This window comes from Plecotus auritus, assembly GCF_963455305.1.
Source record: "Plecotus auritus genome assembly, chromosome: 2".
NCBI classification, from domain to species: Eukaryota; Metazoa; Chordata; class Mammalia; order Chiroptera; family Vespertilionidae; genus Plecotus; species Plecotus auritus.
This window is the reverse complement of record NC_137771.1, coordinates 71661133-71949490: the sequence shown is the minus strand read 5'-3', so window position 1 is coordinate 71949490 and position 288358 is coordinate 71661133. Positions and strand designations below refer to the sequence as shown.

The 288358-nt window shown below is 39.9% G+C and overlaps 1 protein-coding gene and 2 pseudogenes across 3 annotated transcripts; 1 reads left to right on the top strand and 2 right to left on the bottom strand.

Annotated features, from left to right (window-relative positions):
- Positions 1 to 40276: 40276 nt before the first annotated feature.
- LOC308241105 (tubulin alpha-1A chain-like) lies at positions 40277 to 41701 on the bottom strand (annotated as a pseudogene). The gene is made up of 2 exons: positions 41073 to 41701; positions 40277 to 40921 (listed from the first exon to the last, which is right to left on the bottom strand). The product of its transcript is annotated as a tubulin alpha-1A chain-like (transcript).
- Positions 41702 to 75119: 33418 nt separating this feature from the next.
- On the bottom strand, positions 75120 to 75507 carry LOC308241103 (activated RNA polymerase II transcriptional coactivator p15-like; annotated as a pseudogene). The gene has a single exon. The product of its transcript is annotated as an activated RNA polymerase II transcriptional coactivator p15-like (transcript).
- A 53430-nt stretch (positions 75508 to 128937) lies between these two features.
- Positions 128938 to 272826, top strand: ZNF644 (zinc finger protein 644). The gene is given in 8 exon segments (XM_080654335.1): positions 128938 to 129035; positions 175407 to 175467; positions 242747 to 242763; positions 242766 to 245783; positions 245967 to 246575; positions 248344 to 248466; positions 270059 to 270161; positions 271167 to 272826. Coding segments are annotated over 7 exon segments (4107 nt in total). The 5' UTR covers positions 128938 to 129035; positions 175407 to 175423; the 3' UTR covers positions 271360 to 272826.
- Positions 272827 to 288358: the final 15532 nt, after the last annotated feature.

Here is a 288358-nt window from a genome sequence, read left to right as displayed (position 1 = left end):
TCATCGATGTTTCTAACTCTCTATCCCTCTCTCTTCCTCTCTGTAAAAAATCAATAAAATATATTTAAAAAAAATAAAAATAAAAATCAATGGGAAAAATATCCTCACATGAGGATTAACAACACAAAACAAACAAACAAAAAACCCTCTTTGTTTTCTCTTTTCCTGAACATCTGGAAACACACACTAACTCTGGCTTGTTCCTACTAATTGCACGAAGCAGCAGCCACTTCATTATTCCTGCTTCCAGGGCGGGCAGCCAGCCCATTTCCAGCCTGTTAGATCTTCCAGGCAGAAGTCAGACCCCAGTGCAGTGTCTCTCTGTTCAGGAAACACTTACCTAGCTCTCCAAGTATTCTCCTTAGAGTATCTCTCTAGGTTTGAAGCACAGAGTAGCCAGGGACCCCTCCCACCAACTCTGGGAGAGATGGGCCTTGAGAGCAGCTCACTCTAAAAGTTCTATCTGCAAATCCCCTTTTCCTTCTCTAGTGGTTAAGGAATTTAAGAGTTGTCCTTGATACCACTTTGAAATCTCTGCACAGTGGCTCCTTTGGAATTTATCACCTATTATATTCATGTCTCAACCAAAACTAAGACAGTAAGAACCCCATCATAAATGCTGTTATAAATTCCCTCCTGGCCTCCATTTGAGGTGGAGACTGCCAGGAGACTAGCAGCAGCCTCGTCCCTCCAGTAGGTGGCACCTTAATCAGCTCTATTCCCAGGGCTCTACCTGAGATCCATCTTGGTTCCCATGATCTCCACCATCACATTCCCGGCAAACCCTCCCTCCACTACAGCTCCCCTTCAGCCTGCCAGGGCTTTGGCTTCAATTCTCCAGTAAGTCCTGAGACTCACAGAGGCCTTGAAACTGTCTAGCTCTTATAGACCACGCCCCTCATCAGAGATCTTTTCCTGTTACCCCCACTCCAAGAGCCCCCCCCACCACCACCACCACCACCACCGCTGCTGCAGCTGACTTGGCATCTCCCCCATGGGCTTCCACAGCTATCTTCTGCTCTGCATCAAAGCACCTGATGTGACCACACCCTCTGTACCAAGTTCAAGTTTTCCCGGTCCATTAGGACACAGCACCCTGGACTGTCAACTAATTTCATAGGAGTTCACCCTGTGGGCAAGCTAGCTTTTCCTGGCCCCTTCCTAGCTGGTCTTGGAGCCCGTCCCTCTCTTGAGGCAGTGTGGGGCTGCTCCCCTAGATCCCCAATACATGTGCATTTATCGCCTGGAGCCTGCAAGCTCCAATATGATCTGGGTCCACTCCAGCCCCGTGCCTCACCCTCCTTTCTCCAGCCTTTCCCCACTGAGTGCACTGACTTTCCTCCTGTCTTCAAACAGATATGATCAAAGCTGTGGGAAACCAAGCTCACACCCGCCTTGGGGCCTTTGCCCTGCTGTTCCCTCTGCCTTCTGCCCTCCAGCTCATGCCCAACCCCATCTTTCCATTTAGGTTGCAGCTCAAATGTCACATCCTCAGAGGAGCCTTCCCTGACTATTCCGTCTACACTGTCAACTGCTATCAATCACACTCTGTGCTCCTCCACTATTTTCTTCAAATACTCGTCACTCTCTGAAATTGTCTTACATCCATTTGACTTGTTTGTGTCTTATCTAGACAGCTAAACTGCACCTAGAATATAAGCTCCATGAGGATGGAGACCTTGTCTGTCTTGTTCACTGCTATATCCCCCACATCTAAAACAGGGCATGGCGTTAGTCAATCAATATTTGTCAATCAATATTTGTCAATGAATGAATGAATGAGTGACCTGTGCCCCAGGCCACTCGGACTGAGTGTCAATCCCCAGCACCTTCAATTCAGTTCATCTGCATAAAATATTGCCACATCATTTGAATCCACTTACATTTCTTAGTCTCTGCTCTGTGCTTATTGGTATAAACACCAGTTGCCCTTGGAAACCAATCTTCCTGCTATTTCAAGAGTCTTCAATTTGAACCCGCTCCACTGCCAGCTGGTACCTGACATTTTTCCCTAGTCCTGTTCCACAAGGGGTGCCTGCTGCTGAGGTTGCTGAGGGTCACGGGCTCCGTGAAGGTACCCAGGTCTTGCCACAGCTGCCATCCCCCTCAAATGTGCACCCATGTTGTGTGAGTCACCCTCCACTGTGCCACAATGCTGGGCACTGCGGGCTCAATGCACAGACAGATCCCTCTCCCCTGCCCTTGTGTTAACCTGCTCTGCATGACCAGAATGTATTTCCCCTCTTGTCCATCTCTCATCCTCAGGTATCGGCATTAATGACTGCTGTGGACTGAATGTTTGCCCCCACCCTCCCCTCCAATTCATAGGTTGAAATCCTACCCCCAAGGTGATGGTATAAGTGGGTGGGGCCTTTAAAAGGTGGTTAGGTCATGAGGGGGGGCAACCTCATGAATGGGAGTAGTGCTCTTATTAAAGACTAGAGGCCCAATGCACAGAATTCATGCAAGAGTAGGCCTTCCTTCCCCTGGCTGCCAGCACCGGCTTCCCTCGCAGCCCCGGCTTCATCCGGAAGGACATCTGGAAGGACGTCTGGTCTAATTAGCATATTACCCTTTTATTATTATAGATCAGTGCTCTTATAAAAGTGCTCGGGGCAGAGAGCACTATAAAAGCTCTATCCCACAGAGCAACAGGGCCCCTTCGGCCAAGGACACAACAAGAATCTGCAGCCTGAGTAGGGCTCTCACCCTGGACTCAGACTTCCAGCCTTCAGATGTGAGCAATCAATTTCTGTTTATAAGCAACCCAGTCTGTGGTATTTGTTATAGCAGCTCGAACGAACTAAAACAGTGACCTGTGAAACTGCCCTGTGTTTGGAGCAGGAGACACCTGGCACGCTCACCTGCATGGGGGCTATGGCACCTTCACCTTGATCCTGGGCTCCTCTTGCTCAGCCTCCTCACTGTGCCTGCCTCCTGAGCCCCACTGCTGGCTGCGTCTACCAGGGCCCTTGGAATCTCTGGCTATGGGGTCTGGGTGCAAAACCTGGCTTCTACAATCACTAGTGCTGTGTGACCTAGGGCAAGCAACGGGACCTCTCTGAGCCTTTTCCACCTTTTCTGTAAAATGAGGTTGATAATAGCATCTGCCCCATAGGGTAGCTGTGAGGCTCAAATGAGATGGACAGTGCACACAAAGAACGGACTAAGGGGCCTGGCATGGAGTTAGCATTCCATAAATGGCTGCTGTCGTTAACTGCAGAAACCTAGGCTGCTCCCAACATTTCTCATCTCCAGATAGAAGTTCCCTTTGAAGACAACTCCTTTTCCTCAGCTTTACACTCCCAGCCCCAAGGATGGTGCTGGATACACAGTAGGTGCTCAAATGTTTGTTGAGTTGAAGAATTTGATAGCAGGAAGTTCCTTCTCATTTAGACTTTATCTTTGTTAAGGATAAAAATTATATGTTGGTTTGGGGTTTTCTTTTACAGCATGACTTTTTTATATATTGTGGTAAACTATGCATATAAAATTTACCATTTTAACCATTTTTAATTGTACAGTCAGTGGCATTAATTACATACACATGGTCGTGCAATCATGTGGTATTTTTTTAAAAATCCTAACAGCTGCCTGCAACCAGGAATAGAAACTGAATCACACAGACTTGTGGATGTGAATTAAGAAATCCTCCACAGCAGGATGGTCTCTTTCAGAGAGGGCCTGGGCCTGGCCCCCCCACCCAACTCAGCACTGATCCTTGACTCAGGAGGGGCTCAATAACGTGAAGAGAGCCACCAGCAGAAGTTGCAAGGTGGCTGGAAAACAGGACGGGTCCTTAAGACATGTTGCTTAGGGTTAAAAGCTATTTTGTTTCTTTGCTTTTTTAGTTTTTAACAAGTTGTTTTGAGTAAGTTGCAGTGTAACCCACGAATCCGCTTGTGGGGTGAAAATTAGAAGACCATTGACTTGGGATGCATTCTGGGTTGGAAGCACCTGCCTTTGCTGAGTCACAGCTGCCCCTGTGGACGGCATGGGTGCTCTCCAGGCCTCTGTGGTCCCTTCGGTTACTCCTCTGGTCCCCAGGCACCTGAGGTTTTGACCCCTGGGTTAGAGTCAGATGAACTGGGTTTGCCATCCACCTCCCCAACTCACTGAAGTCAGGCAGCCCTTTGAGCCTTCGTGTCCTCATCTCCAGGAGGGAAGAGATGGCAGTGTGTCCACGGGGTCTGTGAAGAGCATTGCTAAGTAACACATATGAAGGGGTGTAAGACAATGTAAAGCTATTATACAGACGTTAACCCCGGGTCACGGGCCTGCCGCTCCCAGCCCTCTGTGCTTGTGTTGAGGATGTATGGAGTCGCCTGCGGTTTGGCATCTCCAGGTTTCATACATCGAATACTTGTCTGGAAAGACAGCAGCACCTGGAAAAGCGAAGGCACAGCTGACAGGTACCCCCCATCCCTGCCGGTCACCTTAGGGCCATTGCAACGGCCCTGCCTGGGCGGGACCCAGTCAAGAGCCAGTCGCCCAGGCCCAGGCCTGCTCTCCAGCATCTTCCATCTGAGAGCCCTCAACACACTGGACAGCAGCCGACGGGCCTGCGACTCCACGTTGCAGCCAGTGCAGAAATGTGTGGCATTTGCCACCTGGTAAAACCAGCTCCCAGAGCACCACCGGTGCCCTCTGCTTCCTCTCCCTGGGCGCTGGGGCGTGGCTTCTGGGATAACTTTTCCACCTCAACGCCTGGAGGAAATAAGGGCTCTTGAAAGCCCTTTCAGTCTTTCTTACAAACTCCTTTCTCACAATTCACCTCAAAACTCAGGTCAACTGTGTTTCATTAGTAGCACCTTGATTCTAAAAAAGAGTTCAAGACAGGCAATAAATAGAAAGGTAAGTCAGGTGATGCGGTTTTGAAATGAAACAAGTTTGCATCGTAACTGGTTCCAGATTGCCTTACAGTCTTGGCTGCAGGTAGAGATTTAGCCCCGATAGCGAACCAAATGTCACACTTGCTCTTCTAAGACATTAGCTTTATCTCCAGCAGTTCTTGATGGAATAGATACAAAGAAAAGACAAGAGCCTGTTGAAGCAGGGAGCAGCGTGTTTGCATCCTGACACCGGAGAGGATCTGATCACCGGAGCTCTTCCAATCTAGGTCTTAACAGCTTTCAAAAATCAAACAGAACCAAACAATGTAAAACCGGAGCACAGAGGGGCCGTCGCACAGTCTGCAATCGTTGGTGCAAGGAGACAAAGTGTGTCCATGATAGGAAAACCACCTGCAACGAGAGGGGCTTTGGCTCTTCCAGAAGAAAACAAGGCCTCCCACACGTGGCTAGTTGTTGTTTTTTTTATAGAAAACAACCAGTCACTTGACCATGTTTCATTGTAGCCAGGAGCCCAGAAACTCCTCTGAGGCTTGTCTCAGCCAGAGCAGGGCCTCCTCCCCTCCAGCCCTGGGCCTCTTCTGCACCTTCCTTTCCTCCTCCCTACAGCACAGCACTGCTCAGACTTTCTGAGTCAGCAAACGTAAGTGCTCACACTCCTTGGTAAGTCCTGCAACCCCATTGCAAATAGTGTAAGAAGGAACGGCACAGTCCTCAGAACCCCAAAGGTTCTGACCCAAGGACCTTCTCTCCAGACTTCTGTCAGCTCCCAGGAATCCGCTCCCAACCCCTGGTCCCAGTGTCTCTTCGCTCATAATCCCGAGAGCCCGCTGCTCCCACGTGGCTCCCACGTCCATCCTGCTCCAGGCAGCTCTGCCCAGGTAGGAGGGTCTCACGCACGCATGGTTGTCAAGGCTCATCCTGGAGTCCGTGCAGGGCTGGTAGCGTGGGCCACGGGCTGGCCAGGTGCTCGGGAGGAATCTGCCAGCTACATGACTTGGCTTTGATTGGCGGCTGTGGCGGGGGCGGGGAGGTGCTGTGGAGAGGGACTCCGGGAGAAAGGCATGATTTATGAGGACATGGGAGATCGCGTGGTGAACCGAGGGGCGGTGGTGGGGAGGGGCTGCGTTAGTGTTCTATTACTGAGATAACAAATTACTGCAAACTTAGTGGCTTAAAACAACACAAATATTTTGTTGTCTTACTGTTCTGTCGTTAAGAAATCTGATAGGTCTCACTGGGCTGAGGTTAAGGAATCAGCAGGGCCTTTCTGGGGAGAATCTGTTCCTTGGCCTTTTGAGGCTACCAGGGTGTTCTTGACTGTAGCACCTACCTCCATGTTCAAAGCCAGTGACATTGCCCTTCTCAATCCCTCTTCTGTCGTCACAACTCTCGCACTGACCGTAAAGGGAAGGTTTCTCCACTTTATTTTGGTAATCCTCACCTGAGGATTTTTTCCCACTGATTTTTTAGAGGGAGTGGAAGGGAGGGAGGCGGGGAGAGAAACACCAATGCAAGAGAGTCACATCGATTGGTTGCCTCCCAATGCCGCCCCGCCCTCCCCCAGCTGGACCAGGGAATGAACCTGCAACCCAGGTACATGCCCTTGATGAGGAATGGAACCTGAGACCGGTCCACAGGCCAACACTCTAACCATTGAGCCACACCAGCGAGGGCAGAAAGGTTCTCCACTTTATAGGACAAGCAATTAGATTGGGCCCGACGAGATAATTCAGGATAATTTCCCCATCTCATGGATCCTAACTTTAATCATATCCGCACAGTTCCTTGAAATGGGTTGAATTGTGACCCTTCCGCCCCAAATTCATATGTCAAAGTCCTAAACATAGACATCTTTGGGAGGGCCATTATTCTCCTTACCGCAGGTTTGACCAGTGAATCCCAGTCAACTGTTATTTGCTTGACTTTGTCTTGGGACTGTGCCCAACGGCCCGTATACCATAAGTGAAGTAATGGACTGGACCACAGGCTTGTTGCTCACAAACACCCAAAAAGCAAGAGAGCAGACTCAAAACAACTGGTCTTTGTGTGGGAAACATGGTCCGGCTTTCGATGCTCCACACATTCGAGAATCTATTCCAGTGTTTCTCAAAGTATGGTCCCTGAGCACCAGAGTTAGCAGTCTGGGATGCTTATGAAAACTCCCAGTCTTACTGAGTCAGTGTTTCAACAAGGACCTTTAATAACTTTTATGCACGCATGGCTGGGGGCTGCTGATCTAGTGTCGCTGGACTCTTCCCCTGTCTCACGTGCCCTTCTCGTCCACTTCTCTCGAGGCATTGTTCATACATCACCTTCTTCTCATCGGCCAAATAAATTGCTCCCCTATCTCTATTCCCTTGGCACTTTATGCAGACCCTCAGACTACAGCTTTGTTTTACAGATGTTTGCTGTGGATCTGCTGGGTTATGCTCTATTCGTCTTTTCCCCTGAGTGACTATACAATTTCTCCATCTCCACACTGGGGGATGTGTAACTGACCATGTTTCCTGTTCCCTACGGCACTAGAGTCAAATTCACAGCTCAAGTATCACAATTGTAAAGGCCGCCATTGGCTGTGTATCCATGTCCTCTTTTCCCCCTGGACGCTACCTATTTTAATTTATGTTCTCCTTGCTGCAGGATATTAAAAACCTATATTTGGCCATTTTATTTCATATGTTTCTGCTACAAGCTGCCTCAGATCCTTTCTGGAACAAGGTGAGAGAGATAAATTATTCATCTCAGTATTCCTACCACCCAAGACAGTGTCTGGCAGGTAGAAAATACTCAGTAACTGTTTCCTAAATTTAATCAAAGAAAGAAAGTTATGTGGGTTCTGTGACAGCTATTTTACTCGTCACTTAGAAGACTTTTGGTTACGTCTGATTTTGATCACAGTGTTCAAGAGCTAAAGCTGCTAGAAGAATGCATGATGGGTAAGTGCCTGTTCTTATACAAAATTCACTTGAATTCAGCAGCCTAATCATCTTAGTTCTCCTCCTCGATCCATGGGCAAGCCATCTTAGGGACCCAGGCTACTCATGAACTCTGTAATCTGTGATCAATCTTAAAAGATGGTGAACAGGTAGATTTCTGCTGGGAACTGAGAAGGAGAACAAGGTGAGCAGGGAGAGCAGTGTTAAATCTGACTGTGCCAGGATGGAGCCAGGATAGAACACAGGTGCTGAGGAAGGGATGTGAAAGCGCAGGGGTAGATGCCAGACTCTGTCTCCTGAAGACGCACCACTGTGATGGCACCACGTGCTGTTGGAGAGATGTGTGTTCAAGCACATAGTTAAAGATGTCAACATCAAATCGCTGCAAAATAAAATACAAAAACTTAAGAGAAAATCTAGAGGAAGGAAAAAAATCACTTTTTATACTCATTTTTCTTCAATTTACATCTCATATTTCTTCAAGAAAAACCATCTTTTCTATCTTTGTGTATTACATCTGAAGAAATAACAGCAGCACCCCAGTCTCTTTAAATTGGAGATTTTTTCCTAGGAAACACATGAGCAAGTGTAGTCTTGACTTTCAGTTGTCACCTCAACTTTCTAAACAAGTCCCTCACACGATTTTCAAAGCATCATTCAATTGGAATTCTTTTCCTCTGCAGAAAAATAAAAGGATGCTAACCTACCAGTTGTTACACGTAACCAACTACATGTAAAGCCACATGCCTAATTTAAATTTGTTTCCAACATCTTTGTTTCAATCAAAAACATCAATACAGTGTGTTTTCCCCATGAAAACCTGGAGAATATGAGATAATTCTTTGAACAACATAAAAAAAGGGTGTTGATGTTAAATAGATTAAGATGGAAAGTTTGTAGGAATGAGTTTGGTCACATTGTTACCTTGCGATACATGATGTGACAAAAATCCTGGTCTGTTATAATAAAATATGGCTCTTTTCCAAAAAATGAAATTAAAAAAGGAACTGATATCATAGTTTGGAATATCTGGAATGTTTATGTTGTCCTGGGTCAGTGAGCTCAGGACTGGCTGAGAGTTTGGTCTGGGCCTCAAAGGGTTAAGTGTTAATGGCAGGACAGTCACCTAGTCAGCTGAGGCCTGGAGGCCTGGTTAACCAGTGATCTGAGGATCAACTGGCAGATTATGTGAGAATGAGACTGGGGTCAGAGGTTATGTGCCAGCCCCTCTGTGAGGGAGGCCCTGTTCAGCGGCAGCTGAGCTGAGAGTCAAGCGAGTCTCTAGTTTGTCATCCCCAGTCCTAGCCCATGGACCCATACACTCTGACTTGTAGGCCGTGCCTGCCCACATCTGAACCCATGAACACACATATATATAGGCAAGCAGTGCATTCAACGGGACCCAGTGCAGGGTGTGAGATCAGTGGAGGCAGCCTGGAATCTCCCTGTGCTCACTATGCTGTCTCAGCTTTCTTTGAACCCGTCTGCAATCCCCCAAGTCTCATAACTGCTTCTGTTCCCTCCATAACGCTCTGGTGTCCCTTCTGGGACCTCAACTCCTTTACTGGGAGTCCTGACACCTTGTCAGAGTTTGGCCAGCCCCACCCCAGAGCCTGCAAGCTGACTTGTTGAAAAACAGACACACCATCTCCCGCCCCGCATTCCTACCAGGGGCCTGTGTGGTTCATCCTCTCTCCAGTCCTTGTGCCTAATAACTTCCTTTCATGCTGCCTTAAGCCTCACAGCTACTCTTGTTGTGATGTCAAAATCATAATAAACTATACAAGCTACCATGTCTTTAGCTCTTGCCATGTGCCAGGCAGTGTGCTCAGAACTTCATATACATTATCTTGGTTCATCCTCACAGCAACAGGATGAGGTAGGTGCACTGTATTAATTTTACAGCTAAATAAACTAAGGCTCAAAGGAGTTCAGTAGCTTGCTCAAGAGAACAAAACTCCTAAGTGACAGAGCCACAACTGAAATCCGGGACTGAAAAAGGCCAGGATCACAGTTTCTGCCTCCGTATCCCTCACAATGAATTAGAAACAATGAGACCATAGACACAGTCTGGAATCTGAACGCGGTTTCACTGAAATTGTTGTAGATGTCCATGTACCACTCCATGCAGCCCTACTACCTCTTCCTCCAGCCACCGAAGAAGCGACGAGTTCTGCGTGGGCTTTAACCAGCTTCACGCACAAGCAGCCTGGCAGTGTCTGGCTTCAGCCTGCACCTCATCCTCCCACTTTCTGTGTTATGGCTTCTCTGCTATTAAGCCATGGGACAGCATGGCACAGCATTCCCACATGGACAGCTCAAAACGCAGAAGAGTTAACACCTGAGGCCACTCTTGCCTAGGGGCCGATCAGCACTGATAAATAAATGTTCCCTGCTTTCATCCCCCACGGATGTTCTGAAATACATTTCATGTGGATCCTCAGGAAGTTCCTCAGGGTCAAGCCCTAGATGCCCATCGATTCAACAACACATCCGTACCTTGGTTTTCCTTTGTCTCTGTTGCTTTTCCATCGCTCCTGCCCCCTGGGACCACATTCCCAAGACAAACTGCTTCTGTCTCAAACTCTGCTTTTAGGGGAACCCAGATAGGTGGACAGAGAAGTGCTCATTTCTCAAGAAAGCCAGTCCATTCATTCACATATTACTCTCTGCTACTGACCACAGTGATTTTTCTCTCAATTGCTGTTCACTTGTTTTCATCCTGGGGACATGATGGGATCCCGAATCTCCTTCCTTTTCAGAAGTCACTACTGACTGAATTATCCTGAAGAGATTAGGAGGAAGATCTGACCATGGCAGAGTGCAGCCAACATCCCTGAGCCAAAGCTGTAGTTAGGGGGTAGGGGTGGGGGACTCCCATAAGGCAGATGAAGAATGTGAATCTAGACAGAAGATAAAAGCCTTTCCTGCTACAATGATATGGTAAAATCGTTATTCTGGGAAGAAGATTCTCTCAGAACCAACATACAAAGATCACACAATTGCAGGCATCTGGGTTGGGGCTGCAAGTCTACCTATCTCTCTCCTACCCGCCAGGCTTCTCCTTGTAGTGGTCAAGGTTCCAGACTCCTTGTTTCCTTAGCCCATTGTTCCTTTTAATCAGTGTTGCCTCTTCTCCCCACATACATTCTCAATGGGGAGGTCAGTGCCATCACTGTCAGCCTGAAGATGTGCCAAGGGAAATCAGAAAGATGAAATAAGTAAAGAGAGTCCCCTTTGCAGCCACGTGCAGCCTCTCATCCCAGCGGCAGAGGCATGTAGAGGACATCCCTGAGTGCCCTACTTGAATTCCTGCCATCTTCTTGAGCACAGGCAAAACGGAGGAGTGTGCCTGCCTCTTTTCCAGCCCTGAAATAAAATTTATTCATTTTCCCAGATGTTTATTTAGGGCTGATTTTATATAGAGACTTTCTGCTAAGATAAGCTTTAGCCTTTCAATTATTTTCATTCTGGTGACCCTTATTTGCTTTTAGATGCAATGGTTTATTCTCATATTCTGAGAAAACTAAACTTTAATAAAAGCATGGTACCTATAATAAATCACACAGAGAAATGGCACTTTGTTTTGCTAAACCTAGTAACAATATAATACAAGGGTGAGGAACTGTTTTTCGCCAAGGGCCTTTTGGATATTTATAACATCATTCGCAGGCCACACAAAATTGTCAACTTAAAAATCAGCCTGCTATATTTGGTCAAACATTTAATTAACTCATGCCTAATGCCTAGGCAGGGTCAGACCAAATGATTTCATGGGCCTTATATGGCCCACAGACCAGACGCTTCCTGCCTCTGATAACGATTGCCTACAAATATCCTAAACCGCTATAGCAATAATCTCAATAGCCATTATCCTGTAGGCTGTGTCCCAGGGCTGTAGACCCCTAGGGCTTATGGAGCTATTACAAGAGATTAAATATATTTGATGCTCTCTCTTTTGTATGTCAAGCATAATTTGTGGTCTAAATACTTAATACCTATTGCACACATATGTATGACTTTTTCAAAGTGTTTGTACATGCTGCTGTGGTAAAATGCAAACCCACAGATTTACTTTATCTCAACAAATATAGTGGTGAGGCTAGCTAGATAGTTTTTAAAAATATTTTTAATTTTAAATTGAGGCCCCAGTATCCCGAAATATCAGGGTAACCAATATCATGGAAAGAAGTCCCAAGATAGGAGTCAGTAAAGACTCAGGCCCATCTAGCTCAATCATTGATCAAATTTTTTTAAATGTGTCAATCATTGATCAAATCATTGATCAAATCATTGATCAAATTTTTTAAAATGTGTCATCCCCCAAAGATTTTGATTCAAAAGTCATAGGTAGTATCCAGGATTCTATATTTAAAATATCTTTAGCTAATTCTGGTATAAAACTACCTTTGAAATGATCTACAAACTAATAAGTGTGGATTAAATTCATTTGAAGTTGTACACTGCTATGAAAATAGAAAATGTTATTACTAGTAAGTAATAAGGAAATTACTAATAAATAATAAGTAAAAATCTCATGAAACTGCCCTTGCCGGTTTGGCTCAGTGGATAGAGCATCAGCCTGTGGACTGAAGGATCCTGGGTTTGATTCCGGTCAAGGGCACATGCCTGGGTTGTGAGCTCAATCCCTAGTGGGAGCCATGTAGGAGGCAGCCGATCAATGATTCTCTCTCATCATTGATGTTTCTATCTCTCTCTCTCCCTCTTCCTTTCTCTCTGAAATAAATAAAAATAGATTAAATAAATAAATATCTCATATTAGTTTAATATTTAAGGACTTGTTTTCTAGCAAAAGACCCTGTAGGATCCTGACCAGTAGGATGCATCTGAGATAAGTATTTCAGCACACCAGTTCCATGTTCTTTGTCTATGGGTGTAGAAAGCAGGGGGAAAATGGCTATGTTTGAATCAAGCAAAAGAAACAGGAAGAGAACTACACCAAAGCATATCATAACCAAATTTCTATAAACCAGTGATAAAGAGACAATATTAAAAGTAGCCAGAGATGTAGAGTGGGAAGGGGGAGGGGATAGAAAAGCAAACTAGATATAAATGAACAAAAATAAGAATTATTGCAGACTTCTCATCAGAAGCAATGCAAGCCAGAAGACAATGGAGCAACAAATTAAACTAAAAAAACTATCAACCTAGTACTTTATTTTTTATTTCAAGAAAAACGATTTTAAATATAATAATGTTACATGCAATAAATATTAATATTTTAAGAAAAATGATCTTAAATATACTAATACATGCAATAACCTAGTACTTAACCAGAAAGAATATCTTTAAAAAATGAAGGGGGGGAAAAAACCTTTTTTTCAGATAAATGAAGCTATTAGAACTAATTAAGTGAGTTTAGCAAGGTTGTAGTATACAAGACACATAAATCAATTACTTTTCTCTATATTAGCAATAAGCTATCCAAAATTGAAATCAACAAAACAATATCATTTAGAATGCCATCAAAAGGATGAAATACTTAGAAATAAATGTAACATACTACATGTAAGATGAAGTCAATAAAAACCATAGATTATTGTTGAGTTAAATTTAAAAAACACCTAAATAAATGGAGAAATATACTATATTAATGGATTAATAGATATTATACATCCTTCCCAAATTTTAATCTATAAATTTAATGTAAATCTCATTCAAAGTACCATTATCTTCTTTTGTAGAAAGTCGCAAACTGATTCTTAAACTCACATACAAATACAAAGGGCTTAGAATAGCTAAAACAATTTTGTAAAAGAATAACAAAGTTGGAAGGCTTACTTTACCAAATTTTCAGATTTACTATGAAACTACTATTATCAAGAGAGTGTGGTATTGGCATAAAAATGTACATACAGATCAATACAATAGAACAGAGAGTCTAAAAATAGAACCACAAATATAGGGTCAATTGCTTTTTGATGGAGATACCAATGCAATTCAATAAGGACATAATAATCTTTTCAATAAATGGTACTGAAACAACTAAATAACCATATCATATGCAAAAAAATAATTTTGACCATTGCATCATAAAATAGAAAAAAATTTACTTTGAAATGGATAATAGACCTAAATGTAAGAAGTAAAACTATAAAAATTCTAGGAAAAAAACATAAGCCCAGCCGGCATGGTTCAGTAGTTGAGTGTTGACCTAGGAACCAGGGGGTCATGGTTTGATTCCAGTCAGGGCATATGCCCAGGTTGTGGGCTCAATCCCCAGTGTGGGGCATGCAGGAGGCAGCTGATCAATGATTCTCTCTCATCATTGATGTTTCTACCTCTCTCTCCCTCTCCTTCTCTTAAACAAATCAATACATAAAAAAGAAAAAAACATAAGATGAAATCTTAATTTTTGTTTGGAAGATATAATTCCAAAAAAGCACAGAATATAACAGGAAAAAGCTCAATAATTTGGAATTAAGCAAAATTAAAAATGTTTGCTCTTCAAAAGGTAAGGAAATGGAAAGGCAAGTCATAGGCTGAGAGAAGTATTTGAAAAACATATGTCCAACAAAGAAATATCTATTTTACATAACGAACTTTCACAGTAGTATCTTAGTTTATTTGAACTGCCATAACAAAATACCATAAACAGGTGGCTTAAGCAACAGAAATTTATTTTCTCACATTTACAGGCTGGAGGCCAAAGACCCAGGTGCAAGCACAGTTGGGTTTTGGTGAGGGTGCTTTTCCTGACTTGCAGACGGTAGTCTTCTCACTGTTTTCACATGGCAGAGAAAGATGCTAAGCTTTCTGGTGTATCTCTTTATAAGGGCACTAATTCCATCATGAGGGCCCCACCTCAATGACCTCATCTAAACCTAATTACCTTCCAAAGACCCATATCCAAAAACCATCACATTGGGGGTTAAGGTTTCAACATATGAATTTGGGGGTGGGGGAGACACAATTCAATCCATATCAAATAGGAAGACAACTCAGTTAAAAATGGGGAAAAGATTTGAACAGTCACTCCAGCAAGAAGATAGAGATGGCAAATGAGGACCTGAGATGTTCTGCATCATAATAAGACTAACACAAGACACAACTACATACTCACTACAATGGCTATAATTTAAAAAAAAAAAAAAGACAATACCAAGTATTTGGAAGATGTGGGGAAACTGGAACCCTCATACATTACTGGTAGAAATGTAAAATGACACAGCCAATTTGGAAAACAGTTAGGCAGTTTCTCAGAATGTTAAGCATCAACTTACCATATGGGCCAGCAGTTTCACTCCTAGATATTTACCAAAGAGAAATGAAAGCATATGCCCACCCAAAGGCTGGTGCATGAATGTTCAGAGCAGCATTATTCATATTAGCCAAAAAAATAGAAACAACCAAATGTTCATAAACATATGAATGGATAAACAAATTGTGGCATATTCATATATTTAAATACTACTTAGCAGTAACTGGAAGCCAGCTACTGATAAATGCAAAAATACAAGTGAAATGTCAAAAGCATTATGTTAAGTGAAAGAAATCAGACATAACAGACGAGATATGTATAATCCTAATTATATGAAATTGTCAAAAGGGAAATTCTGATAGAAAGCTGTTGCCAGGGGGGTGCTGACAGGCTTTTCTGGGATGATGACACTCTTCTATACCATGATTGTGGTAATTACATGACTATATACATTTTGAGACATTATCAAATTACACAGTTAAATTAGTAAGTTTTATTATATGTAAATTATACATCAATACATTTGATAAAGAAGGAGGAGAAGGACGGCGAGGAGCAGGAACACCATCACCACCACTGCCACCACCAAGGAGGAGAGTTACCCTTGAGTTCAAGACTTTCTATAAATGAATAGAAATCAAGACAGTGTGGTATTATTGAAAAGACCTAGAGATCAATGAAACAGATTGTCTGGCGACTAGAAACTCATTCCCACAGGGCCTATGGAAGGTGGTGATACATGTTATGGACTACTGAGCACTGTGTTCATTTATTTTCTCTTTTTAAAATGGGGATTAGAAGACCTAACCATCATACCACCAACAAAAACAAAGGTCAACACAATCTTCTTGACTAGAAGGATGGACAGATGATAGTGACTATCTAGTTTACTACCCAGGAATCCTGCATATCCACAACTGTTAGGGTATAGGTATACGATGTCTAGGACCTCTCTGAGAATGGAAGTCAATTCACAGGAATTCGGAGCTAAGAAATGGAGGGAGGAACGGAGTCTCTTCTGTCATATTGGTCATATTGGGCTCCTAGATCTAGCTATACCTGAAACTATCTCCTTGGTCTTCCTGATTATTTAAACTAATAAATTTCCTTTCTTTCTAAACAGGTTTGAGTTGCGTTCCTTGTAACAGAGGGTCCTGAATAATGTCTGTATACTAGAGAAACACTGACTTATGCACATGCTTAAGTGGGTGCACCCAGGCAGATCTTTTAAAAGCTCTGAACTCAGCTTTCTCATCTCTTCAGTAGAAGTAGTTGTATTGGAACAATCATTTCTGAGAAGAGTTGACAAAAGTGAGGCACCACAGTGACCTCAGTAGGAGATGGGGGAGAGGCCCAGCAAGGGACCCCAGCCTCTGCCTCAATTAAACCAGAAGTAACCCCTCCTTTTTTTGTACTAATAAATCTTTATTGTTCATATTATTACAGCTGTTTCTCTTTTTTCCCCCCATAGCTCCCCTCCACCTGATTCCCACCCCACCCTCTGCCCTTACCACCCCCCCAGCACTGTCCTCATCCATAGGTGTACAATTTTTGTCCAGTCTCTTCCCACACCCCCACACCCCTTTCCCCTGAGAATTGTCAGTCCACTCCATTTCTATGCCCCTGATCCTATTATATTCACCAGTTTATTCTGTTCATCAGACTTTTTATTTACTTGATTTTTAGATTCACTTGTTGATAGATATGTATTTGTTGTCACTTTGTTGTTCATAGTTTTTGTCTTTACCTTTTTCTTCTTCTTCCTCTTCTTAAAGAATACCTTTCAGCATTTCATATAATACTGGTTTGGCGATGATGAATTCCTTTAGCTTTTTCTTATCTGTGAAGCTCTTTTTTTTCTTTTTCTTTTTTTTTTTTAACACTGATGACAGGTTTTACAGAGAGGAAGGGAGAGAGATAGAGAGTTAGAAACATTGATGAGAGAAAAACATCAATCAGCTGCCTCCTGCACATTCCCCACTGGGGATGTGCCCGCAACCCAGGTACATGCCCTTGACCGGAATCGAACCCGGGACCCCTCAGTCCGCAGGCCGACGCTCTATCCACTGAGCCAAACCGGTTAGGGCTCTGTGAAGCTCTTTATTTGACCTTCAATTCTAAATGATAGCTTTGCTGGGTAGAGTAATCTTGGTTGTAGGTTCTTGCTATTCATCACTTAGAATATTTCTTGCTACTCCCTTCTGGCCTGCATAGTTTCTGTTGAGAAATCAGCTGATAGTCATATGGGTACTCCCTTGTAGGTAACTAACTGTTTTTCTCTTGCTGCTTTTAATATTCTCTCTTTGTCTTTTGCCCTTGGCATTTTAATTATGATGTGTCTTGGTGTGGTCCTCTTTGGATTCCTTTTGTTTGGGGTTCTCTGCGCTTCCTGGACTTGTAAGTCAATTTCTTTCACCAGGTAGGGGAAGTTTTCTGTCATTACTTCTTCAAATAGGTTTTCAATATCTTGCTCTTTCTCTTCTTCTGGCACCCCCATAATTCGGATGTTGGTACGCTTGAAGTTGTCCCAGAGGCTCCTTACACTATCTTCATATTTTTGGATTCCTTTTGCTTTTTGCTTTTCTGGTTGGGTGATTTTTGCTTCTTTGTATTTCAAATCTTTGACTTGATTCTTGGGATCCTCTAGTCTGCTGTTGGATCTCTATATATTATTCTTTATTTCAGTCAGTGTATGCTTAATTTCTAGTTGGTCCTTTTTCATATCCTCGAGGGTCTCACTAAATTTATTGGCAGTTTCTAGAAGATTCTTGAGTAACCTTATAACCATGGTTTTGAACTCTATATCCAGTTGTTTGCTTTCCTCCATTTCTTTCATTAGTGACCTGTTCCTTTGTCTCCGCATTTTGGCTGCTTCCCTGTGTTGATAGAATGGCTTTGTGTGCTAGGTGTCCTACAGGGCCCAGTGGCTCAACCTCCCTAATTACCTGAGGTGGACACTCTTTGTGCACCCCTTTGTGTGCTGTATGCACAGTCTTGTTGTAGTTAAGCCTTGATTGTTGTTGGTATCACTGGGAGGAATTGACCTCCAGGCCCATTGCTGTGAGGATCAGTTGTGTCTGTGCTGGGAGAACTTCTGTGCTAAAGACACCCTTATGGGGCAAGACTTGCTTCAGTGGGGCTTTGGCGCTCATTGAGTCTGCCCCCTGAGTTTGTCTCTTATGGATCTGAAGAGTTGTAGTCTGGATGGTCTCTTTCTGACCACTGAATACATTGGCTCTTGGATCTCCAAGAAGAGATGCCACCCAGCAGGAGCTACAGAGAGATCTGCAGATTCCTTCTCTTTGTTTGGGGTTTGGAGGTGCCCAGATGAGGCCCAGCTGTTAAGCAATGCAAGCTGCTGTAGCCTTGGGTGTTCTTTTGGAGGCTCTGGGGCTCTTTGACCCAGCTGCAGTATGTTAGGTTTCAGATTGCAAAGGGCCAGGCCATTCATATGCAAAAGCCTCTGCACACAAATTGGGTGGGGTGGGGTCTCAGAGAATCACCAGGGTGGAGCAAACAGCAATGGCTAACTGTCAGCCCTGCATGGAAGAGGTCCTGTGTCTCTGTGTGCAGCGGCACCATGCAGGAACAATGATCGCTGCAAGCACCTCTGAGAGAAAGCCGCCCTCGAGTTCCGCCCGATGCCAGACAGTCCAGTTTCTCCCCGTATGAGTCTGGATCCCCAGAGTCCCACCCAGAACTGGAGTTCAGAGGAGTCAGGAACTTGTTTCTTCCTCCCGATTGAAAAAGACAACAGCGTACTCAGTTGCCAGCCCTTTCCGTGTGCGCGCATGTGCGCACCTCTGTACCTCTGCACTTCACTTCTGCACCTCCGCTCCTCTTCCAAGTCTCAGTGTGCTTTTCTCTTTCTTTCTAGTTGTAGAATTTCCACTCAGCCAGCCTTCCCATGTTTCTGGATAATACCCGTTTTGTCTTTTAATTGTAGTTTTGAAGTGGTTGTGCGAGGCAGCAAGTTCAGGTTTTTACCTATGCCGCCATCTTGGTTTCTCCTCCCCTCCTTTTAAAAATCTGTTTTAGACATTAGAATTACACATAGAGTTTGATTTGGGGGAAAAAAATCCCTTTATTAAAAAAACAAAAACAAAAAAACCACACACACACACAAACAAACAAAAACACCTCTGTGATCTCTTCCATTTCCAAAACTTGTAATATTCTCTGTTGATTGCTGAGAAGCAGTGTAGCATTGGGCATTGCATTACAGCACATCAAACTGCCTGGTGTCTGAATCCAGCTCCACTTTTTATTAATAGTGTAACTTTGGGCAAGTTTCTTTGTTGCTTGGTTTCTTCACCTGTAAAATAAGAGAATGATAATACCTACTTCAACACATAGTTATGAGGATTAATTGATAATGTATGTGAAACCCTTCCAGCAGTGCCTGACACCTGGTACATGCTCAACAACTGCTAGTTATAATGAGATTGATGCTGCTGCTGCTGCTGCTGCTGCTGATGATGATGATGACAATGATGATGATAGGTCTATAAGATCTCAGTGAATCTGGTTTGTCTTTGTGAATTTCCCCAAGAAGTGAGCTGGAAAAAAAAAAAAAAAAAGCAACCTAAGTCAGGTCACCACCTTGTTCCCTGTAATTGTGTCAATAGTTTAGGGATAGTGAAAACTTTGATCTCTGTTCTTTGTGTTCTGAATATAACCATCTTTTCAACTAATGACTATCCCAAATTTTTTGTGTGTGGTTTAAATAAAACTTTTTCTGATTATATTAATAGTACATATGCAGTGATAAACATTTGAAAAATTAATTTAAAAAATAAAATATGAAAGCACTGGTAATCTTACTACCAAAATATAAATGCTATTAACATTTTGATTCTTGCATATTTCAACTTAGAGTGGACTTTCTGGACTTTCTTTTACACCATTTAAAAAGAATATATAAAGACACACACAAAACTTTATGTATATGTATGTTTTTGTGTGTATAATTTTATGTCCTTCTTTTCTCAAATAAGATTATATTGTAAGTAACATTCCATGACATTGAATAGTCTTTGAAAATAACATTTATATGACTTCTTAATAATTTATCACATGGCTCTAACCATGAATTATTTGACCAGTTTTCTAAAATTGGACCTTTTAGTCATTTTTAGTTTAGAGCTAGTATAAATAATGCTATATAAACATCCTTGGATATTAATTTGAAACATAGGGTACTATACTTGGAGAAATTTATGAATTACCAATATATGATCATTTATAAGGCTTCTGATATGTATCTATATAATAAAAGCCTAAGTGACCATTATGGTGGAATGACCAGATGACCAGTCACTATGATATGCACTGACCACTAGGGGGCAGATGCTCAATGCAGGAACTGCCCCCTGGTGGTCAGTGCACTTCTGGCTGCTCAGCCAGAAGCCAGGCTCATGGCTGGTGAGCATAGCAGTGGTGGCAAGAGCCTCTCCCGCCTCTGCAGCAGTGCTAAAGAGCAGCCAGCCAAGCAGTAAGGAGTGAGTAGGCATATGGTAAGGAGCAAGGGGTCCCGGACTGCAGGAGGGATGCCTGCCTGCTGGCTTAGGCCCGATCCCCAGGGAGTGGGCCAAAGCCAGCAGGCAGACATCCCCCAAGGGGTCTCAGACCATGAGAGGGCACAGGCCGGCCTGAGGGACCCCCCACCCCAGTGCACGAATTTCATGCACCAGGCCTCTAGTTAAAAAATAGTCTTCCAGAAAGTTTGCACCAACTTACACATTGACCAGCACTGTGGTGAATATCTGTAAACAGTAATTATTAGAAACTAGAGGCCCAGTGCACAAAATTCGTGCATAGGGGGGAGGGTGTATGTCCCTCAGCCCAGCCTGCACCTTCTCCAATCTGGGACCCCTCAAGGGATGTCCAACTGCCCATTTAAGCCCGATCCTACTGGGCAGTCGGACATCCTTCTCACAATCCAGGACTGCTGGCTCCCAACTGCTCGCCTGCCTGCCTTCCTGATTGCCCCTAACCGCTTCTGCCTGCCAGCCTGATCACCCCCTAACCACTCCCCTGCCAGCCTGATTGATGCCTAACTGCTCCCCTGCCAGCCCAATTGCCCCTAACTGCCCTCCCCTGCAGGCCTGGTCACCCCTAACTGCCCTCCCCTGCAGGCCTGGTACCCCCCAACTGCCCTTCCCTGCAGGCCCGGTTACCCCCAACTTCCCTCCTCTGCTGGCCTGGTCACCCTTAACTGCCCTCCCATGCAGGCTTGATTGCCCCCAACTGCCCTCCCTTGCAGGCCTGGTCCCTCCCAACTGCCCTCCCCTGCTGGCCTGATAGCCCACAACTGCCCTCCCTTGCAGGCCTTGTCCTTCCCAACTGCCCTCCCCTGCTGGCCATCTTGTAGTGGCCATCTTGTGTCCACATGGGGGCAGCCATCTTTGACCACATGGGGGCAGCCATCTTGTGTGTTGGAGTGATGGTCAATTTGCATATTACTCTTTTATTATATAGGATTATATAGGATAGAGGCCTGGTGCACGGGTGGGGGCTGTCTGGTTTGGCCTGAAGGGTGTCCCGAATCAGGATGGGGGTTCCCTTGGGGTGTGGGGTGGCCTGGGTGAGGGGCCTGTGGTGGTTTGCAGGCCGGCCACGTCCCCCAGCGACCCAAGTGGAGGCCCTGGTATCTGGGATTTATTTATCTTCTATAATTGAAACTTTGTAGCCTTGAGTGGAGGCCTGGGCCGGCCAGGGTGTGCAGAAAGCTTGGCTTCCTCCATTGCCAGGGAAACCCAAGCCTCCTGCTCGCTCCATGGCCACAGCCATCTTGGTTGGGTTAATTTGCATACTCGCTCCTGATTGGCTGGTGGGCATGGCTTGTGGGTGTAGCAGAGTGATGGTTAATTTGCATATTACTCTCTCATTAGATAGGATTATAAATGCTGAGTTTCACTATAGGAACTACATTGCGGAAGCAAACTGTTGAATGTATTGCCCTTGTTTGAAAAATTGAACTGAATTTAAAGTTTATGAAATGAGGCTTTTAGGGCTTAATACCAATCACATATTTCTTTCTGGAGCCCTTAAAGTTTACAAAGTTTGTTTTAAAAATCATTCCTATTGGACCATAAAATCAGAAGTCCATCATATCACACAGTGATTCGAAGTCTTTTTAAGCCATAGTGTTTACTAACTAGGAAATAAAGAAGTCATTATTAGTATTATTATCATCATCATTTTGATTACAACTTATTTCCCAGATCTTTTCATGCCATGTTTCATGAAGAACCAACATCCCATCACTTAATTAAAGTATGGTTAAAGGGATTCTCCATATCACACTAATGCTGACTTCACTCTAGTCCTTGAACAATTAATGTTCTCCGGTTTAGATCAGTTTGCCTGTGGTTCATTAAACATGAATATTTGAATTTAAATGTGAAAGACAATATGAAAATATTCCTTACACGTCTTTCATTCAAGCCCTGGCAACTTTAAGTAAGAAAATGTTCCAGGGGCAATGATGTGACTGGAATATAGAGCTGTGAAAAGCAAGATGGCATCATCTGGAATTTAAAATAGTTTTCTTTAAAGGCCTCATAATGTCACCTCCCTAGAGCCATGGCTGTGTCCTGACTGACATTCTGCTTCTCCATGAGACCTGATTGTGCAGCTGATGTGATAGTTTCTTGGCCTCCTTTCTCTGAGTTGTCTTGTGAACATTAACTGCGTTTATAACCTGAAAGAAACTAACAGAGAAGTGGATCTTGTCCAAATCTCAGCATGACTAACAGACCACTAATAATCTGGACTCTATTATTTCAACCCCACAGCCTGCCATCCTTCCTCATCCTTCTTGCTAGTCAGGTTGTTCTTTCCACCATTCTCTGGACCCTCTTGATCTTCTGTAACTGGATCAGCTGTGTTCCCTAGAATAGTCTTCTCCTCTGTGCAGCTGGATAAATTATACTCATCCAATCAGATTTCCCCACACATCCCCAATCATAAATACTGAGGCCAAGAATCCTTCTTTGTTAGGTTCTATTGGTTGTAAGGGATACAGCCTTCAAATGACTTTAAGTAACAGGGGTTTGTGATTAACTTGTCTATTATGTGGGGGTCATAGACAGGTCAAGAATCTCATGCAAACCAAGGAGCAGCTCCTATTCAAGATCCAAGACAGGCCTAGAATCCCAGTGGTCTTGTCCCCTCTTCAGCTACAAAAGACAAAGGTCTCCATTCTGGTGCTCTGTTGTTATGGATATATGCTGGCCCTGTGTGTCTTTGTGTGCTAGTTCATTTCTCTTCCCTGGTCTCTGCGCCTGCTTCTGTCTCTGTGCCTCCCCATTCAAACTTACTTGAAGTAGTTTCCTGGGTGGGGCTTTTCAAACAAGACGATCTCCCAGGTGTGGATCTGTCCTCTGGAAGGCTACGTTGGGCGGCTTCCTCAGCCTGGCTCCCGTGGCCACCTTTCTTTCAACCCCAGCCTAAGCCTCTGCAGTTTTCCTTAAAAAGGGAAAAAGGACAAGTTGAGGATTTTGCCAGATATCTCTGACACACCAAATTCCTAACTTTGACCTTAAGAATATTACTTTTGTGGGTAAAAGATTTAGGACCATCGTTCTAATTTGCTTCATATGTTGTAAAAGAGAGGATTATAGGCATCCTCTAAGCACTGTGCTGGAACCATATCAGAGAAATGTTTTTGGAAATTCATTTTACCTATTCCTAGAACAATAAGATGCCACCCAATGTCCACTCATTCCCTAGCCTGTAAATGAGGCTTGTCCACGTACACAGGAAGTACATGCAAAGCAGCCTTAGGCTATGACTCCAGTATCAGCTCTCCACCCACTCTTAGCCCATGAGTGCCTTCAATACCAAATCCCTTGGCTTCATTTTTTAGCTCCTTCTGTCAACCTCTAGCCATCCTTCTCCTTCCCAGGATCCACTCTGCTCAGCATCTGCCCACTGGAGTAAGAGTACCTCTCTGCCATTCATGATTTAGCAGCATCCCTTTCTCTATCCAGCCCCTACTGCATCCCTTCCTTCCCCTCAACCCTCAGGAGAGGAGATTTGTAATTTAGGACAAAGTGGGGGATCGCCTTTAATGAGCGTATAGCTAAAGAACCAGAATATTCTACTTACCTCAGAGATTTGTTTTGAGGACTAAATGAGATAACATAAGTAAAGTGCTTTGAATAGCACCAACACTCATTCACAGTAGGATCTGCTCCATGACACAGTCCAATTTATGCAGAGCAATTATATTCCCAAGTGATGAGGGTCAAGCATTTCAAGTAGAAAAAGCATAGACAACTGCTAGTAGTATTTAGTATTTATTGAGAGCTTATTAAATATCAGAATCTAGTGCTTTGCAATTTTTACCTAATTTTTCCTCATGAAGTAAGTTCCATCATCATCCCCACTGTACTCATGAGGAAACTAAGGCACAGAGAGGTTTAAGAAATTTACCCAAGGTCGTAAGTATTGAAGTCAGTATTCAAAATACATAGTCTTTTCTAGAGTTTGAACTTTCTGCCATTAAACCACGCGGTCTCCTGTTTAAGCAGGAAATGGCCTTGGTAATCATCTTGCCTCTACCCCTCATTTTACAGGTGAGAAACTGAGTGATTTCCCCAGGATTGCAAGTCTTATTAGAGGCACAAGAAGGACTAGAACCCAGAACTGGTTTCATTTCAGTGATTTCCTGGCTACTCCACTTCATGGTAATGTTTTGCTAGACTAATTTTTATTAGCATCTATAGAAATACTATCTTCAGATTCATTTCACTTCAAGGGATAAGTGCTTCTCCCCACTTACCAAAGTAAGCTTCCATATTCTGACATTGTTTCCAAACTTGGAGATACTGAATAACTTAGTAGGAATTAGTTTCTCAACATGTTATATGTAGTGGTTGAGTTAGATGAGTGGTTTCTAGATTTTGGATTTCAAGGAATAACAAAATTTCAAAAAACATAGGGACCAGTATAGAATTGCCATTAAAAATTTTTTCATTGACTCATTGATATTATAGAAAGAGGAAGGGTGAGAGAGAGAAACATCAAGTTATTGTTCCACTCATTAAAGCATTCATTGGTTGATTCTTGTATATACCCTTACCAGAGATTAAACACGAAACATTGGCGTATCGGGGCAACACTCTAACCAACTGACTACCCAGCCAGGGTGCCATTTTATTTTTACAGGCAAGGATTTTAAAAAACCCATGTACAAAAGATAAAAAAACAAACTATCACCTAAAATACTATTATTACTATTATTATCCTGTAAAATAAATAATAGTTCAACTTCCAAAAACTAGGAAGACCATCTTAGAATGCAGAGTCATTTAAAATGAGTAACTCATTGTATGGAAGGACTCCATACAATTGGCCTGAGTGTTTTCTTTTCATCACAGACCCGTGACAATTTAATCGTGGATCAGCATTTGAGAGTTTGAGTTAGATAACCTTTGAAGTTCTCTCTAGCTTTTAAACTCTGTGATTTTAAGTATCATTTCTCCCTTTGCTATATTTTAGAGGTTTCTATCACTTAGGTCTTTATATATTAATCCTTCTTAAGCTTGTCCTTAAAAGCTTTGTTACAGTGTGTGTGGAATGACTATTAAAGATCTTACAATCAGAATAGAAAAGCAGAGACATATAATTATCCATTCCTCATCTTAACACCCTTCAAGTCTTCCGGTTTCCCTCTCTCCCACCCCTGGGAAGTAGGACATTGATTCTTAACACTGACCTCTCCCTATTCTCCAAGCTCCTTTAGACCGAAAGAGTCAGACTCAAGCTGAGGCTGAGGATTTGTTTTTTCTACTGACTGAAAGCCTCTGAGATTTGACTACTGCCCAAGGTCTAACCACAGAATTTTGCCAACCCTTGGACTAAGGGGGAGAAATTCCTTAAGGAAAGAATACCTGCCTTCATGTAACAACACGGGGGAGAAGCAGAAATCTGACCCCAGATACCCCTTTGAAAATTCAGTTCTTTGTTTTCTACTTCAGATTGCCGTGTTATACCTATGTGTGTTCAGGGTGAGGGGGAGGTTTGGGAGGAGGTCAGAGGTTGCCAGGACTAGAGCATCGATACATCGAGGACAGAGACATGTCCAGCCATTTGCCTCTGCATTTCTAGCAATTTGCCTGGCCTTAGTGAGTACTCAAGAAATGTCTGTGGGATGCACCAAGTTTTAAGCACACTAATTTAATAGCAGCAGCCTTTTATTGCGTGACCTCTAGTGTCAGGCACTATAACTGTTGCTTTACAAAACTTATTTCTGATTCTTACTAGAACTCTCTTTGGTAGGTGATTTACTATTTCCATTGCACAGTTAAGAAACCTGAGGTGCAAAGTGGTTAATGGAGTTGGCCAAAGTCATGGAATTAGTGTAAGTGACAGCCAAATAGTCTGCAGTGTGCTGAGCTGCTGAGCTGCACATAATCAAGCTCCAGGGAGAGGAGGGGAAAGGCAGCTGGCATCTCCCTCCAAGGGCTCAGCCGAGGTCTTTCCTGGCCAAGTCTCTACCCAGGCAGAGAGCCAGTTGTGTCATCATCAAAGAGGAAGGAATCACTGACCTTTTTTAGACTCTCAGCTTTTAAGATGCTGAGACCATTTAGGTTCATCAAGAAGTGAGGGGCTTCCCTTGCAGGTTTGGCTCAGTGGATAGAGCATTAGCCTGTAGACTGAAGGGTCCCAGGTTCGATTCCAGCCAAGGGCACGTACCTGAGTTGCAGGCTCAATCTCGGCCCTAGTCAAGGTGTGTGCTGGAGGCAACCAATTGATGGATCTCTCTCACATAGATGTTTCTCTCTCTGTGTCTCTCTCCCTCCTTTCCACTCTCTCTGAAAATCAATGGAAAAATATTCTCTGGTGAGGATTAACAAAAAATAAAAAAATTTAAAAGAAGTGAGGAGTAGACCCAAGTCTAGGAGCAGCTCTCCTGACTGCCTATCTGGTTCTGTACCCACCCCGCAGACACCAGCAAAAAATAGAAAAGCCCAGTGTACCCATCAAGATAGGCAAACTCCTACAACCACCACCACAAGTATCAGTAGCTTAACACAGTAAGAACTGACTTCCCATTTATGTCATAGTCCAAGGTCAGTAGGAGGTGGGCCTTCCCTCTTCAGTCTGGGCTGGCCCTCTCATAGGCTCTTGGTGTCCTTGGTGTTCTCTCCATTCAGCCAGCACATGAAGAAAGAGAGCAAGGATTGTACCTGTGAGGGTTTCCCAGGCCAGGCCTGGAAGAGGACCTCCTCACTTCCATTGTCCAGAGTTTAATCAGGGGCGACATCTAACTGCAGCAGAGGCTGGGGAACGTGGTGTGATGTGTGCTCAGGAGGGACACTCATGGACCCTCACGAGTCTGGGAGTCTCTTCTGGGAGCAGCAGCTATCAAGGGGCCTGACCTCAGTTTGCAGTTTTGTTCTGAATTTACTGTAGGCACTTGAACTTTAGGCTCCTATAGCATTTATTTATACATATGTGTGTGTTTTTAGGTCATTGCAACTAGCATGCTTGCAAATAAGGGTGGGAGAGAAGGGGGCAGTGGCAGTTTTAAGTAGTTAAAAAGTTGCATCTGATTCTTCAAGGTTTCTTGTTTTTGTTGGTTTTATTTGGTGATTAGGTTTTGTTTTGTCTTGCTTTGTTTTTTGTTTTGCTAAGATGTGTTGTTTACTTATAGTGTACTAGTGACCCGGTGCACGAAATTCGTGCACGGGGGAGGGGGTGTTCCTCAGCCCGGCCTGCACCCTCTCCAATCTGGGACCCCTCGAAGGATGTCCTACTGCTGGTCTACAGGGATCAGGCCTAAACTGGCAGTCAGACATCCCTCTCACAATCCGGGACTGCTGGCTCCAGCAGCTCACCTGCCTGCCTGCCTGCCTGACTGCCCTTAACCACTCTGCCTGCTGGCTTGCTCTCCCCCAACTGCCCCCCGCCACCGGCCTGCTTGCCCCCAAATGCCCCCCCACCAGCCTGATCACCCCCAACTGCCCCCCCTGCTGGCCTGCTTTCCCCCACCTTCCCTCCCCACTGGCCTGTTCACCCCCAATTGCCCCCCTGCTGGCCTGCTCACTCCAAACTGCCCTCCCTGCTGTCCTGATCACCCCCAACTGACCCTCACTGATGGCCTGCTCACCCTCAATTGGCCCCCCTGCTGGTCTGCTTACCCCCAACAGCCCCTGCTGTCCCATCCTGGCCTGGTCACCCCCCGGCGACCCAAGGTCCCAGCCCCTCCTTTTTTTCTTTTTTTTTTTTTCAGCACCTCCTTGAGCGGAGGCCAGGGCCAGCTGGAAGCAAGTATCTAGGATTTATTTATCTTCTATAATTAAAACTTTGTAGCCTTGAGCGGAGGCCAGGGCCGGCCAGGGCGGGTGGGCGGGAAGCTTGGCTTCCTCCATTGCTGGGGCAACCCAAGCCTCCTGCTTGCTCCAGCTCCGTGGCCACTGCCATTTTTGTTGGGATTTATTTATCTTCCATAATTGAAACTTTGTAGCCTTGAGCGGAGGCCAGGGCCTGCCAGGGCAGGTGGGAAGCTTGGCTTCCTCCATCGCTGGGGCAGCCCAAGCCTCCTGCTTGCTCCAGCTCCGTGGCGGCTGCCATCTTGGTTGGGTTAATTTGCATGCTTGCTCCTGATTGGCTGGTGGGCATGGCTTGTGGGTGTAGCAGAGTGATGGTTAATTTGAATGTTTCTCTTTTATTAGTGTAGATTATCTTTGTTAATCTTCATAGCAACCCTGGAAGGCAGATGCTATTATCACCCCCATTTTACAAATGTGAACATGGAAGCTTAATGAGGTTAAGAGACTAACCAAGGCCACAAAGCCAGTAGGTAGAGAGCTGAGGTTTTAACCTGGGGCTCACCCTTTCCAGATCACATGCCATCCATTCCATTGTCCTCTGGCGGTCAAGAGTCCGGCCACAGCTGGAGCCTGATCTGAGCCCGGACAGTTCTCTGAAGTCTACTCCCCTCTGCCATAGGAAGTCACCACGTGTCCCTCTGTTGGTGGAAAACAGAGGCTCCTACAAATGTTCTGACCAAGTGAACAGATGTATTGCTGCAGCAACTCTTCCTTGAGTTTAAAACAAGATCTTTCACATTCATACATTTTTGGTCCACATTTTAAAGACTAATTTTATCCAAAATAAATTAATTTATGTTCAGCCCAATACTTCCTAAATACTTCTTAATTCAGCAAGATATTTCAAAAGGAATACTGTAGCAGTTTTCTTAAACCACCACGGTTATAGACTAGTCAGATCTTTCATTACATGCTTTTAAATACTTAAAATGCCCTGGGAGGGAAGCACTGGATCAATTAGGGCAAACTGACTAAAGGTTAATTTAGCAGAGCCCTGAGCAGATGCTCTGCCTGTCCTTGCAGCTCCATGGTCTAACAAGCTGAACTACTTCAACTGTGTAAACACCATTAAAAGCATAACTTGACCTGGGTGGTGTACCCTCCCCCCTCCCCCCCATCATTAGAGAGTAGCTTAAAGAACCATATTAGAAGGAAACCGTTGGGTGGGAGGCTGGGGAGCAGAAGCAGGAGAAGGGAGTTGTTGAGCTATTGAACTCTAATTGAACTATAAACAAGGGCTTATTATAAGCACTGCTCCCAGCACTCTCAGCATGTGACCCCCTTCGGGAGTTTCATTGTAAGTAGAATTTAATCACACACCTGTCTTTCTAGGGCATCATGCCTCTAGTTCAAGTAACTGAAAGGTGTGAATAACAGATTTTGAGGTCATGCTGCTTTAAAGGTAGATTGTGGAAGGAGTACTCAAGCAGCACAAGGCCGAGACCACTCAGAGGTGGTCCCATGGCTCAGGAAGCAGGAGTGGCACTGGTCCCAATCCCATGTACTCTTCTCTAGCACTGACAATCATGGTTTTGACTGATAGTCGTATGTTAATTTCTCAGGGTCTCTCTACCTGGTTTTCAAGTATTCCAGCATGAACACTGGAGTCCCCTACTTCTTATCCAGCCCAGTTCTGTATTCTGGGTGCATACCAGAATTACCTGAGAGCTCTTTAAAATACTGATTCCTGGCCCTGGCCGATGTGGCTAAGTGGTTAGAGTGTTGGCCTGCACACTGAAGGGATTCTGGACAAGGGCATGTGCCTGGGTTGCGGGTTCTCTCCCTGCCTCTGGTTAGAGCACATGCTGGAGGCAGCCAGTCCATGTGTCTCTCTTGCATCGATATTTCTTTCTTTCTCTGACTCTCTCTCCCTCTCTTTTCTTTTATTCCCTCTCTCTCCCTCCCTCCCTCCTTCCCTTTCACTCTCTCTAAAAATCACTACCTTTGAATACACATCTTCTTAATGTTCTGTGAGACAAATGGGAAATATGTATAAAGCACGTCTACTATATACAGGAGTACAATGGTTGTCCCGAGGGAAAGTACTTGATTTTTGAGTTGTAACTAGTACTAGCCGCTTTTATCATGGAACACAATTTTTACGTGAGAAAAAAACTGCTGACAAATGACGGTTTTTCAAACTTAGGTTCCTGGTAGACTTTTATTTTTTTGAGAGTGAATAATGCAAGACTGTCACTTCAAGGGAGATAGCTGGCAGTGTTTGTTGGCAATGATAAAACTGAAGCTTTCAAACAGAAATTAGAGTGTTAGAAAACTTGTGGCTACTACCATGAGTTTGACAAATTCCTAATACTTAAAGATTCCAATGAGATGGGTGCTAATAGTAATTAATGTAATTTTTAATATATTATATAATGAAATACGCCAACATTTGGAAGATCTCTGTAACTCAGTGAACCAATCTTCTCCAAATAAGCAATGCATGAAGTTACCAGATCATGCACAGGTAAGAGATTCACTCAAAGTGCAAGGCTGTATGAAAAGTTCATTAGTACGGTTTCAGATTACATATTGTAACTAACTTTTAAGAAACTACCACTTACCAAGTTTGATGTAGTATTCCAAAAGAACATCCACAGCCATCAAAAACAGTTATTAAAATACCCCTTTATAACTACATTTCTGTGTGAGGCCAAAGTTTCCTCATGTACCTCAACAACAGCAATGAAACAGATTGTGGCTGACTGAATGCAGCAGAAATGAGAATCCAGCTGTCTTCAATTAATCCAGAGATTTGAAAAAACGTAAAATGTGGTCATTCTCACTAGTTTATTTTAGAAGCTGGCCGTTTTTTTCCCCTAAAAAATATGTTATTTATGTTAACATGTAATGGTTTTATATTGTTATTTTAAAATTAATTAACATATGTACATTTTAAAAATTTCTCAGTTTTAATCTCTGATATGGAAATATTGCTAGATATGAGCCACATAAACAAAAGCTCTTTGGGATCATCAATAATTTTTAAGAGTTTAAAGGAGTCCTGACACCCAAATGTTTGAGAACTGCTGGACTAAATTATCTTCCAGTAACAAAATTGTCTTGGCTCTTAGTGGCTACACAGAACAAATGTTTATTTCCTTCTCGTGCCCAGACAATCAGGCAACTCTCTAAAGACAGCTGTCCTTTCTGTGCTGACTCAGCAACCAACCAAGTGATCTTGTGGCTCTGCTGCCTCAACATATGGCCTCTACAATTGCAGCTGCAGAAGAGAAAGCTGGAAGGATAGCACATCAGCTCTTAAATCTTCTGCTAAGTGTCACTGCTGCTCACAGCTCACTCATCAGAACTGATCACATGGCCCCACCCAACTGCAAGTGGGCTGGGAAATGTGAGAAAGTTGCTGAATATTTGGTGAGCAGCAAATGGCTCTATCCACTATAGAACAAAGAAGTTGTGGTGAGAAACTGAAGCTCCTTAGAAAGAACTGATGGGGCACATACAGTGAGGTGAAGCAGAATGCAAGAAAAGGCAGGGGAGATTTGTAGAGGCCAGACAGTGTAGGCTGGCCTCATAAGCTATGGTAAAGATTTTGGTCTTTTTCAGGGCAATAGGAAGACAGTGGATGGTTTAAACAATAGGTGATAACAATCAGGGTTACCTGTGGATGGACCACTGCATCTGTGGAAAGAAATGAATAGAGAGGGACAGGAACGGAAGCAGTAACGTGCAATGCTGATAAATTGGATCTTTAGGGGAAAACAAAAATCTTGATCTGTGGCACTTGCCAATTTCTGTAGTGTAAATACTCCCAGCATGGCCAGTTTCAAGCTGATCAATTTGATGTCACTGACTACAGAGTTAGAAAAAGACATCCACAGTCAGCTCTTGTGAGTCGGCAGAGCAGCTTTGGTGCCACTGAGGCAAGAAAGCTATTGAGGAGAAGGCGAGACCAGACAAAAGATGATGGCAGTCTAAGTCTCCCTCTTTGAACACACAGCTGGAGCTAACCCACATTCTATGTATGTCAGTGACCAAAACCCTCTGCCTCCTCCAGAAACACAACCACCACACCAAATATCACCAAGATTTTTCAACTTTCATGACATACTAGAGGCCTGGTGCACAGATTCATGCACCAGTGGGGTGCCTCAGCCTGGCCTGCGGGGATGGGCCAAAACCGCCCTCTCGCAATCCAGGACCCCTCAGGGGATGTCAGAGAGCCAGTTTCGGCCTGATCCCTACAGGCCAGTCCGGGGTGCAGGCAAAGCAGATTTGGGGCCGATAGTGCCCCAGCAGCAACCTAACCCACGGCTGATTCCATGAGGAATCAGGCTCCCTCTTCTACTGGTTGGAAAGTCTGCCCCCTGGTGGTCATTGCGTGTCATAGCTACCAGGTGAACAGTTGAACGGGCGAACAAAGAGGCAAACGGTCGAACGGGTGAATGGTTGGACAGTCGCTTAGGCTTTTATATATATAGATGAGGGTGAGAGATATAGCACTCTTCCCCTATCCATCCACAGTCTTACCTCCAATACAGAAGTATGGGCCTCGATCCTTTAAGCAAAGAAATATCTCATCCACTTTTAGATGATCTTCCCAGAGCCATGACCGCAAACACCCTCAAATATTCTGGCATAACATTTCTCCCCAACTGTCCCAACGAGGGGGCAGCTTAGAAAGTTGCCCAAAAGGCCAGATTGGCCTGGCGGGTGTGATTCAGTGGTTGAGCATCTACCCTTGAACCAGGAGGTCACTGGTTCAATTCCCGGTTGGGGCACATGCCCAAATTGTGGGCTAAGTCCCCAGTGCGTAATATGCAGGAAGCAGCCAATCGATGAGGTTTCTCTCTCATTGATATTTCTCTCTCTATCCTTCTTCCTTCCTCTCTCTCTAGAAATCAATAAAAACATTTTTTTTTTAAATGAAAGTCCCAGCTTGTGTTTTCAGCCTCCTCCGATTTACATGAAGATTCACAAGAATCAAAATAGTTACAGTCGACAACTTCAGATTACAAAAAAGCCTTCGCAGGCTTGTCAATGAGGGGAAAACTTTGGCTGGCTGGCTCAGAACTGAACTAGATGATTGACAAGGATGAAAAATGGAGTGAGGGCTTCTACCCTAAGGTACTCTCACCCAACTTGCAGCCTCATCCACCCAACCTGGGCTTTAGCTAGTTCACTGAGGATTCTTTTCCTTCTCTCTTCCCCTCTACTCAAGTTTTCAGAACAGAATGACAGCTTGTGTGTACCTGAAGTGGTGCCTGGGGTGCTGTTATTTAAATAGCTCTGCCTCTAAATACAACAGGTGCCACTCACCATCTAGCTCCCAAACTTTAATTGTTATTCTTTCTTTTTTTTCTCCAGAGGGAAATATGAATTTTTTATTTCAAGAATTTGCCTGGCTCAGATAATAATTCCCTCTTTCCTTTCCTTCCTCCCTCCCTCCCACCCTCCCGCTCTCCCTCCCTCTCTTCCTTTCTACCTTTCTTCTGCCCTCTTACTTTCTCTTTTCATATAAAGCCACAGGCTAAAGTTTTCCTCAACAGCTTCACCTGTCTGTCCTGATGGTTCCAAAGTTCCCCTCTCTTGGCTCTGTCTGCTGAACAAATTTCCCAAACAGGAGCTAGGGACTCCAACCAGGTTCAGCCATAATATCTGTGTCCCTGTTGATGGTCTTACATAACCCCAGTCATGCCACCAAATGCTAACATTCCCTCTTAGGACAAATTAGAAGTATGAGACTGAGTAACATTAAAATTTCATGTTTGAGAAACCTCAAAATTCCTACATTCACAGAAACCATTAACCAAATAGAAGACCTGAAAGTGAAAGAGGGTACACCTTTTCACTTGGCTGGAATTGCTTGATTTTAATATTTGTGCCTGTGCAGGCCCAAATCATGAGTGACTAGATTAAGAGATCCACTTCTTAAACAGCTAAGTAAGGACATTAAAAAAAATAATACGTTTTGCCCTAACCGGTTTGGCTCAGTGGATAGAGCATCGGCCTGCAGACTGAAGGTCCCAGGTTCGATTCCAATCAAGGGCATGTATCTTCGTTGCGGGCACATTCCCAGTAGGGGGTGTGCAGGAGGCAGCTGATTGATGTTTCTCTCTCATCAATGTTTCTAACTCTCTATCCTTCTCCCTTCCCCTCTGTAAAAAATCAATAAAATATAATAAAAATAATAACAATACATTTTGTCCAGCCAGCATGGCTCAGTGGTTGAACATCAACCTATAAACCAGGAGGTCACGGTTCGATTCTCGGTCAGGGCACTTGTCCAGGTTGCGGGCTCGATTCCCAGTACAGGTTGTACAGGAGGCAGCCGATCAATGATTCTCTCTCATCATTGATGTTTCTATCTCTTTTTCCCTCTCCCTTCCTCTCTGAAAGCTATAAAAATATATTTTAAAAAATAATAATATGTTTTTATTAATTTGAGAGAGAGAGGTAAGGAGAGAGAGAGAAAGAGAGAGAGAGAGAAACATCAATGTAAGAGAAAAGCATTGATTGGTTGCCTCCCTCAGTATCCAGGGACCAAAATTAGAACCTGGGCATGTGCCCTGATTGGGAATCAAACAGGTGATTTTTAGATGCACAGGACTATGCTCAACCAACTGAGTCACATCAGCCAGGGCAGCACATTTTTAAAAAAGATAATTCTTATTGCCATAATTTAATAAAATAAAAAATATTTTAACATTAAATATTTCAATGAATTTAGCATGATGAAAACTTACTACAATGACCTTTTCAACTAGCAAAGGACTTATGAAAATTACAGTCTACTTAACAACATTTGAGAATCCAAATCTCAGTGCATCCAACACCATTTAAGAGAAAGACTATATTTTTAGGTATCTCCACTGTATCTATACAGAAATGAAGTCTCAGAAGGTTAAACAACTTGCCCAAAGTCACACAGCTAATAACATCAGAGCTAAAATTCAAACCCAATAAAACTCTTTCCCATGAAAATAAAAGGTGGGGGGGGGGGACTAAAGGGGTAACAATAGATCTTCCCAGCCCCAATCCAATATAATAAAAGCCTAATATGCTAAGTGTCTGGTCATCTGGTCAGCCGTTCAACAGATCAAAGAGTAATATGCTAATAATATGCTAAGGCCACTCAACTGCTCACTATGACGTGCACTGACCACCTGGGGGCAGACAGTTGACCTATCGACCAGTCGCTATGATGTGCACTGATCATCAGGAGGAAGATGCTCCGACAGGTAGGTGAACTTGCTGCTGGGGTCCTACTGATCGGGACTGAGCGAGATGGGCTGGATACGCCCTGGAGCCCTCCCGCAGTCCTCTCTGGCTGGCCAATCTCCCACGTCCCTCCCCAGCCCCGATCGTGCACCGGTGGAGTCTCTCATCCTGGCCTGTGCCCTCTTACAATCCAGGACCCCTCAGGGAATATCAGAAAGCCGTTTTCGGCCCGATCCTGCAGGCCAGGCCGAGGAACCCCACTGGTGCACGAATTTGTGCACTGGGCCTCTAGTATTAAATAAGTTTTACTAGGCCTATTCTTCCTGCTATATAATTTTCTGCCAATTAGGCAATTTTCTTATTATATTTTTTTTATTTCACAAGGATGCCTATTACCTTGTAAAGAGATTCTGGAATAGACTGTATCTCCCTTGTAAATTATTAGCTTCCTTGATTACAAATAAACTTCAGCAGCTCATTTCGTGAGGGCTCTGAGGTACTTCTGGGAAGTAAAGAATGGTTGATGGGGTTTTTATACTCGAAGAACCTGATTTTCCAACTCTAAAACTCAGAAACAACTAACAGGGTAACAGGGCCATTGGGAAGTTCTGGCCTGACTTTGCGAGTAAAATAGCATTGATTAGTTGCCTCCCTCACAGGCCTCAGCCATAGCTGTGGTGTTGCTCACAGTGACCCACTGGGATGGACTCTCCACCTGCCAGCCAGATGGGTCTCCAGCAGGTCTTGTTGGCCAGGTGATGTTGGTAGTGACTCTGTGACTTTGGGCATGACCCTACACCCTCAGCAAAGCTGCATATGGGAGGGATTTGGATAAAATGATCTTGAGGACTTCTTCCAGGTTGGCAATGACAGTCACAGGACATTTTTTGCTGCTAAATGCAGGGATAAGGCATTTCTCCTCGTTAAGCTCCCCTCAATCTGGGAACCAAGGAAGACTTTTCTTTATTACCCCCACACCACTCCCCGTCCCCCCCCCCCCCCCCCCCCGCCTAGTGTCCTCATGACAAATACTGGGCCAGTGAAAGTATTTCACTTTTTTTTCTTTCTCAATGCCTTTACATATGAGGGGGAAATTTTATTGATTGATTGATTGATTGATTGATTGATTGATTACAGTGTTATATATGTGTCCTTATCCCCCATTACCTCCCCTACTCTCCCCCTCATGCCATCACCCCACCCCTGTTGTCTGTGTCCATTGGTTAGGCTTCTATGCATGCATACAAGTACTTTGGTTGATCTCTCCCCCTTACTCCCATCCTCCCCTACCTTCCCTCTGAGGTTTAATGGTCTAATTGATGTTTCTTTGTCTCTGGATCTATTTTTGTTCATCAGTTTATGTTGTTCATTATATTCCATAAATGAGTGAGATCATGTGATATTTATCTTTCTCTGTCTGGCTTATTTCACTTAACATAATACTCTCCATCTCCATCCATGCTGTTGCAAATGGTAAGAACTCCTTCTTTTTCACCGCAGTGTAGTATTCCATTGTGTAGATGTACCACAGTTTTTTAATTCACTCATCTGCTGATGGACACTTAGGCTGTTTCCAAATCTTAGCTATTGTAAATTGTGTTGCTATGAACATAGGGGTACATATGTCCTTTCTAATTGGTGTTTCTAGTTTCTTGGGATATATTGCTAGAAGTGGGATCACTGGGTCAAATGGGAGTTCCATTTTTAGTTTTTTGAAGAAACTCCATACTGTTCTCCACAGTGGCTGCACCAGTCTGCATTCCCACCAGCAGTGCACGAGGGTTCCTTTTTCTCCACATCCTCACCAGCACTTGTTGTTTGTTGATTTGTTGATGATAGCCATTCTGACAGGTGTGAGATGGTACCTCACTGTCGTTTTGATTTGCATCTCTCCGGTGATTTGCACCTCTTGGCCTTCCTTCTGTCTTCTTTTAAAAAGTATCTATTTAGGTTTCTTGCCCATTTTTTGATTGGGTTTTTTATCTTTTGTTGAGTTGTATGAGTTCCCTGTAGATGTTGGAGATTAAGCCCTTATTGGTGATAACATTGGCAAATATGTTCTCCCATGCAGTGGGCTTTCTTGTTGTTTTGTTGATGGTTTCTTTTGCTGTGCAAAAGCTTTTTATTTTGATGTAGTCCCATTTGTTTATTTTCTCTTTAGTTTCCATTGCCCTAGGAGCAGTATCAGTGAAGAAATTGCTTCGGCATATGTCTGAGATTTCACTGCCTGTGGATTCCTCTAGTATTTTTATGGTTTCCCATCTTATGTTTAAGTTCTTTACCCATTTTGAGTTTATTTTTGTGTATGGTGAAAGTTGGTAGTCCAGTTTCATTTTTTTGCATGTATCTGTCCAATTTTCCCAACACCATTTATTGAAGAGACTGTCTTGACTCCATTGTATGTTCATGCCTCCTTTGTCTAATATTAATTGAGCATAGTGGCTTGGAACGATTTCTGGGTTCTCTATTCTATTACATTGATCTATATGTCTGTTCTTGTGCCAGTACCAAGCTGTTTTGAGAACAGTGGCTTTGTAATACAGCTTGATATCTGGTATTGAGATCCCACCTACTTTGTTCTTCTTTCTCAGGATTGCTGCAGCTATTCGGGGTCTCTTTTTATTCCAGATGAATTTTTGGAAACTTCATTCTAGGTCTGTGAAATGTGTCATTGGTATTTTAATGGGAAGTGCATTGAATCTATAGATTGCTTTGGATAGTATAGACATTTTAATGATGTTGATTCTACCAATCCATGAACATGGTATGTTCTTCCATCTGTTTATGTCTTCCTCTATCTCTTTTTTCAGTGTCATGTAGTTTTCCGTGTATAGGTCTTTTACCTCCTTAGTTAAGTTTATTCCTAGCTATCTTAATTTTATTGGTGCGATGGTAAATGGGATTGCTTTTTTAGTCTCTCTTTCTGTAAGTTCACTATAGGTGTATAGAAATGCCATAGATTTCTTGGCGTTAATTTTGTATCCTGCTACATTGCCGAATTCATTTATTAAGTCTAAAAATTTTTTGATGGAGTCTTTAGGGTTTTCTATGTACAGTATCATGTCATCTGCGAATAAGGACAGTTTTATTTCTTCTTTTCCAATTTTGGTGCCTTTTATTTCTTCTTCTTGTCTGATTGCAATGGCTAATACTTCCAGTACTATGTTGAACAGGAGTGGTGAGAGTGGGCATCCCTGTCTTGTTCCTGTTCTTAGGGGAAATGGTTTTAGTTTTTGCCCATTGAGTATAATGTTGGCTGTGAGTTTGTCATATATGGCTTTTATTATGTTGAGGTATGATCCTTCTTTTCCCACCTTGTTGAGAGTTTTTATCAAGAAAAGGTGTTGGATTTTGTCAAATGCTTTTTCTGCATCAATTGATATGACTATGTGATTTTTATCTCTCAATTTGTTTATGTGATGTATCACGCTTATTGATTTGCGGATTTTGTACCATCCTTGCATTCCTGGGATAAATCCTACTTAGTCATGGTGTATGAATCTTTCTGATGTAGTGCTGAATACGATTTGCTAGAATTTTGTTGAGGATTTTGGCATCTATGTTCATGAGGGATATTGGCCTGTAATTCTCTTTCATTGTGTTGTCTTTATCTGGTTTTGGTATTAGGGTGATGCTGGCTTCATAGAATGAGTTTGGAAGTGTTCCTTCCTCTTGAATTTTTTGGAATAGTCTGAGGAGGATAGGTTTTAGTTCTTCCTTGAATGTTTGGTAAAACTCCCATGTGAAGCTGTCTGGCCCCGGACTTTAGTTTGCTGGAAGCTTTTTGATGACTGCTTCAATTTCTTCCATAGTTATTGGCCTATTAATATTTTTAGAATCTTCCTGATTGAGTTTTGGAAGGTTGTATTTTTCTAGGATTATGTCCATTTCCTCCAGGTTGTCCAGTTTGTTGGAATAGAGTTGTTCATAGTATTTTTTAACAATCCTTTGTATTTCTTTGTATTTCGGTGCGGTCTGTTGTTATTTCACCTCTTTCATTTCTGATTTTGTTTATTTGGGTCCTCTCTCTTTGTTTCTTGGTGAGCCTGGCTAGAGGTTCATCAATCTTGTTTATCCTTTCAAAGAACCAGCTCTTGGTTTTGTTGATCTTTTGTATTGTTTTTTTGGTTTCAATGTCATTTATCTCCACTCTGATCTTTATTATTTCCTTCCTTCTACTCACTCTGGGCTTTTCTTATTGGTCTCTTTCTAATTTTTTGAGTTGTAGAGTTAGATGATTTATTACCATTTTTTCTTGTTTTTTTGAGGAAGGCCTGTAGCGCTATAAACTTCCCTCTCAGGACTGCTTCTATTGTGTCCCATAGATTTTGGATTGTTGTGTTTTTTATTGTCATTAGTTTCCCTAATGTTTTTAATTTCTTCTTTGATCTCTTTGGTAACCCAATCACTATTTAATAGCATGCTATTCATCTTCTAAGTGTTTGAATTTTTTGGGCTGTTTTTATTATAGTTTATTTCCAATATTATGCCATTGTGGCCTGAGAAAATGCTTAATATGATTTCAATCTTCTTGAATTTGGGGAGACTTTGCTTGTGACCCAATATGTGATCTATTTTTGAAATTGTCTGAGGGGAAAATCTTACAGGTGCACATGGAAAAGACAGACATGATCACAGGTAAAAGTGAAGACAATCTAACCAGAAAGTTTTAACATCGTCAGCTAGTGAAGCTGAAGTTCAAAGTACAATATGTTGCAGGGCTGAAAGAAATGGTAATTAGTATATCTCTCCTTCTTCCTGCCCTCTCTTTGACAGTATCCACACTACCCCCTCATAATCCTTCTCAAGAGCAGCCATGTCCTCATAGGTCTCAGAAAACTCTCCATCCTCCATGCCCTCACCCACGTACAGTGGACAAAGGCATGATTGGCATACATCAGGTCAAACTTGTGGTCCAAGAGAGCCCAGACCTCAGCCATAGCTGTGGTGTTGCTCAGCATACACACGGCTCGCTGTGCTTTGGCCAGATCTCTACCAGGTACCACAGTGAGAGGCTGGTAATTAATGCCAACTTTGAAGCCAGTGGGGTACCTGTCGACAAACTTGATGCCACACTTGGTCTTCATGGTGGCAAAGGTAGCATTGACATCTTTGGGAACCACATCACCACAGCACAACAGGCAGCAGCAAGTCATGGCGAGGGTCATATTTCACCATCTGGCTGACTCAGCAAATGTATTGGTGATCTCTGCTATAGAAAGCTATTTGTGGTAGGCTTTCTCAGCAGAGATGACAGGGGCATATGAGGCCAGAGGGAAGTGAATGTGGGGTTAGGGCCCCAGTTCGGTCTTGGGTTTGGTCAGATCAACATTCAGGGCTCCATCAAATCTGAGGGAAGCAGTAATGAAGGACACAATGTGGCTAATAAGGCAGTTAGTGTAGGTTGGGCACTCAATACAGGGTGGGTTTACAGTTGTGAGTATATAAAATGGAGAGTTTATTCTTGTATTATTAGTTATTAATTATTGTATTATTTTCCATATGAACAACTGTAAACCTACATTTGCCCCACCCTGTATTGAGGTTTCTACAACAGATGTCACAGATGGTCTCATTGTCAACCACAAAGGAACAGAGTGCTCCAGGGTGGAATGGATGGTGAGGATGGAGTTGTAGGGCTCAACTACAGCTGTGGAAACCTGGGAGGGCTGGAGAACTCCAGCTTGGACTTCTTGCCATAATTGACAACCATTCCATCAGTAGGGAGGTGAAACCCAGAATTAGTTCCCCCACCAAAGATGTAAGAAATCAAGATGCCCTGAAGACCTGTGAACTGGTCAGCCAGTTCCCAAATTTGGTCGATGACAAGGTCAATGATCTCCTTGCCAATGGTGTAGTGTCTGCAAGCATAGTTACTGGCAGTATCTTCCTTGCATGTGACGAGCTGCTCTGGGTAGAAGAGCTGGCAGTAGATACTAGTGCAAACTTCATCAGTGTAGGTTTAAGGTCTAGAAACACTGCGCTGGGCACATTCTGGCCAGCGCCTGTCTCACGGAAGAAGGTGTTGAAGGAGTCATCTCCCCACTTAATGGTTTTATCACTTGGCATCTGGCCATCGGGCTGGATGCCATGTCCCAGTCGGTAAAGGTCCCAACAAGCTTTGCCCATCTGGCCAACAAGGATGGAGATGCACTCATACATGGCTGGGGGTTAGCAGGCACAGACAACAGGAGAAGACATGGGGTTCTGATTACAGTCCCTGACAAGCTAAAAGTTATGGTAAGTAATGCATTCAAAGCAATTTCACTTTGAGGAGTTCTTAAGCATGGCTGAAGTGTAATTCATGTAGTTTGATAGAGCACAGTATCCTACAGCAAGCACTAAGTGGTAACATTATGATAGATCTATATCTACTGCCTGATCACCTCCATTCATTTAGAAGTGTAACCTCAGCCCACGCCCTGAAAATGTCCATAGAGGGGGCATGTTTCACACTAAATTGGTCAGCTCATGTTATCACACTGCCTCAGCCCTCTTCCTCGTCTTATGTCCAAGGACTCCTGTCTTGAGGTGACTCCATCAATCAGGAAAAAGCCAATGTTCCCAGTGGGAGTGAATTCTAGATGCTCCCAAGGATTCCAGTCCCAGCCTTGAACAAGACAGAGGAGAGGGGAAGGGCCCATCCCCAATCCAGCTTGGTTGGAGTCCAGGGTCTCACCTGCCCCTTCCATAGTCATATCACTTTGGCCTCTATCTTTTTGTCTACGGAGGAAGCCAGTAGGTGGCAGATGCCATTCATTCCATCGCCTCTATCCTCTTCCCCCTTGTCCCTTATGTTGTGGAGTTTCTCTCTCACATCAATGTTTCTCTCTCTACTCCTCCTCCTCCTCCTTCTCCTCCTCCTCTCCCTTCCTCCATCTCTAGAATCAATGAAAAACATATCCTTGTGTGAGGATTAAAAGACACTAATAAACAAATAAGAAAAGTTAGGCCAACCTAGGTTTGAGAGCTGGCTCTACCACTTACTGGCTTAAGCAGGATTCTTGAGCTCTCTAAGCCTCAGTTTCTTCATCTCTCTATAAAAGAAAATCAAATTACCTACCTTACCATAAGTCATAGCAATAAAGACCATATGGTTTGAAACTGGGTCCAGTTCTTAAAACTGTTCCATCCTAAATGTTTCATCTCTCTAAGCCTCAGTTTCCTCATCTACAAAATGGAGATAATACTAGGGTTGGCCTGATTAAGGTGTGGATTTTAAATGAGATGATGCATGCATAGTCCTCAGCAAAGTAACCTATATAGGCAAATAGTCACTAAATTGTTGTTCTTTCTCTCAGGATGTCTTTTTGTGAGAACAAAATAAGATAAAGTGCCTGGTGCTAAAAAATATCCATGTGTATTTTTAATATTACTTTTCTTCTAGGTTCTTTTTCTTTATGGAGAAATTCCTTATGGAGAACTCTCTCCTCTGTGGACTTTTTAACTACTCTCTGAGTCAGCTAATGCACTCATTTTTGTCTGGTCATGATAATGGTCTTTGTGAAGAAATCAACTGAATAGCAAAGGAGGGAGGATTCAAAGCTTCTCTAAAGTGGGAAGATTCCTTGAAGTTTCATTAATCCATCCATATCCATCCATCCATCCATCCATCCATCCATCCATCCATCCATCCACTGAAAAGGCTAGGTCCTGGAATTGTAGAACTGACTAGCACAGATGTGGCCCTCCCCTTCAGGGAGCTTCCAGTGAGATGAGAGGAAGGTGTGAACCCAAGTCTGTGTTGGACTGAAAGTCCTTTGTATTCCCAGACCCAGAGGCTTGTAAGAAAGCTGCATTGTGCTCACACTAGATCTGGGCTGAACATCCCCAGGAAGGACTCCAGTTGAATGAATTACAGTGCAACAGATAACCACAGGAGGGACAGTCCCTTTAATGCCATACATTTAGGATTCAATCTTAAACTGGGAAATAATGTAATTCTGATGGAGTCTACATAATATACAGCAACTTGTTGGTTTTTCAAGTTTGTGGGTCTGAATAAAAGTGCTAAAGAGAATTCCAGAACCTTTAAGACTTGCTTTACTCTCAGACAAATGTTCACCCTGCAGGGATACTCGAGATTGAATGTAGCCAAGCAAGTGAATAGGTTTGGAAATAGCAAAGGGCCATCTGAATACGGGGAATTGTTGCCACCAAAGCTGAGGGTGGGTAGGAGCCTGATCTTCGTGTGGCTTCAGTCTGGGTTTCTATGACTAGAGCTAGATGGAGGTATATATCATGCACTCAATCAATCAACACTGAGAGGGCACCTCTCATTGCCAGGTGTTGGGATAGAGCCCTGAACAAGAGAGACAAGACTCTCTGGCCAGAAGGAAGGGGCACTATAAGCAATTACACAGGGCATGTTGACAAGCAGAGGACCTTACTTAGCCTGTGCTGCCTGAACTTGCCCAAAGTGGGCATAGGTAAGGTCTTCCTTTGTCTATAGCTGTGCTGCCCTAATTGCTCACAGAGTTAGTCAGAAAGGCAGCAAGACCCAAAGAGGGACATGGGAGTCAGAAACACATGGGGGCCAGTCCCAGCCCTGGGTGACACGTCATTGCACTTCTCTAGGTCTCAGGCTCCATTAAAGGGAGGATTTTGAAAAAAGAAAAAAGGATGTCTAAGGATATGCCAATTCCAACGGAAGCTCTGATCTAGGAGTCAGGGAACAGCCTCTGCCGTGTGGGTCCCTGCAACACTGAGGCTTGTTTGGCGCGCACACACACACACACACACACACACACACACACACACCACTGCCCCAAAGTGAGGACATTGGGAGAGAACCAAAATGGTGGCAGAATAGAAAGATGTGTCCCGAGCCTTGTCCCGGAGCAGATAGAAAGAACAGCTGAGGGTTGCACGAGGAGTGTCTGTTGGAGAGTTAAGGGACAGCTATACTCCAGGAGAAGGTGGGGGACTGCTGGACGGGGTTCCCCTGACCGGGCAGCTCCCACTGCTGGTGGGTTCCCTCCCGGAGCCACGGGCTGGGACACGTAGACTGCGCCATCTTGAAGGGGAAAGTGGATGTTATTGGAAACCTGAAAATCTACAACTGTGGCACCCACCGAACAGCTGTGAACCCCAGAGCATCCCCAATTGGCACAAGCACGCAGATTCAGAGGAGCTCTACACACCACCACAGAAAGGTCAGATTTCGCCTGGGATAAGGTGAGGTCTCTGGTCCCGGCGGGACAGAGAAACGTGTGAAATGCGGGAGCTGGAGGACTGGGGGAAGTCTGAGCCTAGAAAAATCCATGGCTGTTGGGGCTGGCATGATCCGTGAATGTGGAAGGGGGTCCTCAGAGCTGCTAACAGAGGGGATCTCTAAAAAGCAACCCATTTTGATCTGACACAGAAGGACAGCCTAAAAACTCTGGGAGTGTGCCAGCTGTTTGAACACAAGGGGGAAAAGGGGATTGTGTAGGCTTATGAGCAAACCCAGAGTTCGCACACTCGCACTTTCTCCTCTTTGAATCCTTGTTTCTGATTACTGAGCCCAAACATAGGATCACCCAGTTGGGGACACCCTAGGAAACTGCAGGGGAAAGTTATGTTTCTGAAACCTGGGGATCAGAGCAGGGAGTGACCGTCAGAGAACCAGCTCTGGGGCAGACCACTCCCACAAACTGGTATTGAGTGCCATAGGGAAAGCAGGATCTAAAACAGAGGCTAGAAAGGACCCATAGACCCAGAAGTCAACCCAGAAACATTGCCACCCAGGGGCTGAATCACAAATTGACTCTAGTGTAATCACAAATTAAGGAATACAAGAAAGTAAGACACACAGCCTGCTTAAAAATCAGAACTGGTTTACAACACTGAGGAGCAGTGGAATGCAGGGAACTGCAATACTGTCCTGACTGGGAAACAGGTGTGCCAAACAGAACAATAGAGGAAGTGAATGACCTTCACTACTGCACATTTTATTTTTATTTCTTTTATTTTTTTCATTATTTTTTTTCTTTTTCATCTTTTACTTAAGAAACTAATTTTTTTTACTCACTTGATTTTACCTTTTTAATGATTACATTTTTATTTTCAATCAGTATTATTACTACTACTATTTTACCTTTTTTTTTTTAAAAAGTGTCATTTTATTTTCTCTTTATTTGAGATTAGTGTTCTACATTCTATTTTCATCTTTACTTTTTTTTTTAAAATTATTTTATTCATTTTTCACAGAGAGGAAGGGAGAGGGATAGAGAGTTAGAAACATCGATGAGAGAGAAACATCGATTCAGCTGCCTCCTGCACACTCCCTACTAGGGATGTGCCTGCAACCGAGGTACATGCCCTTGACCGGAATCGAACCCAGAACCCTTCAGTCTGCAGGCCAATGCTCTATCCACTGAGCCAAACCGGTCAGGACCGAATGTTGATTATATTGTGAGTGTTTTTTTTATGCTTGTTTGTGAGATTCTTTTGCTTATTCTTTTTTATTTTGTTTTCTTTGTTTTTGTTTGTCTTTTGCATCTGTTTTTCCTCGACACACTTGATATTAATTGTTGTTTGTAGTTTGTATTCATCTCCAGATACTAGTTGCTGGCATTTGCTGGGATTAGTGGCTGTTCTATTGGAGTTTTCCCCCATATATACAGTTTGTTCTCGTTTTCTTCTTATTCTCTTTATTTTCTCTCTTACTTTTTCTTTCCCTTTTCCCAGTTTCATTTTGGCACTTTTTTTTTCTTCCTCTCTTCTTCTTTCTCTCCGATCCCCTAATTTGCCTTTCTCTGGTGGTCACCTTTATTTGGGGTTATTAATATTGTGAATACATTTCTGTTCAGTTCCTTGTGTGTGGTACTTGGTTGTGTTGTATTCTGTGCGTTTAAATCAACACAGGAGAGAGAGAACTACATAACCAGACACCTGGAGAAGCAGAGACCATGGGGAGACAAAGAAACAGCCCACGTATGAAAGAAAAGCAGGCATCACCAGAAAAGGAAGTCAACGAAATAGAGGTAAGCAACCTGCCAGAGAAAGAATTCAGAGAAATGGTCATAAGGTGGCTGAAAAGAATGGAAGACAAATTTGACAATATGAGTAAGAACCAAGAGGAAATGAAGAAGAACCAATAAGAAATGAAAAATGACATCGCTGCTGTAAAGAACTCAATAGAAAGCATCAAGAGTTGAATAGAAGAAGCAGAGGACCGCATCAGTTAGCTAGAAGACAAGGTAGGAAAAAATACCCAAGTAGAGCAGCTCCTAGAAAAAAAATTAAAAAGCAGGAGGAAAGCCTAAGGGAACTTTGGGACAACACGAAACAAAACAACATCCGCATAATAGGGGTTCCAGAAGGAGAGTAAACTGAGCAAGGAATAGAAAACTTGTTTGAAGAAATAATGACAGAAAACTTCCCTGATATAGGGAAGAAAAAACCCACACAAATCCAAGAAGCTCACAGAGTCCCAAGCAAAATGAACCCCAAAACACCGACACCAAGGCACATTATAATTAAACTAGAGGCCCGTTGCAGGAAGATTCCGGCAAGAACAGGGCTTCCAGTGGGCTTCCCTCCCGCCACCGCCACCCCTCCTGCCCCCCCACACTTTCCCTCCCACGACTGCCCCATGCTTTCTCTTCCCTCCCACCACCTCTGCCCCCACCCCCACTTTCCCTCCCGCTATCGCTGCTGCACTGTGCTTTCCCTCCGGCCACCACCCCGCACTTTTCCTCCTGCCGCGGCTGCCCCCCCAACTTCCGCGCTTTCCCTCCCACAGCCGCCGCCCCCCCACCCCCACGCTTTCCCTCCCACAACCACTGCCCCCCACACTTTCCCTCCCACTGTGCTTTTCCTTCCCTCCCACCGCCTCTGCCCCCCACCCCGTGCTTTCCCTCCCACTGTCATTGCTGCCCCGTGCTTTCCCTCCTACCGCCGCCGCCGCTCAACACACCGCGCTTTGCCTCCCGCCGTAACCGTTGCCTTGCTTTCCACTTTCCCTCCCTCTTCCTTCTATGCTATCTTCAGTCTTCACTCTGTCTGTGTATGCAAATTAACCGCCATCTTTTGTTGGGTTAATTTGCATACTTGCTCTGATTGGCTGGTGGGTGTAGCGGAGTGATGGTTAATTTGCATGTTTCTCTTTTATTAATGTAGATTGGAAAACACCAGCGACAAAGTAAGAATCTTAAAAGCAGCCAGAGAGAGACAGAAAGTTACCTACAAAGGAACCCCCATCAGACTAGCAACTGATTTCTCAACAGAAACTCATCAGGCCAGAAGGGAATGTAATGAAATATACAAAGTCATCCAAAGGAAGGCTCTGAATCCAAGAATACTGCACCCAGCAAGGCTATCAATCAAAATTGAAGGTGAAATCAGGAGTTTCACAGACAAAAAAAGGACTAAGGGAATTTATTACCACCAAACCAGTGATGGAAGAAATGCTAAAAGTGCTGCTGTAAAAAAAAAAGAAATAGGAAGCAAAGAAGGAACAAAGGGGTAAAGAATAAAAATGGCAACAAGTAAGTACCTATCAATAATAACTTTAAATGTAAATGGATTAAATGCCCCAATCAAAAGACATAGGGTAACGGATTGGATAAGAAAACACGACCCATATATCTGCTGTCTACAAGAAACCCACCTCAGAAAAAAAGAGGAACACAGACTGAGGGTGAAGGGATGGAAAAAGGTTTTTCAGGTGAATGGAAATGAAAAATAAAGCTGGGGTAGCAATACTTATATCTGACAAATTAAATCTCAAAGTGAAGGACATAACAAGAGATAAGAAAGGCCACTTCATAATACTAAAGGGAGCAATCAACAAGAACAAATAACTCTGGTAAACATATATGCACCCAATACAGGAGCACCCAAATACATAAAAAAAAAACACCTGGAGGATATCAAAGGAGAAATTGACAGCAATACAATCATAGCAGGAGACTTTAATACCCCACTATCACCATTGGACAAATCCTCTAAACAAAAAATCAGCAAAGAAACATCAATCCTAAATGACTCACTAGACCAGATGGAATTAATTGACATCTTCAGAACATTTCACCCCAAAGCCACAGAATATACATTCTTCTCAAGTGCACATGGGTCATTTTCAAAGATAGACCATATGTTGGGCCATAAGCAAAGTCTCTTAAAATTCAATAAGATAGAAATCATATCAAGCATCTTCTCAGACCACAGTGGCATAAAACTGGAAATCAATTACAATAAAAACAACCCAAAGAAATCAAACACATGGAGACTAAACAGCATGCTATTAAACAATGATTGGGTTACCAGAGAGATCAAGGAAGAAATAAAAAACATCATGGCAACAAATGACAATGAAAACACTACAATCCAAAATCTATGGGACACAGCCAAAGAAGTCTTGAGAGGGAAGTTCATAGCTCTACAAGCCTACTGCAAAAAAACAAGAAACAATGGTAATAAATTACCTAACCCAACAACTCAAAGAGTTAGAAAGAGAGCAACAAGAAAAGCCCAGTGTAAGCAGAAGGAAGGAAATAATAAAGATCAGAGTGGAGATAAATGACATTGAAACCAAAAAAACAATACAAAAGATCAACAAAACCAAGAGCTGGTTCTTTGAAAGGATAAACAAGATTGATGAACCTCTAGCCAGGCTCACCAAGAAGCAAAGAGAGAGGACCCAAATAAACAAAATCACAAATGAAAGAGGTGAAATAACAACAGACCCCACTGAAATACAAAAGATTATTAAAAAATACTATGAACAACTCTATTCCAACAAACTGGACAACCTGGAGAAAATGGACATATTCCTAGAAAAATACAACCTTCCAAAACTCAATCAGGAAGAATCTAAACATCTCAATAGGCCAATAACTATGGAAGAAATTGAAACAGTCATCAAAAAGCTTCCAGCAAACAAAAGCCCAGGGCCAGATAGCTTCACATGGGAGTTTTACCAAACATTCAAGGAAGAACTAAAACCTATACTCCTCAGACTATTCCAAAAAATTCAAGAGGAAGGAACACTTCCACGCTCCTTCTATGAAGCCACCATCACCATAATTCCAAAACCAGATAAAGACAACACAATGAGAGAGAATTACAGGCCAATATCCCTCATGAACATAGATGCCAAAATCCTCAACAAAATTCTAGCAAATCAGATCCAGCACTACATCAGAAAGATCAGACACCATGACCAAGTAGGATTTATCCCAGGAATGCAAGGATGGTACAATATTCGCAAATCAATAAACGTGATACATCACATAAACAAATTGAGAGATAAAAATCACATAGTCATATCAATTGATGCAGAAAAAGCATTTGACAAAATCCAACACCCTTTCTTGATAAAAAAAAACTCTCAACAAGGTGGGAATAGAAGGATTAAACCTCAAATAATAAAAGCTATATATGATAAACCCACAGCTAACATCATACTCAATGGGCAAAAACTAAAACCATTTCCCCTAAGAACAGGAACAAGACAGGGATGCCCACTCTCACCACGCCTGTTCGACATAGTATTGGAAGTATTAGCCATTGCAATTAGACAAGGAGAAGAAATAAAAGGCATCCAAATTGGAAAAGAAGAACTAAAGCTGTCCTTATTTGCAGATGACATAATATTGTACATAAAAAACCTGAAAGATTCCATCAAAAAACTAATAGAGTTAATAAATGAATTCGGCAATGTAGCAGGATACAAAATAACACCAAGAAATCTATGGCATTTCTATACACCTATAGTGAACTTACAGAAAGAGAGACTAAAAAAGCAATCCCATTTACCATCGCACCAAAAAAATTAAGATACCTAGGAATAAACTTAAATAAGGAGGTAAAAGACCTATACGTGGAAAACTACACGACACTGAAAAAAGAGATAGATGAATACATAAATAGATGGAAGAACATACCATGTTCATGGATTGGTATAATCAACATCATTAAAATGTCCATACTATCCAAAGCAATCTATAAATTCAATGCACTTCCCATTAAAATACCAAAGGCATATTTCACAGACCTAGAACGAACCTTCAAAAAATTCATCTGGAATAATAAGAGACCCCGAATAGCTGCAGCAATCCTGAGAAAGAAGAACAGGTAGGGGGAATCTCAATACCAGATATCAAGCTGTATTACAAAGCCATGGTTCTTAAAACAGCCTGGTACTGGCACAAGAACAGACATATAGATCAATGGAATAGAATAGAGAACCCAGAAATCAACCCAAACCACTATGCCCAATTAATATTTGACAAAGGAGGCATGAACATACAGTGGAGTCAAGAGAGTCTCTTCAACAAATGGTGTTGGGAAAATTGGACAGATACATGCAAAAAAATGAAACTAGATCACCAACTTTCACCATACACAAAAACAAACTCAAAATGGATAAAGGACTTAAACATAAGATGGGAAACCATAAAAATACTAGAGGAATCCACAGGCAGAAAATTCTCAGTCATATGCCGAGGGAACTTCTTCACTGATACTGCCCCTAGGGCAATGGAAACTAAAGAGAAAATAAACAAATGGGACTACATCAAAATAAAAAGCTTTTGCACAGCAAAGGAAACCATCAATAAAACAACAGGAAAGCCCACTACATGGGAGAACATATTTGCCAATGATATCAACCATAAGGGTTTAATCTCCAACATTTACAGAGAACTCATACAACTTAACAAAAAGAAGATAACCCAATCAAAAAATGGGAAACTGATCTAAATAGACACTTTTCGAAAGAAGACAGAAGGAAGGCCAAGAGACATATGAAAACCTGCTCAAAGTCACTAATCATCAGAGATGCACATCAAAACTACAATGTGGTACCATCTTACACCTTCAGAATGGCTATCATCAACAAATCAACAAATGACAAGTGCTAGCGAGGATGTGTAGAAAAAGGAACTCTTTTGCACTGCTGGTGGGAATGCAGACTGGTGCAGCAACTGTGGAGAACAGTATGGAGTTTCCTCAAAAAACTAAAAATGGAACTCCCATTTGACCCAGTGATCCCACTTCTAGGAATATATCCCAATAAACTAGAAACACGAATCAGAAAGGATATATGCACCTCTATGTTCATAGCAGCACAATTCACCATAGCTAAGATTTGGAAACAGCCTAAGTGCCCATCAGCAGATGAGTGGATTAAAAAACTGTGGTACATCTACACAATGGAATACTACGCTGTGGTAAAAGAAGGAGTTCCTACCATTTGCAACAACATGGATGGAGATGGAGAGTATTATGTTAAGTGAAATAAGCCAGGCAGAGAAAGATAAATATCACATGATCTCACTCATTTGTGGAATATAATGAACGTCATAGACTGATGAACAAGAACAGAACCAGTGACTGAGAAACGTGGATCAGAAGCTCAAACCTCAGGGAAGGAGGGTGTTGGTGGGAGTAAGGGGGAGAGATCAACCAAGGGACGCATGCATATGGGCCTAATCAATGGACACAGACAACAGGTGGATGCGGCATGAGTGGGGGGTGGGGGTAATGGGGGAATAAGGACACATATGTATAAAAATAATAAAATTTAAAAAAATAGGAAAGAAATTGTGAGGTAACCAGAACCCCAAGAATGCCTGAGAACGTCTTTCTTGCCATGCTAGCAGTCATCAGCTATACGGTAATATTACCTGGGGCAAATGGGGAGGTATTTTGGACTTATGTTCCTGACTCTTCATGGGTAAGAGCCCTTACGTGGGCTGATCCCCTGCCTAATGTAGTCACCAATAACACCAAACACTTTGGTCATCCCGGGCGACCATGGGTGGGGCTAGGAAGTATAATTACACAGGGGTTGCCACCCAGCTTCCCTTTTGTATGGCACAAAATCAAACCACTGCTCCTTTGTGTGTAAAATTAAAGAGAGGTTTCTGGCTTGCGTGGACACCAAAGGAAGGGGTTATCACTACTTGCTCCTGGGAGAGGTGCAGAAAATGTAACTAAGACCTTGTCCATACAAAAAGAAATTGACAGCCAGTTTGAAATGGAATTGCCATGGCCTAGAGCAGTGGTCGGCAAACTGCGGCTCGCAAGCCACATGCGGCTCTTTGGCCCCTTGAGTGTGGCTATTCCACAAAATAACACGGCCTGGGCGAGTCTATTTTGAAGAAGTGGCGTTAGAAGAAGTTTAAGTTTAAAAAATTTGGCTCTCAAAAGAAATTTCAATCATTGTACTGTTTATATTTGGCTCTGTTGATTAATGAGTTTGGCGACCACTGGCCTAGAGCAAAGAATATCCTTACATGATATTATTCTACAATCTCATTATAATTTTTCCCAGATTTGTATTACCCCCATTACCTATAATAGTCCCTCGCACCCTTGGGAATCAATAAAAAATCATCTTTTTGGTGCTTGGAGACAAAGGTAACATGCCGGAAACCAATCATTCTACCACTAATAGAAAGATGTGGCCAGGAAACTGGGAAGGCTGGTCAACAACCTTAAATGTTTTAATCACTCACTGTTTAGTTGAAACATTGTTAGCTGAAGCAGCCTCCACCTCTGTTTGTTTCATGTAAATTTCTGTTATTGGAATTTCCTGCCTAAATGTTATGGGCATATCCCATAGTCTCAATAAAAGGGATTGCAAAGCCAGAGCAAAGGGTAGTCCTTCCACTAGAGTTGGGCTCCCGCCTGGCCCCCAATATTCCCAAATTAATACTTTTCCAAGTCTCTTTTCATTTGTGTGCGGCCTTCTCCAGAACCCGAACCCTGAACAGGAACCCTGAACCACGCGGGACATGAAAGGGGTTCCCACAGTAACACATCTCTTGATATTTTAGAATTACAACAGCATAATGTACAATTATCCCAAACAAACTTACAAACTAATTCTTTGAATGTCTGGCAGCAATTTAAAAAGGACACGAAGGGATTTAATCCCTTCCACTGTATAGAGGGCCCCCAGGGAAGGCACCAGAGCATTCTATATTGGCCCCTCTTGCCACTTTGGCCAAGAGGGACCCTCTTTTCACAATACAGTTGCCCACAGCTGTTGCCTGAGCTTTCTGTTCATGCTGAGGTTGAAGCCTCGTGGTGGCTGGTACCATGGATCTGTCTCTCGCCCAGTGGGGTGAGCTGAACCCTTTCCAGAGAAGAAACCTGGGTTCCCCAAGATATGTGATCAGTGCCGGGGGCCCCACCAGCAGGCGAGGGGATCCCAAGGCAGGTGCTGGGCGTTGAGGCCACGGGGGCATAGGCCACCAAGGAGACAGAACTGAACCTCACATCACCCTGCATGGCCCCAGAGGATGGCTGGTTAGCCAGAGACGGGTAAGATTCCTCAGGGAAGGAACAACCTAAGACAGGCACAGTCACAGAGGGGCCATCAGGAGAGAACTTGGGAGTCAACAGAGGTGGATCACAGACCCTCACCCCCCCAACTTTGCAGGGGCCTGAACCCTTACCACTTCTGAGGGAGGTCTCCTGCCCCCATGGCTGCTTCGCTTTCCATGCCCAGCTCAAATTGGGACCCAGGTAACAGACAGAGACTTGGCCGACAGCAGCTGCCCTCTCACTGAAACAAGACTTGTTTGAGTTGTCTTGTACCCATGGTGTGGGGAAGTGGATTTTTGATATCTAAATCCAGCCTAGCACCAGGAATGCTCAGGGCCTACTCAAGAAGGCAAAGAATCCTTCCCACTAATATTTACAGGGAAAAATAAGATTGTTGATAGAGTATTAAATTTGACAGTAAAATAGTAGTCAAGTTCTCAGACTAATTTAAATTGGCTAAGTGAAATAAGTGAATATTCTAGAAAAATTAATGGTACTGGACAAAAAGCTGTTCCTAAAGTGTCAACTAAAATTTTTATTGGTAGTTCATCTCATGGTAAAAATGCGTAACATGTAATGAACCTAAAGCAGTCATATTTTAGTGCAAAAAATTAAAATTTAAAAGCTATCAAGACTACATTATAAAATTTCCAAAAGCATCCTAATATTTAAATCAAAAAGGGGGGACAGTAGAAGAATATCATGTAAGGAAAAATATCCTGTAAGTAAATTACATCTAGAAAATTTTTACTTTAGAAAATTAACTTTCATTTGTAATGCTAACAGCAAGAAACGCATGAAAAACACACATGGTGTCAAAACAAGCCAAAGGAAAATCGTTTGTGCAAAAAAAAATGAAAAAGGATCCCAAGTCAAATTTATAGAAAAGAGTCCTTTATTAACTTTTGGTCAAGAATATGTTTGTAGCCGAAACCAGTTTGGCTCAGTGGATAGAGCGTCGGCCTGCGGACTGAAGGGTCCCGGGTTCGATTCCGGTCAAGGGCATGTACCTTGGTTGTGGGCACATCCCCAGTGGGAGGTGTGCAGGAGGCAGCTGATTGATGTTTCTCTCTCATCAATGTTTCTAGCTCTCTATCCCTCTCCCTTCCTCTCTATAAAATATCACTAAAATATATTTTTTTAAAAAAAGAATATGTTTGTATATTTTCAGAAAACAACTCCAAGACCATGTGGATTCCTGCAACAGAGAGGAATTGCTCCAGCCATGAAGACAGAAGAGAAACAGTCCAGAGATGGAAGACGCTGACGACGCCTTGCCATACTAGCAGTCAGCAGCTGTGCGTCGCTGCAGGTTGCCCAGGACCAAACCAGAGAGGGTCGGACCTGCATTACCACCATTTGTCCACAATCCTGAACTGAAATATCATTGCTGACATGTACACATAAGGAACTGTTTGACATTGAAATTGGGACTCAAAAGAACTGTTGGCCCAGAAAGAAACTCACTACAGACTGATTCATTTGCTTCTCAGCATAACCATTATTGCTTGTCCCATTTTTGGTTCTTAGAAGTATTTTTCTAGTATCACATGATCTCACTCATCTAGGGGAAATAATGAACAACATAAACTGATGAACAAAAACAGACCCGGAGACAGGGAAGCATCGATCAGACTGTTAAACCTCAGGGAAGGTAGGGGAAGGGGAGGTAAGGGGGAGAAATCAACCAAAGGACTTGTATGCATGCATATAAGCCTAACCAGTGGTCACAGACAACAGGGTGGTGGGGGCATGCGTGGGGAAGGGTTCAGGAGGGGAATGGGGAATGAGTACAAATATGTGATACCTTAATCAATAAAGAAATTTTTTTAAAAAGTGAGGACATTGAAGTCACTTGCTTCCAGTCATGTCTGCTATCCCAGTTTTACTAGATGTCAGCTGGGGGTTTCCTTGACCCTCAAAATCTAGGTAAAATTATCTCCAGTTCCCATGAGCTGTGGAAGTTGAAAGCCCTCCTGGATATTTCTAAGGACCCAGGGGAGTGGTGGAGTGATGTTCCTCTTCTTAGTTTCTGGCTCCTGAACTCAGATACTGGGTAGGGGACCATCCCCCATTTCCCAAATTTCTCTTTGCCAGTGTAAGTACCACATCCTAATACATGTGCCCATGAGTGATTCCCCCACCTGGACTCTGGAGTGAGGGACTGTGTCATATCCCTTTTCCTATCCCTGACACAAATACACCTGGCATCTAGTAGGCGTTCAACATTATTTGATGACTATATAAAAGGAAGGAAGGAATGGTGCCAAAGGTGTCACTGATATTACCATGAAGGCAGGTCAAGGCTAGTTTAGGAGAAAAATGTGTTAAAGTAAAAAAAAAGTTGCTTCTCATCCAGGATCATCCCTGCTCTGCCTGCTTCTGGTCCCTTTGGAGGGAAGGGCGGTCCCAGTCCAACCACAAGCTGTTGAGATATTAACTGACAATGACATTGTAAACTGATAGATATTCAGCAGGTTTGCTCCCTGGGCTCAGCCCATTTGCTATAAGAGGCTTCCTGCCCCTCTGCCCCACCCTCCCATCTGGATCCAGTAACACCGTTTTACTTTAAAAGTCCATGCCCAGAAAAGAGGATGGTAGGAGAAACCAAGATGGTGGCACAGGTAAACACCTAAACTGCTGCCTCGCACAACAATTTCAAAACTACAGCTAAAAGACAAAACGGACATCATCCAGAACCACAAGAAGGCTGGCTGAGTGGAAATTCTACAACTAGAAGGAAAGAGAAAAGCACACTGAGACTCAGAGGAGCTGCAGGAGGCAGAGGTACTGAGGCACGCGTGTGCGGAGAGGGCTGGTAACTGAGTACGTGGATGGTTTTCTCAACGGCTGGCTTTCTCAACCGGGAAGGAGACAAAAGCTCCCAACGGCTCTGAACTCCAGTTCCTGGCAAGACTCTGGGACCCAGACTCATACGGGGAGAAAATGGACTGTCAGGAAAGAGAAAAACACACTGAGACTCAGAGGAACTGCGAAGGCAGAGGTACCGAGGCACGTGTGTGAGGAGAGGGCTGGCAACTGAGTACGCGGCTGGCTTTCTCAAGTGGAAGGGAGACAAAAGCTCCTGACTGTGCTGGACTCCAGATCCGGGCGAGACTCTGGGGACCCAGACTCATTCGGGGAGAAACTGGACTGTCTGGCAGCAGGCAAACTCAAGGGTGGCTTTCTCTCAGAGGTGCTTGCAGCAATTACCGCGGGACACTGAGACCCAGGGGCCTCTTAGGGCAGGGCTGACGGAAATCCATTGCTGTCTACTCTGCCCTGAGACTCCGCCCCATCCAAGCTGAGCACAGAGGCTTTTGCAAGTCTTGTCCCAATAAGGGTGTCACCAGCACAGAAGTTCTCTCAGCGTAGACACAGCTGATCCTCATAGCCAATTGGCCTGGAGGTCAATTCCTCCCAGTGATACCAACAACAATCAAGGCTTAACTACAATAAGACTGTGCACACGGCCCACAAAGGGGTGCACCAAGAGTATCCACCTCAGATAACTGGGGAGGCTGAGCCACTGGGCCCTATAGGACACCTAGCACACAAAGCCACTCTATCAACTCAGGGAAGCAGCCAAAATGTGGAGACAAAGAAACAGGTCACAAATGAAAGAAATGGAGGAAAGCAAATGACTGGATATAGAGTTCAAAACCACGGTTATAAGGTTTTTCAAGAATTTTCTAGAAAAGGCCGATAAATTTAGCGAGACCCTCAAGGAAATGAAAAAGGACCAACTAGAAATTAAGCATACACTGACTGAAATAAAAAAATAATATACCGAGATCCAACAGCAGACTAGAGGATCACAAGAATCAAGTCAAAGATTTGAAATACAAAGAAGCAAAAAACACCCAACCGGAAAAGCAGAAAGAAAAAAGAATAAAAAAATATGGAGATAGTGTAAGGAGCCTCTGGGACAACTTCAAGTGTACCAACATCCAAATTATGGGGGTGCCAGAACAAGATACTGAAAACCTATTTGAAGAAATAATGACCAAAAACTTCCCCCACCTGGTGAAAGAAATAGACTTACAAGTCCAGGAAGCGCAGAGAACCCCAAATGAAAGGAATCCAAAGAGGACCACACCAAGACACATCATAATTAAAATGTCAAGGGCAAAAGACAAAGAGAGAATATTAAAAGCAGCAAGAGAAAAACAGTTAGTTACCTACAAGGGAGCACCCATATGATTGTCAGCTGATTTCTCAACAGAAACTATGCAGGCCAGACAGGAGTGACAAGAAATATTCAAAGTGATGAATAGCAAGAACCTACAACCAAGATTACTCTACTCAGCAAAGCTATCATTCAGAATTGAAGGTCAGATAAAGAGCTTCACAGATAAGAAAAAGCTAAAGGAATTCATCACCACCAAACCAGTATTATATGAAATGCTGAAAGGTATTCTTTAAGAAGAGGAAGAAGAAAAAGGTAAAGATAAAAATTATGAACAACAAATACATATCTATCAATAAGTGAATCTAAAAATCAAGTGAATAAAAATATCTGAGAAACAGAATAAACTGGTGAAAATAATAGAATCAGGGGCATAGAAAGGGAGTGGACTGACAATTCTTGGGGGGAAAGGGGTGTGGGGGGTTTGGGAAGAGACTGGACAAAAATCTTACACCTATGGATGAGGACAGTGGGGGGGGGGGGGTAAGGGCAGAGGATGGGGTGAAAACCGGGTGGAGGGGAGCTATGGGGGGAAAAAAGAGAAACAACTGTAATAATCTGAACAATAAAGATTTATTTAAAAAAATAAAAAATATAAATAAAAGTCCGTGCCCATCTGGGCTCAGCCTCAGTTAGCCAGACCCAGAACTGACTTCCTTGCTCCCTAGCTGGACTCCCTTGACCCTTTGTATAACCTGGTTCCAGAAACATAGGAAGACTTATTGTTCAGTAAATGTTTGCAAAATTAATAAATAATGGGGAGGAAAAGAATATGGGTGCAATTATTTTGAGGGTCAATGAGCAAAAGTAGTGGAAATGCTTATAAGCAAACAAAAGGGACAAATCAAAAAAATTTAAGAGGGCCCTAGCCAGTTTGGCTTAGTGGTAGAGCATCAGCCTGTGGACTGAAGGGCCCCAGGTTTGATTCTGGTCAAAGGTATGTGCCCAGGTTGCAGGCTTGATCCTCAGTGGGAGGCATACAGGAGGCAGCTGATCAATGATTCTCTCTCATCATTGATGTTTCTATCTCTCTCCTCCCTTCCTCTCTAAAATCAATAAAAAAATTTTTTAAAAAATTTGTAACAGAGTGAAAGGTGGGATGTTCATTCAGCATCAGTGCATAGGAAAATCATTTGTCAAAGCAAGCTGAGGGAGAACTGGGTTTTCTAAACCCAAACCCAGCATTTTCTACTGGTGCCTTTATCATCTTGTTACATTATTTTTGTTTGTGTTTTGCAGCCTGTTGGGAATTACATAAGTTCATTGTTTGCTGGGTTTCATAAATCTCCCTTCCCATCCGGAACATACCATGAGGAATGTACAATAATTGCTTTTTATATATCCAAGAATTTAAATTGTATTTTGTTTTGCAAATTTTATGACACCCTTTGAGATAACTGGAAACACCTGGGGATGTTGTGACACCAGGCCTAAGAATGGCCTCTTCACAATGTGCTCAGCATGCCTCCCACGGTCAAGGAAGACCGTGTAGTTCCCTGCTGGCACTTTTCCTTTGCATGCACTTCAGCTCTGGTGCTTAGAATTCATAGTCAAATCAGCTGGAACCTAGGAATGGATGGCAGTAAATCCAAATTATTAAGAAATCAAAAGTTATGCAGTTTTTTCCTTCAAAATTGCCTGTTAATTTAGGCAAAGAGCTTTCACTTCAGTTATCAAACTGTTTCTATTCTATACTTGGCTTGATGAGGAAAATAAGACTTGATGGGGTAGGGGGAATGGTGCTAGCAGCATGACTCTGTATACCTAAAGCACATTCCAGTTAGCTATAGTCTAGTCCAGCCGTGGGCAAACTACGGCCTGCGGGCCGGATCCGGCTGTTCTATCCAGTTCTCTTGCTCTCCCCTCCGCTCCTTTACTTTGAATTTATATTAGTTCACACAAACACTCCATCCATGCTTTTGTGACGGCCCTCCGGTCCAGTTTAAGAACCCATTGTGGCCCTCGAGTCAAAAAGTTTGCCCACCCCTGGTCACTGCCCCTTCCTTAATTATCTGGTCTTGCAAGACCTGTTTACCTAAATACTCCCATTTTACAGAGTCCATAAACCATGAACAATACACAACCCCCAGAGAGGGTTATTAGCACTGGCACCAGGCCAGGCCTTTAGGTGTGGTCTCACAGCCCCCATCCCAACACACGGGGCTTTTTGCAAAGCCTGAGAAAGTTCCAGAAGTATGATCCATATCTGGGGGACAAAGAAACCAAAGAGATAAAGAAAAAGCTTCCTCCATATTAGTTTACTCAGGATTTGTAAATAGGCTCCCCTGAGTCACGGTACTAGTACATCTGGAAATAAAGGGGTTTTTCCTGCATCTCCAGGTACTCCTGTGTATTTTTGGGTTGCCTAGTAAATTCTGTAACAGCTATGTGTAGACTTGAGGGATCCAAAACTGTAATTACTAATCATTTATGGCAACTGAGCACTTGAAATTTGGCTACTCTGGATTTTGAAGATTTAGTTTTTTAAAAATCTCATTATTAATTTTAGCATTGATCCCATTAAAATAATATTTTATTAATACATTGGTTAAAAAGACTATATTATTATAATTAATTTCACCTGTTTTTATTTTTAAATGTGGCTACTAGAAATTTTTATGTTACCTATGTGGTTTGCATTATATTTTTGCTGGATGGCCCTGGTGGAGACAATGCCTATATATATACTCAGTAGACAAACATCATAAAAATTGGATCACTGACAGAACAGAGTGAAAGAAGAATTTATTCCAGGGGGAAAAGATAGTTTATTTCAGACAAAAGCAAAACCTTGCTTGAATGATAAATTGTGCCATAATTTCCATTTCACAGTGTAATCTATTAATGAGCTAATGCTCAGTTTATAATGGATGGAAATCACTCCTATATTATAGCATTAATGGGCACAGTAAATATATCAGACTGCCATTTCCTCCTGAATGAAACACCTATGTATGTTCCTCCATTATCTCTGGACTGTGAGCTCCTTGAGGACAGAGACCCTGTGTTAGTAATCTGTTAGGGTGACTAACCATCTTAGTTTTCCAGGATTGGGGGGTTTCCCAGTACATAGGACTTTCAGTACTAAAACCAAGACAGTCCCAAACAGGATCTGGTTGGTCACCCTAGTGGGAAAAAAAGAATCTCGCAAACTCTTCAATATTCCCTGTGCTTGACATGTAATAAGTGCTCAATAAATGCTAGTTAAACTTGTACTAAAAACTGTGAACTTGTGCTGAATGTTTTCCCATTTGTGTATAAACAACCCTGATAGAATCAAAGTGCAGTCTAAATCAAAGAAGGATTAGTATGAGTAACAATTGACCAGAGGCTGCTGTAATTGGGGTCCCCTTTCTAGGCATCAGCACTGTAAGAACTATCTTTTGTCCCTGTCAATGGAACTTTCATCCTCTCCCTTTGGCCCATTCCCATCAATTCTACCAAGCCCCAATCTACCCCTGATGACTTAGGGGGGCCTTGCCATTGCCAGGGGCCCTACTAAGATCATCTACCTTTGGCTAGGGGAGACAGCTAATTGCTTGAGCTGAGTGAGTTCTAATATTTGTCAAGCAAATACAATATAGTTGTGTATTTGAGGAGAAGGAGGAAGAGGAGGAGGAGGAGGAGGAGGAGGAGGAGGAGGAAGAGGAGGAGGAGGAGGAAGAGGAGGAGGAGGAGGAGGAGGAGGAGGAGGAGGAGGAAGAAGAGTTAGAATAATATTGGAAAGATTGAGTTAAAGGTAAGAAAGAAAAATTCCCTGATCTGTTACTGGCTTCATCCAAAAATAAATAAGTAAATTAATTAATTAGTTAGTTAGTTAGTTAGTTAGTTAGTTAATTAATTAATTTAGTATATGTGCTACCTGTATTCTGTGACATCAGTTCTGAAACTTTCCCATAATGAGGCAATCCCAAGAATGGTTAAGAGCCTGGGCTCCAGAATCAGTCTTAGGTTTCAAGTGGCGCTATAAGTTGTTGAACTTTTCTGGGCTTCAGTTCCTTATCTGAAGGAACAGGAGTACCTACCTCATAGGCTTATTCTAAAGAGTAAATGAGCTCATGGGTGTAAAGTGTACAGTTCCTGGCATGTAAGTGCCAACCACAATTTCCTGTCACTCAAGGTCAACAGAGAAAGTTGGTGCAAGGAAAGAGCATGGACTTTGGAGTCAGACGTGGACATTGTTAGGTTTGACCAAGCAATTGAATTGATACCCCTCCCCTGGGAACTGGCTTTTCAGGTCATTTCACTATGGATATTCCCTTTGCTGAGACTACATTTCACTTGCGGTGACCGCATTCCATTATCTCCCCTCCAGGTATGCATAAAGAAGTCTCCACCTAGGAAAAAGCCCACCAAAAGTCCTTTAAAAGCCGCTGGCTCCCGTCACTGGGTGCTGGAGCCATCGAGGCTCAGCCACCTGGTGTGCAGATGATCGAATAAATTCGTGATCCCTCACCACTCTGGCCCGTGCATTCCTTTTTCGGCAACCTAACAGAAATATTTCAGTCAGATCCATACAATCGTGGTCTCAGGTAAGTCATTTGATCTCTCTGTATTTCGGTTTACATATTTGTAAGAATTGCTATGAAAGTCAAATGGGACATATAAATATGGTGCCCAGTACATACTGATCAGTCAAGATAATTGGAAAGACCTTTCCTGTGTTCAGTTCATCTCTTTCTCCTATCTAAGTCTGAGACACCCAGCAGAATTCCTACCTCCCAGCCCATCCTGCTCCCATTCCCTTGCCTAGACTTCTGCTACCTCATCTCTAGAAAATGACCCTGACATGTTGAATCCTGCCTAGCACTCAAGATCCAGCCAGAACCACCTCCTCAATGTCCTTTCCTCTGCCCAGGCAGAGAAGATAGCTCTCTCCTTAGCCAATCATCCCCTCAACCAATCCATTCCAGTGCATCAAGTTGCATTGCCCTTGTGTTGCAGAAGACCAGAGAAAAACCAAGCAATGCTTTAGAGAAATGGAGTTACACGGTTTATTATGCTGGCAGACTCAGCGGAATAACTTCCCAAATCTGAGCAAAGTAACACGCAGGGAGCTTTTCATTTATATCTTTCTGGTGTCTTTGTCCCTCAAATAGGGATTATGCTTCCGGTACTTTCGAGGGCTTTGCAAAAAAGGCCCCAGGTGTTGGGGGTCTTGAGACCATATCTAATGGTCTGGCCTGGTGCCAGCACTAATAACCACCACCCTCCCTGTCCAGGGCTGTGCACTGTTCATAGTTTATGGCCTCTGTGAAATGTGAGCGTTTAGGTATCAGGTCCTGCAAGACCAGTTTCTGGGAAAGAGGCAATGACTTAATTATAGGTTATCAAGAATGTACACTAGGCCCTAACTGGTTTGTCTCAGTGGATAGAGCGTCGGCCTGCGGACTAAAGGGTCCCAGGTTCGATTCCGGTCAAGGGCATGTACCTGGGTTGCGGGCACATCCCCAGTAGGGGGCGTGCAGGAGGCAGCTGATCGATGTCTCTCATCGATGTTTCTAACTTTCTATCCCTCTCTCTTCCTCTCTGTAAAAAATCAATAAAATATATTAAAAAAAAAAAAAGAATGTACACTGGGCTTGCTAGCACAGATTCAGATTGCTAGGCCCCCCCCCCCAAAAAAATATCATGGTTACATTGGAATTAGCCTTTTTAGCCTTCTCACTTGGATAAATTCAGCATTCTACACTGGTAGTTCTTAGAAATGGCAACATAGAGAAAAATGATGATAATACGGTGAGTGCCTTCTTTGTTTTACACAAGCATGGTGGTAATAGATGATAGTTACTATGTTTCAATGTCCTTACTTGCCAGTCCTATGTTGATCACCGAAATGTTTTGGTTTTATTTGTTTTGTTATTTTACTGATTAGCAAACACACACACACACACACACACACACATCTCTAGGAGCTACTTTATAGTGCACAATACTGGTTGAGCTAAAGAAGATAAAGGGAATAAGAAAGAAGAGATGTAAGAGGGGCTAGTCAGAATCCGAGTCTCCATGTGGCCACCTTCTGCTGGCTGACTGGGGGCCCCAGTGATTCTGTCCAGGTGCTAACCAGGCACTCACATAAAACAGGCTACAGGTAAGAGTACATTCACTTGCTAGAATCAGTGAATGACCATCTTTAACTCCAAGTGGCAACAGGTAAGACTGGCTCCACCAGTTCTTAAAGCAATGATTTTCAAACTTCATGCTGGGAAAGTTAGTTGAACTCTTGGAGTCTGGGGCCCATCCCCCTGGGGCTCTTAGTCAGGCATCTGGGGCATCTGCATTTCAAATAAGCTTCCTGGGGATTGCAAATGCAGGTGGTCCTCAGGCCAGCCAGACAGTGCAAACACCAATGCTGACCTTTCTGCTCTCTCCTGTAGATGCAAAGGCTCACCCACCCCTAGCCTCCACCTTTTCTAGCCTCTCTCCTGATACTGCATCTGCTTTCACATCTGTGCCACTCTCAGGTGTCCATACCGCTTTTTTTCTTTCTTGGAACCTTAGTAGTGAAATGGTCCTAGGTGGGCAAATTTCCCTGAATCAAAGTGAGGTCTAATTTCTGTTTTTGGCAGCCTATGGAAAAGTCCTAAGTATTGTGAATGTCTCTGGTTCTGAGACAGAGCAGCATGCCTTCTATCTCCCCCATCACGGCTCCCAGTCCACTTCTCGTGAAAGGCAGCTGTTTCCTCCGCACCACTGAGGCTGTGTGAGAGGCGGCCGCATCCTGTTTCTTAGGTGCTTACGAGTTTGTTCATGATCAACTACCTGAATTCAGTACCCCAGGTTTCCAAGTGCTACCGGAAAGAAAACATGGTTAAGAGAAGCTATCTAGAATGGTTGATTTAGAAAAAGCAGAGAAAGAAACTGGCTCTTTTGTTTTATCAAAATCACTAATTTCACTGACTTCACCTTTGTTAGAAATAAGGCGAGCCCCCCAAGTCAGGGGTCCTGGTAGAACACAAAACATACTCGGGGGCCAGGCAGGAAGGCAACCATCTTTACTTCCACGTAGAAGGGTGCGCACACCCTAAGCAGGCAGTCTGCTCGGGGATTTATAATCCCTGACGCACGTGACCTGTCCTTTGCTCTTGATTGGAGCTCAGGAGCACAGTCTTTCCCGATTGGCTAATTTAAAGGGAGGCGTTGGCCTTTGCTGTTTCAAGATAGCGGCCCCCAGGGGAGCTGCAAGCCATGTGGCCAACAGGGCAGCTGCCAGGTCACGCGGTCCAAGAAGGTGGCTGTCTAAACGGTTCTTTGACAGAAAAGATGACTTGTTTATTCTCACACCTTCAGGCCATGCTCATGACATGTATCCATTCTCTTGTTTTAATCACCACTTAACTTAGTGTTACTGTCGGATTTTAACCATCTCTTTGCAAAACTTGTGACCAATGTTCAGGCAATTAGCTCCCAAATTAAGGGAAAATAACCATGGGGGGTGGGAGATGGGGGGTGAGGGGTCTGGCATCCTGCATCCTGGTGTTCATCTAGAATCATAAGGACTTTTGAAAAGACTTCACAGGTGGAAAAAGCTCACAAAGAGGTGGATTTACAAAATTCCAGCTAGGGTCCAACCTCACTCCTGAAAGACTTGAGTTTCTGGAGGAGTGAATTTTAGGGGCCTAGGAACACTGCCTGGATTTGATAAGTTGAGGAAGGATAGGTGGAGCAAAGAATTTGTTTGCCTTACACACAGAAGAATTGAAAAAGGAAGCATGCGAGTGAGGGGTGTGGGGGAAGGGTGTTCATGCCTGTATTGAAAGAACAGAAAGGGACCATATTTTGCTTTTTAATTTTTTTGGTGCAAGGCAGATGGACTGTTGATTAACACTAAATAAATCCTTGAATAAATGAATCTCTCTAGCACTGGGGAGGGGGTGGTAAAGAGGGAATGGGGGGATGGTGGGAAGTAGCTTGTGCATATGGAACAGATAACTTTTTAAGGAAAGGGGGATTAAAAGCAAGAACCTCAGGGCATTTAATAACTGTGGCATTTTATTCTTGCCTCATGTGGATTATTGGGGATTATCTGCTAAAAGCAAGAGCTCAGTCTGGTGTTACTGTTTGACTCAACCTTCCTGTCCTCTCATTTAAAATCTGTCTCTTCCATGGTTTTCATTTGGTTAATAACAGACAGGTCTGGAGTGTGAAAAAAGCTTTTCTGATAAATGGAGGCTCTGCACAACCAACCTTTTCTAAAAACAGGAATGGATTTTACTGTCAAAGGCAACCTTTATAAAATCATAAAGCCCAATTAAAAGGATTAAAAAGTAGATCCATAAAAGATTTTTGTAGCAATTGCAGTGGCCTACAGCGCCGAGCTGCTGATGCTCAGTAGAGCCAGTTAGTGGCAGGTCATGGGTTCCCCCCAAGGCCTGGGCGGGAGAGTCCAGGTTGTCCCTGCACCAGGTGATCTCTGCAGGCTGTGCTTATGCTTACCTCAAACATTACAAATCACCTGACCGAGAAGCTATATTTCAAAAGGAAAAGTCTTTCCTTGTGGAACCAGAAGCAAAAGAAATTCTAAATTGAAGCTCAGCATAGAGAAGGTTCAGCCTGCTAAATGTTTAGTTTGGGATTATTTGAGAAAGTAAAAAATATCGCAGTCTCAGGAATTACGATCACATGGAAAAGAGTGATGGGCTTTGGAGCCATTTCCAAAGTGTGGATTCTGGTCCTGGTCCAGTTACTCAGGTATGGTTTGATCCGGGACAAAGTATTGAAGTTCTCTCAATCTCAGCATCTTTATTTATATAACAGGAATAACAACATCTCCCCCAAGGGGTGTGAGTACTTATAGCACAATACACTGAAATCTCCTTCCTTCAATATACACTGAGTGGCCAGATTATTATGATCTCTGAACGCATAATAATCTGGCCACTCAGAGTGTGTGTGTGTGTGTGTGTGTGTGTGTGTGTGTGTGTGTGTGTGTGTGTGTGTGTATTAGAGGCCCGGTGCATAAATTCATGAATGGGTGGGTCCGGCCAGCCTGGCCAGGGGGAGGAGACATGGGCAGTTGGCCGGCCTGCCTGCTGGTCGAACTCCTGGTCGAGGGGACAATTTGCTTATTAGCCTTTTATTATATAGGCTATACACTGAGTGGCCAGATTATTATGCATTCAGAGATCATAATAATCTGGCCACTCAGTGTATAAATACCCAGTAAATATTATTTTCATTTCCTGTTCCCTCTAACTTTCTCCTGCCTACCCCCAAACTTCTTATCCATAAAGACTTCTCACTGCTGCTGTGCCTACATGCCTCAGGAATTTATTTCAGTGTCATTGGGAGATCATTTGATGAAACCTACTAACATCGAGGAATTTCCTTAACAAACACATTGGCAAGGTCTGTGAGCTCTGAGGGCAGCTGTTCGGGTGGTAACTGAGACAGGCTGGTAAGCCAGGACAAGTGGAATAGGAAAACTGAGACGGATAAATAAACCATAAAGCAGTTTACAGCCATCTAGCTAATCGCAAAATCCTATCTTCTGTAACCAAGGACACATAAGGATAAATGACTTGCACTTCTCCCCAACCAGAGGGTAAATAGCTTCAATCACCCTACTCAGGGAGACAGATAGCAGAAATACAATTAGTGCCAAATGCCAACAACATCCAGGGAGAGATGAAGTTAAGGAAATACATCTCATTTTGGTACATCAGCCAGCATAAAGCTGATGAATAATCTATTGAGATCCTCCCCCAGTCCTCCCCTAACATCCCCTCCCCACCTCCCCAGCCTTTAAAAACCCTCAAAACAAAGGTCCCACTTGTGTTTTCCCTCCCTGGAGCAGGCCAAACCTTTCCCTTCTTTCTCTTCTTCTCCACAGGTAGGCAACTCCTAAAGTCTAAGGGACCCTTTAAGGACTCCACAAGGCTTGCAACCAGGGGGCAGTGGCCCAGCCCACATTACAAATCTAGACCTAAGTCAGCCTGAACTTAAGGGAGATGCCTCACTAGCAAGGAAACCTAAGAAACACCAGCACAACCTTCCAAATGAGCGCTAGCCAGTTTGTCTTACCCTAGAAAACTGCCTGCGAACTTTATCAGGAAACCTCCGACCTCACAGCCAACCATGCTGTTTCCTGATCACCTCTTCTCCTCACCCTTGGTCCAAACTCTCTCAGGAAGAGGCACTGTCCTCCCCCAACCCTTGGATGAGTTTCCCCTTGAATAAAAGACATCAAACTTGTTACTAAATTATTTTTGTTTTGTCGTTTTTGACAGTATAAAAATTGAAAAAAATGTCCATTAAACCTAACAAAAATGATGAAAGAAGTAATGGTGACATTTAAGGAAGAAAAGTGACTGAAGCTTCTGCTCCCTGTGCCTTCCCTGAAAAGAAGGGGCAAGGTGGCGGGTACAGTGATTGGTGAGACGCCGAGATGTGGGAAAATGAGCCAGCCCAGTAGACGGGAGGTGGGGCAGGGGAGGGTCCTTGAGCACGTGGAGAAATTTGGCCTGAGAATCTGTATTTTTTAAGCTTCCCCAAGGATTCAATGGGAGCTCCTCCATTAGTGATGTCATTGCTTGACCCGGAGCCAGCACAACCATCTGCCAGGTCTCCAGTCCTTCTCTCATTGTTATGTAAAGCCCATGTCTGCTCACAGTTTTTTCTTTTGCAGGGACATGGCTGTAAAGTAGGATAAAAAAAATTTGCAACGTTAAAATTAATAAATGTTTAACTTAACTTTATGTCAACTATAACTCAGCTCATATTTTGTCATACATAAAGTATAGTCAAGTATTTTAACTCTTTGCCCCAATTTCTTCTATTTAATAGGTATATAATAATAGTACCTTTTGCATAGGTAATTTTTAAATACTCACTTGACATTGGTAGGAATAAATGTGATGTTATATGTATAGCACTATACAAGGGTTCTGGTACACAGTATGCCAGTGCAGTATAATGTTATGAACAAGGTTATTAATGATAATGAACATGATGACAATAACGATGATGATGAAAGCATAATTGATTGAGGAACTCTCACTATACCAGGCACTTATGATGTTGATATTCCTCTCTCTAAAATACAGTGCCATGTGAGTCCCAAGCCAAACCATAGCTCTCTATAAGTAGTCTCCCACCTGTAAGACAGTGTTCCAAGGACGTTCACACCCATAATCTTCTTTACTCCTTATTGCTGCCCTTGCTAGGCAGGCAGCAAGGGCTTAGCAATGTAATGGAGGAATAAAGCACTGGAGGAATAAAGCTTGAGTCCCTGTGATTTCCAACAAGTCCTTTAACTCTGTTTTAGGCTCAATCTGCTCACTAGTGAGTCAGGAGAGAACTCCTGCTTTGTGGAACCAAAAAGGAGGCTTGTATGTCAAAGTGCTAAAGCACAGTGCCCATCTAATCTGCCCTTATTTTGGGAGCTAAGGAAACAAACATTGACAGAAATGACCTGACATGTGCACAGTCTCTCAGTTTACAAGAGGGAGAGGCAGGGCAGGAAATTGGGTCAGTGTGCCTTCCTTCACCAAGCACAGCTTCCTGAACTGCTGACATTCCCTGCAGGCCCTTCACGGCAGAGGCCCGGTAAGGAAAGACTCGGGGCACACAGACCCCTGTGGGCAGTGTTTTGTAAAGCAGACTTGCATTCCCGGACCCAGAGTTCAGGCCTCTCTGTGGGAAGTGTCGCTTCCTGTATCAGCCTCTGTGCCAAGCCAAAGCCCTATGGGGGTATTGCACTCTCTGCTACATTATAATTTATGCTAGTGTTGTAAGGTGCAGTGGGGCCTAATGTTCCTTCTGATGCCCTTGAAGCCACTATGAGTTGGATAATTTATTTCTGCTTAGAGTCAAGATAACAATCGCTACTATTCTTGAATGTTTCGTATTGGTGCTTTATAACCACATTATCTCATTTAATTCTCACTACAGCCCTCTGAGGATGTAGGTGCTATTATTATCTCCATCCTTTTAGGCCTTTATAGGTTAGCCTACCCTGCCACGGTCATGCACCTACCTTTGTAGGCTATCTCAGAAGCTAGTGCTCTTCATCACCCCATTGTTTCTCAAGAAATGGCCTGTGTAAACCATATATATCAAAATCACTTGATGTCCATTTCCTCTCCCAACCTATGGAATCAGATGGGGGTGGGTGGGAACAGTGGGAACCCAAGAATCTGCATTTCAAGGAGGTCCACAGTTGATTCCCATGGATATCCAAATTTGAGAACCACAGCCACACTCCTCAGCCTTCTGGATGCATTTCATCAAAAGATAGGCAAGGAAGGGAGCGATTTGACCTTCAACACCGACAGAACACATCTTTGGCATCATTTTAGAAAACAAAAGCCAAGTCCCTTTTCCCTTACAATTTTCTGAATAACCTACATAGGTTCTCTTTAGTGGGCTTGAGTGGGACAAAGTTGTTTTGTTCCTGTTGATTGACAAGCATTTTAACATGAATATTTAATGGGCAGGGCAGCTAGCACACTTGCCTAATGTAATATTTCAAGCTCTACTTTCATTCTGAAGGGACTTGCCCTCCCTTAATGCATGTCTACATCCTGTCCCAGTCCTTCCAACAGCATTTTCCACATAGATAATGCCAGTTCAGGAGCCACTTGTTCCCAGCTCTCAGTTTAAGATAGCACTTACACTTATCTTGAGATAAGGTGTTTTTGTGCTGACGGAATGCCACTGGGCATTGTCTAGATTTTTATTATTTCTTGTGCAGGCCCTCCATGCCTTCTTGGTTAAAACCCATTGACAGAATCATTTTGGCTGACGTCATTCAGATGAATCATTCACACTTTTACCATTCCATCTCTATTTCTATATTTTCCTTTCAGCCTCTGATGTTTCCCAACTTGCAAACTATTTGGGTTCAGTATTATAATGGGGGTTTACTTAAACCAATTGGGGGAATAAAGGACTCAGCCATCAAGATGTACAATCTTGTTTGCTATGTTTTTGGAAATTCTTGAACAGCGATTCATACAACTAACATTATACATAATGGTAAAAGATGAAATACTTTCCCCCCCAAGATCAGGAACAAGACAAGAATGTCTCCTCTGAACCCTTCTGTAAAGCAAATAAAGAAATTCGTTCAGATTGGAAAGAAATAGTTAAGACCGCCTTCATTCACAGATGGCACAATATTGTATGTAAAAAATCCCAAAGACTCTACAACAAACTACTAGAACTAATAAATTGGTTAAGTCACAAGATATGGGAAACTTACCCATTATTACTATGCTACTACTGCTAATAAAACAACTACACACTGTAAAACCTTTTCTACTATCTGAGAAATTTTTTTGTCTTTGCCAATTAAAATTAAAACAACAACAACAACAAAAAGAACAATGTATTAGATCTCCTCATAGACATAGTGACAGAATGCTGTGGGAGAATTAAAGAGGAGCACCACCCAGTTAGACAAACTTCAAAGTTTGAGGGCATAGTCCTCAAGACTGAGATTATCAACTCCAAGTTGGAGGCTCCCCAAATCACCCTCAAGTTCTACAATTCCTTAGAGTGACTCAGCAGCCACAGAAAGCTATTATTCTCCCAGTTACAGTTTAATTACAGGAAAAGGATATGGATAAAAATCAACCAGAAGAAAAGACAGAGTCTGACAGGGTTTCAAATGTGAAGCTTCCATTGTCTTTTCTCTGTGGAGCCAGGAAGTGCTATTCTCCCAGAATCAGTGTATGACAGTGAACGTGGGGTACACACCACCAACCAGGGAAACTCACTTGAGCTTTGGTGTCCAGAGTTTTCATTGGGATGTTATTATATAGGCATGACTGATTGATTGTTTATGTGATTGCTCCGTGGGTGAACTCAGTCTCCAATAATATTACATGATCCAAAGCCCTGACCCTAAGTCACATGGTTAGTCTTTGTTGTGTGGCCAGTTCCTACCCTCTGATTGTTGGATGTGGTCAGCCTTACCCTATAATCTGGTGTGGCCAGCCCCTGCCCTAAACAAAGATACTCCTTTGACAAAGTGTCTCCTAGAAGCTGAAGGCAAAGGCCAGGCCTTCTCTTTGAATGAAGCCAAATTCTTTTTTGTTTTAATATATTTTTATTGATTTCAGAGAGGAAGGGAGAGGGAGAGAGAGAGAAACATCAATGATGAGAGAGAATCATCGACTGGCTGCCTCCTGCATGCCCCCCTCCCCACTGGGAATTAAGCTCGCAACCCAGGCATGAACCCTGACCAGGAATCGAACTGTGACCTCCTGGTTCATAGGTCTACACTCAACCACTGAGCTGCGCCAGCCGGGCAAATGAAACCAAATTCTTTAGTACACAATACCTAACCAAGATTTGGAAGCCAGCTAAGGTTTATAGTTAGGATTGAGATAAGTAAAAGTCGTACTGAAGTCTGTGAACAAATCTGGGAAAAGCCACACTGGACTTATTTGTTACTATTATTGTATATGTTTTTAAAAAGAATCATATTCCTGAGTACTTAAATATGAATGGTAATGATTTTTACCCTTAGACTTTTGTGTCATCCTGAACACCTCTTCCTTCTTTTCCTGTTACCTCCTTATGAATATTTCATGTTTTCATAAAATTAGAGGGTTTTTAAAGATTGTAAGAAAAACTGAACTGAAGGTTAAACAAATACATTTTACTTGGAAGAAAGTAAAAGAATGGCCAAAATCAGGTTTGGGGTTTTATCTGTTTTCAGTAACCTATGCTTTAGTCTATAGTGCTGTAGGTAATTAAAAGTTATCTTGAGATTGGTTTTTGTAAATGCTTCATTGTACCTGATTTTTACAAGATAGTCATTTAGCAGAAGAAATGTGCAAATAATTCCCCATTTCAGCAGGAATAGGCAAGGAAAGAAGATCTAATCCTTGAATTATTTACTTAGATGAACAGAAATACCCCCACCCCCATCCCACCCTTTTTTTTTTTTTTCTTTTTTTCTTTTTGAAACAATGGCTATGCAAGATTTAGCCATTAAAGGGTTAGAGTAAGATGAAAATCCTCTCAGTAATAGTTGAAATCTGAGAAAATCTATCAAGGAAATTAAACACTTGATCAAAAAAAAAAAGAGAGAGAGAGAGAACGGTTATTGGTGAGAGCTGAGATTAAACAGCAGAGTCGTCTGAGGAGAGGCCTCAATTATAAAAAGCAGGCAGTTAATAATATCCTCTCCGGGACCTGCTTTTCCTCAAGATGTCTCTGTGGGGAAATGCGATAGTTTCAATTTTTTTTTTTCCACTAATATAGGAAAAAGTGCCTTACCTTTGAAAAATGTGAAGAAAACTATAAAATTTTGGGAAAAAAATCAGAACCAAGAAGAAACAATTTAGAAGTATGTTTCCAGTATAGGAGAAAGTACCACTCCTAATCAGGATCCAAGGTATTTTAAAAGTATACTTCTATTAAATTTTATTTTGCACACAGAACTATAGAAATAAACCAAAAACAAATAATAGTGATTCACACTTCTTGCATGAAGCTAAGCACTTCCATCCATTTGAGCACTTTATTTAGCTCATAAGAACACACACATTCCTGAAGTGAGCCAGTTATTTGAATCCTTCTTTCTTAGCAACTCATCACATGGATCTGAGGAGAAACAACCACTTCCATGCTGTGTTTCTCTATTGAAAAGAAGGAGAACAATTTAGTCAAAATATTACCATCATTATCATCACCTACCATCAGCATTATCAACACAACTACCACATATCAAGCGCCAACTATGTGCAGGCATTATACCATATACTTTCTTTTTTAAAAAAATATATTTTTATTGATTTCAGAGAAGAGGGAGAGGGAGAGAGAAACAGAAACATCCATGATGAGAAAGAATCATGGATTGGCTGCCTCCTGCAAGTCCCCTACTGGGGATCAAGCCCACAACCAGAATCCAACCTAGGACCTTTCAGTTCGCAGGCCGACGCTCTATCCACTGGGCCAAACTGGCTAGGGCTATACCATATACTTTCCATATTTAATTTAATTAATTCTTATAAAAGCATTAAAGGTGAAGGTATTATTATATTCACTTGATAGAAAAACCTATCACTCAGAGAATTCACAATCTGTAAAGAAAAGAGTTAAAACCTAGTTCGGTGGGGCTTTAGATGCCTCTACTCTTTATCCCTGCCCCAGTGGTTCAATGGTTTAGCATTTCCTATAAGCAATTGTATCTGTACTGCAGCCTGTGTTCAGGACTGACACACCATGTGTGTGCCCGGGGTTAGCTCAGTGCCTAGAAAGACAGCACTGTCTCTGCCATGTCTATAGGCCTAGAATTAACAAAAGATGGGTCCCCACAACTCAATGGGGAATGGGTCAGGTGAAGTAGATCAACTTAACTTGACTGTGAAGATAATTCTGATTTATTTGGGTCCCAGCAGCAAACCAACTAATCCCTGAGCTAGGCTGAATGAGCCACTTGGTCCTGAGCCAATTCACACTCTGTCACACTCTATCCCAACACCATATGTCAATAATAGGTACTTAATACTTGGTAATATTCAAAATTCTAATATTATTTCAAGTCCAGCATGCTTTCTATCACCTCATACATTCATTCAGGTAAGTATACAAACAAAAAATATTTCATTGATATATTTAGTCCAAAACTTTTTGGTGGCATGAAACAAAACCCAATTTTTGCCTAAGAAAACAAGTTAATCTATTGTCTCACATAGCTAAATCATGAGAAGGGCAGACCATAGCTGGTCTGAGGAAAGACTGAGTCCAGAGGCTCTAGCACCCCCAGGATTGTCTGTCTCTTCAAGGAAGGCACTGGTGGCTCCAGGCTCGAACCCTCAGAGGGCCACAACCAGAAAGGAGAACGTGGGTGTGAATCTCTGGAGCTCCACTTTGAGAAATCTGGAAGGAGTTGCAATGTTCTAACTTGAATCATGTACCAATCTCTTGGACCAATCACTGGGGCCAGGGAGGCAGTCACAGGGTTGGTGGTGAGCACAAAGCAATCCTCCTTAGTAAAGTTGACAATCAGCTTCACTGAGAACATTTTCATAATGCACACTTAAAAAAAAAAGTATTCTGACAAATTGTTCTGCCATCCAAATATACAATAGCTTGGAAAACAGCATTTAGAAAACAAAAAGACAAATTAAAGCAACTAGAACAGTGCAGGTTTTTATGGCTCTGATTTTACACTTTTCTTGCTGCATCATCAAAGTCAGAAATCTGTTCCTTCAGCTGGCTCCATTGCTTGGGATTTAAAGAAATACCTTTCCTTCCTGGTGTCATTTCACCTTCTGGATTCATCCAATGTTCTCTAATATCAATTAGGACTTTTCCTTTAAAGTCCCGAACGCTGAAGTATCTCATTTCCCCAATCTGAAGCATGTTATCATTTCTGCTGTTGACAGGGCCTTGCCATTGTACCAGTCTTTTGCTTCTTTACAGGTTTTTCTGAACTAGTTTTCCTCTTTAACTTTTTGTCAACGTCACTGTCAGAAGAGCTTGAAGAAACAAGTTCCTTTGATGTAGGTATTGCTCTGCCCCTGCCCTGAACAGCCCTGTGCTCTTCGCTCATTGGCTACTGACCCAAATGAGCTTGCTTCCCAAGAAGAGGAAATACAGACAAAACTCGAAAAGTGTCCCTCTTGAACCATAGGGTATAATCCATTTTTTAAAAAATATGAAACTCCTATTACCTTAGTGCATATAAATAAAATCACTTGTTGTGACAACAGAGATACGTGAAAGTATATAGCCTGGGGTCTGATCATAGAAAGTACTCGGTACATGTCTGCTAGATTTGAATCCAAATCTTCCTTGAAAGTCAAAGTACGCTTTTTGTTTGGGTTGGCCTTTCGTGTTGCGGCCCCTTCAAACAGCAACCGTTTCCTGCTAATGTGGGCTTGGTCTCCTGTCAGCGGAATCACATGTTACAGATGTTCCTTACAGAATGAGTTTTGTGACAGGAGAGGCAGCTAGAAGGTAGCTTGAGGTGCCTGAGTTCTCTGTGAAAAGGAGCCATGAAACTTAGGCAAATCTTTTTAGTTCGCTGGGCCTCAATTTCTTCATTGGCAAAACTCCCTACCAATATCTCCCTACCAATAAAGCCATAGGAGGAGGATTGCATTAGATAGCATCTAGCTAACAAGCTAGCTCATATCAAGCACTGAAATAATGGAATTTCTTCCCTTTCTGGGAAAGGATTGCATTGTGCCAGACCTCAAGGAAGCAGTACCCAAAGAGAGTCTAGAACACCCGCTGAGACATCCGGCGTGAAAGCAACAAATGACTCAAAAAGAGAAAGGTGGGATGCAGTTCTTCATTGCCCTTTTCTTAGACCAGCAGAGCTAGCTTCTCTCAGCTTCTATCAAGTTGCAAAATTGTTATTTTCAAGTATATTGAATTGTGCCTACTGAGAAAAACAAATCATTTTTTAAAATTTGGGTTTGTATGTGTACATGTGATATGATGCCGGTAAAGGTATTCAGCTATTGAGCTTGGAAAGCGTATGCTTTTAAAAAGCATTCTGGACACATTGCTGACTGTTACATATATTCATTTGTTCATTCATTTATACTTTACCACTTGTTCTAGAAATAAGTTTTTTAAGGTTTCACCACTGGTAGTTGAATTTCTTCCTTTCCCAACACTGGTATTAACCTCTTTAACCATTCCTCATTGATTTGTTCCAAAATAGTTTACTATTGTCCATTATAGTGTAGTTCATGTACCTATGCTTAATGCATGCTCTGATTATAAGAACCCTTCTGGCCCTCAGAAACCCAGATGTAGCACAAATATTCATAGCACGTGGCCCTTGGGAAATACCTGGTCTGGAGCTCTCAGCCAACCTGGGAATAGTTTGATGTGATTCAGTCTCTTGGAAACAATGTCTAATGTAATCGCCTTAACAGTATAATGCTGATTAGCTAATTGCGATAGAAATAACGTTCGTTGAAGAGATCAGGTTCTTCTTTTTACTTTAATGGCCTTTCAGGGCTCTAGGTCAATTGCTGGTGAAACACAGGGCTGCTGCCCAGTCATTTGACACCCAGGCTTAACGAGTTTCTTGGGGAAATTATTACAAGACAGCATACACCTAAGCAGCAACCCTCATTTTTAAAAACATATATCATATGGTATTTATTTTCTTGGGCCATCCATTCCCTATAATTGTATTTCATCTCTGAGGTGCACGTTCTCTAGAACAGAATATTCATAACCATAACATATGTTAAGACACTTACACACTGGAGCAGGGTCCAGCATGGGTCTCCAAACTGTACTAAGAACATACCACGATGTTAAGTATTTTTAATTTTTTGAGGAACCTCCATACTGTTTTCCATCGTGACTGAACCAAATTACATTCCTGCTAATAGTGCATAAGAGTTCCCTTTTCTCCACATTCTCACCAACACTTGCTATCCCTTATTTTCTTTTATTTTTAATTTTATTTTTCAATTACAGTTTACATTGAATACTACTTTGTGTTAGTTTTAGGTGTACAGCACAGTGGTTAGACAATTATATACTTTACAAAGTGATCCCCCAATTTTTTAAGTACCCACCTGCCACCATATAATTATTACAATATTATTGACTATATTTACTATGCTGTATTTTACTACATCCCCATGATTATTGTTAAAGTAAAAAAAAAACACATTGAAACCTGTAAAGAATTGTTGTGAGTTTATTTGAGCCAAACTGTCGACATATGCCAGGAAGCAGAACCTCAATGAATTGAGATAATGCTCAGGAGAAATGGCGGGTTACATCTGTATTTATACATTGCAATCAAAGGAAAGGGACGTAGGTGAGTTACATGAAATTCATTGGTGATAGATTAGGGAGGTGGGAGAAAGCAAAGCGGGGAAACCTCTGGGATAGGGTAAAAAGTGAAATGATGGACATGTGCTTCTTTTACAAAGATGGATACAGGATACTTTAACGTAATTAACAGTTGACAATTAACTTGATAACAATAACAATGAGGGAATGTCCGGGTGCCATTTGTTGTGCCCTGGGGGGTCCGGGGTAAAAAGGAAGTTACAAGTTACCCAGACATCTCACAGATATGTTATCTTAGAGGCAAAAAGGCAAATGGGCTCATTAAAGATCTAAGTTGATTTTTGTCTGGGAAAATATCGGCCTAGGACATGACTACCCACTATAACCTGTTTGTAGTTAAATATTTAATTTTCAAACCATCTTTTGTGGTTATTTTAGGTCTCTGAGTTTGCAAGACTGCCACGCAGGCCTCCCCTGAGCTTGTCAGGTTAGCATGTGGCTCCTTTCGTCCACACTATTTTGTTTCTATCAATTTGTACTTCTTCATTACGTTTAAGTCTAATTCATTTTGAATTAATTTTTGTGGTGTTAAACAAGGGTCCAATTTTATTTGACTGCATGTGAAGATCCAGTTTTCCCAACACCGTTTATTGAAGAGACTATTCTTTATCCATTAAGTATTCTTGGCTCCCTTGTTAAATATCAGTTGACCACATATGCAGGAATTTATTTCTGGGTTCTCTATTCTGTTCTGTTGGTCTATGTATCTGTTTTTATACCAGTACAATACTGTTTTAATCACTGGTAGGACTTACAAAGCAATATAATCCTTAAAGGGTCATTTTGTAAGCTTCCCCGCCACAGGAGAACAAAGACTAGGAAGACTTGTCCAAGCTTCCCGCCACAGGAGAAGGAATACCAGGAAAACTTGTTGGACAGGAAATGCCTGACACCAGGAATCAAACCATATAAGGAACTAAAACTGCCCAGAAGCACCTAATCCCACATTCACATTCTCTAAACCCATCAACGAACCCTTTAGGGGATTTAGGACCCACCAACAAAAGTTTCTTGTCAGTGTCTGCATTTATATTGACGAGACTCCAGCTTCTAGGTGCTGCCATCATCGACCCAATCAAAACCTCTTGGCTAGGTGCTGTGTAGCCCTTCCCTTTCGATGCCCCCCCGCCCATCCCCTTTTTCTTAAATAAATTCAATTTTCTGTAATCACCTAAGATGGCTATTTAGCCTGCCCTCTGGTGGATGCAAGGGGCCACACGCTGACCTGACAAGTTCAGGGAAGGCCTGCATGGCGGTCTTGCAAACTCAGAGACCTAAAGTAACCACAAAGGATGGTCTGAAATTAAACTTTAACTAAAAGCAGTTTTGTTGGGCAGTTATATCCTAGGCCGGTATCTTCACTGACAAGGTCAACCTTTACCTTAACTGAGCCTATCTGTCTTTTTGCATCTCTGATAACATACCCTTGAAATGTCTGGGTAACTTGTAACTTCCCCTTTTCTGGAGCCCCTGGGGCACAACCTAATGTGCTGGTGCCAGGACAGATACCCCAAATTCCTTCATTATCATGCTAATTGTTCCTGCACCCACCTAAGTATGTGTCCATCATTTTACTTTTTATCCAATCCCAGGGGTTTTTCCCCTCCTTCCCTCTCCCCAACACGCCCCCCCCCCCCGCCTCCTTAATCTATCACCAATGAATTTCATGTAACCCACCTATGTCCCTCCTTTGATTGCAATGTATAAATACAGATGTAACCCGCCATTCTCCGGAGCATTATCTCAATTCATTGAGGTTCTGCTTCCCAGCATATGTCCACAGTTTGGCTCAAATAAACTCACAAAAATTCTTTACAGGTTTCAATGTTGTTTTTTTATGTTAACACCTCATACTGTTGGAGAAAACCAAAGACGCTTCTAAGAAAAAGGAGGGACACTGTTTAATACACTGGCAGACTTAGGGAACAGCCTTCCAAATCTGAGTGAAGGAACACGCATGGGGCTTTCCTTTATATCTCCCTCCCTGTGGTCTTTGTCCCACAAATATGGATTATGCTTCCGGTCCTTTTTGCGGGCCTTGCAAGAAGGCCCCCAGGTGTTGGGGATCTCCAGGCCATATCTGATGGTCTAGCCTGGCGCCAGCATTAATAACCCTCCCTCCAGGGCAGTGCACTGTCCACAGTAACAGGTTCTGCAAGACCAGTATCTGGGAAGGATAGAGGGACTTAATTATAGGTTATCAGGAATGTACACTGAGCTTGCTGGCTTGGATTCAGATCACTAGCCCCAAATATCAGGGTTACATTGAAATTAGCCCTTTTTAGACTTCTCAATACCACCAAATTTAACCTTCGATCATTGTAGCTTTGCAGTATACAGGGTGGGGGCAAAAGTTGTTCATATGGAACATAATGCAATACTAAAAAATAATAGAAGAGTAAACTGTGTTTTGCATATTCACAACTGTAAACCTACTTTTGCCCCCTCCCTGTAGTTTGCAATGAGGAAGTGTGATACCCTATCTTTCTCAATATGACTTTGGCTGTTCAGAGTCTTTTGTGGTTCCATACACATTTTAGGATTGTTTTCTCTATTTATGTGAAAAATACTACTGGAATTTTGATAGGGATTGTTTTAAACCTATAGATAGCTTTGGGTAGCATGGATATTTTAACAACATAAGTTGTTTTGATCCATGAACATGGGATATATTTCCACTTGTTTGTGTCTTCTGCAATTTCTTTCACCAAAGTTTTTCATCAACTTCTTTGCATAATTTTCATTCTATAGGTCTTTCACTTCCTTGGTTAAATTTATTCCTAAGTATTTTATTGTTTTTAATGCTATTGTAAATGAGATAGTTTCCTTTCTTTCTTTTTCAGATGTTTCATTGTTTAGTCCTGGCCCAGTTCTGAAAGCCATGCCCTATCCTGCCAGACTCCAGCCCACATAATCATGCCTGCTCCCAATCACATCCTCCTTCTTCCTAGCAGAGCCATGGGAATCGCCTGTAATACTTTTTGTTTTTCAAAGAAAACTGCCTTTAAAACTCTAAACATCACACTGTTGCTTTTATTTTTTTCTTACTTTCTTTCCTTCCATAGCAGAATATTAAGGATTTATGAAAAAGGTAGAAGAAAGAAACGGTCAATTTTTAAAAGCTCAAATATCCGTGTCCTTCAACAGTTCATGAAAATACTTTCACTGTTAAGCCCTAAATGAGGAAAATAAAATCAATGTGCTAAGTTTTCTCATAAATTAAATGTATTATTTTTTAAAGGACTAGTTTTACTAGTATTCAGACTCTTCTTACTATTTATCTAATATTAAAATATCTTTCTTTTATGAAATGGTGATGACAGAAACTGATAATTTTTTCTTAATGTCCTGTTTTGCCAACTGTATGTTTGCCTTGCCCCCGTCCCCAACGTCTCACCTCTCCCCATAATTTAACTGTTCTGGAAACTGCTACACTAACATATGCCTTTTTTCTTATTGTTAATAAATTTGCTTATTTTCCCCCTAGATTTTCCTTGTTACTATTTATAAAACCTGATCAAATAGAATAAAATCTCTAAATGTCTTTGAAATTGCAACTGTAGCTCGAACACGCAGGATATTTATAAGCAGGGAAATGTTGACAGTACAACCTCTCTTTAAAATGTGTTCTCTGATGCTCGGCCAGTGTGGCTCAGTGGTTGAGCATCAGCCTATGAACCATGAGGTCATGGTTCAATTCCCGGTCAGGGCAAATGCCCAGGTTGTGGGTTCAATCCCCATTGTGGGGTGTGCAGGAGGCAGCCGATTAATGATTCTCTCTCATCATTGATGTTCCTATCTCTCTCTCCCTCTCCCTTCCTCTCTGAAATCAATAAAAATATATTTTAAAAAAATGTTCTCTGAAAAGCGTGAAAATGCTGCCTGCTGAGGTATCTCACACCAAACATGATTCTGAATTACACCCAGTCAGGATTGTAAAAGCCAAACTGATGCCATCGATGTGTTAGCTCTCTTATAGGAAGTGACTTTCCAATACCAGAAGCATGCACTGAACATAATTGAAACAAAATTATTCTTACACCTTATGCAAAGACCTTCAAGAAGAAATACAAATTTTTAAATCTAGTTTAATCAGTAAGCTACTTGAAAGAAGAAACTTAGGTGCAGGCATTCATTCCTATAGTGTAATTTTAGAAACGAAAAGAGCTTCCATCCCCCAGTTTATCTCCCTGCCAACCTATAACAAAACACAGCTCAAGGAAACTTCCAGCGGCAAGACTCCCAGCTCCGCTTGCTTCTGTAAAGGTGACTGTCTTCTGACATTACCCAGGGAGCCAAGGTTTCCTGCTCTGGACTCGCAGGCACTCTCCCTGCTCTCCTCCTGCAGCACCCTCCTCCCAGTCGATGGCAGCCTCCGCCATCAGACCTGTAAAGAATACTTACAGGACGATGAGAGGTAACTCAGTGTCGAAAAATAGATTCAAACATGGTAACTACTCCAAGATTGAATAGTTTGACCCTTGATTCATGTTCCACCGAATACCCCATCCTTTCCCCCAGAGTCAAGCTTTTTCAATCATTTCCAGCCCTCGTTCCTAGTGAACGCGGGCTTCCTCTGCCAGGCCCAGCGAAGCCAACCGGGGAAAGCAACCCTGTCATTCGTGTCTCAGCTCCCTTCCCCCCAATCCTACCCAACTCTGAGTGTAGGCCGTTTCCACCTGGTTCCCTACAACCAGTGGTATGCTGCAGCTGGCTCAGGCTGTCTCCAGAGAGCTGACTGTACAATTACCAGGAATTTTGCATACTAGGTATTAAAATAGTTATTATTAAATGTTAAAGCATGCAAACTTATAATTAAGAAAATTCTATAATAACAAAGGTAGTAAGTAATAAAAACTCATCACTACTTAATTATTTTACTCTACTTTACTGTTTTCTATGTGCTGAAGATTCTTTACGTCTATTACGTCTGAAGGTCTTTGCATAAGGTGTAAGAATAATTTTGTTTCAATTATGTTCAGTGCATGCTTCTGGTATTGGAAAGTCACTTCCTATAAGAGAGCTAACACATCGATGGCATCAGTTTGGCTTTTACAATCCTGACTGGGTGTAATTCAGAACACTATATCAGTGTGTGTTACTGGGCATCTCTTCCCAGGACTGAGTGCAGGACATCACAATGGTAGCTTGAAGTCTGTCCTGGGAGTACTTACACCACTGCTACAAATCAAGGTTACTCCCATTGCACCCTCTGAAGCAGTTTTGCGGTTCTTACTAGCACACCATTGTGCAACATGACGGGAAAATCCAGCTATTCCCTTCCCAGTGCCTGAAGAAAGCCACAGAGCCTTACATCTTGGTCCCGGTATGAATTCAGAGTGATCTGTTTCAGCGGGGCTCACGGCACTGCTCTGCAATCTTACTATGTTCCCCTGGTCAGTTTTCCCCTCCATGCCCCAGACCGTTTCTTTTTCTGACCTTGTCCATTTCCCTCCAACATCTAACCCTCTCCCTCCTCCCTCCTTATGCTCAGAGGACAACTTACACTCCCACTGCACAGAGAAAACAGAAGCCCGCCAAGGAGCGCTCCCTCAGCTTCCTGGCTCCAAATCCAAAGTGAACCGTTTGCACCCTGCCTTTTCCTGTTACAACGAAAGAAGGTGTCCCTCCTTATTAGGCTTACCTTTCCACCTGAACCCTGGTCCCAGACTCTCTGCCTCTCCAGGAGCTCCCCTCTCCATGAGACCCCATCTTCCGACCTTGTATTTCCCCCTCTCTGTTGTCTCCACGCCATGCAGTATTCTAACTTCTGCGGTTCTCTCCTAAGCAAACGAACCTTCCCAGTCTCATGTCCTCCTAGATCTCCTGCCTTTCCTCTTCCCTTCCCTTCAGAGCCAGGCTTGAAAACATGTGTCCAAACTCCTCTGGTCTACTTCTTCTCCTCCCTCTCTCTCCTCAACCTGTTGCAAACTGGTTTCCCACCCAGGCCACTGAAATGCTGTTGCTAAGACCACCAATAGCCTCTAAGTTACTGAGTCAAATGGAAAGGTCTCCGTTTGCATTTTCTTGATTTCTCTACAACATTTGAACTGGTTTGACCCTCTACAATATTTTGACCACTCCCTTTCGAAATGCCTTCTTCCCTTGGCCTCTAGGACATCACCCTCCACTGCCTTTCCTCGTACTTCTATGGCCACCACCATCTCTCAATCTTTGCAGTTTCTTTTCTTCTTTTTGGGAGGGCAAGGGAAAAAAAATCTAGAAAGCCAAATTTCCTTGATAAAGCTGGCACTGATTTTTCTATATTACTCTCCTCTTACTGTGGTTATTAGCAGCAGCAAACCAACCACCAGCCCTTCCATACACAAGCATGATAGGAGGGGAAAAAATCTAAAATGTGTCTGTATTATGATTAAGTAGTGGAAGGAAGCAAGGAAGGTAACTAACATTTATTGACATTTTTTTTTAAACTAGTGGCCCAGTGAATGAAATTCGTGCACATTAAAAGGGGATTAATTAGAGGAAATAATTTAATATTGCTATTTGCCCTTTCTTTATAATAGAAGTGTCAGAAATGAAAGAAAATTAATAAAATGTATGTGAAAACCTTCCTCCTGTCAGAGTCTGGGGTGCACACGGGACTCAGAGTCAAGTCCCCACCCACATGCGCCTCAAAATCACGTGAGACCCCGACCCGGCCCGCCCCTGCCCCCATTGGGCTAGATCCAGACCTGGCCAGTCCCACCCTTGTCAAGCCCCGCTTGGCAAGGGACATAGCTTCAGGTCCCCTGGCCCGGTGCCAGGATGGGGGGCATGGCCTGAGGTCTCCCAGCCCAGATGGGGGCGGGGGTGTGCCTTGAGGTCCCCCGTCAAGCCTTGCCAGGTGGGGGGCATGGCCTGAGGTCCCCATCAAGCCCCGCCAGGCGGGGGGCACAACCTCAGGTCCCCCATCAAGCCCCACCGGCAGGGGGGTGCAGCCTCAGGTCCCCCATCAAGACCCGCTGGGCAGGGGGCGTGGCCTGAGTTCCCCCGACCCAGCACTAGGGGTGCACCTTGAGATCCCCTGTCAAGCCCCACTGGGTGGGGAGCACAGCCTGAGGTCCCCTGTCAAGCCCCACCAGGCAGTGAGGCACAGCCTCAGGTCCCCTGGCCCGGTGCTGGGGCAGGGGGTGTGCCTGAGGTTCCCCGGCCTGGTGCTGGGGTGGGTGGGCGTGGCCTGAAGTTCCTTATCAAGCCCCACCTGGTGGGGGGGTGCGGCCTGAGGTTCCCAGGCCTGGCGCTGGGGTGGGGGGAAAAGCCTGAGGTCTCCTAGCCCAGCACCAGGATGGGAAGCGCACCTTGAGGTCCCCCGTCAAGCCCCGCCGGGTGGGGGGCGTGGCCTCAGGTCCCCTGACCCGGTGCAGGGGCGGGGGACACGGCCTGAGGTCCCCTGTCAAGCCCTGCCGGGCGGGGGGTGTGGTCTGAGGTTCCCCGGCCTGGTGCTGGGGTGGGGGGCACAGCCTGAGTTCCCCCGACCCAGCACTGGGGGTGCACCTTGAGGTCCTCTCTCAAGCCCCGCTGGGTGGGGGGCACAGCCTGAGGTCCCCTGTCAAGCCCAGCCAGGAAGGGGAGGTGCAGCCTCAGGTCCCCTGGCCTGATGCTGAGGTGGGGGGGGGGGGCATGGCCTGAAGTCCCCCGTCAAGCCCCACCTGGTGGGGGACGCAGCCTGAGGTCCCCTAGCCCAGCACCAGGATGGGAAGCTCACCTTGAGGTCCCCCGTCAAGCCCCACTGGGTGGGTGGGGTCATGGCTTCAGGTCCCCTGGCCTGGCGCCGGGGCAGGGGGCGCGGTCTGAGGTCCCCTGTCAAGTCCTGCTGGGTGGGGGATGCAGCCTGAGGTCCCCGGTCAAGCCCTACGGGGGCAGGGGAGGGCATAGCCTCAGGTCCCTGCTGATTGCTCATTAAGGCTCCTTATGGGAACTTGGCTTCAGCTGTGGGTGCAGCCATCTTTGTGACGGAGTGATGGTCAATTAGCATATTCTCTCTTTATTAGATAGGATATCAGGCATTATGTTAGACATATTTATGTATTTTATTCTATTTAATATCCATAATTATACTGTAAGGCAAATATTATCAACTTCATTTTACAGATGATGAAATTGTCTAAAGAGCCGATAACAGCCAAGCAAGTGAGTAGCAGAGATGGCATTTAAACCTACTTCTTCTGACTCCTAGGACAGTGCTCTTTCCAGAGATAACATCGGGTGACTGCTCTTGGTTTATAGAGATTCTGTGGAAAACAAGTAAATACTTCTTTTGCATGTGCTAGCTTTTGGGGGAAATGCCCTACAGCTGTTCAAAAGGAATGGGTTGGTGGCCTGACTTGATGGCCTCCAGACAAGACTTACCAGCCTGGCAATAACTCACCAAGGATTTCACAGGCAGGGTTTTCAGTCCTGCAGGTGGAGAAACTATTCTTGCCAGAGCACTCAGAAACCAGTAGTGTCCAGGGGACAGACTCATACCACTGGACTCAAGAGACTGGTATATAAAGCAGACTGCCAATTTATGTAACTATCAACATTCTCGTATTCACTCACTAATATATTCTGATCCTGTAAAAAATATCTCTACGAGAAGTAAATTTTTAATCAGCAGGTTACTGAGCAAGAAATCAGAGCCAGGTGAGTTACACTGATTTTCTTTCTTGCTGGAGCAATGGAATTTCACTTTGCTAACTGAAGGGAGGGTGGGGGAACAAATGTCAGGTACCCTTTACCCTGGTTTACCATAGACTAGAGACCCCTGGCAGGTTCCCACTCTATGAGCCTCCAGGTTGATCACCCATCCCCCATTGCTTACATGATGGAATAGTTTTGCACCACTCAGATGGTATAAATTTGGGCTGAAAAACAGCACAAATGCCAGCTTGTGGCTACAAGTTCATACAAGGGCCCTCTTCTCTTCCCCAGCTGCTCAGAGCCAGGGCAATTTTCCTGTTTACTCTAGCAGTGAGGGTTGGGGGAGTTGCTTCTGGATCATCCTACCCTGGAGTCTAGCCCCTTTGAGTCCCAACTTTGCTGGGAAGCAGGGGATTTCCCAGTAGACTCCCTAGCTTGAACATCCATAGCCAAAACTACACAAATTGCCCCTCAATTTTTCTTCTCAGAATATAAGTAACTTTGGTTCTTAGCAACTCTTTGGATCCCTACCTTCACTTAGATTTCGGCCTGATAATTTCTTACCTAATGGTAAAATGCTTTTAAGGTGCTTTATTTAAAAAAAAAAACAACAACACATATTTTATTCATCGTTTTTAGTTGTTCTTAGCAGGAGGATTGGTTCAAGTAACCTGTCGTTAAATGACTACGGGTAGTAGTAACATATAATAAGTGCTCATTAAAAGTCCATGAATATCTTGTCCAGATGGATAACTGCTCACACCTGAGTGCCACAGAATTGGCATGTGTTCAACAGTTTCTCTGCAAGTGTGCTCTTGCACTGTCTGCATCCTTTGCTAGAAATGCAGATTCTGGAGCCTGTCCTTGGCCTACTGATTAGAATTTTGGGGATCAAATGAGATCTGCATTTTAATAAGCTCTGCAGGTAATTCTTATGTGCACCGAAGTTTAGAACAATCGGACTAAGGCATAGTTCCAAATTACATCTCATACATTCCCAGAAATGCCTCATTTCTAAAGCCTTCTCACATGCAATATGCATTAGCAAAGCATTCATTTATAGGAGAGAGATTATTTCTCATCACATCTTTTCATTTTATTCATATTTATAATACATATTCAAAACAAAGTCTTAGTAGCATACTTAAATTACCATAAAAAGTGTATAGAACTTTAAAAATCCTAAGAATGTTTGACAGCATAACCTTCATAAAAATCTAGAAACCGGAAATCCAATTATCAGTTGAATGGGGGAATTTAGACCACCAACTGTAATTTAAATCACAAACCCAGTATTTCTAATCAGCACAAACCCTTTTACAGTTGCAACAAAATAAAACAAAACAAAAAATAACAGAAAACAAAAGGCACTTTTTTTTTGATAGATGAAAGCATTATATAGTATATAGATTATATTTTTCTATAATAGTATTTTTCTTTGTTTATTTAATACCACAAATGCACCATTAATTTCTTTATATGAGATCTTTCAGAAAATTATATTCATATAACCTCTGATTCCAGTGGAAGTCTGACTTTGGAAAGAACAATAAAAAAATGGTAATTTATTATAGCCTAAAAATATCCTTATTAGCTTACTTTTTTCCTTAGTTTAGAAATTCATATGTGACAAAATAGCATAGAAATATTAATAGTAGGATCTGGGAAGCAGTATACAAGTATTCACTGTAATATTCTTTCAACTTTGTTTTATGTTCCAAAATTTTCATGACCAAATATTTATGATAAAAGGGATCAATAGCCACATGTAGCTAATCCCTGCCTATTGGTCAGCAGCAGCTCTGCCACATGTCCCGCAGCGCCACACTGCTCCTCACCCTAGGACATACCCGTCCCCCCCTCCCCAACCCCCTCCCCACCCCCGCTTGTTCACCAGACTAAAGTCTACGCTACCTTCAAGACTCAATTCAAAGGTCAGGACTTTTCTGATACCCCTACTCCAACACAGTCTGGACATGGTATCTTTCTATTGTATTGCTCCAATAGTTTTTATTTTCTTAATCTTTATTGTTGAAAGTATTACATATATCCCCTTTTTTTCCCCATTGGCCTTTTCTAGCCTGCCCCCCCAGCCCTACATTTGTTAATGACTCAGTGAATGAAAGTTGCTCTCAAAAGGAGATTAGGCAAGAAAATGAATGGCAAAGCACATACACAACACTAATGGTTCATATTTTTTTCAAAAAGGGTTTGTAAAATAAAGAACATGTTTATTAAATTTCCACAAAACAAAGACTATCTTGTATTAGAGGAAAGGAAACCATATATGGGGACCAGTTTTGAGTCAAGCACTATGATGGGCAAGTAAGTTTTAATGCAATGACTTTTATTTTTTATTTATTTTATTATTATTATTTTAAAATATGTTTTTATTGATTTGAGAGAGAGAGAAATATTAGGCATGTGCTCTGACTGGTACTCGAACCAGTGACCTTTCTGAGCATGGCACAATGCTCAGCCAACTGAGCCACACTGGCCAGGACTGCAGTGACTTTTATATGCTTACTAGAGGCCCAGTGCATAAAATTCGTGCACAGGTGCAGTCCCTAGACCTGGCTGGCGATCAAAGCATGAGCATCTGGCGTGAAAGGGCAGGTCCCAGCTGACCTCTGTACCCTGGGCAGCACCTAGGCTCCGGGCCCCCGCGCTCCCCCCTCTGCCTGTGTCACGGTGCCCAAGTCCCCACGCAGAGATGCAGTGAGCATGGCCAGATGCCGTGGGCTGGGGTGCAGCATGGGCCTCTGGGCCACCCAGCAGTGCCGCACGGAAGCCGGACAGACAGAACGCTCTCTTCCCACCAGCCTTGCAGACCAGTTCCTGCGTGAACCCACGGGGAGCCTGACCAGCCCCTGCGGTCCCAGTGGCTGCGGCCCGGCTCACCCGGAAGAGGCTGTGTGGGTGCAGGGCAGGCTCCTCACAGGCGCCTGGCACCTGAGTGCGCGGGCTTCCCCAGGACACGAGCCCTGGCGTCCCAGGGCAGGGTGGCAAGGGGGAGTGATAGCGAGTTCCGTGGACATCTCGCATTCTCACTGCACCTTCATCCCATCACCCCCACCCTCCGGTAGCTGGCGAGAGATCACAGTGCATTGCTGACGCCGCCATGTTCCACGCCACCCCCTGGTGGTCAGTGCACGTCATAGCAAGTGGTCAAACTCCCAGTCTCCAGGTTGAACTCCCGGTCCAATGACGGCCCGAGGGGACAATTTGCATATTAGGCTTTTATTATATAGGATTATATTAGTTTCCTGTGGCTGCTCCAATGAATTACATACTTGGTGGCCTAAACCAACACATTGATTCTTTTACGGTTTGAAGGTCAGAAGTTCAAATCAGTTTCACTGAGCCAAACTACATTGTTGGCAGAGCTGGTTCCTTCTGGAGGCTCCAGCAAAGACTCATCTTTTATCAGCTTCCAGTGGCTTCCTGTCTTCCTTGACTTTTGGGCTTTCCTCATCCTAAAGCATCACTCCAACCTCTGGTTTCAGAACCACATGGCCTTCTCTTCTGTGTGATAAAACTTTTCTTTCTTTATCTTGTAAGTCTTAGAAGACTTTAGGGCCCACTCTGATCATTCAATATCCTTTCCCCACCTCAATATCCTTAATTTAAGCATGTCTGCAAGTTCCATATAAGGTAACATTCACAGGTTCTAGGGATTATTTATGACTTGAATATATTTATTCAGCCTACCACACTGATTTTTTAAAAATAAAAATGTAGGCATGGTTACTTTATTCTGAAAGTCTACAACACTCTGAATTTTTTTTTTAATATATTTTATTGATTTTTTACAGAGAGGAAGGGAGAGGGACAGAGAGCTAGAAACATCGATGAGAGAGAAACATCGATCAGCTGCCTCCTGCACACCTCCCACTGGAGATGTGCCCGCAACCAAGGTACATGCCCTTGACCAGAATCGAACCCGGGACCCTTCAGTCCGCAGGCTGACGCTCTATCCACTGAGCCAAACCGGTTTCGGCAACAACACTCTGAATTTTTAATGTTCTTTTCGATACATGTATTTGCAATATGGACAAGTAATAATATAAACATTACAAACAATACAAGTATAGACTAGATCAAATGGACATACATATATTTCAGAATGTTTTGTAGATAGGAATATTGTGAGCCTAGAAATGCAGACAGGATTTTAAGATCAGGGTATATGCCCTGACCGGTTTGGCTCAGTGGACAGAGCGTTGGCCTGCGGACCGGATGGTCCCAGGTTCGATTCCGGTCAAGGGCATGTACCTTGGTTGCAGGCACATCCCCAGTGGGGGGATGTGCAGGAGGCAGCTGATCGATGTTTCTAACTCTCTATCCCTTTCCTTTCCTCTCTGTAAAAAAATCAATAAAATGTATTTAAAAAAAAAAAAAAAGATCAGGGTATATATTAGGCCATGACTGCCCTCCCCCTCCCCCTAAGCTCCAACCCCCACCCCCCTACTCCCCACCTCTCACCCCCCCCACACACATACAGAGTACTGCTCTCTCATTAACAGGAGCAAATTCTACAGCCGCATTTAGTTTATGAGACTCTACCCACAGTTGATTAGGTGAGAAATAAACACATCAAGCTGGGCCAATCAGGTTCTTTCTTCCAAGGAATACATAATTTTACATTCAGATGTGCTAATGCTAATCTTAGCTGGCACCTAAACTCAGGTAGCAATCCCTTATATATCAAAAAGCTGAGAAAAATGGTCTACAGAAAGAGAAGAATGCAACAAATGTTTATAATCTTCCAACAACTCCCTCATCTTCCTCTCTCTCCCTTTTTCTTTTTTCCTTCCTTTTTTCTCCTTTGCATCAGTTATTTTGAGTGTGTATCTGTTATTTGCAATGAAAAAATTCTTTATCGAGACAGGGTAGAATCTTTAGTGATGCTCACTGCTCTGCTATTAAAATAGTGGACAATGCTTGTGGATTTATGCTTCAAAATGTAGAAATTTCATGTAGATGGAATCTTAGCTTTAATGAAACAAACTAATTCATATTTGAAGTTTTTCATGTGTTTTTTTTTTTAGGGTAAGACTATTTTACAATGAATTTCTATGTAGAATTGCATTTTTAAGGAATAATGTAAGGATCCCAAAAAGAAAATTTTTGTTATTATTTTATCTTCTTACACCATATGTTAAAATCTGAACCAACGATCAACAGGTTAAGGTATTAAACCAATCCATTTGTCTACAGCTAAGTGGGTTTTTGCTTTCATTTGCCCTTAAAAAGGAATTTAGATTTGGGACAATCTGAATTTTGATGCTTTTTCTTTATCTAGAGATTATTTCAAAGTTTAGCTGTCAGTGGAAAAGCTTTCTCTAAATTTTATCTCTTCATTTTGAACACCAGAGTTTCATGAAAGATAATGTTTTAAATTGTTTTCTTCTTTGAACACTAATTAGGCGCAAAGGACATCTGAATAATCCCTTCAAATGGTAAGTTTTATATTTGTAACTTATTATGAAAAAAATAGGGTTTTTTTTGGTCTGGAAAATAAAGTGGGGTCTCAGGTTTGTCCCATGAAGTTTTATATGTCATAAAAAAAGTGATAGCAAACAAAACTTGAGATGATAAAATTCTTTTATTTTTGCTATTTTCTCAAAGGCTTGTATGATGCAGATACCCTTATATATATTTGGCTGAACAATATAAAACTCCTGATTGTCTACTATTTTTAATTTATAAAAATGGCAATTTTATATCCTTCAACCTAAACGTTTCCTTATTTAATTACATATAATCTTGGTCTTTTTGAGAAGTACTTTACATTATTTTGTTTTATGTATCTTTTCTTGGACACTTTCTATTTGGTGAAATGTTGATGGCCATCAAATGTATTTTTTGTTCATAGTAGTCAAATGAACAACAAGTTATTTCTGTTCCTCCTTTACATTAATAAAATGATTTACATGTGCTTGTGTAGATTGTATGCTAAAAGATTACTTTCATTTTAAAAATCTTTCTTAGAATAGTTCTATTTTAGCTTCCTTCTCTACGCTTGAGTGAGGGACATCTGTTTCTGTTTTCAGTGTTCTTCTGTTACACAACGAAGTCGAATATCAAAGTTCTCCTCCTCCAACAAGGAAAGAATGCCTTACTTTTGGCTCTTATTTCCTTTTATTTATTTTCACCAGTTTAAGAATTACAAATATTGTACAAAAAGGATGAACTGCTCCCTGAAAAAAATCCCAACAGTAGGAAGTACAAAGTCAAAGCCTTTCTCTCATCTGCTCTACCCCCACTTCCCAGGGTAACCACTGATAATAGTAGGCATGTATCCTTCCATGCACATACCTGTGAATATATGGATGTATATATGTGGATGTCTGTATCATTAGAAATGGGATCATGCCGAAGCCGGTTTGGCTCAGTGGATGGAGCGTCAGCCTGCGGGCTGGGGGGTCCCGGGTTCGATTCCGGTCAGGGGCGCGTGCCTTGGTTGCGGGCACATCCCCAGTGGGTGGTGTGCGGGAGGCAGCTGATCGATGTTTCTCTCTCATCGATGTTTCTGACTCTCTGTCCCTCTCCCTTCCTCTCTGTAAAATATCAATAAAATATATTAAAAAAAAAAAAAAAGAAATGGGATCATACTAAACAGATTATCGTACAGCCTAATTTTCAACCCATTATTTCACTACATTAAATGTTGCAGTGAACATTGTGACACATGTTTCTGTTCTTTTTGTAGCATAGATTCCGAGAGATGGATTTAACTGAGTTCAACAGTTTATACACAGGGTGTCCCCCCAAAAATGTATACACACTTTGAATAAATATGTATTCCAATGGGTTAAATCTGAAAAGAAAGAAACATCAATTGATCTATCAGCTGTTAAAGTGTGTATACATTTTGGGGGGGACACCCTGTATTTAAACCTTTCAAAGGTGCTGCTAAGTTGCTCTCCAGAGAGGAAATTATACCAATCTACACTGCTTCCAATACTGTATGAGAGAACTATTTTCCTTTTACTCTTGTTTCATTAGAAATGATCAATCTAACATTTTAAATAACCTGACAGGCACAAATGGATATCTCACTGTAATTTTTCTGTGTTGTTTTCCTAACCACTAGTAGAGTTAGCATTTTTCTAAAGTGTACTTGTTGATCATTTGTAATTTTCTCTCTATAAATTGCCTCTTTATATTATGTATTAGTTATCTGCTGCTGCATCACAAATGACCACAAACGTAATGGCTTAACACACACACATTCATCATTTCATGGTCTCGGTGGGTCAGAGTCTGGGCATGGCTTAGCTGAGTTCTCTCCTTTAAGGTCTCTCACAAGGCTATGCTTTCATCAGGTTTATCTGAGGAAGGATCCACTTCCAGGCTCTCCTGCTAAGTGCAGTGGGAAGCCATTGGGAGGATTTTGAGAAGGACAGGGACATGATTTGATTGACATGTAAAGGCCTCACCCTACCTGCTCGGTGAAGAATAGACTGTAGGACCATAAGCATAGGAGCGGGAAGAGGTGTTAGGCCATTCCAGCAGTGGGAGAAGGTGGAGGCCTGACTGAGAATAGTAGCTGTGGGGAAGGAGCAAGGCAGACAGACTGGAAAGATATCCAGGGAGTGAAATCAAGAACATTGCTGATAGATTAGCCTGGGGATAAACTCTATTAAATATTCCTTAGATCCAGTCCTGCTTCATGATTCCTTGAGTCCTTTCCTTGGAGCTGACTCCAAGGTTTTAGCATGGATGGTGATGGTACCATTTAAAGCCCTCTCCACAGCCTACAAGGCCCTGCACCATGTGGCCCTGGCCTGTATCTCTCTGGCTTCATCTAGGTCCACAGTTCCCCTCAGAGCTGCTCTCCCACTCCACTCTCATATTTTCTTTCCTTGGAACATGTGAAGTTCCAGGACCTTTCACTTGGGGTTCCTCTGTCTGGACTGCCCTTCCATACCTCTTCAATAGGGCCGATTCATTCTCATCCTGCAAACCTGCCCTTATAGCCTTTTTATCCATCCTACCTAAAGTTGCTTCTCCTGCATCAAAACACTATCATATTTCCCAGCCAGTGTGACTCAGTGGTTGAGCGTTGACCTATAAACCAAAAGGTTACAGGTTAGATTCCAGGTCAGGACACATGCCCAAGTTTTGGGCTCAATCCTCAGTGGGGTCTATGCAGGATACTTCTCTCTCATTGATGTTTCCTCTATCCTTCTCCCTTCCCCTCTCTTTAAAAAACAAACAACCAAAAAAAACAAAAACAAAAAATAACAAAAAACCCCACTATCATATTAACCTATTGATTGCCTTCACAGCACTCATCACAATGTGAACTTACCTTAATTATGTATTTGATTGCTTATTTTATTCTATGGCCCTCCCTCTGCCCTCAGCCAGAATAGAAGCTCCATAAAAGGTTGGACTTTTTTTTTTGGTTTATTTTATATATTTATTTATTTTAATATATTGTATTGATTTCTTACAGAGAGGAAAGGGAGAGGATAGATAGTTAGAAACATCGATGAGAGAGAAACATCGATCAGCTTCCTCCTGCACACCTCCCACTGGGGATGTGCCTGCAACCCAGGTACATGCCCTTGACCGGAATGGAACCCGGGACCCTTCAGTCCGCAGGTGGATGCTCTATCCACTGAGCCAAACCAGTCAGGGCTTTTTTGTTTATTTAATTGATTTCAGAGAGGAAGGGAGAGGGAGAGAAAGATAGAAACATCAATGATGAGAGAGAATCATTGATCACCCCCTACTGGGGATTGAGCCCACAACCCGGACATGTGCCCTTGACCAGAATTGAACTGGAGACACTTCAGTCCCCAGGCTGACGCTCTATCCACTAAGCCAAACCAGCTAGGGCAAAAGGTTGGACTTTTAATGTCTTGTTCACAGCACCTAGACCAGTGACTGACACATAGTAGGTGCTAAATAAGTATTTATTGAGTGAATAAAAGAGAAACTGCCTGGGATGGTCAATGAGGTCTTCACAGAGGAGGTAGCTCCTAGACAAGACTTGAATAATGAGCTAAAGTCTGCGAGGTTGACATGTTCAGAAAGTGAGTGAACAACACGCATTCAGGGAATTGGGGTGTAAGAAGGACAGAAGTGGGGAGGAAAGTAGTGTTGGGAGAGCGAGCTAGATGGGCAGGTTGGGAATGGGGAATGATGACATTTTTATAGTATGCTAAGGAGCTTAGATTTTACCCTTTGTGCAACCTGAGCCTTCCTCACTCCTTTCCAAATTTTAATGGCCTTAAGTTTTTTTTGAGCAGCAACCCCTTGTGCAGTAGCTTTTGTTGTTGCCATAACAAATCACCACAAATTAAAATGACACCTGCAGGTTAGAAGACCAACCTAAGTCCCATCAGATTGAAAAAAAGGTGCCAGCAAGGCTCTGTTTCTTACTGGAGGTTCTGGGGAAGACTCTGCTCCCAAACTCATTCATGTTGTCGGCAGAATCGTGCCCTTTATGGTTATAGGACTACGGTCTGTGTTTTCTTGCTGCAGTCACCTGGAGGCCAAGGGTTTAGCATGGATGGTGACGGTACCATCCTTAGCTCCTAGAGGCATCTCTGGTCCTGTACAGGGGCCCCTACATGTCAGAGCCACTAACAGCACTTCAAATCCTCCTCTTGCTTGATTTCTCTCTGACTTCCCCTTTGGCCCCATCTCTCTTCTTATTCTTCCACTGTCTCTCTCTAACTCCAGCTGGAAAAAGTTCTCTAACTTTAAGGGCTGATGTAATTACTAGTAGATTGGGCCCACATGGATCTTCCAGGACACTCTCTTTATCTTAAGGATTACCAGTAAAATCTTAATTACTTTGCCATGTAATGAAAGGTTCCAGGGATTAGAGCATTTCTCAGTGTGGACGGGGCACTCTACCTCCACATTTTGTGATCACGTGTTCTTCTGAGATTACTCAGCAGGCTGTGTAATATGAATTAGAATAGAAAGGGACAAGACTAGTATCCAGTGTCTATTCCAGGTCAATGATGATGAAGGACTGGAAAAAATAAGAAGGGCTGGAACTAAGGAATATTTAATGGATTATATCTCCAGGCTTTGGTAACTGATGAGATGTAGGGGGTGTGGCCAGGAGGATTCAGGATGGCTCTAAAGTAAGGCCATTTGTTGGGATAGGACTCAGTGGTCGGCAAACTCATTAGTCAACAGAGCCAAATATCAACAGTACAACGACTGAAATTTCTTTTGAGAGCCGAAAACCAGCTTCTGCGCATGGGCCACGAAGTTCAGTTGCACTGTATGTGCACACCCGCACATGGTATTTTGTGGAAGAGCCACACTCAAGGGGCCAAAGAGCCGCATGTGGCTCGCGAGCCGCGGTTTGCCGACCACTGGGATAGGTAGAAGAGCAGGCTTGAGGGGAAGATGATAGATTTTCTGAAGCATTGTAGATACTCCTGCATTTTGCTGATAGGTCATTTATGATTAGCAAATTACTCAAATGGTTATGTTAGTAACTTTCAACATAGTATAGGAAATTCTTAGCATATTAAAAGATTATTTAAAAACAGTTAACAGTATTTACTCATTCCTTTCCAAACTTTAACAGACTTTGAATGTGCTAACAGACTTAAGTTTTTCTTTGCATAGTGTCTATAAAATCATTTTTTCTAGATATTTGCAGACAGTGCTGATAATGGTTTATTTCTAGCCTCTATTTAAGAAGACAAATAATTACAATACCATAGAAATTACTGAAGGGCACCAGAGGTGACACTTTATAATTGATGCTGAAAACATGAAGCGTTGAATATAAGAGAAAAAGCCACAGTCCTTCTTGGCCTTTATCTTTGTTCTGGTCTTTGAGGGGCATTGCAGGTTTGCATTACACAACAGCTGATTAATCAGGACATACTTAAAGCTGATCACTGTATTTCAAGGGAAAAGCAAGACAAATCCAGAAAAAGTGCTTGACATGGAAGTGACACTTGTGTAGAATAAATTAGGACACATAGGTTCTAATACATACAGGTTCGTTAGTTTTAAAGAATAGCTATATTTTATGGAACCATTACTCTTAATAAAACAGCTCATTTCTTATAGTAAACCAGAGAAGTCATGTTTTATTATTCCCATGTTCCAGAGTAGGAAAATAAGCCTAAGGGAGGATACATAACTTGTTCTCAATCCCATAGCTAGTCAGTAACAGAGATAGAATTTAAACACAGGACTGTGTGATTATAAACTTCATATTCTTTACCCAGAGCTCCAGGGCCTCACTCTTGGAGACCCAGGGAGAAAGGGGGCTTTCCAAACTACTATTTATATGACTTCACCTTGGGGACTTTCCTTGGTCTACCTGACTATATCATTTTCTTCTACCCACAGTTGTAATTTATTTGTGTAATTAATGTCTATCTCTTCCCACTAGACAATAAATTTTATAAATGCATGGGTTCATGTTTACCCTTGAATTCACAGTTCTTAACTCAGGACTCAGCACATACTAGGCGCCCAAAAATTATTTGTTCAGTAAATGCAGGAATGAATGATGTCATCTAACTTCACTGGGCCACCAGTATGTCATCTGTAAAATGAAGAAATCAGGACAGATTAATGTATTCATTCAAAACATTTTTGTGGGCTTATAAAATGATCTGTAGTTTCCTTCACAGAGACAAAATACAGTAAAAAAAAATCTGGTAGAAGTATTATGTATGTTTATATCTATCTATATCTATCCATCTATTTCCTTTATGTGTATAACATTTCTTTTTCACCTATAATTGTTAGTTATTTTTTGGGCTATTAATGAAACTCTTTAATGTTGAATAAATTACTAAATATGTAGAAATATTTGAACCCTAATATGTTCTACTATTAGTAGCATTATGGTAGTTGATTTTTTGAAATGCATTCATTTATATTTGTGGAAATTTTATAGATTTATGGATGTAGTTTGGTTAGCTTTATATCTTTTGCTTTTTTTAACTGCAATCTCTTTTTACATTTTCTTTGTAATTGATGCTGAAAACATGAAGCATTGAATATAAGAGATATGAAGTGTTTATATTTGTTGTGTCTCATTTGTTATTTTACAGTTCTGTAATTGGAGCTACAGAGTGTTACATTTTCTTTTCTGCAGGCCATTGCTTGCTCTTTTTCTTTACTCTGTCTTAGTGTCTTAGTGCAAATGTATTTTGCTTCCTCAAATAGAAAAATTGTGAAGAAAAATATTTTTACTCAATGTAAGGAAGGTTTGTTGTTGTTGTTTCATTCACTTTACATCTAGTACTTTAAGGTACATGAACAGATAATAATATTTTAGAAACTCTTCTAATAGGTTTAAGTATTTGCAATTTACTTATATTGGAATTGATATTTGAGTGACATTCTTTAATGTACACAAATTGTCAGGCTTGGATAACATGATTCACTTCAAGATAATTTTATCAATAAAATGCAGCAAGAAAAGTCTTAAGATAAACAATGATCTTTTTAAAATAGCAATATTTTCATGTCTTATTCATCTTGTATTGAAAATTCTATCATAAACAATTCTTTCAGAATTTTCTAATGATTTTTTCAATAACTGAAAACTATTCAGTACTTGAGTACTTATTTTCTTCATTGAATCTCTTTTTTCCATAGTAAACAACCAGTGTCAGCCATGTTCTTCCCTGAGAGCAGCCCTCCCAGCTGCTGGTGATAATTACATTCACCTGTAACCAGTAACTATAGGAGAAATCCACTCTCATTTAAGAGAATATGGTACTGACACAAGATGGCGGGAGCGGCGCTGGGGAGGGAGAGGCGGAGGCGGCAAAACCGGCGGCCGAGCAGAACGGATAGCCGCATGCCGTCGAGTCCGCTTCGGGCAGTTGCTGATGCAAGGAATTCCCTGGGCCCCCGTTCACTCCACTGCTGACCAGCCCACCCACGTGCTGAGCCTTTCTGCAGGCCTCTTCCCTGCCTCTGTGGGACCCTGTGACTCGGGGTCCGCCCGGCCGGACAAGAAAATCCTCTCATGCTAGTATTGCAGACCTTGGAGGGTGAGAAAAGAGGGAACTCGTTCAGCCTTGAGACCCGTGGGCTCAGCCCCAAGGCACCAGGAACCCCTCTTCCGCAGAGAACCAAGGCAACTACAGCTTTTTCTCCCCTTGGTCAGTGATTCCAAACCTTTTTGTTATCATGGCCCCTTTCTGTTGTATGGATGTCCTTTTGCTTCCTGCGTTTTTTATTTGCCAAACTGTACCAATGAAACAACCATTCACTTTTCCCTTTCCAAATTAACAAAAGATGTCTCCGACTGAGTGTACAATAAAATCAATGTCCCAATGATTCCTAAAAAAAAAAAAAAGAGTATATGGTACTGACTGAAAACCAAAATCCAAAAAAACCAAAACACTATTTGAGGAAAGGGGGAGACATACTGGTGTTTTTTCTGATAATCAAAATAATGTACATAGACAACTATATATACGGAGAGCTATACCATGTTCAATAATTGGAAGACTAAATATTATTAATTCTCCCCAAACTGATATATAGCTTCTATGCAGTCCTTAAAATCTCAGTAGGCTTGTTTTGTAGTAATTAAAACTGATTTTTAAATTTGTGTGAAAATGTAAAGACCCTAGAATAGCTAAAACATTTTTGAAGAAAAAAGAAACATGTTGGAGAACTTTTATACCTTATCTCATAAAGTATAGTAACCAAAACAATGTGGTTTTGGCATAAAGATAGACATATAAATCAATGAAACAAAAGAGAAAGTTCAGAAATAGATATGATATTAATTGATTTTTTTGACAAAGGTGGCAAGCTAAATCAGGAGGAAAGGATTTTCCCCCCGCCCCCAATAATGGTGCCAGTATAATTGTACATCTTTATACCAACAAAACAAAACTTTGGCTCCTACTTCACTCATACCCCCAAATAACTCATAATATATAGGTCTATAATACATACTACTCTGAAATGTAAGAGCTAACACTATGGAACTTTTGAAAGAAAGCATGAGAAAAATCTTTATGACCTTGGGCAAGCAAAGATTTCTTAGATATGACATAAAAAGCACAAACAATATAGTTTAAAATTGATCAATTTAACTTTATCAAAATTAAATATTTTATTCTTCTAAGAATACCATTTTAAAAATGAAAAGGCAAGCCACAAACGGAGAAGAAATATTTGCAACATATGTATGTCATAGAGAAGCTGTATCCAGAATATATAAATAACTCTTAACAACTCCACAATGAAGACAGACAATCCAATAAAAGACTTGCACAAAAGATGTTTAGTCACTTCACTCAAAAAGATATACAGATGGCAATAAGTACATGAAAAGATGCCCAGCATTACTAGTCATTAGGTAAGTGCAAATTAAAATCACAATCAGATACTGCTATGCATATACCCATAAGAATGGCTAACATCTAATGCTGAGCAATGCCACGGATTTGAAGAAACTGGAAACTTCACACTTCGTTACAGCCACAATTTAGCAGTTTCTTCAAAAGTTACTATATACACCAGAAAACCCACTCCTATTTGTATCTCTCCAAAAGATATGAAAACATAGGTATGTCCTCACAAAACTTTTTTCATAATAACCAAATATATCTTTACAATGGATAAATAAAAAAGTCAGCAATAAAAGAAACAAACTGTGTATATATCTAACAATATAGATGAATCGCACAAAGACCATGCTATATGAAAGAAACATGAAAATTTAGAAAGGGCTAAACTATAGAAACCAGATCAATAATTTTCTGGGGCTGAGAGGGAGACGAGGTTGATGCAAATGGGCACAATGTAACTTTTTGAAGCAAGAAGAGTGTTCTAAAATTTGATTCTATTGATGTTTGCAGAATTGTATAAATTTACTAAAACCCACTCATTTGTATACTTAAAGTGATAAATTTTATGTTAAAAAACAAAGGACATAATTAAAAGAAGGAAAAGACTGTGAGAAAATATTTACAATATGAAATGAACAAAAGATTAATATCCACAAAATATAAAAACTTTGTTAAAATAATACCAAATAGAATAACTAGAATATTTAGAAATTAGATAGATCTAAAGGGGAAAAAAATTACTCTCATACTGCTATGAATCTGTTATCACATTTCTTTTTTTTATTTAATAAATCTTTATTGTTCAGATTATTACAATTGTTCCTCTCTTTTCCCCCCATAGCTCCCCTCCACCCGGTTCCCACCCCACCCTCTGCCCTTACCCCCACCCCCACTGTACTCATCCATAGGTGTACGATTTTTGTCCAGTCTCTTCCCGCAACCCCCACACCCCTTTCTCCCCGAGAATTGTCAGTCCACTCCCTTTCTATGCTCCTGATTCTATTATATTCACCAGTTTATTCTGTTCATCAGATTTTTTTATTCACTTGATTTTTAGATTCACTTGTTGATAGATATGTATTTGTTGTTCATAATTTTTATCTTTACCTTTTTCTTCTTCTTCCTCTTCTTAAAGAATACCTTTCAGCATTTCATATAATACTGGTTTGGTGGTGATGAATTCCTTTAGCTTTTTCCTATCTGTGAAGCTCTTTATCTGCCCTTCAGTTCTGAATGATAGCTTTGCTGGGTAGAGTAATCTTGGTTGTAGGTTCTTGCTATTCATCACTTTGAATATTTCTTGCCACTCCTGTCTGGCCTACATAGTTTCTGTTGAGAAATCAGCTGACAATCATATGGGTGCTCCCTTGTAGGTAACTAACTGTTTTTCTCTTGCTGCTTTTAAGATTGTCTCTTTGTCTTTTGCTCTTGGAATTTTAATTATGATGTGTCTTGGTGTGGTCCTCTTTGGATTCCTCTTGTTTGGGGTTCTCTGTGCTTCCTGTACTTGTAAGTCTATTTCTTTCACCAGGTGGGGGAAGTTTTTGGTCATTATTTCTTCAAATAGGTTTTCAGTACCTTGCTCTCTCTCTTCTTCTGGCACCCCCATAATTTGGATGTTGGTACACTTGAAGTTGTCCCAGAGGCTCCTTACACTTTCTTCATATTTTTGAATTCTTTTTTCTTTCTGCTTTTCTGGTTGGGTGTTTTTTGCTTCTTTGTATTTCAAATCTTTGACTTGATTCTTGTGATCCTCTCGTCTGCTGTTAGATCTCTGTATAATATTTTTTATTTCAGTCAGTGTATACTTAATTTCTAGTTGGTCCTTTTTTCATATCCTCGAGGGTCTCGCTAAATTTATTGGCCTTTTTTTAGAAAATTCTTGAAAAACCTTATAACCGTGGTTTTGAACTCTATATCCAGTAGTTTGCTTTCCTCCATTTCTTTCATTTGTGATCTGTGTCTTTGTCTCCGCATTTTGGCTGCTTCCCTAAGTTGATAGAGTGGCTTTGTGTGCTAGGTGTCCTATAGGGCCCAGTGGCTCAGCCTCCCCAGTTACCTCTAGAACTTTCTGAGGTGGATACTTTTGGTGCACCCCTTTGTGGGCTGTGTGCACAGTCTTGTTGTAGTTAAGCCTTGATTGTTGTTGGTATCACTGGGAGGAATTGACCTCTAGGCCAATTGGCTGTGAGGATCAGCTGTGTCTGTGCTGGAGACACCCTTATGGGACAAGACTTGCAAAAACCTCTGTGCTCAGCTTGGATGGGGCGGAGTCTCAGGACAGAGTAGACAGCAATGGATTTCCGTCAGCCCTGCCCTAAGAGGCCCCTGGGTCTCAGTGTCCCGCGGTAATCGCTGCAAGCACCTCTGAAAGAAAGCCACCCTTGAGTTTTGCCTGCTGCCAGACAGTCCAGTTTTACCCCGTATGAGTTTGGGTCCTCAGAGTCTCGCCCGGAACTGGAGTTCAGCGCAGTCGGGAGCTTTTGTCTCCCTCCCACTTGAGAAAGCTAGCCGTGTACTCAGTTGCACGTGCACGCCTCGGTACCTCTGCCTTCTGGAGTTCCTCTGAGTCTCAGTGTGCTTTTCTCTTTCCTGACAGTCCATTTTCTCCCCAAATGAGCCTGGGTCCCCAGAGTCTCACCTGGAACTGGAGTTCAGTGCAGTCGGGAGCTTTTGTCTCCCTCCTGCTTGAGAAAGGTAGCTGCGCACTCAGTTGTCAGTCCTCTCTGCGTGTGTCTCCAAACCTCTGCCTCCTGCAGCTCCTCTGAGTCTCAGTTTGCTTTTCTCTTTCCTTCTAGTTGTAGAATTTCCACTCAGCCAGCCTTCCTGTGGTTCTGGACAATGTCCATTTTGTCCTTTAGTTGTAGTTTTGAAATTGTTGTGTGAGGCAGCAGTTTAGGTGTTTACCTATGCCGCCATTTTTGTTTCTCCTCCTGTTATCACATTTCTTTCCAGCTCTTATTTTAATGTATATTTTAACATGTTGAAATTGTAATTTTGTAAGCCAGGTATTTGGGGGAATCTGAAGATTTCTTTGAATTATTTGGAATTGTGTTGATGAATATAGCTGAGTATTCAGTAGTGACTGAGAAATTATAACCTTTCAAAGTCTCTGTCTGAAAGGCTTTATACAATTGTAATAACTGAGTTATTATAAGCTTTTAGACTAAATATGAACCCTGTGTTCATTAGTCAATGCTCAATGTATATATAAGCCTACCCGTGGCCTTATATCTTCTATGCAGCATTATCCCCATAAGACTCTATATTTCTTTGTCTCCCCCCCACCGCCCCGCCGCCATTCAGTCCTTTTCCCATTGCCTATCTTTTTATTTTTTTTATTGATTTCAGAGAGGAAGGGAGGAGAGAGAGATAGAAACATCAATGATGAGCGAGAATCACTGATTGGATGCCTCCTGTATGCTGCCCCCCACTGGGGATGGAGCCCAGAACCCGGGCATGTGCCCTTGACTGGAATCGAACCTGGGACCCTTCAGTCCACAGGCCAACGCTCTATCCACTGAGCCAAACCGGCCAGGACTTAAGTACATTTTTACTGATTTCAGAGAGGAAGGGAGAGGGAGAGATAAGAACATCAACAATAATAGAGAATCATCGATCAACTGCTTCCTGCATGGCCCACACTTGAGATCGAGCCTGCAACCTGGGCATGTGCTCTAACCTGGAATCAAACCATGGACCTCAATCATTGAGCTACACTGGCCAAGCCCACTGTCCATCTTTTAAACTCTTCCTTACTGACATCTGGAACTGCTTTAATATCAGAAAACTGGCCTACATTCTCAGACTCATCCTCCTCAAACTGGCTATTTAATATTTGGTTCATTGAAGCTCAGGCTTACCCTTCTTCCCTTCTCTATACTCTCTCCCCCAGATGAGCTCATCCATTCCCATGATTGTTATGTATATGCTGACAGCTCCCAAATTTCTAGCCCAGTCCAGGCTGTACCCTTGAGCTCCATACCTGTATACACAAGTGCCTACTTGACATTTCCATACCACATCTTAAAGTTATCTCAAACTCAAGATATCCCAAATTCTGAGTTTATGAGTTCTGACTGCCCCATCTGAAAAAAGAAAAGACAAGAAGAAAGGGAGGAAGGTAGGGAGGAAAGAAGGGAGGAGATAGGGAGGAGAGAGGGAAGGAAGGAAGGAAGGAAGGAAGGAAGGAAGGAAGAAAAGAAGGGAAGGAGGAAATAAGGAAGGGAGGGAGGGAAGAAAAAGTGTGGCACCATAATCTATGCATATGTATAAACAAGAAATTCGGAAGTCATCATTGTTCATTGTTTCCTCCTTCCCTCAACCCCCATCTGAGATCTGAATAAAGACGCAGATAAAAATGGAACTCCCATTTGACCCTGTGATCCCACTTCTAGGAATATATCCCAAGAAACTAGAAACACGAAATCAGAAAGGACATATGTACCCCTATGTTCATAGCAGTACAATTCACCATAGCTAAGATTTGGAAACAGCCTAAATGCCCATCAGCAGATGAGTGGATTAAAAACTGTGGTACATCTATACAATGGAATACTATGCTGCAGTAAAAAAGAAGGAATTCTTACCATTTGCAGCAGCATGGATGGAACTGGAGAGCATTATGCTAAGTGAAATAAGCCAGTCAGAGAAAGATAAATATCACATGATCTCACTCATTTATGAAATATAATGAACAACATCAACTGAAGAACAAAAACAGATCCAGAGACAGAGAAGCATTGATCAGACTGTCAAACCTCAGAGGGAAGGTAGGGGAGGGTGGGGGTAAGGGAGAGAGATCAACCAAAGGACTTGTTTGCATGCATATAAGCCTAACCAATGGACACAGACAACAGGGGGGTGAAGGCATGAGTGGGGGGAGGGGTTGGGGGGTAATGAGGGGATGAGGACACATATGTAATACCTTAATCAATAAAGAAATTTTTTAAAAAAAGAATCAGGAAGATAGAGATCAATGTGTCAGCTTTACTATCGATGAAGGCCAGGTTGAAGAATATGACTTATGAGTTTCCTAACTCTGAACCTCAGCTTTGGAAGATTTACCTGCCTGTTCCCTGGTAACAGCGGACCCCTGCAGCCCTCTCAAAAAACTTGACCCCATGCAGACCAAGCACATGCTTCTTGCAGGCAGCCAGTCCTAAAGAGAAAGCAGGAAGGACTGAGCCTCCCAAACTTATCAATTACATGGAAGGAGGATGAGAGGAGACAAGAAGCCAGGAAACTTTAAAGAAAATCATCTTCATGGAAACCAGAGGAGTAGGAAAGCATCCCTTTCCCAATACAATGCAAAACCAAAGCTTATTGATTTCATGTCCAAAATATCCCTGACAAATTACCTTCTCTCCTTCTATTACCACTTCCCTGATCAAAGCTAACATCATCTCTCAATAGCCTCCTCACCATTTTAACTATTGGAACCATCCATTCTCACCTATTTGCTATCTGTTCTCTACACTGTCATCCACAGTGATATTTTCCCAATGCAGATCTGCTCTTATTTTTTCCTCCCACCCCTTCCACTTTCCCCCTTATCACTGGCTTTTAGCATAAAGGCCGAAATCCTTTGCAGAGCCCTCAGGATCTTGCAGTCTGTCCCCATCTCCTGCTGTAGGACATCTTGTAGGCGTCCCTTGCTCTTTGCTCTCAGGTTACACTGGCCTTTCTGTTCTCAAATGCATCTAAAGCCCTCCTGTTACAAGGCCTGTGATATGCTGTCCCCCTGCAGCAAATGACTACCTCCTTTCAACTCATTATTAAGGCCCACTCAGCCTTCAGGTCTGGATCCATCGTCATATCCTTGGGGACACTTTCCTGTCACACCAAGTCCTTTCAAAACATCAAGTACTTTTATTTCATAGCACTTTTTACAACTATAATTTTAAATTTATGTGTGATTGTGTGATAATTTCTGTCTCTTCCACAATATTCTGGGCTTTACAAGGAAGGTGCTATGTCTCTTTTTCTTTACTAATACATATTCCCAGCTCCAGACACAGTACCTAGCCCATAGCGGGTTCTTGAAAAATGTCTGTACTAATGAAACACCAGAGTAAAAGGGGAGTTAGACCTAGAGTGAGGCATTGTGAAGGTTTCAATGAGCATCTACCTTTAAGGGAGACCTGAAGGATGACAGAGAGTAGTTGGGTGAGAAGGAGAGCAAAGCATTCTAGGCAAGGGAACAACTTGTGAGAAAACTCATGAGACAAGCAATAGCCTGGGGAGTGTGTCCCAGGAAACAACAGTTTCAGGAAGACTGAGCTAGGAGAATAATAAAAGGCTTGGTAAAGAGCTTGGGATTTATCCTTAATAAATGGAAAATCTTTGAAGGTTTTTATTTATTTTATTTTATTTTTTAATGTTGCTAATATTACAGATATCTCCCATTTTCTCCTTCTTTTCCAATAGAGTTTTAAATAAAGTATTAACATGGATAGATTTGCATTTTCAGGCTGCTGTATGAAGGCTGGATTAGGTAGGAGTGAAGTAGACTAAATGTGGGGAGAGAGTATGTAATCTAGGTGGACTATGGTGGTGGCAATGGGAATAGTGATAGAGAAAGACTTGAGACATCGATATATAAGAGGTAGAAGGAGTGAACTTGATGTCTGATTAAATGTGGTGACTGAGGGTGGAGTCAGAAATGACTGCTGGGCTTTTAACTTGGACAGCACTTGAGTGGATGGTGGGGCACTTATTGAACACTGGAAGGAGCTTTGAAAAGGTGGTAAATTAGTTTGAGGCATCCTGATTTTGAAGTGTTCTTAAAACAACCAAGAGAAGATATTCACTAAATAATCTATACTAATAAAAGGGTAATATGCTAATTAGACCCGATAAACCGATGTCCTTCAGGACAAAGCCATGGCAGCTGCGAGGGCTGAGGGCCGGCAGCCGCAGCAGCAGCAGCGGGGTGATGGGGGCGGACTTCCCCTGATTGGCCCGGTCGCCTCCTGTGGGGAGCGGGCCTAAGCCATCAGTAGGACATCCCATGAGGGCTCCCAGACTGTGAGAGGGGGCAGGCCGCGCTGAGGGACCCCCCCCCCCCCTGCAACCAGTGTACAAATTTTCATGCACCGGGCCTCTAGTTGGAAATATCAGTCAGTTGGAAATAGAAATTTATGAGATTTGACATAAATATAAACATGAGGGCATTCCCTAGTAGGATGGTTCAGTTGGTTGGAGCATCATCCAGTGCACCAAAAGGTTGCAGGTTCAATTCCTGGTCAGGGCACATGCTTCTCTCTCTCCTCTCTCTCCCCTCACCCCTCCCCTTCCTCTTTCTCTCAAACCAATAAACATATTCTCAGGTGAGGCTAAAGAAAAAAAAAAAAAGGAGAAAAATGTGCAAGTTATTTAGATGGTAATTGAAATCCCTAGAAATTATTGGTAACGGATGAGATGCCTAAGGAGAGTGTGCAGAGTTAGGAAAGCATCTCAAACAATCTCGAGGAACTCCAACATATAATGGTAAATGAGAAATATCCCAGAAAGGAAATTGAGGCAGACCTACAGAGAAATTGCAGAAAAACCTGGGGAGCGCAGTGCCACAGAAGTCAAGGGAACACAGTGTTTATAGGAAGAAGAATCCTTTTATATTGACAGTTCAGTTTCTACCATCTACATCTCAGTTTCTGGAAAGAAATGGATCTAAAACATTTTCCATTTACTGAGCCTTTTTTGTTCCATCTTCTGAAATGTCTTCACCTCCTTTTTCTGTTTTGGGAAGAGAGAAAAAGTTTCTCCCTACTATTATTTCTTAGGGCACCTTTCACATTTTACTGTAGTCAATTGCTTCCCTGACTGTCTTCCCCATTACATCATGACCAGTACAGCACCTAGCTGGTCATTCAGTGAGTGTTAGTTGGCTAAATGAGTGAATCAATCGATATAAATAACATAAAGAATATCTATCATTTTTTTTAATATTTCCTGTTTCTGGGCACCTGCAATAATGCTTGATTTATAACTCTTTTAAGCTTTATTAAAACCCTATAAGGTGACGTGATTATACTCTTCTTATAGATGAGGAAACTGAGGCTAAGAGAGAGAATTCACTTCTCCAAAGTTAGTACGTTGCAGAGCTGCAATTCACAAACAAGTCTTCCTGATTCCAAAGTCCATGCTTGTAACCACCACCTCTCCCAAGAGAAGTAAACATTCACATTTTCCAGACATCTGTAGAAGAGACATTTTTAAACTGGCAGCTTTCCCAATTCATCGCAAATCATAGCAATAAGTAACAGCCTGCTCTTGTTCCAAGAATGCTTTACTCTGGGTCTGACTGAGCTCCCTCTGAGCTGTACTCCCTACCTGCAAAACAATAAGTTTTTCCTTAATCCCTCACCTAAACCTGTCAGCCTGAACAAGCTCTGGCTTCCTAAGCAGGAGGTTTCTCTTAGGATTAATACCCTACTATTATTTCCCCCTTCCTAACAGTTATTATCCCATTTGATTCAAGGATTGCCTCAGAATCCTTTGCTTGAAGTGCCAGAGTAGTTTCTTACACATTAACCCCTAGTGTCGACCTATAGTCAACACACTAGAATGTAAGTTTTATGAGGGCGGGGACCTTGTCATTCTTGCCCATAGAATTGTGCCCAGTATCATGAACAGTGTGCTCCTGTACCCAGTGGTCTCACGATAGATAATAGCTGACGGAATCAGTCTGATGGTGATGCAGCCCCAAAGTTGGCTAACTGTCATGGCATCATAGAAATGCTGTGCTCTGGTACTTTACAGAGAGAAAACTCACAAGCTCATGGCTGCCAAGCACCTATCAAAAGCTCAACTGAGAAAAACCGTTTTCATGAAGGTTTGCCTAACCGCTCTGCTGGCCTATCCTTTCGGACATAAACCAAAAAGGCAGTGAGGGCAGACCCTGCCTTTGGGAGGAAGGGGAATTCTTGACAAGTCACCAAAGAAATTCACCAAGTAATTTGTTTTAAAAATGTTTTAGAGTTATTTATATAAGTACTAGAGGCCCAGTGCACAGATTCGTGCACCAGTGGGGTCCCTCAGCCTGGCCTGTGCCCTCTCACAATCCAGGACACCTCGGGGGATGTCGGAGAGCTGGTTTCGGCCCGATCCCCACAGGCCAGGCCGAGAGACCCCACCAGTGCACAAATCCATGCACTGGGCCAGTTTTGGCCCAATCCCCACAGGCTCTCCAAAACCGGCTCTCCAACATCCCCCAAGGGGTCCTGGATTGCAAGAGGGCGACTCTTGGGTGCCACACCCCAGAATCCGGCTCCCTTCTCTCTGGGTCCAGGGTTCAGGTGAAGCAGATTTGGTGCTGACAGTGCCCCAGCAGCAACCTAATCTACAGCCGATTCTTCGAGGAATCAGGCTCCCTCCTCTACTGGTTGGAGCATTTGCCCCCTGGTGGTCACTGCGTGTCATAGCTACTAGGTGAACAGTCGAAAGGTCGGACAGTCGCTTAGGCTTTTATATATATAGACTAGAGGCCCAGTGCACGAAATTCGTGCACGGGGGGGGGTGTCCCTCAGCCCAGCCTGCACCCTCTCCAATCTGGGACCCCTCAAGGGATGTCCGACTGCCCGTTTAGGCCCGATCCTACCAGAATCGGGCCTAAATGGGCAGTCGGACATCCCTCTCACAATCCAGGACTGCTGGCTCCCAACTGCTCACCTGCCTGCCTTCCTGATTGCCCCTAACCACTTCTACCTGCCAGCCTGATCACCCCCTAACCACTCCCCTGCCAGCCTGATTGCCCCTAACTGCCCTCCTCTGCCGGCCTGGTCACCCCTAACTTCCATCCCCTGCAGGCTCGATCTCCCCCAACTGCCCTCCCTTGCATACCTGGTCCCCCACAACTGCTCTCCCCTGCATGCCTGGGTCCCCCCCAACTGCCCTTCCCTGCAGGCCTGGCTGCCCCCAAGTTCCCTCCTCTGCTGGCCTGGTCACCCCTAACTGCCCTCCCCTGCAGGCCTGGTCACCCCTAACTGCCCTCCCCTGCTGGCCTGATTGCCCACAACTGCCCTCCCTTGCAGGCCTGGTCCCTCCCAATTGCCCTCCCCTGCTTGCCATCTTGTGGCAGCCATCTTGTGTCCACATGGGGGCAGCCATCTTGTGTGTTGGAGTGATGGTCAATCTGCATATTACTCTTTTATTAGATAGGATTCCTTGATTATTTAACTAAATAATAATACCGAGAGCACATTATAATATTAAGCTCTAAAAACTCCCTATTTCAACAGTTAAGGTTCCAAAACCTGGGGGAAAATGAGGAATTCCAGCACCAATCTTCTCCAACTGGGTTGCTGATCAAATTACAGTAAATTCCTGGATCTTCTCTTATTTTCTGTTCCCATTTCAGCAATTTCTTCTGTCAAGTATACTTGCAGGCAAAATATTAATAGTTGGCTAGATGTAACCTTTCTACTTAATTATGAATAGTGACCCTCCTGAAATCTCCAGCCACATTCCTTATCATGGATGTCTACATGGTGAATCTGTGCATTGGCCTGATTTAAGGAAATAGCTGGCACATGATTACTTTTCCTATAAAAATTTATTATTACCACAGGAAGAGAGTAATACTTTATCTCTTTGTGGATATTTCAGGCAAAGACCCTTTCCCCCATTTTATTATTTAGGAAAATTTCATTGAGATAGAAAGGGACTATTGTAAGACCACTTTGTTTTCCTGTACAATTAAAAAAACTTGCTGCTTTTCGGTCCTAGTGCTGCTTTGCAACATTTTTTTCTTATTAGTCAGATTGGCTATCACTGCCCTTTTCCAAAGCCTGCTGCCAAACTCATCAATTTCTCTTCCCAACCCTTAGGGATTTGTTTTTCCCCTTTTCACTAAAAGAAACATCCCTTATGCATCTGTGCATATTTTTAATTTTAAGTTTTTGGATCACAACAGTAGAGGAAAGAACATGCATATATCTTTTAATAACCTTTCCCCCCTTTTATTACTTTTAGCTCTCTCTTCTGCTGGTGGCCTCGAAAACAGAATATTGACAGCTACAGGACCACTGTACACTGGATTCTGGCCTAGAATTGTGATCTTATATGGGATTTCTTAGGGTACTTTAAAACAAAGACTTACAAAGGTAGAAAGAAACTCTTATTTTTTTAATTTGCCCACGAAGCAATGTGATTTAACATTCCATATATATAACCACACAGCCTCTTGTATTTGACTATTATGCATTTGATTAAGATGATAAGTACAAATAAATAATTTAATGTGGCACTTCCATTTGAGGGAGTAGTGCCACATTATTTCATATGTAAAGATTTCTTAGTAATCTATTATCCAAGCTGGATGACACAGCTGTTTAGCATTTACCTTTAAGAGGTCATTGTGAAGGTTTATTGACTATTGAGGGAAGAAAATACCTAAAGCTCTTACTAACAGTGTACTAGCTGTCTGTGCACATTTCCTTTTGCCCTTGGATCTCCAGTTATAAAGCCTAGGACTTCAATGTTGGCCACATACTTCTCAGCTCACAATACTCACACTAGAAAGGAGGAACATTGCAGAACAGTTTGAAAATTGGAACATGCAATGGGGCCACCTCAATTAAGGGTGGCCAGGTAATCTGTAGCTCATATGAGTCTTTGGGGTGACCTGTATGTTTCCCATAGAGTCTGGGGAATCAAGTTGCTTATTTAGGCATGGAAGCCTGAAAGCAGGGACTGTTATATTTAGACTACTGTGCTAGTATATTTAGTGCCATTAGACACCTCACACCTGAGTCAAAGGGGATCAATAGATATTTATTGGATGGATGGATGGATGGATGGATAAATGAATGAATGAATGAATGAATGAATGAATGAATGAATTAGTTAATTAATTAATGAAAATGACATGTTTGGCAAAAGGGTGGAGCAGATGCCATAGATATCTGAGCATTCAAAAGATTAAAGAAGCTTTTAAAAAATAAGACGTGTTCGGAGAAATGAGAAAACTCGTCACTGTACTGCTGACTTGTGCTAGAGAAGATTGCATAATGATTCAGAAGCGGTGTCACTACAGATTCTTGGTTTCTAATGTCCACAAGAACACCAATGCTTCCCAGATGCTAAGGTCAGGCTCACCCACTCTCAACAGCAGCTGTTTCAAACTTGTTTCACTATCCTTAAGTTTTCTGCCTACCTCCTTCAGGTCACTTTGTGAAGAAAGGTTTGCTGCCAAGTTTACAAAGAAAAATGGAAAGCATCTAGCAAAAGAAATAATCTCATCTGCCTGACATGACAAGTAGAAATGTGACAAATGGGAGTGCTATTACTCCTTCCATTATCTTTTTCTTTAAAAAAATTTTTAAAGAGTTTTAGAAAAGTTCTTTATTGAAACTATACATATATATAGTGTACAATTTGATAAGTTATGACATATATCTATAATTTTGAAATTATCATTACAATCAAGATTATGAACATATCCATCACAACCAATCATCCTCATGTTCCTCTACAATCCCTTTCCCCTCCTTCTGTCTATTCTTCCTCCTCCACAATAGGCTACTACTGATCTGCTTTCTGTCACTGCAGATTAGTTTGCATTTTTGAGAGCTTTACAGAAAAAGAGCTATGCAGGAAGTATTCCTTTGGGTTGTTTCCAGTTTGGGGCTATTACTATAAAGCTGCTATGAACATTCTTGTACAAGTCTTTGCTTAGATGTATCTTTTATTTTGGGTAAATACTCAGGAGTAAAGGGGATAAATCATATTCACTATATGGTGTGTATATATAACATCTTAAAGAAACTGCTAAATTTTGTTCAAGGTTGTCATACCATATTAGATTTCGACAATCAGTGTAGTAGTGTTCCAGTTGCTGCATATCCTGTCCAACACTTGGCATGGCAGTCTTGTTTATTTTAGCGATTCTCACATTTGTGTAGTGATAGCTCATTGTGGTTTTAATTTGGATTTTCCTAATGACTCATGAATATTTTCCCTGTGCTTATTTGGCATCAGTATATAATCTCTAATGAAGTTCCCGTATATTCATCTACTTTTTAAATCAGGTTATTTGTTTACTTATTGAGTTTTGGGAATTCTTTATATATTATGGATATAAATCCTTTGTCAATTATGTGATTGCAAAAAACTTCTCCCAGTCTGGAGATTTTCATTCTCTTAACAGAATCTTACAAAGAACAAAAACTCCTAATTCTAATGAAGTCCATTTTATCAATTTTTTCTTTTAAGAATCGTGCTGTGTCATATTTCAGAAATCTTTGCCTAACATGAGTTCACAAAGATTTTCTTCTAGAAGTTTTTCAATTTAGGTTTTACATTAGGTCTATGATTCATTTTGAGTTAATTTTTATATATGGATCAAAGTTCAATTTTTTGCATATGGATATTCAATTTTTCCAGTATCATTTGTCGAAAAAACTATTCTTCACTACTTTTCCCTTTTGCCTTTTCACCTTTGCTGAAAATTAATTGACCATGTGTTTGTGGTCTATATCTGGACCCTCTATTCTCTTCCATTGATTTATTTGTCTATCATAATGTCATACTGTCTTGATTACTATTTTTCATGCCAGTTATGTCATAGACCACTTACCAGCCTATGAATTTAGTTTTCTTTGGATCAGGTTCCCATCCATGGTCCAGCTAGCTGTACCCAAGTGTTAGAGGAACCAGGCTTGCAAAGTTCAAGGCAGGGCTGCTGAAGACCATTTCTTCATGTGGGCTGAGAACAGGGCAGTTTCCTTTAACATATGCTATGGGCTATAGAGGCACCAGGCTGTATCCTGAAAACATCCCCTTCTCTCTCTCTGTATCCAGTTTTACACCCTTCAATAAAATTTTCACTCTATAGGCCATTCTAAAATGCAAATTTGATCACATAATTTCCTTTGAAAAACCTGTTCATGGTTACTCATTGCCTTTAGGGTAAAGTTCAAGTTTCTTGACCTTTAAGACCTGACTTCTGCTTCCCCTTTCAGTTTCAATTTTCACCACTCCCTACTCCCCATTCCTGTGCTATATGCTAGCCATGTGAATTACTTGTCATTCTCCAAACATGCCACACTATCTTGATCTTCCTAGGCTCCTTTCATGTTGCTCCTTCTGCACAGAATACTGCAGCCCTCCCCTTTCCAGAGCTAGCTTTTAAAAGTCTTTTAGGTCTCAGCTTAGATATAACATCCATTCATTTCAGCAAATATTTATTAAGCAACTAATATGAGTTAAGAACTGTACTATGAGTAATGGATGCAATATGAACTTCTAACATGTTCTCATGCAGTATATAGTCTAGAGAATGTGGACATTAAACAAGTAATTATAGTAAAATGTATATCTACAATGATATAGAGAGTAAAATATAGTTAAATTATGTTCCCTGATAATGCAAAGCAACTCTAATATACCTGGCTATTAATCCTATTCTCTGTTCAGTTCAGCTCAAGTTCTTAACTTGGGATGGGGAGAGGCAAGGTTCAATGAAGGAAGTGGGATTCTGCATTCCCAGTATTCTCTTCATCCAATCTTTCTGGATTAGGTAGATGAAATGGGTGCCAAGTAACTGGAGATTCTTGGAAACAGTGCTGTGATTCTGGAATTCCCAGCTCGTCACAAGACCTAGAATCATTCCTGGTATATTCAAGCTGGAGAAGTAAAGTACCAGCAGCTTCCTACAACTCCAGCTGAGACCAGGCTAGATTTTTATCACAAGCCAGATCCTTGGAGCTCTAGCCAGCAAACTACATAGGCTCACCCCTGTCATATCATTAACTTCATAATGATATGACCTTGTAATTTATGAAATTGAGTTTTTGGGTTCCATTTGTTCATTTAGAATGGGTTTTACTGTACACATGAGTGTAACAAAGAGAAAGCAGAGATGTTATGTGGGAGTGAGGTAAAGGGGTGGGGAAGGCCTCTCTGAGAGGCCATTTTTAGCTGAGACTTGAAGAATGAGTAGGAGTTAGCCCAGGTGAAGGAGTAGGGAGATGGTTCCAGGCAGAGCACCTTCTCCAGGAACCCTTCCCTCCTCCCGCACACTGGCTTAGGTCCTCCTCCTTGGTGTTTCCAAGTCCCTACTGGGTGCTTACTCCTATCTTTCTCTTATCACACATATCACAATGGTTTTTTTTCTTCTTTGTTTACCTCCCTTTATTAGACACTAAGCTCCTTGAGGTCAGGGATAAGTATTTAGGACCCATTAGCAAAACAATTCCCTTTGTGTGAAGTAGGAAAGAGGAATTAGAGACTCTCTTAGCAGAAGGATTAAAAAGGCTGACACTCTGTGTAGAATAATTAAAAATAGGCTGGCATAGCCGAAACCGGTTTGGCTCAGTGGATAGAGCGTCGGCCTGCGGACTGAAGGGTCCCAGGTTCGATTCCGGTCAAGGGCATGTACCTTGGTTGCGGGCACATCCTCAGTGGGAGGTGTGCAGGAGGCAGCTGATCGATGTTTCTCTCTCATCGATGTTTCTAGCTCTCTATCCCTCTCCCTTCCTCTCTGTGAAACATCAATAAAATATATTTAAAAAAAAAAAATAGGCTGGCATAGGCCCTTGGGTGAAAAGATTGCTTCACAAGGAAAGGCACTTTTGTGGGAAGAAGTTGTCATCCTTTTCTGAAGACTCAGCCCTGCACTAAGGTGCATGATTTGGTGAGTGGAGTACAGGCTGGACTTTAGATGCCATTCATTTGGCTGAGTGTCTTTGTGCACTGCACAGACTCCACAACTATACAGAGTGACCCTACGGACATTTTACTACAGTCTATGCAGTGACTAGTATAGGGCCTGACACCTAGTAGGTAAATATTTTGAAAATAGTCCATAGAAATAAAAACTTAGACTAGGGATCCCAGTCTGCCTTTGTACCAGGTATATCCAGATTGTCAGCTTTGGATATAGCTGTGGCCAAAAATGGTGGTGCCATGTGAGAGCCTTCATTTCTAGCACAAGGCTCAAACTAGCCACTGAAGACAGCTTGTCATATCAGGGGAGTAATGAGGTAGCTGGTAGGATTTATTCCTGAGTACACATGAGAATCCCTCAAGGAACTCTGCAGGGGTTTTAAGGGTCCTGCAGCAAAACCCAGTGAAGGTTACTTCTGGGTTACTTAAGTTGCAAAGAAAGAACTTGGGTATGAACTATCCTTCAATGTTCTGTATCCCTTGGGAACTTAGCTCAATTATAACAGCCTGATTAGAGCATAAATTGAAGAGATTAAAGCTTGACATATTTTGAACTTAGACAGTAAATAATGATATACTGGGGCAACTACTAAGTTTACAGAAGACAATTTTTAAAAATATTTTATTGATTTTTTACAGAGAGGAAGGGAGAGGGATAGAGAGTTAGAAACATCAATGAGAGAGAAACATTGATCAGCTGCCTCCTGCACACCCCCTACTGGGGATGTGCCCGCAACCAAGGCACATGCCCTTGACTGGAATCAAACCTGGGACCCTTCAGTTCGCAGGCCGATGCTCTATCCACTGAGCCACATCAGTTAGGGCTACGGAAGACAATTTACCAAAACAGGAATTAGAGTGGTTTCTAAAAATGTCAGGGAATTATTCTATCAGATATCACTGATTGAAAAATATGCTATTATGTTATGAATCTCCTAAGAAATGAAAAAAAAATCCACTTATAAACTATAGTTAGTAAAATACATCTTGATTTCAGAGATGGTACAATATTTTTAAAAAGTGTTACAGAATGGATAAAATATGGTTTATAAAAATAGTCCACTTTTGTGGTTTTAATATGTTGTTATATATCTTTAAGGAAAAGAAAAGTTATTTTTCTGGTGAGAGCAGACTAATGATTTAAGGTCCCTTGACATCTTCATGGCAGTTTGCTATCAAAGTTTCATGCACCATCTGTTAAGATTATTTTCGTATAATTCCTTACTCATTGAGAAAGTAATTTGGTGTTTCTGGCATCCTTCTCTATAGGGGAGGGAGAGCATTGACCAGTCTGCCTGAATAGTTCATTATGTTTGGCATTCAAAACTTTTACTGTAAATTAATATATTGACATGTGATATATATATATATATATATATATATATATATGCACATATATATATAATTCTCCTGCACATTTCATGCATTTGAGCTTCATCAATTCTGGTCTAACTGATTCTCAACCTACAAGCTAAGAGCCAAACCCTAGAGGAAAATGACTCCCAACATTCTCATCACTGCATGGGACACTAGTTGGACAATAGGCTGACCTCTTTCTTTGTCAACTTTAAAATGCAAATAGCACTTCGAGCATGTGACTTTTGATCTGTTCTACCATAAGATATTTGAGAGCTGAGTGTGTTCTCTTTGCCTTCACATTGTCTAAGGACCCAGTACCATGCCCAGAGGATGGCACTATAATTTCAGTGCACCTTTCAGGTCTGGGTAAAAAAGGATTAAGTTCATCAGCGGCCTGGAGACCACAGCCATTGTGTGTTGAGGGTGAAGTATGGCAACCAAGAAGGAATCTGACAGAGAGTTTGCAAGAAGTAATTTAGTGCCCTGGAATAAAAAGAGAAATGGATAAAAATAAATAAATAAAGATCACATTACCATGTTATATTTTTAGACCTATATTTCTATTCCAGACTGTTTCCTAAATCTATTTTTTTAAAGATTGCAACCACCATTCTTTTCCTTCTTACAATGTATTTAAAAAATTGAAATAAATGATATATGATAGAAATTTTAAGGTTCAATTTGAAAACATTTAATTTTATTTATAATTAAACTAGAGACATCAAAGTCTAATTTATAATTATTGCCATGTAGTTAAAAGAATACATCTGTATAATTATATTTCCCAATTATCGATTACAAAGAACATCAATGCATAAAATGCAATGTTTTGGCTTACTACTTTATGTTCATTTTCTTTAGTAAAGCACAGGCAATGTTTGAAATTAGAGATGCCCTTTTTTCTTGGATGGATCTCAACCAAATATTCTAGAACATCTGGAATCTTTCATTCTGGAAAAAATAAACAATAAAGGCATTTCTCAAGTTGAATGTGTGTGGAAGTTTGAAGAAAGCCTTGTGAGGGCTTTCTTCTTACCAGGAGAAGGCTGGCCAGTTAGTTGTTAAGAATCCTTGAACAGTGGCATTTCCCCAAAGCCTGGATTTGTCTCTCAGCCTCCAAGTCCAGTTGCTTGACTCCTTGTTAGGTTTTCATAGTTGATCAGACTGAGTTGCTATTTCCCCTTCCCTTCTTTTCATTTACTCCTGAACACACTACAGTGGGCTGAGCCTTATTCTTACTAGGGTAAGAATGATCTGTACATCCAATGGACACCAGTTATCTTTCATAACCTTTTTGATACATTTACACAGGGTGTGCAGAGACCCTGCTTTGTGCTTACTAGTCCATTTCCTTTTCCTCTAGGCTAGGGCATACAGCCAAACCACATTTCCCAGCCTTCACCTGCAGCTAAGTGGGGCCATGTGCCTAGAGTTCTGAGTAGTGGAAAGTGAGAAGTGATGTGTGCCACCTCTGGGCTTTGCCACTTCATCTCTCTCTCCCTGCCTAACTCCCACTCTCCCTCATTCCCTCCCTCTCTCCTTCCTTCCCTTCCTCCCTCCTTTTCTTCCTGTAGAGGAGCCCGTAGAAGACTCTAAGACCTAAAGGATGGCAAATCTATATAATGGAAGAAACTTAGGTGCCTGAATAACTGCTCCCAGGCCTATCCTCCCCTTCCCACTGACTGCAGTAGAGTAACATGAGTGATGAATCAAGCTTGTGAAGAGATTAGCCAAAGAACATGTATATATATAGCCCATAGACACAGACAACAGTGTGGTGAAGGCCAGGGGAGAGGGGAGTGGGCAAAGAGGGTGAAAAGGGGGGCATCTATAATAGTTTCAACAATATACATACTTACATACATACATACATACATACTAGTACATATATACATACATACATACATACAGAAAGAAAGAAAGAAAGAAAATGAAAGATGAAGCTTTACTGTATTAAGCTATTGAGATTTTGGGGTTATTACAGTCTAGCCTCCCTCTGCGGGAGGTGACTGGGCATTAGTAAACTGTTACCAATACTTCCCTGGCTTCTGTGATGTCAACTCTTACCCAAATCTCCTCGTATCCCTCTGTCCCTTCATTCTTATTTTCTTGGACTTTTCCTCACTAATTTCTTAAATATCCTATATAACAAAAGCATAATATGCAAATTGACCAAATGGTGGAACGACTGGTTGGCGGGGGGTGGGGCTGGTGAGCAGGCGGCACCAAGTCAGCCAAAGTGCATGCCAGCAGGCAGAGGGAGGGGACGGTGATCGGGGGCAGCAGCAACCAGCGGCAGTGAAGGGGTTGGGGGGGGCAGGGCCGGCCACTCACCGGCCAGCTCTGTCCTCTGATCGGCCTGCCCAGTCACCTCCCACAGAGGGAGGCTAAACTGCAGCTTAAGCCCACTCCTTGTGGAGCGGGCCTAAATTATCAGTCAGACATCCCCTGAGGACTCCAGAACTGTGAGATGGTGCAGGCCAGGCTGAGGGACCCCCCCCCCCTGAGGGCATGAATTTTCATGCACCGGGCCTCTAGTTTTTTATATGAGTACTAGAGGCCTGGTGCACGAATTCGTGCACTGGTGGGGTCCCTCAGCCTGGCCTGTGCCCTCTCGCAACCTGGGACACCTCGAGGGATGTCTGACTGCCAGTTTTGGCCTAGTCCCTGCAGGCCAGGCCAAGAGACCCCACTGGTACACTGCTAGAAACCGATCATTGTCCCACTAATAGAAAGATGTGGACAGGAAACCGGGAAGGCTAGTCAACAACCTTAATTGCTCTAATCACTCACTGTTTAGTTGAAACATTGTTAGCTGAAGCAGCCTCCACCTCTGTTTCTCGTGTGTAAATTTCTGTTATTGGAATTTCCTGCCTAAAGGTTATGGGCGTATCCCATAGTCTCAATAAAAGGGATAGCAAGGCCAGAGCAGGTGGTAGTCCTCCCACTAGAGGTGGGCTCCCGCCTGGCCCCCAATATTCCCAAATTAATACTTTTCCAAGTCTCTTTTCATTTGTGTGCGGCCTTCTCCAGAACCCGAACCCTGAACCGGAACACTGAACCATGTGGGACGTGAAAGGGGTTCCCACATCTGGCGCCCAACGTGGGACTTCTGGAGGAGATGATATTTTTCGCCTAAGAGCGAAGGAAAGGAAAAAGTTCACTGAGAAAAAGGTGAGGGAGGTTCACTGCACGCAAAGCCCACGGACTAACTGCAGAGTCACGATCTGTAAGTAGGGTAGGAACATCTTTTTCAGCCAGGCTAATGGGGAAGAATTAGGTTATAAAATAATGTGGTTTCTTATTCAAATTAAAATCTTAATTGGTATTTGGAATTTAAAATCTGTAATAAGAAATGAAACTCCACTGCTGAAACCGCCTCTGGTGCGGAGAAATTCAAAGGTGGCAGGAGAGGGCAAGGCTATCCGCTCTCTTGCAATGAGATTACTTAAGGTTTCGCTTAAAAATTATAAAAGAACTCGCAGGGAAATGCAAATCTTGGCCAAATTGGGTACTAGTTATTACTTCGGAAAGCGAAAAAGAAAGAAAAAAATTAAGATCTGTCTATCTTTTAAGCATGAAAAGAAATTCGGCCAGATCTGTTGCTGAAACTTCCCCCGAGGTAAGCAGGATGTTGTTATTAATCTAGGAACTGCTAAATGTTTGACTTGCCAGCTTTAAAAGTACAAAGTGCAAATTAAATTGGGAGAAATTATATAGTTGTGGTAATAAAAATCATATATGGATATATATATTTGATCGTTTTTTCCATGTTAAAATTTTAAGGCTTTAACAGAGATGATTCTTGGAAAGCTCCAAGGGCCCGAAGTAATACAGGAAATTTATTCTCTCTTCTTAAAGGAAATCTTTTTAAATTTAACCGATTGATACTTGAAATCGCATGGAAAGCTTTATCAAATAAAAATTAGTAACTATATTTTACTTTTAGATGTTATAAAGGTTTTGGCCTTTAAAGTAGGGGACTATTCACTACTTGCTCCTGGGAGAGGTGCAAAAAAAATGTAACTAAGACCTTGTCTATACAAAAAGAAATTGCCAGCCAGATTGAAATTGAATTGCCATGGCCTAGAGCAAAGAATAGCCTTACATGATATTATTCTACAATGTCATTATAATTTTTGATATTTTGCAACAGCATATTGTACAATTATCCCAAACAAACTTACAAACTAATTCTTTGCATGTTAGGCAGCAATTTAAAAAAGGACATGAAAGGATTTAATCCCTTCCAGAAAGGAATTAAGGCATTGGGAAGGCACTTGAGCATTCTATATTGGCCTCTCTTGCCCTTTTTGCCAAGAAGGACCCTCCCATAGCTGTTGCCTGAACTTTCTGTTTATGCTGAGGTTGAAGCCTCGTGGTGGCTGGTACCATGGATCTGTCTCAGGCCCAATGGCGTGAGCTGGGCCCTCCCTGGAGAAGAAACCTGGGTTCCCCAAGATATGTGATCAGTGCCGGGGCCCCGCCAGCAGGCGAGGGGATCCCAAGGCAGGTGCTGGGCGTGGAGGCCATGGGGGCATAGGCTACAAAGGAGACAGAACTGAACCTCACATCACCCTGCTTGGCCCCGGAGGATGGCTGGTTAGCCAGAGACGGGTAAGATTCCTCAAGGAAGGAACAACCTAAGACAGGCACAGTCGCAGAGGGACCATCAGGAGAGAACTTGGGGATCAACAGAGGTGGGGCACAGACCCTCACCCCCCCAACATTGCAGGGGCTTGAACCCTCGCCCCTTCTGAGGGAGGTCTCCTGCCCCCATGGCTGCTTTGCGCTTCCCACACCCAGCTCAGATCGGGACCCAGGTAACAGAGCCCAGCTCAGATCGGGACCCAGACAGAGACTTGGCCAACAGCAGCTGCCCTGTATCTAAATCCAGCCTAGCACCAGGAATGCTCAGAGCCTACCCAAGAATGCAAATAATCCTTTCCACTAATATTTACAGGGTAAACTAAGATTGTTGGTAGAGTATTAAATTTGACAGTAAAATAGTAATCAAGTTTTCAGGTTAATTTAAATAGGCTAATTGAAATAAGTGAATATTCAAGAAAATTTAATTGTACCGGACAAAAAACTGTTCCTAAACTATTAACTAAAATTTCTATTGGTAGTTCATCTCATGGTAAAATTGCTTAACAGGCAAAGAACTTAAAGCAGTCATATTTTTGTGCAAAAAATTTAAAGTTATCAAGACTGCATTATAAAATTTCCAAAAGCCTCCATTAATCAAAAAAAGGGGGGATAGTGGAAAAATAGCATGTAAGGAAAAATATTCTGTAAGTAAATTACATCTAGAAAATTTTTACTTTAAAAAATTTTAATTTTCATTTGTAATGCTAACAGCAAGACACCAATGAAAAACATACATGGTATCAAAATATGCCAAAGGAAAATTGTTTGGGCAAAAATAAAAAGGATCCCAAGTAAAATTTATAGAAAAGATTCCTTTATTAACTTTTGGTTGAGAATATGTTTATATATTTTCAGAAAACAACTCCAAGACCATGTGGATTCCTGCAACAGAGGAATTGACAGGTCTGCTCCAACCATGAAGACAAGAGGAGAAACAGGCTAGAGATGAAAGATCCTGACGACCCCTTGCCATGCTAGCAGTCAGCAGCTGTGCGTCGCTGAAGGTTGCCCAGGACCAAACCAGAGAGGGTTGGACCTGCATTACCACCATTTGTCCACCATCCAGATATCATTGCTGACATGTACACATAAGGATCTATTTGACATTGAAACTGGGACTCAGAACTGTTTGACATTGAAACTGTGACTCAAGAAATGTTTGACACTGAAACTGGGACTCAGAACTGTTGGACATTGAAACTGGGACTCAAGAACTGTTTGACACTGAAACTGGGACTCAGAACTGTTGGACATTGAAACTGGGACTCAGAACTGTTGGACACTGAAATTGGGATTCAAACATTTTTGTTCTTATGTGTTTATTTCTGGTCTGCAGATGCAAGATTTTTTTTTTAAGGAAAGAAATGGGGGAGATGCTGGAAACCGATCATTGTCCCACTAATAGAAAGATGTGGACAGGAAACCGGGAAGGCTGGTCAACAACCTTAATTGCTCTAATCACTCACTGTTTAGTTGAAACATTGTTAGCTGAAGCAGCCTCCACCTCTGTTTCTCCTGTGTAAATTTCTGTTATTGGAATTTCCTGCCTAAAGGCTATGGGCCTATCCCATAGTCTCAATAAAAAGGATAGCAAGGCCAGAGCAAAGGGTAGTCCTCCCACTAGAGGTGGGCTCCTGCCTGGCCCCCAATATTCCCAAATTAATACTTTTCCAAGTCTCTTTTCATTTGTGTGCGGCCTTCTCCAGAACCCGAACCCTGAACCGGAACCCTGAACCACGCGGACGTGAAAGGGGTTCCCACAGTACACGAATCCATTCCTCTAGTATGCATATACAATCTTTGGTTAATCTCTCCCTGCCTCCCCCCGCCCCCGCCCCTTCCCTCTGAGATTCATCAGTCTTTTCCATGTTTCCATGCCTGTGCATTGAAGAGGTAATTTAGTGCCCTGGTGGTCATCATAGATACCAGTAGAACAGTCAAACAGTCACTTAGGCTTTTATATATATAGATCCATGGCCCAGTATTTTCTTTTCATACAGGTATTCAGTGAAAAAGGCTCAAATTCTTTCATGGTCTACTTCTGCTATGTTAATGAGTTAGAATAATAAATATGCTCCTAAATACTAGATATAATTTTAAATATATTTATATTAAACCTATTTTGTACCATGTTTTCCAAGATTTTGTTTTAACTATGATTTTGAAATCCTTTTTAAAAAATTAATTAGAGAGAGAGAGAGATTGATTTGCTGCTCCACTATTCCTTCATTGGTTGATTATTGTATGTATTCTGACCAGAGATGGAACCCACAACCTTAGCATATCTGAACAACATTCTTACCAATTGAGCTAGCTACCTGGCCAGGGCCTGATTTTGAACTCTTTATTACTTGTTTCCTTATCTACCCCATTCCCTGGTAAATTAAGAGTTGATTATATTTTGTTGTGTAGTTCTTTTATTGAACTATAAAACTCCTCACTATTCAACTACTACTTATTGAATATGTGCAAGGAACTATCTTATCCTTCATTTTGCTGACAGTGCCTAGCACAGTGCCTTGCATAGAGTAAGTAATTGGTGAATGTTGATTGAATAGCACAGGATTATTTGTTGCATATTCACCAGGTGTGAGGCTCTGTGCTGGGGATAGTGTGAGACAAAAATAAACATAAGATGTTTGATCTCTGTTTACTTCTTCATCTATGTGTAAATTTCCTCCTATACCCACCCCAATTAACAAACATATTGTAACATTTGCAGTTCCACAAATGAGACTTATAGTTTTGGTACGCAGAGGTACCAGTATGTCCAGAACCAGTGAAGTCTTATAATAAATACAAAATGTGAGTTTATTACTAGGTAGTAGATTAACCAATGTTTCAATTTTTTCTCTTTGCCTGGAATTCAGAAGTATTGGAATGTGGAGAATTGCCTACTTTTAACCAATGTAAAATTGTTTTCTTTTTGATTAGGTCATTTGAGACTATACCTTATTTGTATATTTTATTTGGTAATTCCATCCACTGGAATAACTAATGGATTCATGTATTGTGCTAATATTGTCAGATTTTAACATATTAACCATAGCCAGGCCTTGTTTTTCCTCCTTTTTTTTTTTTTTTTTTTTTTAAAGATTCTTCATCAGGTGAATTCATCAGAGAGTAGGTGTGCTTTGCAAATTTTCTCCTAGGTCAAACTATTTTTCACTTCTTGATTTTCATCCTCAACTAGAGTTTCGTTTTAATGTCTTTAACTATTTTGGCATTGAGCCACATAACTGGATACTGGATTTTTCCAGTTTGTTGTTGTTTTTTTTTTTCTTTCTGCATAACCTTATTCAAACTTTCTGTCCTTAGCAAGTTTTCTTTCGTGCACAGAATTTTTTTGACATCTATTTTGTTTATAAAGAGTTTCATAAACTATCACTACTTTTACTATAACAATTTACTACTGTTACTATTTCTATGGTATTACAATTTAGTTGCTGACCTCTAGTACTGTATAAACAACAGCTTCATTGGTGAGACAAATGTCTGGTTATGACTGAGTTATAAGTGGTTCTATTTGCTTGAGTTGTGATCTGTCTGCACATCAGTCAGTCAGTGGTGTACATTCACAAGAGAGTTTTTTGCTGTTTTTGATAACTGTTTTTGCAGTGATATAAGGTTGTCAGAATTTCCATAGTACATAATACTTTTGTTTTTAATTGTAAATCCAGTAGTAACCTGAGAATGTCCAATTTTAATGGATTCTGTAGGTGAAATGACCCAAAAGGTACCCCCCCCCAACCCCATTGACTAGAAAAAAACACACACATTTATATTTTATTCTTTACTCATTTGTGTAAATGAAGAAAGAGACTTTGCATTTTGAAAGAGCTCAAACAGCTATGTGACTTGGTGAAAATTACCTTACCTCTCTTTGCCTCATTAGGTTGTAATGAAATTAAATGACTTAAGCATTGCTTGGTACCTAGTAAGCGCCCAAAAGTGTTAGCTATTATTATTAACTAATGCAAGAAGTATAAACATCTGTTGTTTGGAATCTATTTTTTGCTGATTATGATGGTGAAGAGACCATCCTATAGGAAAGAGAATGTTTCTCATTCTTCTCAAATAAGTGCAATTATGGTACATTCCTCTGAACACGAATAACATCTTGAGGATTTGGAGGAACACAGTTCATGGCAGTTGCTAAACTAATAAAAACTTTTTTCTTTTTTTTAATGAGAGAACAGATTCAGAAAAGCCAAGTAATTTATTAAGGCAGGACTAGTAGATTTCTCGGGAACTTTCAGTGCATGTCAAATATGTTAGCAACTTCTGTTTGTTCGATTCAAAAGCAAAGACAATCAACAGCCTTTAATAGTGGGAAGCTCTGCCCTCAGACTCCTGTAGTCAATACTTGTTAAAAAGGAAGCTTTCTAGGACTCTCTTGGGACTTACTGATTCTTTGAAGGGTTAACCAGCATCTCAGGTGCTTCGTATAATAACTTTAATTTGGAGACCCATGGGACATTCAGTAATGCAGGGAGAAAGTATCCTCACGGAGTCAAGTTGGACCTAACCCAGAGCACCTTTTAGGGTAAGGCTGTTCCGCTGATTGAGATGCCACTTTTGATGCTTTGCCTGGCCATCATCTCCCAATGATCGGTTCCCTTCAGAGTCAAAAACCTTCCTGTGCCATTACTCTACAGCTGTAACTGGCAAACTTGAGTTCTTCAGCTGCTTTCCTCAATAGTGGGAAAAGAAAAGGCATCTTGGCACGCTAGTAATTGTGGAAATCAAATACGGGCCTGTTCCACCTTAAAGGGCCTAGGCTTGCCGAAGTATTTGGGTCTTGCAGAGTTGGGCACCACCATATTTGGAGCGTGCCTACTTTGGGGCGGGAACCTCCTTGAGAGTGATTAGGTCAGCACTGGGGGAGGTGACCTTGTTTGGTTTCTGGCACCCGACAACAGAGGTGCACTGTGGCTGCTGCCCCGCGTCCCTAATTGGCCCCGCAGCCCCCCCCACCCCCCCGCCCCGGCTCGAAGCTGCCCGAGGGCTCCTCGCTGGCCACCCCCGCGGCCCGCAGCTCGGCAGAGGCGGGAAAGCCACGCGCCTGCGCCGTGGGAACCGGGGCCGGAGGCGAAAAGCGGGGAGCGGAGGGGGGCCTTGGAGCCGAGTAGCGTACAGAGCGGCGTGTGACGCGGGGACGCCGCGCGCTCCCAACGTCGCCCCGGTTTGACGCACACGGCACCAAACTGTGAGTTTCAGGGGTTATTTGGTCGGATTCACCGGGACCCGAGTGGGTTTGGGCCTCGGGACTGTGGCGGCAGCGGGCCTGAGGGTGGCGGAAGAAGTTGGGGGACGCGGCCTTGGGCGCTCGGGCCGGGGAGCTACGCCCTAGGCTGGGTCCCAACCATCCAAAAGGACGCATTTTGCCGCACAGGCTAAGATGGCGGCGGCGGCGGAGGAGGCGGAGCTGGTGCTGCACAAGGAGCCGGGGCCCCGGGTTCGGGGAGGCGGCGGCCCCGGGGGGCTGCGGAGCCTGAGGTGAGCGGCGGCCGCCGCCGCGGGGCGGGACCCGGCGGAGGCAGCGGGGGGAGGACCTTTCCGCGGCGGCGTCGGAGGATCCGGTAGCGGACACAAAGGGGCTGAGCTGAGCACTAGACTTGGGGGTTTTGTTTAGTCACATGAAGCCGAGCAGCCAGTGAGCAGTCGGGGGAAGGGGCCGAGATCTGGCCCGGGCCCCGGCGGCTTGGGGAGCCCGGCGGTCGCCATTGCATTGCACTGAGTAACGGGGCGTCCGAGAGCAGGACCAGCCCCTCTCTGCGGGCTGCTTGCGCTCGTTCGTAGCGCCCGCTCTGCCACTAACTGTACACATCCCTCCCCTAACGTGGGACCAGGACCGCTTATCCCTCTCCTCCCCCCATTCTGCAAGATGTTATGCCGCTATGTGCCTGGGAAGTAACTGCAAGAGGTAAATCGCTCAAAGTGTTTGGGTTGCCAGGGGCTTGGTGGGTGTCAGCTAAAGCTTTTTGCTTCTCCAGGTCTGATTCCCTGGCTTTGTGTCCCTGGGAGCTTAATCTCTGCCAGAGGAAAGCAGGTGTGCTCCACTTCTCCCGTGAACCTGAAGATGAGTTGTCCCAGACCCTTCTCAGTGATTGGAAACTTAGTTGGTGGAGCTAAAGGTTTCTTGTTACGAGACTTCCGCAGACGACTCTCGTGTTGGGATCCATCCATGGTTTAGCAACATTAGTGGAAAACTTTTCTTGAACTGTTTTAAGTAGTATTAACATAAATTTAGCTGGTATAAAACTTAGGTTTAGACTTCATATTTTATGCCATCATTAAGAAGTAATTAAGAAGTACTCAACAAGGGATAAACACAGTTGGGGGCTTGAATGATCGTCCTCTTTTGTATACAAATTAATAATTTCAACAGAAATACCAAAACAACAACTATTCTGGGCAATCCTGACTATTGCCAGTTTTGTTGCATCTTGATGATAGGTTAGATTTGCTTTAATAGAATATTGCCTCTCTGCAGTGGTTTAGTTACTTTTTTTTTTTTTTTTTTTTTTAAATGTCCTGCAAGAAGGAAAACATTTCAAAAAATAGACAACTCAAATTGCCCAAAAAGGAATCTGGCTGTTTGCCTTCAGTGCCATATGTAAGTATCCAGGGAACTTGATGGCTGCAATATTGCATTAGTAGGTTTGGTAAGAAAAAAATTAGTTTTTATAAAGTTATAATTTAGACATTTTAATAGGTGAAACATGAAGGCTTGACTAATATTAGTAAAATGATATGTATATTGCTGTTAAATCATAGTATTGTAAAATTTAGAATTTCTAACATGATTTAAAGTTACACTGCACTTATGACTTTGTGTGTTGATATTAACTAATATTTGAAGTACAAAATTTGGAAACGACTAATGTTTTGTTTTGGCCAGATCACATTAACAAATTAAAATGATTGAAAGGATGCTTAAACACATTGCGATCACTAACTTGAGATCTCTGTTCAAATTAAAATTTGGACTTTTCACCTTTACCTAAAACTTTCATTTTCCTTGTGTGTTTGTTTTTTTTCCAGATTTTCCCCCTTACAACTTTTTTCCTAACAGAGCATTCTTCTTATATTAATGAATAGGACTTACATTAACATTGACAACTATATTACTGAATCATAGTTTTAGAATGGAAGGAATCTCAAGGAACACTAGTCTCATCTTCTCTTTTATGCTGTATTAAGGGCCAGGTATGATTAAGTTAGTGGCATAATGGAATATTCTCTCTCAGCTTCTTCCCCATTGCTCTTTTCATTGCTTATGTTTTCTGGTATTGACTGTACAACTAACAGTGGTTAAATAAAATAAGGGAGTATGTTTGAGAATATGTGTTAGATACTGTAATATTCACGAGAACTGTGACAATAACTTAAACACTTATTTAATTAGATATGATGACTTAGGTTTTAAAGTGATTTTCATTAAAACCAATTTAATACAAAATAACAGACATTTCAAATAGATTCAGAGCAATATTGTGTTTCAATTTGGGGGTTTTCAAAATGCAATTATGATCCATCAATTAAAAAATAGCCCTAGCCGGTTTGGCTCAGTGGATAGAGCACTGGCCTGCGGACTGAAGGGTCCCAGGTTCGATTCTGGTCAAGGGCAAGTGCCCGGGTTGTGGGCTCTATCTCCAATTGGGGATGTGCAGGAGGCAGCTGATTCTCTTAACATTGATGTTTCTATCTCTCTCCCTCTTCCTTCCTCTCTGAAATCAATAAAAATATATATTTAAAAAACAAACAAAAAAACAGGTAGCTTGATAGACTTTTTGAAAAGTTAGAGATAACTGTCATTACTATCAGTTATTACCTAAGAAATGAGATGCATGCTGAAAACAATGGTGCTGGTGCTTTTCATTTTGTAATAGGGTTGTAGTTGTGTAATGGACTTGCTATTTTGGCCCTATTTAAAAACAACTTAAGACTAATTACTACTACTGAGTAGTATTTCTGTAAGATCTGACAAGTAGTAAAATCATTTATGGTGAAATATCACTATTATTTTTTACTTTTTTTGATATCAAATTTAACAAAAACAGTTAAATCATCTTGAGGTTTTAAAGCTTTTATGGGTCATTTAAGGTACATTTAAATTATTGACTTTCCTAAGAAAGTTGATAAACTATTTTTAAATTTTCACCACTATGTAAGTGAGTGGATTTAATTACACACTAGTCTTGTGATAATTAGCAATACTCCCAGATTATTTATAATTATAAAATGAGTCCATCACCTGCAAACCTTACATATTTTGCAAGTTTAATTGGTCATTCAAGTTATAAGAGGGAGAGTTTTGGTTGTGGTTGAATTGAGACACTCAGGTAGCAGGAGGAGAAAAGAATCCACTAGAAGTGATTGGATGATACCTGCAAATTAGAGAAATTGGTTGTCAGAAAACATCAAGTTCACCTTTCTCTCATTCCAAATGCACTGTTAGCATTTAGGGTTACTTATTTAGACTCTCAGATTGTGATTCCAAAGGAAAAGAGTGGGTCTTAGTCTTCTAGGAATGTTTTTCTCGTAACTGGTTTGCAGGCATATCTTAAAGCAACAGTAGTTTGCACCAAATTCAGGAATTGGTTACGTTGAATTATCCAGTCCTAATTTTATAAAACACTAATTTTAGGAGGCTCCCCCTCCCCCTTTTTTTAAAGTAAGTGAGAGGGGGAGAGAGAGAAAGAAACATCAATGTGATAGAGAAACATCAGTTGGCTGCCTCCTGCACAAACCCAACTAGAGATCAAACTCACAACCTAGGTTATGTGCCTTGACTGGGAATCAAGCCCACAGCTTTTTGGTGTATGGGACTACACTCTCACCAACTGACCCACCCAGCCAGGACGCGAATGTCTGTTTTGTAGGTGGAGGATCTATAAATATTGCACACAGTTAATGAGATGTAGCACTGACTGAAGCAGTTCTAGAAATATACTGTGCCTTTTAATTCAGGTTTATTAGAGAAAGTATGTTTGAGATTACTTGTTAATTAGATACTGTTATATTAATGAGAACTTTTGTGATAATACGTTAAAAACTTATTTAATGAGTTATGATGACTTAGTTTTTAAAGTGCAAACCATTTACACCATTGAATTTTGAAAGAACTGAGAAGACTCACTGATTCTAGCATTGGCTCACCCTGCTGGTTGGCTAAAATATTTCTCTTTCCTGTCATGTTTAAAAAAAATACATAAGATCATTTGAGACCTAGAAGGTAGTACATTAAATTCATTTCAGGAGATGGTGTCTTTCATCTCAAGGAACTCAGTTACTCTAATGTTTAATTTTTTTCTTAGATCTGCCAAAGTTGAACTGTGAGTTGCTGTCTTCTTTGAATTTACCGGGAACTCTTAATGTGATTATGGGGAATTAGTATTATTTAGGACATCCTTTGACAATTAGCTAGAAAAACAAGAGTCATGTGAGATAACTTTCCAGGAAGAGAAAAGCAGAGATTTTCAGGAGGGAGAGGGAGCATGTCAGGGCAGAAGCAGCAGCAGTGCAAACTTCTCTTGACTGGGGGAAAATGAGATTGGATTAAGGTTAGTGTTTCCATGGGATTTCCTTTACACTCTTCCTCTACCAATTTTTCTCCTACTCTGTGTCTACAAGCTGTAGCTTTCCCATTTCACTTGGGATTCTGGGAAATGTGATCTTGGAAGTAACTTTGTGAAAAGTACAGATGTTATTTGTTCTTTGAAATTTAAGTCTATTAGTCTAGATTGTGGTGCAATTGAAGTTGGTTAGAGAAATACAGATTTTAGGTATTGCCTTTTACTACATATATGTCATTCATTGAAGTTGAAAATACAGCTTCTAAGACTTTTTGTACAAAGTCAAGAAACTTAAAGGTTATGAGCCAAACAGGTTAATTTAAAATAAAAAATGAATAAAGTATTAAGATTAAAGTAATTTATAGTTTACAAAGCATATTTGTCTGTGTTTAATTATCAAACTTTTAAATGATTAACATTTTTTTTTTATTGATTTCAGAGAGGAAGGAAGAGGGGGAGAGAGAAACATTGATGAGAGAGAATCAGCGATTGGCTGCCTCCTGCATGCCCCCTACTGGGGATTGAGCCTGCAACCCACCCCAAATTGGACCTTGACCTTCTAGTTTAGGGGTGGGCAAACTTTTTGACTCGAGGGCCACAATGGGTTCTTAAACTGGATTGGAGGGCCAGAACAAAAGCATGGATGGAGTGTTTGTGTGAACTAATATAAATTCAAAGTAAAGGAGCGGAGGGGAGAGCAAGAGAGAACCAGATAGAACAGCCGGATCCGGCCCGCGGGCCGTAGTTTGCCCACAGCTGTTCTAGTTCATGGGTGGACGCTCAACCATTGAGCCACACTGGCCGGGCATGATTAACATTTTATCCTTTCATGTTGTTCATTCTTTTACTCAAAAGCCTAATGCATATCTTTTTCATTAGTTTCTTAAGGGAGATGTTAAATATAACTAGTACTTTCAAAACACCGTTTATTGGGGAGGAGTGATTTCTAATTGTTAAATGGTTTGTGAAGGTGGATAAAAGCCTTGCCAAAGTTGGAATTAATTGCCTGTTGCTTACTATCTACTTACCAAATAATACACACACACACACACACACACACACACACACACACACACAAACACACAAACACAAACACCCACACCCCAACACACCAACATGTGTGTGTATATATACAGAAAGTCAAAGTTGCATTTATAATTATGTATAAACTAGAGGCCCAGTGTACGAATTTGTGTACCAGTGGGGTCCCTTGGCCTGGCCTGCGGGATCCGGGCCGGAACCGGCTCTCCGGCATCCCACAAGGGGTCCCAGATTGCGAGAGGGCACAGGCCAGGCTGAGGGACCCCACCAGTGCATGATCGGGGCTGGGGAAGGATGCGGGAGGTTGACGAGCCAGGGAGGGACTGCAGAAGGGCTCCAGGGTGTGTCTGGCCCGTCTCACTCAGTCCCGATTGACCGAACCCCAACAGCAAGCTAACCTACCAGTCGGAGTGTCTGCCCCCTGGTGGTCAGTGCACATCATAACGACTGGTTGAGCAGCCGTAGCATATCATTAGCATATTACACTTGGATTGGTTGAACATCCCGATCAGACACTTAGCATATTAGGCTTTAATTATATAGGATGAGATAAGCTTTAAAAGTGTAAGCCTTGAAGTAAATTTGGTGGGGTTAAAATCTAGCTGTGTGAGCACTAGGCAAGTAGATTTAACGATAATACCATGTACATTCTCCTATATAATAAAAGTCTAATATGCTAAGTGTCCGGTCAACCATTTAACCAATCAAAGCATTATATGCTAAGGCTGCCCAACCACTTGCTATGACGTGCACTGACCAGCAGGGGGCAGATGCTCTGACCGGTAGGTTAGCTTGCTGCTGGGGTCCAGCTGATTGGGACTGAGCAAGATGGGCTGGACACACCCTGGAGCCCTCCCACAGTCCCTCCCCAGCTGGCCAACCTTCCATGTCTCTCCCTGGTCCTGATTGTGCACCGGTGGGGTCCCTCGGACTGGCCTGTGCCCTCTCGCAATCTGGGACCCCTTGGGGGATGTCAGCCGGTTTTGGCCTGATCCCGCAGGCCAGGCCGAGGGACCCCACTGGTGCACGTATTCGTGCACAGGGCTTCTAGTAATTTATATAAAGTACTTAGCTTTCTGGTATCTTTTAGAATAAAAATAGTTATTATCATTGTTTAATTTTTTCTACTGTTAATTGAAATTTTTACTTGAGTGATTTGGATTTATATACCTTTGCTAATGTTTCATTTTTAGACACCTATTTACAAAGGCAAAGTTGTTAAAAAGGAAGTCAGAGGTAGTTATCACAGTGTGGCTTCTCCAGTTTTAGCTGTTCAGTACTTCAGGAACACATACCATTTTCTGACCATCAGCTGATGAATAAAATGCACTTGGAATGAATACATTTTAGTGAAATTATTTCCCAACCATTGTGTTGGTTTGTCTTTGTTACAACATCCTGAATTTCTAAATCCTTTAAATTTTTGACCATGAGTATGGTGGTGACCACTAGTAGAGAGACTAGGGTAGTGTAGCTATGTGTATTTGTATGTAATGTACATCTGGATGAGAGTGAAAAGTAGCCTCAACAGTAGGTTGAGGAGAGGCATGCTATTTTTTCTTACTTTTTTAATCCTCCCCCAAGGATATTTTTTCCAATTGATTTTTAGAGAGAGTGAAAGGGAAGGAGCGGGAGAGAGAGAGAGAGAGAAACATTGATGTGGGAGTGACACATCGATTGATTGGTTGCCCTTCACGCACCTCAACTGGCGCTGGGGAGCAGACCACCCCGACTGGTGCTGGGGAGCAGACCACCCCTACTGGCGCTGGGGAGCAGACCACCACCAGGTACATGCCTTTGACCATTCGGCCCATGGTCCAGTGCTCTAACCGTTGGGCATACCGGCCAGGGTAAGACATGCTATCCTTTTCATTGCTTAGTCTGAATTGGGGAATTTTCTCAGACAGCATTTCCTTTGCAATTTTCCTTTCCATACTTCGTATATATCTGGGCTAGTATGGTCTTAAACTTATTTTCCTCTTTAATTTTCTTCTGTCTGCCTTCCCCCACCACCATCACAAATTGTAAGTTATAAAAAAGATAACTGTACTAGTAAAAGTAATTTAAAGTTCACATGATAGGTATGAATATGAAATAATATAAGTTTCATATATGCTTAAAAAGTATTTTCAGCAGTTTGGAAAATGAAGGGGGGGGGATGAAATTCTTCCCTAACCTTATGAGCACCACCATATAATCATTAGTATTAAAGGGAAAGGAGATAAGACTGACGTTAATTAACTATTGTATTCCTTTTAGTAATACTGTGATGTATATATATTTCCATTTTATATGCAAGAAAACAAATTCAGACTCAGGTCACAAAGATAATAAATAATAGAGCAGTCAAGTTTAAATCTATGTGTGTCTTGATTTTACAGATGGAATCTTTATTCTGTCTTCTTGTCCTTTCTTTCTACATGTCTATCCTTAAACCCAGTGATCTTCAACCTCTTTCATCTCATGGCACACACAAACTGATTACTAAAACTCTGCCACACACCAAAAAAAAAATTTTTTTTTTGCCTATTTGACAAAAAATAATTTTGATTCATTCATACTAGATGGCTATTGTTGTAATGGCTGTTATCTTTATTTTTGGTTTTAAGCTAAAATTCAGGGGAAAGAGGTTAGTGCCCCTAACTAAATAGTCAGTTATAGCATGTTTTAAAAATTCTTTCAGCCCACTTTTGCAGCACACCTTTTGAAAATCACTGTTTTAACCTAATTAATGCAATTTGTAAATTTCATCTACTTATAAAACTTAACATTATAAAAGTTTTGTGTTTTTTTTTTTTTTTGCCTATTCTCATTTCAAGTGGTGTCTTATTGCCCACATTGTTTATTCATACCACCAAATAAAGGCTCTTTGTCTTGACTGCTAGACTTTGGTACAGTGATATTGGTCAAAATGGAAGCTGCCTTTTTTTTTTTTTACTAAGTGACTAGGATGAAAAATAATCTAGCTTTATCAGCATTAATATTCTGGGATTAGAAATGCTATTGGTTTAATAACACTATCCTTTCTGGTGTAACATTTAACTTAAAACTTGATATATGTAAAATGTAGATGACATTTTCAATTTATAGCTATATGAAAACAAAACTTTCCTTGTATTTTCATGCTTTGAAATGCTTTAAACCTTTCCCGTAAAAAAATCTTTAAAAATGTTATTAAAATTAAATAGGCACTTAAATCTTGTTCAGTTACTATTAATAATTCCTAATTTAATATAATTTGTTAAAAGAAAAAAGCTTTATTTGGTTTTTACACTCTCATTGGGTGGATGACATACACTAAAAGATAATTTGTGGGGCATTTATAAATTGTATAGGTCAGCACTACCCAAAAGAAATACTGTATATTACAAATATGGTTTAAAATTTTTCTGCAGCCACATTAAAAAATAAAAAGAAACAGGTAAAATTAATCCTATTAATGTATTTTATTTAACCCAGTATATTCAAAACATTTCAATGTTATCATGATTGAGATATTTTACTATTTTTTTCCCCTACACCAAGTATTCAGAATCGAATGTGTGTTTCTTATGACACATCTCAATTCAAACTAGCTATACTTCAAATGCTTAATAGTCACATACAATGTATTGAACAGTGCAGATATAGAAAGTTCTGTACAACTTTCATTTAATATTCACTCAATTTTATATGTCACAAGGGGGCATCAGAATTTTAGAGATGCTTAGGTGGGGCATGGCCAAAAAAAAGGCTGGGAACCGCTGATATAAATATACCAGGTAACTTCTATCCTCATGAAGATATGTAACGTTTTCTGCACAGAAAAAGGTGCCTCTTGCCCCCTTCTATTAATTCCCCCTTACAGAAGAAACACTGTTCTGACCTCTATCACCATAAATAAGTTTGGCTTATTTTTGAACTTGCTTATGGCATATTTTGTTCTTTGTAAGGGTAGTGAGAATTAATTCTAATCTCTCTTTTCTGTCCTCGTTTGACATTGTTGTGTGAATTTGGATGTAAATCAGATGATAGGTTGTTGGTACTATAACCCTTCTGTTTTTTTCCAGTGTGGTTATGTCAAGTTCAGAAAGATGTTTCTTAGATTTCATGAATAGTAACCCTTTAGAGGTTAACTTTATGACTAAAAAATTTGTTTAGAATATAGAAATTGAAATTGCTTACACAGATAATATGGTTGTCTGGCTTGCTTTTATTACAGTATTCTCTAGGCATATAGCCAAGAAGTAGGTAGAGGAGGTCTTGGATTGCCTCCTTATATAGATGCCTTTTGGAAACTTGTTAAAGTAGCTTCTAGGCATTATGTAGGTTAGCTTTTAGGCATTTCAGGTTACTTAAAAAGGTATTTGAGTATTTCTGATTGTATTGTAGTGGTAGGAATAAGTTAATATACTTATGTTTATAGGTAGGTATCCACTCTCAACCAGAAATACTTTTTTTGTTTAATAAAAAAATTGTATCTACTTAGAAGTATTCATAATGTCAATAAAACAGTTGCAACTCTTTTTGCAATTACAGAGTGATACTCTGTTAATAGAATGACAATTATTTTATATAAGCTGCATCAGAGACAACTGAAGATGAATAAACAACCATCCCCATTAATAACCAATTTGTTCTGTGCACCAAGAAGAACCTGCTTTAAATCTCCATGCCAATTTACAACCCCATACTGTACCAGGGAAGGTTAGTGGCTACTGAAAATACCACCAGGACAGGGCTATCTAAAGACACTTCCTGTAGTGTGTGAACTATACAAAAGACACTACAGTTTAAAAACAAATCTTCCATTTTCATTTTTTAAAAAGGAGTGAGTTCTATACAGGGGGTTAAATGCTTTATAGACAAGAAGAAAAAATGCACTAGAACCAACTTATTCATCATCTTATCTTCTCTCTAACTTCCTCCTCTTCCTCCTTTTTCTTGCTTTTTTTCAGCCCTGACAACTCCCTTTTTGGACACTCAGGTTTTCCCTTAGCTCAGTATGCAGGAATATCCTTTTTGTATTTCTCCTTCAGCTTAGGAGCCTTCTTTTCATAAGGCTGCTTCCACATCTCTCCCAGCTTCTTTGCAACATCACCAGTGGGTAGGCAGGGATGTTCTCCTTTGTTTTTTTTTTGGGGGGGGAAGGGGTGATATTTAGAACAAAACAAGAAAAAGGCCAAAGGAGACCTCTTGGTGCATTGGGATTCTTGAATTTCTTTTTTGTTTCCCTTTTAGGAGGGATATAAGTTTTCATTTCTCTCTCATAATGGGCCTTGTTAATCTTTGTCATGTCTTCAAATTTTCCTTTCTTAGTAGACACGGTCTTCCATCTCTCTGAGCACTTCTTAGAAAACTTTGAGAAGTTGACTGAAGCATCTGGGTTGTGTTCCTCTTGGCAAGTTTGCACAAAGAAAGCGTACAGTGCTTGGCTTCTTAGGATCTCTTTTACTTTTACTCCTAATTACTTTTCCTCAGCGAGCACACAGTCACCCAGTGCCCAGCCAGCTCACACTTGCCCCGGCATTATCTCTATGGAGCTCAATTTATTGCAATGGCTGTCTCAACCAGAAATATTTTGACACTTATGAGTAAAGAACTAGAATGTTACCATAAGGACAGTTGCACAAAAAGCTAAAATCCATGAAGGACACTTTATAAAATGCAAACTGAAATGGAATTATTTTTAAAAAAAATTTTTTATTGCTTTTTAGAGAGGGAGAGGAAGGAAGAGAGAGAGAGAGAAACATCTATTTGTTGTTTCACATTTTTTTTAATACATATTTTTTTATTGATTTCAGAGAGGAAGAGAGATAGAAACAACAATGATGAGAGAGAATCATTGATTGGCTGCCTCCTGCAAGCCCCCCACTGGGGGGATTGAGCCCGCAACCTGGGCATGTGCCCTTAGCCAGAATCGAACCTGGGAACCTTTAGTCCGTAGGCTGATGCTCTATCCATTGAGCCAAACCGGTGAAGGCTGAAATGGAATTATTGATCATGATTTTTATTTCTAGTGCTTGAATCAGTTTTATTTTTCAAATGGAAGTAATGGTTACAGCATTGTTTTTCATAAATACAGAGCAGCAAAAGTCTTATTGTATGTAGTGTAACAATTGGTACTTTAGGGAGAAGGATGTTTTTCTGTAATATGTATTATGAAAAGAGTTGTAAAAAGCACATAACAATGAAAATATGAGTCTTCATTCTAGTATGCCTAGTTTGGAGAAATAGATGTTTTGTATATTGTAGAATGGACATGAAAATACTTTCTCATTAACACTTGAATTATGAATGCTTTTGAGGTTATGAATAAAAATGTATAAAGACGTTTTGTTTTTTAAATTTATAATAAGTTTGCTTAACATACTCTTGCTCCAAGAATTTTAAAAGTTGTCTTGAAGAGCCTTGGCTGGTGTGGCTCAGTGGGTTAAGCATTGCCCTGTGCACTGAATGAAGGTTATCAGTACAATTTCTAGTCAGAGCACATGCCCAGGTTTTGGGCTTCATTCAAGTCAGGGTTTGTGTGGGTGGCAGCCTATGGGATGGATGTTTCTCTCTCACATCAATGTTTCTCTCCCCCTCTCCTTTCCCATCTAAAATAAACTTAAAAAATCGTCATCTTGAAGAAATAAAACCTCATCTATCAGCTTTTCTTACATAGATTTTGTATTTGACAAGTGTAGAAGGCTAAAGCAAAATTGGTTAGATTAGCCCTAGCCGTTTTGGCTCAGTGGATAGAGCGCGTTGGCCTGAAGACTGAAGTGTCCCAGGTTCGATTCTGGTGAAGGGCACATATCCGGGTTGCCGGCTCAGTCCCCAGTGGGGGCCATGCAGGAGACAGCCGATCGATGATTCTCTCTCATCATTGATGTTTCTTTTTCTCTCTGAAATCAATAAAAATATATTTTTTAAAAAATTGGTTAGATTAGACTTTGACAAAGTATGTTTATTATTTACAAAATATTAAGACTTTATATACTTTTTGGGATAGATATAAAAAGTTAAAACAATTAGAATGTTATTAATAGCATTAAGAGCTGACTTGTATGTGTAGAAAAAATACACTTAAGGGTATGTTCCATGTTTTTGTGTTTTGACAAAAATGAATGTTATATTTGAATTTAGTTTTGTATTCAGAAAAAAACACCTTGTTTATCTAGTTGTATTTTCTCTAACCTTCTCTTGTTTTAATTGAGTTAGGTATTATTCATTTACAGGGGGTAAGAATGGGAATGCTATACACAGCAAAGGATATGGTTCCTGCTCTTAAGATCTCATGATCTAAGACGACTTGAAGAGCACTTAAAATGAAACATTTGAATTACTGAGCTGGCATAAAATAATATGAATAGTATGTAGTAAGACTGAATTAATGAAGCTTTTTGGCAAAAAAACTTTATATTTTGAAGAAGTGGTCTGTTAAGATTGATGGAGAGGGAAGGGAATATCAGCCCAGGGGAAAGGCATGTTGGGAATTGTGGAATGTGTAAATATTTTCCTTGCTTGAAGTAAAGTGTTTTATATGAATTTAATGAAAAATAAAGTTGATAAGATTGTGTGGCCTGAGCCGAGACTAAAGAAGTTTGGATTAGAAATGAGGAGTTCTACTGAAGGTGATTGAACAGAAATACAAGAAGAAAAATGAGAATGTTAACGGCCAGATATAACATGATTGGAGAAAAGATTGAAGTGAGAAAGGCCAGTTAGAGGTTATTATTTTGAGATTTATATTTAAGAGTAAGGACGGGTAGTTTAAAAGTAAAGAAGGTGAAATTCATGCCTCCTAAGTTTGTGTAGTATAAAGTTAAAATAAGAATAGAACAATTTTATTTTCTTCTGGTATTGAAAATAAATTTACTTGGCCACACAGTTTGAGTAAGTAACTAACACTAATTGAGGTCTATCTGCTTTGTTCTATAAAAAAAGTTTGATTTGAAAACTAAGTAAAACCCCAGAAAGTTATGCCATAGTACTTTCTGAGTTGCTATCACTTTGGACTTAAAAAAAAAAAAAATACTTGAATACTAAAAAGAGCTTGTATTGTAATTCTGTGTTTTGAGTCATAGTGGTACAGTTTAGCCATGTTTTAAGAGACATTCTAATTGGTATAAGAGTTGGTGGGCAAATGGGAGATAAGAAAAATTAGTAATCTGGAGTATACCAATATTTAAATTTGTTTTAAAATAGATACTTGTTTTAACATTTAGGAATAGTTAAAAACACATAGCTTTTATAGGAGGGAAAAATCCCTAATATAGTTCTCTCTGGGCTGTAGTATTTTTTTATATTTGTTGTTTAAGATATTTAATTTTAACTAAGAGTTTTCAAAAGTTTTTAAATTGAATGTATACTATTCCTTATAATGAGTATGTTTATTAAAATAGAAAAAGTAGAACAATATGAAAAAGTTACAGGAGTAATATAAAGAATATTTTTCTGCCTTTTTTAGAGTTAATAAATACAACAGTGTTTGGGAGTTAATAGAGTCTTAGCATTCTGAGAATAGTATATTAGGCCTTTTTAAAAAATCCTTACCTGAGGATATGTTTTTATTGATTTTAGAGAGAGAGAAATATCGATTGGTTGCCCTCCTGTACGTGCCCTGATCAGGGATCAAACCCCAAACCTAGGTATGTGCCCTAACAGGGAATCAAACCCCAAACCTCTTGGTGTAGGGGATGATGCTCCATCCAACGGGGCCTGGGTGATAGTATGTTAGTCTTATTATGACAAGTTTACATTTGAAATTTATTTATTTATTTATTTATTTATTTATTTATTTATTTATTTATTTATTTATAGCTTTTAGAGCAGAGGGGAGAGAGAAACATCGATTTGTTGTTTTACTTACTTATGCATTCATTGGTTGAGTCTTGTATGTGCTCTGACTGGGGATTGAACCAGCAACATTGGAGTATCAGTATAATATGCTAACCAACTGAGCTACTTGGCTAGAGCTCATGACAAGTTTACATTTTAACTATTCTCACAATTAATAGGTTTCAGTTAGTAAATAAGTTAGTGAAGTTTTTGGTAACATGGTAAAATAGATGTGTTTGTCTCATCTAAGTTACCTGTTGAAGCAAATTAGCTAAAGCAAAAGAATAGGTTTTCTCATACTGCTACTGGGAAAAAAGATTTCATTCATATCTCTGAAATTTGGGGTTTTTGTATAGACAGTATGGATGAGAAGGGATGACAGCAGAACTATTCTACTGTTCCCTGATTATTCTGATGAACTAGTGGTATTGTAATAGGAAGATTGCCTGAAAGCCCTGCCTTGAACCTCTTTCTTAAATAGTCTCCTGTTTATACCTATTTGTGCTACATACTTTTTGGAAATAGATGGATCACACCTGTGTATGCTGCATTGGGTCTCTGCAATGTGAAAAGCCATGAAAAATCACTACATGCATGAGGAGAGGGAACACTGAAAGGGATGGAGACTAGGAAACCAAGTTGACTTCCATATATGTTGATCCTACTGAAACAGCTCACACAGGTGGAGAAGATAGAGATAACTTTCAGTGGCTGTGGGATAACCATTATTCTTGTGCTTTGTGACTGAATGTCTTAATGGTGGCAGTGCCATTAACAGTAATGCAAATGGTATTCTAAGAAGATGTCCTTTAGTGTGGTATTGCTTGCCTAACCTACTCTTGGTGCATCCATCTTATTTACCATGCCCTCTTCAGCAACTTTCCTGTCAAGTTTGACTACCTTATAGTTTTCCAATAGATTTTTCTTAATTTAACTGGAATTAATTTCCTCCATCCACTTTGCAATTGGATTAAAAATCTTACTGTGGTGTGGTTTTGAGTTTTATCTAGATGACACAAACATTGAAAATAAGGGAATGGCAAAAATAATACTAAAACTTGCAAGTTTCATTGACATCAAGCAAAGGATAACACCTTTCTAGGGCAAAACTTTTGAGTGGAAAAACATTTTTTAAATAAAACACTAGGACTGCTCCACTCAGTATCAGGCTTGAACTTTTTTGTGATAAATTCAAACAAATAGCATTAAAACATATGAAGTAGTAGGAGAAACCAAGATGGCGGCATAGGTAAAGACCTGAACTTACTACCTCGCCCAATCACTTCAAAACTACAACTAAAAGACAAAATGGGTATCATCCAGAAACACGAGAAGGCTGGCTGAGTGGAAATTCTACAACTAGAAGGAAAGAGAAAGCAGACTCGGAGGAGGAGCAGAGGTGCAGAAGTGAAGTACAGAGGTACGTAGGTGCGCGCGGGGAAAGGGCTGGCAACTGAGTACGCTGTTGTCTTTTTCATTTGGGAGGGAGACACAAGCTCCCAACTGCTCTGAACCTCAGCTCTGGGCAGGACTCTGGGGACCAAGACTCATATGGGGAGAAACTGGACTGTCTGGCATCGGGCGGAACTCGAGGGCGGCTTTCTCTCAGAGGTGCTTGCAGCGATCATTGTTCCTGCATGGTGCCGTGGGACACAGACACAGGACCTCTTCCAGGCAGGGGTGATGGTCAGCCATTGCTGTTTGCCCCACCCTGGTGATTCCCTGAGACCCCACCCCACCCAATTTGTGCCCAGAGGCTTTTGTATGTGAATGGCCTGGCCCTTTGCAATCTGAAACCTAACATACTGCAGCTGGGTCCAAGAGCCCCAGAGCCTCCAAAAGAAGATCCAAGGCTTGACAGCAGCTTGCATTGCTTAACAGCTGGGCCTCATCTGGGCACCTCCAAACCCCAAACAAAGAGAAGGAATCTGCAAATCTCTCTGTAGCTCCTGTTGGGTGGCCTCTCTCCTTGGAGATCCAAGAGCCAATGTACTCAGTGGTCAGAAAGAGACCATCCAGACTACAACTCTTCAGATCCATAAGAGACACACTCGGGGCAGACTCAGCGAGCGCCAAAGCCCCACTGAAGCAAGTCTTGCCCCATAAGGGTATCTCCAGCACAGAAGATCTCCCATCATAGACACAACTGATCCTCACAGCCAATTGGCCTGGAGGTCAATTCCTCCCAGTGATACCAACAACAATGAAGGCTTAACTACAACAAAACTGTGCACACAGCCCACAAAGGGGTGCACCAAGAGTGTCCACCTCAGGTAATTAGGGAGGCTGAGCTACTGGGTCCTATAGGACACCTGGCACACAAAGCCACGTTATCAACACAGGGAAGCAGCCAAAATGTGGAGACAAAGAAACAGGTCATAAATGAAAGAAATGGATGAAAGCAAAATACTGGATATAGAGTTCAAAACCATGGTTATAAGGTTACTCAAGAATCTTTTATAAACCACCGATAAATTTAGTGAGACACTCGAGGATATGAAAAAGGACCAACTAGAAATTAAGCATATACTGACTGAAATAAAGAATAATACAGAGATCCAACAGCAGACTAGAGGATCACAAGAATCAAGTCAAAGCTTTGAAATACGAAGAAGCAAAAAACACCCAACCAGAAAAGCAAAAAGCAAAAAGAATCCAAAAATATGAAGATAGTTTAAAGGAGCCTCTGGGACAACTTTAAGCCTACCAACATTCAATTTATGGGGGTGCCAGAAGAATAGAGAGAGCAAGATACTGAAAACCTATTTGAAGAAATAATGACAGAAAACTTCCCCTACCTGGTGAAAGAAATTCACTTACAAGTACAGGAAGCACAGAGAACCCCAAACAAAAGGAATCCAAAGAGGCCCACACCAAGACACATCATAATTAAAATGCCAAGAGCAAAAGACAGAGAATATTAAAAGCAGCAAGAGAAAAACAGTTTGTTACCTGCAAGGGAGTATCCATATGACTGTCAGCTGATTTCTCAACAGAAACTATGCAGGCCAGAAGGGAGTGGCAAGAAATATTCAAAGTGATGAACAGCAAGAACCTACAACCAAGAATACTCTACCCAGCAAAGCTGTCATTTACAATTGAAGGTCAGATAAAGAGCTTCACAGATAAGAAAAAGCTAAAGGAGTTCATCATCACCAAACCAGTATTATATGAAATGCTGAAGGGTATTCTTTAAGAAGAGGAAGAAGAAAAAGGTAAAGACAAAAACTATGAACAAAAAAGTGACAACAAATACAGATCTATCAATAAGTGAATCTAAAAATCAAGTGAATAAAAAGTCTGATGAATAGAATAAACTGGTGAATATAATAGGATCAGGGGCATAGAAATGGAGTGGACTGACAATTTTCGGGGAGAAAGGGGTGTGGGGGGTGCAGGAAGAGACTGGACAAAAATTGTACATCTATGGATGAGGACAGTGCTGGGGGGGGGGTAAGGGCAGAGGGTGGGGTGGGAACCTGGTGGATGTGAGCTATGGGGGGAAAAAGGAACAACTGTTATAATCTGAACAATAAAGATTTATTAGTTAAAAAAACGTATGAAGTAGTTTCTTTAGAGATATTGGTAAAATCAGTTTTTTAAAGGAGACTTTAATTCACCTCAGAATTTCATAAATTATTAAGTAAACAAAAATTAAGGCTATAAAGATTTGAGTAGCAGTATACTTTATTTAATAGATATATGTCAAACTTTGTTTCGAATAAAGAATACAGATTCTTCTCAAATTTCTGTGAATTCTTTTGAAACTGTCTTGGGCTTCAATGAGAATTTGAAATTTTAAATCAGAAAAATGGTATAGGCCAGTATTTTTTTCTACAGTATAGTAAAACTAGATGTTAAAGCCAAAATGAGCCTACCTGCATGGTTGGAGTGTGTGGCGGAGTCAGCCGATCATGTTTTTCTCTCACATCAATGTTTTTCTCCCTCCCCTTTCCTCCCTTATTCCCATTCCCTCCCTCCCCCTCCCTCTCTCTCAAAAATCAATAAACATATCCTTTGGTGAGGATTAAAAAAACAAAAACCTCTGTGTCCTAGAATTTGAACTTAAATTTCATACTATTTAGAAATGTATAACAATGAGGACATGACTCATCAAAACTGATAGATGAATGAATATTCATTTAAACATGGTGGATTAAATAACCATTTACTTTTTTTTTTGCTATCAAATGTCTACTAGAATTGATTTCTTTCTTTTTTTTTTTTTTTAAATAGGTGTTAAGGGCAAAGAAAACTGGAAAGTTGATCACACCTAAAATTTTAGGGACTAGAAAGCAACAAGTGGTCAATAACTTTGTAGATGTGAGAAAACTGAATTTATTAGTGGGGAAGTCCTAGAACTGGTGTTTTGTAGTCATGGGGTGCTTCAGGATTGGTGGCTACAGGTACCTTGGAAGAATTGTCTAAAAGTCTATAATAACAAGTAAGTAACATATTACCAGGAAAGGGTCTCTTCAAGTTTCTTCTCTGATACAAAGGGATGATTCTGTTCTTGTCACTGGGCACAGCTCAGATTAAGGGTGTCATACTGACAAACAGAGAATTGAATAGAAATGTACATGTTGAAATGGGAATCACCAACAGCCTCTTCCCTTCCTAGTTCTGAGAACACTAGGTGTCAGGCTCCTAATCCCAGAAGATTGGAAGATTCATCCTGTTACAGCAAACCTATGATCAGGAAGAAAAAGACCAAGAGATAGTAACATGGCCCAGACTCATCATCCAACAGTGACACCTATAAACACAGAAATTCCAGCAACTTTTTTGTTTCATTTTAAAGTATGAGATTAAGGATCATTAAACATTTTAAGATAATCTCTATGTGAAAGGGAAGAAGGAAATAGAAACAATTCAGGAAGAAAACTTATATTAAGTTATTGACCAACAATTAAAACATTTAAAAAGTTACTGATATATTTGGAAGGGGATAATTATATCTTTGAAACAAGAAAAACCAATCCTCAGAAAACAGAGCTCTTGGACATTTAGAACATGAAATAATAGAATTGGAAATACAGAATATGAAGGAAATTATTTAAGAATAATGGAACCAGAGAACCAAGATGGTGGCATAGGTAAACACCTGTACTTGCTGCCTCCCACAACCACATCAAAATTACAACTAAAATACAAAATAACTATCACCCAGAACCACGGGAAAGCTGGCTGAGTGGAAGTACTACAACTAGAGAGGTAAAGAAGAAAGCACATAGAGACTGGTAGGAGGTGTAGAGGCATGGAATGTGCTGGTCTGGCTCCTGGGTGTGCGCTTTTTTAATCAGGAGGGAGATCGCCTCTGCGGAGGGTGCCCTGAGGAGTGAGGAGTCCCAGCCCCACACCAGACCCCCAGCTCTGGGACCCAGAGCTGGGGAAAGAAGTCCCTACGTGCAGTAAGAACTAAGGACTGTAAAAACCAGTGCAGATTGGGGCTGAGTGACACACAGGCTGCTGGAGACCCAGCTGCTCCGCTTAAAAGGCCAGCACTGTGAACTGAATTTACAAGCTCCCGCTTGTTCTGAGCTCCAGTGCCAGGCGAGTTTCTGGGGGACCCAGACACATGATGTGGAGAAATTGGACTGTCTGGCATCGTGGCAGCAACGCTGGGGTGGCTTGCTTCCAGATGGATGTACTCGCAGCAGTCATTGTTCTCGTGCCGGGACCTCCTCAGTGCAGGGCTGATTGGAAGCCATTTCTGTTTGCTCTGCCCCAGTGATTTCCTGAGACCCTGCCCTACCCAATTTACACCCCCACTAAGCTGTGTGCAGCGGCTCTTGCATATGAATGGTCTGTCTTTTCTCAGGCCAAAGCCCTGTCAAACAAGCTGCAGCTGGGTCAGGGAGCTGCAAACCTATCAATAAAAGGCACAAAAAAACCAGACCCAGCACCAGCCTGCCTTGCTTCACAGCTGGGCCTCATGAAACCCAATACAAAGAGGAGGAATCTGCAGATCTCTCCGTAGCTCCTGCTGGGTGGCCTCAGGCAATGGCTCACTTTGCACCTCCCTGGAGACCCAAGAGCCAGTGTACCAGTGGTCAATGTGAAACCATACAAGATTACAACTTTTCATATCCATAAGCGACACATTCAAGGGGCAGACTCAGTGAGCACCAAAGCCCCACTGAAGCAAGTCCTCCATAAGGGTGTTGCCTGCACAGCAGCTCTCCCACTGTAGTTGCAGCTAGACCCCACATCCTATTGGCCTGGAGGTCAATTCATCCCAGTGACATCAATAGCAATCAAGGCTCAACTACAACAAAACTGCACACAGCCCACAAAGGGGTGCACCAAGAGTGTCCACCTCAGGTGATTGGGGAGGCTGAGCCACTGGACCCTATAGGACACCTACTACACAAGGCCACTCTATCAACTCAAGGAGACTTAGCAGCTACTCATTACATAGAAATACAGGGAAGCAACCAAAATGCAGAGACAAACATGTGACAAATGAAAGAAGTGGAAGAAAGCAAACTACTGGATATAGAGTTCAATACCATGGTTATACGGTTACTCAAAAATCTTCTAGAAACCCCTAAGGAACTTAGTGAACCTTTCAAGGATCTTAGTGAGAATGTAAAAAAAAAAAAAAAAAAAAAAAAAAAAGGACCAGTCAGAAATTAAGCATACACTGACTAAAATAAAGAATGATATACAGGGATTCAATAGTACATTAGAGGATCCCACGAATTAAATCAATGATTTGAAATACAAGGAAGCAAAAAACACCCAACCCGAAGAGCAAAAAGAAAAAAGTAAAAAAAAATGAAGATAGTGTAAGGAGCCTCTGGGACAACTTCAAGAATACCAACATCCGAATTATGGGGTTGCCAGAAGAAGAGAGAGAGCAAGATACTGAAAACCTATTTGAAGAAATAATGACAGAAAACTTCCCCTACCTGGTGAAAGAAATTGACTTACAAATCCAGGAAGCACAGAGAACCCCAAACAAGAATCCAAAGAGGACCACACCAAGACACATCATAATTAAAATGCCAAGGGCAAAAGACAGAGAATACTAAAAACAGCAAGAGAAAAACAATTACCTACAAGGGAGTACCCATACGTCTGTCAGCTGATTTCTCAACAGAAACTATGCAGGCCAGACAGGAGTGGCAAGAAATATTCAAAGTGATGAACAGCAAGAATCTACAACCAAGAATACTCTACTTAGCGAAGCTATCATTTAGAATTGAAGGTCAGATAAAGAGCTTCATAGACAAAAAACAGCTACAGGAGTTCATCACCACCAAACCAGTATTATATGAAATGCTGAAAGGTATTTTTTAAGACGAAAAAGGTAAAGATAAAAAATTATGAACAAAGTGACAATAAATACATATCCTCAAGTGAATCTAAAAATCAAATGAAAAATCTGATGAACAGAATAAACTGGTGAATGGAATAGAATCAGGGCCATGGAAATGGAACAGACTGACAATTCTCAGAGGGAAGGGGGTCGGGGGATGCGAGGAGATTAGACAAAGATCTTATATGCATGTATATATTACTTATGTACACAGACAGTAGGGTGGCAAGGGCCTGGGATGGGGTGGGAATCGGGTAGAAGGGAGCTATGGGAGGAAAAAAGAGGGACATTGGTAATAATCTCAACAATAAAGATTAATTGAAAAAAATTAAAAGGATGTCATGTTAGAAAAAAATAATGGAACCAGCCCGGCCAGGTGTGGCTCAGGGGTTGAACATCAATCCAGGAACCAGAAGGTCACTGATTCCCATTTATCATGGTGAAATTTCAGACACCAGAAATAAAGGAAAAATCCTAAAAGCTTTTGGGTAGAGAGCATATAAAATAGATTAGGGCCCTGCCTGGTTTGGCTCAGTGGATAGACCATTGGCCTGCAGACTAAAGGGTCCTGGGTTCAATTCCATTCAAAGGCACATGCCTGGGTTGCAGACTAAATCCTCAGTAGGGGGTGTGCAACAGGCAGCCAATCAGTGATTCTCTCCCTTGCTATAATCAATAAGTACACACACACACACACACACACACACACACACACACACACACACACCTAATGTATAAAAAGCCAGAGACCATCATGACCTAAACGACCAGATGGACCACTGAACAACAGGATGTGTGGGGTGACCAGGCCAGCAGCGGGGTTAGTGAGGGATGACCAAATGACTGAACAGCAGGCTGTGTGGGACAACCAGGCTGGTAGGAGGGTTAGTGAGGGACAACCAAATGACTGAAGAGCAGGCTGTGTGGGGCGCAGTTGGGGGCAACCAAGCTGCAGGCAGAGGCGGTTAGGAACCAGTGGTTCCGGATTGTAAGAGGGATGTCTGACTGCCGGTTTAGGCCCGATCTTTGGGACATATCCTGAGGGGTCCTTGATTGGAGATGGTGCAGGCTGGGCTGAATTTTGTGCCCAGGCTTTAGTGTGTGTGTGTGTGTGTGTGTGTGTGTGTGTGTATATATATATACACACACACACACACACACACACACACACACACACACACACACACTGAGTGGCCAGATTATTATCACCTGACGTTTGTAGGCAAATTAGCCATACACTGCATCGTATATGGGATATGGAAGCCGAAGGCCTGTTCGAACACCTTTGCTGTCTGCAGTTACCAAGATAAAACATCTCCAGTTCGCACAGGAACACAAGGATTGGACAGTCGAGCATTGGAAAAAAGTCATGTGGTCCGATGAATCACGTTTCTTTCAAGTTGCATCATGCAGATGGCAGAGGGAGAATTTCGCAGAGACAGCATGAAAGCATGCACCCCACATACATGGGTACAACCCTTCAAGCTGGTGGGGGCAGTGTTATGGTTTGGGCATGTTTTCCTGGCATGATTTGAGCCCTTTAATTCTTGTGGAACAACGTCTGAATAGCACAACATACCTAAGTATCGTTGCTGATCAAGTTCATCCTATCATGTTGATGGCATATCCCAAAGGAGATGGCTTCTTCCAACAAGACAATGTGCCATGCCACGGTGCTCGTATTGTGCAGGAGTGGTTTCAAGAACATGAGGGAGACTTTACCTTGCTTAGGTGGTCCGCACAATCACCAGATCTCAATCCAATTGAGCATTTGTGGGATGAAGTTAAAAGAGCCATCAGGCAGCTGGTTCCACAACCATCAAATCTCACAGAACTGGACAGTGCTATTCATCAGGCATGGTGTCAGATTCCTTGCATCACCTTTCAACATCTTGTGGAGTCAATGCAAAGAAGAATCACCACAATATTGAAGGCTAAAGGTGGCCCAACGAAGTACTCGTGGGATGGTCATGGCCACTCAGTGTGTGTGTGTGTGTGTGTGTGTGTGTGTGTGTGAGAGAGAGAGAGAGAGAGAGAGAGAGAGATTAGGAATCACTAACCTCAGTAAGTAATCAATAGTGGAATAATGCCTTCAAAATCCTGAAGGGAGTAGGCTACAATCATGAAACATGAGGTCATTAGACTACCTCATGTGCACTGTATCTCAGGAAGTTGCTAGAGGACTTGGATTCCATCAAAATGTTGGAGTAACCAAAAAAGAGATAGGATCCAGTACAGGTGAGAAATTATTACCTGGGGCAGTGGTCGGCAAACACATTAGTCAACAAAGCAGCAAACCGCAGCTCGTGAGCTGCATGTGGCTGGAGAGCCGCAGTTTGCCGACCACTGACCTAGGGTGATAGTGAAGGGAGATGATAAGAGGGTGTCTGTGCAAGTGGATCTGAAGAGTAATCAGATTGGGACAGGAAGACAGAGGTCGTAGAAAGGGATCCAGAAACACACAAAATGGAGGGGATTTTTATCTGTAGTTTTCCTGTGATGTCTTTGCCTGGGTTTGTTATGAACGTATAAAGGGCTCATAAAAATGAGTTAGGAAGTGGTGCCATTTTTGTCTGTGGTGGTTTTTTTTTTGGTGTGTTTTTTTTTTTTGAGGAGTTTGGGGAAGATTGGTGTAAATTCTTCTATAAACATTTGGTTTAAAGGTACATTTCATCAGAAAAGCCCTCTGGTTCTGGGCAATCTTCTGGGATAAATGTATTCAGATTTTCTATGATACATCACAAACAAATTGAGAGACAAAAATCACATAATCATATCAATCGATGCAGAAAAAGCATTTGAGAAAATCCAACACCCTTTATTGATAAAAACTCAGCAAAGTGGGAATAGAGGGATCATACCTCAACATAATAAAAGCCCAATATGACAAACCCACAGCCAACATCATACTCAATGGGCAAAAACTAAACTCATTTCACCTAAGAACAGGAACAAGACAGGGATGCCTACTTTCACCACTCCTGTTTGATATAGTACTGGAAGTGCTAGCCATAGCGATTAGATAAGACGAACAAATGCATCCAAATTGGAAAAGAAGTAAAACTGTCCTTATTTGCAGATGATATGATATTGTATATAAGAAACCCTAAAGACTCCATCAAAAAACTACTAGACCTAATATATGAATTTGGCAATGTAGCAGGATACAAAATTAACACCCAGAAATCTATGGCCTTTTTATACACCAATAACGAACTCACAGAAAGAGAAATGAAAAAAAAAACAAAAAATTTCATTTATCATTGCACCAAAAAAATGAAGATACCTAGGAATAAACTTAACTAAGGAGGTGAAAGACCTGTTATAATTCTTATTTCCTCCCTCTACTTCTGGTTTAGTTTGCTCTTTTTTCTGGTTTCTTAAGGTGTAACATTAGGTTATTGATTTGAGATTTTTTAAATGTAGGTATATATAGCTATAAATTTCCCTTTAAACACTGCTTTCATTTCATCCCACAAATTTTGGTGTATTATGTTTTTATCTCAACATACTTATAATTCAGCATTCATGTCTTATATTTTTTTCCTTTGACATATTGGTTATTTAGGACTTTGTTGCTTAATGTCCACATATTTGTTAATTTCCCAGATTTTCTTCTCATTTCTAGTTCCATTACATGTGTTTGGAGAACACACTTTTGTATGATTTAATTTAAGTTTATTGAAGTTTGTTTTATAGCTTAACATATGGTCTGTATTGGAGAACGTGCACTTGAGAAGAAAGTGTGTTCTGCTGTGGAGTGGAGTGTTCTGTATAGGGATGGGCAAAAATAGGCTTACTGTTTGTATGGAAAATAATACAATAATTAAATAAATAATGCAAGAATAAACTCTCTTGTTTCATGTACAACTATAAGCCTACTTTTGCCCACCCCTGTATATTGTCTGTTAAGTACTATTAGTTTAATGTTCAAGTCTTCTATTTCCTTGCTGGTTTTCTGTCTGGTTCTATCCATTATTGAAAATGAGGTGTAAAGACTCCAATTATTTTTGTTTGTTTTGATCTGTTTTCAATTTCTGTTTTTCAATTCTGTAAGTTTCAACTTCATATATATTTGTTCTTAGGTATACATGTTTACAGTTGAAATAGAAATTTTTGATGGATTGATCCTTTTGTTACTATAAAATGCCCTTTTTTTTTGTCTCTAGTAACAACTTTTTTCTTAATGTCTGTTGTGTCTGGTAGAGTATGGCTACTCCAGCTCTCTCTATCTCTCTTTTTTTGTGTGTGTGTGAATCCTCACCTGAGGGTATTTTTTCCCACTGCCTTTTTTCAGAGAGGGAGGGAGTGAGAAAGAGAGGGTGGGGGGGGGGGAAGAGAGAGAGACATTGATGCAAGAGAGACATATCTACTGGCTGCCTCCTGTTTGTGCCCTGACTGGGGGCAGGGAGAGAGCCCACAACCCAGATACATGCCCTTGACCAGGAATCGAACCCACAATTCTCAGGGCTGACACTGAGAAACACCAGCTGGGGCACCAGCTCTCTTTTAATTATTATTTGCATGATATATCTTTTTTCCATCCTTTTGCTTTTAATTTATTTGAATCTGAAGTATCTCTTAAAGACAGCATGTAGTTGAATTGTATTGCTTTTAACTGATTTTGCCAGTCTGTTTTTTTTTATTGGAATGCCCAATTAATTTGAGTTTAATGTAATTACTGATAAGGTAGGATTTATTGTCTGTCCTTTTGCTATTTTATTTTTTTTTGTATATTTAAAGAATTTTTTTTCCTGTTGTTGCTCCTCTCTGTTCCTGTACTGTTGCATTTTTGTTTGTTTTTTTGAATAGCTTATTTTCTAATACCTTTGAAATCCCTTGTTGGTTTTTTCACTATTTTTTTCCATTTTATAGAGGTTGACCTGAGAATTACAATTAATAACTTTATTTCAATCAAATTCAGAGTAATAGCAACATAATTTCAATAATATACAAAAATTTTCCTCTTGTATAGTTCCACCCCTTCTTCTTCTATTGTTATTTTTGTCATGGAAATTACATCTTTATATATCTTTCAAGTCAATAGAAGTAAAAAAGTCACAAATTTAAAAATTATACTGTCTTTTATATATACCTATGTAGTTACCTTTACCATGCTCTTTATTTTTTCAAGTGGAGTTGAGTTACTATCTAGTGTTTTCTTATTTCAGCCATGTTGAAGTACACTCTTGTGTATTTCTTATACATCAGGTCTGCTGGCAACCAATTACCTTATTTTGCTTATTTTTGTTTCTCTGTGAATGTTTTAATTTTTCTTTTATTTTTGAAAAGTAGTTATAGATTCTTGGTTGACAGTCTTATCTCCCCCATCCCCGCCCCCACCCCCGTACTTTGAATATGTCTTCCCATTGCCTTCTGGCCCCCATGGTTTGTGATGAGAAATTAATTTAATTATATTTAGGATCTCTACATGTGACAAGTTGTTTATCTCTGGCTTCTTTCAGGCTTCTTTTCTTTTTGACAGTTGATTATGATATGTCTAGGTGTGGGTCTCTTTGAGTTTATCCTCCTTGTAGTTTCCTTTTTTATTATTATTATTATTTGTTTTTTTAATTGTTTGAAGTATTACAAATAGTAGTACATATGTCTCATTTTTTTTCCCATTGACCTCCCCCCGGCCTCCCCTACCCCCAGTACATGCCTTTACCTGCTTCCCACCCAGTGTCTTTTATCCATTGGTTATGCTTATATGCATGCATACAAGTCCTTCGGTTGATCTCTTACAGCCCCCCCCAACCTCCTCTGCCTTCCCTCTGTAGTTTGACAGTCTGTTCAATGCTTCTTTGCCTCTGTATCTATTTTTTCCCCTTTTGTTTCCTTTAAAAAATCTTGCCTCTGCAGACTAGAAATAAACGTATAATAACAAAAAATGTTTGAGTCCCAATTTCAATGTCCAACAGTTCTGAGTCCCCGTTTCAATGTCAAACAGTTCCTTAAGTGTACATGTCAGCAGTGATATCTGGATGGTGGGCACATGGTGGCAATGCAGGTCCGACACTCTCTGATTTGGTCCTAGGCAACCTGCTCCTTGTAGTTTCTTGAGGTTTTTTGGTGTTTAGATTATTGTTTTTCATTAAATTTGGGGGAATTTTTAGTTATTATTTATTCAACATTTTTTTTCCTCTCTCTTCCATCATGTGTATGTTTTGATATGTTTAGTGGAGTCCTTAAGGTACCTTTTGTTTTTTCCATCTGTTTTTGTTTGTTGTTTTTTTTTTTCTATTTCTCAGTGTATAATCTCAATTGACCTATCTTCAGATTCTCTGATTCTTTCTCTTGCTGGTTCAAATCTGCTGCTGAAACCTTGAAGTGAATTTTTCATTTTAGTTATTGTACTTTTCAACTCCAGAATTTCTATTTTTTTTTTCATGATTTCTCTTCATGGTATTTTCTACTTGCTAGACATTCATCTCATACTTTTCTTTCGTTCTTTAGACATGAATTTCCTTTAGTTCTTTGAACATGTATAAAATAGCTGATTTTAAAACTTTGTCTAGTGAGTTCAATGTTTGAGTTTCCTCAGGGACAGTTCCTATTGACAGTTTTTTTACTTGAGTATGAGCCATACTTTTTAAAAAATGTCTTCTTTATTTTATTGAAAACTATACATATGAAATAATGTGGCAGGCCTGACAATCAGATATTCACCACTCCCCATTATTTGTCATTGTTAGTTTGTTGTTGTTTGTTTAGTGGTTTTTTTTCTGAATTAATTCTGTAAATCTATATTCTTTGTTGTGTATGGCCCCTACAGTGTCTCTACTCAATTAACTTAGTGGTCAGCTAATGATTAGACAGAGGTTTCCTTAAATGCCTGGGACCACCAGTAAGTCTCCCAGTCTTTGTTGGGATACAACTTCAGCACTCAGCCAGGAAGTTTGTAACTTGCCTTACCCTTTACTTCCTGCTTGTGTAGAACTTCCAGGTTAGCCAGAGGCAAGCACTTAGGGCCTTTGTAGGTCTTTCCTGAGCATGTGTACAGCCCTGGACATGTGCAGAGCCCTGTGCTATGTGTGACCATCTAGATTTTTAAGTATATATTGGAGCTTTTCTAAGTCCTCAGTTTTTATGTTTTTCGGTTAGCTTATTGTTTGCCTCAAAATTTATCCACTGCCTTGGTCAGCCACAGTATTAAACAATTGCCTCTGATTGTTTTTGTCATTCTTTATGCACTGACTGAGCTCTGTGTCAGGTTGAATTAGGATAGTTTTGGAAGTGGGGTCTTCCAGGATACCACTGAATCTGTCAAATAATGACAATATTTGGGGACTGGGGTAGTGAAAGAGCTCCAACCCTCTTCTGCCCACCTTAGGTGGCTTCTAGGCTACTGGTTTTCATGAGGCTTATGGAATGTTGGCTTTTTCCCTAGTTAAACAATGATTTTATTGCTTGAGTACATAGACATTTTATGCAATCAGGGCAAAGGCTATGGATGAGTCGTATTTCCAGTTGAGAAGGGAGAACTCGTTTGGTCTTATAATATCAAGCCCCAACCAGTGAATATGGCTCTCTATCAGAATCAGATGGAATTTAGTGTCCTTAACCTTTCTGTTCCTCTCAAGATGCTTTGAACAGCAACAGTTTTCTTAAATGGTAGAGATCCTAAGAAAGATCAGGAGCAAGTCCTTTGGACTTAAGAATTCTCAAGATTTTATTTCCTGTCACAAAACATACTTGTGCAACACCATGTGAGTCAACATCACACAGATTTGTGAGGGAGTCAGGTCCTTCTTTGCCAGTTTGTAGATCTACTCCTTCATGTCCTAAGATGGCAACTTTAGCCAGGTGGGAATGCTGTGGCGGTAGGGAAGAACCTACTGGGACAAGCGCTTCCCAAGACAGGAGCATGCATTTAGCTCACGATGGCTTTCAGGCAGTGAAAAAAAAAGAGCATCAGTTGGGAACACTGCAGGAAGCTACCCAGCATGCTGGAGGTCAGATGTTGGCTTTCAAAATTACTGTGGATCTGGGATGGGAGGATGGGAATAGGGCAAAATAATATGCCACAAAGTTTGCTGGTCTTATCAAGATTTAGCCATCTTAATAAATTCTTCCCAGGTTGCTGCAAGCCTTTGGTTAATTTTTAGAGTTTGGAAAAGTTGACTATTTTTGCCAGTGTTCTTGTTGGTTTAATGAAGGAGATGATTTTTGAATGTTCTTATTTTGCTATTTTTGCTGATGTCTTACTGTTGAATTTTGAGAGTTCTTTTATGTGAGCCTTTTGTTAAGTATGTAGTTTGCAAATATTTTTTCAAATCTGTCACTTATTAAGCCTCTTAACAGTGTCTTTCACAGAGTAAAAGATTTTTATTTGATGAAATCTTGTCAAATATTTTCTTTTCTGGATCATCCTTTTGGTGTTGTTTCAAAGAACTTTTTTCTAGCTCTCGATCCTAATGATTTTTCTCTTCTACAAGATTAATAGTTTTACAATTTACATTTAAACTTATAATCTATTTTGAGTTAATATTGATACAGTGTGTGAGAGTTAGGTCACTATTCCCACCCCCCCCCACCCCCGCCCCCATGTATAGCCAGTTGCTCCTGCAACCAAATGTTGAAAAGACTTTGTTCATTGAATTGCTTTTGCACTTTTGTGAAAAAAATCAGCCATCCTCATGTGGGGGAGTTATATAATTTGGGGAAGTTACAGCAGGATATAAGAGTTAAGTAATTTTCACATATTAGATCCAAAATGAAGCAACCAGATCCAAAATGAAGAATTAAAATACTGCTACTGAAGTACTGTTTAGAATGGGGGGTGGGGTGCTGTCTTTCATTATAAGCTTCATTTGATTTTTAGAATATGCATTTATATAACTTTAAAATAAAAACAAAATACTGTAATGCCAGCACCTTAGGAGAAAATTCAAGCCTTAAATGTTTAGTTTTACTTTTGAAACATTTTTACTGTGGGAAAAATATTCAAAATAATGGATGGAAAAATATACAACTTAAGTATTCAAAAGTACATACCTGCTTGATCACATCCTAATTAAGAATTAAAACCGTGCCAGATCCTTCACTCTGTCCCTTCTCAGTCACACCTCCTTCCTTAGGAGAAACTACCAGCCTATTTTTTATGGTAGCCCTTTTCTTGCTTTCTATTTTTACCATTTGAAAATACATTTTTGAACTGTATATATTTTTCTTGTTAATGAAAGTTATATAAATGGATCCTACTTCCAGCATTCTTTTTTTTTTTTAATATATTTTATTGATTTTTTTACAGAGAGGAAGGGAGAGGGATAGAGAATTAGAAACATTGATGAGAGAGAAACATCGATCAGCTGCCTCCTGCACACCCCCCACTGGGGACGTGCCCGCAACCAAGGTACATGCCCTTGACCGGAATCGAACCTGGGACACTTCAGTCCGCAGGCTGACGCTCTATCCACTGAGCCAAACCAGTTTCGGCAGCCTTCCAGCATTCTTTGTGATTCATCTCTATTGTTACATATATTATTGTAGTTCATTCATTATCATTGCTATACAGTATGTTATTTGAATATCCCACTATTTATTTATTATTGATGGAAATTTGGGATGTTAACACTTTTATGAATAACTAGAGGCCTGGTGCACGAAATTCTTTCCCAGGGGTGGGGGGGATGTGTGTCCCTCAGCCCAGCCTGCACCCTCTCCAATCTGGGACCCCTCGAGGGATGTCCTACTGCCCGTTTAGGCCCGTGGGATCGGGCCTAAATGGGCAGTAGGACATTCCTCTCACAATCCAGGACTGCTGGCTCCCAACAGTTCACTTGCCTGCCTGCCTGATTGCCCCTAACTGCTTTTGCCTGCCAGCCTGATCACCCCCTAACCACTCCCCTGCCAGCCTGCTAGATGCCTAACTACTCCGCTGCTGGCCCGATTGCCCATAACTGCCCTCCCCTGCAGGCCTGGTCCCCCCAACTGCCCTCCCCTGCAGGCCTGGTCCCCCCAACTGCCCTCCCCTGCAGGCCTGGGTCCCCCCCAACTGCCCTCCCCTGCTGGCCCAGTAACCCCTAACTGCCCTCCCTTGCCAGCCTGGTTGCCCCCAACTGCCCTCCCCTGCAGGCCTGGTCCCCCCCAGCTGCCCTCCCCTGCAGGCCTGGGTCCCCCCCAACTGCCCTCCCCTGCATTCCTGGTCACCCCTAACTTCCCTCCCCTACTGGCCTGATCACCCACAACTGCTCTCCCCTGCCAGCCATCTTGTGGTGGCCATCTTGTGTCCACATGGGGGCAGCCATCTTGTGTGTTGGAGTGACGGTCAACTTGCATATTACTCTTATATTAGATAGGATGCTGCTGTACATTTTCTTGTACCTGTCTCCTAGTGCACAGTTACATTCAGTAAATACATACTAATATGGTTAGAGTGGATCTATGATAGATTTTAGGACATACTCAGATTTTCCCCCCAAAGTTTTTGTAACAGTTTATAGTGTCATCAACAAAGTTCTTTTTGCACTTCATCTTTACCAACACTTTGTATTGTTAATTTTACTTTTAGCCATTCTAGAGGGTGTGTAATGTTACCTCATAGCTTTTTATTTTTTTTATTTTTCATTTTCCTGTTTCAAAATGTGGTTGTACTTTTTTGTTTTTATTAGCCAGGTGTTGTAAATATTTTGTGTGTATTTGAAAAGAATGTGTACTCTGTAGTTTTTTGGGTGCAATATTTATATGTATTTGTTAAGTCACTTTTGTTAACCATGCTAAAAACTTCTACATCCCTACTAATTTAATTTCTGAATGTTGGTTCAATTTAGAGAGGTTTGTTAACTTTTTCTATTGCTATTATGGATTTGTCTTTCCTGTGTTGCTATCCATTGTTTTACAGATATATATGAATCCATGATATTGGGGCACACAAATTTAGAATTGTTCCTTGTTTCTGATGAGTTGAATCTTTTATCATTATCTCTGCTAATGCTTTTTGCTTTGAAGTCTACATTGATTGATAATATCATAGCAGTGCCAGCCTTCTTAAAACTAGAGTTTGTGATTCCTTTTCTTCCCCAAACTTTTATTTAAAAACTTTCTGTGCATTTATGCTTTAGAGCTATTTGATGTATACACCATATCATTTTACTTTCAATTCCATCTAATACTCCTTGTCTTTTAATTATAACATAAAGTTTGTTTAGATTTCATATAATTACTGATGTATTGATGTGTACACCTGATATTAGGTGTTTTCTATTTATTCTGACTTGTATTCTTCTTCTCACCTTTCTTGCCACCTTTTGGATTAAGTATTTTTCTTCTCACCTTCCCCCACCTTTTTTAAAACATTGTTTTGTCTATGGCCTGAAGCCTGATTTTTGTTTATCGAAAAATATCCTTTTTTTCCACCTTTATTTTTGAAGGATAGTATCATTAGATATAGAAGATGTTGTTCCAACACCTCCATTATTTTCTGATAAGTCAGCCATTACCTGTATTATCATTTCCCATATGTAAACTCTTCTCTGGAGGCTTTCAAGGTTTTCTCTTTGGCCTTTAGCAGCTTGAATATGATATGTATATAGAACTGGTTCTTTGTGTTTTTTTCTGCTTGGGTTTGTTAAGATTCTTGGATCTGTAAGTTAATGTTATCTACCAAGTTTGGGATGCTTTTGACTATTACTTCTTCAACAAAAATTATTTTGTACCTTTTTTTTAGCTCTTCTTTCATTCTGTATCTGTGTTGAATTGGGTTATATCTATATTGGACTACCTGAGATTGTCTACTTGTCTCCGAGGCTGTTAAATTTTCTCCAGTCATTTCACTTTGTTTTTTGGATTGGATAGTTTTATTGCCCTATTTCAAGCTTCCCAGGTCTGTCTTCTGCCTTTTGGTGATTTTAAATTTTATGTAAAAACTTTTTACTTTTTATATAGAGTTTCTACCAGTATTTAGAATATGTTTTCTTTTAATTTTAATGATAGAATGCTTTAAACTCCTTATATACTAACTACAACAGCCAGGGTACTCAAAATCAGTATCTAGTGACTCTTTTTCCCCCTCTGAGTATGAATCAAGTTTTCTGTTTTTTTTTTTTTTTTTTGTTTTTTTTTTGTGTGTGTGTGTGTGTGTGTGTGTGTGTGTGTGTTTGCATATCATGTAACTTTTGTTTGAAAACTGGACATTGTGAATATATTTTAGTGACTCTGGATTGTTAATGTTCCTCTAAGAATTATTGGGTGAAGTTTAGTGTCAGATTTTGAATCTTTCTCTGTGGTTTTCTTGCTTCTAGGGATTCTTATTACCAACTATTCTGCTGGGTGTGGGTTCTTTCTTTTGACACTTCAGTCTTGTAGGGCTTCAGCTATCTGTTGCCCTAAATGTGCACAGCTGTGGAATATATTTTGAAAAAGCATCAAATTCAGTACAGCTCTATTTTTCAGTGTAGTTTCCCCCCCCCCCCTCTGGCCTCTGCTTTTAATGCCTTTAGTTCTTCCCTGTGCATACATAGTTTATTAGTCATCCAGTGATTTGGGCAGTTTATACTGAGAATTTTTGTTTCACTCCTCTGCTTCTCTTGCTGCCATGCTCTCTCCATTTAAATTTTCAGCTGCTTTTTCAGGCCTAAACTCTGAGTCCTATGGTGATACTATCTTTTTGCATAGATAGTTTTTGTTTGCTTTTGCCATACCTGGGGTCTTCCAGCAGTTTGAGGTTATCTTAATTAAATTTTAGGGATTGGGATTTTTTTTTTAATTTGGCTATCTAGATGTCTTCAGGTAAGGCTGCAGTACATGCAAGGACTTGTTTAGTTCTGACTCACTAGAGTTAAGTCCTTTGGGATCTCAGCTCAAGCATTTAGTATGATTCCCACCATACTGAACCTGGGACTTCCCTTTTAGTTCCCCTTGCTCTACAACAATGTGAGAAGTAATGATCAGTTTCTCAGCTGTCTCATCTGGATTGGCAAATAACTCCAAGGCAAAAGCATCCTTGGGTACTGGGTTTATATCTGTAGGTTTCCATCTTGTCTTGGATCTTGGCCTGGTCATTCTTTACTGTTATATTAGCTCCTTGATGTCTTCAAGTTGATGATTTTTAATACTTTGTTTAGATTCTCTAGTATGTCTCAGTAGATGGAATATTGCCTATTCTGCTATTAAATTATTTCAGGAGTGCCTAGATCAATGGGTGCATATGATATCATTAGGATAATGTCTCTGTTTCTTGGGTTGGATTTTGTATGTGGTGGCTTCATGCCTAAATACGTTATCTTCATGAGGTAACAAAAAGATAGCTAGCCACTGGCTGCTCTGACCTATATCATTCTTGTAGGTGTTATTTGCACTGAAGAGTGTACCTTTTTCAGTGCTTGAAAACAACCTGAGAAGGATTCCAAATGTCTCTCTTTGAACCATACTCCTATGCATAAACAAATTAAAAGGTACTCCTCTGAACAGCCTGGGTGTCACCTGCTCTTGCCTTGATTCAGGGGCTTAGAATTGGCACAACTTTAACAGTTGAGTAAGAATGTTACCTTGCCCAGCTGGTGTGGCTCAGTGGTTGAGCGTCGACCTATAAATCAAATAATAACTCTCTAGGGCTAAGAAAAATTTTAATATGGTATCTTTAAGATAGAGTTGTTGTGTCACCTAGTGCTGTGTAACAAATTACTTTAAAACTTGGTAGTTTGAAACCAACATTAGAATAGTAAGTCTATGAGCCAGCTAGGCAGTATTTCTGGTCTTCATTGGGCTAATTTTTGAGTGTACATTCAGTAGCTAACCAGAAAGGTGGCTCTGCCCCTCTTGGCTGGGTTATTTAGGATGGCCTGGGATGGTATATCTGACTGTCCTCTCCTCCTCCAGTAGGTTAGAGAGGGCTTGTTCTCATGGTGGCAGGGTTCCAAGAGGACAAGTATGCATGGTCTCCTGGGACTTAACTCAGAACTGGCGAACGGACATCTGCTTTATTCCACAGGTTGGATTTCCTTATAAGGTCAAGCCCAGAGTTAAACTTTGGGAAAAAAGACTCCACCTCTTGATGGGAGAAACTGCGAAGCCTCCTTGCCAAATGAGTTGATAAGGGGTGCTGCGGAATTGAGGCTGTTTTTGCAGATAGACTTTGGGGCTCATGCTGTGTAATTAATTTTTACTGTGTATTTAGTTCTAGGTTGAGCCTTGTTATATTTCAGTAGGAATTGTGCTTGAGAATTGAACTTGGGGCAAGTATAAATTAAATACATTAATCTGTTCAGTATCCAGATGACTCTAGTTATACTTGTTTCACTGGATGTGTCTGATAGGATTTTGGAAGCATAGAATTGCCAGTTGTAGGGTAATTGTAATACCAGTTACAGATGTAGAAAGATGATTCATTTGTATCTTTACTCTTTTGGTTATAAACGACAGTGTTCTTTTTGTGTTCATTATTATCATTCTAACTTTCTTAATTTGAGAATTTGACTTTATTTTTTCTTCTAGTTTATTATTTTCATATTGTGGTTTTAAAAAACAGATTTATTAAAGTATAATTACATAGTAATTTACAAATTTCAGAGTGTATGGTTTGAACAGATTTGACATCTATATAAACCCATCAGTAGTTGCCTAATATCTGAAAACTATCATTTCATATATGTTTCTGGTTTCTAAGGTAGAGGACAACCTCAATTCCTGTTATTTTATCTTGCCCTTGTGTTAATTTCTCCTCTTGATATTTTTAAAATTGTGGTAAAATATATAACAACCATTTTTAAGTGTACAGTTCAGTGGTAAGTATGTTTACATTGTTGTGCAACAGGTCTCTGGAACTTTTTATCTTTCAAAGATGAAACTTTTTACCCATTAAACATTAATTTTTTTTTCCTTTCTACTTTATTTTTCTCTGATTTTTGACCACTTTAGATATTTTATGTCATGTGGATACAGTTATGTCCTTAAAGGCCCTGTCTTCAAATATACAGTCACATTGGGTGTTAGGGCTTCAAATACAGTTAAATCATACAGTATTTGTCCTTTTGTGATTGGCTTATTTCACTTAATATAATGTCCGCAAGGTTCATCCATCCATCTATATAAAAGCCTAAGTGACCATCCAACCGTGATGCGCACTGACCACCAGGGGGCAGATGCTGGATGCAGGAGCTGCCGAGCTGTGGTTACTTGGCAGCTGCGGTTCTTGGGTGATGCACCCAGAACCAGAGAGGAGGGAGCCTGATTCTGGGGTTTGTCACCTGAGAACTGCCCTTTTGCAATCCAGAACCCCTTGGGGGATGTCAGAGAGCCAGTTTTGGCCCGATCCCTGCAGTCAGGGCCGAGAGGCCCCACCGGTGCATGAATCCATGCACCGGTCCTCCTAGTAATGTAATACATTAACAGGATTTCCTTCTTTTTTTTTTTGTTAATCCTCACCTGAGGATATTTTTTTTCATTGATTTTTTTAGAGAGAGTGGGAGGGAGGGAAGGGGAGAGAAGATAGAAAGAGAAACATTGAAAAAATGGGCAAAGGATCTAAATAGACACTTTTCAAAAGAGGACATACAGAAGGCCCAGAGACATATGAAAACATGCTCAAAGTCACTAATCACCCAAGAGATGCAAATCAAAACAACAATGAGATACCATCTCACACCTGTCAGAATGGCTGTCATCAACAAATCAACAAATGACAAGTGCTGGAGAGGATGTGGAGAAAAAGGAACCCTACTGCACTGCTGGTGGGAATGCAGACTGGTGCAGCCACTGTGGAAGACAGTGGAGTTTCCTCAAAAAGTTAAAAATGGAACTCCCATTTGACCCAGTGATCCCACTTCTAGGAATATATCTCAAGAAACCAGAAACACCAATCAGAAAGGATATATGCACCCCTGTGTTCATAGCAGCACAATTTACAATAGCTAAGATTTGGAAACAACCTAAGTGCCCATCAACTGATGAGTAGATTAAAAAACTGTGGTACATCTACAAAATGGAATACCATGCCACTATAAAAAAGAAGAAACTTTTACCATTTGGAACAGCATGGCTGGAACTGGAGAGCATTATGCTAAGCAAAGTAAGCCAATTGGAGAAAGATAAATATCACATGATCTCACTCATATGTGGGGATATAATGATCAACATAATCAAAGAGTAATATGCTAATTGACCATACCTTCATAACTCCTACCAGCCAATCAGGAGTGAGTATGCAAATTAACCCAACAAAGATGTTGGGTTAATTTGCATACACAGGCACCCAGTGGCCGGGCAGGACGCTTGCTTTGTTGCCATGGTGACAACACAGGCGTTTCGCACTGCCCGAGCCTCTCTGGGCCTCTGGGCAGCGTGGGAAGGAGAAAAGGCGGCTCCGGGCGGAGCAAAAGCAGAAAGGCGACTCCGGGCTAGAGCAAAGGCTGTGCCAACAGCCAGGATAAGGAAGGCCCATTATGCACGAATCTTAGTGCATCGGGCGTCTAATTTGATTAATAAGAATAGATCCAGAGACAAATGGTAGGGGAAGGATGGGGGTTAGAGAGCAACTAAAAGAATTGTATGCATGCATATTAGCATAACCAATAGACACAAACACTGGGGTGGTGGGGGCTTGCCCGGAGTGGGAATGGCTGGGGGTCGGGGGGTCAATTGGGAGAAAAGAAGACATATGTAAAACTTTAGAAAATAAAAAAAGAAAAAGAAACATTGATGTGAGAGACACATATCAACTGGTTGCCTTCTGCACTCAACCCAGCTGGGGCAGGAAATCGAAGCCACAACCCACGCACGTGCCCTTGATCAGGAATTGAATCCACGACCCTTTGGTGTACAGGCTGACACTCTAACTACTGAGCACACTGGTCAGTGCGTAATATTCCACTGTATGTATCTACCACATTTCCTTTATGCATTCACCTGTCAGTGGACATTCAAGTTGCTTCCATGTCTTGGTTATTGTGAATAATGCTTCAGTTAGCTTGGGTGTGTAAATATCTTGGAGACCCTACTTTGAATTCGTTTGGATTCATACCCAGGCTGGGATTGCAGGATCATATGGTAATTATATTTTTAATTTTTTTAGAAACTTCCATACTGTAATGGCTGCACCATTTACATTCCCACCAAGAATGTACAAGAATTCCAATTCTCTGCATCCTTGCTGACATCGTGATTTTCTGTTCTTTGGATTGTGGCCATTCTATTGGATGTGAAATGATTTCTTATTTTGATTTTGATTTATGTTTCTCTTATGATTAAGAAGGTTGGACATCTTTTCATATACTTGTTGGGTATTTGTATATCTATTTTGGATATTTGTGTAGTCAAATCCTTTACCCATTTTTTAAAAATTTTTTTTATTAAGGTATTATATGTGTACATATCTTACCATTGCCCCCCCCCACCCCACTCCCATACATGCCCTCACCCCCCAATGTTTTGCATCCGTTGGTTACTCTTATATGCATGCATACAAGTCCTTCAGTTGATCTCTTATTTCCCCCACCTCTCCCTAACCTTCCCGCTGTAATTTGACAGTCTGTTTGATGCTTTACTGCCTCTGTATCTATCTTTTTGTTCATCAGTTTATAATGTTTTTTATTATCCACAAATGAGTGAGATCATGTGGTATTTTTCTTTCATTGACTGGCTTATTTCACTCAGCATAATGTTCTCTAATTCCATCCAGGTGCCTACAAATGGTAATAATTCCTTCTCTTTTATGGCAGCATAGTATTCCATTGTGTAGATGTACCATAGTTTTCTGATCCAGTCATCTGCTGACGGGCAGCTAGGCTGTTTCCAAATCTTAGCTATTACAAATTGTGCTGCTATGAACATAGGGGTGCATATATCCTTTCTGATTGCTGTTTCTAGTTTCTTAGGATATATTCCTAGGAGTGGGATTACTGGGTCAAATGGGATTTCCATTTTTCAGTTTTTTGAGGAAACTCCATACTGTTCTCCACAGTGGCTGCACCAGTCTGCATTCCCACGAGCAGTGCACAAGGGTTCCTTTTTCTCCGCATCCTCGCCAACACTTGTTGTTTGTTGATTTGTTGATGACAGCCATTCTGACAGGTGTGAGATGGTATCGCATTGCCGTTTTGATTTGCATCTCTTGGATAATTAGTGACTTTGAGCATGTTTTCATGTGTCTCTTGGCCTTCCTTCTGTCTTCTTTCGAAAAGATTCTATTTAGGTCCGTTGCCCATTTTTTTTATTGGATCATTTATCTTCCTTTTATTAAGTTGTATAAGCTGCCTGTAGATGTTGGAGATTAAACCTTTATCAGTGATAACATTTGCAAATACGTTCTCCCATACAGTGGGATTTCTTGTTGTTTTGCTGATGGTCTCTTTTGCTGTGAAAAAGCTTTTTATTTTGATGTAGTCCCATTTGTTTATTTTCTCTTTGGTTTCCGTTGCCCTAGGGGCAGTATCAGTGAAGAAGTTCTTTCGGCATATGTCAGAGATTTTGCTGCCTGTGGATTCCTCTAGTATTTTTATGGTTTCCCGTCTTATATTTAAGTCCTGTATCCATTTTGAGTTTATTTTTGTGTATGGTGTAAGTTGGTGATTTGGTTTCATTTTTTTGCATGTATCTGTCCAATTTTCCCAACACCATTTATTGAAGAGACTGTTTTGACTCCATTGTATGTTCATGCCTCCTTTGTCAAATACTAATTGCGCATATTGGTTTGGGTCGATATCTGGATTCTCTATTCTATTCCACTGATCTTTATGTCTGTTCTTGTGCCAGTACCAGGCTGTTTTGAGGACAGTGGCTTTGTAATACAGCTTGAAATGTGGTATTGAGATCCCTCCTACTTTATTCTTCTTTCTCAGGATTGCTGTGGCTATTCGGGGTCTTTTTTTATCCCAGATGAATTTTTGGAGAGTTCTTTCTAGGTCTGTGAAATATGCCGTTGGTATTTTAATGGGGAGTGCATTGAATCTATAGATTACTTTGGGTAGTATGGACATTTTAATGATGTTGATTCTACCAATCCATGAACATGATATGTTCTTCCATCTGTTTACATCTTCCTCTATCTCTTTTTTCAGTGTCCTGTAGTTTTCTGCGTATAGGTTTTTTACCTCCTTGGTTAGATTTATTCCTAAGTATCTTAATTTTTTTGTGCTATGGTAAATGGGATTGCTTTATTAGTCTCTCTTTCTGTAAGTTCACTGCTGGTGTATAGAAATGCCATAGATTTCTTGGCGTTAATTTTGTATCCTGCTACATTGCCAAATTCATTTATTAAGTCTGTTAGTTTTTTGATGGAATCTTTCAGGTTTTTTATGTATAATATCATGTCATCTGCAAATAAGGACAGCTTTACTTCTTCTTTTCCAATTGGGATGCCTTTTATTTCTTCTTCTTGTCTAATTTCAATGGCTAATACTTCCAGTACTATGTTGAACAGGAGTGGTGAGAGTGGGCATCCCTGTCTTGTTCCTGTTCTTAGGGGAAATGGTTTTAGTTTTTGCCCAATGAGTATGATGTTAGCTGTGGGTTTATCATATATAGCTTTTATTATGTTGAGGTATGATCCTTCTATTCCCACCTTGTTGAGAGTTTTTATCAAGAAAGGGTGTTGGATTTTGTCAAATGCTTTTTCTGCATCAATTGATATGACTATGTGATTTTTATCTCTCAATTTGTTTATGTGATGTATCACATTTATTGATTTGCGGATATTGTACCATCCTTGCATTATGTGATGTATCACATTTATTGATTTGCGGATATTGTACCATCCTTGCATTCCTACTTGGTCATGGTGTATGATCTTTCTGATGTACTGCTGGATCCGATTTGCTAGAATTTTGTTGAGGATTTTGGCATCTACGTTCATGAGGAATATTGGCCTGTAATTCTCCTTCATTGTGTTGTCTATCTGGTTTTGGTATTAGGGTGATGCTGGCTTCATAGAAGGAGCTTGGAAGTGTTCCTTCCTCTTGAATTTTTTGGAATAGTCTGAGGAGGATTGGTTTTAGTTCTTCCTTGAATGTTTGGTAAATCTCTCCTGTGAAGCCGTCTGGCCCTGGGCTTTTGTTTGCCAGAAGCTTGTTGATGACTGCTTCAATTTCTTCCATAGTTACTGGCATATTGAGCTGTTTAGATTCTTCCTGATTGAGTTTTGGAAGGTTATATTTTTCTAGGACTATGTCCATTTCCTCCAGGTTGTCCAGTTTGTTGGAATAGAGTTGTTCGTAGTATTTTTTAACAATCCTTTGTATTTTGGCGGGGTCTGTTGTTATTTCACCTCTTTCATTTCTGATTTTGTTTATTTGGGTCCTCTCTCTTTGCTTCTTGGTGAGCCTGGCTAGAGGTTCATCAATCTTGTTTATCCTTTCAAAGAACCAGCTCTTGGTTTTGTTGATCTTTTGTATTGTTTCTTTGGTCTCTAGGTCGTTTATCTCTGCACTGTTCTTTATTATTTCCTTCCTTCTGCTTACACTGGGCTTTTCTTGTTGCTCTCTTTCTAACTCTTTGAGTTGTTGGGTTAGGTAATTTATTTTCATTGTTTCTTGTTTTTTGCAGTATGCTTGTAGAGCTATGAACTTCCCTCTCAAGACTTCTTTGGCTGTGTCCCATAGATTTTGGATTGTAGTGTTTTCATTGTCATTTGTTGCCATGATGTTTTTTATTTCTTCCTTGATCTCTCTGGTAACCCAATCATTGTTTAATAGCATGCTGTTTAGTCTCCATGTGTTTGATTTCTTTGGGTTGTTTTTATTGTAGTTGATTTCCAGTTTTATGCCACTGTGGTCTGAGAAGATGCTTGATATGATTTCTATTTTCTTGAATTTTAAGAGACTTTGCTTATGGCCCAACATATGGTCTATCTTTGAAAATGACCCATGTGCACTTGAGAAGAATGTATATTCTGTGGCTTTGGGGTGAAATGTTCTGAAGATGTCAATTAATTCCATCTGGTCTAGTGAGTCATTTAGGATTGATGTTTCTTTGCTGATTTTCTGTTTAGAGGATTTGTCCAATGGTGATAATGGGGTATTAAAGTCTCCTACTATGATTGTATTGCTGTCAATTTCTCCCTTGATATCCTCCAGGAGTTTTTTTATGTATTTGGGTGCTCCTGTATTGGGTGCATATATGTTTACCAGAGTTATTTTTTCTTGTTGGATTGCTCACTTTAGTATTATGAAGTGGCCTTTCTTATCTCTTGTTATGTCCTTCACTTTGAGATCTAATTTGTCAGATATAAGTATTGCTACCCCAGATTTTTTTTCATTTCCATTTGCCTGGAAAACCTTTATCCATCCCTTCACCCTCAGTCTGTGTGCGTCTTTTTTTTTTTTTTTTTTTTGAGGTGGGTTTCTTGTAGACAGCAGATATATGGGTCTTGTTTTCTTATCCAATCCGTTACCCTATGTCTTTTGATTGGGGCATTTAATCCATTTACATTTAAAGTTATTATTGATAGGTACTTATTTGTCGCCATTTTTATTCTTTACCCCTGTGTTCCTTCTTCACTTCCTATTTCTTTTTTTTGTTTTTACAGCAGACCCTTTAGCATTTCTTGCATTGCTGGTTTGGTGGTAATAAATTCCCTTAGTCCTTTTTTGTCTGTGAAGCTCCTGATTTCACCTTCAATTTTGATTGACAGCCTTGCTGGGTACAGTATTCTTGGATTCAGACCCTTCCTTTGCAAGACTTTGTATATTTCATTCTATTCCCTTCTGGCCTGATGAGTTTCTGTTGAGAAATCAGTTGCTAGTCTGATGGGGGTTCCTTTGTAGGTAACTTTCTGTCTCTCTCTTGCCGCTTTTAAGATTCTTACTTTGTCGTTGGTGTTTGCCAATTTAATTATGATGTGCCTTGGCGTTGGTATTTTGGGGTTCATTTTGCTTAGGACTCTGTGAGCTTCTTGGATTTGTGTGGGTTTTTTCTTCCCTATATCAGGGAAGTTTTCTGTCATTATTTCTTCAAACAGGTTTTCTATTCCTTGCTCAGCTTCCTTTCCTTCTGGAACCCCTATTATGCGGATGTTGTTTTGCTTCGTGTTGTTCCAAAGTTCCCTCAGGCTCTCCTCCTGCCTTTTAATTTTTTTTTCTAGGAGTTGCTCTACTTGGGTATTTTTTCCCATCTTGTCTTCTAGCTCACTGATGCGGTCCTCTGCTTCTTCTATTCTATTCTTGATGCTTTTTATTGAGTTCTTTACAGCAGCAATATCATTTTTCATTTTTTCTTGGTTCTTCTTCATTTTCTCTTGGTTCTTGCTCATATTGTCGAATTTGTCTTCCATTCTTTTCAGCTACCTTATGACCATTTCTCTCAATTCTTTCTCTGGAAGGTTGCTTGCCTCCAAAATGTTTACTTCCTTTTCTGGTGATGCCTGCTGGTATTTCATATGCAGGCTGTTTCTTTGTCTCCTCATGGTCTCTCTTCTCTGGATGTCTGGTTATGTAGTTCTCTCTCTCCTTATCCCAGGCGAAATCTGACCTTTCCGTGGTGGAGTGTAGAGCTCCTCTGAATCCGCGTGTTTGCGCCAATTGGGGACCGGTGTTCTGGGGCTCGCAGCTGTTCCGTGGGTGCCGCAGTTCCTTTACTCATTTTTTGATATTTTTTTAATGTTGAGTGTTAGATGTTCTCTGTATATTTTGGATATTAACCTCTTATCAAATATATGATTTGCCAAAATTATTCCCCACTTCTGTAGATTGTCTTTTTCCTCTGTTGATTGTTTCCTTTGATGTGCAGAAGATTTTGGTAGGGATTGCATTGAACTTTAGGTCACTTTGGGTAGTATGGACATTTTAACAATGTTACATTGTTTCAGTTCATGAACATGGGATGTCTCTCCATTTATTTGTATCTTTGATTTGTTTTAGTAATGTTTTGTAATTTTTTTCATCTATAAATCTTTTGCCTCCTTGGTTAAGTCTGTTCCCAAGTATCTTATTATTTTTTATCCTTTTTAAATGAGATTGTTTTCATTATTTTGTTTTTCAGTTTGATTATTTTTAGTATATAGAAACAACTCATTTTCGTATGCTGATTTTATATCCCACAATTTTGCTAATTATTTACTGGTTTTAACAGTTGTTTTTAAAAATCTGTAGAATTTTCTATCTAAAAGATCATGTTATCTGCAAACAGATAATTTTATTCCTTTCCAATTTGGATGCCTTTTATTTCTTTTTCTGATTTATTTGCTCTGGCTAGTACTTTAAGTACTGTGTTGGAAAGAAGTAGTATGTATAAGTGGGCATCTGATCTTCTTGATCTTAGAGAAAACATTTTCAGCCTTTCACAATTGAGTATGATGTTATCTGTGGGTTTTTCACATATGGCTTTGATTATGTGGCAGTAGTTTACTTGTATTCCTAGTTTGTTGATTGTCTCTGTTATGCTTTTTCAGCATCAGCTGAGATTATTGTGATTTTTGTCCATTCTATTATGGTGTATTACATTGATTGATTTTTATTTGTTGAGCCATCTTGCCTTCTAGGAATAAATCCAACTCGATCATCCTAATATATAAAAAGCCAGGGGCTGTCATGACCGAAACAACCGGACTGACGACCGAACAGCAGGCTGCGTGGGGTGACAAGGCCGGCAGGGGGTTAGTGAAGGATGACCAAACGACTGAACAGCAGGCTGTGTGGGGTAACCAGGCCGGCAGGGTGCTTAGTGAAGGACGACCAAACGACTGAACAGCAGGCTGCGTGGGGCGACCAGGCCAGCTGGGGGGTTAGTGAAGGATGACTGAACAGCAGGCTGCGTGGGGCAACCAGGCTGGCAAAGGGGTTAGTGAGGCATCACCAAAAGACTGCCCAGCAGGCTGTGTGGGGCAACCTGGCTGGCAGGGGGGGCAGTTGGGCGAGACCAGGCCAGTGGGGGGACATTTGGGGGCAACCAGGCTGGGAGGCGGGGCAGTTGGAGGTGACCAGGCCAGCAGGGGAGCCAGTGAGGGGCGACCAAGCTGGTGGGGGGGGCAGTTATGGGCAACCAGGCTGGCAGAGGGGGGCTCTTGGGCGTGAGCAGGCTGGCAAGGGGGGGGGAGATGGGGGTTACCAGGCCAGCAAGGGGGGCAGTAAGGGGTAATCAGGCCAGCAGGGGTGGGGGGTAGTTAGGGGCAACCATGCCGGTAGAGTGGGGCAGTTAGGGGTGATCAGGCTTACAAGGGGGGCAGTTAGGGGCAATCAGGCAGACAGATGGGTGAGCAGTTAGGAACCAACGGTCCCAGATTGTGAGAGGAATGTCCGAATGCCAGTTTAAGCTTGATCCCCAGGAATGGGTCTAAACCAGCCGTCGGACATCCCCCAAAGGGTCCCAGATTGGGGGCTGAGGGGAGCACCCCCCCCCCCCCACTGTGCACAGATTTTGTGCACCTGGCCTCTATTTATGGTATAATTCTCTTAATGTGCTGTTGAACTTGGTTTGCTGAGGATATTTTTTTGAGGATTTTCTTCTCAATATTCATCAGTCATATTGGATTAGGGGCCACACTTACGATCTCATTTGAACCTCAGTTATGTCCTTAAAGGCCCTGTCTTCAAATATACAGTCACATTGGGTGTTAGGGCTTCACAATATGCATTTTATAGGGACACAATTAAGTCCATAACAACTTTCATGTAATGGTTCTAATTTATTTCCTAGAGAACCTACCATGCTCAGTATGATAGTTTTTGATGACTGGTCTAACAGATTACCACAGACTACATAGATGGCTTAAAACAATAGAAACTTATTTTCCCATAGTTCCGGAAGCCAAAAGTTTGAAATCAGTATCACTGGGCAGAAATTAAGGTGTCAGCAGGGTTATTCTCTCTCTGAAGGCTCTAGAAAGAATTCATCCCTTTCCAATAAAAGATTTTACTTGGCTGATTTTTGCCAATCATATTTTCAGTTAGACATAGTTATTTCATAAAGTAACATGACTAGATCCAGAAGTGATGTGAATTTTTTCCCTCCGATCTTTGAAAATGTGACTTCAATTCAGCCTGAATTTTGTTTTTCTTCTATATTCCTATGTACAATTTAGGATACAACACAAAATTTCTGTAGTCAGTCTACATTGTTATGCTTTTATAATGTGCTCATCCAGTGAAAATGCTAAAATGAGATAGATGAATTTTTGTCCACATTGTAGTTCAGAAAATACACAAGTAAACCAATAGGGTTGATACAGAATTGTTACTAGTTGCTATAGCAGTTGAGAAACACAGCTATACATAGCTGAAGAAATTAAAGAAGGATCTGTCAGGGTCACTGGGCTAATTATTTGAAAAACTAGTAAAAAGGTATTAGCGAAGTTAAAGAGAGATAGTAGGTATAGTTCACCATGTGAAAAGGTATGAAAGCTGAGAGCATGAGGGCTGTTCTGAGAGTTGAAGAATTTGGTGTAGTAAAAGCATGTGGTAAAAGTGAGAGTGAAAATTAGGGATAGAGATGAGGTCATTGATGGTACTGTTGAAGGACTTGAAGCATAGATATGACATCTGCAAAAGGATTACTTTTATAGTTCTGGAAAGGATGAATTTGAGAAGATAGTCTGGAAATAGAACAGTTATAATAATCTAGGTATGAATGGCAATAGTTATGCTGGTGCTGTCTTTTGAGAGTAAGAATTCAGAAGAGTTACAAGTCTGTTTCAGGCAGGGTAAAGACATGTTTAGAGTTCAGGGTAGGATATACTGAGTCTTCAGAATTTATAGAATGTGATAAAATTAGAGATAAGTAGATTTTTTACAAGTAAATTTTCAGTGGAGTGTTGGGTGAAGGTTACATTATACTAGATTAAATTGAGGAAGTAGGAGAGTATCAGTATATGCTATTCTCTGTAATGATTCCTGGTATTTATTAAAATACTGAATCAGTGTTAGCCATTATTATAGCTACTATTAGTATATACTTTTATGTATTTTATTCTGTATTTTTTTCTTCAACTATTTGGCATTTTTTTGATGTGTACATAATAGCATTAGGTAAACACTGATCTAGTATGTTTTATGAACAAATTCTGATTTTAATTATAGCTATTAACATACTATTAAAGTTATTACAACAAATAACAAAACGTTTGTTAAACGTTTTGAAAAGAACTAGAAACTATTTCTCATTTAAATATATTATTTTTTTAAAAAAATAATGGGACTTAGCAAGTTTCATGAAGGTTAAGATACTCATGTTTTAGTTGAACAGTTTTTCAGATAGATATCTTACCAAGAAAAATTTTGATTTGCAGTTTTTAATTTAAAAGCATTGTGTGTCATAGATGTAATTATTCATATCTGGAACAGAAAACTAAATGATGGTTTTACCTATATTCTTTCAGGTTTGATTTAATTTTGAATGAGATTGTTCCTGCAGCAAGATGTTAATAAGACAAAATCTAGGTAAGTAGAAGACTACTTTTTTAAAATAGTACATACCAAACTAGGAATAATACCAAAAAAAAATTTTAAGTGCCTTCTAGTCCAGAATCAATGAGTTTTTTAATGAAATTCTGAAATATAAAGAATTGACTTTTTGATGCACTTGATCCAATTGATTTGGTGGGAGAAAAATACAACTATCAAATTGTGAGACTGAATAATTTCCTCTTTTATGTTGAGTTTTATAACTTAGGTGTGCAGTTTCCACTGACTATAAAACAAGTTAGAAAATCAGATTCAATAAAAGGTTTATTAGGTTGCTTCACTGTTCTCTTCTTGTGAATTATAGTACTTGAGTAGTCTTTGCTTTTGTGAACTTTACTTTCTTATTTCCGTTAATAAAGTACTTCCACAAATTGGCTAAATTATCCAAATTGTGACTTTTTAATATAATATTCAGAATTATAAATGAATGGTTTAATATTTTTCTTGTGGGAATCTCTGTTTTTTAAATTTAGCATTCTGATTTGCTTTTATTTTTTTTTAAGACTATTGACTTTCAAAAAATTAAATTTTGGCCATATACTTTTGGTCTGGTATCTGAAAGAACACTTTTTAATAATATAAACTGTTGAAATGTTAAAATATTTGTTAAGTGTATATGGTTTCAAGATATAAATTAAGAATACTTTGATAAAACTACATTAACTTGATCTTTTTCTAATCTGACAGATGATTCAGCTGTCAGAAACTTGCTGATTTCGAAGTTAAAAAAAAAAAAAAAAAGCCTGGTATGAGAAGTGCTATAATTCAGTAATGTGCAGTTAAATATTGTATTCTCAATAAGTGGTTTAGACATAATTTAAGTAGTTTCCCTTTTATTGCTATTATATAATAACTAGAGGCCTGGTGCACGAAATGCATGCACTCGGGGGAGGGGTCCCCTCAGCCCAGCCTGCACCCTCTTGCAGTCTGGGAGCCCTTGGGGGATGTCCAGAGGGAGCAGGCCTAACCTCGCAGTCGGACATCCTTAGCGCTGCCGCAGAGGCGGGAGAGGCTCCCACCACCGCTGCTGCGCCTGCCAACCATGAGCCCAGCTTCTGGTGCGCTGACCATCAGGGGGCAGCTCCTGCATTGAGTGTCTGCCCCCTAGTGGTCAGTGCGCGTCATAGCGACAGTTATTCTGCCTTCGGTCAATTTACATATTAGGTTTTTATTATCTACACTAATGAAAGGGAAAGATGCAAATTGACCGTACCTTCACGACACACACCAGCCAATCAGGAGTGAGTATGCAAATTAACTCAACAAAAAATGGTGGGTTAATTTGCATACACAGGCACCCATTGGCCGGGGGCGGGACGCTTGTGTCGTCGCCATGGTGTTTCACACTGCCCCAGCCCCTCCTGGCTCTGGGCAGTGTGGGAAGGTGGAAAAGTGGCTCCGGATGGAGCGAAGGCAGAAAGGCGGCTCCAGGCTGGAGCAAAGGCTCTGCTGGCAGCCAGGGTAAGGAAGGCCCATTCTGCATGAATCTTCGTGCATTGGGCGTCTAGTATAGGATAATAGTAATGGTAGTTTGAAGAGTATTTATTGTCTGTATATTGTATTTAGTGATCCTTGTGCCTTATTAATCTTTATATTAACTGCTATGAGATAGGTAACTGCAGTGTAGAAAATATTTATTTTTTGGTCAATAGGGAGCTATTTCTTTTTATTTAGGAAATGCATTTTATTTTGCTAGCATGCATTATAAGGAACATTTGCCTGCATATCTTCCCGAAGGAGAGAAGCTTCTGTACTTAAGGTCTTACAGGGATTTTGTTTGCTAGTTGAATATACAGGCTTTATTAGAACCTTTATTCTGATTTCTTGTAAGTTAGGTATTACTTAAGGGATGATACTGGTTTAGTTCACTCTGACCTTTTCCCACCCCAATTATATGTGCACTTTTCTTTTTATATTAAGTTCTAATGTATGTATGGTAAAATATGGAAACTTTAAAGTACAGAGCTGAATAAGTTTTTACATATGTGTTTATATATATAACCACCATCCAGATGAAAATGCAGAATATTTTTATTGTCCCAGAAAGTTCCTCTTGCTCTTCCCTTCCAAATCCAATAGCCTTTCTCCCTGAGGTAAGCATCATTCTGAATTCTGTCAGCACAGCTTAGTTTTGCTTGAACTTTGTGTATATAAAATTATATATTCTGTATTCTCTTGTTTCTATTTTTCATTCGACATAATGCTTTTGAAATCCCTCCATGTTGTTGTGTCAATACATTATTTTTTAATGTTGATAGTATTCTTTATAAAAATACTACACATTTTTTATGCACTGTCTATAATTTTTTTTATTGGGTTCTCTGAGTTCCAACATTCTACACTGCTTTCCTTCCTCTAGTTTTCCCTTCATTTTCCTCATCACCTGCACAATCAAATGTAAGCTCTATAATATGGTATATAGTGTTATCACTAGCTGTTTCAGAACAAATGTTCCTTATAATGCATGCTAGCAGTATCTGAGTAAACAAAATATGATGTTTTATATTCTTAGTTTTAGTCCTAAGTATATGTTGTCAGTCTTCTCCAACCACTTGCCTCCCCAATTGTCAATGTCCCTCCCTCCTCTCAAGCATCATTTTGTTTTTGAGCCAGACCTGGCCAAAGCACAATAGTCAGTTTTCTTTACTAGACTGTGAGCTCTTTGAAGGTAGATACCTTCCATGTCTTATTTATCTTAGCACAGTGCTTAGTGAATGTTTGTTAAACATAGAACAATGAAAAGATATCTCTCAGACAAATAGAGATTCAGAATATTTGCTGGAATAAGATCGGGGCTTTAGCACTTCAGTTGCTGTTGAGCTATATGAAGGAGCCTATGAGAGCAATATAGAAGGAGCGTTATAGACATTTTAGAAAGACAAATAAAATGTCCCCCTGTCTTCTTTCAGTCTAGTTGGAATAAAATAGCTAATCATTATTGATTTTGATTACTCTTTCCAAATGAAGGCATTAATCCATGTCATGGAAATTGGAGTGTTTGTTACTAATAGTATTTATACTATTTATTTCTTTTGTACTAGTTTGTAATAATCATTTCTCTAAAATTTTAAAAAGACGTGTTAGACTAATAGAAGTAGAAGATTAGGAAGATTGGTCATTTCTGTAAGAAGTAAAGAAAACTTTCCCTCATTTTCCTCAGGGTAAAAACAGTTGGAGTGGAGAAAGAAATTGAATTATAGTCTGGAATTGTGATAACATTTTCATTTCCTATAGCTTATGAAACTTCCTGCTTGCTGAAAAGTATTTTTTAAACGTTTGTTTAATCATTATATATCTGTAATATACAAAAATATATTTTTTTACTTTTTTATCGAACTTATTGGTATGACATTGGTTAATAAAATTTCATAGGTTTTAGGCTTACAGTTCTATAATACCTTCTCTGTATATTGTATTCTGTGTTCACCACCCCAAGTCAAGTCTTCTTCCATCACCATTTATCTCTTCCTATATTTTCTTAAGAAATGAAACTTTATAAAACTTTAAAGCATTTCGCACTAGTTTTCTTCCATATTTGAAATTTGGCTAGTTGGGTTGGCTATTGTAGTCAGCTGGGGAGTTTTTAATGCCTGAAGCTTGATTGCCTTCTAGCAAGTCCAAAGCGAGGAGAGGTTCTTTCCCACTGGGATCAATTTGTTGCTTTTCCTCTTTGCAGCTTCTGCCATAAAGGTTGAACACAGACTTGGATGTTGACCCCATCTCATGCTGCTGTTCTTTCTCTCTACAAGAGTTTTCTTAAACACAGATTCTTATTGAATGTAGGACCCCAGTTATTTCTTTTATTTCATCCTGGATGTTAAGTGTGTTTAGTTTTTTTGTTGATAAATTTTGAGTATTCAGAGAAATTTAATCTTGTGATTGCTTGACTTAGTGTCTTTATAAGATTTCAGACTAGTCCGTTCCCCTCCCCCAGAGGCTGATAGGTATATTTGAATTTCAGACTCTTCCTCTTCATTTTGTGCTTGAATATTTTAGTCAACTGCTGCTAAGCTCTTCCATTTTGCAGAATTCCTAACTCCAAGGATTTGAAGTTCTTCACGAAAGTGTGTCTTTTTTAGGTTAATTTTCTTAATTTCCAAATTAACCTCTCTGTGTTTCACTTTAGTAGCAGTGTAGATGTGCTTCCCTTTGTTGTAATGTGAAAAAACACACCTTTTAATTAATAAGATTATTTGTTCTTCACTCTTGATGACATTGTACAGTGTACATTTGACTGTTTTCAAATATATTGCCAAGCAACATTCAGTATTTTCAAAATTGTATTTTAAAATAAAAGTCATATATCCTTATATTTGTGAGCAAATAGTATAGAAATGTTTAAAAATAAGAAGTAAAACTCTTTTCTCCCAGCACTGTGCTTCCCATAAGTTATCAAAAATAGATTGTATGTATTGTGCATCTTTCTCTTTCCATTTAGCAATATATCTTGGACATTTTTTCATATATACATTACATATAATATAACTGTTTAGATACTTGGGTAAATCTCAGGGTTTTTTTGCTTGTGTAAGCAATACTGTAATAAATATTCTTGACTATATCATTGGGATTGTGTGAGAATGTCTTTATGGTAATTTGTAGTAATGGGTTGCTGGGTCCCTGTATATGTCCTTTAATTTATGATATATATTGCAAAATTGCAATGAGATTGTACCATAACATTCTTATTAACAGTTTTTGAGAATATCTGTTTCCCCACACTGTGCTAAATGTTAATTTGTGGTTTAATTCTCGCCAGTCTAATCAGTGAAAAGTATATTTATTTGTGCATTTCTTTAATTGTGATATTTTTCAAAGGTTTGACATGTCACCTTCATTTCATTATTAAATCCATAATTAACATACTTTCATGGTTTAAGTACTGCATTTAGTTTTTAATATTGAATAACTAGATTTTAATAAAAGCTGCATATTCTGATATGTGAGCAGATAGCCTTCTTTGTTCCCTTCATATTTATTTAGGATAAATATTTCCTAATGATGAATTTCTTTATAATTGCCACAACCAAATGTTAGTATAACATGTAAGTAAATAGAAAGAAAATAAAAGCCATTACTAAGTATTAGGTTTATTAAATATGGACTAACAGCATGCCACTCAAACTCTCAGAGTATTAGGTTGTTTCTTGCAACCTGAGCATTAAGAAAACTTTCCTTCTTTGTGGTTATGCTTTTGTTGTCTTTAACATGTATGATAAGCTATAATTATTTGTCTGAGATCAGCTTTAAAGTCTATAAACTCCTTTTTTCAAATTCTTTAATTCTAGAAATTATTAAATTTAAGAATTGAAAAAAGAGCTGAGAAAAATCCTTAACATATAATAGTTTTCTCTGAGTTATTTTTAAGGATTAAGATACTGCCTCTTTGGGGCTTATTTTTTGTACAGTATTTCCCAGTGTGATGCCTTTATTCCTGGGTATGTTTATATTTATCTTGGTTTCATCTCTTAAAACTCATCCTTGGTTTTACTGTGTTGTTTTATTTATTGAAAGGGTTAAGTAGGCTGCATTAGTATGTTTTTAAGCCAAATGGTCAATCTATTTTTCCAAAGAAAGTTTCATCTATGCCTGTATTTATTATAAAAATTTCAACCCAAATCTGAAGTGGTTTTAAACTTCACTATTAAAGACTAATTAAGTAGCAAATGTCATTCTAATATGTGACCAGGAAACTATAAAACTGTCCTGTCAAATGAAAAAATTTTGCTGTTGCTTTAGGTAGAACTTATAATGGTAGGTCCCAGGGGTCCTCAAACTACGGCCCGCGGGCCACATGCGGCCCGCCAAGGACATTTATCCGGCCCGCCGGGTGCCGCTGCCTGTCCTGCTTAGCAGCCGACTCGTCCCTGGCCCGCAGTGCGCATAGGAATTTGTTCATAGTTTTTTTTTTAAACTATAGTCCGGCCCTCCAACGGTCTGAGGGACAGTGAACTGGCCCCCTGTTTAAAAAGTTTGAGGACCCCTGGGCCTAAACTGTAAATAAAGGTGCTAACTAAAACAAGGCATTTATTGAAATCGGATGTCTAGGCACTATGCTGCATGTTAAGTATTCATAGCTAATTTAAATTCTTAGTGCCATATAACGAATTATGTTGTAAGTTATAAGTTATGAACAGAATGCTGTCAGGTGTAAAGAGAAGTATAGTAGGACTAAGGAGGGAATTTTGAAAGACGAGATCAGGAAAGGCTTCATAGAAGGAAGGTGATGTTTCAGTTGGGCCCTGAAGGAAAGAATAGAATTTTGGTTGTAGGATGACCTAGGGGAAATGTAGACAGAGGGAGTGTGAATTAAATTTATTTTCCAGAAATTATTTTGTATGACAGTTTCACTCATCTGGATGTCCATGCTGTCAAAGTTACTGACTTTTTTTTAATTGTACTAAAGTTTACACTCTACTATAGCTTAGAATTCATTGTTTGAACTGTTCCTTTGTTCCGGTTTTTCAAACTTTTAAAACTAGTCTAATTTTGGACCCACCAAGAAATAAATTATACTGTGAAAGGATCCATGCTTATCATTAATTTACATCTGACAGTATTATACTTAAGGGTGTGAGGTTCATCCATAACATCCAAAACAACTGAAGACTCGACCAACCGGAAATCAGTGCTGGGTTGCCCTGGCGACCCAGCACTGACTGCCACAGCTACAGGCGCCCTGACCCAGCACTGACTGCTGAGGGGGCTGTGGATCAGGCCCAGGGAGAGAGAAGCAGGGTCTGATCCGTAGCCTCCATGGCAGCTGTTGATCAGCACTTGCCTCTCTTCTTTCCCTCCGGGCCTGGCCAGCAGCTATGCCTCTCTTTCTCTGGGGCCTCTGCTGGATTTGCTGATCAGCCCCACCTCTCTGATCAGGCCTGTTGATAGGCCTGGAGACGCTGACTGGCAGTCAGATCCAAATATGGGTGAAGTGTGAGAAGCCAATGGCTGCCTAGGAGGCAGAGCTTTTGACCCTGACTGGCATAGAAACCAACAAATCAGAACCAAATCTAGGTGAAGTGCAAGGAGCCAATGGCTGCCTAGGAGGCACAGCTTTTGATGCTGACTGGAATAGAAACCGACCAGTCAGAACCTAATCTGGGTGAACTGCGAAGGCAGAACCTAAGGTAGGGGCTGAGGAGGGGTTTTAAGGACAATAGCTGTTTGGTGTAAGGTGTAAGAAAGCGGTTCAATTTTTTAATGATGGGTTTGGCAGTATAGTGCATATGGCAGGCCATCGGTCCAGATGTAGGGATTATGTATTTTGTCTGCCAAGAGCATCTCCTCCTGATGAAAAAGGCTTTCCCCCCTCATTTAATAAATCCTATCCTATATAATCTATACTACTAAAAGGGTAATATGCTAATTATACTGGATCAACCAGCCATCTTCCGGACGTCTGACTTCCTTCTGGACAAAGCCATGGTGGTGGGGGCCGAGGTAGAGGCCATTAGGGACAATCAGGCCAACAGGGGAGGGCACTGTGGGGCGAGATCAGGTCAGCAAGGGAGGGCCATTGGGGATGAGATAGACCGGCAGGAGAGGGCAGTTGGGATTGAGATCAGGTCGGCAGGGGAGGGCAGTTAGGGGCGATCAGGCCAGCACGAGGGCCATTGGGGGCAAGATCAGGCCGTCAGGGGAGGGCAATTAGGGGTGATCAGGCAGGTAGGCAGAGGCAGTTAGGGGTGATCAGCCAGGCAGGCAGAGAGGTTAGGGGCGATCAGGGTGGCAGGCAGAGAGGTTAGGGGTGATCAGGCTGGCAGGCAGAGGGGTTAGGAGCGATCAGGCTGGCAGGCAGAGGGGTTAGGGGCAATCAGGCAGGCAGGCAGAGGCAGTTGTGGGCGATCAGGCAGGCAGGCAGGTTAGGAGCCAGCGGTCCCAGATTCCGAGAGGGATGTCTGATTGGAGAAGGTGCAGGCTGCGCTGAGGGAACCTCCCCCCTCCCCGTGCACGAATTTTGTGCACCGGGCCACTAGCAAATAATAAAAGACTGGCTTGAGGTCAGGTAGATAATTAGAACCTAAGTCCTCTGACCTCTTATTTACTGTTCTTTTTAGATGACCATTAGAGCAGATATTTGAAACCTTTTAGGTTTTTCTGGCCAAGCTGAGGACTGTGGGCCTACCTATCACATGATCAGTGCTCAGTAAATACTTGTTTAATGTCTCAATAATTCATGTATTTTATGAATTGGTTATTTTAGTTAACTTGGTTTTAGCTCATACTTAATACTAGTTACTAGTCTGAGGAGAAAAAATGATTAAATATGTAATTACAATAAAATGTGATTAGTGTTTTGATAGTCTGTGTTCTTGAATGGCCAGACCATGTCTGTTTTATTTATTAATATTTGAGGACTAAGGACAGTACATTATTCATATTTTAATAAAGAGTTACTGAATGACTGAATGGAAATGTGATAGAGCCTTCCAGAGTGCCATTTAAACTAAAGCTTAAAGGAACTATTGATGATTTACCTAGATAAAAAGAGAAGAACTGTTGTTAGCAGAAGAAATAGTATGTGGAAAGGTTGAGAGGTAAGAGAAAGGGATGATTGGTGGAACTAAAAGAAATATGGTATGTTTTGAGTGTAGAGTTAGTTCTGCATGGAGTAAGGATGCAGGTAATGGCTAATGTTAAAAGGTATGACAGAAAGTAAGGCTCTAGCTATTTTATTGAGGGTTTTATAAACCACTTTAAGGACTTTGGGTTAGCATAGTAATGAAACACCATTGAAGGAGATTATTTAAATGAAAGGAAGTGATGTCATCACATCTGTGTTTTAGAAAAGGTCCCTAATTAGAATGTAGAATGCATTGAAGGAAAAATTAAATTGGATTTAGCATGACCAGTTAGTATGGGAATGAGGCTGGCCTGGCTTTACAATGGTGATAGTAAGGATAAAAAGATGTAATTGGGTGAGTATGAGAGAGATTCAGACAATAGGATAGATAGCTTTGGTGATTAATAATAATGGAACTAGAGGCCCAGTGTATGAAATTTGGGCACATGGGGGGGGGGTCCCTCAGCCCGGTCTGTGTCCTCTCGCACTCCGGGAGCCCTCGAGGGATGTCTAACTGATGACTTAGGCCCGCTCCCCACGGGCCTAAGCTGGCAGTCGGACATCCTTAGCGCTGCCACAGAGGCGGAAGAGGTTCCTGCCACCACTGCTACGCTCGCCAGCTGTGAGCCCGGCTCAGGGCTTCTGGTGGAGCGGCGCTCCCCCTGTGGTAGCACGCTGACCACCAGGGGGCAGCTCCTATGTTGAGCATCTGCCCCCTGGTCAGTGCGCGTCATAGTGACCGGTCGTACTGCTCTTTGGTTGATTTGCATATTAGACTTTTATTGTATAGGATTGGGGGTAGGAGAATAAAGGAGTTAGGGATGCTATCCATGTTTCTGTCCTGGGCAGTAGTGCTATATTCAGATATACTGAGTTTGAAGTAGCTCAGAAATTTTCTACATAAGTAAAAATTTCAGGTGGAAGTTAGATACAAGAGACCTATAACTTAACACATTAAGCCCCAGGTCAGTCACTGTTGACTGACAATCTACTTTCCCTCTGGAAGACAAAACAGGCTGGGCGCTTAACTTGTTAAAGAGATCTGAGAGTATCAGCATTCAGTCTTCAGGATATCATGCAGATTTATTTTTTTTGTCCTGATATCTCTGCAAGATACTACAAAACATCTTTTATATATTAAATATTCAGACCTAAAGATTATTGAACAATGACTTGCTCCATGTAGATTTATAGCTGGTATTTTAAAAAATATGTTTTTATTGACTTGAGAAAGAGAGTAAGGGAGAGGGAGAGAGAGAGAGAAACATCGATGGGCTGCCTCCTGCACACCCCCTACTGGGGATCAAGCCCACAACTCAGGCATGTGCCTATGACTTCTTGGTGCATGGGAGGATGCTCAATACACTGAGCCATGCCAGCCGGGCTAGCTGGTATGTTTTTATTAGAGATTCTGTCCTCTACGTATTCTTCTTCTTTTTTTTTTAATCCTCATGCAAAGATATATTTTTATTGATTTTTAGAGAGAGAGGATGGGAGGAAAATAAAGAGAGAAACATCATTGTGAGAGAGAAATATCAATTGGTTGCCTCCTGTATGTGCCCTGACTGAGAATCAAACCCATAACCTTTCTGGTGTATAGCACGATGCCCCCTGAGCCACTTGGCCAGTGCTATTCTGCTTATTCTTAATTAAACAAGATCTAATACCATCTATAATAATAAAAGGGTCATATTCTAATTAGACCGGACCTCCTTCCAGATGTCCTTCCTTCTGGACAAAGCCGGAGCAGGCGGGGGCTGCTGCGGCAGAGGTGGCAGGGAGCCTCGTGGTGGCGGGCAGGGCTAGGGGCCAAGGCCTGTGCATGAATTTCGTGCATCGAGCCTCTAGTTAATGAATAATTTATCATACTACTGATGGCAACACTCTTACCAAAGATACTAGAATAACTTAGGGTGTACTGAATATGATTTTTTGGATTTTCATTAATACTGTCTGATATATAGTAGCTAAATATGAATTCTGTTACTATTTGATAATGCAGACATTTTCCAGCCTGAATAACAAAGTTTTGATTAAAGTCCTGAAGTCTTTAGGTTAATCATGATTCAGCAAGTCAAATGGATAAAATGTATATGTGAGAGTAGGACATTGCCTTTCTTGTTTACCATTGTATATATTCACCATCTAGAGCAGTTCAGAGGTACTCAAACATTTGTTGAATAAACAGTATTTACATATAATATTTAATATCTAATCAATTTTACTTTTAGTCAAATAATAGTGGCAGACAAGTTAGCCCTTCCAACTTAAAAGATTGTAATTTTAATTCTATTAATATTTCCCCCTTTAAATTATCATATAATCATTTATATATGTACTGCCTTCCTCCTATATATTTCCTTCCCAATAGACATTTCACTTTCTAATCAGAAACATTTTAAATGGAACTATTGAAACATCGAATAAAAACAATCAGTTTGGATATTTTTGTGTGTTCTGGCATCACCATGTCTAAACTGGATTGACTAATAATTGCCTTTACTCTCAAAACCTGTCTTGCTAGTGCTATTATTATCAAGATCAAAATCCCTCTGAGTAGTCACATTGCTTATTTTCTGTCATAAATATTTGGTCAGTTACTAGGTCTTTTTGCTTTTATTTTGTCAACATAATGTATATTTACATTTTCTATATTTATTCCATTGCATATCTGTGAATGATAATGATTTTGCTCACTTCATTCTATTTGTGTAAGGATATTTCATTCAACTTTTGAAAGTACACAATTATATGATTATACTAGAGGCCCAGTGCACGAAATTCGTGCATGGGGGGAGGGGGTGCCCTCAGCCCAGCCTGCACCCTCTCTAATCTGGAACATCCCTCTCACAATGCAGGACTGCTGGCTCCTAACTGCTCGCCTGCCTGCCTGCCTGATCGCCCCTAACTGCCCCCCTTCCAGCCTGATCCAGCCTGATCACCCCTAACTAACTCTGCCTGCCAGCCTGATTGCCCCTAACTGCCCCCCCCCCACTGGCCTGGTTGCCCCCAACAGCACCTCCCCCCTGCCAGCTTGGTTGCCTCCAACTGCCCTCCCTGCTGGCCTGGTTGCCCCCAATAGCCCCCCTCTGCTGGCCTGGTCACCCCAACTTCCTCCCCTGCTGGCATGGTTGCCCCTCACTGCCCCCTCACTGCCGGCCTGGTCACCCCTCACTGCCCCCCTCTGCTGGCCTGCTTGCCCACGCAGCCTGCTGGTGAGTCATTTGGTCGTCCCTCGCTAACCCCCCTGCTGGCCTTGTTGCCCCATGCAGCCTGCTGTTCAGTTGTTACTGTGAGGGTGTCATGACCAATTTGCATATTACCCTTTTATTAGTATAGATAGGCTATTTACTTGCTCAAAAAACATTAACAATGCTTTAATGGATAAATTTTCATTCTTAGATCTTCTAATCAAAAGCTTTCAAAGTGCCCTGACCGGTTTGGCTCAGTGGATAGAGCGTCGGCCTGCGGACTCAAGGGTCCCAGGTTTGATTCCAGTCAAGGGCATGTACCTTGGTTGCGGGCACATCCCCAGTAGGGAGTGTGCAGGAGGCAGCTGATCGATGTTTCTCTCTCATCGATGTTTCTGACTCTCTATCCCTCTCCCTTCCTCTCTGTAAGAAATCAAGAAAATATATTTAAAAAAAAAAAAAAAGCTTTCAAAGTTATGTTTCTGCTGGAGGCTAAGTCCAGCAGGTCATAATAAATGCGAGAAGTCCTGAAAAGGTTGAATTGACTTTTTCAGCAGGGCTGAAAATCTGCATGTTTTTACCTGCTGCTGGAACAGCTGAAGGCAATTCCCCTAACCCAGTGGTCGGCAAACCGCGGCTCGCGAGCTACATGCGGCTTGCAAGCCGAGGTTTGCCGCTCTGTTGACGAATGAGTTTGCCGACCACTGTCATATACTACCCTTTACCTCTTTGCACACAATATGCCACAATTGCCTAATCCTCACAGCTTCCAACTACATGGTAACATTTAGTCTAGTCCAGTGGTTGGCAAACTCATTAGTCAACAGAGCAGCAAACCACGGCTCGTGAGCCGCATGTGGCTCGTGAGCCGCGGTTTGCCGACAACTGCCCTAACCTGACTGCTTACCAAACCTTACCTTTGATATGTGTATCTGCTTTGCTAAAGGGAAAAATGTGTGAATAAAAAGCCGTGGGTGCGGACATTCGAGGAGCCCACTTCACTAGAAAGTGGAGCCTCCCCTGGCTCCCTCATGCCTCCCAAATTTATATTTCATGTCTAGTCTCTATTTACGTTGCAGTCCCTTCTTCAGATTCCTGAACTCTAGCAGCGAAAAAGACCCTTGTGTGTTTAAATCATTTTTATCAGTTTCACCTCCTACTGTTTTTTCAATAAGCATTTGTTGCAGCCCAATTGATTATCATTATTTTTTTAATTCTGACACTTCTATCTGTACTTTACATCTTTCTCACCAATTTTATCCTCAGTTCATCTATTCACTGGAAACGCAACTTTCCAAAAAAGTTCTGCTCAAATCCTGCCTTGTCTTGAGGTGACATAGTCCCTAGGAAGTCATTTTCTCTCTACCCTGATTGTAAACTGAACCACCTATTGATTGAATGACTTAAAAGTATGATAAGATAGGAAGATATTAAATATTTACGTCTCTTACAGCACCCTCTGCAGTTGGCAGGCTCTTACATTATTTTGACTGATTGAAAACTAACTGTTGTAACCTTAGATTTTTTTTTAAACAAAAGTTTATTGTGTTTACTTTTTCTACACTTGAGAAGCAGTTAGATTTTTTTTTTTTGCCTGTTTGATTAAAAACCCAAAACATGATAAGCCCAGATTTATTTTAGTTAACAATTATAATAGTTCATATTATATGCCAGGCTTTGTTATAGGTCTTTATAAGTATTAATTCAATCCTCTGTTTTTAGATAAGGCAACAGAGATATAATGAGATTGTAAACTGAGATACAATGATTTTAATTGACCTACCAGTGAAAGAGTTATGATTTTAATCAGGTAATCTAGCTTCCTTAAAGATTGTTAGTACTGCCTCTTATTAGAGCTGTAAAATAATTAAGCTATGAAGAGAAGTCATACAGGAAAAAGCTATAGTCAAATATATAGTCTTATTCTCATTTCTCCTCCACCCTCAGGTTATTTGGAACAAATCTAGACACTTTATTGGTCCCCACCTGCCTCTCAATGGTTATTTTTTTAAAGCTTAATATTGATATACTTCATACTTAAAAAAAGTTTAAAATAAGTTTGCCTGTGTCTATGAAAATCTTTTCTAGAATTTTGTAGGGTTTACAATAAACCTATAGATTGATTTGGGAAGAATGAGTCTTCTAATCTATATGTATAGCTCTCCATTTATTTAGGTCTTTGATTTCTTTCATCTTCATTTATAATTTTACCATACAGATGCTTTACATATTTAAATAAGTTTATACCTGAGTGTTTTATTTTATTTGAATTGATTGTAAGTAGCATTGTGATTTTAATTTGATTTTATGTTTATTGTCAGTATATAGAAATGTAATTGATTTTTTTTAGGTAAAATTCGCTAAAATAATTTTAAGTATAAAATTAGGTAACCTTTTAAATTTGCAATATTGTGCAACTACACCTCTAACTAGTTCCAAAATATCTCATCACTCCAAAGGCAGAGACCCTGTACCTATTAGGCAGGTACTCCTCTTTTCTTCCTCCTCCCAGCCCCTGGCAATCACTAATGGGATATATTTCTGTTTATTTGTATCTTGAAAAAAATTTCAGCAATATATTGTTGTTTTCAGTGCACAAATATGTCATCTCCTTGGTTAAGTTTATTCCTAAGTATGTTATTCTTTTTGATGCTATTATAAATGAGATTGTTTCCTTATGTGTGTTATCTTATGAGTTTTCTATATTAAGGTCATGTTGTCTGTGAATAGAGAAAACTATATTTTTTTCCTTTTCAATTTGAATGCTTTTATTTTGTTTTCTTGTCTAATTGCTCTTACTGGAACTTCCAGTACTATGTTGAATTGAAATAGCAAGAGCAGATGGTCTTGTTTTGTTCCTCATCTAGAGGAAAAGCTTTCAGTCTTTTCACAATTGAGTATGAATTTAACTATGTGCTTTTCATAAATGGGCTTTATTATGTTGAGACCATTTCCTTTTATTCTTAGTTTATTGAGGCTTGGTTTCTTGGATCATGAAATGGTGTTGAATTTTGTCAAATGTGTTTCCTGCATCAATTGATGATCATGTTTTTTTGTCCATTCCATTAATGTGGTGTATTACATTGGTTGATTTTCATATGTTAAACCATCCCTGTAATGTGGGAATAAATCCCACTCGATCATGGTATAGAAATCCATTTAATATGCTGTTGAAGTTCATTTGTTACTATTTGGTTGAGAATTTTTACATCAGTATTCATCAAGAATATTGGTCTCTAGTTTTCTTGTTGTGTCTTTGTCTGGCTTTAGTATCAGAGTATTGCAGGCCTCATTGAATGAGGTTGTATATATTTCCTCTGCTTTAATTTTTTGAGGGTTTCAAGAGAATGGTTGTTATTTCTTTTGAACTCTCCATTGGAGCTGCCAATCCTGGGTTTTTCTTTTCTGGGAGGGTTTTGATTACAGCTTCAATCACCTTACTCACTGTAAGTCTGTTCATATTTCTTATTGCTTCATGATTCATTCTTATTGGTTGTATGTTTTTAGGAATTTATTTCTTCTTGGTTTTTAATTTTTTTGGTGTACAGTTGTTCATAGCATTCCCATAATCCACTTTCTGTGATACTGTTTGTAATGTCTCCTTTCATTTCTGATTTAGTCATTTGAATCTTTATTTCTTTATCTATCTAAAGATTTGTTAATTTTGTTGACCTTTTCATAAAGCCAACCCTTTTTTCATTATTTTTCTATTTTTTTTTTCACTGTTTTGTTTATCTCTGCTGTAATCCTTATTATTTCCTTCCTTCTCCTAACTTCGGGTTAGGTGGTGTTCTTTTCTAATTTCTAGAGGTATAAACTTAGGTTGTTGATTTAAGAATTTTCTTATTTTTTTGAAGTACATATTTATAGCTATATTAGAGACCCAGTGCACAAATTCGTGCACGGGAGGCTGTGTCTGGCTGGCTAGGCCAATCGGGGTGGATTGGGGCCAGGCCTGTCAGGAGGAGACGGTGGGAGGTTGGCCAGCCAGCCTTCCCTTATCAGGGCCCAATCAGGGCCGGGCTGGCTTGGGAGAGAGGCCGAGGGTCATGTGACCCAACCCCAATTGGGGTGGGGGGCCATTTGGAGGTGGGGCCAGCCATGGGGAAGGGCTGTGGGCGGTGGGCTGGCCAGCCCCACCCCTGAATTGGGTGGCAGGGGTCAATCGGGGGTCGGTTCACTGGTTGCAGTGGGCATCATAGCGACTGGTTATTCCTGTCATTACTGCGTTACGGTCGCTGGCTTTTTATATATATAGATACTTCCAGCACTTCTTTCACTGTATCTCACATTTTGGTATGTTGTGTTTTCACTTTAATATGTCCCAGGCTTTTTCTAATTCCCCATTTTTCTTTTTTTGCCCCATTGGCTATTTAAGAGTATGTTCTTAAATTTACACGTTTGCATATGTTTTAGTTTTCTTTGTGCTGTTGATTTCTAGTTTTATTCCATTGTGATCAGAAAGGGTATTTCTATTATTTGAATCTTCTTGAAATCTTCTTTTTGTTTTGTGTCCTAATATGTGATCCATACTGGAAAACGTTTTATATGCATTTGTGAAGAATACATATTCTGCCATTGTTGGGTAGATTATTCTATGTGTGTCTGTTAGGTCCAGTTGGTGGTATTCAAGTTTCCTATTTCCTTATTGATTATACTAAAGGCCTGGTGCATGGATTCGTGCACCAGTGGGGTCCCTCAGCCTGGCCTGAGCCCTCTTGCAATCTGGGACCCCTTGGGGGATGTAGCATTGTGCGAAATGGTAGGCTGCCAGGAAGAGCCCTAGCCGAGGCCAGGCACCGCTCCTGCTCATCCCCGGCCCGCTGTGCCTGCTGCTGCTGCTGCCGCTCGGTAGCACTGCTGTGGAGGCGGGAGAGGCTCATGCTGCTGCAGCTGCGCTAACCAGCTGTGAGCCGGCTTCTGGCGCACTGACCATCAGGGGGCAGCTCCTGCGTTGAGCATCTGTCCCCTGGTGGTCAGTGTGTGTCATGGCGCCCGGTTGCCCGCTCATTCAGTAGTAATGGTCACTTAGCCTTTTATATATAGATGGTTGGTCTATCCATAACTGCTCTCTTTTGTATTTAATTGATGTTTTTGTTCATGTTGACTTCCATCTAATTTCCTTTTGTGTTGATTTACCAGTTATTTCCTTGTGTTTACCTTGGTGATTACAATTAATATCTTAAACTTATAATAAGCTAGTTTGAATGAATACCAGCTTCGTTTCAATAGTGTAAAATTTCTGTTCTTACACAGCTCCATCCCTTCTCTGTTTTATTGTTACTGTTGCAAGTTACATCTTTATACAATAATATCTGAATTTTATATTTACTTATGATATTGCCTTTGTAATTTTTCTCTATTTCCTTTTATAGCTTTGAGTTACTATATAGTATTTTTTGTTGCTGCTGGAATGACTTCTTTAACATTGCTGTGGGGAAGTTCTATTAGTAGTTCATTTTCTTAACTCTTGTTTACTCAGGACTGCCTTCATTCCACTTTCATTTTGAAGGATAATTTTTTCTGGGTATAGAATTCTTGGTTGCCAAATTTTTTCTTTTAGCAGTTTATAAATATGTCCATGCCTTATGGCCTCCATGTTCTGGTGAGAAATTAACTTTTAATATTATTAACTAACTCTGTTGTATGTGATAGGTTGCTTCTGTATTGCTGCTTTTATTATTTACTAGAGGCCCTGTGCATGAAATTCATGCACTTGGGGGAGAGGGGTCCCTCAGCTCGGCCTGCGCCCTCTCACAGTCCAGGAGCCATCAGGGAATGTCTGACAGCTTAGGACATTCTTAGTACTGCCGTGGAGATGGGAGAAGCTCCCGTCACCACCCTGCACTCTCCAGCTGTGAGACTGGCTCAGGGCTTCTGGCTGAGCAGCGCTCCCCCTTTGGGAGCGCATTGACCACCAGGGGGCAGCTCCTGCATTGAGAGTCTGCCCCCTGGTGGTCAGTGCGTGTCATAGTGACCAGTCATTCTGCCATTTGGTCGATTTGCATATTAGCCTTTTATTATATAAGATTCTTTGTCTTTTGGTTTTAACAGTTTTATATTAATGTGACTTAGTCTTTGTTTCTGCATTTATCCCACTTGGAGTTTGTCAGTTTCTTGGATGTTTAGATTTAAATGTCTTTTCATCAAATTTTGGATATCTGTGTCCATTATATTTTGAAATATAATTTCTGCCTCTTGCTCTCTCTTTTTCATCTCATTATAAATATGTTCATACACTTGAAAATATCTACAGGTCTCTTAGGCTCTTTTTATTTTTCTTTCTACTTTTCAGACTGCATAATTTCAGTTGACCTACTTTCATGTTCACTGTTTCTTCTGCTTGCTCAAATCTACTTTTGAAAGCCACCAGTGGATTTTTCATTTTAATTATTGATTCTTTATGTTAAGACATTATTTGCGTGGCTTCCTTTAGTGTTTTTCACTGTGGTTTCTGTTAGCTCTTTAAGTTTATTAAGACTTAAAGGTTTTGTGTAGTAAGTCCTATGTCTGTGCTTCTTCAGGGACAATTTCCATTGATTTCTGCCTCTCCCCCCGATGAATAGGACATACCTTCTTGCTTGTTTGCATGCTTTGTAACTTTTTTTCTTGAAAAGCTGGACCATTTCAATATTATAATGTATCTCTGGATGACCCTCTCCTCAGGGTTTCTTGTTACTTGCTTTGATTTGTAGTTGTGGCATTTCTAAATTTTTTAAAAACTATATTTTTGCCACTTGTCTTTGAACTCTGTATTCTTTTAGTTGTGATCACCTGGTGGTTTGACAGAAGTTTTTTTTTTAATTCCTGGAGAATAGAAAAGGAAGGGAGGAAAGAAGGAGAGGAAAGGAAAGAAAAAGTTTAAGGAAACATACCATTCCATGCATTGCAAATAGGCTTTTTGTTTGGGCATTTATTCATTTCTTAGCCAGGTTATTTAGAACTCTGCCTTCTTAGCCTTCTCTTCCTGTTTGCACTGAGTATAAAGATTAGCCAGAGATGTAAGCTAAAGATTTTTTTTCTGGTCTTTTCTGAGCAGGCCCTGGGTGATGGGCAGGGGTTTCTAGGTCTTCCATTCTATACACAAGCTTTGCAAAGACCTCATTTCTCAAAGTGCCTCTCTCCCCATATTTTCCTCCCAGTCTTTCCAACATCCTCTGCTTCACTGCTTTTCTGTCCTGAGACATTTTTGACTTAGGTGAAACAGGAGTATATGTGCATTTTCAGTCCTTCATTGAACCTCTAAACAGGTCAAAACAAACATACAAGTTGCTTTTTTCTTGATTCAGCATTTGCTTTGGTGCTATAAACTTTTTACTATTTTCCAGAGTTTGGACAGAGTTGCTTTTGACAATTTTTTTTCTAGTTTTCTTTGGAGGGATGGGTTCTTTTACTTTCCCTACTGTATTTATCAGTTATACAGAGACACAGAACCAACAGATCATGTGTATATGCGTGTGTGCATGGAAAGAGATTTATTTTAACGAATTGACTCTTATAAAAATAGAGGCTGTCAAATCCAAAGACTCAGGCTGGCAGGCTGGAGACAAGAGAAGAGCTGATGCTGGTGTTCAAGTCCAAAGGCTATTAGGCTGAATAATCAGGAAAGATGTTGGAGTTCATGTTTGAAGCCCATTTGCTGCAGAATTCCCTCTTGTTCAGAGGAGGTCAGTCCTTTCTTCTATTCAGCTTCTCAACTGATTATATGAGGTCCAACACATGGAGAGCAATCTTTGGAATTCTCCAGTGAAATCATCTCAGCCTATACATTTCCTTTTTTGGGAGTTTTACAATTCTAAAATTGAATGTTATGGGCTATAAAAGATGAATTTAATATTAAGGGAGTTGTGCTTAGTTGTGTTTTTCAAGATATTGGGCAATTTCATCCAAATTGTTAAATTTATGACTGTAAAGTTACTCATAGTTGTCTTGTAGGGGCTGTAGTTATAGCCACTGTTTCATTGCGAAATTGGTAATTTTTATCTGTCAGTCTTGCTAGAAGCTTACTTTATTTTTTATTTATTTCTATTCATGTATTTCTCCTTTCTGCTTACTTTTAGTATATTTCGCTGTTCTTTTTCTATTATTGCTATGCAGTGTTTCTCTTCTCATTTGTAACATTTGATGCTGTAAATTTCCCTGTCAGCATTGCTTCAGCAGCATCCCCCATATTTTGATATGTTGTATTTTCATTTTTATTAAGTTGTCTTAAAAAGGTTCCCTTTTTTTGGAGATTTCTTTGAGACATGGATTCTTTAGAAGTGTGTTAATTTTCAATTGATAGGAATTTTTCTGTTTTAATTCCTGTTACTGATTTCTAATTTATTCCATTATGGTCAGAGAACACATTCTATATGATTACCATTTTTTTTTTTTTTTGGTCAGGTTTCTTTTATTGCTGTGGATACTGTATATCTTTATGAGTATTTATTTCATGGGCACTTGAAAAGTGTTTTCCTCTGTTGCTAGGTGCAGTGTTCTATATACGTCAATTAGATCTTACTGGTAGATTAGGTTCAGATTTTTTAAAATTCTTGCTTATGTTGTGTCTAGTAGTTGTATCAGTTGCTGAAGAAGCATTTAAAGTCTCCAACTATAATTGTGGATTCATCTGTTTCATACATATCAGTATTTGTTTAGTGGTTCTCTTGCTTGGTACATTACATATACATTTAGGATCATGTCTTTCTGGTGGGTTGATCTTTTTCTCATTATTTAATGTTCCTCTTGGATACTATTAATTTCTTTTTTCTGAAGTCTACTTTACCAGACATAAATATAACCACTCTTGGCCTCTTTTTAAAATTAATAGTGTATATTTTTTCATACTTTTAAGTTCAGCCCACGTATGTCATTGAATTTGAAGTATGTTTCTTGTAAGCTGCGTTCAGTTGATTTGTATTTTTCTCCACTCAGTGATTTTCTTTCTTTTGATTGATGTATTTAGACCACATACACTGAAAATTATTTTTGATATGTTGCCTCTGGTTGTCATTCTTCTGTTTCTCTTTTCTTTTAGGTTACTTGAACATTTTTTAAGGATTACATTATTATTTACTGATGGGGATGTTTTTCTTAAGTGTATAACTAATTTTTTTAATCCTCACCCGAGGATATGTTTTTTTTGTTGATTTTAGAGGGAGAGGAAGGGAGGGAGAGAGAAAAACATCAATGTGAGAGAGAAACATTGATAGTTGCCTCCTGTATGTACCCTGACTGGGTTCGAACCCACAACCTAGGTATGTGCCCAGACTAATTGCTTCCTGTATGCACCCCAACTGGGAATTGAACCCGCAACCTTTTGGTGTACTGGACAATGCTTTAACCAACTGAGCCCCCCCGGTCAGGCATCCTATCTAATAAAGGGGGAATACTCAAATTGATCATCATGGCATAACAAAATGGCTGTGCACACAGTGGAGGGTCTGGGGCTCGCATGATTTTGAGGCACACATGAGTGGGTGGGGACTTGACTGGTTCCCATGGCGTGCCCCAGACTCTGACAGGAGGAAGATTTTCATATACATTTTACTAATTTTCTTTCATCTGTGACATTTCTATTATAGAGAAAGGGCAAATAGCAATATTAAAATATTTCCTCTAATTCCCTTTTAATATGCATGAATTTCATGCACCGGGTCACTAGTCTCTAATATTTATAGTGGTTTCTCTGGCTATTAAAAATATATATAGGTGTTCACAATTGCTTCAAGAAGAATAAAATACCTAGGAATGAATTTGAATAAAGATATTTTAAAAGACCTGTACTCAAAAGATTATAAGACATTGAAGAAAGAAATTGAGGAAGACATAAATAAGTGGAAGCATATACCATGTTTATGGATAGGAAGAATTAACTAACACCATTAAAATGTCTATACTACCCAAAGTAGTCTACAGATCCCATGCAATTGCTATTAAGGTATCAACAGCATATTTCATAGAGGTAGAACAAATATTCCAAAAATTTATATGGAACCACAGAAGACCCTGAATAGCAACAGCAATCTTGAGAAAGAAGAAAAAAGTTGGAATAATCATGCTACCTGATATTAAACTATACTACAAGGCCATAGTAATCAAACCGCCTGGTACTGGCACAAAAACATATAGGTTAATGGAACAGAATAGAGAGCCCAGAAATAAACCCCTGCCTTTATAGTCAGTTAATATTTGACACTAGAGGCTCAGTGCACGAATTCGTGCATGGGTTGGGTCCGGCTGGCCTGTCCCGATCGGGGCCAATTGGGCTGAGCCGGCCGGGGGGAGGGGATGCTGGAGGTTGATCGGCTGGCCCACCCCCTGGTCAAACTCTCGGTCAAGGGGACAATTTGCATATTAGCCTTTTATTATATAGGATAGGAGGCAAAAACATACAATAGGCTAAAGCTAGTCTATTCAGTAAATGGTATTGGAAAAATTGGACAGATACATGCAAAAATATTTTTTCTGATATATTTCCTCAGGCAAAGGAAACAAAAAATTAAAAAATGGGACTACATCAAACTAAAATGCTTTGCACAGCAAAGGAAACTATCAACAAAACAAAAAGCTAACTCATTGACTGTGAGAACATATTTGCCAATACATCTGATAAGGGTTTAATATCCAAAATTTTTAAAGAACTTATATAACTCAACACCAAAAACACAAACATTCCAATTAAAAAGTGGGCAAAGGACCTTAATAGAAACTTCTCCAAAGAGGGCATACATGAAAAGATGCTCAACATAGCTAATTATATGAGAAATGCAAATTAAAACCACAGTGAGATATCACCTCATACCAGTCAGAATAGCTATCATCAATAAATCAATAAACAGTAAGTGTTGGCGAAGATGTGGAGAAAAGGAGCTCTTATGCACTGTTGGTGGGGATGCCAATGGGTGCAGCCATTGTGGAAAACAGTATAGAGTTACCTCAAAAAAATAAAAAGGGAACTTATTGATTCCATTTTTGGGAGTTTATCTGAAGAAACCCAAAACATAATTTGAAAGAAATATGCACCCCTATGTTCATTGTAGCATTACTTATAATAACCAAGATTTGGAAGCAGCCCAAGTGTTTATCAGCAGATGAATGAATAAAAAAAGCTGTGGTACATTTACACAATGGAATACTACTTGGCCCTAAAAAGGAATAAAAATTTACCCTTTGGGACAGCCTGGATGGACCTGGAGGACATTATGGTAAATGAAATAAGCCAGTCAGAGAAAGACAAGTACCATGTGATTTCACTTGTATGTGGGATTACTGAACAAACTGAACTAACAATCAAAATAGAGACAGGCTCACAGATAGAGAGCAGACAGACAGGTCTGGTGGGATGGCTATTGGGGGAGTAGAGGGATTGAGTAAAAAAGAGAAGTAACTCATGGATAGGAACAACAATGTGGTGGTTGCATGGGGTGTTGGGGTGGGTGGATATGAAAGAGGGTATGGGGTGATAAGTTGTAATGGAAGAAAAAGAAAAATACACAGGTATATACACATATAACTTACTAAGAGTCTACTGGTGTCAACATTTTATCACTTGGAGTGAAGTCTAGAAACCTCACCTTTTTGCCTTCCCTTTACCTTCATCACTTTTAAATATCATTTTCTTGATTATCAGATGATAAAATTGTTTCAGTAATCAAAGGTACTTTCTAAAATCCTATCTAATAAAAGAGTAATATGCAAATTAACCATCACTCCACTACACCCACCAGGCCTGTTCCCCCCCAACGCCCACCAGCCAATCAGGAGAAAATATGCAAATAAACCCAACCAAGATGGCTACGGCCACAGAGAGCAGGAGGGAGGCTTGGGTTTCCCCGGCAATGGAGGAAGCCAAGCTTTCCGCCTGCCCTTGCCGGCCTAGGCCTCCACTCAAGGCTACAAAGTTTCAATGATAGAAGATACATAAACCCAAACAGAAATCGCGGCAGCCACTGAGCCACTGAGCTCGAAAGAGCAGGAGGCTAGGGTTGCCCGCAGCTATGGAGGAAGCCAAGCTTTCCACACACCCTGGCCAGCCGAGGCCTCGCTTAAGGCTACAAAGTTTCAATTATAGAAGATACATAAATCCTAATAGAAATGGCTGCCGCCACCTAGCAAGCAGAAGGCTTGGCTCCGCTCCAGGCTACAAAATTTCAATTGTAGAAGATAAATAAACCCCAGATACCAGGGCCTCCGCTTGGGTCACCAGGGGGCATGGCCAGCCTGCAAACCACCACAGGCCCCTCGCCCAGGCTGCCTCACGCCCCAAGGGAACCCCCACCCTGATCTGGGACACCCTTCAGGGCAAACCAGCTGGCCCCCACCCATGCACCAGGCCTCTATCCTATCTAATAAAAGAGTAATATGCAGATTGACCATCACTCCAACACACAAGATGGCTGCCCCCATGTGGTCAAAGATCCTGCCCCCATGTGGACACAAGATGGCCAGCAGGGGAGGGCAGTTGGGAGGGACCAGGCCTGCAAGGGAGGGCAGTTGTGGGCGATCAGGCCAACAGGGGAGGGTAGTTGGGAGGGACCAGGCCTGCAAGGGAGGGCAGTTGGGGGTGATCAAGCCGGCAGAGGAGGGAAGTTGGGGGCAACCAGGCCTGCAGGGAAGGGCAGTTGGGAGGGACCCAGGCCTGCAGGGGAGAGCAGTTAGGGGTGACCAGGCCTGCAGGGGAGGGCAATTGGGGGGGACCCAGGCCTGCAGGGGAGAGCAGTTGGGGGGGACAAGGCCTGTAGGGGAGGGCAGTTAGGGGAAAACAGGCTGGCAGGGGAGCAGTTAGGCATCAATCAGGCTGGCAGGGGAGTGGTTAGGGGGTGATCAGGCTGGCAGGCAGAAGTGGTTAGGGGCAATCAGGAAGGCAGGCAGGCGAGCAGTTGGGAGCCATCAGTCCTGGATTGTGAGAGGGATGTCCGACTGCCCGTTTAGGCCCGATCCCACCGGGGGGGGGGGGGTCCCATATTGGAGAGGGTGCAAGCTGGGCTGAGGGACACACACCCCCGTTTACTAATTTCGTGCACCGGGCCTCTAGTTTATAATAAAAAGCATAGTCCATTCTTGTTATCCATACTTGCATTCTTTTTATTGTTTTTGTTTCGTATGTTCCAAGATTTTTTCTTTTATCCTTTCTTTTGTAATTGAAGAGATTCCTTTCACCAGTTTTAGGGGTTGGTCTGCTAATGACAACTATTTTTTTTTTTTTTTTTTTGGTTTGTGAATGTTTTTCCCCTTTATTCCTGCAGGATTGTTTCAGTGGATATAAAATTTGCAGTTGATAGTTCTTTTCTTCTCGCACTTGTGCTACTTCCTTCTGACTTCAGATGAGAAATTTGCTGTTATTCACATTGGTTTTTCCCTGTAGGTGCTATGTCATTTCTCTCTGGTTAATTAGAATTTTTCCTTGTTTTTAGTTTTCAAAAGTTTAAATTATAATGTGTCTTGGTGTGGATTTATTTAGGTTTGCCCTCTCTAGGGTTCATTCAGCTTCATAGATTTGTGAGTTTGTGTCTTTTACCAAATTTAGGGGATTTTCAGCCATAACTTAAAATATTCTGTCAGCCTCAGTTTTCTTTTTTCTCTCTTTAGGCTCCAGTGTTACGAATGTTGGATCTTTTGTTATTTTCTCACACCTCCCTTAGGCTCAGTTCTTGTTTTAGTTTCTCTTTGTTGTTTACATTGAGTGATTCTATTGTTCAGGTACACTAATGCTGACCTCTGTCATCTTTATTCTACTATTGCACTCATCCAACAACTTTTGAAAATTGGTTGCTATATCTTTTATTTATGTAGTTTCATTTGTTTCTTCTTTTAGCATCTGTGTATTTACTTATTTTATAGTTTTTAAATTTGTTTTCAGAAAAGTTGTAATTGCTTATTGAATCTTTTTTATAACTAGAGGCCCAATGTATGAAATTCATGCATGGGTGCAGTCCCTAGGCCTGGCCGGCAATCAAAGCGGGAGCATCTGGCATGGAAGGGCAGATCCCAGCTGACCTCTGGGCTCTGGGAAGCACCTGGGCCCCTGGGCCCCATGCGCCCCCCTCCACCTGAGTCACGGCGCCCTAGTCCCCGCGCAGAGATGCAATGAGCGCAACTGGATGCCACAGGCCGGGGCGCAGCATGAGCCTGTGGGCCACCCAGCAGTGCCACATGGAAGCCAGGCAGGCAGCGTGCTCTCTCCCGGCCAGCTTTGCAGACCGGCTCCTGCGCAAATTCATGGGGAGCCTGACTGGCCCCTGCGGTCCCAGCGGCTGCGGCCTGGCTCACCCAGAAGAGGCTGCACGGGTGCGGGTTGGGCTCCTCGTGGGCACCCGGCACCTGAGCATGGGGGCTTTCCCAGCGTGCAAGCCCTGGCGTCCCTGGGGAGGGTAGCAGGGGGAGTGAGAGCATGCTCAGCGGACACTCTGCATTCTCACCGCACCTCCGTCCCCGTTACCCCCACTCCCAGGTAACCGGTGAGAGGTAGCAGCACATCGACGACACCCGCCATTTTCCACACCGCCCCTGGTGGTCAGCCACATGTCCACCAGGATGTATAGTGAGAGGTCCAACTCCTGGTCTCCTGGTTGAACAACTGCCCGAGGGGACAATTTGCATATTAGGCTTTTATTATATAGGATGATTATTTCAAATAATTGTCAGATATAGTCTAACATTTGATTTTTCTCTTTGTTGGTATCAAGTGATTATCTTATTAAAATTGTGATTTTTCTGAGTCTTGACATGACAGGTGATTTTTCTATTTTATTATGTACATTTTGACTATTTTTGGAGATTGTGGACTCTTAAAAATTTGTGTTTGTTTTAACAGGTACATATACTTATTTAAATGTAGTGTGCAGATCTTGGCCTACTTTTGTGGGCTATGGTTTCAGTGACAATTTAATTATCTGAATATTGTTTTTACTTGATTTATTTTATGCCCCTGAGGATTCCCCTGGTCCTGCTGGTGCTGCTTTAGGGAGTGGAAGATACTTTCCCAGACCAGGTCACCTGTTGCCTTTAAGTGAGGGAAGGTAGTCTCTGGTGGGATAAAGAATATGTTCTGGATTTGGTGCTTGTTGTGGTGGGATCCCCTTACTAATGCTCCCCATCTACACACTACTTCTCAGTGGAGGAAAGCAATCTCTTACCTGGCAATAGAGGATAGTGCTTTTATTATCAGCAGATCTTCCAATAACTCTTGCTGCTTCTGCTAAGTTTATCTGGTTTGGACTACTGAACAGTCCAGGGAAGGAACGAGCCTAATTGGGCTACCTTCTGGTGCTTTATTAGAAAACAATGGGCCTGGTTAACCTTCTGTTGAGTACAGAGTCATAAGGTGTTCTTCCACTATCCTCTAGTCCCAAGGTCCCTAACAAGTTCATCTTCCTCTTGACTTCTCTCAGATTTCTCCTGTAATTATCTTTTGTGTTATTCCTGGTTTTATAGTTGTAATGAGCAGTGGGGAGGTAAGTATAGACTGAAAGTGGCATGATTATAACCCGTGTTAATTACTGCATTTTATTTACCCTGTATAAGATTATTTTCATAAAACCATTAGGTTTAAAAACTTTAAATGATTTGCCTTTTAAAAAAATAGTGGCATATATAATTAGTTGGTATACATGAATATAGCATCTGTTATAGAGAGTTTTCTAATGTTCTAAATAACAAAGGTGACTTAGATCAGAATAATTTGCCTGTTGTTTTTTGGTAAGGCTTTGAAAAGATCAAAGAAATTTTACAGATACATACATTGCAATTTAATTTTACATATAACAATAAAACTTCAATGTTAATATTTATTTGTCTTGTCTACTACTTCTAATGTCTTAGAATGTGCCTAACTAGTCTTAAGTGAATTATTAGGAAATAGAAGCAAGAACACAGTCAAACCAGCCACAGGTAAACAGGTGCACCAAATCTACAGGTTAAAGAAATATTTCTGATTTATTGGCTCTCTTTGAAGATCTCTACCTTAGTAGTAACTGCAGTTCAATACCTATTGTGCCGACAGTGATGCTGTTGACAGGACTTTTAAAAATTTGTTTCTAGGTACATATTTAGTCTGGAGGATGTTTGCTATTAAAATACGGAAATTTCTAGAATATTGTCGCTTAAGAGGTATGAAACAAAATATGTAAAAAATTGGGAAGTTTTATGGATTCTTCATCACATAGGCACAATCTGTTATTAACTCAAGGTTTAGTCTTTTTTCCTCCCCCAGAGGATTAGGGGTGGGGGCTAGAAAGTTCCAAGCTTCTAATCATAGCTTAGTCTTTCTGGTGACCAGTCTGCACCCAAGAGCCCATCCAGAGTAGCCTCCTTAGAACAAAAGATCATGTTATCACTAAGGAAATTCCAAAGGATTTAGGAGGTCTGTATAAGATTTTCTTATCATTCAGGAAATTACAAGGAAGGTTTTAAGAGTGCTTTGTTAGGAATGAGGAGCAGAGACCAAATATATATCATGTGTCACAGAGTTCCTTGTATATTCAGGATATTAACCTCTTATCAGATATATGATTTACTAATACATTCTCTCATTCCATCAGGTGCCTTTTCACTCTTATTATGTATGTCCTTTGATTCAAAGAAGTGTTCAGTTTGATATAGTTCCATTTCTCTATTTTTGCTTTTATTGCCTTGCTTTTGGTGTCACATCCAAGAAATCATTGCCAAATCCAATGTCATGAAACTTTTCTCCTATGTTTTATTTTACCAGTTTTAAAGTTTTAGCTCTCATGTTTATGTCTTTGATCCATTTTGAGTTAATTTTTGTATATGGTTTATCTTAGTACATTTGGACTGGTATAACAAAATAAACACATATTTTGGGTAGTTGATAACACAAAAATTTATTTCTCACAATTCTACAGGCTGGAAGTCCCCAGATCAGTGTGCTAACATGGCCAAATGTGCCCAGGGCCCTTTTTCTGGGTTGTAGACTTCTTGTTGTGTCCTTACATGGCAGAAGGGTCAGGGAACTCTCTATACCTTCTTTTATAAAGGCATTAATCTCATTGATGAGGGTTCTTTCCTCATTTCCTAATCACTGAAGGCCATACCTCCTAATGCCATTACATTGAGCATTGAGATTTTAACATACAAATTTGGGGGAAACACTAACATTCAAACCAAAGCATGATGTAAGCTAAGAATCCAGCTTCATTGTTTTGCATATGTTTTCTAGTTTTCCCAGCACCATTTGTTGAAAAAACTGTTCATTCCCTATCAAATGGTCTTGGCATCCTGGCCAAAAATCATTTGACCTTATATTCGAGGATGTATTTCTGGGCTCTCTCTTGTATTCCATTAATCTGTATGTCTGTCTTTATGCCAGTACCACTCTGTTTTGATTACTATAGCTTTGTAATAAGTTTTGAAATAAGGAATTGTAAAATCTGCAACTTTGTTCTTTTTTAAGATTGTTTTAGCTATTTGGGATCGCTTGTGACTTTAGGATTAATTTTTCTGTCTGCAAAAACCTCCATTGGGAATTTGATATGGGTTGCATTAAGTCACCTTTGGGTAGTATTGACATTTTAACATTATTATGTCTCCCAGTCCATCAGCACTGGATGTTTTCATTTATTTTGTCATCTTTAATTTCTTTTGGCAATGTTTGTAGTTTTCACTGTACCAAGTCTTTACCCTCCTTGGTTTATTCCTAAATATTGTATTCTTTTTGATGCTATTATGAATGGAATTATTTCTTAACTTTTTCTCAGATTGGTCATTGTTAGTACATGGAAAAACTGTTGACTTTTGCATGTTGGCCTTTTTCTATCATTATAGTTTTTCTGTTTTTTCCAATTTTATTGAGATAGAATTTACATTCATCAGTGTATACATTTAAAGTACAGCATAATGGTTTAGCTTATGTATATTGTGAAATAATTATCACAATAAATTTAGTTGGCATTCATCACAAAAAAGAAAAAACATTTTATTTGTGATAACCGAGAATTTACTCTCTTAAGTTTGTATCATACAGGCGTGTTAACTATAGTCATCATATTATACATTACATCCGTATTTTATTTATCTTATAACTGAAGTTTGTACTTCTTGACCACCTTCCTCCAATTCCCCCTTCCCCTACCCCCTGTCTCTGGCAAGCATGTATCTGATTTTTTTGTTGATGAGTTTGGGGTGTATATGTGTGTGCACGCACACTTCAGGATTCCACATATAAGTGAGATCATACACTATATGTCTTTGTCTGAGACACTATATGTCTTTGTCTGAGTGACTTATTTCACTTAGTATAAATTCCCCCAAGGCTCATTCATGTTGTTGTAAATGGAAGGATTTCATCATTGTTGTTTTTTTTGTGGCTGAGTAATATTCCATTGTATCAGTTAGACACTCCCCCTCCCCCATCTTTATCCATTAATGAGTACTTAAGTTGTTTGCATTTCTTGACTATTGTAAATAATGCTGCTATGAATATGGGGGTGCATATATCTTTTTGAGTTAATGTTTTCATTTTCTTCAGATAAATACCCTGAAGAGGAATTGCTGAATCATATGGTAGTTCTATTTTTAATATTTTGAGGAACCTACATACTGTTTTCTATAGCGGCTGCACCAATTTATATTTTCACCAACAGTTTTCTTTTCTCCACATCCTTGCCAATATTTGTTACATCTTTTTGATGATAGTGATTCTAACAGGTGTGAGGGGTATGTATCATTGTGGTTTTGATTTGCATTTTCTAATGACTAGTGATACTGAGCATCTTTTCATGTACTTTTTGGCTATTTGGATATCTTCTTTGAAAAAAAACGTCTATTCAGGTTGTGCAGACATGCAGAGTTACATGCATACAGTCAGAGATACAATTCCCTGAGTGAGACTTGAATTCACAACCTCAGCATGACCTGCACATGTACTGCAATGATTTTGTCCATTTTTAAATTGGATTTTTTATACTGAGTTATATGAATTCTTTGTGTATTTTGTATATTAACCCTTTCTTGAACATATAGTTTGCAAATATTTTTTTCATTTCTTTTACTGTTTTGAACTAAAAGCATTTTAGTTGGATGTAGTCCCACTTGTTTATTTTTTATCTTGTTGCTTGTTCTTTAGATGTCATGTCCAAAAAAATTGTTGCCAATACCCATGTCAGAGAGTTTTTTTTCTGTTTTCTTCTAGAACGTTTATGGTGTCAGGTTTTACATTTAAGTCTTTAATCTATTTCAAGTTAATTTTTATGACTGATATAAGATAGGGATCATGTTGATTTTTGTATGCCACTACTTTGCTGAATTTACTTATTATTTCTGACAGCTTTTTTTGTGGAATCTTTAGGATTTTCTGCCTATAAGATTATGTCATCTGTGAGCAATGGTGACTTTATTTCTCCCAAATGGTTGCCTTTTTATTTTTGTCTTGCCTAGTTGCTCTGTGTAGGACTTCCTGTACTATGTCAAATAGAAGCAGTGAAAGTGGGCATCCTTATCTTATTCCTGATGTTAGAGGAAAATTTTCTGTCTTTTGCCCTTTAGTGTGATGTTAATTGTGGGCATTTCATATATTGCCCTTATTAAGTTGAGGTAGTTTCCTTGTATTCCTATTTGTTGAATGTTTTTTTAGCAATGAAATGATAATGAATTTTGTCAAAAGTTTTGTATAATTGAGATGGTTATGTTGTTTTTGCCCTTCTGTTGATGTGGTGTATTACATTGATTATCATATGTAGAACTATCATTGCATTCCAGGAGTAAATCCTACTTGGTCATGTTGTATAATCTTTTGACTATATTGTTGAATTCTGTTTCCTAGTTATTTTGCTGAGGATCTCATTCCCTTTTGCATTGGGATAATTGTAGCCATATTGCAAGTGTATACTGTATTTTACTTTTTCTTTACTACTAAGGAAAATATGTTGAATGGAATGTGATAATATATGTTGTCAATAGATAATCATCCATATATACTAGTATTTGGCTGCACATACCTCATATTATTAATCATGAAATAATCATGATACCTGGATTCTAGACCATGGTTTTCAATCATGGCTGCACATTCAGCTTTCTAAAAGGTTTTTAAAATATATACATTCCTTTTATCTATCTATCTATCTATCTATCTATCTATAAAAGCCTAATATGCAAATTGTTCCCTTGGGAGTTCAACTGGGAGACCAGGAGTTCACTATGATGTGTGCTGACTACCAGGGGGTGGCGCGGAACAAAGGAAGGCCCCAGTCAGTGGCTGGGGAAGGAAGGCCCCGGCCAGCAGCTGGCAGCAGAGGAAGGAAGGCCCCGATCAGCCCTGACCGCCAGCCAGGCCTAGGGACCCTCCCCATGCATGAATTTTGTGCACTGGGACTCTAGTATATAATATAATATTTTAATATATATTAAAAAATAGTAGTGCCAGAGCCACATTCTTAAATTCATTAGAGGGGAACTGAGCATTTGGATTTTTAAAAGTCTCCAAGTGCAGATATGTTTGAGAAACCTGATGTAGATGATCCTGACTATGTATTAATAGTTGACTGGGTATACTTAAAAAAAAAACACACACAACTATGGATCTTAGCAATATTGAATCAGAAATTTCAGGAAAGAAGTTCTCCAATCTGTGTTTTTGAAAGGACAAGTTTTTCTGAAGCATAGCTAGGTTCCTGACCATTAGTCCACAATTTTCTCAGCCATAGAAAAGGACAAGTAGCAACTTTTATTTTTTTCTTAAAGGGGGTAGTTGGGAAATGTTAGATTGACTGATTAATTTAAAATTATTTTTTAATCCTCAGTCGAGGACATGCAAAGAGAGACATTGAAGTGAGAGAGAAACATTAATCAGTTGCCTTCCCTGTGCTCCCCAACTGTGGATCAAACCAATGATCCAGGTATGTGCTTTGACCATGAATCAAACTGGCAACCTCCTGGTGCAGGAGACAATGCTCAACCATCTGAGCCACTCTGGCCAAGCATTGGCAAACTATTTTAGTTAAGATAATTTGCAAGGGCCCAAATATAAGTTTTGTATATTATAGGTTGAAAGGAGATACATGTTTTATGTATCAGGTATATATTAGCTAAGTTGTTCTCTTTTGATCATTAAGGAAATCGACATAGGTACCTATCCAGGTACAGTAGAGATTCATCTCATTGCTTCATAGGGTTGTAGTAATAAGGGTAGGCAGTACTAAATTGTTTTTTAGGCATGCTTGCTCATATGCACAAATATTTTTTTAAGTCCTAGCATTTAGCATATATTACAGTAGAATAGAACCTTTATAATCAGTATAATATAAAACATCTCATTGGTTCTGTCAGGATGAATATGTAAGTCTACCAGGGCTTCCATAAAAAAATATCATGGACTGGGTGGCTTAAACCACAGAAATTTATTTTCTTACAATTCTAAAGGTAGGAAGTCAGGGCAGTTTAGGTTTCTCCTGAAATCCTTATCTTTGGCTTCACTTTTTTTGCTCTGTCTTTACATAACCTTTTTTTTCTTCTTTTTTTTTTTTTCTGTGAGCATGCTTCCTTGATGTCTCTTTGTATGTTCTAATCTCTCCTTAAAAGGGTGTGGAACCTTTTTTCTGCCAGGGGCCATTTGGGTATTTATAACATCATTCTCAGGCCATACACAATTATTAACTTAAAAATTAGCTTGCTGTGTTTGATCAAATACTTCATTAACTCACCCTTAATGCTTTGGCACGGCCAGACCAAATGATTTCTTGGGCCATATAAGGGCTGGACATTCCCCACCCCTGCCTTGTGAGGACACCAGTCTGATTGGATTAGGTCAGTGGTCGGCAAACTCGTTAGTCAACAGAGCGGCAAACTGCGGCTCGTGAGCCACATGTGGCTTGCGAGCCGCGGTTTGCCTACCACTGGATTAGGCAATAATCTCCTTTTAACTTAGTTACCTCTTTAAAGGCCTTGTCTCCATATATAGTTACCTTCTGAGGGTACTGGAGGTTAGAGCTTTAATATATGATATTTTGGTAGGGGTGGTACATTCAGTCTATAAACAGTGAGTTAAAAATGTTCTGTATGATTGAATGAACTAATGAATTAATAAAATTACTCGGAATTTTTTAAATGAATATTTAACCATACTCTTAGAATGTAATACGATGTAATTCATGGTCACATATGTAGCTTTTAGTTTGCTATAGGTATGTATCAGTGTCATCTGAAAAGTATACTAAAGTATTTAGAAAAAAAGTGACATAAAGCTGGGAGGGAGTTATAACCTTATTTTTATATATCACTTATAATATGAGTTTTTATCATATTGTCATAAAGAATAATTATTTTTAATACTTTTTTATTATTATAATATTGTCATAAGGAAACAAGGTTTGTACTATATATCAAAATTACACAGTTTAATCTGGAGATAATTGCTGTTTAGACACCTGAAAGCTAAAGATAGAACAATAAATGTTGCAGAGATTTATATTACGTATTCTTATTTTCGTGTTAGTGAAAATATTAAATGAGCTTTTAACTTTTGTACAAACACTGATGGCTGTTTTTTTTCTTTATTGATTAAGCTATTGCATATGTGTCCTTATCACCCCATTGCCCCTCCACCCCCCAACTCATGCCCTCACCCCCTGTTGTCTGTGTCCATTGGTTAGGCTTATATGCATACATACAAGTCCTTTGGTTGATCTCTACTGATGGCTATTGAGAGGCTTCCCAGAAGATGCAGTGTGTTTGGATAAAAAGGTTAATAAAAAGACAGTTTGGGAAATTAAAAATGGAGGTGGTATAAGTGGATGCTACACTGACACATTCCCAGGATCAAACTGGAATTACAATTAAAATACAAAAAAAAAAAAATCATCCTGAATAATCAACTGAAGACTAGCTAGAGAAAACTCCAATAACCAAGGAAGGAAAGTGGAGACCACATAGAGACTGGTAGGAAGGGTGGAGGTACAAAAGGACTGGCCAGGCTCTCACTCACAGCAGCTGAAGTTCTGGAGAGATATCTCAGCAGTGGGAGGTAGCCACTGAGAACTCTGTGGCCTAAATCCCAAGCTGGGCCCCTCAGCAGATAGCACCAGAGCTGAGAAAGGTAACCACATAACATCTAGGTGTGAAAAACAGCACGGTTGCTGTCTGCTAGGGAGAGATGGCTGGAAATTCAGGCACTCTTAAAGGGCCAATGCACAAAATTTTGTATGCAGCCACTCACCTTGGACTCCGGCCGAGGGAGTGCAGGGTGGACTGGAGCTGTGTGAGCATAAGCCAGGGTTGGGGGCTCTAGGGTTAGAGCTGAGAAGGCAGACACCCCATTTCCTATGCTGAGTAATTCCCTCACGCTGTGCAGGACATCTTTCTCAGTCAGACCTTTGCTATCCAGGTGGATTTTGCTGGGGAGGAGTGGAGGCAGTTGCCCCACCATATTGGAAAACCCCTTGCTCCACCATGTGGAGTTCCTGAGGCCCATTAAGAGACTGAGAATAATAATTAACCTCCAGTCAGAAGCAGTTTCCCCACCCTGTTGGAAAACCTCTTGCCCCATCGGTGAACCATTGCCTAAGGCTAACTACAGTCAGTCTGCTGACAAAGGCGGGTCTCTGGAGGATTTGAGTCTTTGCCTGATCTAATTTCTATTTTGGTGGGGGTGGTACATTCAGTCTAAACAGTGAGTTAAAAATTTTCTGTATGATTTAAAGAGTGTTTGACACTGTCCTTCACTAGAGATTGGGAGGTGTAAGTAGATATACCTAATACATAGTCACAAACCCAAACAGGCAGCCATAATGGGGTGACATGAAAACAGCCCCCAAACGAAAGAAGAGAATTCTCCAAATGAAGAGCTAAATGAAATGGAGATAAGAAATTTATCAGACATAGAGTTCAGAGTAATGATGGCAAAGATGCTCAACAGCATGAGAGTCTATATAGTAACTATGAAGAAGGACATAGCATTAATAAAGAACACAGTGGAAGGAATACACAGCAGATTAGGGGAAGCCAAGGACCGATCAGTGAATTAGAAGACAGGTAGAAAAAATCACTCAGAGAACCAAAAAGAAAAAAACAGAGGATAGCTTAAGGTTGCTGTGGGACCACATGAAACATAACAATATTCGCATAATAGGTGTGCCAGAAGGAGTAGTGAGCAAGGGATAGAGAATGTGTTTGAAGAAATAATGGCAGAAAACTTCCATAATATAGTGAAGGAAAATGTCACACAAGTTCAGGAAGCACATAGAGTGCCAAGCAAGAAGAACCCAAACAGGCCCAATCCCAGACACATCATAATTAAAATGCCAAAAATTAAAGACAAAGAGAGAATCTTAAAGGCAGTAAGAGAAAAACAATTTGTTATCTACAAAGGAGCTCCCATAAGGCTGTTAGCTGATTTCTCATCAGAAAATCTATAGGCCAGAAGGGAATGGCATGAAGTATTCACGATCATGAAAAGCAAGGATCTGAAACCAAGATTAATAATATTCATCAAGGCTACCATTCAAAATACATGGTGAAATAAAGAGCTTCTCAGACAAAAAAAAAAGGCTAAAGGAGTTTATCACCACCAAACCAGGACTGCAAGAAATGCTAAAGGGACTGCTATAATGAGAAGAATATATAGAGAAGCATAGGCATACAGAATTAAAATGGCAATAAATAAGTACCTATCAATAATAAACTTAAATGTAAATGAATTAAATGCTTTAGTCAAAAGACATAGGGTACTGAATGGATACAAAAACATGACCCAATTATACGTTGTCAACAAGAGACCCACCTCAGAACAAAAGACTCAAACTGGATGAGAATGAAGGAATGGAAGACAATTTTCCATGAATATGGAAACAAACAAAAAAAATCTGGCAAAGTAGACTTCAAAATGAAGGCCATTCCAAGAGACAACAGAGGTTACTACATAATACTAAAAGGATCAATCCAACAAGAGGATGTAACTGTAGTAAACATATATGTACCCAATATAGTAGCACCTAAATATATAAAGAAACTTCTGGAGAAGTTTAAGGGGAGAAATAGCAATACAGTCATACATCCTGCTGACTTCACTGGATGGATCTTCCAGACAAAAAATTAACAAGGAAACAGTGACTCTAAGTAACGCACTGGATCATATGGATTTAATTGACATTTATAGAACATTTCACCCCAAGGCTGCAGAATATACATTCTTCTCAAGTGTACATGAATCATTCACAAAGATAGACCACATGTTGGGATACAAAACAAGTCTCTACAAGTTCAAGAAGATTGAGATCATATCAAGCATCTTCTTACATCACAATGGAATGAAATTAGAAATCAACTACAGTAAAAACACTCAAAAACATTCAAACATAAGGAGGCTAAATAGCGTGCTATAAACAATGAATGGGTTACCAATGAGATCAAAAAGAAATAAAACACTTCCTGGAAACCAACAAAAATGAACACACAACAACCCCAAATCTCTCAGGCACAGCAAAACCAGTTTGAGAGGTAAGTTCATAGCACTATAGGCATACCTCCAAAAAAAAAACAAACCCCAAGAAAAATTAATAAGAAACTATTTAACCCTACAACTTAAAGAATTAGAAAAATAAGGAAAGCCCAGAGCATGTAGAAGAAAGGAAGTAATAAGATTAGAACAGAAGTGACATAGAAACTAAAAAAAACAAGCAAACAAAACAATACAAAAGAAATCAATGAAACAAAGAGCTGGTTCTTTTGAAAAGATAAACAAGATTGATGAACCATTAGCCAGACTCATCAAGAAACAGAGGACTCAAATAAAATCAGAAACGAATTTGGAGTAGTAATTACTGACACCACAGAAATACAAAAGATTGTAAGAAAATACTGTGAACAGCTATATGCCTACAAGCTGGACAACCTTGATGAAATGGACAAATTCCTAGAAAAATACAATCTCACAAAACTGAATCAGAAGAGTCAGAAAACCTGAATAGGCCAATAACAACAGATGAAATAGAAGCGGGCAGGTGGGCGGGCAGGAGGGAGGGTCTCCAGCAAACAAAAGCCGGGTCCATATGGCTTCACAGGGGAGTTTTACCAAACATTCAAAGAAGAAATAACACCTATTCTCAAACTTCCAAAAAATTTAAGAGGAAGGAACACTTTAAGCTCTTTTTATGAGGCTAGCAACCTAATTCCAAAACCAGATAAAGATACTACAAAGAAAGAAAATTACAGGCCAATATCCTTGATGTACATAGTTCCTAAAATCCTCAACAAAATATTAGCTAATCGGATACAGGAATATATTAAAAAGATCATACACCATGACCAAGTGGGAATTATTCCAGGGATGCAAGGCTGGTACTATATTCGTAAATTAATAAATGCGATACATCACATAAACAAATTGAAGACAAAAATCACATGATCATATCAATACATACAGAAAAAGCATTCAACAAAATTCAACACCCATTTTTGATAAAAATCTCAGCAAAGTTGGAATAGAGGGAACATGCCTCAATATAATAAAGGCCATATATAACAAATCTATAGTGAACATCATACTCAATGGGAAAAAACTAAAACTATTTCCCCTAAAAACAGGAACAAGACAGGGATGTCCTCTTTCACCACTCTTATTCAACCTAGTACTGGAAGTCCTAGCCACAGCGATCAGGTAAGAAGAAGAAATAAAAGGCATCCAAATTGGAAAGGAGTAGGTAAACTCTTATTATTCACAGATGACATGATATTGTACATTGAAAACCCTAAAGACTGCATCAAAAAACTACTAGATTTAATAAAGGAATTCAGTAATGAAGTATGATACAAAATCAGCACCCAAAAATTGATGGCTTTTTTTATATCAATGATGAATTTCTCAGAAAGAGAAACTAAACAATCTCATTCACCATTGAAACAAACAAAGTAAGATACTTATGAATAAACTTAACCAAGGAGATAAAAGACTTGTATTTGGAAAACTACAGGGAAAAAGAATAGAGGGCGATTAAACAAGTGAAAGAATGTATGTTGTTCATGGATTGGCAGAATTATGATCATTAAAATGTCCATATTACCCAAGGCAATCTACAGATTCAGTGCAATTCCTGTTAAAATACCAATAGCATATTTCACAGATCTAGAACAAATACTTCCAAAATGTATATGGAATGAAAAAGACCCTGAATATCCGTAGCAATATTGAAAAAGAAAAACAAAGTTGGAGGAACCACAATATATGATAACAAGTTATACTATAAAGCCACCATAATAAAAAAGCCTGGTACTGGCACAATAATAAGCATATAGACCAATGGAATAGAACAGGGACCCCATAAATCGATCCAAGCAATTATGCTCGATTAGTATTTGACAAAGGAGGCAAGAACATACAATGGAGTAAAGACAGTATCTTCAATAAATGGTGTTGGGGAAATTGGACAGGTACATGCAAAAAACAAAAATGAAACTAGGCCACCAACTTACAAGAATAACCTCAAGATGGATAAAAGACTTAAATATAAGTAGTGAAACCATAAAAATCCTAGAAGAAACCATAGGCAGCAAATTCTCAGACATCTCTGTAGCAATATGTTTATGGATACATCTAGGACAAAGGAAACCAAGGGGAAAATAAACAAATGGGACTACATCAAAATAAAAAGCTGCTGCACAGCAAAAGAAACCATCAACAACGAAAAGGGAGCCCAATCTATGGGAGAACATATTTGGCAATGATACATCTAATAAAGGGTTACTATCCAAAATATACTAGTATAAGGAAATCATACAACTTAACAAAGGAAGACAGACAATCCAATTAAAAACTGGGCAAAGGACCTAAATCAGTGGTTCTCAACCTTTCTAATGCCGCAACCCTTTAATACAGTTCCTCATGTTGTGGTGACCCCCAACCATAAAATTATTTTCGTTGCTACTTCATAACTGTAATTTTGCTACTGTTATGAATCGTAATGTAAATATCTGTGTTTTCCGATGGTCTTAGGCTCTACAGCAGCGGTTCTCAACCTGTGGGTTGTGACACCAGGTTGAGAACCGCTAGCAGGGTTGCCTAAGACCATCGGAAAACACAGATATCAACAAATCAAGAAATGACAAGTGCTGGCAAAGATGTGGAGAAAAGGGAACCCTAGTATACTGCTGGTGGGAATGCAGACTGGTGCAGTCATTGTGGAAAACAGTATGGAGTTGCCTTAAAAAATTAGAAATGGAACTCCCATTTGACCCAGTGATCCCACTTTTAGGAATATATCCTATATAACCTGCAATACCAATCAGAAAGAATGCATGCACCCCTGCATGCATAGCAGCACAATTTATAATTGCTAAGATCTGAAAACAGCCCAAGTGCCCATCAGAAGATGATTGGATAAAAAAGCTGTGGTAAATTTATACCTTGAAATACTATGCAGCAATAAAAAAGAAAGATCTTGTACCCTTTGAGACATCATGGAGGGACCTGGAGAGTATTACTAGGTGTACCAATTAATAGTGGCAGATTTTGTAATCAAAGAAAACATCATAATTTCAAGAGAAACATCAAAAGTGCTTTATTCAAAGTAATGTCCATCGCTAGTTACACATTTCCCCATCTTTCAGGTAATTTGTGGATATCGTCCAAATAGAACTTCCCTTGTTTTGAGGCAAACCATTCAGAGACCTGATTTTCCACTTGGTATGTCTTGAAGTGCTGCTCAGAAAGTGCATGTACCATTGATCGGAACAAGTGGTAATCTGAAGGAGCAAGGTCTGGTGAATACAGCGGGTCGATTAATACTTCCCAGACAAGATATTTTACTGGTGTCTTTAACTGGTTTCGAAGTGTGTGATGGTGCATCATCATGAAGCAAGATTACTTTGCTGTGTCTTTTCACATATTCTGGTCATTTCACGATCAAAGTGTGGTTCAAATTGGTTATTTATTGTCAGTAGCGATCAGTATTAGCGGTTTCACCTGGTTTTACTAGTAGAAGCTCATAATACACCACACCTTCCTGATCCCACCAAATGCAGAGCATTGTCTTCTTTCCAAAGTGATTTGGCCTTGCAGTCGATGTTGATGGTTGACCTGAATCAACCCATGATTTTGTGCATTTGGGATTCTCCAAAAAAAAAAAAAAAAAATTTACTTTTCATTGCCAGTCACAATTTGATGCAAAAAAGACTTTCTTTTGTGCCGTTGAAGCAACATTTTACTGATGACTTTCGATTTTCCATTTGTCTTTCGTTCAGTTGATGTGGCACCCATTTTCCTTCTTTTAAAATCTTTCCCATTGCTTGTAAATGATCGGAAATTGTTTGCTGAACAAAGTTTAATCTTTCTGCAAGTTGTTTTTGAGTTTGACACACATTTTCATCCAATAATGCTTGTAATTGTTGGTCTTCAAACTTTTTCGGTTGACCTGGACATTCTTTGTCTTTCACATCGAAATCATCTCTTCTCAAGTGTTTAAACCAGTGTTCACAAGTATCTTGAGATGGAGCATGTTCGCCATAAGCTTCCCGAAGTATACAATAACTTTTTCTTCAAAATAATGAATTAAAACTTACCGCAAATGCTCTTTTTTTTGGCACAAAATTCGACATTTTTAAGTGTAAAAATATCTATGATGTTAACACCGTCAGCAAATTTGACATGACGTTTTGAAGCTTGTTGTCAATTCAACAAAATAGCATACATATCAAATCGCATATATATCAACATATGTGTAAATCCATCTATTTAAAAAAATCTGCATTATTAACTGGTACACCTAGGATGCTAAGTGAAATACACCAATCAAAGAAAGTCAAATATCACATGATCTCCCTCATATGTGGAATCTAATGAACAAAATAAGCTGATGAAAGGGGTCGATCTAGAGGCATAGAAGCATGTAACAGACTGGGGAATCTCAGAGAGAAGGCAGGAGGAGGGTGGGTGGTTGGAAGTGATCAACCAAAGACCTTGTATCCATATATGCATAACCTTTGGACACAGACAATAGGGTGCTGAAGGCCTGGGGCAGGGGGTGAGGGTGGGGGGAAAAAAGAGGATATGTAATACTTTCAACAATAAAGATTTAATTTTTAAAAAAGTTTGCTGTGTTTAATTTTTATAACTGATTACAGGCTTTATTATTCTTACAGTTAGCCTGGACTTTGTCTGTGTCCCTTCATTTAGATACTTGAGCACCTATTAGTTGTTCAAAACAGTGTATACAGCAAGAGACATGGTTCACGTTCTCTTGGAACTTAGTTTCATTGGGAGAGATACATTAATCAGCAGTTATAATCAATTATTTGAAAGACATTAGATCTCAAAAGCAACAGTTCTTCAAAAGCATGTGACAAAGGAACTTTATATTTAGAGGGTTCGAGGAAGGTTCCTCAGAGTAAATGTTGTTTAGAGCTGTAATGTGAAGGAAGATCATGAGTCAAAGTTATGTAAATTTATGTGATTGAGGGCTGGAGAGGAGAGCAGAGGATTCTAGACTAAGGAAACTGCATGTGCAGAGTCCCTGTAATGGACGAGAAGGAACGTGTTGGGAAATTTGAGAGAGGGCAGTGTGGTTGAATCTCTGGTAACTGACTGTTTGGTGTGAAGTGTAAGACCAGACTGGGGCAGGGACCATCAAAGCCATATCAGCTATGTGTAAGATATGGGACTCTGTCCTAGGAGAGGAAAACATTGTGTTCCACAAAGGAGTAATGAACTTGAAAAGATCACTGTGAGTATAGTTGTGAAGAATTGATTAGAAAAGGACCAATAAATCCACTTAGAAAGCCAAGATACATTAATTTTAAAAATTCACTTTCTTCTGCTTATGATAATACACAAAAATGTAGTCACATTAAGTAGCATTTTGTATGCCAAGGATGCATGTGAACAAAACATTAGTCAAGAAACTTTTTAGGGGAGAAACCAAGATGGCGGCATAGGTAAACACCTAAACTGCTGCCTCGCACAACAATTTCAAAACTACAACTAAAAGACAGAACGGACACCATCCAGAACCACAGGAAAGCTGGCTGAGTGAAAATTCTACAACTAGAAGGAAAGAGAAAAACAGAGAATTGGAGGTACGGCAAAGGGGCTTTGTGCGCGCAGAGAGGAAGGGCGGCTGAGAGCCTGGCTGACTTTCTCTGGCGGAAGGGGGAAGGAAGCCTCCGACCGCACTGAACCCCAGTTCTGACTGCACTGAACCCCAGTTCCGGGCGAACCCCTGGGGACCCACGCTCTTACGGGGGGAGTCTGGACTCTCGGGCGGAGACTCGGGAGCCGGGGAAGGCGGAGGAGACTCGAGCTGGGAAAGGCAGAAGTCTGAAGGCGCATGCGGGCCAGTGCGTACAAAGGCTGCGGAGGTTGCCACAGGCTTTCCCTAGTGGAAGGGAGTCAGAGGATTCTGACTGCACTGAGCCCCAGTTCTGACTGCAGTGAACCCCAGTTCCAGGCGAGCCCCTGGGGACCCACGCTCTTGTGGGGGGAGTCTGGACTCTCGGGCGGAGACTCGGGAGCCGGGGAAGGCGGAGGACTGAAAGTGCGCACGCGCGCGTGTGCCAGTGCGCACAAAGGCTGCGGAGGTTGCCACAGGCTTTCCCTAGTAGAAGGGAGTTAGAGGCTCCTGACGGCACTGAGCCCCAGTTCTGACTGCAGTGAACCCCAGTTCCAGGCGAGCCCCTGGGGACCCATGCTCTTGTGGGGGGAGTCTGGACTCTCAGGCGGAGACTCGAGCTGGGGAAGGCAGAGGACTGAAAGCACACATGCGCGCAAGGGCAAGGCTGACAGGAAGCCAAGACTGAGATGCCACCCCATCCAAGCTGAGCACAGAGGCTATTGCAATTTGGCAAGTCTAATCCTATAAGGCTGTCTCCAGCACCGAACTTCTCCCAGCATAGACACAGCTGATCCTTACAGCCAACTGGCCCGGAGGTCAATTCTTCCCAGTGATACCAACAACAATAAAGACTTAATTACAACAAGGCTGTACACACAGTCCACAAAGGGGTGCACCAAGAGTGTCCACCTCAGGTTAACTGTGGAAGCAGACCCACTGGGCCATATTGGAAACCTAGCACAAATATCTACCTTTCCAACTCAGGGAATCAGTGAAAATGCGGGGTCAAAGAATCAGATCACAAACGAAAGAAATGGAGGAAAACAAACGACTGGATATAGAATTCAAAACCACGGTTATAAGACTTTTTAAGAATATCCTAGAAAAGGCCGATAAATATAACGAGACCCTCGAAGATATGAAAAAGGACCAACTAGAAATTAAACATACACTGACTGAAATAAAAAATATTATACAGAGACCCAGAAACAGAATAGAGGAACACAAGAATCAAGTCAAAGAATTGAAATACAAAGAAGCAAAAAACACTCAACCGAAAAAGCAAAAAGCAAAAAAAAAAATCCAAAAAGTTGAAGATAATGTAAGAAGACTCTGGGACAACTTCAAGCATACCAACATCAGAATTATGGGGGTGCCAGAAGAAGAGAGAGAGCAAGATACTGAAAACCTATTTGAAGAAATAATGACCGAAAACTTCCCCCACCTGGTGAAAGAAATAGACTTACAAGTCCAGGAAGCCCACAGAACCCCAAACAAAAGGAATCCAAAGAGGACCACACCAAGACACATCATCATTAAAATGCCAAGAGCAAAAGACAAAGAGAGAATATTAAAAGCAGCAAGAGAAAAACAGTTAATCACCTACAAGGGAGCACCCATACGACTGTCAGCTGACTTCTCAACAGAAACTATGCAGGCCAGACGGGAGTGGCAAGAAATTTTCAATGTGATGAATAGCAAGAACCTACAACCAAGATTACTCTACCCAGCAAAGCTATCATTCAGAATTGAAGGGCAGATAAAGAGCTTCACAGATAAGAAAAAGCTGAAGGAGTTCATCACCACCAAACCAGTATTATATGAAATGCTGAAAGGTATTCTTAAAGAAGAGGAAGAAGAAAAAAGTAAAGAGAAAAATTATGAACAACAAATACATATCTATCAACAAGCGAACCTAAAAATCAAGTGAATTAAAAACCTGAGGAACAGAATAATCTGGTGAATATAATAGAATCAGGGGCATAGAAAGGGAGTGGACTGATAATTCTCAGGGGGGAAGGGGTATGGGGGGTTCATGAAGAGAATGGACAAAAATCATACACCTATGGATGAGGACAGTGTGGGGGAGGTAAGGGCAGAAGGTGGGGTGGGAAATGGGTGGAGGGGAGCTATGGGGGGAAAAAGGAGAAATAATTGTAATAATCTGAATAAAGATTTATTTAAAAAAAATTTCTGTTAATTTTTTTCTGTATGGTAACATTATTGTGGCTATGTTTTAAAAAGTTATTTTAGAGAAACAATAAAATGTTACAGATGAAAAAAAAAAGAAACTTTTTAGTAGTGAGAGAGAGAAAACAGATCAGTTATTAGTAAGTACTGTGAGGAAAAATAAAACTAGAGAGGGAGATTAAGAGTGACTAAGAGCTATTTTATTTAGGATGGACTGGTCTAAGAAGAACTAAGAAGGAGATTATTGAAATTGAAGGGAACTGATCTATACATGGATTTGGAGGAATTCCAGGTGGAAAACATGTTCTTGGGGCCTAGTGAAGGAATTGCAAGGCCAGTTTGGCTGGGGTACAGTGATAAGAGGGAGGTTGTTTAAGAAATGAGGTCTAAGACTAAATGCATTAGGATGGACATGAACTAGATTATAACACTACTTTGATTTCATATATATTTACTAGAGGCCCGATGCACGAAGATTCATGCAAGAATAGGCCTTCCTTCCCCTGGCTGCCAGCACCGCCTTTGCTCCTGCCAGAGCCGCCTTTCCGCCTTTGCTCTGGCCAGAGCCACCTTCTGCCTCTCGCCTTGTCATATTAATTTGCATATTCCCTCCTTATTGGCTGTGGGTGCTACCATCTTCGTCGCGGAGTTATGGTCATTTTGCATATTCCATCTTTATTAGATAGGATTTTATCCTAAAATTTAGTAATTTCTTTTATTGGTAATAGTTCATTAAATTAAAGTAAGTAGCATTATTTGGATTCTAGATCCAATTCCATTGTGTGAGTGGGGATTTCCCCCACACCACCAAGCAATTTCCAGGCACCAGGTGGGTGTCATACAATTCACCTCAATTCTAACAATATCTATCCTGAGAAAGCATCAGATTCCACAGGTTAAAGGTTCAGTCCTACAAGACTCTCCCCAACCCTAACCCCGTAGTAATCACAAATCTAGGTTGTTACCTGTCCTTTTGATCATGACCCCTTGAGTTCAGTTAATTTGGTAGAGTGGGTCACAGAACTCAGGAAACTCATTTATTCACTGGAATACTGGTTTATGATAAAAGGATATAACTCAGGAACAGCCAGATGGAAGAGATACATACGGCAACCTGTGGGGAAAGGGCACTGAGCTTCCATGCCCTCTCCAGGTGAGCCACTCTCTCAGCACTTTCATGTGTTTGCCAACTCAGAAGTTCTCTGAATTCTGTCCTTTTGGGGTTTTATGGAGGCTTTATTATGTAGGCAAGATGGATGAAATCATTGGCATTGGTGATTGATTGAACCTACAGTCTCTCTTCTCATTGGAGGTCAGGTGAGTGGGACTAAAAATTTCAGTCCTCTAAACACATGGTTGGTTGTCTCCTCCGGCAACCAGCTCCCATCTTTAGGTGCTTTCCAAAAGACACTCATTAACATAAAAAAAGACACCTTTGTAGCTCTCTGCACATAGAAAATTCCAAGGGTTTTGGAGCTGTACACCAGAAACTGGAAGACCAAACATTAAGTTTCTTATTATAAATCACAATATCAGAAGTATTCTATGATTTAACAAATTTCAAGAGCTATTTTTCCCTTCTTTTAAAATAAGAAAATCATAGTCTTCTCAACTTATTCAAATACAGAAAGATAGTGTTACTGCTTGAATTGTCATACTCCCCTCCACAATCCCAAATTCAGGTACTAATCTCCACTACCTTAAAGTAGGACCCTAATTGGAGATAAGGTCTTTACAGAGGTTATCTAGTGAAAGGTGGGTCATTAGGGTGAGGCCCTATTGCAGTTATGACTGGTCCCCACATGAAAAGGAAAAATTTGGACACAGACATGCATATAGGGAAGACAATTTGAAGAGAAACAGGAAGATGATCTGCAAGCAAAGGAAAAGCCTGGAACAGAGATCCTTTCCTACTTTCCTCACTCCCTATACTTAAAGACTGTTAACATTGTTATTAAACCTTCAGGTCTTTTAAGAAAATATGGAATTAAAAAAACAACAAGCAGCAAAAAGTAAGCACTACTTATATACTTATAAGAAAAATTTAGCATTGAAGCTGAGAGTCCATCATAATAATACATACTTTGTTCACAAAAGATTGACTTCTTTTGTTTTGCTTTTAAACTTCTGTACCAAGATATTTTACAGTGTTACTTAACTTATTGAAAGATTGATTTCATTTCAATATTGTGGTTCAATGTAACATTTTCTATTGCTTCAGAATGGTATTTTGGAATGGTGGGGGTGGGGAGAATGGGGAACATCTGTAATAGAGTCAACAATTTAAAAAAAAGCATAGCAAGCAAAAAAAGAATGATATTTTGGAAAAAGAATTTGCTACCACTTGGTGGCACTACTTGGCTTAAAAATGAATCAGAATGTCTTAACTGCTGTTCTACATAAATGATTAAATTCATAGGGGATCTATTTGATATTAAGTTACTTAATATTATAAATATTTGATTCTGAATTTGTATTTACAGTAGAATTGCTGCTGTAAAATTGAGTTTTATTAAAATATAATATGGAATATAAAAAGATAAATCAAGTCTTAGTTTAGAGAGGGAAGCATATAAATTTTTGATACAAATCATTTATATTCTGTCTTAATCCTCTTTGTTTCTAAATCTCAAAAACATTTTTAGTATTAGTAACAAACATCTTCAACTTTCCTTTAATATTAGCATTTTCCATGATGTACATTTTATTTTGTCCTACATAAAGCTAAGACTTCTTTTAGGTGATCAAAGTAAATGGAACATAATAGGGAAACAGAAAGTTTAAATGATTTAATTATGTCTTCCACAACATTCTGAAAACTCAGATAGTTCTTTTATTTTATTTATTTTGATTAATTAGACAAAGGATCCTGAAATGTAAGATGTGGGAAATTATTATGTCCCCAGATATGATTTTAATAGCTAAAGTATTTGTAATTATTGATTTCTAGGTTTCATATACAGCATATAAAATGTCTTTTTTAAAAGTTGGAATATAATAGGTAAAGGAAAATACACAGGATAAAGTATAGAACTCAGTGACTCACCACAAAGTAAACACTCCATGACCACCACACATCAAGAAATAGAATATTGCCAGCAACCCAGAAACCCCCCGTTTCCTTTCCCAACCACTCTCCTTTTCTTCTTTCCTGGAGTAACCACTGGCCTGGCTTTAAAGACTATAACACTTTTTTTTTAACACTTGTTTTTAGACTTTTATATAAATAGAATTATGTAGTAATACTAGTCTCTGCTTAACTTGTTTATTAGCATTATGTTTGGGAGATTCATGAATGTTTTCACATATAACTGTAGCTGATTTGTACATTTTATCACCTTTTTTTGTTTTTACTTTTGGACATTTGTATTGAATAATGCTGTCATGAGCATTCTTGTACATGTTGCTTGGGGCACATGTTCAACATTTTGTGAGTATATACCAGGAGTAGAATAACTGGGTCATTGGTATATATATGTTCAAATTTAGAAGATAACACAGAATTGTTTTCAAAGTGATTGTATCCATCCCATCAATAGAATATGAGGGTTCCTATCGCTCTGTATTCTCACCAACACTTGGTATTAATAGCCTCTTTAATTTTAGCCTTCCTGTAGGATGCATTTCCTTGATTCCAAATGAGATTTAGTACTTTTTCATAAATTTATTGGCTGTTTGGATATCCTCTTTTGCGAAGTCTTCTCTCCTCTTACACCCCAGAATTTTTGTTATTACTATTGAGCTTTCTATATTACTAATTTATAGGCATTACATATTTTATGGATATGAGCCCCTTTTTTCTGTTGGAGTTTTTGTGCTTTTTCTTTTTTTGTTTTTAGGAGCTTTGTATATGCTAGATACAAGCCCTTTGTTTAATTACATTTTTTAAGATTTTTTTTTTAATCCACACTGGAGTATATGTCTATTGATTTGGTGTGGGGGGCTGGGAGGAGGGGGAGGGGGGGGGGAGAGAGAAAGGGAGAGAAAGAAAACGTTGACTGGTTACCTATAGGTGCCACAACCAAAACCTGACCGGGAATTGAACCCGAGACCTTTTGGTTTGTAGGAGGGTGCTCCCACCAACTGAGCCATACCCACCAGGACTGTTTATTTAAATTTGTTGGAAAAATATAGCCCACTTTGGCTTGATTTTCACCCTATTTATTAGTACTCTTTTGATGAAAGGAAGGTTTAAGAGATCTTTCCTGGCTCCAAGGATATGAAGATATTCTGTTATCTAGAAGATAGTGATTTTCAACCTTTTTCATCTCATGGCACACATAAACTAATTACTAAAATCCTGCAACTCACCAAGAATATGTTTTTTGTATATATGACACAAAATATAGGTATAATTTTGATTCATTCACACCAGAGAGCTATTATATTGGTTGTAGTCATGTTTTATTTGACAATCTAAGGGAAAAGAAGTCAGTGCCCCTGACCAAATAAATAGTCAGGTATTGCGTGTTTTGAAAAATCCTTTTAGCACACTGGCTGAAAATCACTGTTCTAACGCAAGGGGTTCTCAATTAGAGGCAATTTCCCCTTCCCTCATCCCACACCTTTGACCCCAGGGCAGGATATTTGGCAGTGTTCCAGGACATTTTTAGTTTTCACAATAGGGTGAATAGAGTACAAAACAGTTCCCTAGCCCACAGTATCACTACTGCTGAAGTTGAGAGACTCTTTCCTAGAGACTTTATTATTTTGCTTTCTACTTTCTACCTAAAGCTGATTGGTTGTTGTATATTGTTTGTTATGTATTTAGATTTATCTTCTACCTTGAACTGCTTCTTCTGAGTATTATGTGAAGTAGGGAGGTCACCTTTTCCCTATATTCATCTGGATATACATTTTATGCAGCACCGTTTATTGTAAAGTTTGTCTCCCCACTGCTCTACAATATCACCTTTGTCATAAATCAAGTGACCATATACACACGGGTCTGTTTCTGGGCTCAATATATTTTTTTCTATTGATCTACTTCATCTACCCGGGCACCAAAACCACAGTTTTAATTTGCAGGGCATTATAACAAGTCTTTATAGTCAATAAAGCAAGTCTTTTCCACCTTGTTCTTCTTGACTCTTTGTACTTCTATATAAATTTTTATACTCAAGTCAGTTTTACAAAAATTGAATCTATTAATTTGAGACAGAGGTGACATCTTTATGGTATTAATTCTCCCAGTCCATAAAGACATTTCCTTTTATTATTTAGATCAAACTGTGTTCTCAAGACTCATTCAAATATCAGTATTTCTCAACCTTGGCACAATTGACTTTTGGGGCCATATAATATTTTGTTTGAGGGAACAAGAATATTCCATTAAATGTTAACATAGTTTTGTGAAAAATACACTTTCCAAAACAAAATTTATTTTAGAGAAAAGTAGCACTGTTTTACATTTTTGCAAATCTCTTTCATATCTAGCTTAATAGAAGACATGAATAGGATTCCTTAATAGAATTCATATACCTGCTTGTGCTTTAATCTGTTGGGATATTACAAATCATATTCCAGAGAACTCCATTGTATAATTGTAAGAGAATGAGAGTGAAAAAGGAAATACGGTCTTATTATGAAAATAGTTGTGATTTTGAAGATTCCCCTAATAAGGTCTCAAGAACTCGCAGGTGCCCTACAAACCACACTTTTGGGAACTGCTTTGCAACATGTATCCTTGACCTATAAGAGTCTTAATTATTTCATATCTTTCCAGATAATGCAAGGGACCTAAAACACTTTAATTCCATTAGTTCCCTCTCCTTGCCCTTTGCTTAATTTATTTACTATAATGCTCATGTATTTTTAACTCCATATATATTTTAATTTCCATAAGACATCATCATTGTTTTATGTCATTATTTTAAATTTACCCACATACCTAACCATTTATATCACTTTTTATTTCTTCCTGTATCTTCAATTCTCCATCTTAAATCATTTTTTTTTTAAGAACACTTTTTAGTATAGTCTTTGCTATAGATTGGTGCTAAGAAATTCTCTTAGTTTTTGTTGTCTGGTCTTGTTCTGAATTTACCTTCACTTTTGAATGATAATTTTTGTTTTTTAATTTTTCATTGTTGAATGATAGTTTTTTACTGCTTAGCATTCTGGATTGGCCGCTATATTCTTTCAACAAGAACATTATCCTTTTGTGTTCTGTCTTCTGTTGTTTCTATTGAGAAATGGTTAGTTTTGTTAATGCCTTTCAGGCAAAAAGACCAGCGAGAACACTTATAGTTGAACAAGTTTACTACTTGTTGCAGAGGGATTTCGCACACTAAAAATACCTTTGCCTTTATAAGAGGGTGTTTGGTTGGGTAATTTTCAAGAGGGTCTAAGGAAGTAGAAGCTTACTTTACATTGAATATTGTCAGAACATGGGGGCATTTTATGATGTCATCCTTTTTATTTGAGGTGAAATTCACATAACATACATTAATCATTTTAATTGTACAATACAGTGGTATTTGGTATATTATGCAACCATCAGTTCTTTGGTTTCATAAAGGTTTCAACACCATTGTATCCATTAAGTAATCATCTTCTAGTCCCCCTTCCACTATCACTTGGGTGGTACCCTTTACTTACTATCTCTATGGATTTGCCTATTGATATTTTATATTAAAGGAATCAGACAATATGTGACCTTTGTGTCTGGCTTCTTTTTCTTAGCATAATGTTTTCAAGGTACATCCAAGTTGTAGCATGTACTTTTTCTTTTTTGGCTATTCTGAATAATGATGCTATAAACATTCATATACAAGTTTCTGTGTATACATGTTTTCTGTTCTCCTGGGTATATATATTTAAGAGTTGAATAATAGCTGGGTCATATGTAATTTCTATGTTACCGTTTTTAGGAAACACCAAACTTTTCCACAGTGGATACACTATTTTACATTCTCACCAGCAATGTTTAAGGGTCTCTATTTCTCTTCATTCTCAGTAACACTTGTTATTTTTTTATTGTTTCTGTTTTTGTTTTTTTAATTAAAGCTATTATAATGGGGGTAAAATGGTATCTCAGTGTGGTTTTCATTTGCATTTTCTTAATGACCAAGATGTTGAGCATCTTTTCCTGGGTTTGTTGGCTATTTGTATATCTTCTTTTGAGAAATGTTTATTCAGGTCCTTTGCCCATTAAAAAAAAAATTGGTCTTTTTTTTGTTGAATTGTTTATGCATTTTGGATATTAAACCCTTATCAAATATATACTAATAATGTCCTTTGATGCATAAGTTTTTTTTTATTAATAAGGTCCAAATTACCTACTTTTTGTTTGTCGTGATTATTATCAAATCTGATAATCCATTACCAAATCAGACATCATAAAGATTCATCCCTAAGCCTTCTAAGGGCTTTATGATTTAGCTCTTAATATTTTATATTGTTGACCTATTTTTATTTCATTTCTGTATATGATATGAAGCAGTGGTCCAACTTCAGTCCCTTGTGTGTGATTGTCCAGGTGTTTCAACACCATTTCTTGAAAAGACTATTTTTGCCCCATTAAGTGGTCTTGGCATCTTTGTTAAAAATCAGTTGGCCACAGATATTTGCATTTATTTCTGGATTCTCAAATCTGTTCCATTGGTCTATATGTCTAACCTTCTGCTAGTACCACACTGATTATAATAGCTTTGTAGTAAGTTTTTTTCTTTAAATCCTTATCCAAGGTTATTTTTTCATTGTTTTGTTTTTTAGAGAGTGGAGGGGAGGGGAGAGACAGGATCGGGAGAGAGAGACAAACATTGATGTGAGAGAGACACATTGATAGGTTGCCTCCCACATGGCCCTGTTTGGCAGGGGTTTGAATCTGCAACCCTTAGGTCCTCAGGCTGATGCTCTAACCGCTGAACAAACCAGCCAGGGCTGTAGTAAGGTCCTTTGAAAAAATATGTTTTTATTGATTGCAATGAGAGAGAATCATTGATCATCTGCCTCCTGCATGCCCCTTACTCTGGGGATTGAGCCCTGACTGGGAATCGAACCATGACCTCCTGGTTCATAGGTCAAGGCTCAACCACTGAGCTACACCGGCTGGGCTGTATTGAGTTTTTAATATAGTGATTACTACTACTTTCTTTTTTTTCAATACTATTTTTGTTCTTCAGGCTCTTTGTAGTTCCATATGAATTTGAGGATCAGCTTATCTATTTCTGGGGGGAAAAAAAAGCCATTAGAATTTTGATAGGGATTGCATTGAGTCTGCAGAACATTTTGGGAAGTTTTGCCATCTTAACAATAGTTCCTATTTGAATCCATGAACATAGATATCTTTCCATTTATTTAGTCCTTCTTTATTTTCTTTCAGCAATATTTTGTAGTTTTTAGTGTATAAGTCTTTTACCTCCTTGTTTACATTTAGTCCTGGGTATTTTATTTTTGGATGGTTTTATAAATGGAGTTATTTTCTTAATTTCTTCTTTGGATCATTCATTGCTGACATAGAGAAACACAACTGATTTTTGTATGTTGATCTTATATCTGAAAGTTTGCTGAATTCATTGATTATATTAGCTCTAGTAGGGCGTGTGTGTGTGTGTGTGTGTGTGTGTGTGTGTGTGTGTGTGGTCTATGGGTTTTCCATATATAGAATCATGTCATCTGCAAATAGAGATGGTTTTACTTCATAATTACCAATTTGGATGCCTTTTATTTTTCTTACAAAATTGCTGTGCCTAGAACTTCCAGTACAATCTTGACTAGCAATGGTGAAAGCAGGCAGTCTTGTCCTGTTACTGATCCTAGAGGGAAAGCTTTGTCTTTGACCATTAGTGTGTATGATGTTAGCTGTGGGTTTTTCAAGGATGCCTTTATCATGTTCAGGAATTTCCTTTCTATTCCTGGTTTGCTGAGTGTTTTTATCATAAAACAGTGTTGGATTTTTGTCAAGTGTCTTTATGTACCAATTGAGATCAAGTATTTTTTTTCTTTGTTCTATTAATATGATGTATTACATTGATTGCTTTTCTTGTATTGAAACACTATTGCATTCCTGGAATAAATCCCACTTGGTTATGATATATAATCCTTTTTATGTACTGTTGGGTTCAGTTCGGTAGTATTTTGTTGAGAATTTTTGCATCCACATTTATAAGGGTGTATTAGTATGGTTTACTTTTGATAACTGGATTTGTTTTAGGGCAGAGGTTTTCTCATCTTATGGCACACATAAACTAATTACTGAAATTCTGCAGCCCCAGCACACCAAAAATATAATTTTTTCTGACCTGACAGAAAAAATAAGTATAATTTGATTTAGTCATACTATACAGTTGTTGTGTTGGTTGTTGTCAGTTTCTTATTTGACAATCTAAGGGTAAAGAGGTCAGTGCCCCTGACTAAGAGGTCAGGTATTGCATGTTTTAAAAATTTTTGTGGCACACCAGTTAAAAATTGCTGTTTTAGGGTAATGCTGGCCTCATAGAATGTGTTAGGAAGTGTTCTGTCTTCTATTTTTGTAAGTTTGTGAAAGATTGGTGTTAATCCTCTAATGGTTGAATTGCCAATGAAACCATCTGGTCCTGAACTTCTTTTTGGGAGATTTTTTATTAATGATTCCGTCTCTTTACCTGTTAAAGATCTGTTTAGATTTTCTATTTCCTCTTGAGTAAGGATTGATAATTTGTGTGTTTCTGGGAATTTGTTCATTTTAATCTAAATTGTCTAATTGGATAGCATTCAATTAGATAATTTAGATTAAATGATAGTATTTTGTGACAATTCTTTTAATTTCTCTAAGCTCCGTGTCATGTTCCCATGTTTGTTTCTGATTTTAGTTATTTGCATTTTTTTTTTCTTAGTTTCTTTGTCAGTTTTGTTGATCTTTTAAAAGGACCAACTTTGAATTTGATTTCATTTTTATATTCTCTTATCTGTTAATATTTATTATTTCCTTTCATCTGCTGGCTTTGAGTTTAGTTTGCTCATTTTTAGTTCCTTAAAATCTAAAACTAGGTTATTGATTTGGGACTTTTTTTAATGTAGGCATTTACAGCTATAATTTTCCCTCTGAATCTGCTTTTGCTGCATTCCATAAGTTTTGGTATGTTGTGTTTTGTTTTCATCCATATGAAGATAGCCTTCTTAATAAATTTTATCTGTAAGGAAGGCCTACTGAGGCTGGGATAAGCTTCCATTGATGGTAAAGGCAGCAATCGACTCATTTAGTGAAAGAAAGGCGTATTGGTACTTTGTGTTGCACAACCTTGTTTGAAGTGAATATTTTGTGAGATTTTTTTTATGTTTAACAGGAAAACAATATGATTTAGTTGAAAGTATTCGATTAGTTGTTGGACGTCAGGAGCTGCTTTTTTTCCTTTCTAAGACTACTTATTGTCTCTTTGTAGGCATTCTTTTTTCTGTGATTACTTTTAAGATTTTCTCATTGTCTTTCATTGTCATCAGTTTTACTGTGATGTATCTTAGGTGTGACTTTCTTTTTATTTATCCATCTTAGAGTTCCTGGTGCTTCCAGAAACCATGGCTTGATGTCAGTTTTAGAAAATTATCAGCCATTATCTCTTCAAGTTTTGGTTCTGTTCCATTTTCTCCTTATTTCTGGGATTTCCACTAAATAGATCTTTTCACTGTATCCTTTTTTGGGGCTTCTTTTCTTCATTTTCCATCCTTTTGTCTCTCTTTGCTCGTTCTAGATTTTTTGTACTGACCTTTCTCTAGTTCACTAACTCTTTTTATTTTTTTTTAGTAGATTTTTTTTTCAGTTTTATTGCTATACAGTTAACACGATATTTAACTCTTTAACTGTATCTCATTTTTAGTTTTGTTGCCTGGTGGCCAGAGAATATGATCTATATGATTTCTATCCCTGTTTGAAATTTTTCTGTGGTCATTATAATAGATTTATTTATTTATTTACTTATTTCAGAGAGGAAAGGAGAGGGAGAGAGAGATAGAAACATCAGTGATGAGAGAGAATCTTTGATTGGCTGCCTCCTGCAGGCCCCACACTGGGGATCTAGCCCACAACCCAGGCATGTGCCCTCAACGGGAATTGAACCTTGACCTCCTGGTTCATAGGTCGACACTCAACCACTGAGCCAGGCTAGCCGGGCTATACTAGATTTTATAAATCTTCCACTTTAGTTTATAAATAACAATGTCTATTTCTTGTATAGAACTCTATGTATTCAATCAGTGGTCTTTAAACTTCTTTTTTGTCATATCCTCTAAGAGAAGTTTGAAAAACGGTGGCATTTTTAAGTTATCTCAGAGAAAAAAAACACAGGAAGCCTTTGAAGGGTTCTGAGGAATATTATATGTCTTAGGTTTTAAAATGATTTGTGGTATTGAGAAAAGATAAAGGAAAGATACACTAAGACCAGATTAGGAAGGTATTGAAATAATACAGGGGAGAGACAATAGTGGACCTAGATGTAGCAGTAGTGAGAAGTGACTGCATTCTGGATATAATTTTAAGATAGTAGAAATAGGATTTCCTGATGGTTTGGATGTGAAGTGTGAATACAAGAGAATTCAGAAGATTGCTCCAAGGTTATTGACCTGAACAACTGCTGGGAAGGGGCGGATTGCAAATTTGTGTTTGGGAACCTTTCTTTTGTAAAGTGAGAGAAAAGTGATCTTAAAAGAGGAGGTGGTGCCTTGGCTGGTATGGCTCAGTTGATGGGAGTGTCGTCCCATACACCAAAAGGTGATGGATTTGATTTCCCGTCAAGGCATATACCAAGGTTTCTAGTTCAATCCCTGGTCGCCATGGGTATGGAAGGCAACCAGTTGATGTTTCTCACATCAATGTTTCTCTCTCTGTCTCTCTCTCCCCAAAACTAATTAAAAAGAAGTTTTGACGGGGCGATAAGGACACATATGTAATACCTTAATCAATAAAGAAATTAAAAGAGAAGAAGAAGAAGAGATGGGAAGCTAGAATATTCTCCTTGATCTGTTTGTGGAGTTTTGTAGAGAATTTTTTTAAAGCCTCCCTTTGTAACTGTCAGTTTCTTCTAATACTTGTAAAAGTTTATGATTTATATATTTTGTATTGATTTGATTGTGTGCAAATGGAGTAATGAATATTGTATATTCTTGGTATATATTATTAATATGTACTATTAATTGGTATACTATATTACTGTGTAATTTTCATCTTTAGCGGTTTTAGTGCTGTTTGCCTTAACCTTCATTTGATTTTTTGATAGTAGAGATATCTTTTTTATTACTAACATTTACATAGTTTGTTGTTTCATAATCTTATTTTTAGTCTTGGTATTTCTTTTATAAACAACATACAGCATCCTTAAAAACAAAATAAATATGAATGCCTTTTTCTTAATATATTCACAATAAATGTGAAAATTGATGTGTTTAGACTTTTCCTGCTTTCTTATTTTTATTTTCTGTTTGCTGTGTTCCATTGTTGCTTTTTATTTTTAATGGATCAATAAAATTTTCATTTTTTTAATGCTAAAGATTTGAAATTATGTATATTATTTCACTATTTTAATTAGTTATTTGTAACATTTTTAACACACTTCTTTAAAGATTTTCTTTTAATCAGTGTCCACTAGTCTAACCTATGTTGAAGTCTTTTGGGGATTTTAATTCTCATGTTATTAAATATTATATAATTTCATTTCATAGGAATTCGTTTTGAATATTATCAACAGTTCCTAGATTTAATTGCATGTGTTAGTGGTTTAATTGCTCACTAATTATATTGATTCTTGAAAAAATATATATTTTTACTGATTTCAGAGAGGAAAGGAGAAAGAGAAATAGAAACATCAGTGATGAGAGAGAATCACTGATTGGCTGCCTCCTGCATGCCCCCTCGCTGTGGATCAAGCCCAAAACACAGGCATATGTCCTGACTGGGAATCAAATTGTGACCTCCTGTTTCAGAGGTCAATGCTAAACCACTGAGCCATACCAGTCAGACTCTCTTCTTGCCCCTTAAACAAAATCTATGTTCTGGAGGAGTACTTCATTTCTTCATCTGTATTCACTCTGCTCTTCCACTTACCTACTGAGGGTTGTTTTGGGAGGAGGGGTTGAGTTTTGGTTTTGTTTTAGTAATTTTTCATTTCAGAGTTCTTTGTCAGCTTCCCACTCAAAACAGATTGTACTTTTTAATTTAAATCTGAAGATACTACATATATTGAGTATATTTAATTTCTCATTTTATTCTTCTAGTGATGAACCTTATAATTTTAAGAAACATTTAATTTATAATTTCAATCACTATTAATAAATAATATCTATAACCTTACCTATATACACTGAGTGGCCAGATTATTATGATCTCTGAATGCATAATAATCTGTCCACTCAGTGTATATCCCATATAATAAAAGGCTAATATGCAAATTGTCCCCTTGACCAGGAGTTCAATCAGCAGGCAGGCCGGCCAACCACCCATGTCCCCTGCCCCTGGCCAGGCTAGCCAGACTGCACCCATACACGAATTCATGCACCGGGCCTCTAATACACACACACACACACACACACACACACACACTCTCTCTCTCTCTCTCTCTCTCTCTCTCTCTCTCTCTCTCTCTCTCTCTCTGAGTGGCCAGATTATTATGCATTCAGAGATCATAATAATCTGGCCGCCACTCAGTGTATATAAAAGCCTAAGCGACCATTTGACTGGGCGACCGTAGCTATGATGCACACTGACCACCAAGGGGCAGGAGCTGCCGAGCTGCGGTGACTTGACAGCTGTGGTTCTCAGGTGGTGCACCAGAACCAGAGATGAGGAAGCCCGATTCCAGGGTGTGTCACCTGAGAACCGCCCTCGCAATCCGGGACCCCTCAAGGGTTGTCGGAGAGCCGATTTGGGTCCAATCCCCACAGGCCAGGCCGAGGGACTCCACCGGTGCACAAATCCATGCACCATGCCTCTAGTTATTGTATAAAATAATAAAATATATACTTAGCACACTAATTTCAGCCATTTTCAGATCCCCTTACATTCAACCTTTTGGAAAATGGTTTCTGAGATGGTAGGTGAGTGGGTAACATTTAGAGGCTGTGTGTCCTCACATTTGAATATTATGTATTGTGTCTCCATAGAAGATTCTGTAGTCAAAATAATTTTACTCCAAACTCTTAAGTCATTACTCCATTGACTTAACACTTAGTCTTGACAAAATATGCTATTCTAATGTATATTCTTTTGTATTCTGGTTTTATTTATTTTTTAAATATATTTTTCTTGATTTCAGAGAGGAAGGGAGAGGGAGAGGGAGAGGGAGATAGAAACATCAATGATGAGAGAATCATTGTTCGGCTGCCTCTTGCACGCCCCCCTGCTGGGGATCAAGCCCACAACCCGGGCATGTACCCTTGACTGGAATCGACCCAGGACCCTTCAATCCACAGGCCGACAGTCTATTCACTGAGACAAACCAGCTGGGGCTGAAACCTGGTTTTAGTTTTCTTGTTTTGACATTATCATTCCATTCTTTTCACAGTCCTTCTCAGTGACTATTCTAGTTATGGTTTTAGCTACCTTGGTATATCTTTCTCTTCTAGTCCATCTGCTTTCATTTCATGGTGTTTTATGAGAGAGGGAAGGTAAATTCATCTCCTTGATAGACCTTAAGGAATCAGAAACTTCTAAATACTGAGTGGCCACTTCATGACCTTTTTCCTTAGAGCACTCAGTCAAGCACTGTAATTCCTCTGATTGCTTATTAAATACTAGAGGCCCAGTGCACGAATTTGTGCATGAGTGGGCTCCCGAAGGAGGTAGGGAGGGGCCAGGATGCTATCGGCCCTCTGGGCGGGTGGTGGGACACCCTTGACAGCCTGGGATCCAGATTCATCCCACTGACATTCACGCCAGTTGTCGGGAGCCACCTGGCGGCCACTTTTATATTGTTTCTTCCTTGCAGAACATCTAGGGAGGGGAAGCAGCTGCGGTGCCTGAGGCCAACTTCCAGGAGGCCAATGGTGCTGTTGGTATTGTGCCGGCGGCATTGGTCCGTCAGTGCCTGGTCCGTTCTCCGGAGATTGGACCTGAAGGACTACTGAGGGAGTGAGTAGCTGCTGGCGGGCTGGTGGGCTGCCTGGGATGGGTCTCAGCTGAGCGGTGCTCCTGCTGTGGGAGCACACTGACCACCAGGGGTTAGCTCCTGCGTTGAGCATCTGCCCCCTGGTGGTCAGTGCGTGTCATAGCGACCGGTCATTCCAGTCATTCGGTCGCTTAGGCTTTTATATATATAGACTAGAGGCCCAGTCCACGAATTCGTGCACCAGTGGGGTCCCTCAGCCTGGCCTGCGGGGATCGGGCCAAAACCAGCTCTCCGAGGGACCCCACCAGTGCATGATCGGGCTGTGGAGGGACCTCAGGAGGACTCCAGGGCATGTCCGGCCCGTCTTGCCCAATCTGATTGGAGCCAATCAGGACCGGTTGGCCAGCTGGGGAAGGACCGCAGGAGAGCTACAGGGTGTGTCTGACCTGTCTCGCCCAGTCCTGATCTGCCGGACCCTAGCAGCAAGCTAACCTACCGGTCAGAGCATCTGCCCACTGGTGGTCAGTGTGCGTCATAGCAACTGGTCATAGAGTCGGATGGTCAGCCACTTAGCATATTGGGCTTTTATTATACAGGCAGTCCTTGGGTTACGTCGGACTCGATGCACGTCGTTTCGTGGTTACGTCACTATCTCCCACCATTTATTTATAAAAAACGTTCCATCATTTCGACGTATGTACATATGTGCATTATGTTTTTATTTATTTACCACAAGTAAAGGTCAGGAATTATTATCTTTCTTTTAAATTTTTTTTTACTATTTCATTTCATTGCTGCTGTGTATGTGCTCCATGTGAGTGACGTAGGTGCTTATGTAGGTGGGTTCCAACTTACGGTGAAAATCGCGTTACATGGCACCATAGGAACGGATCTCCGACATAACCCAAGGACCTACTGTATAGGATTATTTCACTGAAGCCCTGCTTTATCCCCACAAGAGTGTTATTATTCTAGCCTCAGGAACTCTTTAAGATACGCTGCTTCTTCTAACTCTTTAGCTTCTGCCCATTTATCCTGTTTATTATACCCCAGGAGTAGTATAAAGTCCCAGGTATCTCCTCCCAGAATAAATTTCTGCTTGTAAGGGCCTCCATCAGTAGGAACAGTACATGAATTCACTGTCATCGTTCCATAAATGAAATAAGTTAATGGCAAGGGTCATAGAGAATTAACACATAATGAGTAATTACTAAATGCCAGGCCCTGTGCTACTTGCTTTATTTATATTGTTTTATTTAATCATCACAATCTTATAAGTAGACTTTACCCTTATTTTATTGATAAAGCCATGGAAATTTAAGGAAAGTGGAGTAACTTTACCCCAAGCTAAAAGTTATGGAACCATTTTTCAGACCCAGGCATGTCTACCTCCAAAGAGTCTCTTGGCACTGCAGAATAAAATTTAGCCCAAACCCTCTCTTTTCTGTGAGGCTTTCCTTAGCCATGGTATTTTATACTATCTTCTACCTTCTCTGAACTATAGAATATATAATTCTTGTTACTCACTGGGGACAAAATGTGTTACTTTTTATTGATAGCAATTTTTCATACATATGTATCTTGTATGGTCTTCCTCAGTTAAAAAACCTGCCAGCGTTACCATTTGATTAGTGTTAAGAATAATTAAAAATTTCCCTGTAATCTCAATTTTAAATGTGCTGTATTTCCTTTTATTAAATAATAGTGTATTATTGATAACGTTTTGATTTTATGGGTTGAATAAATTGAAAATCATGCCCTAGCTGGTTTGGCTCAGTGGATAGAGTGTCAGCCTGTGGACTGAAGGGTCCCAGGTTCGATTCCGGTCAAGGACACATGCTTGGGCTGCAGGCTCGATCCCCAGTGGTGGGGCCGTGCAGGAGGCAGCCAATCAATGATTCTCTCTCATCATTGATGTTTCTATCTTTCTCTCCCTCTCCCTTCCTCCCTGAAATCAATAAAAATATATATTTTTTAAAATCATGCATTTTGTAATTCTCTTATGGTTCAAAATTGCTACTCTTAACTTTGCCATCATTCTCTCTTCCTATGAGTAAACCTGAAAGAAAATTTTTTAAGTCATATTTGCTTGAATAGAGCTATACATTTGATTATTAATAAGTACTTGCATGTTCTAAATATTATATAATATCTTGTATAAGTTTGGGTGAAATTTTGTAACTATTTCAGTTCACGATAAAAATATTTCTGGTTTTATAAATGAAATACAAAATTGTACATGTAATAAGTAAAAACTTGTTAGCAGTTCAATTGTTTAATGAGCTCTGTGTCCTCAGCGTGTTAGTCATTTGGTGCCATACTTCTCCTTGTTCAAGAATCAGCTTATTAACATGTTACAGGTTGACTAAAGGCTTATTTCAGGTAATTTTGAATTTAGAGAATATTTTTAAAATCCAATAGTATATTTCACTTCTGTTTTTAGCTCATTATTTCAAATAATGTTAAATGTTAATAATGTAGTACGCAAACATTAAATATATACTACATATGAGGAAGGGCCTTAAAAATTATTTTATCCAATCTCCAATGCCATATTCCCTTCTGCATTGTTCCTAACAAATAGTTCAACATGCTGAGCCATTCAGTCCACAATGGTGTAAGACAGCCCTTTGTAATACTGAATTATTCCTGTTTCTAGTTTTTCTTATTCTTGGGATGAAATCTACATCTTTATGATTCAAACACATTATTATGTATTCTTCCTTCTGTACTCCGAAGATTGTTAATTGTATGGACTAATTGTTAGGCTAAGCATACCAAGTTTTCTCCTTATTTCATCATGTGGCATGCTAGAACTCTTAGGAATGTTTTGTATTTTTTTAGTGTTTCGCCTCAATATACATCCATAGTAAGGTACTACCTGGATGATATGGATATACAGTATACTCTTCTTCACTTGCATTATAAACTAGATGAGAAGTAGGTATACATTTGTACATTGTGTATAATATAGGCCTAAATACTATGATAATCTTAGATATAGTATTTCAGTTAAGGTTTGTTTTGTAATTAGAATAACAGTTGTGAATGGCTTTCTCTTCTTAACCCAGTTGCATATATGATTAATTGAAGTTGTCATGTGTTCTCAAGGATAATTTAAATGGACATAGGATTTGTGAAATTTTGACAAATCCTAACTGTAACTCAACTAGTGGGCAACATTATAATTTATTTATAGCTGTACAATATAGTTTTTAATGAACTAATATAGAACAATGACAAATTGTACTATATTTTTGTGTGAAATTATACTGCATGACAAAGGTTGGCATAATGTAATAAGTACCCACAAAATATTAACCTACTTGCAATAAATACAATTAATAATGTACATAAAAGAATGAAATTAAGCTTATTTTCTATCAGAAAAAGAATTATTCATGAACAGAAAGTGGACAGCATAGATTAGATGACAGGAAGATTGTATATAATCTGAATTACTGAGTGACCTAGAAAGCTTGCTCAGAGGGATTACAGAATAATTATGTTAATATGCAATTATCACCTCATTTCTTCTATAGTAACCTCAAGATGTAGTGTAGTGAGGGTGTTATAGCAAGTGCTGATAGTTTGCAAAAATACTGATGTTTGAAATTTCTGAGACAATAAGTCTAGCTTCAGGCATATAAGTGATGATCTGTCATCTTGAAGACAGATCTGACCTTTGTGCTTTTTTTTAATGCTCACAGTATATAACTACAGGCAGTTATAGCTGTAGAACTCATTATGGTTTTCTAGACAGTGAAATATGTTTTATGTAGATTTAAAATTCCATTTACAGCTTTTTATAAAGTGTGAGTTTTCTAAAAGAACATTTTAAAATTCAGTAAAAAGAAAAATTCTATGATTATGTGATTACACGAAGGACACAGTGACACAGCAAATTCATTGAAATTTAGGGGTTCCTAACAGTATATAACATTAGTTTGTTTATTAATTTATTAGTTTCCCTTTTTTAAACTTAATGAATAATACCTATCTTCAAGTATATCCCCTACTTAATATTAACATAAAATGGTGTTGGTGGCTCTGTTATGTATATTTGACTATGTAAAGACAGTTGGAAAAGCTATATGAGACAGTGTGAAATCAGCTTACAGGTCAAATGCTTTCTTGCCTGGATGTCACATAATCAGCCATAAATGTAGGGAAATAATTTTTATGTTAAAATTCTAGATCCATTCAGTACAACATATTTTGATGATCCATTGTTTTGCATTGTATCTCGATGCAACAGCTGAGTCTTGAATATTATTAAAAATGTATTTTGAACATTTTCAGTTAAAATAAATTCTGAAAATTAAAACAGGAAAATTGTTCATTGTTGCTAAAATACCAGCTTAGTGAGTGAAGTGCTTATAACCTCTTATTTAACTGATGGAGTAGATTTTTAATATTTGTGTATTAATAATAAAAATTCGGAAAAAGAGTAACTTCTCTGTTTTTGAGTAGAGATTGACAATCATTAGTTTGGGGCAAGTCGTGTATTTCATTATATAGGTGTGAAGTAAAACTTTGATTGTTAAAGGCCTCATTTTATTTTTTTAATATTTAATTTGATCTTTCGTTTTTCTGTTTGCTAGATGTATTTTGTAAAGAAAAGATCTGTTATGTACATATATTCTTTTTATGTTTTTGAGCAAAACAGTTTGGTATCTTCAGAATGTGAACTTAGGTAAGGCTCTTATAAAGCCATTCTGGTAATGAGGATGCAGTCTTCAAGCCGACATGAATGTAGTTTGTCACCCTGCTGTTCAGGGGTTACCAATGAAGTTGCTTTAAATGGGAAACGTCTGTTCTATCTCTGAACCTCTAACACCAGAACAGATGGGTAGAACATGGAACATGGAAGGTTTTACCTCTGAGGTGGTAACAGTGAAGCCACTCATTAACACTGAATTTACCACTTCGTTAGCAACGTTGCTTCCTGTTGAGAAAAGCTAATATAGGCTTTCAAATTGACTGAGCATATATTTGTCTATCTCTGTGATTATAACAAGTAGTAACAAAAAGTAAGTGTTTTTCAGTCTCGTTTTAAAAATTTTGTTGTCCATTTTAGATTTATGTAAAATTGTTCCTATTTGGGCATTTGACTTTTCATACCAAATGTAATGAGAAATATCAGGAATGGATAAATAGTATATCATCAGTGTTTGCTTTTCTTTTCACTGACATTTGCACACTCTATCCTAACACGTTTATGTGCTGCCCATTTTTAACTTCTGTGTATGTGATGAACAGACTCCTGCTGGGTGCTGCATTAGCACCATTTTGGGGTGATATCATTGAATATGATCTTATTGAAAGTCTGTTTTTATTAATTTGGAAGTTTGCCAGTCTCAGAACAGAATTCTAAGACCTATGAGGGGTGGAAAAATGATTGTTGGTATAAATAATAATGCCAAAGAAAGATATTTGTAATGTATGTTGTATGAAAGAACACATCTGTTCATAAGATAAGGTTGTATTTATAAGTGCTTGTTCCAAGTTCTGAAATAAAGAGGTAATTAGAAAATTTTTTTTATTTTTGAATTAAACTTAATGTTTTTCCAAAATTGGTAACCTAGAAGATATTAGAAACAATAAACTTTATTGAAAATGTTTTATTTCTAATTTTTGGATTGTAACTTCCTGCTGTCTTAAAGTGCTATTACTCGTTATACCAATTTAAAATACTATAAAAATGGAAGGTTTTATTCTTTATCTGAGAGGAGGAACCTAGTCTGTCTTGTTTACAAATGTATCCTTAATACTAGAGCAATGCTTGGCATGTAGTAAAAGCTCAATAAACATTTGGAGAATGAATGAACTGTACTTACTACTGTGTACAAAATGAAAAGAAATATGGGATTTTATGCCAGTACTTCAAATAGTTAATACCTAGGGTTGCCAAATAGCGGGTTCTTTAAGTTGTACTTGAGGATTATTGGATATTTTGAAGGCCTTGCTATATAATAGGTGAGTCAGGAAATCAGGACCATGATGAAATTGGCATTATTTAAACAGGCAACCCGGATTTCATAGAAAGAAAACTTTTGTTTTTCTATACTTTAGGAGCTTTTGCTTTGGTTTTGCAGTTGTGTTTTTATTCATTCAACACTATTCCTTTATTCAACGAATTCTGCCTAAGGACCTATACCTATACCAAGTGCTGTGTTAGGTTTCAGAGACATGAATATCACTAGGTCACAGTCCCTGCCTTCTAAGAACTTATATTCTTTTAAAAAGACAATCCCTGTATAATGTGGCCATTTCTAAGTGCAGAGTAAGAGCAGAGTGTAAGGGAACTCTTAATAGTAGGGGCAGTAATTACAGCCATGGTATGTATTTATGTCTCCTAAACTTTCAGCAGTCTTTTAAAAAATATTCTGTCTTCTCATAAAGATTACTTCTATTGTCAAAAATGTCTAAAATTTTTTAATCTACATTTTAATATGAAGTAACCTAAAATCGTAACATACAATGTTTCAGATTAAAAGTTTTAGGCCATTGCCGTAGACTGTCAGATGACAAATGAGATAACTGCCTTTAGGGAATGCCTAGAATTTTGGGGCTCAGGTTATGAAAATTTAAAGTTACATAAAATTTTATTAATTTTAACTTTTAGAACTAAGGGTAATTTATGTATGGAATGAACAAAACCCTGTGAATAAGACATTTTTAAATAAGAATTTTAGGAGAATGAAACATTGAGAGCAAAACAGCCTTAAATTTTAAAAAAATTGTTAGATACATTAGCCATTGATGTCGATAGCAAGTTTTTTTACTGAACGGTGTCTTTTTACCTTCCTTCAGGAATGAACTCTTAAGTGACAAAGCTTCTCTGCAGTATTTAACAATTTACATTATTCTCTAGTATAGAGGGACTGTCCCTAATAAACCTACTTAAGTAAGATAATTTTCTTTTTATTAGCAATCTATAAATGAGATTTTAAAGTTTTTTTTCACCTGTCGCGTATTTATTTATATCATGTGTGTGTCTTTATATGTGTTTATGTTGCTTTTTCCTAGAGATTTTGGATATATGTGGTATTGAGTTGTTGCTGAGCACAAAGAAAAAATTAATCTTTGAGACACTTTTAAAGTCTTTCTATCTTTTTAAGTATTACTTTATTCTTAGGAAAATTTTAGGATTTCAATATAAAGAGTATAATTAAGCTAATAAAAGTGTACTTTCAACTCTCCATACATTCTAATAGTATTTTTTCATGCAAATCTAAATCTTTTTTTTCCATTTTCTAGACTAAATGTGTTAAATGGCTTGCCAACAATATGGATGATTTGAAGATAAACACCGATATTACTGGTGCTAAAGAAGAACTCCTAGATGACAACAATTTTATCTCAGACAAAGAGAGTGGAGTTCATAAACCAAGAGATTGTCAGACATTTCAGAATAGTAGCACGTTCACTCTGCCTGAAGAACTGTCGAAGGACAAATCAGAAAAAGCCTTAAGTGGAGGCCAGTCTGCTCTATTTATACATGCTGGTGCTCCTACTGTTTCTAGTGAAAACTTTATCTTGCCTAAAGGAGCTGCTGTTAATGGACCAGTTTCACACTCCTCCATAACTAAGACTTCCAATATGAATAAAGGCAGTGTTTCATTAACCACTGGACAGCCTGTGGATCAGCCAACAACAGAATCTTGTTCAACTTCAAAGTTGGCAGCTGATCTTCAGCTGTCTACACCACAGAAAGCAAGTCAACACCAAGTTTTGTTTTTGTTATCAGATGTACCACATGCTAAGAATTCAACCCATTCCATTAAAAAACTACCTACCTCTGCTTCAGTTGGTTGTGACATTCAGAATTCAGTAGGGAGTAGTATAAAGTCAGATAGCACTTTAATAAATCAAGTAGAGGTGGGTGAGGATAGTGAAGATTTATTGGTAAAAGATGATTGTGTCAATACATTAACAGGCATTTCCTCAGGTACAGATGAATTTAGGTCAGAAAATGATACAAACTGGGACCCCCAAAAAGAGTTCATTCAATTTCTTATGACTAATGAAGAGACAGTGGATAAAGCTCCAGTTCATTCTAAAGTTGGTCTAGAAAAAAAGAGAAAGCGAAAAATGGATGTAAGCAAGATAACTCGTTATACTGAGGATTGCTTTAGTGATTCTAATTGTATACCCATTAAGTCAAAGATGCTAGAAGTAGACTTTCTGGAACAGAATGAAGGACTGCAAGCAATAGACTCACAGAAATATGCATTATCAAAAGTGAAGCCTGAATCAGCTGATGAAGATGTGGAATCTGTGGATGCTTTTCAACATCTAATTTATAATCCTGATAAGTGTGGAGAAGACAGTTCATCTGTTCATACTAGCACTTTTCTTTCAAGTACCTTAAAAAAAAAATGTGAAGAAAATGATTCCGAGTCACCTGCTACTTTCAGCACCGAAGAGCCATCATTCTACCCCTGTACAAAGTGCAATGTGAATTTTAGGGAGAAAAAACACCTCCACAGACATATGATGTATCATTTAGATGGAAATAGTCACTTTCGCCATCTTAATGTCCCAAGGCCATATGCTTGTAGGGAATGTGGGCGGACATTTCGAGATCGGAACTCACTTCTAAAGCATATGATTATTCACCAAGAAAGAAGACAGAAGTTGATGGAGGAAATTCGTGAATTGAAAGAGCTTCAGGATGAAGGAAGAAGTGCACGATTACAATGCCCTCAGTGTGTGTTTGGTACCAATTGCCCTAAAACATTTGTGCAACATGCTAAAACCCACGAAAAAGATAAAAGGTACTACTGCTGCGAAGAATGTAACTTCATGGCAGTTACAGAAAATGAATTGGAATGCCATCGAGGCATTGCCCATGGAGCAGTGGTAAAATGCCCTATTGTCAGTTCTGATGTAGCCCAGAGAAAAATGCAAAAAAAGTCTTTCATGAAAGACTCTGTTACAGGATCATCCAAAAAATCAGCTGCCTATGTATGTAAGATGTGTCCTTTTACTACTTCAGCCAGAAGTATTTTGAAAAAACACATGGAGTACTTGCATTCATCATCATGTGTTGATTCATTTGGTCGTGCTCTTGGACTTGGTAAAAGAAAAAGTAACATCCTTGAAGAACCTGAAGACAATGAGAGCACTAAACCATTAAGCAAGCAACAGTCAGCCACATTTCCAAAGAACTCTGCTTTAAAACAAGATGTAAAGCGAACATATGGGTCATCCTCACAATCAAGTAATTTTTCAAAATTACATAAGCGGCCACACAGAATACAAAAAGCTCGGAAAAGCATCGCCCAGTCAGGTGTTGTAAATGTGTGCAATCAAAACAATTCTCATAAGACTGTAATGATTAAAAGCAGCATTGACCAAAAACCTAAGTATTTCCACCAAGCAGCAAAAGAAAAATCTAATGCTAAGGCAAATAGCAACTATTTATATAGACACAAATATGCAAACTACAGGATGACCAAAAAATCAGGTGAATCATATCCTCTGCATTTCAAAAAAGAAGAAGCTGGTTCATTAAATTCTTTACATCTGTTTTCATCATCAAGTAATTCTCACAACAATAGTTTTATTTCAGACTCTCACAACTCTAACACCAAAAAGCCTGAAAGCTTCAAAGACCGCAGGCGTGTATCGGCAAAGAGAGCAGTTAGGGAATCTAAGAAGGGAAGTTCTGCTGGAGGGGAAGACTTAGATAGCTATCCAGATTTCTTGCATAAAATGACTGTTGTTGTTTTGCAGAAACTTAATTCTGCTGAAAAGAAAGATAGCTATGAAACAGAAGATGAAAGTTCCTGGGATAACGTTGAGTTAGGTGACTACACTACACAGGCTATAGAAGATGAAACTTATAATGGTATTAATCAAGAACATGTAAATTTATTCCCTCTATTTAAAAGCAAAGTGGAAGGTCAAGAGCCTGGAGAAAATGCTACACTTAGTTATGATCAAAATGATGGCTTTTATTTTGAATATTATGAAGATGCCGGAACTAATAACTTTTTGCATGACATACACGATTCTCAGCATTTAGAAAATGCAGAAACTTCATTGTCAAAGCATAGTTCTGTTTTTCATTGGAGTGATTTGTCTCTTGAGAAGAAATCATGTCCTTACTGCCCAGCAACATTTGAAACAGGTGTTGGATTGTCTAATCATGTTCGGGGACATCTTCATAGAGCAGGATTAAGCTATGAAGCCCGTCATGTTGTATCACCAGAACAAATAGCCACCAGTGACAAAATGCAACATTTCAAACGAACTGGCACAGGGACACCTGTTAAGCGAGTTAGAAAAGGTAAGTTTTCCTATAGATACTTTGGGCTAATATGTCTGTATTCAAATTCAAAGGATTTAAAAGTTTTGCTCAAAGTCACATAATTTTATCAGCATCACATAATTTCATATTTCAGAGTTAATTGGCTTTAAGATGGTCAGTTTATAAAAAATTCTGATATTACTCTTAAAAAATTTTTTTTAGCTATAGAGAAGTCTGAAACCACTTCTGAACACACTTGTCAGCTCTGTGGAGGTTGGTTTGATACTAAAATTGGATTATCAAATCATGTTAGAGGCCACCTGAAAAGACTTGGAAAGACCAAATGGGATGCTCACAAATCTCCAATCTGTGTTCTGAATGAGATGATGCAAAATGAAGACAAATATGAAAAAATCTTAAAGGCATTGAACAGTCGTCGTATTATTCCCAGACCATTTGTAGCTCAAAAACTTGTATCAAGTGATGATGACTTTCTATCTCAAAATGTTATACCTCTTGAAGCATACCATAATGGCCTAAAGACTGAAGCTTTATCAGTGTCTGCATCAGAGGAAGAAGGGCTGAGTTTCTTAAATGAATATGATGAAAAAAAACCAGAACTGCCCAGTGGAAAAAGGAATCAGTCTCTTACATTGATAGAACTGCTTAAAAATAAAAGGATGGGGGAAGAAAGGAGTTCTGCTGTCTTTCCTCAAAAGATCCATAATCAAACTGCAAGAAAGAGATTTGTTCAGAAATGTGTACTTCCCTTAAATGAAGATAGTTCGTTGATGTATCATCCACAAAAAATAGACTTGACTATGCACTCAGGTAAGAGGACATTTATGACTATTTTATATAATTTAAACAATTTACTTATGCTTATTTTATTGGAATATTTATAGAAAATACTTTCTTTGAATCTTCTCAAGCTGCTTTTTTTGCAGAGCAGAAATTGGTTATACTGTTACTTCTATAAAAATCATCAGTTGATGCTCACCAGTACTGAATTCTCTGTGCCTCATTTCTTGGTCAAAATGTAAGGTGAGAACAAAAGCAAAAACAAAAAGCTGATCTGTAAAAATAAAATTTGCTGTAACTGGGGCATGGTTCTATGGATGGGAGGTTGACATTCAAAAGCATAACATTACCCAAAAGGCAAAACCTTTCATTTTTTTGCCAGTGGTACAAAGTGAAAACAAAACAAACCCTTTCAACTGCGTGGGTTGGTGTCTGTTGTGTGTTGTAACGAACTGAAAGAAACCTCTCCCTTTCCAGTTTCTCATTGTACCGTGGGATAGTTTGGTTTAGGAGAACTGTTGTATGAAACATTTGTTTGGAGCTTTAGTTTTTACAATAGTGTTCTAATGGAACAGAACAGATGGTTTAGTGTAGTGCTTGTGCATCAATAGTTTTTTCATTTTCAAAGGAGTATTTTGTATATGTTGGCAAATGATGTGGTAGATAAAGTACCCAAACTTTATTTGGTATTGCTAAGTCTGGTTTATACTTTTAGACTAGAAAAATTTTGTGTCTTTATAGGTTTCTTTTGGAGGTTAAGAATGTTGAAGATTAACTTAGATAGTCTCATCATTTTAGCCCTGAGTTGAATGTGTTTAAGGTAAAAGTTGGTCAGTGGGTTAATACTGAATAACATTACTGAATTGTTGATTTGTTTACTTTGGGCAGACATTGGGACATCCCAAATATTTGTAAGGCAGTTTTGATTTAAGGAAAGATTACCTTGCTCTGTAAGTGGTCTGAAAAATAGTTTATCTTGTATGGGCTTCTGTTAATTGTGTTAACCAAGTTGTAGTACACTTCAGAGAGATAAAGCATAATTGTGGCTATCATAATGTTGAAGATACCAATTGAAATGTGTTGGGAGAATGAGAGTTGTCTGAGAAATTAGGGATTTCTTACTGTTTCAACATGTTTTCTTTCCTGTGATGACTAAGATATTAGTTTGTTGATCATTTATTTAACACAAAGAATTTAGCAAAAAACTTCAAATCATTAACTTCCAATATTGATTGCACAGAACAATGAAAATAAAATGCCCTGAATAAAATGTTGTGTCTAACAGCTATTCAGTGGTGGGTTTTACAACCTTTTTACTCAGCGTTCATTAGAAAGCCTAATTTAGTATTGAGCCTTTTATGGTTTTGTGGGTAAAACACTTCAATTACCACTTCGTTAACTAAACTTTTATTTTTTTTAAATTGATAATGCTGTGAGCTTTGAAACTTCTCAACAGAGCTAGGCTATCCAAATCACAGGATTGTATTTTAGGTTTAGGAAATGATCTGCATTAACGCAGAAATCTGCAAGAAAGTGATAGTAGAAATTCCTAGAGAAAAAAAAGTCTAGAGAAATTCCAAGGTTCAAGACACTTCTCTTCCACCTTTCCTAAGAGCATGGGTTGGCTCTAAATACTAACTACAAACTAATAATAATTAACTGAATTTCCTCTCCTTAAGCTAATTCAGTGAACGCTTTTTAAACCATCCATATTGTGCTACTTTTCTTCACACTTCTAGCTAAGAAAATTTCACTTTCTGAAGTGAGAACTGGATTATAGTTTTCTTTTGAATGATAGGTATGCCTGTGAAGCTTAAAACATGTGTGCATTGCAATACGACGTTTACAAGTGCTGTTAGCCTGTCCAACCACTTACGCGCTTATGTACGAAAGAAGAGTGCTGGACTTTTGACTGGTACAGGTATGTTTGAACAGATAACACAGCAAGTCTGTTTGATAAATGAACTTTTTTTCTCAACAGACTGGTGCTAATTTAGATGATATTTGTGGCTTTCTTTGGTACGCAGCAGTTGAGTCTGAATACGCATTAAATTTTGGCAACTTGTAAACTGTCAGATATAAGTTTAAACAACTTTTTTGGGGGGTTTGTTTTGTTTTGTTTTGTTTTTGGCTCTTATTGACTTAGGGGAAAAATACCACCCAACAGAGGGGTGGAACTTTTGAGTATATATTATTCCCATTGATCATTAAATTATACTACTTTTGACTCTTAAATTTATTTTTGTTAATAGATTCTTTTTGGTTAAATTCTAGCTTGGGGAAATGTTTTATTAGATAAGAAATGAAATTTCAACTATGTATCTTGATTAGAAAACTAAGCAAACTAATGAGTTTTTATTAGTCTATAGATAAAATCTTTAAAGGGGCAGGCCTTAGTAATGGCCCATATTAACAATTGAATAGATTTTTCTTTTAATGCCCCTGCACTGTCTTTAGGATAAATAAATATAGCTATCCACATAAATGTTAACATGCACATTTCTGTGTTATTTTTGGTTGGTTAGCAGATACCTCTTCATATTGCTAGTTTGTGAAATTTTTATTAGCTTACTCATGTATAGTACTGCTGCTTACACTACAAAATGTGTTGCTCTTTTCATTTGTAGCTTTTCAAGCTACTCTGCTTTAGCAAATCCCATTTCTCTTACATCTTAAAATATACTATCTTTACTAAATATATCTACATTAATCCTTTCACCTAAAATTCTCTTTCCAGTCTTTTTATTTCTCTTGCTTTCTGCCTTCTAGTTGTTGTTTTCCCAATTTTTTGTTCTTTTCATGTCTTCCTATGGCTTACATCCGGTGTGTTCTTACTACCAAAGAAATACTTGTATTCATACTAATTTCTTTCTTCTGCTGCTTTGCTTTGTCATTTGACTTGATATACAAATGACCAGGGATGACTGTTGACCATTTATATTAAAAGGTGGGAAATAGAGTTTTACTCCTACTGTGAGGTTTTAGTTTTTATTATATTACTCCTACCTTCATCAAGCTTGAACGGTGCTTGCAGACAGTAGAGGCAGGAAAGCAGTGAAAATAAAAGGCGGTAGAAACAGAAAATCATCATTGTTATTATAATCACTAACTTTTATCGAACACTTGTTGTGTCAGGCAGGCACTATGCTACGCAGCTTATATACATAACATTTATCTTTACAACCACCATGAATTGTATGTACTGTAATTCTCTCAGTTTTACCAGAAACACCAAGGCTTAGAGAACTTAAGTTGCCCAAGCTTATGTAGTTATTAATAGCAAATTTGAAATTCAAATCAAGGCTAACTTACTCTAGACCTTTGTTTTAATCACTGTTGTCTACCACATATAGAATGAAAGTAATTGAAAATCCTAAAATAAAGTTGGGTTTAAGGTGGGGAGCATTCTGGTGAGACTGAATAAACAAGAGTCTAATTAGTAAAAGCAAGGATCCAAAAAATGGTTAGGCCTGGATTAGATTTCAGAGGATTTTAGAAAATGTTCTATTCTGCCAATTCAGATACATTACTCAAATATTCACCAAGTCAGATGTATTAGTACAGATTTTATAGTCCATTAAAAGATGCTTTTACCTCATGTGGAAATCTTGCAAAACATAGAAAGAACTGCTTATAAATAATTGATAGGAACTCTTCATTGACCAAGGGTGCATTCTAATGAACATTCTATTGTCTAAAAAATTTCATTATTAGAGAAAAAAGTAATATAGGATGAATGGGAATACATTTCTTTGGGCACCAGGAAAAAAGGGGCTAGTGTCTTTAAAATATCATTAAATACTAACCAAAATGTCGGAAGTGTTAAAAATATAAAGTGTTTGGCAGTCCTAAGATAAAAAGAAGGGAAATGAAAAGCTGAAGAAAGTCTGGGGTATTTCCCACAGCCCATACTCACTTTTAAGAAAAATAAAAAACTCATACTTCATTTTCTTGGAAATTCTGAAACTTTCCCCCTGATTGTTATAGTCTTCTTGACCAGTAGAGCTATATAGATGATGTCCTTGCTGTTTATTCATGCCAACTGAGAAGTTTTTTGAGAATTGACCTATGAACCAAGAGGTCCCCATGCCCGGGTTGTGGGCTCGATTCCTAGTAGGGGGCGTGCAGATGGCAACCGATGAATGTCTCTCATCAATGTTTCTATCCCTCTTCCTTCCTCTCTAAAATAAATAAAAACATATTTTAAAAAACAAATATAACAAATCAGCTTCAAAAATGTTTTTGTTTTCTAAATAGAGAATATTCTCTATTATATTTAAACTTCACATGCCTATTCTCTTCCCCAATACCAGTTTCACTGATATAAAGCAGTAGTCCCAACCTTTGGTCCTGGAGGGTTCCACTGGTTATTATAAGGGAAGCTGGACAGAAGATGTCTTATAAGGGATTCATCAATTCATATGAGTAAAAAGCAGTATTTTTCAAGAATATGTACATAGTGTTTTGAGAAATAAAATACAAAATCATTTTTTAAAAAACCTTACCTTAATCCAATTATATCACAAAACTGGAACAGTGTGAAAGGAAAATTGATAGGACTAAATCCTCCATAAGAATACCTAGAATCTGTGTTCCTAGTTCAGTCTCCATTCATGTAGATTTTAATTATGTGGCCTACTCTTGAAGAAAAAGCTTAGATATACCTAGACTAAATGCTAAAGGTCTGCTTGGTTACCTGTGATAGAATAAAAAATTCCAGATTTTCTTAGAAGCCACCAGCTTCTGGCCTGTTCTATGGGAACTGGTGGCCTTTTGAGGAGGGAGGAATATTCTAACTGGCCTGAATAGACTGAAAAGATGCCTCTCTGCTTCCCCAAATAGTTATTTACTAATGACTCAAATGCTTCTTTTGTGGGTTGTTGTTTTTTTTAATCCTTAACCAAGGATATTTTTTCCTTTGATTTATTTTATTTTATTTTTTTAGAAGAAAGTGTGTGTGGGGGGGGAGGGGGGGAAGGATGGGGAGGGAGAGAAACATCCATGTGAGAGAGAGACATCAATCGGTTGCCTCCGGCATGTGTCCTGACCCAGGGCCAGGGATCGAGCCTGCCCTTGACTGGGATTCAACCCCTTGACCCTTTGGTCCGCAGATCAACCCTCTAACCACTGCAAAACTAGGGTGACTCAAATACTTCTTTTTTTTAAATATATATTTTATTGATTTCAAAGAGTTCAGGAAGGAAGAGAGACAGAGAGAAACATCAATGATGAGAGAGAATCATTGGTTGGCTGCCTCCTGGAAATCAAGCCTACAACCCAGGCATGTGCCCTGACCTGGAATTGAACCCTGACCTCCTGGTTCCTGGGTGACACTCAACCACTGAACCACATCTGTCAGGTTACTCAAATACTTCTCATATGATGGGTCTCAATTTTGGGGGGAGTTATTGACCCCTTTGAGAATTTTATAAAAGCCATGGTCCATCCCAGAAACATGCATTCATTCATCCAAGGATAAAAATGTTTCTATATATAGGCTTTGCATATTTTTTGAAGGTTATCATTCATGGACCCTTCCTCTGTGGAAAACTGAGAAAAGGGAAGAGCCAAAATGAAAATGAAGTGGAAAGAACACAGAACTGGGAATCGGGCGCCTTAAATCTTTTTTATTTTTCTTAAGAGTTAAAAGATACTTGAAATGCCAGAATTGTGTAACATCAAAACTAACTTATATGATCACAAATACAAATTAAAATGTAACATTCTTCCCAATTTTAGTAAAAGGAAATGATGAAGAAAGTAGTAAAGCTTTGGAATTGAAGAGATGGAAGAGGTAGCCATTCTTGGGACAGAGTTAATTTGCCAAAAAAGAATAAACTTCACAGATTAAAATTTTGCCCAGAACTGACCCAGTTTATCATCCATTGGGTAGGTTCAAATAAATTGTTTAATTTCCATGTGCCTTCAATTGTGAATAATTCTTTATGAAGTTGTTTTACTTTTATTTTAAATGGATTTTTGTCTAAAGAGACTAGTGCCAAAGGGTTTGCTTTATATTCTGTATGGTAAATTCAAGGCATACTTCTAATTCAAAATTTATTCCAATTAATATAGACTGCACTAGTGGTAGACTTCTTTTACAGGTTTTGTTCTCTGCAGATTGTTTTACATGCTCATACAAATTGGTTCCCGGTTAATTCCTTATGCAGTCTAATAACATTTAATTTTCATTAAAATTAGAAATTCCATATAGTTCATATTAAATACTTTTGGGCTTTTAACTATTGGCTTTTTTGTATTTAATATTTTAATTAAGTGATATTCTTTATATACGGGCAGTATTAAGAACACAGTGTTACTAAGTTATTAATAGAATGACCATACACACTGTTCTAGCCCTGTTTTTCCAATCAAATAATAGTGCCTCTTTCATAAGTGTCCTGGATTGGACAATAAGTTATATGGTCACCCTGGTTATTAAAATTTCTGAAATATGTTAAATTATGTAAGGCAAAGTATATTCTATCAACTTAATCTACAATCAGGAACTAAAAAAAAAACTGAGCTCCAAGTACAACAGGTGAAGAAAGGAGAGTAATTAAAGTGTGTGTAGAGGAAATCTTATGAAAGAAAATATATCAGTAACATGAATGCATGTTTGCACAATCTGTTATCTCTTGAAAAGAATAAAGAATAACAGTCATGTTCAGTATTTTTATTGGGACTCCATTTGACATCTTGACCCTTCATACAAACTCAGTCATACATTCACCTACTCATTCACTCACCTCAACTTACTGTGATACACTCTAATATGTCCTATTTTATTCTTTTTCATTAAAAATTAATGGTGGTCATGACCCAATAAATTGATTTGCTACCCACTAAGAAGTCACTTCCCAGAGATTGAAACCATTTCCCTTAAGTGACTCTTTCTTTTAGGGACAGATACTAACTAGAATCAGTAGTAGTAATAATTTAGAAATCATAACACTTCTGTGGCAGCAAGTGAATTTTCTTCCCTCACGGAATTCAAATTTGTCTATATATCATATTTTTAATCAAAGGCTGATCTTTTGGTTTTTAAAGTAAATTAGAAATTTCTAGTTACTTAATGTAAGAAAAAATATATGCAGGAATAGTTGGGGGAAGGGCTTTATTTCATTATTTTTAGAACACTTTCATGATAACGTTTTGGAAGTAAATCATGATTGTTGCTATTCTCCAACAAAAGACTCAGCAACAATTTTCAATGAGAAAAAGAAATGTAAAAATTGGGGCTAGAGCCTTTCAGTTAATATAATACCACTAATGCAATATATCTACATTCATTTTTTAGTAGAGTCAATTTTTTATTTTTCATACTATTTACTTTTAAGGTTACATGTTACCTATAGGATCTTTTGCTTATTTTCAACTATAATGACATAATTGGTCATACAAAATGGCAACAACAAGTGCTAGTGAACATATAACACAGTGCCAGGTGCTGAGTTGCCTGTATAAGCCACCAGAAAAGTAATTCTTATATTATGGAAAGTGCTGTAGGAACATTTTCTGCTTTGATGGAAAGAAGAAGAAAAAATAGTATTGTGAAAGCTTCTCAAGGTACATTAAATTATTTGTTCTTTTTATGACTGCAGTGTCTTTTTAAATATTAATAAAATATTGCATTTTTTTAAAAAAAATTAATGCTTAAACGAGTCATTTAACCCAGAAGACTACAAGTAGAAAGTTTTCATTGTGATTAAACTCTAAAGAAGCAAACCAGCTTCTAGTTAAAGCAAAACACCTTGTGATTCCTTCAGACAGGATGTATGAGGAATATGTGATAAGTATGAAACATGCCCCTGTCATCAAAGAACTTAGGAAACCATATTGGTAACACATATAAAACTATCAAAATTACAAAACTGTGCAAGGTAGTATACAGGTAAATGGTATATTGGATATAAATGTTGTAGGAGTTGAAGGTACTTTAGCCCTTTTGAGGAAAGTTGGACTTAAGTTGTACTCTTTTCTTCCTTTTGCCTTTACTCTTTATCTCATTGTTAAATAGAGCCTAAAAAAGAAAAAACAGCCCTAACCGGTTTGGCTCAGTGGATAGAGTGTCGGCCTGCCGACTGAAGGGTCCCAGGTTCCATTCCAGTCAAGGGCATGTACCTTGGTTGCGGGCACATCCCCAGTAGGGAGTGTGCAGGAGGCAGCTGAATCGATGTTTCTAACTCTCTATCCCTCTCCCTTCCTCTCTGTAAAAAATCAATAAAATATATATATTTTTAAATGCTAGTAGGGTTTTTTTTTTTATTATGTTTAAGATGAAAGAGAAATAAAACCAGTAGTCAAAGAATATTTTCATGCATTCAACAAAAATAGTTATTGTACCAGAACCGTGCTAGCTCTGAGGCTATAAAGACCTTACACACCAAGCTGCATAAATATAGTCACCATCCAGTGGGATAAATACAAGTGTTAAGATATATAATATTTCAACTAGGCCCTGAACTTGAAGGATGAATAGTTTTAGGAAGAAGAGATAAAGTATACCATTCCAAGTAGAGAAAAGAACACAGTGTGGCACAAGGGGATGAAATTTGAAGTTCAAGAGGTGCTGGGAGATTCAGTTATAGGTGTTTGGAACAATGGGGATTTTGGAAAGTAGGATGGATACTTTGTGCGCTTAAATTTTTAGGAAGTTATGGAAGGATTTTTAAAAAATAGTGGTGGGGGGATAAAAATAAGGAAATGAGATAGTCAGTCTTGTATTTTAGAAAGCTATTCCTGATACAATGAAAGATAGGTTTCCATGTTTTCTTGGCTATAGCTTATCTCTGTAGTACTGTTTTTGCATTAAAGTGCATATCTGTGTATATTTATCTGCATAGTAATGTATTATTTATTCAGGATGAGCAAGGTAATGAATTGTTCAAGTTAAGTAAATTTTTCAGGTAATGGAAGACTAGTGTCAAACTTGATTTCATCCTAACCATGTTGATGGTAATGTTTCTAAAGTGTTGTTCTTATTTCTGCCTTGTGAAACAGTAGACTGGATATAATTTAATCATCACAGTAGAGCCAACCTTATGGATACCAATTGTTTTATTATGCCAGCAAGAATTGGACCATTTGCCCACGGTACTAAAAAGTGACTCGCTGATTTATTCACTTATTCGATGAGATTTTTTTCCAGCTCTTACTGTGGTATGTGCATTGATTGTGCTAAGTAGTGCAGAGATAAATTGGATCTTACAACATAGATACATAACTGACATACAGAACAAATTTTGCCATTGGAGACGTGCATGAAATACTATTGAAGATGGGAGGGTGAGGAAGGTACTTTCAGCTAGACTAGGACCCAGCAAGGCTTTTGGAAGTCACATTTGATTTGGACCCTGAAGGGTCACTAATTGAAATGGAAATGGAGGTCTAGGGAGGGAAGGAGTATACTTGTGGGAGGGAACAGCTTGGGACAATGTGGGAAGTTCATTGAAAATACTAGGAAGTAGGAGATAAAGGAATAGAGGTAGACAGGTCAAGGACATAGAAAGTTAGAATGCTAATCTATGGTGTTGGAATTAACTTTGTCAGAGGCCAATAAAGATGTTTGGTTTTTGTTTGTTTGTTTTTTAAAGATTTTACTTACAAAGAATTTTTTTTTTTTTTAAATTTAAAAAAGGTAAAGGATTTGGTGGGGAAGTGAAGAAATTGTAGGTGAGTTATGTTAATAATCTGAACCAGGACAATGACAGTAGAAATGTGAAGGAGGCATAATAGATGTATGGATGATGTGAAAGTAAAAGTAAGCAAAATTTGGCAGATTAATTAGAGGTAGAAGAATAAGAAGAAAGAGACAGAAATGGCTCAAAGTCTTGAATCTTGTTACTGGAAGGATGAATATTCCAGTAACAAGTTAATGCATCAGCTACCATGATACCTGGTAACAGAAGGGTAGTAGGCTTCATGGCCTCACAGGGGTTCATTTATCAACAATGCCTCATCAGCCTGTCCATCATAACAAAGCAAATCATCATACTTGCTGAATCAGTAAGTTGGTTTTTAGTTGAATGGGGCCTAAGATTTGTACCATGGTGGCATGTATTAACATTTTATGATGCCTAGTTTTGCTTTTCATTGGTTATAAAATTTAGGAATTCTATTTGACTGACAATCTTTTTTGACCAACATCTTACATTCCATAAAGTATTAATTAGTCCCCTAGTATTCTTGTTGGTTCTGTTATTTCTTGAGTTTTGCTTTTTATATCTTGTTTTCATTTTTTTAACAATAGACTTAACCTAGATTTTTATGTGTTTGGATTCTTTTAACATAGCTAATATCTTTATATTCTCAGCTGTAGTATTGTGTTTGCTATGATTTATATCCTTTTTTAAAAAGTGATTTCTATTCTAACATTAATTTTTTGAATGTTATTTATAATCTGGATTAAAATATAGTTAGGCCTGCCCGGCCGGTGTTGCTCAGTGGTTGAGTGTCGACCTATGAATCAGGAGTTCACCGTTTGATTCCCAGTCAGGGCACATACCCAGGTTGTGGGTTGCGGACTCAATCCCCTGTGGGGGCATGCAGGATGCAACCGATCAATGATTCTCTCTTCATACTCTTCATCATTGATGTTTCTAACTTTACCTCTCCCTTCCTCTCTGAAATCAATAAAAAAATATTTTTTAAGAAAAGATATAGTTAGGCTTTATAGTAACAAGACATTTTCCTGGCCTGAGCTAACTTCTAAGTAATCTGCTTTAAGTGACTTTATGGAAATAATAAAATAATATACAGTTGTTCTCTTTTGGATGTTAGAGTAAGAGGATGGCTTGGTGGAGACTGATGGTCCCTCACTTATCTAAGAAGTGGTAAAGTAGGATTTACTATTTCTTTCTTGTGTCTGCAGTCTGAGGAATGAGGTTAATTCTTGGTATCCAATGTTTAGAACATCTATTTAATTGTGGCCTTAGCTGGAATTTACTTCAGACAGAAGATACCTGTTCAGCACCATGTTTGATTATAGATTGAATTTTGGCTGGAATGTGTAAAGTACTTCAAAATTATAAAAAGCCAAATCAGATTTATGTGATATTTGTAAGTGCTGTGAGCCCTATCTAATTTAAGTTGAACGTGACTATGTTAAAAACAATTTAACAGACATTTTAAAATAAGTTTTCCTTTCTTAACTAATTTTGTAATCATGAACAATTATTTAACCACTCCTACTAAATATGAAATCATATTTTGGAAATATTGAGACTTTTGGAAGGCAGGGAGTGTGATTATATTTGTTAACAGAGAGTCGCCCCAATTGGAAGGGGCTCATCCTGCCTGGGCTCTTGTCACACTTGCGAGAGAGAATTCAGACGAGTGACAGAAGGCAGTGTTGAAGCAAAGCAAACAAATTTGTTAAGAAAGCAAAACAAGCAAATTTATTAAGTATACATTTGGCATATAGCACAAGCAGGCAACTCAGCTAATCTGAGTGGCCCATGTTGGGTGTCCAAGGGTTTTATACTTCCCCCCTATAGGTTTCAAGGTTCACCTGCCAGATACCTTGGGCAACAGACTAGATTTCAAGGTCCCCCTTTTACATTGTTGTGGCTTTTCCCGGAATTTATGAGAACAATAAACTCCCCCCCTCCCTTCCCTTCCTCCTCCTTTAGCAGCTATCTACCCTGCCTAACATATTCAGGTAATTCTAAACAAAAGTGATTTAAAGCAGATTTGTCATTATGTATTTAATATTTATGGCAATTTTAGATGTGTCTTAGAAAAGTGTTTGATAATGATAAGTGCCTATTTTGCTTAATAAAATACCATAGAAGTAATACATTTATTATCCTGACCAGTTAAGCAACTTGTAGCGGGGGTATGGTTAGCTTTTGGCTTTTGGCAAGCTGGGAAAACTAGTCTGCGTCCAATTTATCTGTTTATAAAAATGTAGGATAAATAAAGTATAATATATTTATGTTTAACTTTTCCCTTCACATCTTGAAAATACTTACTCAAAATATTCTTTTACTTGTCATTCCCTCTACTTTGAATTAACAGAAGTTTCTATGAATTGAATGTACTTTTTCTTCTCCCTGGGAGACCCAAATTTAAATAAAGGCTTGCCTTCATTTGCTTTAACTTTCTCTGAACCACGCATATGAGGCTATTGCTACCCTTATTACAGCCTCTTACTTTATAGGACAACCTCAAGCTGTCTGTTTCTTCTAGACTAATATTGTTAAGCTGTAAACCTCATAGTTAGCAAAGGAATTCTGCTTTTCAAATATTTTGTATTGCATTCTATTCCAAGTAAAATGTTAAACCTTTTAAGATCTAATTTACTTTACCATGATTGCTCTTTGAGTCTAGGTTAGTGATTTTATTTTATGGTTTGTTTGTTTTTTTAGTTATTGAGAATGCAAACTCTAAAAATCAATGAAAGAAAGTTAGGGTGTTGAAAAATATCCAATTTTGGAGTGAAAATATCAAGATAAAATATTGGTGAAATATACTTCTGAGGTTACTAATTGTGTATCTATATACACCGAGTGGCCAGATTATTATGATCTCTGAACGCATAATAATCTGGCCACTCAGTGTGTGTGTGTGTGCGATGTGTGTGTGTGCATATCCTATCTAATAAAAGACTAATATGCAAATTGACTATACCTCCACTATACCCACAAGCCACGCCCACCAGCCAATCAGGAGTGGGTATGCAAATTAACCCAACCAAGATGGCTGCGGCCACAGAGAGAGCAGGAGGCTTGGGTTTCCCTGGCAATGGAGGAAGCCAAGCTTTTCGCCTGCCCTGGCGGGTCCAGGCCTCCACTCAAGTCTACAAAGTTTCAATTATAGAAGATAAATAAATCCCAACAAAAATAGCTGCAGCCACGGAGCAAGCAGGAGGCTTGGCTCCGCTCAAGGCTACAAAGTTTCAATTATAGAAGATAAATAAATCTCAGATACCAGGGCCTTTGCTTGGGTTGCCGGGGGTGTGGCCAGCCTGCAAACCACCACAGGCCCCTCGCCCAGGCTGCCCCACACCCCAAGGGAACACCCACCCTGATCTGGGACACCCTTCAGGGCAAACCAGCTGGCCCCCACCCATGCACGAGGCCTTTATCCTATCTAATCAAAGAATAATATGCAAATTGACCGTCACTCCAACACAAGTTGGCTGCCCCCATGTGGTCAAAGATGACTGCACCCATGTGGACACAAGATGGCCACCACAATATGGCCAGCAGGGGAGGGCAGTTAGGGGTGAACAGGCTTCCAGGGGAGGGCAGTTAGGGGTGACCAGGCCTGCAGGGGAGGGCAGTTAGGGGCAAACAAGCTGGCAGGGGAGCAGTTAGGCATCAATCAGGCTAGCAGGGGAGTGGTTAGGGGGTGATCAGGCTGGCAGGCAGAAGCGGTTAGGGGCAATCAGGAAGGCAGGCAGGCAGAGCAGTTGGGAGCCAGCAGTCCTGGATTGTGAGAGGGATGTCTGACTGCCCGTTTAGGCCGGATCCCAGAGGGGTCCCAGATTGGAGAGGGTGCAGGGTGGGCTGAGGGACACACACTCCCGTGCACGAATTTTGTGCACCGGGCCTCGTATATATATACACTGAGTGGCCAGATTATTATGATCTCTGAACGCATAATAATCTGGCCACTCAGTGTATATCCCATATAATAAAAGGCTAATATGCAAATTGTCTCCCTGGCCAGGCTGGCTGGACCCCACCCATGCATGAATTTCGTGCACCGGGCCTCTATAGAAATTCGTGCATGGGTGGGGTCCAGCCAGCCTGGCCAGGGGGAGGGGACATGGGCGGTTGGCCGGCCTGCATGCTGGTCGAGGGGACAATTTGCATATTAGCCTTTTATTATATGGGATATACACTGAGTGGCCAGATTATTATGCGTTCAGAGATGATAATAATCTGCCCACTCTGTGTATATGCCTAATTATAATTGGAAGGGAACATTGCTTTTCATAACAATAAACCAGTTAAACTGCTTAATATGTATATTTTGGGAATAGTGAGTGGTTTGATTATGGCAATATATAGCTAGAAGTAAAGAATTGCTATTGGTAGTAGGGAAGTCTTTTACAATTTTAGTGGATGTAGACAGTGAAATTTAACAGTTCTTAATAGTTGTTGGTTTTCCTCTATAAAATGCTGATTCTAGGTACCCCTTCACTTGGTGCCACCAACTGATTTGCTGTTTGCATTTTCCTCAAACGTCTCTATTTGTAGCAGACATTTTTTTTCCCTATGAGGAATATGAAAAATATACTCTGGTTAATCTCTGGTGATGAAAATTACCTGATGTGTGTGATATACAGGTGACAGCCAAGGAATCTTCAGGTTGGGCAAAGAAACTTTTCTGTTAATCAGTTTAAAGTAAATTTTATTCTGCTTGTTCAGAGGCAACATCATGAGTTGTTTATGGTGTTCAGAGATTGAGGTGTCTTGGATACAATATTTCTTTAGAAAACAAATTTTCGTTTCTTTTGTGATTTTGTAAATGTTGCATCAGTTATGCTTCATGCATTATTACACCTTCATCAGGTATATGTAATGTCTAGTTCATTTCCAATAAATACAATTCTGTAGTTAACAGCAGCAACAAAAAAGAGATAGAGAAGTGGAACTAAGGGCTGGCTGCTTTTCTCATTTAGGTTGGTGGATACTCAGTATCCAGAATCCTAATATATAAAAACCCTGGGTCATAACGTCCAGTAACAACCAACTGGAAGTGAGTCCTGCAGTCAGTGCTGGGTTGCCATGGCAACCTAGCGCTGACTGCTTCCGCTGCAAACGCGGTGCCCCAGCACTGACTGTTGAGGGGGCTGCAACAGGGCCAGAGAGAGGCCTAAAGAGAGAAGCAGGGAGTGATCCGTTGCCTCTGTGGCAGCTTTTGATCAGCACTTGCCTCTCTCTTTCTCTCCCAGTCTGGGCAGCAGCCACGCCTCCATTTCTCTCCAGACCTCCACCGGGGCTGCTGATCAGCCCCGCCTTTCTGATCAGGCCCCATTGATAGGCCCAGAGACGCTGACTGGCATAGAAACTGACCAATCAGAACCAAATCTGGGTGAAGTGTGAGGAACCAATGGCTGCCTAGGAGGCGGAGCTTTTGATGCTGACTGGCATAGAAACTGACCAATCAGAACCAAACCTGGGTCAACTGTGAGGAGCCAATGGCTGCCTAGGAGGCGGAGCTTTTGATGCTGACTGGCATAGAAACTGACCAATCAGAACCAAATTGACCGGCAGAGGAGGGCAGTTGGGGGCGAGATCAGGCTGGCAGGGCAGGGCCGTTGAGGGTGAGATCAGGCTGGCAGGGGAGGGCCATTGGGGGCAAGATCAGGCCTGCAGGGGAGGGCTGTTGGGGGCAACCAGGCCTGCAGGGGAGAGCATTTGGGGGAAAGATCAGGCAGGCAGGGGTAGGCAGTTGGGGGCGAGATCAGGCAGGCAGAGGCACTTGGGGGTGAGATCAGGCAGGCAGAGGCACTTGGGGGTGAGATCAGGCCATCAGGGGAGGGCAGTTAGGGGTGATCATACAGGCAGGCAGAGGCAGTTAGGAGCGATCAGGCAGGCAGGCAGAGGGGTTAGGGAAGGGGTGGGCAAACTTTTTGACTCGAGGGCCACAATGGGTTCTTAAACTGGACCGGAGGGCCGGAACAAAAGCATGGATGGAGTGTTTGTGTGAACTAATATAAATTCAAAGTAAAGGAGCAGAGGGGAGAGCAAGAGAACCGGATAGAACAGCCGGATCCGGCCCGCGGGCCGTAGTTTGCCCACGGCTGGGTTAGGGGCAATCAGGCAGGCAGGCAGAGGCAGTTAGGGGCGATGAGGCAGGCTGGCAGGTGAGCAGTTAGGAGCCAGCGGTCCTGTGGGATCTGGCCTAAACTGGCAGTTGGACATCCCCCCAGGGGTCCCTGATTGGAGAGGGTGCAGGCTGGGCTGAGGGAATCCCCCCCTCCGTGCACGAATTTAGTGCACTGAGCCACTAGTTGTCTACATAATTTGCCAGATCCAGTGCAAAGTGAAAATGTAGCACCCTGTGTTCAAAAATTAAGAATGTCAAGTCTGTGATAGTAGAGCATTAAACAAAGTGTAGGACCCTATGCACCATACCCCACAAAATGTGTCTTTTAGGCACTTTATGCAAAGTCATAAGTATACACTGAAGAAATAAGAATTTACCTTTTCAACAAATGGCTTTTCCTACCTCCATTTTTATGTTACACAAACTCACGTTTCTTAACCCCCCCAAATCCATGCTTCTTTTTTTCTCCATGCTTCTTTTTCAGTTGAGGCTGAGAGAAAGAAAATGATATTTGCATAGTCTTTTGTATGTTCGGGACTTATGAACCTTGAATAATTAATGGCACCAACTAGGTTTGTTTATTTGTCCATACCACACCGTGTACCCCTTGAGACTATGCATCCTCTTTCCTCCTCACTACTGCCACTACCACCACCAGCTTGTTAATGGTGGTAGAATGATGGCTTACCTATCAATGTCATTTTTATCCCTACTTTTTCCTATATAATTTGCCAGATCCAGTGCAAAGTGAAAATGTAGCACCCTGTGTTCAAAAACTACTATTCATAGCTGCTATTTTCTGCCCACCTCATATAGGCAGATTAGATGAAGAAGAAATTTTCTTCTCTCTACTAGGGCTACTTTATGTCTCTTATTTTGGATATATGTTATCTGACCATTATATTAACTTTCAGTTTACCCCAGAGATGCCAACAGTTAGGAACAAAACAGATGAAATGGGGGCTTTTAACTAAATGGACAGGGGAGGATGATTATAAGTACGAATATTTAGTGGTAAATTATAATTTAGTTATGATGTGCTTTTTTACAACAGATGTTTTTAAGAAATGAATCCTCATTCTTTGAGGTCATTTGTGTGGTGAATTAAAAAGAAAATGAAATTTATTGAAACAGTTATCCTCTATAATAAAAGCCTAATATGCTAAGTGTCCTGTCGGCCGTTCAACCAATCAAAGCGTAATATGCTAATAATATGCTAAGGCCGCTCAACCACTTGCTACGACATGCACTGACCACCAGGGGAAGACAGTCGACTAGTAGGTTAGCTTGCTGCTGGGGTCTGGCCAATTGGGAGTGAGTAAGATGGCTGGACACACCCTGGAGCCCTCCCGTGGTCCCTCCCCAGTTGGCCTACCTCCCGTGTCCCTCCCCAGCCCTGATTGTGCACCGGTAGGGTCCCTCGGCCTAGCCTGTGCCCTCTCGCAATCCGAGACCCCTCAGGGGATGTTGGAGAGCTGGTTTCAGCCTGATGGCAGAACAACCGGTCACTATGACACGCACTGACCACCAGGTTGCAGAAGCTCAACGCAGGAGCTGCCTCCTGGTGATCAGTGCGCTCCCACAGAGGGAGCGCCGCTCAGCCAGAAGCCGAGCTCATGGTTAGCAAGCACAGCAGTGGTGGCAGGAGCCTGTCCCCCCTCCGTGGTAGCGCTAACAATGTCCAACGGCCTGACTGCGATAGGGTGCAGGCTGAGCTGAGGGGACCCCTGCCCCCGAGTGCACTAATTTCGTGCACCAGGCCTCTAGTTGTATGTAATGGGCAGAAAGGTGGAAAGGGCAAAAGGGCTTAATGTTAAAAAAAAAGCCCAAAGTAAATTATTTTTCTTTTGTGTATAAAACTAAAATAATATCTCAGAAAACAGTCTTGAATTTATATCTGTATTATTTATTGGTTTGCTTTTCACTGATCCAGTTTAATGCTTTAGACCAGGGGTGGGCAAACTTTTTGACTAGAGGGCCACAATGGGTTCTTAAACTGGACCGGAGGGCCGGAACAAAAGCATGGATGGAGTGTTTGTGTGAACTAATATAAATTCAAAGTAAACATCATTACATAAAAGGGTACGGTCTTTTTTTTTTATTTCAATAGTTTTATTCATTTCAAACATTTTAACAAGAAGAATGTAAACACTAATTATTATAATTTGAAACTTCAAAAAATGGAGGAATCATAGCACAATAACATACTTTATATTGAAGATGGCAAAGGCAAAATAAAATTGCCTAACAAAGGAAAGGTACAAAAGCCTTTCAAATTAAACTTAAATATAATAAAATAATTTAAAACTAAAACAAATAGAAAAGAACAAAATGTGTAAACAGTAAATTAAACATTTTCTTTAGTGCAACTTCCAAATTATGCCCGGGACGTAGATGTAGATGGCAATGTAGACTGGGTTGAAAGGTTTTTGGTCTTTAAAACATCAGCTTCAGTGGGAACAGTGTTGTTGGTCTCCTTTTTTAGCTAATGCATCAAAGTCTGGAGTTAGTTTTGTTGTGGCTATTCTCAGGATAGATCTGAGGTGTTCGCCAGTTAAGCTGGATCTGTGAGGGGCTTTGTTGATGTTCATGACGCTAAATGTCTGCTCACAAACATAGGTTGACCCAAACAGCACCAGTATCTTCTGTGCCATCCTCCGGATGTTTGGAAAAGTAGCTTCATTAAGTGAAGCATAAAAGTCTCTTAGTTCAAGAGAGCTGAATTTCTCCTTTAGGACAAAGTCAGACTGAAGATCAATGAGTTCCGGTTGCACCTCTTCTGGTGCTGTTTCAGGGTTTTGTGACAAAGGACAGGCCACCAGTTTAAGTGACTAAAAGCTGAAAGTCTTTGTTGTTTTATTAACAAGTCATTGTGATGTACAGAATGTGGGAACAGGAAAAAATTGTGTTTGAGTAGAGCTCTTAATCTTACCTCAGAAAGGCTCTGATACTGTGCTCTCCAGGGGCGTGCCTCCCTACATCACCACGATAATGTGTCTACACATTGCCAGGGTGATGTCGGGAGACGCATCCGTGGGCATTACAAGGAGCCTCTGGAAGATTGAGAGGTTGTTCCTTCTACTGAATGGGCGGATAGAAATCCACTCAGAAGAAGGAGCTGCGGCCGTGTTTCCCGACGTTGCCATGTTAACACTGCTGCTGGTGAAGGAGCGGGGGGGGGGGGGGGGGGGGGCGGGGGGAGAGCAAGAGAACCCTCCGCTCTTTCGGCTCCGCGGGCCGGATAGAACAGCTGAATGGGCCGGATCCGGCCCGCGGGCCGTAGTTTGCCCACAGCTGCTTTAGACACATACGTTGTTGTTGTTGTATTTTGTAGCATAGCAGTATAGTGTTTTTTTGAGGACTTACAAGTCTGTTGTATTTCCCTCTCATTCTTACTAATCAAAATAGCTGTTTTACCAGAAGGTATATCCTAAAACTTTTTGTATACTGTACAGCTCGATTCATTCTTCTTACAAGTAAAATATTTCCAGTAGCAGTTTAAATCCTTTATAAATCAGGTAACTGCAATGTGTGTGTGTGTGTGTGTGTGTGTGTATACACACACACACACATATATATATATTGCAGTTATATATATATATATATTTAACATATTTTTATTGATTTCAGAGAGGAAGATATAGAAACATTAACGATGAAAAAGAATCATTGATTGGCTGCCTCCTGCATGCCCTCTACTGGGAATCAAGCTGATAACTTGGGCATGTGCCTGACCAGAGATCAAACCATGACCTCCTGGTTCATAGGTCAACGTTCAACTACTGACCTAAATCGGCCAGGCTGCAGTATTTCATTTTTATTTTTATTTTTTACAGTCTTCTGGTTAAAATTGATAACTTAAACATTTTCTGTTATCCTGAAGAGGAACCTTAGGTATGTTTGAGTGACTGTGTTTGTTCCTTTCTAAAAAAAGGAGTTATACTCATGGAGAGGAAAATTAAGATTTTCTAAAACTAATCTAGTACTTTTTGTAAATTTCAAGTACAAAAACAATGTTAGATTTAAAATTCTTCGAGAGGAAAATGGTATGTATGTGTTTTGTGGGGATTTTTTGACACTAACAACTGCAAAAAAGGCTTTGTATAAAGTTATCTATTTGGCAGATTGTTAATGTACACAACTTTGTTAAACCTTTGGCTATTTATCACAAATATTGATGAGCCCCATTATACTAAAACTAGTGTTAGTGATGTTCTTTTTTAAAATGCTCTAGTTACTCCTGATACACAGTCCAGAATGAAACTGCTTTTCGCTCTAGATATAATAAAATATGTTAAATTAGAACATTTGTGTTCTAGACATATTTGTACATCATCTTTTTCATTTAATGGAACATACTGTGTAAATCATATTTTTCCTATAGAAAATAACATAGGTGTCCCCTTTGTGTTCATATTAATAATATGTTAAATACTCAATTGTTTTTTACAGATTTTTCTAAATTGTTTAGGCATTATTGCAAGGATAAAGGTTGAATATTGGTATTACAAAAAATTGTTCTTGTAAAGTATATTTATGTTTTACTTTCTAAATAAGTGACATTTCAGGGGCTAAGACGTTTAAAAATGATAATGAAGATATTAAGACACTGAAAATATCCTATCTAATAAAAGAGTAATATGCAAATTGACCATCACTCCAACACACAAGATGGCTGCCCCCATGTGGACACAAGATGGCCACCACAAGATGGCCAGCAGGGGAGGGCAGTTGGGAGGGGCTACGCCGGCAGAGGAGGGAAGTTGGGGGCGACCTGGCCTGCAGGGAAGAGCAGTTGGGGGGGGACCCAGGCCTGCAGGGGAGGGCAGTTAGGGGCAATCAGGCTGGCAGGGGAGCAGTTAGGCATCAATCAGGCTGGCAGGGGAGTGGTTAGGGGGTGATCAGGCTGGCAGGCAGAAGCAGTTAGGGGCAATCAGGAAGGAAGGCAGGCAAGCAGTTGGGAGCCAGCAGTCCTGGATTGTGAGAGGGATGTCCGACTGCCCGTTTAGGCCCGATCCCTACTGGCAGTCGGACATCCCTCGAGGGGTCCCAGATTGGAGAGGGTGCAGGATGGGCTAGGGACACACACACACACCCCCTCCATGCACAAATTTCATGCACCGGGCTTCTAGTTTAAGTATAATTACCAGAGGTCCCAGGTTTTTAATATCCTTACTTTACAGACAAATTTTCAAGAATTCCCAATGTATGTGATTCTCTAAACTTACTTGGAACTCTGGATACTGGAGATAATTGTATACTTGCAGAGTTGTCCTACTTTCCAAAGTCACAATACCTTCAAATGTTAATTACTACAAAACCTGTGGCATGCTCATTTAAATTTTAGAGCTGATCATTTATAAAACAGCATAAAATTTAGGGTTTTTAGAGTTTACATAACATCAAAAGTCAGAAAAATTATTTTTTCCTCTGTTAAAGTCAAGAAACATTTTTATATTCAGAGTAAACCTATCCAGTTCCATTTAAAAGGTATCACAGCATCCGAATGTAACTTGAATACTTTGTAACTGATAAAACATTATTTTGCATACTTTCTCATCACCCTCTGCCCTTCTCCCTCAATTTGTTTTACATACCTAACATTAGCATTCTGTGAACAATTTTTTAAAGGATTGCTATAATGTATTCTATTTCTATCCTACAGTAATTTATTTACATTTTAAAGGGAATTTGAATACAGTGGCAATTTTGACAACCAGCAAGCTCATCAAAGTAAGATTCTATCTGTAATCTCATGATATACCAAATACCTGCTCTGTTCTATGTAACAGAGACAGGGATTGTGTGTGGTTTACCTAACAAATAGGGAAAGAGTAAATGACATCTAGTTTTTGAGTGTTCTAAAATCTTTACTTCTAGTGTATCCATTGCTTTAAAATTCATTTAAATTTAAATTGCTCACCATTGCAACTAGGAAAAAGAAGGTGCTGATTACAAAGTACGTAATACCTCACTCTTCCTATTAGTTGTGAAGAACCAAGCTTCTACACATAAGCTAGACTGATCTGTGAAGAATTTAAGTGTGACATTAGCAACATATTCACTTAAATGATGCAGAGGTGTTCTACATGAATGTCGCCTATATTACATGCTGACAGAACAAATTTCCATTTACATGCTCTAAATGTCAGAGGTTAAATTACTGGGTTTTATTTTATTTTTTACTTCAGAAGTATTTGTTGAGTTCCTATTATGTGCCAGGCTCTTGACTGAGATAAGTAATGAGAACCTTACACGATTTTTCTATTCCAGGTTTTTGTTGAAGCTTTGAATTAGCCATTCTTTAATACTTACTTGACTTCCTGTATGTAGTTCTTTACTTATGAGATTCTTCTTCTGAGAATAAGCAGAGAGAGACTTTGGGCTCTAGATTTTACTTTTAAAGAGGCAGATGAGAGGAAGCAGAAACCAGTGGCTTGAATGAGATTTAGGCTTCTCGTGGTTTCTAATTTTCTTTTGCACTGGCCACCTGACTACTGTAAGGAATTGTGTGTTTACTGGTTTTGTAATAATAGCGTCTGTTCTTTTGGAATCTGGACTTTGAACAACTCATTTTACGGAATAATTGAATAGCCAGTTCTTATTCTTTCTTACCTAGAATTTTTCCAGGGGATATCACATGGCAGGTTACGAGAAGAAAAGCCATTTGTGTAACTCTTCTGTTATGTTTGTTTCCCTGCCCCTTGGATCCCTAGATACAACTTTCTTACACTCTCTTCCTGCTAATCGACCAGCAGATCCTGTAGTACTCTTATCCCTTTGTCTATAGTTGTATTCAAAGACCAATAAAATGTTATGTCCTGTCTATTCCTACCTCTAAAAATATCCTTTTTCTTTATTTAATTAGATTTTGTGGAATAACTGATTGAAGGAAAAGCACTAAAAAATTTTCAAGAACAATTAGCACTAAAAGTTTGATCTGATTTAATATCAAAATCTTGTTTTTTCCTTTTAATTACATTTTTTAGTAGCTATGGAAGAAAACATAAAATGAAAGCATGTAAGGAATAGTTAGCATTAAACTTCTGGTCCATTTGCAAACTTTTATGAAATAACCTGGATTTATATTTATTTTTCCAGAAAATAAAATATGTATGCTATACATGTTTCACAGATTGAGTTAAAAAATGACAATTAAGCTTTTTTTTTTCCCCTTTCAATGTAGGGTCGTCATACAATTTTGAGCACTATTTATTATAATAGAATTCAAAGTGAATTACTATAAAATTAATTTTCATTGAAACTTTTATTACATTGTTGATGTTCCCATACTAAGTTTTTAAAGCTTGTAAGATCTTAATGAAGTAGTATAAACTTAAATAAATAAAACGTTATAATTTTCCTGGAAATAAGGAAGATTTAACCAGATGTTAAAATGGATGTATGGTCATAAGAGAAATACCATTATTGTAAAAATTGACCAACTTAGTAACTTCAAGTTATTTAGTTACATTTTCTCAGTTTGATATAGTAAAGCATTATTTCAAAAAGCAGTACAGGAAGAATGTATGTAGATAATATTACTGCTATTAGAGAAACAGCTACAAATTAGTGCATGTTTTAGGGGATACAAAGAAATGCAGACATTTCTAATTTGATTTAGATGGTCTGACCTCTCTAGAAATACAAGTATGTCTGCATGTGTATATTTATGTATATTTGGAAATATGTAAAAAATGTTGTCTTTCTCTTCTTCCCTTTTTTAGTCTTAGATTGTAAGCAAAAGAAATCAAGGTCAAGATCTGGAAGCAAGAAGAAAATGCTAACATTACCTCATGGTGCTGACGAGGTTTACATTCTCAGATGCAGGTACATGCTTATATTGCTAAATCTGCTTAGTTCAGATTTTGGATTGAGATATATTAACTCTTTTATTCCGGGTTTTTAATTTGTGGCAGAGGTACATTCTCCACAATTAAATTATAAATGAACTTTTGGAGACAAGCTTAAAATCTTAACTCAGTTCATAAATGCTGTACTTCAGTAAGTAATAGATCAACTTTTTTATATTAGCCAAGAAGCTCTGTGATATGGTGAATTATAAAAGCAGCTTTTTTTGTTGTTTCATTTATTTGCTTTGGTTTGATTTGATTTTTTAAAAATTGTCTTTAGTTTCTGCGTATTAGAACACATTTAGTTTCTGCTTATTGGGAACATATACTTCTAAGTATAGCTATACAGTTATTCATACTCCCTTCCATACTCACCATCATGCAATTTAAGGAATTCTGAATTGCATAAGGATCTTTTAAAAAGAAGATACATTTTGGAAATACAGTTGTTTTAAATATAGGTGTTAAGACCTTTCATTTTAACCTAATGTTCCCATTTCTATAAAGATTACTGGAGTTATTATAGCTATTAAATACATGAATTGGCAGTTTTGATATTGTATTAAGTCATTTTGACTTTATATGTATTTAAAAATGATTGTCAAGAACTCTCTCCAATATATGGTAAAGTTTACTTCTTTTTTTTTTTTTTTTTTTTTTTTTTTTTTTTTTTAAATATATTTTATTGACATTTTACAGAGAGGAAGGGAGAAGGATAGAGAGCTAGAAACATCGATGAGAGAGAAACATCGATCAGCTGCCTCCTGCACACCTCCCACTGGGGATGTGCCCACAACCAAGGTACATGCCCTTGACCGGAATCGAACCCGGGACCCTTCAGTCCGCAGGCCGATGCTCTATCCACTGAGCCAAACCGGTTTCGGCTAAAGTTTACTTCTTATGTTTATTGATTTTTTGGGAATTGGTTTTAAATAAAGGGAATTGGTCATGTTAAGACAACTGTCATCAACTTCTTCTGTAGGTTTTGTGGCCTAGTCTTTCGTGGACCATTGTCTGTTCAGGAAGACTGGATTAAGCACTTACAACGACACATTGTAAACGCTAACCTTCCCCGGACTGGAGCTGGCATGGTGGAAGTCACGTCACTGTTTAAAAAGCCTGCTTCCATTACAGAAACTTCATTTTCTCTACTAATGGCAGAAGCAGCTTCATAGAACAAGGAAACCTTTTAAATAGCAAATACGAATTAGGTGTAAATTTGAAATTCTTTGTCTTTTTTTTAAGCCACATTAAATTATCCATTTATAAATACTAAAGCAGGAAAAAGGGGAAAAGTGAATTATGGTGGCATCAGAACAAATAGAGTGCTTCAAACAGTAAGTAGTCTATATATTTTATATAGGACAGAAGATGTGTTTTCAAGGTTTACTGGATTTTGTCAGTTAACTGTATTCATTCAGTAAAAGATCTGTACATGTAAGCAGTCATTAACAAACTGTTGCACATGGACACTTAAAGACAGACTTATTGGAAAGTTATGTTTTCTGCAGTGTTACCAGAATTAAGGTTCTGTTTATTCCCACAAGACTTGCATTGAAAAATAAGATATTATATTTTGTTTGTATGTAGTGTTTTGTATAAAACCTGGAACCGCTAACTAAATTTACTCAACTTAGGGCATTAAATATCATGTACTTCATAGATTGAGACTGTTCACTCATATAGGGCAGAGTACTATTCTATCTAAATGTGTAAGTGTTTTTTTAAAATCACATGGAATGGTTTTTTTTATACTAAAAAGTGGAGGGAGATTTGTTTAAACAAATATTTCTAAAAGAAATATGTACATAGTCCTGGAAATTATTTGTGGTAAGGAAATATTCTTTACTCCAGTTGCATTTCTCAGACAATAAAGTGGTGCATCCATGCTACCTCCTACTTTGTCAACAAAGATGCTATTTACCCTTTACATTTTTTGTATCATAATAGATTTTAAAATCTAATGTTCTTTATTGCAAGGCATCCTTTTGTTAACAGATTTGTTTCTTTTTAATGTTTTACCTAAAATTTGACAAGCTTACAGGACAGATTTGCCTCTTTATTTAACATTGTAGAAATGTAATTAATAAATGATGCTCACTACACAATTTAGAATAGGCTTTCTCATTTATATTCTCTTCCAAAATTGATTAGTAGCAAAACTTAATATACCAATTGAAATATTTCTACATATGATGAGAATGTTTACAATTTAAATTTTAGAACTTGTTTTGGATGTGATTATATGTACGAAAATCGTGTAACACTATGCTTATGCTAAGAACCGACATAACGGAATTACTGAAATAAATGTGCTGTGAGGAATGGAAAATATGGTGCAGATGTCTTGGTCATAAAATTGTGATTCATCCTTTCAACTTTTCCAAAAACAAATTAGTTCTTTTAATCTGAAGTCAGATTTCTTTACAAATGACAGTTTTTTATATGCAAGCACCATTTCATTTTATTTCACGTAGTATGGCTAATACTATAGTTGAAACAAGGATATGCATTGATACTTTTCTTCGTATGTAAATAAAGTTTAAAACATTAAATAAGGAGTATTTTGGTAGAGTATATACATACCTCACTGCCAGTGAAATTGCTTTCCTATGGTATATCTCCTTACCAGAAAAATCTCTAAATAAAAAAAGACTTAAAGAAAATTATAATGTGTATAGTGTGAAGCATTTCTTATTTTTATCACTTATGGGAATAGCCCATTTGATTTAAATTTTTCTACTTAGCAGGTTACTTTATTCACATACCTTATATGTGAAATTAGGAAGCTGGACTAAATGGATCATTCAAGGGTCTCTTGATCCCTGGGGTATACTAGATAAGGGAAAAGCACTTGTAATTTATTTTCATTTTTCAAAATGCCCAATAGAAACTGTATTTTTTCTTATAAAGATGAGACTAAAACATCAAATTGCTTTTGACTAAATATACTAAATCAGTGTATACTAGTTGTCTCTTATTGAGCAAGTTTCATTGATATATATGAATATATTTATTTATTTAACTGGAAACATACTACATGGCAAGTAGAGTTCAGAAGTTTATAAAAAAAGGTTCCTGCCCTGGTTGGTTGCTTAGTGGTTAGAGCATCAGTCCTTAGACAGAAGGGTCTTGGGTTTGTTTTCCAATCAAGGGCAAGTACCTTGGTTGCTGGTTCATTCCCCAACCCCAGTCTGGGCACATGCAGGAGGCAACCATATTTTCCGGTGAGGATTTAAAAAGAAGATTCCTGTGGCGAGACTAGCAGTTACAAGAATCCCTTTTAACTCTAATATTTATATGAATTTATCTTTTTTTAAAGTATGTTTTTATTGATTTGAGAGAGAGAAGTAAAGAGAGGAAGAGAGAAACACCGATTATCTGCCTCCTGCATGCCCCTTACTGGTGATTGAGCCCACAGCCCGAGTAAGTGCCCTGACCTGGAGTCAATCCTCCACCTCTTCGTGTATGGGATGAAGCCCAGGTAACTGATCCACACCAGCTGGGTTTAAGGAAATATTTTATTTATGACAAGATTTAGACATTGCCAACATTCCCAGAAACCTTTATGTTCTCCACCCCAATTGAATTCTCTCCCTCCCATTACCATTATTCTAACTTCTATAATAATTGTTTTCTATTCTTAACAGTTTGGTCATCTATGCATACATATTTTAGTTTTGCCTGTTGTTGTATGGAATAGAAATGGAATTACACTACATGTATTCTTTTGTGACTTGCTCCTATGTGGATTGGCAGTTATTTTTCCTCCTGCATATCATTGAAGCTATTATTCCACCACTAGAGGCCCGGTGCAGGAAATTCGTGCACGGAGGGGGGTTCCCTCAACTCAGCCTGCACTCTCTCCAATTGGGGACCTCTTGCGGGATGTCTGACTGCCATTTTAGGCCCAATCCCAGCTAAACCGGCAGTCAGACATCCCTCTCACAATCTGGGACCACTGGCTCCTAACTGCTCACCTGCCTGCCTGCCTGATTGCCCCTAACTGCCTCTGCCTGCCAGCCTGATCACCCCTAATTGCCCTCTCCTGCAGGCCTGATGTCACCCCCAACTGCCCTCCTCTGCTGGCCAATTTGGTTCTGATTGGTCAGTTCCTATTACAGCGTCAAAAGCTTTGCCACCTAGGCAGCCATTGGCTCCCCATAGCACCCAGATTTAGTTCTCATTGGTCGGTTCCTATGCCAGTCAACGTCAAAAGCTCCACCTCCTAGACAGCCATTGGCTCCCCACAGCACCCAGATTTGGTTCTCATTGGTCGGTTTCTATGTCAGCGTAAAAAGCTCCGTCTCCTAGACAGCCATTGGCTCCCCATAGCACTCACCTTTGGTTCTGATTGGTCGGTTCCTATGCCAGTCAGCATCTCCAGGCCTATCTTGGCCTGATCAAAGAGGCAGGGCTTAACAGCAGACCCCGCAGAGGCCAGGAGAGAAAGAAAAGCCTGGCTGCTGGCAAAGATCAGAAAGAAAGAGGGAGAGAAAGAGAGAGGTAAGTACACTGATCAACAGCTTCCACTGAGGCTGCAGATCAGACCCTGACTCACTTTCTGGGTCTCAACCACCTGGGCAGTCAGTGCTGGGTCGCCAGGCTACAGCTGGGCTACCCAGCGCTGACTTCCGGATGGAATACGTTTGGTCACAGGCTCGGCCCCTTCCCAAGCCTAAAGCCTCTGCCCCAGGCTTTAGGCTTGGGAAGCGGGCACCCCCCCACCCCCGCCCCTCCGATCGCAGGCTCGGCCCCTTCCCCCTCCGATGGCTGGCTGGGAGTGACCTGGGTGCTGAGGAGGTTCCCGTGACCCAGATATGTATGCAAATTAACTGCCATCTTTGTTGAGTTAATTTGCATACTCTGATTGGCTGTGGGCGCAGCGGAGGTACGGTCAATTTACATGTTTATTATTAGGTAAGATATCCTACTTCATTTTTGCAAGTTTAACTGTTGCTCAGTTTTAAATAAGCTGTTTATGTTTATATGTAGTTTTCTAAAGTTTTATTTAGATTATATCTAGATGGGAATTTCTGCTGAGCTTCTAGAAATTTCCTGGCCATTATCTCTGTTATTTTTTCTACCTCATTTTCTCTCTCTTTTCTTTAGGGACTTCAATTAAATGTATGTTAAATCCTTCTCACTGTGTCCTCTAGGTCTTTTACGTTCTCTTACCCATTCTTTATATCTTTGTCTCTTGGTGCTACATTTTAGATAGTTTCTTTTGATCTTTCAGTTTACTAATTTTCTTAGCTACTGTTAAACACCATCAACCTAGGTATTAATTTTGGTTATATTTTTCAGATCTAGAATTTCCATGGATTTTTTTTCAGATATGTTTCTTATTTCTGGTAGTCTAGTTGGCTGGTATTTCTTTAAATATAGTGTACATAATAATTTTTATATTCTTGTGCTTCTGATAATTTCAGAATCTAAAATGATTTTGGGTCAGAGTTTATTGATAATTGCTTTTTCTGCTTTTTTTGTTCATCGTGTTTTGTTTTCTATACTAATAGCACTATCTATACAAAAAAAGCCTAGGTGGCCCTTGCGCGATGCCCTCACGTTGTCACAAGATGACCGGCAGGGGAGGGCAGTTGGGGGCAAACAGGCCAGCAGGGGAGTACAGTTGGTGGCGATCAGGCTGGCAAGGGAGGGCAGTTGGGAGCAACCGGGCCTGCAGGGGTGGGCAGTTAGGCGCGACCAGGCCTGCAGAGAAGGGCAGTTGAGGGCCATCAGGCCGGCAGAGGAGGGCAGTTGGGGGCGATCAGACCGGCAGGGGAGCAGTTAGGCGTCAATCAGGTCAGCAGGGGAGTGGTTACGGGGCGATCAGGCTGGCAGGCCGAAGCGTTAGGGGCAATCAGGCAGGCAGGCAGGTGAGCGGTTAGGAGCCAGCAGTCCTGGATTGTGAGAGGGATGTCCCAGATTGGAGATTGGTGCAGGCCAGGCTGAGGAACACACACGCCACACCTCCCCCCCCCCCCCCCCCCCGCCGTGCAAAAATTTCGTGCACCAGGCCTCTAGTATTAACAATATGTGCCTTATATTAACAATATTTAGAAACTACTGTATAATTATTTTGAGGTTTAGGATAGTATCGTCCCCCAATAAGGTTTTCATTTACTTCTGCCAGGTACAACCAGTTTAGAACATCTTAATCCAGGTTCAAGGTTTGTGTTTTCCTGGCCTATCTAGATGACCTGAAGTCAGGCTATAAGAGGTAGATCATGGGAAGGCTCATACACCTCTGGTTCAGCTTTTACCCTGTGAATTTGGTTTAGTTCTCCAAGCCCCATGAAGCCATTGAAAGTGCAACTGAGTTTCATAGCTATTTCTTCTAGGTAGGAGGGTATGTCCTCAGGGCAAACATACTTAAAAAGTTTCATTACAGGTTAGTCCCACTGGATTTCTTGTCTTCTCTTAAGAGAGTTTGACTCAGTAATTCTTTACTCTCTTTTTATTTCTTTTATGCTCATATGATGTTTTTTTGTTTTATTAATTCAACTTTTTTAGTTGACCTCAGTGAGAGAGGATTTATTGAAATTACCTAACCTACCAATATCAGAATCATAAGTCCTTATATAAATTCTGAGAGCAGAGGTTTTGTATGCTTCATTCACTTTTGTTTTACTAGAAGAGTTCTGGTATATTGTAGGCATCCAGTCAATATTCACTGAATGATTGAGTAAGCTATTATTTTAAAGCAAATTTCAATACATTATGAGATGTGTTTTCCTTCTTAAAAATAAAGTTTGGCTATTCTTAAGTATTGTTCTTGTCCAGGTGTATTTTAGAATCACTTGTCAAATTCCATTTGAAAACTGAAGGGGGTTTTGCTTGGAAATAACATTAAATTTATAGATAATAATTTGTGGAAAATGAGTCTTTCTTTTTTAGGAACATGGTGTTTTTCCATTTAGCGTCATTTTTTCTTTTTTTTTCTTTTTTTTGGTGTCTTACAGTTTTCTTTATAAAGAATTTCACATTTAAAATTTTATTTTTATATATTTTAATGTTTATTGCTATTGTGAATGAGTTTTCCCAAAAAATTTCTAACTGAATATTGCTGATATAAAGAGAAACTCTTGATTCTCTGTATGGCAGTCTTATTTATGTCCTCTATCATTACTGAACTCTTATTCTAATATTTTTCAGTCAGTGCTCTTGAAATTTCTAAGTAGCCAATCACATCATCAGCAAATTGTGACATTTTCCTTTGCTTTCCAAATTCTTATTTTCTTAATAAGGATTTCCAGTACAATATAGAATATTAGTAGTGATCACTGGAATTTCTCTTTTGCTTCTGATTATAATGGGAATACTTTTATTTCATCATGTAATATAATTTAGTAGGAATTTTTGTGTAGACATAAGAAATTTTTGGATAAGAGTTTTTAAGTGGCTTTTTAAAATAAATTTATTACCCTTAAAAGTTTTACAAATATTAACTTAATTTTAATTAGCATCTACTTCAATCAGTATCTGTATCTTTTCTTTCCAACAGCACAAGAATCTTAGCATGCTTTACTCCCTTCCCATTTTGGCAACCTGTTTTTTTATCACCTGAAATTTGGCTTCCATATTATTTTAAAAATATATTACTTGTATTAAATCTTGACCTTTCAGTACACATCACTTTAATATTCTATGTGAATAGCACATAAAGCACTTCTGCTGCATACTAAAGTACAGTGGTTGCCTCCAAGAAAAATACTTGTATATAATAGTTGGAGTTCCAAGCTGGACTAATTGCTTTATTCATGGAAAATTTTTAATTGAGGTAAATTGATATAAAATTAACCTTTAAAAATAAACAATTAAGTGACATTTAGTTCTATGACACAACAGTCACCTCTGCCTAATTCTAAAATACTCTATTACCCCAGCAGGAAACCTTGTACACATTCAGTAGCTGCTCCCCGTTCTCCCCTATCTCCGATCCCTGGGAACCACCAATCTGCGTTTTGTCTCAATGGATTACTTATTCTACTGTTGTAGTGTTTTTAAATCAATACTTTTGTTTTAACTCTTAAATTGTTAATAATTTCTCTGCCCTCCATGGTTTTATATATGCAAGTTATCCTCTTGGAATTATTTATCTTTTGTTCTAATAAGGCTTCAAGGAACCTTTTAAATGTAAGGCCCATGGGTAATAAGCTCTTTGAGTCTTTATGAGGATATATTTTTTTCCAATTGAGAGCTAGAATTCCCTTAGACTTTTGAAAATAGTATTCCATCTTATATCCAGTATCATGGGTAATCTTGTACTAATTCATTTTTTGTGGATATTTTAACATTTTTATCCATCATATTCTGAAAGTTCACCATGATGTATCTTTATTTTTCATTTATGCTTTCCAGCATTTATTGGACTTTTTCAGTTTGAGGACTTATGTCTGTTTTCAGTTCTAGGATATTTATTTTTATTATTTCTTTGCTTATTTTTTTAGTTCTTTCTATTATATCCCTGTGGAACTTCTTCAGGGGGATATTAGAACTCCTGGATCTATCTTAACTTTTTTCTTTTATACTTTATATCTGTTTTTTTTGTTTGTTTTTTTGTTGTTTTTTACATTGTGCTCTGGGAGAATTCCTTAGCTCAACCTTCCAATATACTATTTGACTCTAAAGCTATGTTCATGGCTATGATTTTCTCTTGGCCTTATTAGGATATTAATTGTATATTTTTTAAGTCTCCTTTTTGCTCTATTGCTTTCTCAGGGATTAGTTTGTCAGATAGGACAATGGTCTTAAGGTCTGGGCAGTTCTTACTAAATGCTAGTTTTGCTAAATGTTAAAATGTAGCACAGTATTTTGCAGATGCAGCTGTAACTGGATGAGCTTGGCAGGAACCAAACTGAATAAATGTAAGCCAACTGCAAAAAAAAAAGAAGACGGTGAAGAAGAAATCAACATGTAATTAACCAAAACAGGGTATATAAACAGTGGCTAAGTCTGTCTTTGGGGAGACAGATTTGGATGTAAATCACATTCAAGTAAATAAAACTAAAGACAACCATGTAACCCCTTGAGTTCAGTAACAAGTTCTTTTTGTTGAGTTTGCCTTTTATTCATGGTGTTGATTTTCTCAAATATTTGGTGATTTTTGCTTGTTCATTCATCTTGTATTTTACATTTCTTATTAGCTTTTCTGTACATGTTTCATTTATTCAGCCTGTTTCTGATAATTATAGAAAAGGAGTAACCAATATAGAGTCCTCTAGAAGTATAGACTACATTACTTTTTTGGTATTGTCAAGCAATACCATGCCTTTTCCATGGGTGAACTAAAAGCACCCAAACCTCTGGAGCCTTTCCCACCATTTGGAACCATCTTCCCAAGCAAAGTTTAGATTAAGATTTCCTCCTTCAAACACACAGCAACCAAAATCTATGGGACACAGTGAGAGCAGTCCTGGCAGGAAAATGTATAGCATTATAGACCTACCTAAAGAAATGAGAAAAAGATCAAAGAAACAGTCTAACCCAGTGGTCGGCAAACTCATTAGTCAACAGAGCGGCAAACCACGGCTCACGAGCCGCATGTGGCTCACGAGCCGTGGTTTGCCGACCACTGGTCTAAGCCTACACCTAAAAGATTTAGAGAAATGACAATAGGAAAAGCCCAGAGTAAGTAAAAGAAAGGAAATAATAAAGATCAGAGCAGAAATACTTAACATAGAAACTAAAAAAAACAACAACAAGCCAATACAAAAGATAAATGAAACCAAGAGCTGGTTCTTTGAAAAGTTAAACAAGATTGATGAACCTGTAACCAGACTCATCAAGAAACAAAGAGAGAGGACCCAAATAAGTCAGAAATGAAAGAGATAAAGTAAAAACTGACATCACAAATAAATACAAAGGATTGTTAAATATTACAAATAACTATATGCCAACAAATGGGATAACCTGGGTGAAATGGACAAATTCCTACAAACAATCTTCCAAAACTCAATCAGGAAGAAGCAGGAAACCTGACTAGACCAATACAACTAACGAAATTGAAGTAATAATCAATTCACAGCAAACAAAAGTCTTGGACCAAATGGCTTCACAGGCTAATTTTATCAAACATCCAAAGAAGAACTAACACCTATCCTCCTCAAACTATTCCAGAAAATTCAAGAAGAGGGAAGACTTCCAAGCTCTTTTTAAAATTAGGCCAACATCCTAATTCCAAAACCAGATAAAGACACTACAAAGAAAATGTTATAGGCCAATATCTCTGATGAACATCAATGCCAAAATCCTTAACAAAATATTGCAAATCGAATCCAGCAATACAGTAAAATGATCATACTCCATGACTAAGTGGGATTTATTCCAGGAATTCGAGGCTGGTATAATACTAGCAAATCAAATGTGATACATCTCATAAACAAAATGAAGGATGAAAATCACATGGTCATATCAATAGCTGCAGAAAAAGCATTCAACAAAATCCAACATCCATTTATGATAAAAATTCAGCAAAGTGACCATACCTCAACATAATAAAGTCCATATATGAAAACAAAACCTATAGCCAACATCATACTCAACGGACAAAAACTAAAAGCATTTCCCTTAAGATCAGGAATAACACAGGGGTGTCCGTTTTCACCACTCTTATTCAACATAGCACTGGAAGTTCTAGCCGCAGTAAACCAAAAAAAAATAAAAAATAAAAGACATCCAAATTGGAAAGGAGAAAGTAAAACTCTAATTATTTGCAGATGACATGATATTGTATATAGAAAACCCTGAACACTCCACCAAAAATATTACTAGATCTTACCATTGAATTTGGTAAAATAGCAGGATAGAAAATCAATATCCAGAAACCAATGGCATTTCTTTTTGTTTTTAGAGAAGAATGGAGAGGGAGGCATAGAAAGGTAGATGAGAGAGAACATAGCTTAGCTGCCTCCTGCACACTCCTCACTGGGGATTAAGCCTGCAACCCAGACATGTTCCCTGACTAGGACTTGAACCATGATTACTGAGCTGCTCTGGCTGGGTTTGATGGCATTTCTATGCACCACTAATGAACTATCAGAAAGAGAAACCAAGAAAACAACCCCATTTACCATTGCAACAGAAAAATAAGAATAAACTTAACCAAGGAGGTAAAAGAGCTGTACTCAGTAAACTTTAGGACATTGAAGAAAGAAATTGAGGAAGATACAAATAAATGGAAACATACCATTTTCATGGATTGGAAGAATTAACATCATTAAAATGTTCATACTAAAAGCAATCTGTAGATTCAACCCAATCCTTATTAAAATACCAAAGGCATATTTCACAGATCTAGGAAAACTATTCCAAAATTGTATATGGAATCATAAAAGACCTTGAATAGCCCCAGCAATCTTGAGAAAGAAGAACAAAGTTGGAGGGATCACAATACAGATATCAAATTATACTACAAGGCCATTGTAATAAGAACAGGCATATAGATCAATGGAACAGAATAGAGAGCCCAGAAATCCATGCCTTTCTGGTTAATTAATTGACAAAGTATGCAAGAGCATACAATGGAGTAAAGACAGTCTATTCAATAAATGGTGTTGGGGAAATTGGACAGGTACATGCAAAAAAAATGAAATTAGACCACCAACTTACACAATACATAAGAATAAACTCAAAATAGATAAAAGATGTAAGTTGTGAGACCATAAAAATCCTCTAAGACATAATCAGTAAAATCTCAGACATCTCTTGTAGCAATATTTTTGCTGATATATCTCCTAGGTCAAGGAAAACAAAGGAAAAAGAAACAAATGGGACTACATACTAAAAAGCACAGCAAGAGAAGTGGAAGAAATATTTGCCAGTGATACATCTGATAAGGGGTTAATTTTCAAAATATATGAAGAACTTATATAGCTCAACACCAGGAAGACAATCCAATTTAAAAAATGGGCAAAGGACCTTAATAGCCAGTTCTCCAAAGAAGACATTCAGACGGCTGATAGACATGAAAAAATGCTCAACATTACTAATCATCAGAGAGATGCAAGTTAAACCACAGTGAGATATCGCCTCACACTAGCTAGAATGGCTACCATCAGTATATTAACAAACAACAAGTGCTGGAGAGGATGCAGAGAAAAGGGAACCCTTGTGAACTATTGGTAGGAATGCACACTGGTGCAGCCACTGTGGAAAACAGTATGGAGTTTCCTCAAAATATTAAAAATAGAACAGCCTTTTGCCGGTGATCCCTCTTCTGGGAATATATTCTAAGAATCCCGAAACACCAATCAGAAAGAATATATGCACCCCTGTGTTCATTGTAGTGTTATTTACAATAGCCAAGATTTGGAAACAGCCCAAGTAGATGAGTGGATAAAAAAGTGGTGTTACATTTACACAATGGAATACTTACATGACTATTAAAAGGAAGGAACTCTTACCTTTTGCAACAGCATAGATGGGCCTGGAGATTATAATGCTAAGCAAAATAAGCCAGTCAGAGAAAGATAAATACCATATGATCTCACTTATATGTGGAATCTAATAAGCAAACTGACAAAAATAGAACCAGGTTCATGGATACATGATACTGACTGACAGATGTCAAAGGGGAGGTAGGTAGGGCAGACAGTATGGACAAGGTGAAGAGAGAGTAGCCAAAGAACATATATGCATAGCCCATGGACACAGACAATGTGGTTAGGACCAGAGGGAGGGTGTGGCGGGGTCTGGGTGGAGGTGGGCAAAGCGGGGGAGGATGGGGTACAGATGTAATAATGTCAACAATAAAAATTACATTTTTAGAAAAAGATTTCCTCTTTCAATCAGATTCCATTTATACCTTCTGTTTCTTTAAGGATTATTCATAATTTCTGATTAATCAAAATATACTTTTTTCCTTCCCAACATTGTTACTTTAAATTTATGTCAGTTTTTAAGGATCCTAAGTATATGTTCAATCCAGATCTTGCTCTAAAATTAAGAAGCTAATACATAAATTTTTGTCAATTTATAACCTTTCTAATTATCCTAAATCATTTCTCCGATGATTTAGTAGTCATTGGTAAACTTTTCAGTGTGATAGTCTTAAGACAAACTTTTACATGAAAGCCTTTTTTGTATTGATAGTTCATGTAAATAAGCATATTATTCCCTAAATCATTATGAAGTCATGTTATATAAGAAAGACATAGTTATGCTTCAAAGCAGTGTTCTTTTTAGCTCCTCAAATCCTCTCTTTTTAAATTCTCATTTATTTGCATATAACTAGTGTCAGTCTCTTTAGAGTATCAGATCAGTGCTTTCTACTCACTGTATATTTCATGAAGATACACAGAAATAGGTAAGGAATGAAAGTATTTGATTTTTTTGGAAGTTAATCTAGAACATGGATGTTTAAAATGAGAAAGTTTTTTTCCCTGTGATTTAAATTTTGTATTCTGCTTTTTCATTTGATGGTTTTGGGGTGATACTCTTACTCATTTCTCTTTGTTCCATGTGACCATGTTGCAAATTTGAAATGTTTGTTATGGTATCATTTCAGAACTGAAACATTATTTAATAAAGGTAAAAAATATTATGGTGACATGGTTTGTTGAGACCCTTGTTATTATTCATTTAGTGTTTTCAAGCCCTTTGATGAGATCTCTTGTCACTAATACAATAAGTACTTCAGGACGTTCACTGGAAATAGGGAGAAACTTAGGTATTCTCATATATTTAAAGATCCATTTTTCTTTGCTATATCATCTTCCAACACAGCAGGCAATTGCCTTCTCCCTCAGACAAGCTCATATGGCTGGCTGTTTGGATTGCTTATCAGGAACTCTAGAGTACCCAATCCAGTGCATGGTATTGGGCCCGCACAGTTTAAAAGAAAGTCAGTTCTTCACATAATTACTGCTAAAATCAAAGGGTTGTAAGTGGTAATACTGGCACAACAGCAAATTTTATTTTATTCTCACGTCTTATTTTCTACTGAACTCTGTAAAACAACCAACATGAAGTGTTTGCAATTAATGGTGAATACCAGTAAATTCAGCTAGGGCTCACTTTATGTAGGATTTACCATTAACCTTAACAAACTTATTAAATTTTATACCAGTAACCTTATAAATTTCATAACTCTTCAGAGGAACGTCTGACCCTGTATTCTTCATTGCTACTTCTAGACTCTTCTACCTCTTTCCTCTGAAGATCTTCAGCTTTGAAACTCATGCTATCAGACTATATTACTTCTTCCCTTAGTTGCAGTTATTTAACAATTCCCACTGTGCCACAGCCCCAAAGATTTGGGGCTCCTAGTCAGTCTCTGCAACACTACCCATATCCTTAATCTTGAAGAGTTCAATGTCCATGTGAAAGTGACAGCAAATTGCTGAAAAAGATGAATTTAGTCATGAAATTATCTTGGGGAAAAGTGTAATGGGTGAGGGAACCAGTGCAAAGACTGAAGCAGAGTATGCTTAGTGTGCTGAAGGAACAGCAAAAAGGCTGGAGAAAAACAAGGAAAGTAGGAGAAAAGTTAGAGAAATAACATAGAGCTTGGTCATGTAGGGCCTCTATGTCAGTGTAAAGCATGTAAGACAATAAGATCTTTAACACATTTATCCTTCACACTCTTTTAGTCTCATTCTCATCATCATGTATCCAGAATTGCATCTTTTTCTCAGTTTTAATACCCTGAATTACCACTTTCTGTCCTTCCAGTTTTTTTCTCTCTTACACTGACTCTAGTAATTCTTCATCCCCATTGATCTTACCACCTTTTTACTGACTCTCAACAGCTCCTCTTCCCCCCACCCCCGTTCTCCCACTCTCTTGATCCAAATTTTATTCATCAGTCCATCAGGATCACTCTCTTGTACTTGCTCATTCCTTATTCCTCTCTCACTTCGTGTACTCTCTTGGCAAAATCCCAACCCCCAAGTAAAGCAACTCTGCACACTTAGAATGTTTTTTTTCTCCCATCTTAAAACAAAACCTCCTCTTTTGGCCCCCACTATCCTCTCCAGCTATTTTTTCTTTGAAAGCAAAATTATTTGTCAGAGCCAGATCCTAGCTAATAAAGAGGGAATATGCTAATTTACCCTCACACCATCGCAAAGATGGCGGCACCCACAGCCAATAAGGATGGGATATGCTAATTGCCATGCCCTCAAATATGGCAGCGCCCACAGCCACAAGATGGCGGTGTCCAGTCCCCTAAGCCCCGCTGGGGCAGCAGGTGTGTGGCAAGTCTGGGCCCACCATCAGGCGGGCCCAGCCGCTCCACACGCCTGCCTCCAGAGTCCCCCAGTCCCCTCAGCCCCCCAGCTGCCCAGAGATGGCCCAAGGTGCAGGCAAGCCTCGATGGCGGCTGCCCAGCCACCCAGGGCCAGCCCAAGGCACAGGCAAGCCTTGGATGGTGACTGCCCAGCCACCCAAGGCTCAGGTAACCAGGGCCAGCCGAGGCTTGCACTACTGGCAGTGGCAGCAGCAGAGGTGTGATAGGGAATCGCCTTCCCCTGATTGCCGGGTTGCCTCCCGCCCCTGAGGGTTCCCAGACTGTGAGAGGGGGCAGGCCGGGCTGAGGGACCCCCCTCTAGTGCATGAATTTTCATGCACTGGGCCTCTAGTATATAAAAATCATGATAATCTATACTAATAAAAGCCTAAGTGACCATCGCAACCGAATGGACGATCGAACAGGCTGCGTGGGGTAACTAGGCCGGCAGGAGGGTTAGTGAGGGCCGACCAAATGACTGAGCAGCAGGCTGTGTGGGGTGACCAGGCCAGCAGGGGGGCAGTTAGGGGTGACCGGGCTGGCAGGGGTGCAGTTGGGGGTGACCAGGCCGGCAGGAGGGGCAGTAAGGGGCAACTGGGCCAGCGGGGGGGGGTGGGCAGTTGGCGACCAGGCTGGCAGGGGGGGGCAGTAAGTGGCGGCCAGGCCAGCAGGGGGGGCACTTAGGGGTGACCGGGCCAGCGGGGGAGGGCAGTTGAGGGTGACCAGGCCAGCAGGGGGGGTAGTTAGGGGCAATCAGGCAGGCAGGCAGGTGAGCAGTTAGGAGCCAGTGGTCCCGGATTGTGAGAGGGATGTCCGACTTCCCCTGAGGGGGTCCCGGATTGGAGAGGGTGCAGGCTGGGCTGAGGGGACCCCCCCCCTTGCACGAATTTCGTGCACCGGGCCTCTAGTCTATATATATATATATATATATATATGCCTAAGCGACCAGACAACCGGACAGTAGCTATGATGCTCACTGACCACCAGGGGACACTCAACGCAGGAGCTGCCACCTGGTGGTCAGTGCACTCCCACAGTGGGAGTGCCACTCAGCTGACGGGCGCCATACTGGGCTGACAGTTGGCAAGCGCAGCTGCAGTGGTGCAAACCTCTTCCGCGTACACTCCTCCTGCGTGCCCAAGCAGCATCGGCAGGCGCAGCGGGGCCGGGATGAGCAGGAGCAGCACCCAGCCCGGGCTCGGGCCCCTCCCTGGCCGCCTGCCACTTCACGCACTACTTCATGCTGTGCGAGATCGACACAGACAGCGGGCTGGAGCCCAACGAGCTAGCAGGTAAGGCCGGGCTGCGGCAGCGTGGAGGTCCACTGATCCCTGCAGGCCAGGCTAAGGGACCCCACCAGTACACAAATCCGTGCACCGGGCCTCTAGTACATAATAATAGATAACATTTATTGAGCATTTTCTATGTGCCAGGCACTATTCCACATATTTTACATACATTAATCTTAATTGATTCTCATAGTAATCCAATGAAGCTGGAATTCAAATCCAGGCAATCTGGTATCAGAGCCTATCTATGCTCTTAACTACTAAGACTAAAGCTAAGTATGTTCTAAATCTCAAGTCATTCACATGAGCAGCACAATCCAGTTTCCAAGGATAAATAGACCCTACCCTAATCTCATTCCTCATGAGTGGTAATGCTGAGCCTAGCAGATTGTGGCTCCTAGGCGTATTACAAGGTGGAGCTTTTCGTTGATCAGAAATGATTGCTTTTGGCTGAGGACTCTTTCTGTCTTGTAATCTTTTGACTTTAGCTCTTTTTGGTTTCCTGTGCTTTGTATTTCTCTCTTACATTTCACATAAGTTAGTAGAAGCTTGTAGGATGCTAAACTGGAACCAGAGTGGGGTCCAGGGAAAGGAGGTTATAGATTTTTCTCATCCTGATCTATAGCCCAGAAAAGAACCCCTGAGCTGAATCAGATTAGTAAGAAACAAAACTTTATCTGAATTGCACCTTCTGCTGTTGCTACTTTGCAATCTGATGGCAGTAGGTGCCAGATTTTTTTTTTTTTTTTTTTTTTTAAGCACTATCTACCAGGGTGGTGGTAGGCGGAACCCACTAATTACATACTGGAGTTACTTTCTTAAATCCTACTGACACTTCCCTACAGAACTTCTTACTCAAAGAAGTGCCTATAATTCATTTTTAGTCACTTCTTTCTTTGGAGAGGGAGGAATTCAGTTAAACATTCAATATGAGTACTTTGTAAATAACTACTGAAAGTTTTAAAGAGTAAGTCCTCAAGATCAGTTCAGTTTTTAAGTTTTAAGAGCAAGGAAACATCAGAATCACTCTAGCTGACTACTAATCTCATTCTCATTGGCAGACCTGGCCGAGGTCACATGCCCCTTCCTAAACAACACTGGCAAGAGGAAGGGATTCCTGTGATTGGCTTTTCCCTTTCCTGGCTAAAACAGGTTGTGGAATCAAACTCCATTCCTATAGGAGAGTTGTTAGTGTTTCTTATTTAATGTTTTTTGTTCACTTAGTTTTTTTGCTCCTTAAAAGTTATCCTCGTGTCAGAGATAGTTTAAAACTCATTATAAAGAGCAGGCAAACTTTTCCCAGCCATGTTGTTGCCCCTCCCACCCACCCTTGTACCCTAAATGTAGTTTTACCTTCCTGTACCCACACATGTTTTAATTACATTCAGTTTGCAAAAAAAAAAAAAAAAGGTTGAATTTTATTAGTTCACAATGAACATTCTAACCCAGTGGTCGGCAAACTCATTAGTCAACAGAGCCAGATATCAACAATACAACGATTAAAATTTCTTTTGAGAGCCAAATATTTTAAACTTAAACTTCTTCTAATGCCACTTCTTCAAAATAGAAGAGCCACACTCAAGGGGCCAAAGAGCCGCATGTGGCTCACGAGCTGCAGTTTGCCTACCACTGTTCTAACCCATTCACAAGGAA